General features: G+C 43.2%; 4 protein-coding genes across 7 annotated transcripts; 1 reads left to right on the top strand and 3 right to left on the bottom strand.

Annotated features, from left to right (window-relative positions):
* Window positions 1-58,032: 58,032 nt before the first annotated feature.
* On the bottom strand, window positions 58,033-85,584 carry LOC124004296 (glucoside xylosyltransferase 1-like). Of its 2 annotated transcripts, XM_046313097.1 has the most exons (8): window positions 85,237-85,584; window positions 81,319-81,399; window positions 65,507-65,696; window positions 65,181-65,312; window positions 64,658-64,909; window positions 62,396-62,519; window positions 61,937-62,109; window positions 58,033-59,329 (listed from the first exon to the last, which is right to left on the bottom strand). In XM_046313097.1, the coding sequence occupies exons 1-8, from the start codon at window positions 85,482-85,484 to the stop codon at window positions 59,168-59,170; spliced, it is 1,362 nt and encodes a 453-aa protein (XP_046169053.1). In that variant the 5' UTR covers window positions 85,485-85,584; the 3' UTR covers window positions 58,033-59,167. The 2 variants fall into 2 exon arrangements, with proteins under 2 accessions (XP_046169053.1, XP_046169062.1); XM_046313106.1 differs by lacking the exon at window positions 81,319-81,399.
* A 2,718-nt stretch (window positions 85,585-88,302) lies between these two features.
* LOC124004293 (YY1-associated factor 2) lies at window positions 88,303-94,757 on the bottom strand. The gene is made up of 4 exons (XM_046313090.1): window positions 94,600-94,757; window positions 94,031-94,156; window positions 93,216-93,368; window positions 88,303-89,914 (listed from the first exon to the last, which is right to left on the bottom strand). The coding sequence occupies exons 1-4, from the start codon at window positions 94,623-94,625 to the stop codon at window positions 89,671-89,673; spliced, it is 549 nt and encodes a 182-aa protein (XP_046169046.1). The 5' UTR covers window positions 94,626-94,757; the 3' UTR covers window positions 88,303-89,670.
* A 2,674-nt stretch (window positions 94,758-97,431) lies between these two features.
* On the top strand, window positions 97,432-131,141 carry LOC124004280 (periphilin-1-like). 2 transcript variants are annotated; one of them, XM_046313070.1, is made up of 11 exons: window positions 97,434-97,606; window positions 98,092-98,140; window positions 101,131-101,195; window positions 101,431-101,667; window positions 101,874-101,944; window positions 113,146-113,238; window positions 113,592-113,800; window positions 114,113-114,151; window positions 117,142-117,215; window positions 118,191-118,334; window positions 129,619-131,141. In XM_046313070.1, coding segments are annotated over exons 2-11 (1,125 nt in total). In that variant the 5' UTR covers window positions 97,434-97,606; window positions 98,092-98,139; the 3' UTR covers window positions 129,811-131,141. The 2 variants fall into 2 exon arrangements, with proteins under 2 accessions (XP_046169035.1, XP_046169026.1); XM_046313079.1 differs by lacking the exon at window positions 113,146-113,238 and having other exon boundaries at window positions 97,432-97,606.
* On the bottom strand, window positions 131,134-183,253 carry LOC124004266 (prickle-like protein 1). Of its 2 annotated transcripts, none has more exons than XM_046313057.1 (8): window positions 182,692-183,253; window positions 141,042-141,239; window positions 139,088-139,201; window positions 136,696-136,833; window positions 134,533-134,736; window positions 134,148-134,334; window positions 132,996-133,907; window positions 131,134-132,835 (listed from the first exon to the last, which is right to left on the bottom strand). In XM_046313057.1, the coding sequence occupies exons 2-8, from the start codon at window positions 141,219-141,221 to the stop codon at window positions 131,898-131,900; spliced, it is 2,673 nt and encodes an 890-aa protein (XP_046169013.1). In that variant the 5' UTR covers window positions 141,222-141,239; window positions 182,692-183,253; the 3' UTR covers window positions 131,134-131,897. The 2 variants fall into 2 exon arrangements, with proteins under 2 accessions (XP_046169013.1, XP_046169007.1); XM_046313051.1 differs by lacking the exon at window positions 182,692-183,253 and adding an exon at window positions 147,450-147,873.
* Between the last annotated feature and the right edge of the window lie 90,693 nt (window positions 183,254-273,946).

Raw genomic sequence — 273,946 nt, 5'->3', positions numbered from 1 at the left:
TGGAGATCGAATGTTTAAAATCGATGAGAAAATGTGTAGAATGTTTCCAAAATCCATCTCACTCCATCTCCTCCCACTGCAGACCACTGGGCTTCCTCTCATCACCATATATGGTAGTGAGTGGAAACATCAAGCGGATGCTTCACATTTATACATCCGGTGAAACATCTGGCTCATTGTTCTTTAACATTACTTTGTTGCCTGGTTTCTACCTGGACTGGCCACCAATGGTGTTGGCTGCAGGTCTGAGATGTGGGGGGGGGGGGGGGGTGTCTGAAGCTGTGTCTGTGGATGAGGCAGAGAAAGAAGCAGAGGCAGTGGCTGTGGTGGTGGCTGTGTCTCTTGCCTCTGTGTTTACGGCAGAGGTTGTAGCGTGTGCCATCGGGGCTCTGGGTGGGCTGTTCTGTGTGCCTGTAGTTCGGCACATGCCAGCTGTGCTATATGCTGCTCCTGTGTTTACTCTGTTTACTGACAAGGCCCTCTGCAGCTGGAGCACAGGGACAGGGAACGGCACCAGTCAGAATTATACATGTGGCTACACAGCTCTGCAAACAACCTGGAGACAGATGGAGCCTGCTGGAATACATGAATTGGGTTCTTTCACTGCTACACTGGGTAGCACTTTGCCCTTTGTTTCTTTCTACATGACCTTGTGGCAAAATACTTTGGGTAAGACTTTCTATGACGCCCATATTAATAGTACATCAAATGCATTTTTTTTTTACATATGAGGTCATGAAAGTTAGCCTCAGGTAAATGGGCATTTTCAGAATATAAATGATTGAAAGCATGAGGACGGAAGTGTAAACTTAGTTCTCTCTCATAATTGACAGTGTAGATCATGTGTCAAACTCATTCCACGGAGGGCCGAGTGCCTTCGCTCCTCCCTTGTACTTAATGATATGAGTTAAGGTCACTAATTAGTAAAGAACTCCCCTCACCTGGTTGTATAGTTGTTAATTGAAAACAAAAAAACTAAAACCTGCAGACACTAGGCCCTCCACGGAATGAGTTTGACAGCCCTGGTGTAGATATTACTTTAGACTTAATATATTCCTCTGCTGGTGAAAACTCAACGCCATATCCACCGACTAACAAGTAAACGTTTCTTTACATCAGGGATAAATTATTCACTTACATTACGGTTTTACAATATGTATTTCTGTCACCTTTTCCACCGCATCAACCTCTGTGTTGTTACATTAAAGCACATTGAGACCAATGTGTGTTTTTACTCACAAAAGTACCTTTATGTACCATTTTATAACAAGTTCCTCAATAGATCTTCTGTTCGGCGGTCTGTCTGAGTTATCCGCAGCCAGTGTTTGTACAGTGTGTAAGGGCCATCACAACCTCATTATCCCATTAACAACCGCTCTGAACTGGATTTACCAACTGGAAAATGAAAGAGAAATATTGAAACTACATGTTCCACTAATTTAAGTGACCGTCGGAAAGCCAAAATATACATTCTGAATCAGGAATAAGCAGGGAGAGGTGAAGAAAAGTTAAAGATGTGGCAAATAATGAGCCCCATTGTGAGCCTATCGAAATTCAGACGAGACAGGAGCTTTCATTTGTTGTCAGCTGAGGCCCAGTGAAGGAGAATGAGGCAGGATTCAGAGATATCATCATTTAATTCAACCGGTCGATTCTTATTCAGAAAACCTCAGGAGAGGAAGAAAGGATACGTACATGTGTTGGAGGAGGGAAATTACAGAAGCCTCGTCCAAAAACCATATTGGTATTTTCTGTCAAATTACATTTATACCACAATAAGATAGATACAGTGCCTTCAGAATGTATTCACACCCCTTGACTTTCTGTATTTTGTTGTGTTACAGCCTGAATTTAAAAAAAGTATTACATTTAGATTTTGTGTCACTGCCACACACCCCATGTCAAAGTATATATATATTTTTTCAAATATTTTTACTAATTAACTAAAAATGAAAAGCTGAACTGTCTTGAGTCAATAAGTAGTCAGACCCTTTGTTGTAGCAACCCTAAATAAGTTCTAGCAACCCTAAATATGCTAAACAAGACACATACTAAGTTGCATGGACTCACTCTGTGTGCAATAACATAGTTGATCATGATTTTTGAATGACTACCTCATGTCTGTACTCCACACTATCTGTAAGGTCCCTCAGTCGAGCAGTGGAAACACAGATTCAACCAAAAAGACCAGGGAGGTTTTCTAATGCTTCGCAAAGAGCACCTATTGATAGATGGATGAAAATAAAACAGACAATGAATATCCCTTTGAGCATGGTAAAGTTATTCATTGCATTTTCGATGGTGTGTCAATACACCCAGTCACTACAAATATTCAGACGGCCTTCCTAAATCAGTTGCCGGAGGGGATGAAGCCAATAGTATCTTTTAAACTGTTTCAGAGTTTAATGACTGTTATAGGAAAAAACTGAGGATGGATCAACAACATTGTAGTCACTCCATAATACTAATCTAAATGACAGAGTGAAAAGGAAGGAAGCCTGTACAAAATAAAAGTATTCCAAAACATGCATCCTGTTTGCAAAAAGGCACTAAAGTAAAACTGTTTAAAAAAATGTGGCAAAGAAATGATCTTGATGTCCTGAATACTTTGGGGCAAATCCAACAGAGCACATCACTGAGCACCAGTCTTCATATTTTCAAGCATAGTGGTGGCGGCATCATGTTATGGGTATGCTTGTAATCGGCAAAGACTAGGGAGTTTTTTGGGGGGATAAAAATAAATGGAATAGAGCTAAGCACAGGCAGAATCCTAGAGGAAAACATGGTTCAGTCTGCTTTCTAACAGGTACTGGGAGACAGATTCACCTTTCAGCAGGACAATAACATAAAACACAAGGCCAAATATACACTGGAGTTTCTTACGAGAACATGGAATGTTCCTGAGTGGCCTAGTTACAGTTTTGACTTAAATCAGCTTGAAAATCTATGGCAAAACTTGAAAATGGCTGTCTAGCAATGATTAAGAATCAACTTGACAGAGCTTGAAGAATTTTAAAAAGAATAATGTGCAAATATTGTACAATCCAGGTGTGCAAAGCTCTTAGAGACTTACCCAGAAAGACTCACAGCTGTAATCGCTGCCAATGGTGATTCTAACATGTAATGACTCAGGGGTGTGAATACTTATGTAAATTAGATTTCTGTATTTCATTTTCAATACAATTGCTAAAATTTCTTAAACATGTTTTCACTTTTTCTTAACAGGGTATTTATTGTCTGTAGATGGGTGAGAAAAATCTAATCCATTTTGAATTCAGCTTTGACACAATAAAATGTGGAATAAGTGAAGGGGTATGAATCCTCTCTGAAGGCACTGTATTACCTGTGACTGAAATGGTTTACTATGTTTTAATGAAGATACACATGAATCACATGGAATAGCTTGTGTTGGTTTTTACATTTCACAGCAATATCAACAACACCCTTCAAAATGTTAAGCACATTTTTTTTTAAATGTTGACGCATTTAATGAATTGGTCTTAGATTCAGTTGGGTTTGCTCATACATAAGCCACGCCCTAAGCTCTGGAGAGAGGGGTTACTGATGATCTCACAGAGCCTCACAGATGGTCTGTTACTCCCCTCAATCACCATGAAGCCATAAGACGTGAGTGGCTAATGAAAATGAATGGCTGAGTCCACTCACCCTGATTGACCAACAGTTTCTCATCGATAGTTATAATCAAGGAGCAAAACCTCCAGGAAGAAGGCAAGATGGAATGAAGGCTCCATGGTGCCAGGAGAATACAGCAGGCAGGGCTAAACTAGAATAAAACATTGAATACAGGGGTGGAGGGATGCAATTGAGTAAGAGATGTGATTGGAAGGTAAAAACCACCTGGGAACACACCAATGTAAAACCCTAGAATTCACCAAAATGATTCTCTCTCTAACATGTTCTGAAGACACGATGAAAGTCAAGGAGCTGCACCACACAGTAACAACCCCTCTGGAATAAACACATCAATATCAGATAGTTGATATGACTCAGAGCAGACTTTCGATTTAAAAAATATATTTTACATGTTTATTCTCACCAACACTCCTTTTGATTGCGTGGAATAGCAGAAGTATACATCTGTACTAACGTACAGTAACACTTCTATTGCAATGAGATACCTAGCACTAAAACACATTTGATCCATGAGAGAACACTAGAATATACATTTCCTGAAGCCTTTTGAAGCTAAAAATGTGCAATTAAGTACAGAACATCCAGCTATGTAGGTTGAGTCTTTGGAGAAAACTCCATACATTTCATGCCTATAAGCCTGCAGCATTCCCCACTATTGTCTCTCTTTCCTTGTGAGATAGTCTAAAAGCCAGTATAAATGTAGGTATTACCATGAATACAATCATCCACTTCGACATGAACCTAACAGAAAAACACCAAAGAAGTCCATTCATGTGTCAGTGTAAAGAGGTGTAATCTAAATGCAAATGGTGAATTATCATCCATCCTCGTCTTAGGCTGAGTCCCAAATGGCACCGTGTTCGGTAGAAAGCTATTGACTAGAGTCCTATCGGGCAATACATAGAGAGTAGTGTGCCATGTGGGTTGCTAGTGCTGTCCTTTGGCACTATTCCTTTCAGCATAATAGCTTGCATGTTGTTATTAGGCATTGGGAATGAGATAATGATGAGCCATGATCAAATAGTATAAATTGCGTTACATCCACCAAGCCTGTTATTATTGTCACTTAGTGCCTCTGGGGTTGGTGGGACTGGGAGGTAGGATCACCCTGTCATGTCTGGCTTGAATGTAGGTGAAGTCTGGGAATGAATGAAGCCGTTGACTCTGCTTTATGTCCCAAATGGCACTCAATTCCATACATAGGGCTCTGGTCAAAAGTAGTGCACTATGGGCCCTGGTCAAAAGTAGTGCACCAATATTGGGAATAGGGTGCCATTTGGGATGTAGACACTGTCGACACTTTGACAATGTTCTTGTTTGTCCTTCACTGAAAAAGTCCTTCACTGAAAAACAAATTCTAGTTGTTTCAACAAATTATTATGAAGTAACTGGTTCCACAGCCATGTTTTTTTTAGCTTACTCAACATTCCTGTCAAAGTGTGTGACTTGAACTTAACATTGTAAGTTGGCCCAAATTTAGCTCCAACTTGAAAGCTACGGCAAAAATTCTGTCAACTTAAAATTATGTGTTGGCTCAAATGGTCTCATATGTTCATTCAACTAGAAATTATTATTTGGGCATTGTTTTACACACAAAAAAAGGTGTTGGAACTAGTTACACACACACACACACACAGTGCATTTGTTTTCAACTTACATATGACACGTTAACATGCATGATTACATTGTTTTAGGTTTTCCTGCATAGTTGTCTAATGGTGTTGGGGCATTAATACACTGTTTCATTTTACTCCTTAATCACAATGATAAATAAAAGTACACTCAAGTAAAACTATTTTAACAGAACTGAGATTTACTTGGAAGTGCAAGGTGAAGCGAAGGAGGTCACATCAGTCATTGACACAGACATGGTGGCGTAGCAGAAAGATCGCCAACGTCCTGAACAAGATTATTTTGTGTCCAATAGAAACGAATGGTAAATAGGGTATTGTGTCATTTTGGAGTAACTTTTACTGTAAATAAGGATAGAATATGTTTCTAAACCCAACTACATGAATGTGGATGATAACATGATTACAGATCATCCTGAATGAATCGTGAATAATGAGTGAAAACGTTAGACGCACAAATATCATACCCCCCCTCCCCCCAAAACAAAATATATTATAACCATCCCGTTATTGCTTTTATTTTCGTTGTTTTTATTTAACCTTTGTTTAACTAGGCAAGTCAGTTAAGAACAAATTCTTATTTACAATGACGGCCTACCAGAGGAACAGTGGGTTAGCTGCCTTGTTCAGTGGCAGAACGACAGATCTTTACATTGTCAGCTCAGGGATTCGAAACCAGTAATCTTTCGGTTACTGGCCCAACGCTCTAACCGCTAGGCTACCTGCCACCATCGTAATGGAGAGGTTAGCATGTCTTGGGGGTATGATATTTGTTTATCTGTAACGTTCCCATTCATTATAATTCCCAATTCATGCAGGACTATCTGACAGTCTGCACTTGAACGTCAATGTCATTGTTTGATTTTAAATCCAAACTTTTTGGAATATCGAGCCGAAAGAAAAAACTTTTCTCAAATTGAAGCTAAGTTTGGGCCAACTTAACATGTTAAATTCAGTTAACACATTGATCGAAAGGTTCAGCAATTTTTTTTAAAAGGATGGGGAACCAGTTACTTAAAAGTGCAATATGGAGAACACGCTCGGGCCATTTCCTGGCTGCTAAAATTCCAATAGTTTGCCGAATTTAAGTTTGCGAGACAAAAACAAGCACTCAAGAGTGTAGAGAATCATTGTACCGTCTAATCCCTTGTGAAATATCTTTACAACCAAACATATTGTATTTCAGCTGTTTCAAGATGTACATTTTAAAGCTACTTCGTCCCTTAGGGCATCTGTATGTAGTTGAGATCCACCAAGCAGCAGAGCAGAACCCATGTGGGAGGATGATCATGTACCACAGTTCCCATAATCCCATTGGAGATGTAAAAGTTCAGAAGTTGCAGCTGGCCCAGTTATCAAAGTGCCTGAAAACTTCACTACTGATCTGATTGAACTTTTTCTTGACAGGAACAGGAAATCGTGTTCAGTACAGACTACTGGTCATGGTAGTACACAATTAGTTAGCGACAAAACTTCCTTCGCATCATCATTTACATACCATCAGAGATCCTTAGCCACAGTAGACCAGTCAGGTTCACTTTTAAATCAGTTTTTTAATTCAAAAACAAACCTCAAGATCTCTGCTCAGAGCCGGTAGGGTTTTAATGACAATACCCCTGTGCTAAAATGTAAGGCATTTACCAAAGTCAGAGTGCCTTTCATAATGATCAAAGTGCTCTAAAAAAAAGGGGGTCCTTGAAGAGTAGATCTTTTTTTTTCCAAGTTGAGAGAGGTAAGAAACATGATAATTCTCAGTAATTTTAAGGGTTCCAACATCCATTAGTTGGTCCTATCAAATAGTAGAAATACAGATGAGAGAAATGGTTTACTGACATTGTCTTGTGCTTATTTTCAATAAGTGCTACAATTTCCCCAAAGTGAATATGTATGCCACTTTCTTCTCTCAAGCAGTATTTTGCCCCACATAAGAATTTAACCAATATAACATTCTGCGTAACAATGCCTTGAGTGGATCCAAAACACACTATATATTGTAGAGTTATTAGGACATTGGCTGAATACAGTTCATCCAAGATAATATAGCATTTTGAATTGAACATTTCCTTTCCTGAGTATCATTCTCAAAATTACCTTATTGAGGCAGCAAGCTGGGAACGTGTTTGTGCCTAAGATAATGTGTGTGTGATTGGGGGGAAAAAGGTGTACCCGTATAGGATAGGACTAATCCACACCAACATACTGTATATACTGTACAGTAGCCCCTCAACCCTTAGGGTGCTGATTCTGGGCATTCTTTCTCACCGCTCAACCCTTGGAGTGCTGATATAGGATATAGCTTTATGAATACAGGCCCTGGTCTCAGGATTGCTCTTGGTTGGATCAGGCCTGCTCTTTACAGCACCTAGCACTCAGACAGCAAATTGGCCGATGTTCATTTTTCAGTGTAACATTTGGAGTGTTGATTGAAGAGTTCAATTCACTCTGTAAGAGTGAAAATAACACTCAATGGTGTAAAACAACCTCCACTGTTGGTGTTAATAACCAGAGTTATTGTTTTACAAACAGCAAATCATCCAGTGTTAGCTCAACTCTGAGTGTTACATTTAACACTCGTCCAGTGTCTATACAGCAATTAACAAACTGCTTAGTGTAAAGGCTTATTTGCATATTTCCCAGAGTGCCTTGCCTTTCGAGTGAATTGTAGAGTTTACCACCCATGACTGTATTTGTTAGTGACAGAGACATGGTTGTTGCATTCATCAATTTTTTAGCTCTCTGACTTTCATCAAGTGAGATCCTAAGTAAATACATAACGGATGCAATAAGTAACATATGGATTCGTTTAGAAAAATGTGTTATTTATATTTGAGCAGTATAATATTAATAAATCAATGTACATGCAAAAACAAAGATATTAAAACAATCAATTCTAAAAATCTATCTACAATAGAGCATGCTGGGAAATATGATAATGATGGGCATGGTTTTGGTTTAACACTGGTTCTTAACACCAACACCAGGAATCTTTTACACCAATGAGTGTTAATGTAACACCTGAATCAACACTAGAAGTGTTACATTGAAAAATCTACACTAAGTAACACAGGCCACTTTGCTGTGCAATCAAGACCATGCCCATCATTTTCATATTTTCCAGCCGGCTCTACTGCAAATAGATATTTTAGAATATTTAATATCTGTGTTTTTGCATGTACAGTGGCAAGAAAAAGTAAGTGAACCCTTTGGAATTACCTGGATTTCTGCATAAATTGGTCATCAAATTTGATCTGATCTTCATCTTAATCACAACAATAGATAAACAGTGCACTTAAACCAATAACACACAAATGATTGTATTTTTCTTGTCTATATTGAATACATCATTTAAACATTCACAGTGTAGGTTGGAAAAAGTATGTGAACCCCTAGGCTAAGGAATTCTCCAAAAGCTAATTGGAGTCAGGAGTCAGCTAACCTGGAGATGTTGGTTAGAGCTGCCTTGCCCTATAAAAAACGATCGCAAAATTTTGTTTGCTAATTCACAAGAAGCATTGCCTGGTGTGAACCATGCCTCAAACAAAAGATATCTCAGAAGACCTAAGATTAAGATGTGTTGACTTGTATAAAGCTGGAAAGGGTTACAAAAGTACCTCTAAAAGCCTTTATGTTCATCAGTCCATGGTAAGACAAATTGTCTATAAATGGAGAAAGTTCTGCACTGTTGCTACTCTCCCTAGGAGTGGCCGTCCTGCAAAGATGACTGCAAGAGCACAGCGCGGAATGCTCACTGAGGTTAAGAATAATCCTAGAGTCAACTAAAGACTTACAGAAATCACTGGAACATGCTACATCAGCATATCGACCAGGGGTGGAAAAACCTTGGATCATTGTTACTCTAACTTCCGCGACGCATATAAGGCCCTGCCCCGCCCTCCTTTCGGAAAAGCTGACCACGACTCTATTTTGTTGATCCCTGCCTACAGACAGAAACTAAAACAAGAGGCTCCCACGCTGAGGTCTGTCCAACGCTGGTCCGACAAAGCTGACTCCACACTCCAAGACTGCTTCCATCACGTGGACTGGGATATGTTTCGTATTGCGTCAGATAACAATATTGACGAATACGCTGATTCGGTGTGCGAGTTCATTAGAACGTGCGTTGAAGATGTCGTTCCCATAGCAACGATTAAAACATTCCCTAACCAGAAACCGTGGATTGATAGCAGCATTCGCGTGAAGCTGAAAGCGCGAACCACTGCTTTTAATCAGGGCAAGGTGACTGGTAACATGACCGAATACAAACAGTGCAGCTATTCCCTCCGCAAGGCTATCAAACAAGCTAAGCGTCAGTACAGAGACAAAGTAGAATCTCAATTCAACGGCTCAGACACAAGAGGCATGTGGCAGGGTCTACAGTCAATCACGGACTACAAGAAGAAATCCAGCCCAGTCACGGACCAGGATGTCTTGCTCCCAGGCAGACTAAATAACTTTTTTGCCCGCTTTGAGGACAATACAGTGCCACTGACACGGCCTGCAACGAAAACATGCGGACTCTCCTTCACTGCAGCCGAGGTGAATAAGACATTTAAACGTGTTAACCCTTGCAAGGCCCAGACGGCATCCCCAGCCGAGCCCTCAGAGCATGCGCAGACCAGCTGGCCGGTGTGTTTACGGATATATTCAATCAATCCCTATACCAGTCTGCTGTTCCCACATGCTTCAAGAGGGCCACCATTGTTCCTGTTCCCAAGAAAGCTAAGGTAAGCTAAACGACTACCGCCCCGTAGCACTCACTTCCGTCATCATGAAGTGCTTTGAGAGACTAGTCAAGGACCATATCACCTCCACCCTACCTGACACCCTAGACCCACTCCAATTTGCTTACCGCCCAAATAGGTCCACAGACGATGCAATCTCAACCACACTGCACACTGCCCTAACCCATCTGGACAAGAGGAATACCTATGTGAGAATGCTGTTCATCGACTACAGCTCGGCATTCAACACCATAGTACCCTCCAAGCTCGTCATCAAGCTCGAGACCCTGGGTCTCGACCCCGCCCTGTGCAACTGGGTACTGGACTTCCTGACTGGCCGCCCCCAGGTGGTGAGGGTAGGCAACAACATCTCCACCCCGCTGATCCTCAACACTGGGGCCCCACAAGGGTGCGTTTTGAGCCCTCTCCTGTACTCCCTGTTCACCCACGACTGCGTGGCCACGCACGCCTCCAACTCAATCATCAAGTTTGCGGACGACACAACAGTGGTAGGCTTGATTACCAACAACGATGAGACGGCCTACAGGGAGGAGGTGAGGGCCCTCGGAGTGTGGTGTCAGGAAAATAACCTCACACTCAACGTCAACAAAACTAAGGAGATGATTGTGGACTTCAGGAAACAGCAGAGGGAACACCCCCATATCCACATCGATGGAACAGTAGTGGAGAGGGTAGCAAGCTTTAAGTTCCTCGGCATACACATCACAGACAAACTGAATTGGTCCACTCACACAGACAGCATCGTGAAGAAGGCGCAGCAGCGCCTCTTCAACCTCAGGAGGCTGAAGAAATTTGGCTTGTCACCAAAAGCACTCACAAACTTCTACAGATGCACAATCGAGAGCATCCTGGCGGGCTGTATCGCCGCCTGGTACGGCAACTGCTCCGCCCACAACCGTAAGGCTCTCCAGAGGGTAGCAAGGTCTGCACAACGCATCACCGGGGGCAAACTACCTGCCTTCCAGGACACCTACATCACCCGATGTTACAGGAAGGCCATAAAGATCATCAAGGACATCAACCACCCGAGCCACTGCCTGTTTACCCCGCTATCATCCAGAAAGCGAGGTCAGTACAGGTGCATCAAAGCTGGGACCGAGAGACTGAAAAACAGCTTCTATCTCAAGGCCATCAGACTGTTAATCAGCCACCACTAACATTGAGTGGCTGCTGCCAACACACTGACACCGACTCAACTCCAGCCACTTTAATAATGGGAATTGATGGGAAATGATGTAAATATATCACTAGCCACTTTAAACAATGCTACCTTATATAATGTTACTTACCCTACATTATTCATCTCATATGCATACGTATATACTGTACTCTATATCAGACTGCATCCTTATCTAATACATGTATCACTAGCCACTTTAACTATGCCACTTTGTTTACATACTCATCTCATATGTATATACTGTACTCGATACCATCTACTGTATACATTTACATTTTACATTTAAGTCATTTAGCAGACGCTCTTATCCAGAGCGACTTACAAATTGGTGCATTCACCTTATGACATCCAGTGGAACAGCCACTTTACAATAGTGCATCTAAATATTTTAAGGGGGGGGGTGAGAAGGATTACTTTATCCTATCCTAGGTATTCCTTAAAGAGGTGGGGTTTCAGGTGTCTCCGGAAGGTGGTGATTGACTCCGCTGTCCTGGCGTCGTGAGGGAGTTTGTTCCACCATTGGGGAGCCAGAGCAGCGAACAGTTTTGACTGGGCTGAGCGGGAACTGTACTTCCTCAGTGGTAGGGAAGGGAGCAGGCCAGAGGTGGATGAACGCAGTGCCCTTATTTGGGTGTAGGGCCTGATCAGAGCCTGGAGGTACTGAGGTGCCGTTCCCCTCACAGCTCCGTAGGCAAGCACCATGGTCTTGTAGCGGATGCGAGCTTCAACTGGAAGACAGTGGAGAGAGCGGAGGAGCGGGGTGACGTGAGAGAACTTGGGAAGGTTGAACACTAGACGGGCTGCGGCGTTCTGGATGAGTTGTAGGGGTTTAATGGCACAGGCAGGGAGCCCAGCCAACAGCGAGTTGCAGTAATCCAGACGGGAGATGACAAGTGCCTGGATTAGGACCTGCGCCGCTTCCTGTGTGAGGCAGGGTCGTACTCTGCGGATGTTGTAGAGCATGAACCTACAGGAACGGGCCACCGCCTTGATGTTAGTTGAGAACGACAGGGTGTTGTCCAGGATCACGCCAAGGTTCTTAGCGCTCTGGGAGGAGGACACAATGGAGTTGTCAGCCGTGATGGCGAGATCATGGAACGGGCAGTCCTTCCCCGGGAGGAAGAGCAGCTCCGTCTTGCCGAAGTTCAGCTTGAGGTGGTGATCCGTCATCCACACTGATATGTCTGCCAGACATGCAGAGATGCGATTCGCCACCTGGTCATCAGAAGGGGGAAAGGAGAAGATTAATTGTGTGTCGTCTGCATAGCAATGATAGGATAGACCATGTGAGGTTGTGACTTGGTGTATAGCGAGAATAGGAGAGGGCCTAGAACAGAGCCCTGGGGGACACTTTGTATCTTGCCTATGCTGCTCTGTACCATCACTCATTCATATATCCTTATGTACATATTCTTTATCCCCTTACACTGTGTATAAGACAGTAGTTTTGGAATTGTTAGTTAGATTACTTGTTGGTTATTACTGCATTGTCGGAAATAGAAGCACAAGCATTTCGCTACACTCGCATTAACATCTGCTAACCATGTGTATGTGACAAATAAAATTTGATCTCTGTTGACGGGTCTAATATACATAAAACCCTTAACAAGAATGGTGTTCATGGGAGGACACCACGGAAGAAGCCACTGCTGTCCAAAAAAAAAACATTGCTGCATGTCTGAAGTTTGCAAAAGTGCACCTGGATGTTCCACAGCTCTACTGGCAAAATATACCTTGGACAGATGAAACTACAGTTGAGTTGTTTGGAAGGAACACACAACACTATGTGTGGAGAGAAAAAAGGCACAGCACACCAACATCAAAACCTCATCCCAAAACGTTGTGACGTCGGCTGATGTAAAAGGGATTTATAAATACATTTGATGGATTATATTTGATTGATCCCAACTGTAAAGTATGGGGAAGGGAGCATCATGGTTTGGGGCTGCTTTGCTGCATCAGGACCTGGGCAGCTTGCTATCAGACAGAAAAATGAATTCCCAAGTTTATCAAAATATTTTGCAGGAGAATGTTAGGCTATCTGTCCACCAATTGAAGCTCAACAGAAGTTGGCTGATGCAACAGGACAAAGACCCAAAACACAGAATTAAATCAACAACAGAATGGCTTAAACAGAAGAAAATACAGTGGCTTGCGAAGGTAATTACCCCCTTGGCATTTTTCCTATTTTGTTGCCTTACAACCTGGAATTAAATTGGATTTTGGGGGGATTTGTATCATTTGATTTACACAACACGGCTCCCACTTTTGAAGATGCAAAATACGTTCTATTGCAAAACAAACCAGAAATAAGACAAAAATAACAGAACTTGAGCGTGCATAACTATTCATCCCCCAAAGTCAATACCTTGTAGAGCCACCTTTTGCAGCAATTTCAGCTGCAAGTCTCTTGGGGTATGTCTCTATGAGCTTGGCACATCTAGCCACTGGGATTTTTGCCCATTCATCAAGGCAAAACTGCTCCAGCTCCTTCAAGTTGGATGGGTTCCGTTGGTATACTTAAGTCATACCACAGATTCTCAGTTGGATTGAGGTCTGGGCTTTGACTAGGCCATTCCAAACCATTTAAATGTCTCCCCTTAAACCACTTGAGTATTGCTTTAGCATTGTCCTGCTGAAAGGTGAACCTCCATCCCAGTCTCAAATCTCTGGAAGACAAACAGATTTCCCTCAAGAATTTCCCTGTACTTAGCGCCAGGCATCATTCCTTAAATTCTGGCCCGTTTCTCAGTCCCTGCCGATGAAAAACATCCTCACAGCATGATGCTGCCATGGTGTTCTCAGGATGATGTTCTCGGGGTGATGAGAGGTGTTGGGTTTTCGCCAGACATAGCATTTCCCTTGATGGCTAAAAAGCTAAATTTTCATCTCATCTGACTAGAGTACCTTCTTCCATATGTTTGGGGAGTCTCTCACACCAAACGTGTTTGCTTATTTTTTTCTTTAAGCAACATTTTTTTTCTGGCCACTCTTTCTTAAAGCCCAGCTCTGTGGAGGGTACGACTTAACTTCTTGACGCTACCGATGCCTTTAGCGGGATAATTGTCATCAACAACCGCTGAATTGCATAGCGCCACATTCAAATAATATTACTAAAAATACTTATATTCATGAAATCATAAGTGCAATATAGAAAAACACAGCTTAGCCTTTTGTTAATCCACCTGTCGTGTCAGCAATCCAAGCAATCCAAGCGTTTGTGTAAGTTTATCGATCGCTCGACAAAACATTATGAACACCTAGCATCAAGTAGCTTGGTCGCGAAAATCAGAAAAGCATTCAAATTAATCGTTTACCTTTGATGATCTTCAGATGTTTTCACTCACGAGACTCCCAGTTACACAATAAAATGTTCCTTTTGTTCCATAAAGATTATTTTATATCCAAAATACCTATCCAAAATACCTTATGTTCAGAAATCCACAGGAAAGAGTGGTCACGACAACGCAGACAAATTCCAAATAGTATCCGTAATGTCCACAGAAACATGTCAAATGTTTTTTCTAATCAATCCTCAGGTTGTTTTTAAAATATATAATCAATAATATATCAACCGCAACTGTCTTTTTCAGTAGGAGAGGGAAACGCAATGGCTGCCCAAGCGCCAAGCAAAACGCTGCTGGGCCCCGGCCATACAATAACACTATGTTATCTTTCTCGCTCATTTTTCAAAATAAAAGCCTGAAACTATGTCTAAAGACTGTTGACACCTTGAGGAAGCGATAGGAAAAGGAATCTGGTTTATATCCCTTTAATTGGGAGCAAAGGCAGGCTATGGAACATGAAGTTTTCAAAATAGAAGCCACTTCCTGGTTTGATTTTCCTCAGGGTTTCGCCTGCAATATCAGTTCCGTTATACTCACAGACAATATTTTGACAGTTTCGGAAACTTTAGAATGTATTCAAGTTTTCTATGTCAATTATATGCATATTCTAGCATCTGGTCCTGAGAAATGGGCCGTTTACTTTGGGAATGTTATTTTTCCAAACATAAAAATAGTGCCCCCTAGCTTCAAGTGGTTAAAGTGGTCCTACGGACAGATACTCCAATCTCTGATGTGGAGCTTAGCAGCTCCTTCAGGGTTATCTTTGGTCTCTTTGTTGCCTCTCTGATTAATGCCCTCCTTGCCTGGTCCATGAGTTTCGGTGGGCGGCCGTCTCTTGGCAGGTTTGTTGTGGTGCCATATTCTTTCCATTTTTTAATAATGGATTTAATGGTGCTTTGTGGGATGTTCAAAGTTTCGGATATTTTTTTATAACCCAACCCTTATCTGTACTTCTCCTCAACTTTGTCCCTGACCTGTTTGGAGAGCTCCTTGGTCTTCATGGTGCCCCTTTCTTGGTGGTGCCCCTTGCTTAGTGGTGTTGCAGACTCTGTGGCTTTTCAGAACAGAACATACTGAGATCATGGGAAAGCTCATGGGACACTTAAATAAAGTCCACCTGTGTGCAATCTAACTAATTATGTGACTTCTGAAGGTAATTGGTTGCACCAGATGGTATTTAGGGGCTTCATAGCAAAGGGGGTGAATACATATGCACGCACCACATTCCGTTTAGTAAAAAAAAAAAATAAGTGATGTTTTTCATTTCACTTCACCAAATTTGGACTATCATGTGCATGTGCAATCAACAAAATAGGAAAAACTCCAAGGGGGATGAATACTTTTGCAAGACACTGTATGCCTTCTGGAGTGGCCTAGTCTGATCCTGACCTCAACCCGATTGAGATGCTGTGGCATGACCTCAAGAGAGCAGTTCACACCAGACATCCCAAGAATATTGCTGAACTGAAACAGTTTTGCAAAGAGGAATGGTCCAAAATTCTTCCTGACCGTTGTGCAAGTCTGATCGGCAACTACAGAAAAAATTTGGTTGAGGTTATTTCTTCCAAAAGGATGGTCAACCAGTTATTAAATCCAAGGGTTCACATACTTTTCCGACCCTGCATTGTGAATGTTTACACAGTCTGTTCAATAAAGACATTAAAATGTATAATTGTTTGTGTGTTATTAGTTTAAGTAGACTGTGTTTGTCTATTGTTGTGACCTAGATGAAGATCAGATCAAATGTTATTACCAATTTATGCAGAAATCCAGGTATTTCCAAAGGGTTCACATACCTTTTCTTGCCACTGTCATGACGTTGCCCTCTTTGGGTACAGCAAGCTACATCCCCCTCTCCCTGCCTCCTACAACCAGACAGCTGTGGTCAGAGAGGTCGTACATTCCTAGGGAAGATCCTGCCTCATGGCCACACAGTATAGAGACAAAGTGAAGTTTCATAGAGAACAAAGGAATTTCTTCCACCTCACAGAACTTGAGGTCCGAACAACGTTTATGTTCTGGAGAAGGTATAAAAGATCGGTGAAGAATTCAGCTACGAACTGGTCCGTTTGGTAATCTTGGTGAAGCTCATGGGAGACGGTGCGGCTACATTACCATAACGCTGTTTATATAATAGCCTCAGATAAGAGGTTTACATCTAATTGTATAAGATGTATGAGTGAGGATGATACTGTTTATAAAATTGTGTAATGTGATTTTGGACTGTTTAATGAAGGAAACTCCAATTCCCTTTTCAGTTGAACTAAATCAGAGGACCGCCCATGAGCCCAGTTAGGGTCGGGCATCCTGGGACAGGCCCTTTTCTGCAACTCCCGAATAAAACCCTAACTTTGAGAAGTTCTCACTAGACCATGTTTTTCTCCATTACGAGAGGACAAAGGTTACAGACCATGTTCTCTTTAACCATACCACGTGGTTAAACTCTTAGACTATCGATAACGACAGAATAAGAACAAGTCTTTGATATGAATTACTAGTCTGCAGCTAGGAATTCGGTATCATTGAACGCGAAGAACGAAGATCGCCAAAACATCTATAACGAAATGAATCAATGTCACTCTGAACAATCCATTCTAACCACAACAGAAAGAGAGCGAGGACAAACTCTCCAACAGAAACTAACTTTTCCGCAGGGATCCCGACGACACACTGAGCGTAAATATATTGATTGCAATTGTTCCTGAATGAGTGAGCATTCATGTGCAAAGGATTAGCATTTAAATTGTTATAATTATCAACTCTGTAGTGACTTCTTAGCTGACCCCCACTCCCCTTTTGTCTAACAAGCCGCCATGCCGGTTTAGCCCACTAGGGCACATTCCCCTATCATTTCTTGTAACCATATTTATTTTGTTTGTTTGTTTGTGTGTGCACTTCTGTAATTGTTTAGTTAATAAATAAATGATTTAAAACAATTTAAGATGACTCATAGTGAAGACTGGGTTTGTGCAGATAACCAACCATTTACGACGTTTGGAATGAGACTAACGGGAGGTAAAGTAAATAATTCATTAATTTGAAGACTATCTGATCAGATATAAAATATCTGAAAAGTTATATTAGGAAATTATAACTTTGTAATCTGAATATTTTCATTGGTGCCCCCACTTCCTAGTTAATTACAGTTAGATGATTAATCAGTTTAATCGCATAATACTAATTACAGAGAATCTTTGATAAAAACTAAAAGTCTTAATTTAATGATAGTAAAGACACAACACCACTGTACATTGTTAACTAACATACATTTTTCTAAACTGATCCAACCAGTTAGTTAGATTTATTGCACCACTACTGAAATGGTTGTTCCAGTTTAGTCTTCCTATCCAATTTCCTAACCTTAACAATCATTCCAAATGCAGGTTGCGGGTGAATACAAATTCCAAATGTTGGATATTCTAAATCTGTCTGAATTCCAATAGGTATAGGTAGTGATGTTACATTAGATACCGGAGCTCCGAGGCAGGAGTCAAAATTGTTAAGCAGCTAACGTTCGAAAGCGGTTTGCTGATGTGTGTTTCACTTTAACAGAAGTACGTCATCATTGATATCCAAAGTCTCGTTTGATCATGTGCTTTTTCAAACCGTGTGTTGCAAAATGAGAGATCCCACTGATTTCGGCGTTGTTCCGGTGCTTTCTTTGATTCCAAGCTCCTTGCAAACTCTGACCTCTACTGGACACTGTACTTACAAATTGAGTTAGGTGAAACTACATGTTCGAAATCCTTACTGGTAGTTTAGCAGGTCGAGTAAGGAACTATGGAACATTCAGGGACGTGCAGGTATGAGGTTGAATCCCACACTTTGCACTCCTGTTGAAATCATTTGTTTTATTTTGTATTGTATAAGCTTCTGTCTTTATAAGACAAAAAAAGGGAAGGATAATGCAAACATGGTATTCCAACTGATTATGGGCTTAAAAAAAGTCAACGACTTACCGTTGCGCCACAGTTTTGATGAAACATTGGAGAGAAAAAAAAAACATCTCTGATAATCACACGCTGCTATTTATTGCTGACCAGCAAATGTCTCTAATGTGCATTGTGAGCAGATAATTAAGCGCCGAGTAATGAACTGGTATTAGGCACAATTTGGTGAAAGCGCCAAAGCCTTTAGAAAGCCTTGGTTTCCCATCACTACCAATAGGAATTACATATCATTTTGCAAGCCAGCATAATGTGACTTGCAGGCCTGATGCGGCCTGTAAACCAGGAGTTTCCTGACACCACTGTGTTAAGGTAAAATTAGACCATCAATGTAACGCCTTATGATAAATGTATGGTATTTTCAGAGTTAATTTCAATGATAGCATTTTCCTAGGTACTCACTTGGTTAAATCCACAGCCCTTTAAAAGGAAATAATTCAATAACCAGGTCTCTGTCACTAACAAATAAAGTAATGGGTGGTAAGTCTACAATTAACTCAGACAGGGCACCCTGGGAAATATGCAAATTAGGCTTCACTTCATACATTGTTAAAACAAGACCCCAAAATTATTTACAGTAACACTACAGGTGTCATTTACAGTACTGTAACACTACAGCATCAGCACTAAGTAAGGTGAGTTCAGTTTACTTTAAGTCAAGTGTTATGTTTTACACTGCAGGTGTTGCGTATTACTCTACAGTGGAGCTATGCAAACACCACAATCAAGTTAATTTGAACACTTTAAAAGTTGAATGGGGAACGCTGCAACATCGTTAAACACTTTTATGTGTTATGTTAACACCAGTATGGTGGGACTCATATGTTCAGTGAAAATAGTGTACATTTTTACACTTCCCGAGTTAAATGGATACCATTGATTTGCCTGTGCAGTAATCAACTTGCATCTTGTCTATCTGGTGGACAACTTTAAAAGACATGAATGTAAGATGTCAGCTATGTCTGGAACCTTATTTTATATCTACTGACTCAGAACTATGTTAGCTAAGCTTAGAACTAGCATTTAACCCTTTGGTAAGCTGCTGGTCTGTGGACAAAACGATACCTTTAATGAGCACATTCTGTTGCGCTGAACAAAAATAGCATGGATAAGATGTTGGGTGTGCAGTGTGTCTATGACATTGTATATAAGACTTCCTGGTAAGATGAAAGAGTTGGCTTCCTACTGGAAATGCTTTTTCGGCACATTTTTGGGGTGTCCAGTGGAGAATTGGGTTAGGGGATTTGGGAATGGGAATTGGGTGGGGAAAGCCGCTTTGGTTAAGTTGCTGAGGAGAGGAGACATGGGATAAGTGGTGGATTGGGAGGTCCAGAGGTACAGACCACCTAGTGAAAGAGATGACATTGTGAATTGGTGTGTTTGGCAGATATTGGGACAACCAGTAACCCTTAACTCTCAATTATACAATTTTAAGATGTTTAAGGGAGTTTTTTTGTTAGGTTTTTACCAAAAACACCAATACTGTACATTGAGAGATTATGTTTTTGGTGAAAATGTGCTAATTGGGAGCATATCGGTAATACTTTGAATATGGTTTCATCAGGTTTTTACTTTATTTTAATGTATGCAAAAATGCCCAGAACCTTGTTCCCTTAACTGCATAATATATGCATTTTATTAGTACTTAAACACCTGCCTGGTGGTATACATCCTTCTTTTAAATTATCTAGAACTATAAATGTTAATATGTCTGCCCCAGGTCGGGGAGGGAATAGGAAAGCGGAGGGAAATCGGAGAGTGGGTGGTTGATGGGGTTCAATGTTGAATTGAATCCAATCTGAAAATAAAAAGATTATAAATATATCTTGCAAAAATAAAAGTTGTAACTCACACTTTGCAAAATTATTCTATCTAATAACAATTTGTTGTTTGAGTTGGATCAAAATCAAATCCAAGTTTATTTGTCACAGAAGAAGCAATATCAGAAGAAGCAATGTCAGAGTCTGGGATACAGAGTGCATTCGGAAAGTATTCAGACCCCTAGACTTTTTCCACATTTTGATACTTTAACTTTTTATTCTAAAACTGATTAAATAAAAATAAATCCTCAGCAAATCTACACACAATACCCCATAATGACAAAATGAGAACAGGTTTTTAGTTACTTTTGCACGTCTTAAAAATAAATAAAATGTCTTATTTACATAGGTATTCAGAGCCTTTGCAATGAGACTAGAAATGGAGCTCGGGTGCATCCTGTTTCCATTGATCTTCCTTGAGATGTTTCTACAACTTGATTGGAGTAAACCTGTGGTAAATTCAACTGATTGGTCCTGATTTGAAAAGGCACACGTCTTTCTATATAAGGTCCCACAGTTGACAGTACATGTCAGAGCAAAAACAAAACCATGAGGTCGAAGGAATTGTCTGTAGAGCCCTGAGACAGGATTGTGTCGAGGCATAGATCTGGGGAAGGGTACCAAAACATTTCTGCAGCATTGAAGGTCCCAAAGAACGCAGTGGACTCCATCATTCTTAAATGGAAGAAGTTTGGAACAACCATGACTCTTCCTAGAGCTGGCCGTCTGGCCAAACGTCTGACCAAGAACCCGATGGTCACTCTGACAGAGCTCTAGTTCCTCTGTGGAGATGGGAGGACCTTCCAGAAGGACAACCATCTCTGCGGCCCTTCACCAATCAGGCCTTTATTGTAGAGTGGCCAGGCAGAAGCCACTCCTCAGTAAAAAGAACATGACAGCCTGCTTGGAGTTTGCCAAAAGGCACCTAAAGAACTCTCAGACCATGAGACAAAATTCTCTGGACTAATGAAACGAAAATTGAACTCTTTGGCCTGAATGCCAAGTGTCACGTCTGGAGGCGGCGCTCCTAGTGGCAGGGGACTTTACTGCAGGGAAACTTAAATCAGTTTTACCTCATTTCTATCAGCATGTTAAATGTGCAACCAGAGGGAAAACAATTCTAGACCATTTTTACTGCACACACAGAGACGCATTCAAAACTCTCCCTCACTCTCCATTTGGCAAATCGGACCATAATTCTATCCTCATGATTCCTTCTGACAAACTAAAGTTGAAACAGGAAGCACCAGTGACTCTGTCTATAAAAAAGTGGTAATATGAAGCAGATGCTAAACTACAGGACTGTTTTGCTAGCACAGACTGGAATTTGTTCCCGGGATTCTTCCGATGGCATTAAGTACACCACATCAGTCGCTGGATTTATCAATAAGTGCATAGAGGTCGTCATCCCCACAGTGACAGTACGTACATAGCCCAACCAAAATCCATGTATTACAGGCAACATTCGCACTGAGCTAAAGGGTAGAGCTGCCGCTTTCAAGAAGCGGGACTCTAACTTGGAAGCTTATAAGAAACCCCGCTATGCCCTAAAAATGGTAAGGTCTGTTGTATTTGGCACATGTGACAAATACAATTTGATTTGATGAAACCTGGCACCATCCCTACGGTGAAGCATGGTGGTGGCAGTATCATGCTGTGGGGATGTTTCAGCGGCAGGGATTGGAAGACTAGTCATGATCGAGGAAAAGATGAACGGAGGAAAATACAGAAAGATCCTTGATGAAAACCTGCTCCAGAGCACTCAGGACCTCAGACTGGGGCGTAGGTTCACCTTCCAACAGGACAACGACCCTAAGCACACAGCCAAGAAAATGCATGAGTGGCTTTGGGACAAGTCTTTGAATGTCCTTGAGTGGCCCAGCCAGAGCCCGGAGAGACCTAACATCTCTGGAGAGACTTGAAAATAGCTGTGCAGCAACGCTCCCTATCCAACCTGAGGATCTGCAGAGAAGAATAGGAGAAACTCCCCAAATGCAGGTGTGCCAAGGTTGTAGCATCATACCCACGAAGACCCGATGCTGTAATCTATGCCAAAGGTGCTTCAACAAACAAAGTACTGAATAAAGGGTCTGAATACTTATGTAAATGTAATATTTCCATTTTCTTCCCTAAAAACCTATTTTTACTTTGTCATTATGGTGTGTAGATTAATGAGGGGAAAAACCATTTCAGAATAAGGCTGTAACTTTACGAAATGTGGAAAAAGTCAATGGGTCTGAATATTTTCTCGAATACAATGTAAATATGTGATGTGCATAGACAGTATGGACAATATATACTGTAAGTAGGAAAAAGGTATGTAAAGCAGTAGTTATATAGCATGAGCTATTTCGAGAATACCGTATAGATAAAGTAATCAAAGTTGAATCCTTCAAAGATCAACCTACATATAAAAACAACAATGTTGCAGGAATGGTAATCTTATCTGTTCCCTACAACAGAAATGACTTCAGAACAATAAACATTTTTAAAGTGACCCATGTTCAATGACTATGTATATAGGGCAGCAGTCTAAGCTGCAGGGTAGAGTACTGGGTGGTAGACGGCTAGTGACAGTGTCTAAGGTGCAGGGCAGGGTACCAGCTTTGATGCACCTGTATTTTCTCCAGCTGCTAGAAGGTAGCAGGATGATTAGGCCGTGGCCAGGTGGCTGATGTCCTTGATGATCTTCATGGCCTTCCTGTAACACCGGATTCTGTAAACGTCTTTGGACGGGAGACATTGTGCCCTCAGTGATGCGTTGGGCTGACCGCGCCACCCACTGGAGCCCTGTGGTTGCGGGCGGTGCAGTTGCCGTACCAGGCAGTGAACAGCCCGGCAGAATGCTCTCGATGGTGCATTTGTAGAGGTTTGTGAGGTTCTGAGGGGTGAAGCCAAAGTTCTTTAGCCTCCTGAGGTTGAAGAGGCGCTGTTGCGCCTTCTTCACAGGTCCTCAGTGATGTGCACTGCAGCCCCATCTATGTGGATGGGGGCTTTCTCTCTCTGCATTCTCCTGTCGTCCACGAACAGCTCTATTGTTTTGTTTGACGTTGAGGGAGAGGTTATTTTCCTGGCACCAATCTGCCAAGGCTCTCACCTCCTCCCTGTAGGCTGTCTAGTCATTGTTGATGATTGAGTTGGAGATGTGCATAGCCACGCAGTCATGGGTAAATAGAGAGTACAGGAGGGGGCTGAGCACGCACCCGTGGGGCCCCATGTTGCCTTCCTTCACCATCTGGGGTCGGCCTGCAAGGAAGTCGAGGACCCAATTTCACAGTAGGAACAACATCCTCTATGCACTTCCTGATGAACCCAGTTACTGACTCGATGTATACGTCGATACTATTCCAAAAGACAACCCGGAAAATCAAAACAATCCTGAAGCATGTATTCCAATTGGTCAGATCAACATTGAACAGTCCTCACTACCTATAGGTGGTGGATTCATGCTTATAAAAGTGTTCCTAAAGATTTATACAAGTTAATTACTTTCAAATCAATAAGAGACTTTAACCTTTTGTGACCTCCAAGTTGTTGATTCCATTTAAGACCAACTCCAGGGAATAAAACCTACTCATAAGAGGAAGTGTAATTATTTTCTTAATAAGGAGGAAATTGATTTCTTAAGTCACCATTAAATGGAACTAATGTAAATAAATTACTTATAGCAGGACAGTGCAATGGGTTTTTCAAGACTACATCGACAGTCATTAGTTGACTGATGTATTGAGTTGGCTCACTTCCTGTATCTCTGACCTTTCTACACCCACTCAAACAAACATAGAATTGGTTGAGAAAACCACAACTGCATTACAGAAAAACGTCCTATGACAGAAATTGTGTCTTAAGTTGCTGTTATAAAGGCATTACGAATGTATAAACATGGGGATTACATTACCCCAAAAATGAAGGCATCGTATGGTAAGGTACTCAATTCTAAATTCTGTCAAAGGAGGATTCAATGTTTTCATCACAGAACAAAGATTAGAAGGTGGCTTGATAATAAATTATTCGGATTGTTTAATGCCAAATCTTGTGATATTAGATTGTGAATTACTCTTCATGCTGGAATGGAAAAGCTCAAGGGGCAATTATTATTAATCCTAATTAATCAGTTGGAGGTGCAGAACAAATTCATGTGATTTTGGAGAAGAGGCACCATGCAGAATCAGGACCCATATTCATAAAGAGTCTCAGAGTCGTAGGAGTACTGATCTAGGAATAGGTCCCCCACTGTCCATATAATCCTGTTCATTATGATCTAAATGGCAAAAAAATGAATCTAGATCAGCAGTCCTACTCTGAGATGCTTTAGGAATATGAGCCCAGACTTTGTCAACATGACCCAGAAAAGGTTTCTTTGCCAAGGCTCTTTTCTGCTGCTACTCTTCCAACCAACTCTCTTTAGTAAAAATGATTTTGGAAGCACTTGCAAGTTTATAGTTAATAATTTAAGGTCTTGGCAGTTAGCGAAACAAATCGGAAAGCATCAACATGTCAAACGCTGAAGATGATTTGTACTTGTTAGGTCAAGTTTTGCTATACAAAACATCTTTGTTGATATAAAATAAACCAAGCATAGGTATACATTATTTCCACAAAATGCACCTCCGTTGAGTCAATTCCAATAAATAGCCAATAGGAGAAAGGCAAGGCAATAAAGTATAAATTCCATGTAGGCATACTATATAATTAGTTGGGTTATTGATTTGACTTACAGGCTTATTTTCAGGTGTCACTCATTCCACTCCAAATGGAAATCGGCCAGGCAGCTTAATCAAGCATAGAAACTCTGTACATGGCAACTCAGTCGCGAGTCAAGTTCATGTGCATAGCATGACTTCAAATCAGCCAAAGTGTGACATGCACAAGCAGGGGGAATTACAAACCTGATGATGTGTGCTGTCGCCCAAAACCAAACCATCATGATCTCCAGGCTCCGAAATATTGGATTTGTGCTAGCCTATGCTAGGCATATAGGTTCTGTTGTACTCTGCCTGGAGATTTCCCCAGCACAGGGGTTTCACGACTGAACGAGGCATTGTGGTAGAGTCACTGTGTGTGTGGTACTGGCTCTGTCTAAATCTAAATGAATGGTTGTCAACATAACGGTTGGTGTTTGTTTACCACGATAACAGCCATTCAAAAAGCCATTGTTACGTAGCCCAGACACTTTTTGGCAAACGGTCGTCTTTTGGCATGACAGCTGCTCTGTCTAACTCAGAGGTTGTCAAAATAGAACTTGTTTTTTTGTTAATGTTGTTTGCTTAAATGTAGCCCAGTGTACAGACTGAGGGTGCTCTGAACTCCACTGAATGGCTGTGGCAATGATGGAGCGATCCAGCGATGGGTTAAATAATCAATGCTATTGAAATGTGGCTGTCTGGTTTATGCAGCTCTTTACAATTAATTAGCCTCTGCTGTGCTCTTGAAATATGACGATGGGGGTAGTCCATTTTTCATAGCGCCAAAACTTTATGGTTATATCATTCAAATGTATTCTGAAGGGGGATCTAATTAACACACATTTGCAAGTACATTGTAAGAAAAATCATCTGGGCACACAAACAAAATAGGCACTGTATCGGTATGCATTTATTTGGCAAGGAAGGAATAAACTTTAGTGGCAGACAAAATATGCTATTTAGTCTAATAATAATTTATTAAATTTAAATTGTGTTTTTCATTACAGAAATAATCTAAAAGTTCAGTATGTGGTTTATTGTGTGCTATGGATGCTGAGAATGTTGCATTTCCGCATTTCATTGCCTTCCCATCTTTTCAACTAAAAAAGCCTATGGGCTGAAAAGCTGTAGATAACTATTTCAGTAAGGAATACATTGATGAAACAGGATCTACCTTGAGCATTGCAGTCTAGTCTAGCATCCTAGTGCAGAGTGGGGTTTTCTCTTTGTGCATTTCATGTTTAATAGACTCTCCCCAGATAACCTACAGTACATTCCAGAAGTCTGTTTGTCTAAAATATCAGTTGTCTTTTAGGGATTTTTCCAAAATGTATCCTCCACACTCCTATCCCCAACGGAGCATCAAAGTCTGAGAGACAAAAACCTCATGGCTTGCAGGCATCTTTACATGAATAACTATTTCCTTTCAATAGCTTCTAACATTTTCTGGTTAAACTATTGTAAAGAGGGGCTTTTGAGGAGGGAGTCAGAAGTGTAAGTGTTGTACTTTACGCTGCGAGGTGTTCGTCATTGATGATCACCAAACTCACTGGCCAGTGGAGGGGAGAAACGATTCTCTTGGATCAAAACATCTGCTGCCAAAGATGCAGATCAGTATTGGTTCCTCATGGGACCTTGTCTGAGCACAAAAAAAACGCATGTCCCATTGCCGGTGCTCTACAGTTTTGAAATGATACATCATTTAAGAACACTAAAAGTGTGGTTTTTGCTTCGCTTATTTTACGTGCCTCCTCCACTAGATATGAGCCATAAACATGTTATAGAGCAGAAACAAACCAAAACATTGAGCCAGAATACATGAGCCGCAGCCTTGACAGCAGGCAAAACAATGTACTATACAGTAGCTTCAGGTAGGTGGGGGGGGTTTAGCTATTCGCTTAACACTCTTCTCCCAATAGAGGACTGTAAATACATCCACTGTTCTCGTCTCTCAGTAAAGTCCCCAAAGACAACAAGAGTGTAAAGCTGAGAAAGCCCTTTCATTTTTACCCCAACAACTCCACCGTCTGAGACATCAGCACATGCGAGAGCATTAGAGCAGGCAGCGCTTGATATTCCTCGTCATTGAAAATACAATTGGGGGAAAATCAGTGTTGCAAAAGAACTGCGAGAGATTTGTCAACATATTATGACATAGAATAAACATGGAATATGCAGCCATCAATCAGTACTGTTTTCATCTCATTTCAACCAACGTTGTAAACATGAGCGCGTGTAAAAATGCCAACTGAAACACATTTGTAACCGCGTTCGTCTGTTGAATGAAATAACTGAAATACTAAATACAAAAACAACAGAACGGAACGTGAAACTTATTACAGCCTATCTGGTGACTACAACACAGAGAGAGGAACAAACACCCACGAATTACAAAGTGAACTCAGGCTACCTAAATACGGTTCCCAATCCGAGACAACGAGAATCACCTGACTCCAATTGAGAACCGCCTCAGGCAGCCAAGCCTAACTAGACACACCCCTAATCATACACAATCCCAATGCTAATAAAACCCCAATACGAACCCAACACATAAACCCATGTCACACCCTGGCCTAACCAAAATATATAACGAGAAACACAAAATACAATGACCAAGGCGTGACAACATTGACTTAACCTGACTAACAGGTTGTTACATCAAATTTTAACAATCACCACAACTATGTATACGTTGACATATCATTTTGAATTTTTCATCCTACGTTCAATTGGCTGGCGAAAATTACATTGAATTTTAGATTTGATTAGCCATATTTATTTGACCTTGTTTCAATGTTGATAGTAAAATGGTATGTTTTCCAACGGCATGCTATCAACCTAAATAAAATAGTTAAATTAAAATAAAACATGAAGCCACCATCCAGTGTTTTCTGCCTGAATAGTGACTCCTATTGGTATATGAGGGGTAACGCTCTTCAGTGAGAACGAGTCTTCCATCCAGCTGCCTACCTCTATGTACCCTGCTTAGCTTTGGAAACATGCTGTATATCATGTCAACACATTTAGACACTGACCAGCTTCCATACTAATTTCCATAGACTACATAAATAACATTAAATACATTACATGAAAAAGTATGTGTGTTCGACTGCTCGTCGAACATCTCATTCCAAATTCATGGGCATTAATACGGAGTTGGTCCTCCCTTTGCCCCTATAACAGCCTCCACTCTTCTAGGAAGGCTTTCCCCTTTCCACTAGATGTTTCAACATTGCTGCGGGGTCTTGCATACATTCAGCCAAAAGCGCATTAGCGAGGTCGAGCACTGACGTTGAGTGATTAGGCCTGGCTCGCAGTCGGCATTCCAATTCATCCCAAAGCTGTTTTATGGGGTTGAGGTCAGGGCTCTGTGCAGGCCAGTCAAGTTCTTCCACACCGATCTCGACAAATGATTTCTGTATGGACCGCACTATGTGCAATGGGGCATTGTCATGCTGAAACAGGAAAGGGGCTTCCACAAAGTCGGAAGCACAGAGTCATCTAGAATGTCATTGTATGCTGTAGCATTAAGATTTCCGTTCATTAGAACTAAGGGCCTAGCCCTAACCATGAAAAATAGCCCAGACCATTATTCCTCCTCCACCAAACTTTACAGTTGCCACTATGTATTGGGGCAGGTAGCGTTCTCCTGGCATCCGCTAAACCCAGATAACGGTGCCAAGTTGAACATCACTGAGCTCTTCTGTAAGACCATTCTACTGCCAATTTGTATCTATGGAAACTGTATGTTTGTGTGCTCGATTTTATACACCCGTCAGTAACGGTGTGGTTGAAATAGCTGAATATACTAATTTGAAGGGATGTCCACATACTTTTGTATATATAGTGTAGCTGAAAGGACCTAACTAACATTTCTTACACAACTGTATATGAAAGTAAATTAGGCATGAGATTGGGATGATGTACGCGACATTGACATCTGATTTTCCCAACAAAGGAAACCATAATATCAATGTGTAGCTAGGTCTACTATCTGTCATGTTTTGTCTTATATCATCTTGTCATTTTGCTTTTCCTTCTGTTCGTTTCCCCCTGCTGGTCTTATTAGGTTCGTTCCCTTTTTCTATCCCTCTCTCTCCCCCTCCCTCTCTCTCCTCTCTCTATCGTTCCGTTCCTGCTCCCAGCTGTTCCTATTCCCCTAATCATCATTTAGTCTTCCCACACCTGTTCCCGATCCTTTCCCCTGATTAGAGTCCCTATTTATTCCTTTGTGTTCCGTTCCTGTCCCGTCGGTTCCTTGTTTTGTATTCACCATGCTGTGATTGTGTTTCGCCCTGTCCTGTCGTGTTTTTTGCCTTCATCAGATGCTGCGTGTGAGCAGGTGGCTCTATCAACTACGGCCTGCGCCTACCCGAAGCGACCTGCAGTCTGTGGCCGCTTCTCTAGTTATTCCCCTCTACAGACTAGAGGATTTTTGTTATTCCCTGTTTGGATTTAAATAAACTCTGTTTCTGTTAAGTCGCTTTTGGGTCCTCTTTCACCTGCATGACAGAAGGAACCGAACAAGGAATGGACCCAGCGACTTCAGACGCTCGTTACACTGCCGTCGAGATCCAAGGAGCTATGCTCGGCAGACACGAGCAGGAATTGTCTGCTGCTCGCCATGCCGTGGAGAACCTGGCCGCTCAGGTTTCCGACCTCTCTGGACAGTTCCAGAGTCTACGTCTCGTGCCACCTGTTACTTCCTGGCCTGCCGAGCCTCCAGAACCTAGGGTTAATAACCCACCTTGCTACTCCGGGCAGCCCACTGAGTGCCGCTCCTTTCTCACGCAGTGTGAGATTGTGTTCTCTCTCCAACCCAACACATACTCTAGAGAGAGAGCTCGGGTTGCTTACGTCATTTCACTCCTTACTGGCCGGGCTCGAGAATGGGGCACAGCTATCTGGGAGGCAAGGGCTGATTGCTCTAACAAGTTCCAGAACTTTAAAGAGGAGATGATTCGGGTTTTTGACCGTTCAGTTTTTGGTAGGGAGGCTTCTAGGGCCCTGGCTTCCTTATGCCAAGGTGAACGGTCCATAACGGATTATTCTATTGAGTTTCGCACTCTTGCTGCCTCTAGTGAGTGGAACGAGCCGGCGCTGCTCGCTCGTTTTCTGGAGGGACTCCACGCAGTGGTTAAGGATGAGATTCTCTCCCGGGAGGTTCCTTCAGATGTGGACTCTTTGATTGCTCTCGCCATCCGCATAGAACGACGGGTAGATCTTCGTCACCGGGCTCGTGGAAGAGAGCTCGCATCAACGGTGTTTCCCTGCTCCGCATCGCAACCATCTCCCTCCTCTGGCTTTGAGACTGAGCCCATGCAGCTGGGAGGGATTCGCATCTCGACTAAGGAGAGGGAACGGAGGATCACCAACCGCCTGTGCCTCTATTGCGGAGTTGCTGGACATTTTGTTAATTCATGTCCAGTAAGAGGCCAGAGCCCATCAGTAAGCGGAGGGCTACTGGTGAGCGCTACTACTCTGGTCTCTTCATCTAGATCTTGTACTACTATGTCGGTCCATCTACGCTGGACCGGTTCGGGTGCTACATGCAGTGCCTTGATTGACTCTGGGGCTGAGGGTTGTTTCATGGACGAAGCATGGGTTCGGAAACATAACATTCCTTTCAGACCGTTAGACAAGCCTACGCCCATGTTTGCCTTAGATGGTAGTCATCTTCCCAGTATCAAATTTGAGACACTACCTTTAACTCTCACAGTATCTGGTAACCACAGTGAGACTATTTCTTTTTTGATTTTCCGTTCACCGTTTACTCCTGTTGTTTTGGGTCATCCCTGGCTAGTATGTCATAATCCTTCTATTAATTGGTCTAGTAATTCTATCCTATCCTGGAACGTTTCTTGTCATGTGAAGTGTTTAATGTCTGCCATCCCTCCTGTTTCTTCTGTCCCTACTTCTCAGGAGGAACCTGGCGATTTGACAGGAGTGCCGGAGGAATATCATGATCTGCGCACGGTCTTCAGTCGGTCCCGAGCCAACTCCCTTCCTCCTCACCGGTCGTATGATTGTAGTATTGATCTCCTTCCGGGGACCACTCCTCCTCGAGGTAGACTATACTCTCTGTCGGCTCCCGAACGTAAGGCTCTCGAGGATTATTTGTCTGTGTCTCTTGACGCCGGTACCATAGTGCCTTCTTCTTCTCCGGCCGGGGCGGGGTTTTTTTTGTTAAGAAGAAGGACGGTACTCTGCGCCCCTGCGTGGATTATCGAGGGCTGAATGACATAACGGTTAAGAATCGTTATCCGCTTCCCCTTATGTCATCAGCCTTCGAGATTCTGCAGGGAGCCAGGTGCTTTACTAAGTTGGACCTTCGTAACGCTTACCATCTCGTGCGCATCAGAGAGGGGGACGAGTGGAAAACGGCGTTTAACACTCCGTTAGGGCATTTTGAGTACCGGGTTCTGCCGTTCGGTCTCGCCAATGCGCCAGCTGTTTTTCAGGCATTAGTTAATGATGTTCTGAGAGACATGCTGAACATTTTTGTTTTTGTCTATCTTGACGATATCCTGATTTTTTCTCCGTCACTCGAGATTCATGTTCAGCACGTTCGACGTGTTCTACAGCGCCTTTTAGAGAATTGTCTCTACGTAAAGGCTGAGAAGTGCTCTTTTCATGTCTCCTCCGTTACTTTTCTCGGTTCCGTTATTTCCGCTGAAGGCATTCAGATGGATTCCGCTAAGGTCCAAGCTGTCAGTGATTGGCCCGTTCCAAGGTCACGTGTCGAGTTGCAGCGCTTTTTAGGTTTCGCTAATTTCTATCGGCGTTTCATTCGTAATTTCGGTCAAGTTGCTGCCCCTCTCACAGCTCTTACTTCTGTCAAGACGTGTTTTAAGTGGTCCGGTTCCGCCCAGGGAGCTTTTGATCTTCTAAAAGAACGTTTTACGTCCGCTCCTATCCTCGTTACTCCTGACGTCACTAGACAATTCATTGTCGAGGTTGACGCTTCAGAGGTAGGCGTGGGAGCCATTCTATCCCAGCGCTTCCAGTCTGACGATAAGGTTCATCCTTGCGCTTATTTTTCTCATCGCCTGTCGCCATCTGAGCGCAACTATGATGTGGGTAACCGTGAACTGCTCGCCATCCGCTTAGCCCTAGGCGAATGGCGACAGTGGTTGGAGGGGGCGACCGTTCCTTTTGTCGTTTGGACAGACCATAAGAACCTTGAGTACATCCGTTCTGCCAAACGACTTAATGCCCGTCAAGCTCGTTGGGCGTTGTTTTTCGCTCGTTTCGAGTTTGTGATTTCTTACCGTCCGGGTAGCAAGAACACCAAGCCTGATGCCTTATCCCGTCTGTTTAGTTCTTCTGTGGCTTCTACTGATCTCGAGGGGATTCTTCCTTATGGGCGTGTTGTCGGGTTGACAGTCTGGGGAATTGAAAGACAGGTTAAGCAAGCACTCACGCACACTGCGTCGCCGCGCGCTTGTCCTAGTAACCTCCTTTTCGTTCCTGTTTCCACTCGTCTGGCTGTTCTTCAGTGGGCTCACTCTGCCAAGTTAGCTGGTCATCCCGGTGTTCGAGGCACTCTTGCGTCTATTCGCCAGCGCTTTTGGTGGCCGACTCAGGAGCGTGACACGCGCCGTTTCGTGGCTGCGTGTTCAGACTGCGCGCAGAAGAAGTCTGGTAATTTTTTTCTGCTTCTGCTCCTGGTCTTGCTGGGTCTCAGTCTGTTCCCTGCCATCGCATCTCTCCTGTTCTTGTTCCTGCCCTTGCTGTGTCTCAGTCTGTCCCTAGTTCTCATTTTTTTTTTTTAGAGTAGTACCCTAGTTTCCCTTTTTATCGTTTTTCGTTACGGTCCTGAGGAGAGGAGTTGGGTTCTTTCTCGGGACGTGCTGGACCGTTTGATCTATGATTTCCTCCGTTGCCGCCAGTGTTCCTCCTCGAGAGCGCCAGGAGGCGCTCGGTGAGTGGGGGGTACTGTCATGTTTTGTCTTATATCATCTTGTCATTTTGCTTTTCCTTCTGTTCGTTTCCCCCTGCTGGTCTTATTAGGTTCGTTCCCTTTTTCTATCCCTCTCTCTCCCCCTCCCTCTCTCTCCTCTCTCTATCGTTCCGTTCCTGCTCCCAGCTGTTCCTATTCCCCTAATCATCATTTAGTCTTCCCACACCTGTTCCCGATCCTTTCCCCTGATTAGAGTCCCTATTTATTCCTTTGTGTTCCGTTCCTGTCCCGTCGGTTCCTTGTTTTGTATTCACCATGCTGTGATTGTGTTTCGCCCTGTCCTGTCGTGTTTTTTGCCTTCATCAGATGCTGCGTGTGAGCAGGTGGCTCTATCAACTACGGCCTGCGCCTACCCGAAGCGACCTGCAGTCTGTGGCCGCTTCTCTAGTTATTCCCCTCTACAGACTAGAGGATTTTTGTTATTCCCTGTTTGGATTTAAATAAACTCTGTTTCTGTTAAGTCGCTTTTGGGTCCTCTTTCACCTGCATGACACTATCAATTATCCATGTTTGATTGGATCTTTGGAAGTAGTTACCTTTTTCCCTTCATGATATTAATAATAAACTTTTAGCTTTGTTATTAATATTATTCATAATATGTAGTACAGTATATATTCTATCCAAGCAGAACATCCATCTCCTTGAAATGTTGTCATTTGTTTGCATTCACAGTTCAATATCTAGTTTGTCTACAAATTGATGATTGATATGTTGGATTCAAGTCTCCATCTCAACCCAAAATCTAGGTTATAGAATTGCAAGAAATGGACTTCACTAAATAAACTTAACTAAATAAACTTGACTAAATAAAGTTTGATTTGATTTAGTCTTATTCTTCAACTTATATTTTTGGTTAAAATGGAGATGTGAATTTGACATAATATCTTGTAGATTCAATTTGAAATCAACCAACCATCTTTCATATACAAGACAATATCCAAAGGTAAAAGTGTGTTATTAGTATCATGAATTTGGCATCATATTTATAGGACTAAAAGGTACAGTAACTACTTCTAAACTTCAAAAGATCCAATCAACCATGGTCGAATGATAGCATACCAAGCTTCACGTTGAAATTATGGTGTCCTTTGGGCAAATCAGATGTCAATGTAGCCTACATAAACCCAACCTCACTCCAAATTAACATGACGCTTCTGTAAGAAAAGTTAGGTGGTCCTTTCAACTATTCAATGTTATTTATGTAGTCTACGCAAATGAGTATGGAAGCTGATAAATGTCTAAATGTGTTGACATGATAGCTCAGCTGAACAATTAAACACAACTCGTTTCCATAGCTAAGCAGGGTACACACAACAAAAAGGTTTCTATTGTGGTTATAGGCTACAACAAAAGGTTTCCATTGTGGTTATCAAATTAAACTATTTGTCACGTGCGCCAAATACAACAAGTGTAGACCTTACTGTGAAATGCTTACTTAACCAACAGTGCAGTTCAAGAAGAGTTAAGAAGATATTTACCAAATAAACTAAAATAAAAAATAATAAAAAGTAACAATAACATAATAACGAGGTTATATACAGGGGGTACTGTTAGCGAGTCATTGTGCAGGGGCACAAGTTACTTGAGGTAATTTGTACATGTAGGTAGGGGTGAAGTGACTATGCATAGATAATAAACAGCGAGTAGCAGCAGTGTACAAAACAAATCAATGTAATAGTCTGGTGGCCATTTGGTTAATTGTTCAGAAGTCTTTTGGCTTGGGGGCAGAAGTTGTTAAGGAGCCTTTTGGTCCTAGACTTGGCGCTCCGGTACTGCTTGCCATGCTGTAGCAGAGAAAACAGTCTATGACTTAGGTGACTGGAGTCCCAGACAATTTTATAGGATTTCCACTGACACCGCCTATTATATAGGTCCTAGATTGCAGGAAGCAGTGATGTACTAGGCCGTACGCACTACCCTCTGTAGCTGCTTACGATCGGATGGCGAACAGTTGCCATACCATGTCCTGGCACCACACTGCCAGTTCTCTGACCTCCCTATAGGTTGTTTCAACGTTGTCGGTGATCAGGCCTAACACTTGTGTCGTCAGCAAACTTTTCCATTTGTCCAGATGAGAAAGGGCAGTGCGGTGTGCGATTGAGATTGCGTCATCTGTGGATCTGTTGGGAATTGGAGTGGGTCGAGAGTATCCTGGAGGATGCTGTTAATGTGAGCCATGACCAGCCTGTCAAAACACTTCATGGCTACCGATGTGAGTGCTACGGGGCGGCAATCATTTTGACAAGTTACCTTCATTTCCTTGGGCACAGGGACTATGGTGGTCCGCTTGAAACATGTTGGTATTATAGACTCCGTCAGGGAGAGGTTGAAAATGTCAGTGAAGAAACTTGCCAGTTTGTCCGCGCATGCTCTGAGTACACGTCCTGGTAATCCATCTGGCCCCCAGGCTTGGTGAATGTCGACCTGTTAAAAAAGGTCTTGCTCACATCGGTTACCAAGAGCATTATTACACAGTCATCCAGAACAGCTGGTGCTCTCGTGCATGCTTCAGTGTTGGTTTTAGGCTACAACCAAGGTGTCCATTGTGGTTACAGGCTACAACCGGTGTTCATTGTGGTTATAGGCTACAACCGGTGTCCATTGTGGTTATAGGCTACAACCAAGGTTTCCATTGTGGTACTCCAAGTAAACTGAAATACTTGAAGAAAGGAAAGAATTTAGATTCAGTAAAGACACTGTTTTGACCACAGATATAGTCATCCGATTTAACACACTTTATAGTGAAGAATCACAAAATGGTTGCATGCATCTCATGACTAAATACTCTAAATGTTGAGGAATACGATTTATAAGCGGAGGTCACCAGCTTAGGGTCCCATTGACCTTTTGGTATGTTTACATCACATGTGGATCAATGTGTCCCTCCTCAACTGACAATTTAACTGGTACACTGAAATGACCGCTAATTATTGTCATCAGTTTGTCTTCGCATGTATAGTTCTGAGCCTATTTTTTTTACTGTGCTGTAGTAGCAACATTAGAGAGAGCTAGGATTTCACATGGAACTAAACCTCTGATAAGTGACAGTCATTATCTAACGCTCTGCTTATCAGCTCTGTACCACTCAACCTGACCGCTGGAGTTGCACCTTTAATCCTGCTGATAGAGAGAAGAATCACACTCCATCCCCTTTAACTTCACACTCAATCAGACATATCCTCTTTAAAACTGTTCCTGAAGCACTTTCATAAGCCTGCTGTACAGCTGCCGATTAAACTGGGCATTGAACTTTACAGCTATGCCATGATACCCTTGTAACTGCCAGGTTCTATAATCATGGTGAGGGAGGAAGCGACTTCCCCCTTAAATGTTAATTGAATTGGAAAATTTGTCTGGAGTCATGATAAACTCGATGCTAAATGGGTGTGGTAGTTTGGTGTATGACTATGAGGGAGGGAGGGAGGACATGGTGGATTTAATTTGATTTGAATGTGAAGAACATTAAGTAGATGGCTCTGTTGAGTTACTCTATTTCCTTTCACCATCCTCATTTCTAAATTAAATTAAGAGGATGAACACCGTCGATGAGGACTATTCAAAATGGATGCTTTCATGGCTTTCCACTGTGATGCTGGAAATACTCTCCTGTTCATTAGGGGTCTGTGACCAGACAGCGTGAGTAGGACTGGAAACTAAAGGACGATCAACTGTTGCTGCATTGTAATGCGGAATTAGGGAAGTGTATTAACTTTACAAACATGCACACCATTGCTGGACTCCTGATTAGTGCAACACTTCTGTCGAAACCAATCTTCAAAGCAAACACACGCAAGTTGAAAATTTTTCTTCAATTTGCCACAAAATGAAAAACAGTTTTGTGCTGAAACAGCACATAGAGGTCAGGCAGCAATTTAAACTCTTGTGAATAACCTTCTCAGTGAGAATAATAAGATGAGTGGCCCCAACACTATAATTGGTTTTCCTTTGGCAGCCATGAGTGTCCCCATGGCGACGCTATCTGTCAACAGGTATCGCATCTCACTCCGTCTTATAGATCCTTCAACTCTTCAAAAGATCACGCCTCTTTACTTTTTTATTTCAAAACATGGTTCTCCCAGACTACAGAGCCTTATATTTAGATATCAATATATTTGTCTATGCCAGACTCCATTCCTTAGGACTGTGTTATTTGAGCAACATCTACACAAGATGTCAGGACTGGGGACTTGGTTTACTTACAGATCAAAGTTCAGCGAAACTAAAAGGAGGCTATAAGGAGATCTCCTCTGAAGTGGGGGGGACCTTAAATCAACTTCATTGAAATTACGTGGAAACAACGTTGATACAACCAGTGTGTGCCAAGTGGGATGTAGGTCTTCTCACATACTAAAGGTGTAGCGTCACAAGTAACCGTTTGAGGACATCCATCATCAATCACATCAAACATCTAAAAAAGGTCAACTGTTTACTTCCACTTATTACATTTTTCACCAGTTTTGTGAAAATAGAGAGGAGCTGAGAGGAGTTTTTCGACTTTGTGTTTAAACTCGGGATAATTCAGTTATGAGAACTTGGTAACAAACATTTTTCATAGTGTTTATTAGGGACGCACGATATAAATCGGTGAGCATATCGTAATCGGCCGATATCGGCTAAAAACGCCAACATCGGAATCATGTCTAGTTTAACAGCGATGTGCAAAACCAATGTCAAAGCTGACGTGCTTACGTATATAATGTAATGACGTCACGAAAAATACAGTGACACACAAAACAAAAGCAGAAAAATACTAAGCGCACACTTCCAACCTCTTGTTAGAAAGGTGGCATCCTATGATGGTGCCACGTTGAAAATGGGACTGGCTTAAATAGACAAATCCACTAATTTGAAGGGGTGTCCACATACTTTTGTATATATATATATAATGTATTACACCTGAGCTTTAAAGAAATACTGCTTGAGATATTACAAAAGTAGCTCAAAGATCATTTGACTTCAGACCAGGAGCATGGATGGATCCTTCAAAATGTGATTAAATACCCTGGCGTTATGAACACTGAATTGTCTGGTGAAGTCATGCATGACTTAGCGCTTTACCTTAACGCACAATCCATGAATAAAAATGAGGAGCATAGAAATGTCCTTGAAAAGGAGTTGAGATAGTAAGTGAAATGTGGTGCATCAGCATCTCTATAGAGAATCTATGAATGACAAATTTTGGAAAGTCACAAGGTCCATGTTTTAATCCAGTTTATGAATTGATGAGAACTGGAGGACAATCAGGTCAACATTTATAAAATGAGTCAGGTATTCGTTGTATTCCTTGTTTACGTTCCTGGATAAAATAGTTTGTCCAACCTGGAAGGCTTTGGATTGGCTAATTCCGTCCGACGGTGATTTGTGCCAGCGCAGTGGCGTGTATTCAAGGATGCCAAGGGGAGCCAGGCTTCCCAAATATTTGACCAATAAATGTTTTTAAACGTGTTTGCAAGTGGCTGAATCTAACCTGAGAAATCATCTGAGCGAGCCCACAGAGCTGTCATCAAGGCAAAGGGTGGCTTCTTCGAAGAATCTCAAATTTAAAATATACTTAGATTTGTTGAACACTTTGTTACTATAGGATTCCATGTGTTATTTCATAGTTGTGATGTCTTCATTCTACAATGTAGAAAAGAGTAAAAATAAAGAAAAACCCTAGAATGAGGAGGTGTGTCCAAACTTCTGACTGGTACTGTGTGTGTGTGTGTGTGTGTGTGTGTGTGTGTGTGTGTGTGTGTGTGTGTGTGTGTGTGTGTGTGTGTGTGTGTGTGTGTGTGTGTGTGTGTGTGTGTGTGTGTGTGTGTGTGTGTGTGTGTATACAGTTGAAGTCAGAAGTTTACATACACCTTAGCCAAATAAATGTCAACTCAGTTTTTCACAATTCCTGACATTTAATTCTAGTAAAAATGCCCCGTTTTAGGTCAGTTAGGATCACCACTTAATTTTAAGAAAATTCAAATGTCAGAATAATAGTAGAGAGAATGTATGACTTATTTCAGCTTTTATTTCTTTCATCACATAACCAGTGGGTCAGAAGTTTACATACTCTCAATTAGTATTTGGTACCATTACCAATAAATTGTTTAACTTGGGTCAAACATTTTGGGCAGCCTTCCACAAGCTTCCCACAATAAGTTGGGTGAATTTTGACCCATTCCTCGTGACCGAGCTGGTGTAACTGAGTCAGGATTGTTGGCCTCCTTGCTCACATACACTTGTTCCGTTCTGTCCACACATTTTCTATGGGATTGAGGACAAGGCTTTGTGATGGCTACTCCAATACCATGACTTTGTTGTCCTTAAGCCAATTTGCCACAACTTTGGAAGTATGGTTGGGGTCATTGTCCATGTGGAAGACCCATTTGCGACCAAGCATTAACATCCTGCTGAGGTCTTGAGATGTTGCTTCAAAATGTCCACAATTTTCCATCCTCATGATGCCGTCTATTTTGTGAAGTGCACCAGTCCCTCCTGCAGCAAAGCACCCCCACAACATGATGCTGCCACCCCCGTGCTTCATGGTTGGGATGGTGTTCTTTGGCTTGCAAGTCTCCCCCTTTTTCCTCCAAACATAACGATGGTAATTATGGCCAAACAGTTCTATTTTTGTTTCATCAGACCAGAGGACATTTCGCCAAAAAGTACGATCTTTGTCCCCATGTGCAGTTGCAAAACGTAGTCTGGCATTTTATGGTGGTTTTGGAGCAGTGGCTTCTTCCTTGCTGAGCAGCCTTTCAGGTTATGTCAATATAGGACTCGTTTTACTGTGGATATAGATACTTTTGTACCTGTTTCCTCCAGCATCTTCACAGGGTCCTTTGCAGTTGTTCTGGGATTGATTTGTAGTTTTCGCACCAAAGTACATTAATCTCTAGGAGACAGAACGCGTCTCCCTCCTGAGCGGTATGACGGCTGCGTGGTCCCATGGTGTTTATACTTGCGTACTACTGTTTGTACAGATGAACATGGTACCTTCAGGCATTTGGAAATTACTCTGAAGAATGAACCAGACTTTCAGTGGTCTACAATTTTTTTTTTGAGGTCTTGGCTGATTTCTTTTGATTTTCCTATGATGTCAAGCAAAAAGATGCACTGGGTTTGATGGTCTGCCTCGAAATACATCCACAGGTATACCTCCAATTGACTCAAATGATGTCAATTAGCCTATCAGAAGCTTCTAAAGCCCTGACATAATTTTCACGAATTTTCCAAGCTGTTTAAAGGCACAGTTAACTTAGTGAACTGAACTTCTGACACACTGGAAATGTGATACAGTGAATTTATAAGTGAAATAACCTGTCTGAAAACAATTGTTGGGAAAATTAGAAGTCCTAAACTACTTGCCAAAACTATAGTTTGTTAAGACATTTGTGGAGTGGTTGAAAAACAAGTTTTAATGACTCCAACCTAAGTGCATGTAAACTCCCGACTTCAACTGTATATAAACTCAGCAAAAAAAAGTAATCTTACTGTCAACTGTGTTTATTTTCAGCAACCTTAACATGTGTAAATATTTGTATGAACATAACATTCAACAACTGGAGACATAATCACCTGTCTGGAACTTGTTCAGTCTAACAGAAACGGAATAATGTGTCCCTGAAAAATGGTTTTTGGGGGGGTCAAAATCAAAAGTAAGTCCGTATCTGGTGTGGCCACCAGCTGCATTAAGTACTGCAGTGCACCTCCTCCTCGTGGACTGCACCAGATCTGCCAGTTCTTGCTGTGAGATGTTACCCCACTCTTCCACCAAGGCACCTGCAAGTTCCCGGACATTTCTGGGTGGAGTGGCCCTAGCCCTCACACTCCGAGCCAACAGGTCCCAGATGTGTTCAATGGGATTGAGATCCGGGCCCTTCGCTGGCCATGGCAGAACACTGACATTCCTGTCTTGCAGGAAATCACGCACAGAATGAGCAGTGTGGCTGGTGGCATTGTAATGCTGGAGGGTCATGTCAGAATGAGCTTGCAGGAAGGGTACCACATGAGGGAGGAGGATGTCTTCCCTGTAAGGCACAGTGTTGAGATTGCCTGGAAAGACAACAAGCTCAGTCCAATGATGCTGTGATACACCGCCACAGACCATGACAGACCTTCCACCTCCAAATCAATCTCGCTCCAGAGTACATGCCTCGGAGTAACGCTCATTCCTTCGATGATAAACGCGAATCCGACCATCACCCTTGGTGAGACAAAACCGCGACTCATCAGTGAAGAGCACTTCTTGTCAGTCCTGTCTGGTCCAGCGCAGGTGGGTTTGTGCTCATAGGCAACATTGTTGCCAGTGATGTAAGGCAGGTCCTCACCAGACAACAGGCCTTACAAGCCCTCAGTCCAGCCTCTCTCAGCCTATTGCGGACAGTCTGAGCACTGATGGCGGGATTGTGCATTCCTGGTGTAACTCGGGAAGGTGTTGTTGCCATCCTGTACCTATCCTGCAGATGTACCGACCCTGTGCAAGTGTTGTTACACGTGGTCTGCCACTGCGAGGATGATCAGCTGTCAGTCCTGTCTCCCTGTAGCGCTGTCTTAGGAGTCTCACAGTATGGACATTGCAATTTATTGCCCTTGCCACATCTGCAGTCCTCATGCCTCCTTGCAGCATGCCTAAGGAATGTTCACACAAATGAGCACGGACCCTGGGCATCTTTCTTTGTGTTTTTCCAGAGTCAGTAGAAAGGCCTCTTTAGTGTCCTAAATTTTCATAACTGAGACCTTAATTGGCTACCGTCTGTAAGCTGTTAGTGTCTTAATGACTGTTCCACAGGTGCATGTTCATTAATTGTTTATGGCTCATTGAACAAGCATGGGAAACAGTGCTTAAACCCTTTACAATGAAGATCCGATATTTACGAATTATCTTAGAAAGACAGGGTCCTGAAAAAGGGACTTTTTTTAATGAGTTTATATTTCTCATCATCACACACACACACACACACATTATGGACAGTATGTGGATAGAATGTAGTATATCTGAAGAATACATAAGGTAGGATAGAATAGTGTACAGTAATAGTTCAATATGATGGCCTTGACTAGAACACAGTTTAATCATATGAAATGGGGAAAAGAACTAAGTAAACATTAGTCGAGTGACCAGTGTTCCACCAGATGTATGTACTTGAGACGATTATTTTAAAATCGCACACAGAAAAAGTATAAGTTAGTTGCTAATGGCAGCATGCAGTACCCTGGTCAGCCTTCAAATGGAGGTACTCAATGAGAGAGGGCAGCTAGCCTGCAAAGTCACTTCCTGGAGTAGCTCAAACTGCACATGTTATGTCTCCAGGAGAGGCCATCGTAACCAACTTCATTTGGCTTCAATGTGCTATTGAGTCTTTACATAGGAAGGATTGGTGTCACATGATTAATGTCCATTCATATATGCAGTCATTGCGAAGACCACAGGACCCCGGGAGACTGTAAAGAGTTCCAGTGCCTTGCCCGTTTATTGTACAGAGCCCGAGAACAGCTCTCTTTCTGTGTGTGTGTGTGCCTATTGTAGAGGATGCCATGCCACCCGGTAGACTGCCATGATGACTGTGGGGTGATTATGCTACCAGTTCAGGTCAGCCACAGAGCACCGCAGGGGTTTCACTGAAATCAGTTAAATGGTCTCGGGCTCTGTTCCTCCAGCCATAATAGAACAAGCAGATGGCATTCATTAGGTCACACAGTAGCAAAACAGTTTTCAACGATACAGGAAAACAATTTTTTATATATGACGATTAAGGAAAATATTGAGAAAATATCGAGAAATGGTGTTAGGCCTATTTAGGTTAAAATAAGCAAAATGATCTGCCAGTTACATTCGATCATTTAGCTTGGTACGGAAAAACAAGAAATACACCAGTTAAGTGAATCATCACTCAGATATTTGCACTTGCTTAGATTTCACTTTTTGCAGTGTACTGCCTCACCTCACAGCTACCACCACTCAAGCATCCCGAAATGTCTCATTTTAATGTAAATATTGTTCTAGGTATCCAGGAGATTGTCCTTTCGGGGGCATCTGAGATGAGTATTGAGGCCAATCCATCATGTTCAGACAGCTGTCAGGCTCACAGGAAAAACAATTAAAGGTTCCACATACAGGTCGAGCTCCACGGATAGTCAATGAAGCAACAGTTGGTTGCCTGCGTCCTAAATGGCACCCTATCGCCTACATAGTACACTACTTTTGACCAGAGCCCTATGGGCACTGGTCAAAAGTAGTGCCTATATCGGCAATAGGGTGCCATTTGGAAAGCAATGTCTGTGTGCGGTGCTGTGAACAATGGATTCATTAAAAGTTGCCAGGGACGAAGGAGAGGGATGGATGTGTGGTAGACTAGACACAATTAAAATGACCTATTTTAGAAGGTTGAGGACTCACGGGACTATGTTGGAAAAGCGGGGAGATATTGAGCTGTATCTAATATGTTTCCAATTTGGATTGGCAAAAACATACGGTAAAGGTGGTGTGCTGGGTTTATCTTCCTGTCTCCACAGATAGACACAAAAAGAGTGTCTCAGAATTTATGAAATCATTATATGGTAAGGAACCTGTGTGCTCAGATAATAGGGAGAGTCTCCACTCTAGGTTGTCTGCACTGGCTAGCCCATGATCCAGTCATAGTCCAGTCTGGCTTGCCCCATGGTCAGACATAGGGAGAGGGTCAATCTGGCTCGAGGGAGAGTGTTCACATTCATGGTCCAGACCTATAAAAGATTCTGCACTCTGGCTAGCCATATAGTCTACACTCTGGCTTGCCCATGGTGAATCTTCACTCCTGGCTAGCTCAACCACAGCACACAACATCCAAAGCCACCAGCAATCATGTTTGGCTAAAATGTCGAGCAAACTAAAAACAGGCATGTGGGCCAAAACTTCCACAGCTCAAAACACAGACACACATGGTCACATGTATGTATGCATGCAGTACACACACACACACACACAGCATGCAGTACACACACACACACACACACACACACACACACACACACACACACACACACACACACACACACACACACACACACACACACACACACACACACACACACACTCTGTAAAATCAAAGTGCTATAACATTATAAACCCAGTTGGCATTTTGACAAGTCAATACAATTTCTATCTCCTTCTGCTGCCAACTCTGCCAGACACTGGGGTATAAAACACACCAGGCTATCTGGAACATGTGAGAGGCATACATCACACACGGTAATCTCAAGTTATTCATATATTTGTGTTGTATTTCAGTACAAGTCTGCCAATGATAATACAATCAAGACAGTAGCAAGTATTGAATCATGGAGCATATTGTTCTCTAACGGCACTTGACAAGCCATTGATTCCAGTCAATAGTCTCTACCCCACAGGCTCTGGGATTGGGGGTGGCTTATTGACAAGCCACTTCGTCAGTAAAAAAAAAAGAAAGTCAATTGAAGTGATTGATAACCTCTTATGTGTGGTAATAGACAGCGCATTACTTGGTGCATTCTGTATGATGAATCAGGCTGACGTGTGGTACAATTGGACCTGAGAGTGCAGTTACGTCCCCAATGGCACCCTATTCCCTATATAGTGTTCTACTTTTGACCATTGGGCTGCGGTCAAAAGTAGTGCACTATATAGAGTATAGAGCAGGGGTACTCAAGTACTATTTGAGAAGGTCCGGTAACACAAAATTCCTAGGTGGCAAAGGTCCGGATGGATATGGTCATTTATCGTCGTAGTAACAAACGCCCACCTTGCAACCCCACAATGTTCACGCCCTCTGGTTTTGCTGTTTTAAAGCTAATTACCTGCAATTCCACAACATTATACATGTCTTGTGTGTGTTTAAATGATACCAGGGGCCAACCAAAGCAAGGGGAGAGAGAGAGACTGGTGCCCCCAGGTAGCCTATGGATAGATTATTTCCTGCTGTTGAACAATTTGTCATTCATCTATCCCACCAATGTTCTTTCAGGAATACATTAATAGAACTTGCACATTGATGAAAACATTGAATGCAAGGACTCCAGTCGATAGGTGACAACTTGTGTTAAGTGAAAAAGACTGGCCATTAACCCTTATGAAGAAGAATTGAACACGCCAGGACAAGTGGAGAGGTAAAACTAAACTCAATACAGATACAAAATCCACTTCATTTTAAATAACATACAAAGCTGGGTAGGGGATTCCTGTTTTGTTCACAAACCAGTGCTCATGGTGAGATGAGATCTGCACGACCTCCATGCTTGTCACTGAACTGGACATTTCATCACATTATGCATATTTCAAACATGTTCTTGCTTACTGGAGGAGATTCCCAGATCAACATTACAGAAGAATAAGCCATGCATAGCTAATGCTGAAATGGTAAATAACCAATATGTCCTCAATGGATCCTACTTCCTATGTAATACACTACTTTTGACCAGGGCCCAGTTTCCCATCTTAAGGCGAAGATCCTCATTAGAACCTTCTTCGGAGCATCACTAAATCTCAGAGCCGTTTCCAAAAGGCATTCTTACAAAAGCCGCACTTGAAAACGGTCATTATTTACCAAATGCCTCAGACCACAAGAACAGCTACAGTGCCTTCAGAACGTATTCACGCCCCTTGACTTACACATTTTTTGTGGCGTTACAGCTCCAAATTCAAAATGGGAAAACATGTTCTTAGAAATGTTAGCAAATTTATTGAAAATTAAATACAGAAATATCTCAATTTACATGAGTATTCACAGCCCTTTGCTATGACCCCGCCAAATTGAGCTCAGGTGCATCTAATTTCCTTTTATCATCTTTGAGATGTCGCTACACCTTCAATGGAGTCCACCTGTGACCAATTCAATTGGTTGGACATGATTTAGAAAGACGCACAGCTGTCTAGATAAGGTCCCACAGCTGTCTAGATAAGGTCCCACAGTTGACAGTGCACGTCAGAGCAGAAACCACAAGCTATATTTTTTGGGGGGGTAAACCACCGCCATTTTGGCATCACTGTGCCCTCCTTCTGCTCTATACCATAACGTCCAAGGAACTGTCCGTAGATCTCCGAGATTGGGATGAGGCATGCAGTTGAAGTCAGAAGTCTTAGGTCAGTTAGGATCACCACTTTATTTTAAGGATGTGAAATGTAGGATCACCACTTTATTTTAAGAATGTGAAATGTCAGAATAATAGTAGAGAGAATGATTTATTTCATCTTTTATTTCTTTCATCAATTTCCCAGTGGGTCAGAAGCTTACATACACTCAATTAGTATTTAGTAGCATTGCCCATAAATTGTTTAACTTGGGTCAAACATTTTGGGTATCCTTCCACAAGCTTCCCACAATAAGTTGGGTGAATTTTGGCCCATTCCTCGTGACAGAGCTGGTGTAACAGACAGGTTTGTAGGCTTCCTTGCTCGCTCACACTTTTTCAGTTCTGCCCACACATTTTCTATAGCATTGAGGTCAGGGCTTTGTGATGACCACTCCAATACCTTGACTTTGTTGTCCTTAAGCTATTTTGCCACAAATTTGGAAGTATGCTTGGGGTCATTGTCCATTTAGAAGACCCATTTGACCCATAGCTTTAACTTCCTGACTGATGTCTTGAGATGTTGCATCAATATATCTACATAATTTACCATCCTCATGTTTCCATCTATTTTGTGAAGTGCACCAGTCTCTCCTGCAGCAAAGCACCCCCACAACATGATGCTGCCACCCCCGTACTTCACGGTTGGGATGGTGTTCTTCGGCTTGCAAACCTCCCCCTTTTTCCTCCAAACATAACAATGGTCATTATGGCCTAAGTTTTTATTTCATCAGGCCAGCGGACATTTCTCCAAAAAGTACGATCTTTGTCCCCACGAGCAGTTGCAAACTGTAGTCTGGCTTTTTTTAATGGCGGTTTTGGAGCAGTGGCTTCTTCCTTGCTGAGCGGCATCTTCACAAGGTCCTTTGCTGTTGTTCTGGGATTGATTTGTACTTTTCGCACCAAAGTACGTTCATCTCTAGGAGACAGAACGCGTCTCCTTCCTGAGCGGTATGATGGCTGCGTGGTCCCATGGTGTTTATACTTGCATACTATTGTTTGTACAGATGAATGTGGTACCTTCAGGCATTTGGAAATTGCTCCCAAGGATAAACTAGGCTTGTGGAGGTCTTGGCTGACATCTTTTGATTTTGACCATGAGGTCAAGCAAAGAGGCACTGAGTTTGAAGGTAGGCCTTGAAATACATCCACAGGTACACCTCCAATTGACTCAAATGATGTCAATTAGCCTATCAGAAGCTTCTAAAGCCACAACATCATTTTCTGGAAAGGCACAGTCAACTTCTGACCCACTGGAATTGTGATACAGTGAATTAGAAGTGAAATAATCTGTCTGTAAACAATTACTTGTGTCATGCACAAAGTAGATGTCCTAACCGACTTGCCAAAATCATAGTTTATTAACAAGACATTTGTGGAGTGGTTGAAAAACGAGTTTTAAAGACTACAACCTAAGTGTATGTCAACTTCCGACCTCCACTGTATATCTGGGGAAGATAAAACAACATTTTGAGAAAGATACGTGAAAAACAGAGCACAGTGATCGACCATCATTGGGAAATGGAAGACAATACAGAACCACAGACTCTGCCTAGAGCTGGCCATCTGACCAAAATGAGCAACCGGGCAAGAATGACCACTCTGACAGGGTTACTTGCCTGAGATGGGAGAACCTGCCAAAAGGACAACAATCTGGGCTTTATCAGAGAGTGGCTAGGTGGAAGCCACTCTTGAGAAAAGGGCACATGACAGCACGTCTAGTTTGCAAAAAGGCACACGAAAGGCAAAATATTCAGTGGTCTGATGAGACAAAAATGCAACATTTGGACTGAATGCAAAGCGCTATGTCTTCAGAAAACCAGGTACAGCTCAGCACCCTTCTAACGCCACCCCTACAGTGAAACATGGTGGTTGGCAGCATCCTGCCATGGGGATGAACTGGGAGACTGGTTAGTATAGAGGAAACAATGAATACAGGAAAATACTTAACGAGAACCTGTTTCAAAGTGCAAATGACAGACTAGGATGAAGATTTTCATTCCAACAGGACAATGAACCCAAGCAACACTAGAATGGCATCAGAACAAGAATGCCAAAGCCCAGACTTGAATCCCATTGAAAATCTGTGGAAATACTTACGATCATTGTTCACTGCCGCTCCCCATTTAACTTACTCCCCTCGTAGTCAATGTCCGGAAAGGAAACACTTTGAAGTTTGAGGACATGTGAAATTAAAATGTATGATAATATAACAATAGATCTGGTAAAATATTTAAACAAATATGCGTTTGATTGTTATTGCATCATCTTTGAAATGCAAAAAAACAAAAGGAGCTGGATAATTTAGATGATGTCCACAAGAGGGCAACAGTGTTGTGTGCAAAGTTTCAGACGGATACATTCAAGAATGAGGGCTACATAATATTTTGTATGAAGTCTCCCAGGTATCCCTCACAAGTTTTCCCAAATGTACCCAAGTGGCTGAATTGATCAATCGATACATTTTCAAGTACATAACTAAAAAATGTCAGTTTACACACTCCCAGGAATGTCATACATGATGGATCATTAGCCTCCCTACTACATGTTGAGTCACTGTCCTGTTGAAAAACAAATGATAGTCCCACTAAGCACAAACCAGATGGGATGGCATATCGCTGAAGAATGCTGTGGTAGTCATGCTGGTTAAGTGTGCATTGAATTCTAAATAAATCACTGAGTGTCATCAGAAAATCATCCCCACACCACCTCCTCCATGCTTCACAGTGGGAACCACACATGTGGAGATCATCTGTTCACCTACTCTGCATCTCAAAGACACGGCGGTTGGAACCAAAAATCTCAAATTCGGATTCATTAAACCAAAATACAGATTTCAACTGGTCTAATGTCCATTGCTCGTGTTTCTTTGCCCAAGCAAGTTTCTTCATCTTACTGGTTTCCTTTAGCAGTGGTTTCTTTGCAGCAATTCAAAAATGAAGGCCTGATTCACGCAGTCTCCTCTGAACAGTTAATGTTGAGATGCGTCTGTTACTTAAACTCTGTGAAGCATTTATTTGGACTACAACCTGAGGTGCAGTTAGCTCTGCTGCAGAGGATTAGAGTTAACTCTGTCTTCCATTCCTGTGGCGGTCCTCATGAGAACCAGTTTCATCATAGCGCTTGATGGTATTTGTGACTGCACATGAAGAAACTTTCAAAGTTCTTGAAATGTTCCAGATTGACTAACCTTCATGTCTTAAAGTAATGATGGACTATCATTTGTCTTTGCTTATTTGAGCTGTTCTTGCCAAATATGGACTTGGTCTTTTACCAAATAGCGCTATCATCCGTATACTAACGCTACCTTGTCACAACACAACTGGTTAGCTCATATTCATTAAGGAACAAAATTCCACAAATTAACAAGACACACATGTTAATTGAAATGAATTCCAGGTGACTACCTCATGAAGCTGGTTGAGAGAATGCCAATAGTGTGCAAAGCTGCCATCAAGGCAAAGGGTGGTTACTTTGAAGAATCTCATATATAAAATATATTTGGATTTGTTTAACACTTTTTGGGTTACTATATGATTTCATGTGTTATTTCATAGTTTCAATGTCTTCACTACTATTCTACAATGTAGAAAATAGTTCAAATAAAGAAAAACATTGGAAAGAGTAGTTGTGTCCAAACTTTTGACTGGTACTGTATATGATAGAGTATGGGGAACACAACCATAATGAAATATGTAGACCAATAGGCAATAAGACTATTGGTCTATCATAGCCAACATAACATACATACATTGTATGCCTCAGGTTTATATATATATATACACACTGCTCAAAAACATAAAGGGAACACTTAAACAACACAATGTAACTCCAAGTCAATCACACTTCTGTGAAATCAAACTGTCCACTTAGGAAGCAACACTGATTGACAATAAATGTCACATGCTGTTGTGCAAATGGAATAGACAACAGGTGGAAATTATAGGAAATTAGCAAGACACCCCCAATAAAGGAGTGGTTCTGCAGGTGGTGACCAGACCACTTCTCAGTTCCTATGCTTCCTGGATGATGTTTTGGTCACTTTTGAATGCTGGTGGTGCTTTCACTCTAGTGGTAGCATGAGACGGAGTCTACAACCCACACAAGTGGCTCAGGTAGTGCAGCTCATCCAGGATGGCACATCAATGCGAACTGTGGCAAGGTTTGCTGTGTCTGTCAGTGTAGTGTCCAGAGCATGGAGGCTCTACCAGGAGACAGGCCAGTATATCAGGAGACGTGGAGGAGGCCAACAACCCAGCAGCAGAACCGCTACCTCCGCCTTTGTGCAAGGAGGAGCAGGAGGAACACTGCCAGAGCCCTGTAAAATTACCTCCAGCAGGCCACAAATGTGCATGTGTCTGCTCAAACGGTCAGAAACAGACTCCATGAGGGTGGTATGGAGGGCCCGACGTCCACAGGTGGGGTTGTGCTTACAGCCCAACACCGTGCAGGACGTTTGGCATTTGCCAGAAAACACCAAGATTGGCAAATTCACCACTGGCGCCATGTGCTCTTCACAGATGAAAGCAGGTTCACACTGAGCACATATGACAGACGTGACAGTCTGGAGACGCCGTGGAGAAAGTTCTGCTGCCTGCAACATCCTCCAGCATGACCGGTTTGGCGGTGGGTCCGTCATGGTGTGGGGTGGCATTTCTTTGGGGGGCCGCACAGCCCTCCATGTGCTCGCCAGAGGTAGCCTGACTGCCATTAGGTACCGAGATGAGATCCTCAGACCTCATGTGGCTGGAGTGTGTCAGCAGTTCCTGCAAGAGGAAGGCATTGATGCTATGGACTGGCCCGTCCGTTCCCCAGACCAGAATCCAATTGAGCACATCTGGGACATCATGTCTTGCTCCATCCACCAACGTCACGTTGCACCACAGACTGTCCAGGAGTTGGCGGATGCTTTAGTCCAGGTCTGGGAGGAGATCCCTCAGGAGACCATCCACCACCTCATCAGGAGCATGCCCAGGCGTTGTAGGGAGGTCATACAGGCACGTGGAGCCACACACACTACTGAGCCTCATCTTGTTTTAAGGACATTACATCAAAGTTGGATCAGCCTGTAGTGTGGTTTTCCACTTTAATTTTGAGTGTGATTCCAAATCCAGACCTCCATGGGTTGATACATTTGATTTCCATTGATCATTTTTGACGACACAAAGCCTACACACCCAAGACGACTCAAAGCCTACACAGACGTAGCCAAGACGACACAAAGCCTACACAGACGTAGCCAAGACGACTCAAAGCCTACACAGACGTACCCAAGACGACTCAAAGCCGACACAGACACAGACGTCAAAGCCTACAAGACGACTCAAAGCCGACACAGCCTACGTACCCAAGATGACTCAAAGCAGACACAGACGTAGCCAAGACGACTCAAAGCCGACACAGACTGGTCATGCTGGTCATTTATGAACATTTGAACATCTTGGTCATGTTCTGTTATAATCTCTACCCGGCACAGCCAGAAGAGGACTGGCCACCCCACATAGCCTGGTTCCTCTCTAGGTTTCTTCCTAGGTTTTGGCCTTTCTAGGGAGTTTTTCCTAGCCACCGTGCTTTTACACCTGCATTGTTTGCTGTTTGGGGTTTTAGGCTGGGTTTCTGTACAGCACTTTGAGATATCAGCTGATGTACGAAGGGCTATATAAATAAATTTGATTTGACATACCCAAGACAACTCAAAGTCGACACAGACGTACCCAAGACAACTCAAAGCTGTATTCGCCGCTAAAGGTGCTTTTATAAAGTATTGGACTCAGGGGTGTGAATACTTATGTAAATGAGACATTTCTGTATTTCATTTTTAATACATTTTCAAAAATGTATGTTAACATTGAGGTATTTTTTGTAGATGGGGGGGGGAATACATATTTTATCAACTTTGAATTCAGGCTGTAACAACTCAATACTAGGAAGCTGTTCCATTTTATGTTACCTTTATTTAAACAGGTAGGCAAGTTGAGAACAAGTCCTCATTCAAATGTTTGGTACACTCAGTGTATTTGAATAAAATTGGTATACTCAGTGTAGTTGAATAAAATTGAAATACATGTATTGTTGAATCAATTGAGATCTATTTAGCCAATTGTAGGCTAGCGTACAGTCATTTTTCCCTCAACACATTTCATTATGTTTAACGTGTGCATTGCTGTGCCAAATCTGTGATTTAGTGCATTATTATTGGGTTAGCATTGGAATAAGCTGCCTCAATATAGGTGGTAATATCTCTCTAGGAGCTGATCCATCGTCAGCATTGTGTAATAATTATAATGTTAAAAGGTAAGATTTGAATGGAGAAAGCTGAGCCGACAGCAGCGATATCGTTCTTTCGATCCTATCAGTATGCTCCAACGACACACTTAGTGAACGTTATCTATGCATGGTGTTTTGGGAAACGCACGAAGCTTATTAAGTTCCATCGCTATCGGGAAACCGGGCCCAGGGCTATTGTCAAAAGTAGTGCTCTACATAGGAAATAGGCAGTCATTTGGGACACAACCCATGCATAGCTAATGTACAATAGTAAATTATATTAATTGTTCTAAGCCCTGACATACCAGCACAATTATACCTGCTCTCAGCAGCGCGATAGTAATGTATTATTGATCAAAACGTCTCTCTCTTCAAAAAAATAATATCCTACTGCGCCTGGAGCGGGAAGGAAAGAAGCGAAAGAGGGAGACGGATGTGCTGCGGAGAAAACAAAATGTCCTCTTCCCGGGCCTGGCTGTGACAAAGTTTCTGTGTTTCCTCATCTCCAGTTTGTCACTTCAGCTCGTTGACACCGCAACAAGACACATAGCTGGCAGGAAGCTCTCCGTCTCTCTCAGCTAACAAGACTCATCATCCTCCGAGAAAGAAAAGGTGTTGGTGGGTGGATGGATGGGGGAAGGTGTTTTCACATTACAGGAGGTCTTGCTCTGTTATTCTCAAAGACAAAAAAAAAATTAAACTGACATTACATCCAACATCTCAACACTTTCTTGACCTTCCTATTTGATCCCAAACATCTTCTCTAAAAGATTCAAAGATCCTTTCACAGTAGTGTGCAGTCTTTACTTGTAAAAGGTCAAATTAACCACAGTCCTTGTTGTGTACCCAATTGGTAACTAATAGCATGCATGACGATTCATTATTATATCATTTTGTTAGATTCTGGGCGGCAGGTAGCCTAGTGGTTAGAGCGTTGGGCCAGTAACCGAAAGGTTGCTGGATTGAATCCCGGAGCTGACGAGGTAAAAAAATCTGTCCTTCTGCCACTGAACAAGGCAGTTAAACCCACTTAGGCCGTCATTGTAAATAAGAATTTGTTCTTAACTGACTTGCCTAGTCAAATAAAAAGAGAGAGAAGATCCTGTATCTAACCCTGTGAATGATAGATATAGCTTATTATATACCAGCTGACATTGAGGCCCCAGCCCTTTTACTTTACTGTGTTCGGCCATTTACCTCATACTTAATGTCTGGGCTTTAAAAGTGCTATTGAGCAGAAGGAAGGCAGGCAGGCAGGCTTCCAGAGCAGCTGGGGGCGGACCACAACGTAGTGTCTCTGGGCAATTGTTCCTCATTGGCAAAAGCGGGCATAAGTAATCCATAACCAACAATCAAGTCGTGACGAACTAATTTACAAACCTCTGTTTTGGAAGAGACTGACATTACAATCAAAATGATTTTGTAGTCAATTATGACACTAGAATTCATGTTACGGGAATCATATTGATGCGACAGTCTTTTTAAAATCAGAGAAGTTGGTTCTGAAGGGGCAGTTGATCTTTAAACCCTATACTGGTACTCGTATACATACGGGTTGAAAATGGCAGATTTGGGCACTGATAAGCACCTAAAATTGGAACGTAGTGGCTTTACATGATAGCCATGACGTCAGAGCTCTGGCTCTGTGCTTCAAAGCGGCGGTAATTGGAAAACTCTTGCACATGTTGTTGTCTTGAGTGAGGAAAATGCTGTAAATGAAGAAGACTCACTATATTTTGAAAGATGAAACATTGAGGATTATAATAAATAGCACTTTGATGTCATACAAGCAAGCCAAACGCCCGTAAGTCTTAACATCAATTATCTTTTTCATATTCACATAATGTTTCCCACAGTTGTGTCAAGTTGGCTGGATGTCCTTTGGGTGGTGGACCATTCTTGATGCACACGGGAAACTTCTCAGCATGAAAAACACAGCAGCGTAGCAGTTTGTGACACAAACTGGTGCACCTGACACCAACTAACACACCCTATTCAAAGGCACTAAAACTTTTGTCTTGCCCATTCACCTTCTGAATGGCACACACACACACACACACACACACACACACACACACACACACACACACACACACACACACACACGGTCTGCTTAAACTAATAACACACAACTTATTGTATTTCTCTTGTCTATATTGAATGCATCATTTATCCATTCACAGTGTAGGTTGGAAAAAGTATGTGAACCCCCTAGGCAAATGACTTCTCCAAAAGCTAATTGGAGTCAGCTAACCTGGAGTCAAATCAACGACAAGATTGGAGATGTTGGTTAGAGCTGCCTTGCCCTATAAAAAGAAACCTCACAAAATTTGAGTGTTTGCTATTCACAAGAAGCATTGCCTGATGTGAACCACGCCTCAAACAAAAGAGATCTCAGAAGACCTAAGATTAAGAATTGTTGACTTGCATAAAGCTGGAAAGGGTTACAAAAGTATCTCTAAAAACTTTGATGATCATCAGTCCAAGGTAAGACAAACTGCGTATACATGGAGAAAATTCAGCACTGTTGCTATTCTCCCTAGGAGTGGCCATCCTGCAAAGATGACTGCAAGAGCACAGTGCAGAATGCTCACTGAGGCTAAGAAGAATCAATCGGTGTCAATCTAAAGACTTTTAGAAATCTCTGGAACATCAGCTAACATCTCTGTGCTGTACAGAAACTAGCCTAAAACCCCAAACACTAAACAATGAATGGTGTTCATGGGAGGACACCACGGAAAAGCCACTACTGTCCCCCCAAAAATAAAACATTGCTGCACGTCTAAAGTTCGCAAAAGAGCACCTGGATGTTCCAAAGGGCTACTGCCAAAATATTCTGTGGACAGATGAAACTAAAGTCGAGTTGTTTGGAAGGAACATACAGCACTATGTGTGGAGGGAAAAAAAAGGCACAGCACAGCAACATCAAAACCTCATCCCAACTGTAAAGTATGGTGGAGGGAGCATCATGGTTTGGGGCTGCTTTGCTGCCTCAGGGCCTGGACAGCTTGCTATTGTCGACGGAAAAATGAATTCCCAAGTTTATCAAGCCATTTTGCTGGAGAATGTAAGGCTATCTATCCGTCAATTAAAGCTCAACAGAAGTTGGGTGATGCAAAACGACAACGACCCAAAACAGAAGTAAATCAACAACAGAATGGCTTTAAAAGAAGAAAATACACCTTCTGGAGTGGCCCAGTCTGATCCTGACCTCAACCTGATTGAGATGCTGTGGCATGACCTTAAGAGAGCAGTTCACACCAGCAATATTCTTGGGAAGTCTGAACTGAAGCAGTTTTGTAAAGAGGAATGGTCCACAATTCCTCATGAGTGTTGTGCAGGTCTGATTCCCGACTACAGAAAACTTTTGGTTGAGGTTATTGCTGCCAAAGGAGGGTCAACCAGTTATTAAACCCAAGGGTACACATACTTTTCCCACCCTGCACTGTAAATGTTTATACGGTGTTCAATAAGAAGACCTGAAAACCTATAATTGTTTGTGTGTTATTAGTTTAAGCAGACTGGGTCTATTGTTGTGACTTAGATGAAGATCAGATGAAATTATATGACCAATTTTTTTTTACAGAAATCCAGGTAATTCCAAAGGGTTCACATACATTTTCGTTCCACTGTATATACTCCATATAATGATTGCAGCCTATACACATGATATCAACTTTGAGGTAGACTTAATTAACAAAAATACCATGTCTATACCATAGACCATATTATATAACTAATTATCTCCCTCCATTTCTCTTCGTCCGTTTGCGAAACCCCAAGACAACTTCAAAAAAAAGACTGCTTAATTCCACCAACACTGTTCTATCGATTGTAGCCTTTTATATATGAAATATTGCACATTTACTGTGGGTCAAGCAGCACAACCAAGTTCACAACAAGGTGTAATATTTATTATAAACAATATATGGCTATAACATCACAATGAACAAACTTGTTTTACCATAGATTGGGTATACTCAATAAAACATGTCATACACGGTCAGATTTTAACATTGATATTTTAAGACGTAATCCATGATCTGTACAATCAGTAGTGCAAAATCTGTTTTTAGCATTAGTTAGAAATGGAGGGAAAGAGTGACAAAAAAAATGCACTTCTTAATCCAGTTTGGTTGTGTTAAGTCAATGTACAATTGGAGAAAATGTATGTTATTTCAAATATATTCAATACATATTTTAAAAAAGGTATTCAGTTGATTGTATGTTTTCTTCTTTCGTACCTATACGACCTATAAGATTCACATGTGAATCCAAAAACATTAATTAAGTTATAATGAAGTACAGTACATACTTTTCAGATACAGCATAAACCTGGGGGATAAGTTCAATGCACAGAGCATAACAACCTATCGCATGTCAACTTTAGCTAAAACCAAACATGTTGTGATTAAATCTCTTTAGTAAACCTTCATGCCTAATTCCTCACAAATATTGATTAGTGGCTATTATAGAATTCTATCTATGTTTACATGGAGACTATAGACGTATTCTTGGATAATTTACTCAGTAGTTATAATCATTATTGAGTTATAATACGGCAGACATTAAAAGTGCATTCTGTTGATAGATGTAATCTCATTTACAGTGCATTCGGAAAGTATTCAGACGCCTTCCCCTTTTCGCCATTTTGTTACGTTACAGCCTTATTCTAAAATTGAATGAATACATCTTCAATCTACACACAATACCCCATAATGACAAAGCAAAAACAGATATTCTTTTCTTTTCCCGTTGATCATCCTTTCTTATGTTTCTACAACTTGATTGGAGTCCACCTGTGGTAAATTCAATTGATTGGACAAGATTTGGAAAGGCACACACCAGTCTATATAAGGTCTCACAGTTGGCAGTGCATGTCAGAGCAAAAACCAAGCCATGAGGTTGAAGGAATAGTCCGTAGAGCTCAGAGAGGATTGTGTCGAGAAACATCTGGGAAAGGGTACCAAAAAATGTCTGCAGCATTGAAGGTCCCAAAGAATACAACGACCTCACACATTCTTAAATGGAAGACGTTTGGAACCACCGAGACTCTTCCGGCCAAACTGAACAATCGGGGGAGAAGGGCCTTGGTCAGGGAGGTGGCCAAGAACCCGATGGTCACTCTGACAGAGCTCCAGAGTTCCTCGTCAGAGATGGTAGAAACTTCCAGAAGGATAACCATCTCTGCAGGACTCCACCAATCAGGCCTTTATGGTAGTGGCCAGACAGAAGCCACTCCTCAGTAAAAAGCACATGACAGCCCACTTGGAGTTTGCCAAAAGGCACCTAAAGGACTCTCAGACCATGAGAAATACGATTCTCTGGACTAATGAAACCAAGATTGAACTCTTTAGCCTGACTCCCAAGCATCACATCTGGAAGAAACCTGGCACCATCCCTACGGTGAAGCATGGTGGTGGCAGCATCATGCTGTGGGAATGTTTTTCAGTGGCAGGGACTGGGAGACTGGTCAGAATCGAGGGAAAGATGAACAGAGAAAAGAACAGAGAGATAACTGATGAAAACCTGCTCCAGAGCGCTCAGGACCTCAGTCTGGGGCGAAGATTCACCTTCCAACAGGACAACGACCCTAAGAACACAGCCAAGACAACGCAGGAGTGTTTTTGGGACAAGTTTCTGAATGTTCTTGAGTGGCCCAGCCAGAGTACGGACTTGAACATGATCTAACATCTCTGGAGAGACCTGAAAATATCTGTGCAGTTATGCTCCCCATCCAACCTGACAGAGCTTGAAAGGATCTGCAGAGAAGAATGGGAGAAACTCACCAAATACAGGTGTGCCAAGCTTGTAGTGTCATACCCAAGAAGTCAAGGCTGTAATCGCTGCCAAAGGTGTTTCAAGAAACGACTGAATAAAAGGCTTGAATACTGATGTAAATGTGATTTCATTTAGTTTTTAAAAATAAATTTGGCCCCCAAAAATCTAAAAACCTGCTCTCTCATTATGGGGTATTGTGTGTAGATTGATAAGGGAGGAAAAAAATAATTGAATCCATCTTAGAATAAGGCTGTAACGTAACAATATGTGAAAAAAGTCAAGGTGTCTGAATACTTTCCGAATGCACTGTATAACACCAATATTGATATCCTCAGATTCTAACCTCAAAATACTTCCCTTTAGCATTTGTTTACAATCAAGTTTTGTACCAATGAAACTGCATTCATGGAATAGTTATGACAAACTTTAACCGGTGTGTTGTCATTCTTCATGACACTGCAGTTGTATATTTCAATCTAATTCTAACATTTAAATCTAATTGATATAATATTAACATATACTTTAAATAAAATACATACTTTTGGATCATGCGGGGCATATAAAGAACCGTGATGGGTTCTCTTCCTTGAATACTTCTCAGGATTGCAATGCGATCGTCAGACTGACATTCTCATCACAGGTGAAAAACATACAGCAAGCCGATTGTGAAGTGTACCATTTTTGCAGTCAGATGATAGAAACGCCCAATACTGTAGAGGGCAAAGAGATTTAATTTCAGAGCTTCCCCACATGTTTTGACTGCAGTTCCCTAACCTGATGATTATCACGTTCACAAGACAAAGTTTTTTGAGGAACAACAGCTCCACAGGAAAACAGACACGGTGATCATCTCCTCGAAATTGTCTTTGGAGCGGTGTCGACGCGCCCGTTCGTAAACAGAAGACGGATCCATCTAACTTTGGGCATGGACGGTTGAGGAAAGAGCGTGGGCTAAATCCCGCCCGGGATCATATACACATGCCAGTAATGCATGCTCTTCCCTGTACTCCTGGGGGCATAGTTGAGGTGTGCCACAGAGTGTCAGTCAGCCGTCGATGGTTGTAGGAGAGTGGTAGGGCGAGTGGTATACGTCACCTGCCCTCTATGGTTTCCTGTTGAAGTATGCTGATGCTCCGTTTTAACCTCTTAGTAAACATGTGGCTGGCTCTTCCGCAGTAGGTGTGTTTGGTCTCCTGAAGTTTTGCCTCCAGGGGGAAGAGTAGGGACTGGACTAGGTTGTCCCCAAATGTGTACTGTGGAGAAGAAAACAAAATGTATATGATTACATGTCAGTGCAGGAATTTGGTCTAGTGGTAGCACTGCTGCGGTCAACTCTGGAACGACCACATATTGCCCCCAAAAAGATCAGGCTTCGACCCTCGCTTCGGTTACTCATCACGGCATCTCCGCCTCATCTCTCACTCCAAGACTCTCAGTCACTGCAGACCCAATCTCTTCAGTCATAGCCATGAATAAAGGATCAAGCTTTTTTACGTTCCGTGGGTGAGCCGCACTTTTACAGCAGGCACAGTAGAGAGGAAATGACCTTTTTACGAGGGCTCATTGGAACCCAGTTTGGCTAAGCATTAGGTCACTCAAAGGATGCACACACACTTGCTTTATCATCTATCATACACAACAGCAGGCCATAAAGCAGCATTAACTGTCTCTTATTGATTTTTATGTGGATGCTGTTGGGTGGTGATGGCGGTCTTCTTGGTGTGTGTGTGTGTGTGTTTTTCGTGTTCCTTGTCCACAACATCCCATCATTGCGTCTCAACATAGCATCATCAGCACTAACCTTTTTACAACTCTTCTGTGGATTTGGCTCATATCAGTAATGGTGAGCCCGGGTTTATTGCCAAGCAGCCTCAGTGCAAGCTGGGATAGGTCGTCTAGGGAGAGACACTGACTGAGTTCTTTGTGTGCTGAGAATGAGAGTGTTCTCCAGAAATGCCTGCTACAGTATGGGCTTCAGGCCTGCTGTCCTCAAAGGACTGGGAGGGGAGGGAATGGGGGAGCAGGGAGAGAGGAAACTGAAAGAGGTGTAAAGGAAGAGAATGAAAGACAGAGCGGCAGCAAAGGAAGAACTGGTAAGAGCTTCTTCCAAATGCTCAACAGACGGAACACAAGCTGTTGAAAGGCTGGTTAAATACTAAACACAGCTTCAACTATAAGAAAACGGATAAATAATTCTCAACCTAAAGAGCACTATTGGCTTAAGTTAACACACAGCAAGTTTCAATAACAAACCATTTCCTTCTCAGTTGTTCGTGAGTGGACTCTGGGTTAGAATGCACCTGGGCATCCCTGCTGTAGGAGTGAGTGTGTGTGTGTGTATTATTATAATCAATTAGAATCACATGGAGCTGATTTGCTGGTGTTTTTACATTATTTTATGCCATTTTGTTTTTGCTCAGAAAACTTTGGGGCTAAAAAAAAAAAAAAAAATCACCCATGTTAGAGAACCCTGCTCGAAAAATTTCAGTACTAGGAGTGATCGGTGGGTGGACGCAGGTCTGGTTAGTAGGTAGGTAGGGATTAGCCTGGCTTTGGGAGAGCGGAGGCAGAATTACAGAGAAGTGAAAGGGACTATCAATTTAGCATTTTCGTCTGTATGGATGGAAGTCCACCAAATAAAAAGCAATGGCCCGGAGTGCCCTGATGATGTAGTCGAGCAAATGTTAAGAGGATATAGGTTGTTTATTAAAAAAGGTCCAACGCAGCACTTTTTATCTCAATTTCAAATCATTTTTGGGTAACAATTAAAGTACCTTGCTGTGATTCTTATTTTGGACCATTTTAATGAAAACAAACAAAAATTGCTTATTTAAGAAGCTATATCTCAAGCCAGAAATTTTGAGTGAAAACTAGCTGTTATTGGCAGAGGGGTTCGGAACTATTTCTTATTGGTCTATTGGCTACAGCCTGGTGATGGCACCAGGCAGGCCAAAACTCTATAGCACCAAATCAGGATGAAACTTCAGGCAGCTCATACATAAAAAAGGTATTATTAACTTTCTCAATTTCACAGTAGTATTTCAACCTCAGTGTGGAAATGTATATAAAGACATAGGAAAATCATGTTTGACAGCACTGGGCCGAGAGGACAGAAAGACAGGAGAGGAAATTTTAACTCCCACACTAAGGGTATTTGACAAACAGCCCGACTGATCTCAACGCTGTGCGTTACAGGGAAGACATCCTCCTCCCCTCATGCGGTACCATTCCTGCAGGCTCATCCTGACATGACCCTCCAGCATGACAATGCCACCAGCCATACTGCTCGTTCTGTGCGTGATTTTCTGCAAGACAGGAATGTCAGTGTTCTGCCGTGGCCAGCGAAGAGCCCGGGTCTCAATCCCATTGAGCACGTCTGGGACCTGTTGGATCGGGGATGGAGGGCTAGGGCCATTCTCCCCCAGAAATGTCCAGGAACTTGCAGGTGCCTTGGTGGAAGAGCGGGGTAACATCTCAAAGCAATAACTGGCAAATCTGGTGCAGTCCATGAGATGTACTGCAGTACTTAATGCAGCTGGTGGCCACACCAGATACTGACTGTTACTTTTGATTTTGACCCACCTTGTTCAGGGACATATTAAACCACTTCTGTTAGTCACATGTCAGTGGAACTTGTTCAGTTTATGTCTCAGTTGTTTAATGTTATGTTCATACAAATATTTACACGTCAAGTTTGCTGAAAATAAACACAGTTGACAGGGAGATGACGTTTCTTTTTTTGCTGAGTTTAGTTAAATGCATCAGGAAGCACATCCTCCCTCAGGTTTGATGTTTTTTACTTCAATATCCCCCCTCTGTCTGAATTCCCAGGTTACAGGCATAGCTGAGGATGTCGTTACCTTCTGGATGGCTTCATAGACGGCCCGGAACGCTGGCTGCTTGTCGTCATGGTAAACACCTCGATTTCCGTGGAGAATGAAGACGCCCTCTTGTTCGGCCTCGAGACAGTTGCTGCCGTAGATACAGTGGTCTGGACGGTAGTTCCATTGGCACGGGAACACATACAGGCTCTCTGCACAAGGGAATACAGGAGGGAGAGAGGTAACTGAGGGTTTCTGTTACACCATTGCGTGAGTTGTATACTTACAGAGAAACAGTTATTCCTCTAGAGGAAGAAGAATAGATCGTTTCAACAATAAAGCAATGTGTCTGTCTGGGTCATGTTCACTTGAATTAAACTAAATAAAAAGATCAGAAACATGGAAGTACTAGCTGCACCCGTCCAATAAGAAATGCACATTTTTGTTTTGGTTGCACAACGGTATGAGGCGGTGGGACCTAATGAAGGTGAGTTTCACCTGGGTTATGATGGAATATGATGTTGAGCAGGTCCTGGTCTCCCCAGGTGATGTTGAGTTTATATTTCTGGAGAAGTGGCATCAGCAGCTCCACCCATTTGAGGGGGACTGACGTCATGTCATTCTGTCATAACAAGTCATAGTAAAGAAAAAACCAAAAATATGTTAAAATGACAGTGTGAACCACATTCATTCTGGGTAATGTGACACAATATAAATGGAAAACTAAAAAAACAGCCAAACTCCTAACTGACACCAAACAATTCATAAATGATTTCATCCTTTCTGTGTCTGAGGCATGGTAATATGTTTATAACAGTACACCAGCGTTTCCCAAACTTAGTCCTGAGGACGCCAAGTGATTTTGGTTATTGCCTTAACCCTACACAGCTCATTCAAAGCTTGATGATTAGCTGACAGGGGTCCCAAAGACCGAGTTGAGTTTGGGAAACCCTACAGTACACAGTTGGTGAGCCACAGCTGGTGAGCTACGCAGACGCATGGCAACAGTGACCTCCTCTGGTCAATAATGCGGGTGCAGAAGACTTACAGAAAATGCCTTAGCCAACATTACAAATTGAAGAACACAACTACGATCATTTACAAATGACAGTACCAGTCAAAAGTTTAGACACACCTACTCATTCAAGAGTTTATTTGTACTATTTTATACATTGTAGAATAATAGCTAAGACATCAAAACTACGAAGTAACACATGGAATCAGGTAGTAACCAAAAAAAGTGTTTTATACATTTTTGATTCTTCAAAGTAGCCACCCTCTGCCTTGATGACAGCTTTGCACACTCCTGGGATTCTCTCAACCAGCTTCACCTTGAATCAGTCTTGACGGAGTTCCCACATATGTTGAGCACTTGTAGGCTGCTTTTCCTCTGTGGTCCAACTCAGCCCAAACCATCTCATTTAGGTTGAGGTCGGGTGATTGAGGAGGCCAGGTCATCTAATGCAAAGCTCCATCACACTCCTTCTTGGTCATATAGCCCTTACACAGCCTGGAGGTGTGTTGGGTCATTGTCCTGTTGAAAAACAAATGATAGTCCCACTAAGCACAACCCAGATGGGATGGCGTATCACTGCAGAACACTGTGGTAGCCATGCTGGTTATGTGTGGCTTGAATTCTAAATAAAAGCACTGACAGTGTCACCAGCAAAGTACCCCCACACCATCATGCCTCCTTTTACGGTGGGAACCACACATGCGGAGATCATCCGTTCACCTACTTTGTGACACAGCGGTTGGAACCAAAAATCTCAAATTTGGACTCAGACCATCCACTGGTCTAAACGCCCATTGCTCGTGTTTCTTGGCCCAAGCCGGCTTGGGCCCCATCTCTTTTCCTTATTGGTGTCCTTTAGTAGTGGTTTCTTTGTAGCAATTCGACCATGAAGACCGGATTCACACAGTCTCCTCTGAACAGTTGATGTTGAGATGTGTCTGTTACTTGAACTCCGTGAAGCATTTATTTTGTCTGCAATTTCTGAGGCTGGTAACTAATGAACCTATCCTCTGCAGCAGAGGTAACTCTGGGTCTTCCTTTCCTGTGGCGGTCCTCATAAGAGCCAATTTCATCATAGGGCTTGATGGTTTTTGCGACAGCACTTTTTTTGTTGTTGAAATTTTCCATATTGACTGACCTTCATGTCTTAAAGTAATGATGGATTGTCATTTCTCTCTATTTGAGCTGTAATTGCCATATTATGGATTTTTTATTTTTTTTTATTTTTACCAAATACGGCTATCTTCTGTATACCACGCCTACCTTGTCACAACACAACTGATTGGCTCAAATGCATTAAGGAGGAAAATCCACAAATACATTTTTAAAAGGCACACCTGTTAATTGAAATGCATTCCAGTTGACTACCTCATGAAGCTGGTTGAGAGAATGCCAAGAGTGTGCAAAACTGTCATCAAGGCAAAGGGTGGCTACTTTGAAGAATCTGATTTGTTAAACACTTTTTTGGTTACCACATGATTCCATGTGTTATTTAATAGTTTTGATGTATTCACTATTATTCTACAATGTAGAAAATAGTCAAAATAAATAAATGTCTTGAATGAGTAGGTGTGTCCAAACTTTTGACTGCTACTGTACCTTCAACAGTTTGGCCTTTCTAGACACAAAATGCTTTAACAGAACATACAAAAAAAAATAAGCTGAGAAAGTTCAAGAGATCCTGACAACCTCTTCACAAGCATATACACCTACACACAAAGACGCTCATTCTCACTGACAATCACCTTGAAGTATTTCTCTCTTATCCGGGTCATGTTCATGAGCATGACGCCAGAGTTGACCCCGGTCTTTCCATAGTAAGGGTGACGTGCGAAGCGGTTGTACCAGGCGATGCGTGGCTCCTCATGCTCAGGGGCCATGGCTGCCAGATGGGTGGAGTTGAAGAGGGAGAGCAGGGACCAGATCTCCTCTACAGGCTGAAGGAACAAGATATCGGTGTCCACGTACAGCAGAGAGTCTAAGTCTTTTAGGATCAACTGGAGAGGAGAAAAAAAAAGAAGGTTAGAATGCCCAAGAACATAGTCAAACATTACACACATTACTCTGACAGCACGCCATTTTCCGGATTCCCTGACACAGATTTCAAATGGAGAATCTTCAATGAAAGTTGTTGAGGTCCAGGAATGGGCTTAATCTGGGTCCAATATCTCATGAACAAACGTGTATTGTTCTCAGCAAGTGGGACACTGAACAGTTTAATTGAGGTTTTTTTATTATGGCCAGTCTCATCAAACCCTGAGGACTCACCGGAAGGAAGAGCCTTTGAGAAGCACAGGGTTTGAAGAGTTTCTTCCACTCCTTGGCGTTCTCACTGGGGAAGGTGATGGGGTACGTGGTGTAGTTAAACCTGGTCTGGAAGACACTGGGCCACAAGTCCAGCTGAGGGAAAATATGCAGGGAACAGACACAAGTGAACAGGTTCGCTTTGACAGAGACAACCACACACCGGCACATGTACAGACATCGAGTTCAACAGCTTCTCTCTTCTTCTAGTTCCATCCTCTTAACTGCTAGGGCCATATCACTTAGTACCAAAATTCATCCTGCCACTAATTCCTGTTCTCCATACTTACAGACTCTCCAAAGCTGCCATGCAGATGGTCCTCTGCGAAAATGTGAAAGTGTAGCGGTTTGGCGCTGAAGAGGAGCGCAGACTTTAACATGGTGAGAGTCTCCTCTAGTCTGGGACCACAGGCCACTACAGCCAGATGGAGCCGCTCATCTCTAGTGGCCTCCTGGACGCTGGCGGAGGCTGGCTTCTCCCTGAGATAGTAAGAGATTTTTAAAAAAGGGAGGAGGGCAGCATCTTAGGGCACTTTAGAAGAAGGGCACCACTTGCACAGACACGTCAGGAATTTAAAAGCATTGGGTTGTGGGAAGTATTGGATGGTGGGAATTCACAACATATTAATCTTTTGAGCTCTATGAACTTTATCCAACATGTTACTGGGCCCACCCATACTCTGGACCTGGTTATTACCAAGGGGTTTTCTACTGGGCCCACCCACAATCACACCCATACTCTGGACCCAGTTATTACCAAAGGGCTTTCTACTGGGCCCACCCACAATCACACCCATACTCTGGACCCAGTTATTACCAAGGGGCTTTCTACTGGGCCCACCCACAATCACACCCATACTCTGGACCTGGTTATTACCAAGGGGTTTTCTACTGGGCCCACCCACAATCACACCCATACTCTGGACCCAGTTATTACCAAGGGGCTTTCTACTGGGCCCACCCACAATCACACCCATACTCTGGACCTGGTTATTACCAAGGGGTTTTCTACTGGGCCCACCCACAATCACACCCATACTCTGGACCTGGTTATTACCAAGGGGTTTTCTACTGGGCCCACCCACAATCACACCCATACTCTGGACCCAGTTATTACCAAGGGGCTTTCTACTGGGCCCACTCACAATCACACCCATACTCTGGACCTGGTTATTACCAAGGGGTTTTCTACTGGGCCCACCCACAATCACACCCATACTCTGGACCTGGTTATTACCAAGGGGTTTTCTACTGGGCCCACCCACAATCACACCCATACTCTGGACCCGGTTATTATCAAGGGGCTTTCTATTGACGTATCCTCTATTGTTGATGTTGCTTTAACTGATCACCACTGTGTATTATTTTACTACCTCGTTGCCTATTGCACAGGGTAATAGTGAACGCATTATTAAGAAACACTATCTTACCTCTGATGTTGCTATAGATTTTATTGAGTGAACAATACTCCACCTATTCTGCCTTCCTCTTGTGATGATTTAGTTGATAACTTTAATAGCAAATGAAAGGGCAAACATTGATGCCACAGCTCCAGTAAAGCTGAAAAGGGCCTCATCCAAATGGGAGTGAGGAAACTCCCTTGGATGAGTGAGGAAATTATAATCAATTACAAAGAGAAATTGCAGAAAGGCAGAGCGGAACTTGAGAAAATCAAAGTTGCAGGTTTATGATATTTCATGGCAATAAGACATGCCAGACGAGCTCATTTTTCTAACTCGATCACTATTCAAAAATCTGAATAATTTGAGAGTGCTCCCCGACCATTGACTGCCTGATAAATTTGTACCCTGGCAAAACTATGTGGACTTCCCTCATCTAAATGTGATGAGTTTGCAGCATATTTCAGAGATCGGATAACCAACATTAGGCTGGGTATCATTCAAGCAAGACCTGATGAGAAGAATGATTATATGTGCCCTAGACTACCACACAAAGGCACTATGGATTTATTTTCCCTGGTTGACATTCTCAGGAAAGTGAGATCACAACTTAAGCCGTGTACCTGCCTTCTCGATCCCATCCCCACCACCTTCATCAAAACTGTTTTTAATTGTATATCTGAAGAAGTGCAAGCTATTATTAAAATCACTCATTGTTCACAGGCACTTTCCCCACTGCACTAAAAAACTGCTATGGTGAAACCCCTTCTGAACCAAAGTAATCTAGATTTTTTGGGGCAACCCCGACCTTTCATTCTTAAGCAAAATTCTGGAGAAATAAAGCAAAATGCTGGAGAAATTGGCGTTCAAAAAAAATATTTGTTTAAGTGGCAACATTTTTTTAAACATTTCAAATCTGCACATAGACAGCCTTAGTTAAAGTTGCATTCGACACTGTTAACCATGATGTCCTTCTGGACAGACTGGAGAGGTGGGTTGGCCTAAATGAGTTCAGGACGTATTTAACCGGTCGAGAGTTAGTCAAACTTTGGTGAACATAACTTAGAGAGAGAAACTATATATTACATCTGGCGTCCCACATTGTTCGATTTTGGGTCCGGTAGAGTTCAGTTTATATATGTAACCTCTTGGCAGCGTTATCAGGAAGCACTGCATTGATTTTCACGGCTACGCAGACAATACACAACTTTACATTTCTGTGTGACCGGAGGATTTTATCTCCACGGATAAATGAGACTGTACTGGGGATGTAAATACTTGGGATGGCTCACAACTTCCTCCAGCTAAATCAAGACAAGACCGAGGTACTTGTTGTTCGAGCCAAAGCAATGGGAGAGAATCTAGCTGCAAATTTGAATTCACAGGCCATAAAAAAAGAGGAAACAGCAGGCAAAACACCTAGGTGTTGTTTTAGATTATGAACAAAATATTGAAGCACACATTAGGAATGTGACCAAAATAGCTTTTTAACCGCCTGAGGAACTTTGCCAAGGTGCGGCCGTTTCTCTCTTGGGCTAATCCAGAGACTCATCCGTGCGTTTATTACAAACAGGCTTGATTGCTGTAATGCTCTGCTGTCTGGTCTACCCAGGAAAGCCGTTGGTCAACTGAAAAAACATGCAGAATGCTGCAGCACGGGTACTGACCGAGAACAGAGCACCACATTAAACCGGTTTTAAGGTCTCTGCATTGGCTGCCTGTGAGTTTTTGAATAATATATATTTTTTTAAAGAGTCTTCTATTGGTTTTTAAAATCAATCCAGGATTGTGTACCCCAATACATGTCAGACATGCTTTTAAGTTATGCACCCAGTGGGTGCCTCAGGTCCTCTGGCACTGGTATTTTAACCAAAGTCTAGGACCAAGAGGCATGGAGAGGCAGCCTTTAGGTATTATGCACCCAGCCTCTGGAATAGCATGCCAGAGAACCCGAAGGAGGCTGAAACTGTAGACATAAAACGGATCTTCAAACACATTTTTAGCTTTGATTTTCCTGATTTTTAGTTCTCTTTTGTTTATTTTATGTTTGTTTGTAGTAAATATTTCAGCTTTTTATTTTTGTGGGGGGTTTTTCTTCCTAAAATCATCGTTCATCGTTAGAACCGTTGTAGGTACATTGTTTAATCTAAACAACTCTGAAGCAATTATCAGCAGACAAAAAATAAATCAATAAAAACAGAGATTACCCAAGAATAAATATTCGATATTGTTAAAACATTTGCACGGTAAAAAGTACCAGGAACGGGAGGCTTTCCCATAGAATTCCATTCAAGAGCAAGTTTCAGTTTAATACAATATGCAAATATATATATATATATACACAATATGCAAATATATATATACAATATGCAAATATATATATATATCAAAAGATGCCGAAAAGGCTTGACCATCTTGAATGTCCTTTTCTACTAAAAACTTTGGAAGCTTTCAACTTTCCAGATGAAATAACACATTTTCTAAAAATATTGTATAAATTGTCCTCAGGCTAAAAATGTACACAAACAATATCTGATTAAATTTCTTTACAAAGAGGCACAAGACTGTGATGTCCCCTCACCCCCCTCCTGTTTGCACTGGCAATTCTACCGCATGCAGAAAGAACTAGACAGGAACCAAAACGTAACAGGTATCAGTATTGGTAAAACATGAATATAAACTTAACCGTTTTGCAGATGATCTCCAGATATACCTGACCAATATTGAAAACTCAATGCCCCCTTTGCTAAAATTATTTTCAGAATACTCAAAAATCTCAGGATATAAAATTAACATGGGGTGGGGATCCTTTAAGTGGACCACAACAAATATTTAATACTTAGGATGATTAATATGTGACAAACAAATATATAAAGACAACTATATTCTAAATATTTTTTTTTTCCTTTTTCAGGTCCCTGTCTTTCAAAGATAATTCATAAAAGACAAATAACTTCACAGATCTTCATTGTAAAGGGTTTGAACACTGTGTCCCATGCTGTTCAATGAACCATAAACAATTAATGAACATGCACCTGTGGAACGGTCGTTAAGACACAAACAGCTTACAGACGGTAGGCAATTAAGGTCACAGTTATGAAAACATAGGACACTAAAGAGGCCTTTCTACTGACTTTGAAAAACATAAAAAGAAAGATGCCCAAGGTCTCTGTTCATCTGCGTGAAAGCGCCTTAGGCACGCTGCAACAAGGCATGAAGACTGCAGATATGGCCAGGGCAATAAATTGCAATGTCCATACTGTGAGACGCCTAAGACAGCACTACAGGGAGACAGAACGGACAGCTGATCGTCCTTGCAGTGGCAGACCACGTAACAACACATGCATAGGATTACATCTGAACATCACCTGCAGGACAGATACAGGACGGCAACAACAACTGCCCGAGTTACACAATCCCTCAATCAGTGCTCAGACTTTCCGCAATAGGCTGGACTGAGGGCTTCTGGCCTGTTGTAAGGCAGATCCTCACCAGACATCACCAGCAACGTCACCTATGGGCACAAACCCACCGTCGCTGGACCAGACAGGACTGGCAAAAAGTGCTCTTCACTGACAAGTCACCGTTTTTTCTCATCAGGGGTGATGGTCAGATTCGTGTTTATCGTTGAAGGAATGAGCGTTACACCGAGGCCTGTACTCTGGAGCGGGATCGATTTGGAGGTGGAGGGTCCGTCATGGTCTGGGGCGGTGTGTCACAGCATCATCGGACTGAGCTTGTTGTCATTGCAGGCAATCTCAACACTGTGCGTTACAGGGAAGACATCCTCCTCCCTCATGTGGTACCCTTCCTGCAGGCTCATCCTGACATGACCCTCCAGCATGACAATGCCACCAGCCATACTGCTCGTTCTGTACGTGATTTCCTGCAAGACAGGAATGTCAGTGTTCTGCCATGGCCAGCGAAGAGCCCAGATCTCAATCCCATTGAGCACGTCTGGAACCTGTTGGATCAGAGGGTGAGGGCTATGGCCATTCCCCCCAGAAATGTCCGGGAACTTGCAGGTGCCTTGGTGGAAGAGTGATGTAACATCTCACAGCAATAACTGGCCAATCTGGTGCAGTCCATGAGGAGGAGATGCACTGCAGTACTTAATGCAGCTGGTGGCCACACCAGATACTGACTGTTACTTTTGATTTTGACCCCCCTTGTTCAGGGACACATTATTCCATTTCTGTTAGTCACCTGTCTGTGGAACTTGTTCAGTTTGTCTCAATTGTTGAATCTCATGTTAATACAAATATTTACACGTTAAGTTTGTTGAAAATAAACGCAGTTGACAGTGAGAGGACGTTTCTTTTTTTGCTGCATTCATTACTCAACGATATGAAAGCAGATCTAATTCAATTGAATAATCTTCCCATAAATCATACAGGTAGAACAAACCACTTTAGAATGGCATGACTGCCAAATCCAATACCAATTACCCCACCGAAGACATTCTTTAAAATAAAAAATAAATACTCAGTAATAACAGACAAATAAAAAATGCTGCTTATATTCCCCAAGTCTGAAGTGGTTGCTACACTTGACACTTACAATGCGACTTCTGCTATCAGAATACGAAGATCACATTGAAAACACGGGCCTAGACGCACAAAAAAAAATTGCTTCGTGGACTGATTGTGTTTAAATCTGGAAGACCAGATTTCTCCTGTCTGGACGCAAATCAGGCTACCTACCGAAAGCGCACAGTGGGTGACGTTGGAGGACATAGAGTGCGAGGAAAGTGTTTGCTGGCTTCATAAATGCTAGCCAGTTAGCTAATGATAACCCAGTTACAATCCCTTTAGCATCACTTGCTAGCTAGCTACAGAGGTCAGCTGGCTAGTTTGCCACAGGAGTTACCTACAGCCATCAGTGGTTGTGTTATCATATTTTGCCTATTACACCATTTGTTGAATGCATTCTAGGCATTTGAATATGACGCGGAGAAAAGGGAATTGTTATATAAATAATCTAATATCAAGCATTACTAGCAGACCAAAGCTCTGGTTAAACCGGATGCCCTCAGATAACTCTGGGCCCAGTGTCCTCAGTCAAGTTTAGAGCCTACGTGCAATAACATGATTATCCGAAGGACACACAGCTGCCATCACGCAAATATACTCCCCTGTAACTACAAAGAGCATCCTGCAACATTAACGGGCTTAGAGTGCCAAACTATCTCACTGACATTTGAACCCTACATGCACTCCTGCATAAACAGGAAACACCTGGGCCTAAAGCAGACATTACCAGTCATTTACATTTACATTTAAGTCATTTAGCAGACGCTCTTATCCAGAGCGACTTACAAATTGGTGCATTCACCTTATGACATCCAGTGGAACAACCACTTTACAATAGTGCATCTAAATATTTTAAGGGGGGGGGGGGTGAGAAGGATTACTTTATCCTATCCTAGGTATTCCTTAAAGAGGTGGGGTTTCAGGTGTCTCCGGAAGGTGGTGATTGACTCCGCTGTCCTGGCGTCGTGAGGGTGTTTGTTCCACCATTGGGGAGCCAGAGCAGCGAACAGTTTTGACTGAGCTGAGCGGGAACTGTACTTCCTCAGTGGTAGGGAGGCGAGCAGGCCAGAGGTGGATGAACGCAGTGCCCTTATTTGGGTGTAGGGCCTGATCAGAGCCTGGAGGTACTGAGGTGCCGTTCCCCTCACAGCTCCGTAGGCAAGCACCATGGTCTTGTAGCGGATGCGAGCTTCAACTGGAAGCCAGTTGAGAGAGAGGAGGAGCGGGGTGACGTGAGAGAACTTGGGAAGGTTGAACACTAGACGGGCTGCGGCGTTCTGGATGAGTTGTAGGGGTTTAATGGCACAGGCAGGGAGCCCAGCCAACAGCGAGTTGCAGTAATCCAGACGGGAGATGACAAGTGCCTGGATTAGGACCTGCGCCGCTTCCTGTGTGAGGCAGGGTCGTACTCTGCGGATGTTGTAGAGCATGAACCTACAGGAACGGGCCACCGCCTTGATGTTAGTTGAGAACGACAGTTTGTTGTCCAGGATCACGCCAAGGTTCTTAGCGCTCTGGGAGGAGGACACAATGGAGTTGTCAACCGTGATGGCGAGATCATGGAACGGGCAGTCCTTCCCCGGGAGGAAGAGCAGCTCCGTCTTGCCGAAGTTCAGCTTGAGGTGGTGATCCGTCATCCACACTGATATGTCTGCCAGACATGCAGAGATGCGATTCGCCACCTGGTCATCAGAAGGGGGAAAGGAGAAGATTAATTGTGTGTCGTCTGCATAGCAATGATAGGAGAGACCATGTGAGGTTATGACAGAGCCAAGTGACTTGGTGTATAGCGAGAATAGGAGAGGGCCTAGAACAGAGCCCTGGGGGACACCAGTGGTGAGAGCGCGTGGTGAGGAGACAGATTCTCGCCACGCCACCTGGTAGGAGCGACCTGTCAGGTAGGACGCAATCCAAGCGTGGGCCGCGCCGGAGATGCCCAACTCGGAGAGGGTGGAGAGGAGGATCTGATGGTTCACAGTATCGAAGGCAGCCGATAGGTCTAGAAGGATGAGAGCAGAGGAGAGAGAGTTAGCTTTAGCGGTGCGGAGCGCCTCCGTGATACAGAGAAGAGCAGTCTCAGTTGAATGACTAGTCTTGAAACCTGACTGATTTGGATCAAGAAGGTCATTCTGAGAGAGATAGCGGGAGAGCTGACCAAGGACGGCACGTTCAAGAGTTTTGGAGAGAAAAGAAAGAAGGGATACTGGTCTGTAGTTGTTGACATCGGAGGGATCGAGTGTAGGTTTTTTCAGAAGGGGTGCAACTCTCGCTCTCTTGAAGACGGAAGGGACGTAGCCAGCGGTCAGGGATAAGTTGATGAGCGAGGTGAGGTAAGGGAGAAGGTCTCCGGAAATGGTCTGGAGAAGAGAGGAGGGGATAGGGTCGAGCGGGCAGGTTGTTGGGCGGCCGGCCGTCACAAGACGCGAGATTTCATCTGGAGAGAGAGGGGAGAAAGAGGTCAGAGCACAGGGTAGGGCAGTGTGAGCAGAACCAGCGGTGTTGTTTGACTTAGCAAACGAGGATCGGATGTCGTCGATCTTCTTTTCAAAATGGTTGACGAAGTCATCTGCAGAGAGGGAGGGGGGGGGGGGGGGGGGGAGGAGGATTCAGGAGGGAGGAGAATGTGGCAAAGAGCTTCCTAGGGTTAGAGGCAGATGCTTGGAATTTAGAGTGGGAGAAAGTGGCTTTAGCAGCAGAGACAGAGGAGGAAAATGTAGAGGAGGGAGTGAAAGGATGCCAGGTCCGCAGGGAGGCGAGTTTTCCTCCATTTCCGCTCGGCCTTCCGGAGCCCTGTTCTGTGAGCTCGCATTGAGTCGTCAAGCCACGGAGCGGGAGGGGAGGACCGAGCCGGCCTGGAAGATAGGGGACATAGAGAGTCAAAGGATGCAGAGAGGGAGGAGAGGAGGGTTGAGGAGGCAGAATCAGGAGATAGGTTGGAGAAGGTTTGAGCAGAGGGAAGAGATGATAGGATGGAAGAGGAGAGAGTAGCGGGGGAGAGAGAGCGAAGGTTGGGACGGCGCGATACCATCCGAGTAGGGGCAGTGTGGGAAGTGTTGGATGAGAGCGAGAGGGAAAAGGATACAAGGTAGTGGTCGGAGACTTGGAGGGGAGTTGCAATGAGGTTAGTGGAAGAACAGCATCTAGTAAAGATGAGGTCGAGCGTATTGCCTGCCTTGTGAGTAGGGGGAAGGTGAGAGGGTGAGGTCAAAAGAGGAGAGGAGTGGAAAGAAGGAGGCAGAGAGGAATGAGTCAAAGGTAGACGTGGGGAGGTTAAAGTCGCCCAGAACTGTGAGAGGTGAGCCGTCCTCAGGAAAGGAGCTTATCAAGGCATCAAGCTCATTGATGAACTCTCCGAGGGGACCTGGAGGGCGATAAATGATAAGGATGTTAAGCTTGAAAGGGCTGGTAACTGTGACAGCATGAAATTCAAAGGAGGCGATAGACAGATGGGTAAGGGGAGAAAGAGAGAATGACCACATGGGAGAGATAAGGATCCCTATGCCACCACCCCGCTGACCAGAAGCTCTCGGGGTGTGCGAGAAAAAAAAGAAAAAAAAGAAAAGAAAAAAAAACACGTGGGCGGACGAAGAGAGAGCAGTAGGAGTAGCAGTGTTATCTGTGGTGATCCATGTTTCTGTCAGTGCCAAGAAGTCGAGGGACTGGAGGGAGGCATAGGCTGAGATGAACTCTGCCTTGTTGGCTGCAGATCGGCAGTTCCAGAGGCTACCGGAGACCTGGAACTCCACGTGGGTCGTGCGCGCTGGGACCACCAGATTAGGGTGGCAGCGGCCACGCGGTGTGGAGCGTTTGTATGGTCTGTGCAGAGAGGAGAGAACAGGGATAGACAGACACATAGTTGACAGGCTACAGAAGAGGCTACGCTAATGCAAGGAGATTGGAATGACAAGTGGACTACACGTCTCGAATGTTCAGAAAGTTAAGCTTACGTAGCAAGAATCTTATTGACTAAAATTATTAAAAATGATACAGTACTGCTGAAGTAGGCTAGCTGGCAGTGGCTGCGTTGTTGACTTTGTAGGCTAGCTGACAGTGGCTGCGTTGTTGACACTACACTAATCAAGTCGTTCCGTTGAGTGTAGTAGTTTCTACAGTGCTGCTATTCGGGGGCTAGCTGGCTAGCTAGCAGTGTTGATTACGTTACGTTGCGTTAAAAGAACGACAATAGCTGGCTAGCTAACCTAGAAAATCGCTCTAGACTACACAATTATCTTTGATACACAGACGGCTATGTAGCTAGCTATGTAGCTAGCTACGATCAAACAAAACAGTCCCTAAATCCACGCTTCCTTGACACACATACATCTCATGAAGCAACGCACACTAACACTCCACCCCCCCCTACTGGTCGGGTGACGTGAGCAGAGAACTCTGCTGTGCACCAATGGGGCGACTGCTCTGGCTAGAGCAGGCCCGCCTCCAACTCTTCAGGACCAGTCAGAAGACCAACACGACGAGACTCCACCTACATTATTCTGTGTATACATTCTGTTGTAAACTCTGGCTGGGCAGCCTAATTATTCTGACTTCTCACAGAGTCACATTGCTTAGGTCCGTGCACGATAAATGGCAGGACAAGATATCTTTGACTCAATAAACTGCCTTTTTGATACACCTGATTCCACTCTGTCCAGCGTCGTTGTTTTGCATTCCCTCTCCAGTATGAAACACCAACAAAAATGGTAGCATGAGGATGGTTATTCCTTCGATCTATGATAAATTGGTGTGAGAGGACGAAACTGATGACGGCTAAAAATCAGACGGAAGTGTGACCTGTCCAAGAGACAATCAGCCATTCGACTTGCCTCATGAAATCTGATCGGAGCGCTCTACTTAAAAGGTGAGCAGAGCCTGTTAAATCGAAATCTGCATATTGGATTATAGTCTAAACCAAATTTTGATCAGAAAGTACTGACGTGAGTATGAATCGTTGCCAAAAATGTTTTTACATAAGAACCTAAGGCATTAATCAAGGATATCTTGTTTTGCTTGTTTTTATTTGTATATTTTTATTAATTGGCCTATACTGAGTTATGTTAAATGGAATGTGTGAACTGTGTTTGACCAATACGCTAGATTCCCCACTGGGATCCGGTTCGTTCATGAAAATCTGCGTCGAAAACTGTCCTACTGAATAGGTTGCGCACGAAGTGAAGTGTTGAACCGAGACTGTGTTCTAGTGTATAATGGATAAGTGAATTGTTTGACCAATACACTAGATTCCCCCCTGGGATCTGGTTCGTTCATGAAAATCTGCACAGAAAACTGTCCTACCGAATAGGTTGTGTGTGAAGTGAAGTGTTGAACCGAGGCTGTGTTCTAGTGTGTAATGGATACTGAAATTAATGTAAACTGACCAATGTAACTGAGTGAATTGTTTTTGACATATGACGAAAGTTTGATGTGGCGTTCCACGATTTTGAGACTGGGGAAATTAAATTGAGAGAAACGTTTGCCGCGGAGTAACCGCTAAGTTGAGTTACGTAACTGGGCTATTATGCACATGTGCTGATAGACAAAGCTACCTTGGCAGTCGAATCGCAGTGCAGCTTTGATTGACAGCCACCGGACTCAGACACTGATTTTCGCTTTTTTCATTCCTGTTGGTATTCCCTAAAGTTTAAAATTGTTCTGACAATTGTTATAAAATCGCTTGAATTTACTAAAAATGTTCCAAAAGGAAGTTACTGAATTGTTTCTAGAAAGTATTTAAATAATTCGCTGAACAATTTTTTTTAGTTGTCTATTTTTTCATATTTCCGAAAGTACTAGAATTATTCTGACAATTGTTATAGAATTGCCTAAATTCATTGATACATCGTTCCAAAGGGAAATCAGTGAATCATTTCTAGATAATACCTGAATAAAACACTGAACACATAAAAAAAATAAAAAAGGAAACACACACGTAATTGTAATCACATTCCGATAGAACCTTTGAATACGAGGGTGGGGTACAAGAGTTGAGTCTGTCCCGGCACCGCGAATACATCCTTGGTTTCGACCAAGGACGGGCTAAGTATACAAAGCTAGAAATAAACACCACGCAAAGGACTGACTAAAACTTAGATAAACGCATTATACACATTATCAGATGAATTAGATCAAATGTCTGCAGCCACCACGCCCAAACAAATGATTGCAGAAGAAACTCAAGACCAAGGGGAGCAGCCAGATATCACTCAGAGCGTAGCACAGACTGTCTCTTAGATGATCCAACAGCAGGCAGCCCCACCACCCCAACACCCTCCCCCACAGCAGTATATCCTGCAACAGCAACAGCCACAACGGTCTCCCTACACTGGACCATACAGAGGGGAAAACTACCCGTGTTATAACTGCGGAATTCCCGGTCACTTTGCCAGAGATTGCAGGAAACCACTCTCCCCGCAGCAACAGCAATGGAGGTGAAGAGGAGGACCCTCTCCTAATCACATGCAGCAGCAACAGCAAGATTTACAACCAACCACAGTTCCAGGGAATGGCTGGGGACACCATGCCCTGGCCATGAAGAGGCCCACCACCCACAGCAGGAGAAGGGAGACAACATTTTCAACAGCACACTGAACCAACAATGATGTGTGAAGTTGAGGGTGTCCCCCATCAGTTCATGGTAGACACAGGATGCACCTATTCTACTATCAGTTCCCTCAAATACTACTGAAAGTGGAGTGGAAGTATCCACCAACCCTGCCTCTTCAACACCTGATCGCCCAGCAAGAATTATGATGATGCCACTCCAGCCAACGCCCACGCTGTCTGAAACCCAAGAAGTGTACTGGCTAAAATGCCTACCCACAGGGCCTGCCACCCCTCACTTCCAGTTTAAGTTCAACCAACTGACAGCTCAAATCTACACTCTGCACCCATACAAGACTCCCCAAGCTGAGACACTGATGACTGGGATGAAGACATGATGCACCTGACCCCACCTATCATGTGTTGTACCATTGTGTGTGGCCCAGAGGGGGTGGCAGCAACGGTCATCCTACGATCAAGGAACCTCCATGCACCCCTGGCCTGAATGGCTGAAGCATCAACAGCCATAGCACTCCTGAAAACAGATCTATCAGCAGCAGCAGCAGCTCTGACTGCACCTGACTACAAGAACAAGTTCCATTTGGATGTTTCTGAAAAGGAAGGATTCACCTCATCCGTCCTATTCCAGAAACAAGAGCGGGAGAGAAGGGTCTTGATGTACTACTCTTCTAAACTTGACCACATTGAGGTAGGACAGACAACATGCTCCAGATACGTTGCTGCAGTAGCAAAAGCTATTGAAAAAACAGCTCACCTCGTGATGTCACCCTTCAATCAGCCATCATCCCTCAACCAGCATCGGCCCAATTAGCTGAAATCATCGGATTGACGCAGGCCCTCATCAGAGGAAAAGGAAAGACTGAATATCTATACAGACTCAGCCTATGCCCATGGAGCAGTCCACACTGATGGACCCAGAACTTTTACGAGAAGCACATAGCCACACACACACGAAGGCAAACTAAAGACCCTTCAAAAGGTCTCGCACATCTGCCGACACCCTCACATGAAAAATAACTGACTTATTTTGTGACGAATGCAACATTTGTGGCAGCCACAACCCAAAGAAACCATATCAAAACACCAGTGGGCTCATACCCAGTACCTATTGCATGTTTTCAGGATATTAGTATAGATTACACCGACATGGGCCCCGAAAATGTATCTAAAGGCAAACGCTATCTCCTAGTTATAATAGATAGGTTCTCCAAATGGGTAGAAGCAATACCAACAGCGAAGGGGGATGCTAGGTCAGTCGTTAAGTGGCTACAAACCAAACTAATACCCAGGCATGGCATCCAAAGACAAATCAAAGTTGACAAATGGCTCACATTTAACAAACACCTGAGACAGGTGGAAGAAAGATTTGGCATAACACACAGATTTGGTTCTGTGTACCACTTGTACCACTCCCGGTCCCAAGATCTGGTGGAACGTTAAACCAAAAGCTGAAAGCTAAGATAGCTAAGAGTCATGCCTGGTCCACCAAGGGAGGGAGGTCATATGCCCGCCCTTGATGTACAACAAATTGTAATGTCTAATTATGTGAAAAACTGACGGTTCTCTCTGCAGCACTCTCTACCCAGGTTCACAAGGTCCAGGAGGGGGAGCTGCCGGGGGACACACCACCACTGAAGGTAAAGGTTGGTCACTGGGTGAGGGTTAAAGTCCACAGGAGAAAGTGGCTGGAACCCAGGTGGACTGGACCGTACAAGGGTAGGAGGTTACTTCACACTCAGTCCAGGTCAAAGGTAAATCAGGCGCACCTTGGCACCACCTTACACATTGCACTCCAGCCCCAATTCCTTCTAGAACACTGACTGAAGTCAGAGCTGATTTGAGCGGCCTAAATTCGATTCCAAATGAAGACACTCCTTACTCAGGTGATGTGGCATCAAACTCCGCCTCCCCTGAAAAAGGAACCTCGCCCAGTTAGAGGGACATTTCTCCCTCTCTGGGTGAGGCTGGGGATATCTGGCCCCTTGTTCGTGATATTCCTACTGATCTTTGGGGTGTCCTTGGGCACTCTCACATGGTTAATTGATCAACAATCTCACCCTGCCACATCACGTACACTTACCCCTACCCATGTCCCTAACTCCGTTCCTGATGTCACTCCCTCCAATCACTTCAGTCCCAAAACGCAGCACTACACCTACAGACCCACCAGGCACACCAGACAAGGTTAGAAGCACCACCTTATGTATACCCACGAATGCAACCGCCACCATTATGCTATAGTTTTCACGTCTTAAAAGACGTGAAGAGGGGGATTTGTTATATAAATAATCTAATATCAAGCATTACTAGCAGACCAAAGCTCTGGTTAAACCGGATGCCCTCAGATAACTCTGGGCCCAGTGTCCTCAGTCAAGTCTAGAGCCTGTGTGCAATAACATGATTATCCGAAGGACACACAGCTGCCATCACGCAAATATACTCCCCTGTAACTACAAAGAGCAGCCTGCAACACTAACGAGCTTAGAGTGCCAAACTATCTCACTGACATTTGAACCCTACATGCACTCTTGCATAAACAGGAAACACCTGGGCCTAAAGCAGACATTACCAATCCCTAAATCCACGCTTCCTTGACACACATACATCTCATGAAGCAACGCACACTCACATTTGCTCTGGCTAGAGCAGGCCCGCCTCCAACTCTTCAGGACCAGTCAGAAGACCAACACGACGAGACTCCACCTACATTATTCTGTGTATACATTCTGTTGTAAACTCTGGCTGGGCAGCCTATTTATTCTGACTCCTCACAGAGTCACATTGCTTAGGTCCGTGCACGATAAACGGCAGGATAAGATATCTTTGACTCAATAAACTGCCTTTTTGATACACCTGATTCCACTCTGTCCAGCTTCGTTGTTTTGCATTCCCTCTCCAGTATGAAACACCAACAGAATCCGGACACTGGACACGGTAGACACATTTAAATGTAGGTGTCGATGCAAGACGCGCTCAGAATTCCATGATCAGAATACTAAAGCTGCATGAACTGTCAAGTATAGACATGGCCTGAAGGTGGTTTTAACTTTCCAGACTTGGAATTGTATCAACTCGCTGCCCAGGGCTTTTATTTGCGACATTCGGAAAGTATTCAGACCCCTTACAGCCTTATTCTAAAATCTTCAATTTACACACAATAACCCATAATGTCAAAGCGAGAAAAAAAAACTATACCTTTATTTACATACGTTTTCAGGATACATACGTGCATCCTGTTTCCATTGATCATCCTTGAGATGATTGGAGAACGCCTGTGACAAATTCAATAACTAGACAGCTAGATTGTTGCTTTATAAAAGGCCAAAGAAAGCTAGAAATCATTTTTAAGAATTCCTCAAGCATTTAAATGGCTAGACAAAAATGGCTAATGTAGCCATCCAGCCAGGATAACGTTGCTAACGTAGCCATCTAGCCAGGATAACGTTGCTAACTAGCTAACCATGAGCTAGCTAGCTAACAGGCGTTTTCCGTTTAAAAAAAAAAGAAACCTGCTCAAGACAGTTAACAGAATTGTCCATTTAAACAACTTTAGCCAATTTACTAATTACTACATTTTTGCTAACATTAGGTAGTTAATCCAGAGATTCTTACCTTTGCCTCGATTTGTCAGTCTCGTCCAGATCATCATAGCCCTGATGAGTGATGTGAAGCTTGAGACAGGTATTTGTAGTTCTGTGTGATAGCCACATTAGCATTTCAATTTTGGGGGTTAAATACAGGCAAATATATTTATTTAAAAAAAAAGTCATTGTCAGAGAGATTTACACGGTTTTCAAAACGAACGAAACACAGCCCTTATTTTGAAGTATTTCTAAAAACCCACTATGGATCAAATGAATGGTGGAAAAAAATTATTGGAACCATTTCTGTGTTTGACCGTTAGGTTTAATGGGTATTATGACTCCTACTGTGGTAGACTACACTACAAAGCCAGGTTTCCCGATGGAAAAATAGAATTTACAAATGTTTTAATGATGCATCGTAAAAACAACGGGCCGAAAATGACACAGCCGTTTCCCAAAACACCATGCTGTGCACTCGATACAAACTTAAATGTAACTGTGTCGTTACAGGAGCTGTCACGTGTTGAAAATGACTCCAGAATATAGCCTATTATGTATTCATGTTTTTGTGTTATGTTTGCCGTGTATTCTGTTTTCTCCTGATCTTTTGTATGCAATGTTTGATTTGAGTCAATTCTGTATTTCTTGAGTGTGTGTGCAAACTGGGAGCAACAATGAATAAAGCCAAATTCAAATCGCTCAGCGTTGCTATAGAAAATATCAAAGTGACCTAAAAATAAAATATGATGACAATGGTTTTCGCAAATTCTGAACAAATCATTGTAGTCTAACGCCAGGCAGGAATTGGGCTTCAAGTAGGCCTACAGATATTAAACATTAAGTGCCAAGTCAAGCGACATTGGCATAGACCTAACATGGTAACCTTTAGGTTATTGGTTAGGCTACAGTGTAATTTCTTAGCTTTTTGATGGTTGTAGCCTATAAGCCTAATAGATATAAATATTGACGCAGCTCAGATGTAGTCTAACCGTTTAATGCCAGGTACACTTCCTTTCAAAGGTTTAGGGTCACTTAGAAATGTCCTTGTTTTTGAAATTAGAGCACATCTTTTGTCCAATAAATAACAAAATTGATCAGAAATACAGTGTAGACATAGTTAATGTTGTAAATGACTATTGTAGCTGGAAACTGCATTATTTCTTTTATGGAATATCTACATAGGAGTACAGAGGCCCATTATCAGCAACCATCACTCCTGTATTCCAATAGCACATTGTGTTAGCTAATCCCAGGTTAACATTTTAAAAGGCTAATTGATCATTAGAAAACCCTTTTGCAAATGTTTGAACAGGTGAAAACTGTTGTTCTGATTAAAGAAGCAATAAAACTAGTCTTCTTTAGACTATTTGAGTATCTGTAGCATCAACATTTGTGGGTTTGATTACAGGCTGAAAATGGCCAGAAACAAAGAACTTTCTTCTGAATTCATTAGTCTATTCTTGTTCTGAGAAATGAAGGCTATTCCATGCGAGAAATTGCCAAGAAAATGAAGATCTCATACAACGCTGCGTACTACTCCCTTCACAGAAGAGTGCAAACTGGCTGTAACCAAAATAGAAAGAGTGGGGTGCACAACTGAGCAAGAGGACAAGTACATTAGAGTGTCTAGTTAGAGAAACAGACGCCTCACAAGTCCTCAACTGGCAGATACGTTAAACAGTACCCGCAAAAGACCAGTCTCAACATCAACAGTGAAGAGGCGACTCTGGGATGCTGGCCTTCTTGGCAGAGTCCCATTTTAATATTTTTTGGGGGGGCCAGTCTGAGATATGGCTTTTTCTTTGCAACTCTGCCTAGAAGGCCAGCATCCCAGAGTCGCCTCTTCACTGTTGACGTTGAGACTGGTGTTTTGCGGGTACTATTTAATGAAGCTGCCAGTTGAGGACTTGAGGCGTCTGTTTCTCAAACGTGACACTAATGTACTTGTCCTCTTGTTCAGTTGTGCACCGGGGTCTCCCACTCCTCTTTTCTAACGATGCCTTAAGATGCTTTTGGGAAACCGGGTCCAGGTTGCAGTGGTGTGTATTCATGGACGCCAAGGGAAGCCAGCCTTCCCAAAAACATTTACCAAGAAAAAACAGAAAAAAATAATTCATCTTTCAACAGTGTTTCATAATTTTCCTTTAATTCGCAAGAGGCTGAATGTATCTCACCGGAGAAAGCGTCAGAGCGAATGAAACAGTGCCCCTCTGTTTCGGTTTGTGTAGCCCATCTATCTGATGCTGTCTGGTCAAAAAGAGTAGGACATTGTTGCAGCATGTAGAATTGAATGCAAGGGGGAAGCCAGCGAGCATTTGGCCTCCCTTGATACATTTTTTTAAAAAGTATAAAATAGTCTATCAGCTTTGAGCTATGTGTGCTCAACTGTGAAATCGTGTCGAGGGAAGCCAGTTTGGATTTGGCTTCACACCAATCCCACCGAGAGCAAAATGTTATTTACAGAAAAAACTAGAATTGTTGCATCTCATTGTGTTGTGGCTAGCTAAAATAGGCCCTTTCCTAAACTAGCTGGCTCATTGTTGCCCATGAAAGGAAGTTGGACTACCTGGATAAAATTCTTGCTCGCTAGCCTATGACAAAAACTAAAAGCGTATTGTATGACGAACTCATAGACCGTTTAGTCAACATGAGAGGAAGGCATTGGCGTTCCTCATGATTCCCACAAGCAACTGCAGACCCTCAGGAGTTTTGAATTTTTGCAGACCTCACCAAAGTTTCCCATGCTCTACAAGTACGGTGAGTCAAAATGTTGATCTACTTGCACAAACACACACAGACAAATCAGAACCAGACAGCCAAATCATATTTAGCTTACATTGATTGGACTACATTATTTTTTGATATATTTTAGTTGTAGACTAAGCATCGGTGATTTGATGATGTTGAAACGGTGCAGCTCCTGTTCTTTGCGATTTGCAGTTACTCTTCGTGTTTCGAACTTAAGTTGTTTAGTAGTCCAAAAATGTTAAAAACATTAACTTGCTGTACGTAACGTAACTGTTTGTTACATGCAATGTGGTTTGTGGACTTCGCAGGACAGAGCTCGCTCACCGGTTTTGTTATGAAACCACATTTATTCTGCCACTGTCTTATTGTCTCGTCCTTTACATATCACTGTGTCAAGGCATATGAATGAACTAACCGGTTATAGAGCAAACACCACAACTAGGTTGGAACATGGCTTTTTTTCTGGCTTGGCTTCCCCAGTGATTTTACCCAAGCACAGCTACTGCCAGGTTTAAAAATGAGTAAAGTGGCCACTGTCAGCCTCTCAAGGGGTTTCCCCAGCCATGCATACATAGGTCCCAATCAGTTCATTCCACAAACATCAGGAGGCAGTCTACAATAGGGATTCCAGTAAGACACTGACAATGCCTTACACAAGACATAACAACAAGTTGAATGCCTTTTGGTTCCATTGTGATTGAATCATGATAGGGGTAGATTAGAGAGCTACTTGGTTATCGAGCAAGCTGCTTGAGTTTCTCTAATATTTGCAGAAATAGATAACTAGTTAGGTAAGAACCCATCATCTTGAACTAAGCAGGACATCTAATGATAGGTAACGTTACCGAACAGGGGGGAAAACTGAAATTGCAATGTGGATAATTGTGAATTAGCAAATTCATGGATTTATAGCAGGCAATGATGATCAACATCCTCCCCATGGCATTATGACTTTGGTTAGTTAACCCACGAGCTCATTGATCTGTGGTTGTACATCGTCATCCTTACGGTAAGGGGCAATGTTTTATAGGTAAAGTCGACAGATTAGCTGGTTAGCTAACGTTAGCTAGTAATCCTGCTAGCGAAGAGTTGTGGCCAGTATTTTACAAGTGTGGCTAGCTTTAGCGTGTTAGCTAGTTACTTGGCTGACTTCTGTAGCCAACTAACTACCTAGTTGGCTAATCAATTGTTATTTTACCTGGCCCTGTCATGTTCTTGGTGGGCAAAAAGGCTTGGCACTTCTCCACCATTCCTGACTATGTGCCCAGTGTCTTCGGCCCCAAATCGGGGTTGCCTGCCACTGGATTGTTTTGTTCTTCTGTCGGTCCATCCGTCTTCGTATTGCGACTCAAAAGACGAGGCTACCGGTAGTTGATTAAAAACATACAGCACCGAAAAGACAGCAAAGACCATGCACAGTAGAAGTGCATGAAGATAACATCGCATTTTGTGAATTTAAAAAAATGCACTTAACCGTGCTACCGTAACATTCTTTCAGATATGGATTTACATTGACTAACTAGGGTTGTGTTTACGTCAACTTTGAGCTCCACCTTCTGTCAAGAAACCAAAGCACAGGGGTTTATTCATTACGTCTTGCAAAGGAAATCGTTTACAGTTTAACCAAACGGAAGCAAACGGGACGAAACGGAGGGACTTACCTGCATTTGTCCAATAGAAACTGTAGTATTCATTGTAACACGTTTTCGGTTTGGAGTAAACCGTTTATTGCAAACATTTTGCAACAGAATTCGCGTGATGAATAAACCCCTAATTACTGTTCCAGATATTATTTAATACACACACGGTCAAAAGTATGTGGACACCGGCCCATAGAACATCTCATTCCAAAATAATGGGCATGAATATGGAGTTGGTCCCCCCTTTGCTCCCATAACAGCCTTCACTCTTTTTGTTCTCCCACTTAAGATGAGAGGCCTGTAATTTTCATCATAGGTACACTTCAACTATGACAGACAAAATGAGAACAAAACCAGAAAATCACATTGTAGGATTTTTAATGAATTTATTTGCAAATTATGGTGGAAAATAAGTATTTGGTCAATAAAAAAAGTTTCTCAATACTTTGTTATATACCCTTTGTTGGCAATGACAGAGGTCAAATGTTTTCTGTAAGTCTTCACAAGGTTTTCACACACTGTTGCTGGTATTTTGGCCCATTCCTCCATGCAGATCTCCTCTAGAGCAGTGATGTTTTGGGGCTGTTGCTGGGCAACACGGACTTTCAACTCCCTCCAAAGATTTTCTATGGGGTTGAGATCTGGAGACTGGCTAGGCCACTCCAGGACCTTGAAATGCTTCTTACGAAGCCACTCCATTGCCCGGACGGTGTGTTTGGGATCATTGTCATGCTGAAAGACCCAGCCACGTTTCATCTTCAATGCCCTTGCTGATGAAAGGAGGTTTTCACTCAAAATCTCACAATACATGGCCCCATTCATTCTTTCCTTTACACGGATCAGTCGTCCTGGTCCCTTTGCAGAAAAACATCCCCAAAGCATGATGTTTCCACCCCCATGCTTCACAGTAGGTATGGTGTTCTTTGGATGCAACTCAGCATTCTTTGTCCTCCGAACACAACGAGTTGAGTTTTTACCAAAAAGTTATATTTTGGTTTCATCTGACCATATGACATTCTCCCAATCTTCTTCTGGATCATCCAAATGCTCTCTAGCAAACTTCAGACGGGCCTGGACATGTACTGGCTTAAGCAGGGGGACACGTCTGGCACTGTAGGATTTGAGTCCCTGGCGGAGTAGTGTGTTACTGATGGTAGGCTTTGTTACTTTGGTCCCAGCTCTCTGCAGGTCATTCACTAGGTCCCCCCGTGTGGTTCTGGGATTTTTGCTCGCCGTTCTTGTGATCATTTTGACCCCACGGGGTGAGATCTTGCGTGGAGCCCCAGATCAAGGGAGATTATCAGTGGTCTTGTATGTCTTCCATTTACTAATAATTGATCCCATAGTTGATTTCTTCAAACCAAGCTGCTTACCTATTGCAGATTCAGTCTTCCCAGCCTGGTGCAGGTCTACAATTTTGTTTCTGGTGTCCTTTGACAGCTCTTTGTTCTTGGCCATAGTGGAGTTTGGAGTGTGACTGTTCGAGTTTGTGAACAGGTGTCTTTTATACTGATAACAAGTTCAAACAGGTGCCATTAATACAGGTAACGAGTGGAGGACAGAGGAGCCTCTTAAAGAAGAAGTTACAGGTCTGTGAGAGCCAGAAATCTTGCTTGATTGTAGGTGACCAAATACTTATTTTCCACCATAATTTGCAAATAAATTCATTAAAAAATCCTACAATGTGATTTTCTGGATTTTGAAGTGTACCTATGATGACAATTACAGGCCTCTCATCTTTTTAAGAGTGAGAACTTGCACAATTGGTGGCTGACTAAATACTTTTTTTGCCCCACTGTGTGTGTGTGTGTGTGTGTGTATATATATATATATATATATATATATATATATATATATATATATATATATAGTTTTAAAACGTTTTATTTTACCACCTTTTTCAATCTTGTCTCATCCCTGTAATTCCAACAGGCTTGGGAGAGGCATGCGTCCTCTGAAATATTACCCGCCAAACAGCTCTTCTTAATAACCCGGCCGCATCAATGTGTCAGAGAAAACACTGTTCAACTAACGACAGAGTCAGCCTGCAGGCATCCAGCCCACCACAAGGAGTCGCAAGAGCGCGAAGAGCCAAGTAAAGCCACCTGGGCCAAACCGTCCCCTAACCCAGACAACGCTGGGCTAATTTTGCGCCGCCCTATGGGACTCCCAGTCAAGGCCGGTTGGGACACAGCCTGGGATCTAACCCGGGTCTGTAGTGACGCCTCAAGCACTGCGACGCAGTGAATCATAGACCGCTGCGCCACTCAGGAGGCCCATAAAGACCAATTTCTAACAAAATTCCCAAGCATGTCAAGTTATCCAGACTCTAGTAGATACAGTACTCTATAAAAATGAGGGCTATCCATGAATATCCCAAATAGTCTCCTGTGTGAGGAGCTTAGGCTGCATTTAAGTAGGCAGCCCAATTCAGATGTTTCTTCCACTAATTGGTATTTTTTTTTTTTTACATCTGATCTTTTTCAGAGCTGATCTGATTGGTCAAAAGACCAATTAATGGAAAAAAATATCTGAAATTGGTTACCCGTGTAAACGCAGCCATAAAAGTATATGGTTAAGACCCATCTGCCATCCACTGAGCACAAAGGGAGGACACTCAAGTCTGACTGATGAACCTCAGTTTAGTTTTATTTCATATTTTCAATATAAACCACTGTTGGATGACAGCATGCTTGACTCTACAAACTGTGGAAGAGAAGCATACTTCTTATCAATATTCTCAATTTTGAATCAAACATTAAATAGTAACGCAATAATTGAGATGCTCATTGATGTACATATGACAACATGGCTGGCTATAACCAGTAACATAAAGCAGTGATATGATTCAGTAACATGTGCAGTAAAATTTTGGCCAAACTGAAATGCTTTATAAAACAATGGGCCCGTTTCCCAGACACAGATTCAGCCGACTGTTGGACTAAGAAGAATGTTCAATGGAGATTCTCCATTCAAAGTGATTAGTCAAGGACTACTCTGTATCTGGGAAACTGGTCCAATAGCTTCTCATTAATTAATGCACACCATATGCCAGCAGGTGCAATCTGCTGCTAACAAAATTAATCTTTGTCAATCTATAATCAAGAGATGGACCACTCGCTTCACATTTATTCTCTCAGAATTAGGGTTGTTGCAAATTTTGGTAACTTTACCAGAATTCCCAGGTTTTCTAGTTCTCTCAGTTGGAGGAATCCTGAATTTCCTACTTATTCTCTGAGTCGGAATCGTCCAGGTGATTTCTGGAAAACCTATGGATTTTGGGTAAGTTACCAGAATTTTGCAACCCTACTCATAATGCATATTCATATTCCTCTGTAGCTAAAGCACTCTTATTCTGCAATAGTCCACATTGGTAAGAGACAGAAACCAACCAACCACTAAGTGTGTGATGAGGGATGACACGATAACACTGAGGTGTTGTAAGTAAATACCATCAGATCCCGTGGCATCACTCAGCTAGCTGTGCATGCAAGGCAGGGTTCATTCAACACAGTCAAGACCCAGCTTCAGTTCAGTTCACTCAGGCCATGGTCGTTTTCATTAGGGCACACCATAACAAAATGTTTTCAAACTTTGTGCAAAAGAAAACAAACATGATCGTTTCTTATTTATTGGATAAGTCCAGGTATTACCTTCCAGTTTCAGTCTATTTTCTTCTGCTTGCTGCCGACTGAACACGACCCAGATATTGGCTGAAACCAATTCGTTGATGATACACAGTGTCCCCCCAGCACCAGCCTCATAATACATACATTTTATTTTATTATTATTTCTTTTTTTACAATGTGTGCATGTTGAAATGTTGGGTTGGAGTGTGGGGTGATGGATATGGGGGACACATAAGGGTGTATGTATGTAGCGTTGGGTGTAATCTTGCATGCCAGACTTGTATGCAATATTCAGAGACACACTTGTCTGGTTCCACAAGACTATGTTAGGTGAGGAGGGAGGAAATGGGAGAGAGGGGGAGATTAGTGACTCTCGCTGTTAACTGAGGACCCCTCCCCCCGCGGCGAGGACGACCGGGACACCCCCCTTTCAGTGTTGTCAGAACTGGTGTTGCCGCTCTGGCTGTGCTGGTCTGCCGAGGCGGCACTGGAAGGAGTGGAGGCGGGCTTGGTTTTCTCCTTAAAGTCTGTGATTATGACCGTCAGGTCACCCACCGTTACCTCTAGGTGCTGGGCACTGCTCCGGTCCACGTTTTTTAACCTGGGCCTGGGATGGGGACAGAGAAGTATGGATGGATATATAGTAGGTATCATAAGTGTTCATCCCCTTGGATTTAGTCACATTTTACGGTCTTACAAAGTGGGATTGGAATGTATTTAATTGTACATTTTAATTGTAAATTGTCAAAGAACTACACAAAACTCTCAACATATTAAAGACATCTTCCTAATACTGAGTTGCCCCCACACGTAAAATCTAGGCCTAGAATGATACTAGTATTTCAAAAGTTTCCATGGCAAAAAACAAATACATTAAGCAGACCAATCTTGGGTGGGTCCTTAAAAACCTGCTGTAAAATAGTGTGCTATAGCTTGGAAAATAAATCAAGTGACTCTGGATGACAACATAAGGTTTGTTTCCAACATTAGGGCTGTTTTCCTAAAGAAGTTTCGGCCTTAGTAAAATCGGTGCACAAATTACAAATCAGAGGTGCTAAGTACTCTAACACGGAACCCAAACCGGCTGCGCGAATGCACCATCGTGAGCTATCGTGCATAAATGTATTTTGTCCCCCTACACGCAGGTTAAAATATCAAAACAAACTCTGAACCAGTGACATTAATTTGGGGACAGGTCGAAAAGCATTAAACATGTATGGCATTTTAGCTAGTTAGCTTGCACTTGCTAGCTAATTTCCCCTGGGATATAAACATTGAGTTGTTATTTTACCTGAAATGCACAAGGTCCTCTACTCCGACAATTAATCCACAAATAAAACGGCCAACCGAATCGTTTCTAGTCATCTCTCCTCCTTCCAGGCCTTTTCATCTTTGAGCTTATATGGTGATCGGCATCTAAACTTTCATAGTATTACCACGATGACCGGCAAAACAGTTTGTCTTTCAATCATCCACATGGGTATAACCAATGAGGAGATGGCACGTGGGTACCTGCTTCTATAAACCAATGAGAGATGGGAGAGGCAGGACTTGAAGCGCAATCTGCGTCAGAAATAGGAGTTCTATTTTAGCCCTTGGCATCGTAGACGCCCGTTGGCGCAATAATTGAATAACATGGATTTCTACATTTATTTTGCGGAGCTCGCGCACACGACTGTCCGGTCTGGTCAGCATGTGAGCCCTGAATCTAACATTTTCACATTATTTATGCTCTGCCAAGGTGTTGGTGATCATAGCTAGACAGCGATTTTTAAATATTGACATTATAGCAGATTTAAGTCAAAACTGTACCCCTGAGCAGTCACCTTCCTGTCCTGCAGCTCAGTTCGATTGCATCTTTGATTTGTCTGGGTGGTTTAATAAATCATCCACGCTTAAAGAGATATTCAGTGTCTGATTTGTTATTGTTACCCATCTACCAATCACTGCCCTTCTTTGAGGCTTTTGAATAGCTCACTGGTATTTTAGTTTAATCTTTGCTTGAAATGCAATGAGGGACCTTAGATGTACACTACCGTTCAAAGGTTTAAGGTCACTTAGAAATGTCCTTGTTAAAATTAAAAATAAATTTAAACTTTTTTTGTCCATTAAAATATCATCAAATTGACCAGAAATACAGTGTAGACATTGTTAACGTTGTAAATTACTATTGTAGCTGGAAACTGCTGATTTATAATGGATTATCTACATACGTGTACAAAGGCCAATTATCAGCAACCATCACTCCTGTGTTCCAATGGCATGTTCTGTTAGCTAATCCATCATTTTAAAAAGGCTAAGTGATCATTAGAAAACCCTTTTGCAATTATGTTAGCACAGCTAAAAACTGGCCTTCTTTAGACTAGTTGAGTATCTGGAGCATCAACATTTGTGGTTTTGATTACAGGCTCAAAATGGCAAGAAACAAGACCTTTCTTCTGAAACTCAGTCTATTTTTGTTCTGAGAAATGAAGGCTATTCCATGCGAGAAGTTGCCAAGAAACTGAGGATCTCGTACAGACGCCTCAAGTCCTCAACTTTGAGCTTCATTAAATAGTACACGCAAAACACTAGTCTCAACGTCAACAGCAAAGAGGCGCGACACCAGGATGCTGGCCTTCTAGGCTGAGTTGCAGGGCAAAAGACATATCTCAGACTGGCCAATAAAAAGAAAAGATGGGCAAAAGAACAGACACTGGACAGAGGAACTCTGCCTGGAAGGCCAGCATCCCGGAGTCACCTCTTCACTGTTGACATTGAGACTGGTGTTTTGCGTGTACTATTTAACGAAGCTGCCAGTTGAGGACTTGTGACGTATCCGTTTCTCAAACTAGACACTGAAATGTACTTGTCCTCTTGCTCAGTTGTGCACTGGGGCCTCCCACTCCTCTTTCTATTCCGGTTAGGGCCAGTTTGCGCTGTTCTGTGAAGGGTGTAGTACACAGCATTGTACGAGATCTTCATTTTCTTGGCAATTTCTCGCATGGTATAGCCTTCATTTCTCAGAACAAGAATAGACTGACGAGTTTCAGATGAAAGTACCTTGTTTCTGGCCATTTTGAGCCTGTAATCGAAACAACTGATGCTGCAGATACTCATCTAGTCCAAAGAAGGACAGTTTTATTACTTCTAATCAAAACAACACTTCAGTTGTGCTAACATAATTGCAAAAGGGTTTTATAATGATCAATTAGCCTTTAAAAATTATAAAATTGGATTAGCTAACACAACATGCCATTGGAACACAGAAGTGATGGTTGCTGGTAATGAGCTGTACACCTATGTAGATATTCCATAAAAACAAATTCTGCCATTTCCAGCTACAATAGTCATTTACAACATGAACAATGTCTACACTGTATTTGTGATCAATTTCCTGTTATTTTAATGGACAAAAAAAAAAAAAAAGAGGGGATTTTCTTTCAAAAACAAGGACATTTCTAAGTGACCCCAAACTTTTGAACAGTAGTGTATGTATCGGGATGTCATTTGTTTATTCCGGATCTAATTTAAGCTTGCCTCAACAAAGAGGGTGAATACCTAAGCAAAGTCTATATAGCGGTTATAAAAATAGGTAAATATTAGTACACACTTTGTGAATGTTCTTTTCACTTCAACATTAGTGTATCTTGTGTAGATCAATAAATAAATAAAAACAATTAAATCTATTTCAAATCCACGTTGTAACGCAACAAAATGTGGAGAAAAAAAAGAGGGGGTGAATACTGATACCCACTGTATATTGTCATTAATAGAACAGGATGAGAGTCAATAGTATGGATAGTCACTTGGAACCTGTAAATGATTGTGATAGAATGTAATAATCATAATAAAATGAGATGATTAAAATATTCGCCAACATTCATAGTATCTTTGCGAATATGTTGTTCAAACAGTTCCCTCCTTACCTCGTCTTCTTGTGGCTGTTCTTTTTCTGTGTTGGTTCCTTTTCACTCTTCTCTTTCTCCGATTTCTCCCTCTTCTCTTTTTTGGGTTGTGTGGGTGAAGCAAACTGTGCAGTGACTTGCTGGGCAACCATTTGGGAGACAGGGCGAGGCTTCCTAGAAACAGATGAGTGATTATTAACATTGGATATTAGGCCATGAGCTGCAGGTACATACATATATGCACTGCATATTTATGCACACTGACTCGTTTTTCTAGATTTCTAGTGTATGATGAATTGTATGTATGGGGAAAAACTATCATATGGAAGCACACTGCACATAGACAAATGCTGCATAGTGACAACATATTGAGGGTACAGGAACACATACACCTGAATGTTCATTTAGAAGGGTTTAAACTTGTTTTATCCCTTTATTGATAAAAACAACATTTGACACAATCTGTCAGACGAACTACACCATAGAATCTGTCAAATAATGTCCCCATAATAGAAATGTCTCACTCAAAACAACCACTTGAATTAGGGCAACAATTAGAATGATTTATGAATCTGCACAATAGGTTTACATCCAAAAGTCAAAATGTCTGGACATCATCTTTGATCTTCGTCCCTGTCATTACTAGTTACCACAGCCACAAGGTTATAAACCAGCATATTTCTTTAATATGTTCTTAAAATGTGATTTTAAACATAATCTCAACCACACTGCTAACCTTAAATAAAGACCAAAAAGCAAATGTTTATTTTCATAAATTGTTAAGATATAGACTACTTAGACTTGTGGCTGTGGTATCTAGTGGAAACCCCTCTTACCGTGTTGACGTTCCCTTTCTGACATCGCACATCATACACTTGAAAGCTTCGGCGGTGTTCCTGAAAGTACATACGCTACAGTCCCAGTAGGCATCGTCAGAAGAGGGCTTGGGTTGCCGCTTCGGCCTTCAAAACACACACACACACACACACACACACACACACACACACACACACACACACACACACACACACACACACACACACACACACACACACACACACACACACACACACACACACACACACACACACACACACACACACACACACACACACACACACACGATAAGGGGAGCGACACTGTCAGCATAGCCAGTTTAGGTAACATTCATTGATGTGTATTTGTACAAAAACATAACAGTACAAATGACTCTCATTAGAGCCGTATGGTCAGATTTACGAGGTAAAACTTCTATTTGACACAGGGTGGCCCCGGCATAAAAGAGCCAGTCAGCCGCCATGAAGCTACAATGTAGCTAGCGCTACGCATCCATTGGTCGTACCCTATGTTTACAAGTGTTCATCACATTTTCTGGTCATTTTTCTAGATAAATATGTAATTTTACCTTGTGGGGCTCTTCTTGTCTCCCATCGTATAAAACCTTTATTTGTTTGAACTCAATATAGATTAATTTGACGGGGAAATTACCAGCGCCGCTCTCTGCTGTCGTAGAACTCCAGTGGAAGGATGATGATCACGTGGCAACGCCTACCCAATCACTCTCTCAAGGCACTCAAAGCACCCCTCGCCGACGCACCCTAAACGGACCGGTCCCGCCCATCACACGTTTTTATTGGTTGAAGTGCATTCGCATTACCCACGCTCGACACAACGTAACATGTTTGTGCAGCGTTCACAAAAACGGGGAACTCAGAAACATCTGTTTTCCGACTTCAGATTGTTGAAGACATCTGGGAACTCGAAAAAAAAAACAGTTCCGACTGCGAAAATTCGTTTCAAATGGTCATCAATCTCGGAATTCCAACTCCGGACCTCGGGCCTCTTTCTCGAACTCCAACCTGAAAATCACAGAAGTCATGATTTCACCTCGTATTTTTCCGAGCCCCGGTTATCTTGAGTTATGTACTTTGCTAAATATGCATTTCGAACGTATAATTACAATTCCATATATTTTTAAACACTTTTAAAAGTTTCATAAAATAAGAAAAAAAGAATCAGCTTGCCCCCCCAAAAAATGCTAGTTTGACACACTAACTAGCTAATTATAGCAGTCTAACATTACATCACAGGTTTACAGAATAACGTATAACAATACACACAATTGTTTTCTAATCTATTTTGGGGTAAAATATTTTTGTTGACTGTAAAAACGTTTTATACATGCTTTTCACACGTTGAAATGTTTTGTTTACTCCGTTGCCATGGTCACAGTGATCGTCGCCATTGGTGTTGAGTTTGCGGTTTGCCTTCAAAATAAAAGTCCCCAATTGAAAGCGTCGCAAACCGACACATAGAGCGTAATCGTGCCATATTTGGACTAGACAATATTAAACAAGTTTGGAATGTTGTTACATGTTTTTTTTATAATTACATACAGTAATTAATTAGTTTGACAATGGACAGTCATCTGTCATTGGCTGTTTGGGAACTGACGGCAACATTGTATTGACGCCTTATAATGAGTCTGAACAAAATGTATGGAGTTTATTCTTTTAATTTCTTCAAAACAGCAAAACTATTTACTGGGATTGCATAGGATACTATAAATAGCAAGAGTCTAAACAAACAAGAAATGTTTGTGTCAGTGAGTGAGTGAGAGAGAGTGAGAAGGTGTGTGACATGACAGTGTTCATGATGTGGCCTTACATTAAAAAGCACATGCTGTCCTTTACTTGGTTTTGTGACAGCAACCCTCCAAATGACTCCTGATCTTGCGTCTTCTGTAGCCACTCTTTAAATTGACTTACTCCTTCACTTTACGTACATTAAAATGATCAACAACAATATTTGTATTAACTACAACTAAAACATTGTACAACTAAAAGTACAATTAAAACATTCAGCATTCCATTAATCAGTTGGTGTGTGTGGGGGGGTACCCATAGGTGTGCGGATGAGGGTTTTCTTTTTGACGGTACCAAAGATGTTTATAACTAACCCAAGACAGTTCATCTGTGTCGTTTACAGTGGGAGCAAATAAAGCATACTGGGCAGAACAAGCAAGGGGGTGGGTAAAGCCAAAAGCACAAGCTGGCGAGGTCCTATTTGGGCTTTTTAGCATGTATTTGCATATTTCCGTTAGGGAACGCCTCCTCTGTGAAGTGTCTGTGTGGACATACTCAATTCGACCTGCTAGTCTTTCTAAACAACGCAAATTTTATAAAACTGTGTAGAATGCCTCTCCCATTGGACTTCCTCTCACTACCACATAGTCCCTGTGATGTATCTGGGTTAAAGCCCTTCTGTCTGTTAACCCGCTTTTGACCGCACTCGCCTGGCTGAGGCTCTCTGACTCTATCCAATCACCACACTCAATGCTGTTGACCAATGACGAAATGGGGTTTCGGCTAACTCGTTTCGGGGGACAAGACGAATTCTGCAACGAAAGTTGGCGGTTTGAGTTTTGAAGTTGAGTCTTTGCCCGGCAAAGGATATATAAGTTATCACGTACGAGTCTTTGTGCCGAATACATTACAGTTGTCAAGCTTATGGGCATGTGGCAGCAGTGTGTAGGAGGCAATCTGCTAGGTGTGAGAAGTGTGCAGAAGATATTGATATGCCATGCATGAGACAAAGGAATGTGTAGCGGTATGTGTTAATTGTAGGGGTGCCCATGGGGCTGGGGCTGGGGATCAGAAATGTTCAGTGCGAGAGGCAGGTTCAGGTTTCCAGGTTTCCAAATTCTTAATTTCAATGACAGCCTACCAGGGAACAGTGGGTTAACGGCCTTGTTCATGGGCAGAACGACAGATTTTTACCTTGTCAGCTGAGGGATTCGATCCAGCAACTTTTCAGTTACTGGCCCAAGGCTCTACCTGCCACCCCAATATATGTTTCAGTCAGATTGGATTTTTAGCTTTAATAGCAATGGTTAGAGTCTCTTAAAATTGAGGTTGTGGTGGCAGCTGCAGAGGTATTTGGTTGTGTGAGACTTGACATCGGAAGAGTATGTTAAGTGGTGGTATCCCGTCCTTTCAGGCTGTTGGCCCGAAGTAGGCCAAAATATTTTGAAATTGTGGAGTATGATGTTTATTTATTTATTATAAAAAATAAATAGAAATTGTGAGTATAGTGTTAGATGGTAGGGTATTTGCTTATTTTATTATTATATATACATTTATTCAAGCTAAGTTTAATTAAAGTGTTAAACTTTGGACACCAACCGCCGCCGAAAACAAAAAGGTCGAAGAAGAAGATAGGCGGCGGTAAACTCCGCGTAACATACTGCACTCCGCCAATCAAACACCGACGAGGAAGAGGTTGAATTTTACTCGTGGTGTTTGTTGTCAAATGTTGCACATGCAGAGAGGGTTGGAACTGTATACAAAAATCAACCACTTTATCGCAAAAAGTGCAAAACTACCTTTTAATACACAGAGCACGTTCAGCTGGTAAGTTCGTTTTTCCTAGCAACAACAGCTTCAGTGTACGCTAGCTAGCATTGGCCAGCATCTCTTTGCAAGCTAGCTAGGCTAACTTCAGCATCTATCCAATTGTTTGTACATTACTAGCTAGAGACACTATCATTGCAATTGATTTGGGATGTTCATATAGAAACATTATTAATCGTCAGGGTCGAATTCATTACACAGACTGTTGCGAAACGTTTCTTAAACGGAAGCAAACGTAATTAAACGGAGGGCCCTAGCTGCCTGAATTCTGTCGTTAGAAATTGTGTGCCGTAATTATTAACGTAATTCAGGTAGGTCCTTCTGTTTAAGAGACGTCGTAATGAATATGCCCCAGTTGATTTTGTTTTACATGTGCAATTTTTCGTTCTGTGTCTTGTATCCTAGTTTTTGAATATCAACCACATTTGTGTCAATACACTCCATAGACAACTCAATAATTCCTAAATATTCATCAATATTTGCAGGTTTTACATTCTCCAAGTCTCACATCGAGGAGCCCTTCAGCAACTTGGAGTAAGTTAGCTACAGCTCTCCCACACGCCACTACAATAACTGAAAAATCAGTGTGCACAATATGAAGGGACAGTCATACTGTAACCCTGATGCCTAGCTCAGATACTTTCATAGTTTGATTTGCGATCTGTTTGTCAGAGTATAAACGTTACTTAAGTCTCCCTAGTGCACACACTACACTGCCTGTACACACTGCACAAAGTTACTATCTAAGGAGGAATTCATGTGCTTGTGGGAAACTGGGTATTCCGACATGATTGTGTTTAGTTGCATTTGAAGTCGGACCAATTCTTCAAGCTAGCTTGATCTCAGTGCAAACTCGGTCTCCAATTTAACAGTTCACAGGCGAAACGTCATGGATTTAGTTGCCGACCTTAGGATTACAGCTTCTTGTCACACAAGTAGGGCTGTCGTGGTGACCGTATTACCGTATTCATGATCAAACATTGAATAAGTGAATATTTGAAAGGTTAAGTTTTTTTTTAATGAGAGATCCAAATCTAATGAGAAATTTGAACAAACCTTACAGTTGAGCAAAGTATTTAAACAAATGATTCATGCATTCAAGTCTGGGGAAAAAACTCCCTCCTTGCCATTGCAAACCAAACGACTAAAAGCCTAATCCTACTCAATGATATATCTTAAAAGCATTAAGACAAATTAAAGTTATGAGTATTTTCCAAATTATTCCTATGAAGTGTTTATTGTCCTAAAGTTGCAGCTTTCTATGGGAATAATTATTAAAGTTGGATTCTATGCTATACTCATTGACAGATTTATTTTGAGTGACAAAATACAGTTGAAGTCGGAGTTTTACATTAGGTTGAAGATATTTCACTTATAATTCACTGTATCACAATTCCAGTGGGTCAGAAGTTAACATGCACTAAGTTGACTGCACCTTTAAACAGCTTGGAAAATTCCAGAAAATGATGTCATGACTTGAGAAGCTTCTGATATGCTAATTGACATCATTTGAGTCAATTGGAGGTGTACCTGTGGATGTATTTCAAGGCCTACCTTCAAACTCAGTGCCTCTTTGCTTGACATCATGGGAAAATCAAAAGAAATCAGCCAAGACCTCAGAAAAAAATGTAGACCTCCACAAGTCTGGTTCATCCTTGGGAGCAATTTCCAAACGCCTGAAGGTACCACGTTCATCTGTACAAACAATAGTACGCAAGTATAAACACCATGGGACCACTCAGCTGTGATTACCGCTCAGGAAGGAGACACGTTCTGTCTCCTAGAGATGAATGTACTTTGGTGCGAAAAGTGCAAATCAATCCCAGTACAACAGAAAAGGACCTTGTGAAGATGCTGGAGGAAACGGGTTCAAAAGTATCTATTTCCACTGTAAAACGAGTTCTATATCGACATAACTTGAAAGGCCGCTCAGCAAGGCAGAAGCCACTGCTCCAAAACCGCCATTTAAAAAAGCCAGACTACGGTTTTCAACTGCACATGGGGACAAAGGTCATACTTTTTGGAGAAATGTCGCCTGGTCTGATGAAACAAAAATAGAACTGTTTGGCCATAATGACCATCGTTGTGTTTGGAGGATTAAGGGGGAGGCTTGAAGCACGGGGGTGGCAGCATCCTGTTGTGTGGGTGCCTTGCTGCAGGAGGGGGGACTGGTGCACTTCACAAAATAGATGGCATCGTGAGGAAGGACATTTTTGTGGAGATATCTCAAGACATCAGTCAGGAATTTAAAGCTTGGTTGCAAATGGGTCTTCCACATGGACAATGACCCCAAGCATACTTCTAATATTGTGGCAAAATGGCTTAAGGACAACGAAGTCGAGGTATTGGAGTGGCCATCACAAAGCCCTGACCTCAATTCTATAGAAAATGTGTGGGCAGAACTGAAAAAGCGTGTGAGGGCAAGGAGGCCTTCAAACCTGACTCAGTTACACCAGCTCTGTCAGGTGGAATGGGCCAAAATTCACCCAACTTATTGTGGGAAGCTTGTGGAAGGCTACCTGAAATGTTTGACCCAAGTTAAACAATTTATAGGCAATGCTACCGAATACTAATTGAGTGTTTGAACACTTCTGACCCACTGGGAATGTGATGAAAGAAATAAAAGCTGAAATAAATCACTCTATTATTCTGACATTTCACATTTTTAAAATAAAGTGGTGTTCCTAACTGAATTTTTACTTGGATTGAATGTCAGGAATTGTGAAAAACTGAGTTGAAATGTATTTGTCTAAGGTATGTAAAACTTCTAATTTCAACTGTATGTTCTGCCACAATAAGTGAAATTGGGCAAACAATGCCAAGATGGAAAATCTAACTAGGAGAAGAAAATAAAAAGCTTCAGCTACAGCTGAGTAAAGCTTGTGAAAAAGATTATGCGTTGTTGGCTTAGGCCTATATCCATATTATTCTATCAACATGCAACCTACCTACAACACCTATAGTAGCCTAAGCCTAATAAGGGAGGAGGTGAAAATGTGAATCCGTTTATAATGATCCAGTTCTGAGGACAGCCGAGTTGCTCTGCAGCCAATGATTTTTACAACCCATCGCAAGAGCACAGTCAGTGAGGTTCGTTGACTGCGTCACTCGTTCTAGACTGTGGAGCCCAAATAACTGTTTTGACTAGCAGTCGCTGCCAATACGAAGGAGGAATGAGAAGTCTTTTACTTTTACCTGCTCCTCAAACCCGTTTTGTTGTGTCGTCTTTTGGTCAAAAAAGTTGAAAGGTCAGTGGCGAAACGTCACAACTTGACAACTCTTGTAACAATATTTTCTTTGAGTTTCCCCACTTGTAATTATGACTTGGAGGGTCGTTCAAGTGAAACTTCCCAGTTGGAACTCCGAACTTCTGATTACTCCGACATTATGTGAACGCCGCATTAGTTTACATACTTGTTTGAAATGACCGCTACTTGTGGACAATTAACACATTTTAGTTTGCGTCCCCTTGTGTTAATTATTGTCATGGCTGTGATTGTATGCTTGTTGTCCCTCACTTGCAGTGGCGTACAGGCGAGACCGAAGCCGAATCAGAGAGGCCACCGATGAGCATATTTCAGAAAGAGCTGTAAGTGACTGGTCATTCTAGCACTTTGCACAATGCACTCTTTGGGCAGACGGTGACGATTATTTTCACGTATGTATTGTCATCACATGAGTGTTTATTAGGCCATCGACCATCCTTCATGGAGTTGTCAATGTAAATAGATGTACAACTTATTCGTTCATGCATAGAGTAGATTTTCTCTCTGCACTTGTGTTTTTGAAATAAACTAATCCATGTTGTAATGCTTCTTGTTTAGGGAACGTACCAGAGAGTTGTGAATGTTGTTGAGAGGAGGACTGCTGTGACAAGACCGGAGCAAGAATACGACAGAGAATTTGAATATGAAACCAAGCGGTATGGTGGTGTTCAAAGTTACCATGACGATGACCAGATAGGATACCCTAGCGACAACATTCACACAGGAAGTGATCGTGGATACCATGGTGATGTGGTAGGCAGCATCCGAGGGAGGAACTCCCCATCTCCCCGAAAGGTCGGTAAAAGCTTTATCATGACCATTGTCATATTGATCTCAGAAAAGTACGATTTAGTTTACTTTCTTTGCAGTTGGACTAATATAAAACGGACCATTTAGATGGTAGCCTAGCTGTTGAATGTATGTTGATTATCAGTAGATTGTATTTTTCAGCAGTCTGTATTATTCACACGTTTCAACACCTGCTCTATCTTTGTATGCAGGAGGACTACAGGGATCCATACTACAGGGGATCCAGAGTTGATTCTCAGATGGGCCGTCAAGGAGGGATGAGGTAAATCAGGCTTGACCACATCTTTAAGATTGAGAGACGTTGAGTAATACTTTGTTATTGACCTGTTTAAAATACTGTGATGGTTCTATTCTATGAACCACCAGATGGCAGCAGAGTTCTACATTTCTGAAGCCACCATAATGATTAAGATTAGGATCACTTTATTGGTCAATTGCACACAAGGTCCCCTCCGAAAGACATAAGTATATACAGGTTTTGGAGTGGTGCGGGGTGCTGCCACACTGGGCAGCATTTTGAGCAGCATTTTTCAAATCATGTATGTGTCTTTGTTTAAAGCACAACTTCTAGCATTGATTAAACTCTCAATTTTTTGCTTTTTAATTATTGCAGCTCGTTAGGCAGTGAAAACGTTCCACAGGGTTGCTGGCCCATGTTGACTCTAATACTTCCCACGGTTGTGTCAAGTTGGCTGGATGTCCTTTGGGTGGTGGACCGTTCTTGATACACATGGGAAACTGTTGAGCGTGAAAAACCCAGCAGCGTTGCAGTTCTTGACACAAACCGGTGCGCCTGGCACCTTATACCATACCCTGGTCAAAACCACTTACATTTTTTGTCTTGCCCATTCACCCTCTGAATAGCACACATATGCAATCCATGTCTCAAGACTTAAAAATCGTTCTTTTAACTTGTCTCCTCCCCTTCATCTTCACTGGTTTGAAGTGGATTTAACAAGTGACACCAATAAGGGATCATAGCTTTCACCTGGTCAATCTGTCATGGAAAGAGCTAGTGTTATTAAGGTTTTGTATACTCAATGTAAATCCCCACTCAAGATATTACATTTGACATATATCGCACAGTCACTGATTTTGAAGAGGGATTGAAAACACACTGAAGCTAATTTGCCAACCTGTCTCTGAGGTATTGGGCGGGAAAGACTGAGAGTAGGTTCTTGGCTCTCGTTTCATACCATATTCCACTTATCAACCACCAGATTCCTTACCTTGGGGAGCTTGTCAGCCTGACCCCACACAGAGCACAGCTAAAGCCCGTGGATCTCCTCTGCCCCTGTGCTGCCCAGACAGCCGTCTAGCAGTGACCCAATACAGAGTGCCACCAGTTCACAGGCCAAGACCCACCCCTCCCCATTCACTCCTAACCAAGTGTCATACCAGACTCCAGACAGGGACAAAGGGCACCAGTGTCAACTCATTGAGCCAACAAGGCTAAACCCCCACAGGAAAACCATCTGGGCCGCCAGCCACTCCCTCTCCAGCCAGACAACCTCCACCACACTCTCGACTCTCCTCAGACTCTCTGTACAGCGTACACGCTCTCTATGCTGTCTTCTGTGGGAGAGCAAGCTAACTATGGTCTAGTTTCTCACCTCTTCCTTCATTACTGCCACCAGTCCAGTTATTTTCACGATCCATAGTATGACACCTCACACCTTTATCACCAACATTTGCAATTCTGTCTCCCACATTGGTTCTAGTTGGTTCACCATTGTCATTTAGCTCCCTTGACTTGTTGGCAATGGAGCCTAAAAGAGAGACTCGTGGTGTGGTTTTGACAGGGCAGCAGGCGGGCATCTGGGTCCATTTTTCCGCCGTTAGTGTGGTAAAGAGGTTGACTGGAGGCCTCACCCTTGCAGTGTAGTCCACAAGAAGCAGCGGTCAGGAACTCTTTGTTGGGTCTCTCTCACCTGGCCGGAGGTGTTGAAGACTGAGGTGGCCAGACACCAGACAAACAGCAAGGCCTCCCCAGCACCACACACTGCAGGTGTGCCTTTGCAATAGAGGCAGGTAGGCGGCGGCGGCGGGTGGATTGCTCAATCTTCTCCGTTGTGGAGCTCTTGACCTCATGCGATGATAGCAGATGAGTGAAATGGGAAGCCCATTAAGTGCACTCATATTATATTTGTGCACAGGGCTGATTGCATTTGATATATTATTGATTTCACTATTCAGGAAGATGAGAGGGAGGCATTGGCTGTAATAACCTTATGACTAAAACCAATTACCTAGATTGATATTGGGGTTTATGTTATTTGTTTTCAAAATTAGTTAATTTCATGTTTAATTTGTTTGTGTAACACTTTCAATGTACTGGATTGGCTTTAACGGCATGACCTTGTAGAGGGAAGCTACGTATTCCCTGTGTAGAGGCTTTGGTCAAAGGTAGTGCACTATAGGGAATAGGGTGTCATTTAGGATGCTGACCTTGTAGAGAGACACTCTCTCAGAACCTCTTGAATACTTTCTAGCTTAGTCAGGCCAGGGTCATCCTTTTCCCCCTCTGGTATTCTGCAGTTGTCTTTCTTCCTGGACCTGAAAGAGCTTATGTTTAGTTTTCCTGTTATTGCAGGTGGGACTGTGACACCCAGTTGCTTCGACTATTGTTTTTTTTTTGGTTACTCTTGCTCTCAGATCAGCGTTTTCTTCTCTTTGGTTTGTAAGGATATAACCTGCGTTTAGAGAACCTGTTCCTATGCTTGGAAGAACAGCTTTGAAGATGCAGCTATAGACCTACTTAATCAACAATTACAACTAGGACTTTTCTTTAAGATGACATTTTATGTATAGCGACCACAGAATTCCTTTTTCATAGCTTTCTTATGGAAAGACGCGAGGTGAGTTTTTAAGCTGGAATCAATCACATTTATTCACTAAGCCCTTTTTACATCGGCAGAAGTCACAAAGTGCTAAAAAGAGACCCAGCCTAAAACCCCAAACAGCAACAAATGCAGATGTAGAAGCACTGCAGATGTAGGATCACTCACTGCAACGGTGGTAATAAACTTTATTTGGCAGGCTGAACCTTGGCTACTTCAAACGGGCCTGGGGGCGTAAATGCTGGAGGCCTTGTTAGACCTGATCTTTGTTTGGGACATGGCCCTCGAAGTTCAAGCAGGGGTCATGAAAACCAGGTGCCGCTGGTTGGTTAATTTATACAGTTGCGGCCAAATATACACATATGCACTTTTCTTAAAGGCAGAGTATTAGCTATTTCTTAATTCCAGAAACTCATATAATAGTAACTTCCTGCACCCCAAGAAGACATTCCTAAATGACTTACTCTTAAATCAACAAAACGTATGACATCCTAAACCTGTGTTTAGCACAGACCTTATTTTCGCCGTTCATCCTAAACCCCTACAAGTCTCACTTCTCTCATAGGCTTTGTCCAACGAACCATGGCAGAGTTACAAAAAGACACCATTTACTATTGCTCTCTGTGTCTATGTTGTGAATATTGTAGAAAAATCCTCACAGCCGTTACCCATACTAAAAAGTGAAGTGCCTCTTGGTGCGCACCTGCTTACCATGTACAGTAGGCTACAGGCAATATGATCCTCCACCTTGTGAATCATATAAATTACTATCTTGCATTCAAGGCTTTCTTTGTGGTTTTTATATGTGGGGAGCATACATTGTACAATTGTAAATGAACAGACTTTCAAGTTAGAACCAAGTAAGGTCCATTATCTGCTACCTGGACATGAAATAATTCCCCATTTCTTGAAAAATAAGTTGAAATTGAGAAGTTCTGGTCTCCACACCTTTTAGATTTTCAACATTGCAGAACCAAATGTATTTTAGAAAATGTTGAAGTTTGCAATTTATTATTAAGAAAATAAAGACAGATGTCATGGGCAGAATTATTGGTGCCCCCGAGCTAGTATTTGGTTGCATAGGCTTTGGCAAAGAGAACTACAGACAAACGGTTCTTGTACCCATCAATGTGCTTACTGCACCTTTTTATTGGCAATTTGGCCTAGTTTTCAGCAGCAAACTGCTCTAATTCTTCAACGTTTGAGGAGTGCCCTCCGACAACTGCTGTTTTCACCTCTTGCCATAGTATTTGGATGTGATTCAGATTTGGACTCTTCGCTGGCCACTGGTTACGAAAGTTATTTTATGCTCCGGGCATTTTCTTCCCAATCCACAAAAATCACAATAACGAGCCTTTGCAAAGCTTTCACTCTGTCACTCAAACTTATTCCAGTGTCTGCCTGCCAGCTGGAAATCTTTGTGTGTGTGTGTGTGTGTGTGTGTGTGTGTGTGTGTGTGTGTGTGTGTGTGTGTGTGTGTGTGTGTGTGTGTGTGTGTGTGTGTGTGTGTGTGTGTGTGTGTGTGTGTGTGTGTGTGTGTGTGTGTGTGTGGTCAACCTATGCTTCATAGGGGAGGATTAGGTCAACTGTATCCTACTGACAACGTTACAAGTGTAATTCAGAAATTGGGGAGAGATGTTTTAGTTAGAGAATAAGGAATTAGACTTTTTCAATGCTAGGTAGGGATACTATAGTTATCACGTTTTCACATTGGATTTATTAACTACAAAAAGGTATGATGTGTTTTTAATTATAGTGCTGCTCTGCACACACAAGCTTGTTAGCTTGCTCTGTTCTAATGTTAAAACCAACTCGGAGGTTCGGAAGACATAAAACAAAATCCTCCACAGAAGCCGTTCCTCCGTAGGTATGACTCTGTGGCCTAATTCAGATAATGCATGTCATACAGTACCTTCAGAAAGTATTCACACAAGTATTTTCTCCACATTTTAGTTGTTACAACCTGAATTTAAAATTGATTGTATTGAGATGTTTTGGTCAGTGGCCTACATACGATACCCCATATTATCAAAGTGGAATTAAGTCAAAAGTCAAAAGTTTGGACACACCTACTTATTCAATATTTTTTCTTTATTTGTACTATTTTATACATTGTAGAATAATAGTGAAGACATTAACTCTGAAATAACACACATGGAATAATGTAGTAACCAAAGAACTGTTAAACAAATCAAAATATATTTTAGATTCTTCAAACTAGCCACCCTTTGCCTGGATGACAGTTTTGCAACGCTCTTGACATTCTCTCAACCAGCGCCATGAAGAATGCTTTTCCAACCGTCTTGAAGGATTTCCGACATATGCTGAGCACTTGTTGGCTGCCTTTTCTTCACTTTGCGGTCCAACTCATCCCAAACTATCTCAATTGGGTAGAGGTCGGGTGATTGTGGAGGCCTGGTCATCTGATGCAGCACTCCATCACTCTCCTTGGTCAAATAGCCATTAGCTGACAAGGTAGAAATCTGTCGTTCTGCCCCTGAGCAAGGCAGTTCCCCAGACGCCGAAGACGTGGATGTCGATTTATGGCAGCCCCCTCGCACCTCTCTGAATGAGGGGTTAGGTTAAATGCCAAAGACACATTTCAGTTGAATGCATTCAGTTGTACAACTGACTAGGTATTCCCCTTTCCATTGTACAGCCTGGAGGTGTGTTGGGTCATTCTCCTGTTGAAAAACATGATAGTTCCACTAAGCGTAAACCAGATGGTATGGCGTATCGCTGAAGAATGCTGTGGTAGCCATGCAGTTAAGTGTGCCTTGAATTCTAAATAAATCAGTGTCAACAGCAAAGCACCCCCACACATCACACCACCTCCATGCTTCACGGTGGGAACCACACATGCAGAGATAATCCGTTTACCTACTCTTTGTCTCACAAAGACACTCCTCTGAACAGTTGTTGAGATGAACCGCCAGGGTGCCATAAATACGGGAAGTGTATCACAAAGAGAAAGAAGAGGCACTCTTGCACCGCAAACGATTAACCATGACCTCTGTAGTTGGTCCCTGTATGGTGACAAAGTGTCTGCTGAACAAAGTGTGTACACGGGGAAAGAAGAAACACACCCTTGCGCTGCAAACTGTCTGCCCCCATCTGGTCCCTGTACTGTCACCAAAGAGTGTCTGTAGCAGATCCTAGTCTGAACTTTGATGTGCCTGTACTGCACTCCAGCGCACCGGGACACTATGGAGAAGAAGCACCGCAGATACTGCCTAAGCAGTTCTAGCTAGCTGTAAAAGAGGATCAGTTCTCTACTTTAATGTCCATGGAGAGGGAGAAAAGTGAAACATCACACCAGCCAAAGCAACGTTTCAAGTGATCAGAAATCAATTGTGAGCGCAAGAGGTGGTTGGCTGTGGCTAAATATGACTATCTGGCTTGTGGCCAGGCTAGCTGCGTGCTCAACATGGCGACCTTGCTGCAAGGTCTTGGCCGAGCATGCTACCAAACCTATTGACTAGGATACAGAAATTCAAATCATCAAAGCTACAGAGCTAGCAATGAGACTCCCAGGTGATAGCAATGTAGCTAAGTACCTGATTAACAAAGACGACAATCACTTATTCTTTTGTCCATGGACCAAAAGGCAAATCGGCCTTCCAAATGACCAGGAGAAATTTACAGTGACCTGCTATAGATGGTTGGAAGGGCTCTGGTCAGGTTAAACTCACCCTCGCCAGATCTTCCTCCCGCTGTCCTAACCAGAAAGGACAGTGTTGACCTCGAACCCCAATTGCAAAGGCAATCCCTGGGCCCTTAGCCCTCCCTCCCTGACCTCCATGAGGTACCCAGAAGCTCCTGGGATCGTCCATAGTGTCTGTATGGTCATGGACAAAAAGAGGAAGGATACATAGCCAGAGGAAAGTGAACACCCTCCAAAACCTAATGACAAGGACATGATCATTGAGTTCACCAAGGCCACAGAGAAAGCGATGATAGGCTCCCAGTTGATAGCTAAGGACCTGGGATGTGCCATGGGAGCAGCAGAGCGCCACCTTTGGCTCGCTGACTGAGCTGCCAAACTAGGAGAGGTTGGGCCTTCTGGATGCCGCGGTCAGCCAGCCTTAAGGGACTGTTTGGAGAAGATCCACCCAGATCCTGATCAACAAGTTCTAGCCTGCAGAGGAAGAGGTCAAGGAGCTAGAGAAAGAGGTCGTGGAGGAGCCCATAGCCTGGACGACCATGGTTCCCCGCAGGCATAGACGTTGTAGGCAGAAGAATACTACAGACCGCTCACTTACACACACGCGCACACACAAGTGGCTGGTTTGGAATACGTTTTTGAAGTTGTTTGACCCTGCAATTGAGTGTGGATGTTATTCGTTTTTAGTTTTATCTAGTCCTAACAGTTTATAGGATGCACACGCCCTCAAGTAATCATTCAATCTTTGCAAAGGGTTTTACAACTGCATAAATCCTTTGTAAGGTAGTTTTATTAGGGATGGTTGAGTCTGACTCAGAGGGGAAATAAATAATCTAGACTCATCTTTGGATTAGAACTACTTGGTTATAAAGGTTGGATAGTATTTTATTCAGATATACGGTTTAAAGGTTGACCAATTAATCGGCATGGCAGATTAATTAGGGCCAATTTCAAGTTTTCATAACAATCGGTATTCGGCTTTTTTGGACGCCGATTACATTGCATTACACAAGGAGGCTGTGTGGCAGGCTGACTACCTGTTAAGCGAGTGCAGCATCAAAAGGACCTTGTGGCTGCAAGGAGCCACTGTAAGTTGCTAGCTAGCATTAAACTTACCTTTATAAAAAAACATCAATCTTAATCACAAATTAACCTAATAATTTCATCAACCGTGTGTAGTTAACTATCTTGTTCTGCGTTGAATGTAATTAATTTATCATCGAATCACAGCGTACTTCATCTTCGCCAAACAGGTGATTTAACAAAAGCTAATTTGCTAAAAAAGCACAATCGTTGCACAAATGTACCTAACTATGAACATCAATGCCTTTCTTAAAATCAGTACACAAGTATATTATTTTACACCTGCATATGTAGTTAAAATAAATTAATGTTAGCAGGCAATAATAACTAAGGAAATTGGCACTTCTCTTGCGTTGAGTGCAAGCAGAGTCGGGGTATATGCAACAGTTTGGGCCGCCTGGCTCGTTGCGAACTGTGTGAAGCCCATTTTTTCCTAACAAAGACCGCAATTCATTTACCAGATTTTTACATAATTATGACGGTTGTGCAATGTAACAGCAATATTTAGACTTAGGGTTGCCACCCGGTCGATAAAACACTGAACGGTTCCGTATTTCACTGAAAATAAATGTTTTGTTTTCGAAATGATCGTTTCCGGATTTGACCATATTAATGACCAAGGGCTCGTATTTCTGTGTGTTCCAAATACTAATTGAGTGTATGTAAACTTTTGACCAACTGGGAATGTGTGATGAAAGAAATAACAGCTGAATTTTTACCTTGATTAAATGTCAGATATTGTGAAACTGAGTTTAAATGTATTTCGCTATGGTGTGTGTAAACTCCCGATTTCAACTGTGTGTGTGTATATATTTAAAATTGGCCGATTTTTAATCATAATCTGCTTTTTTTGGTCCTCCAATTATCTGTATCGTGTTGAAAAATCATAATTGGTCCACCTCTAATACAGTGCATTTGGAAAGTATTCAGACCCCTTGGCCTTTTCAAATTGTTACATTACAGCCTAATATATTTTTTTGCAAATGTATTAAACTAAATTTTTACTTTAGTACTTTGTTGAAGCACCTTTGGCAGCAATTACAGCCTTGAGTCTTCTTGGGTATGATGATACAAGCTTGGCACACCTGTATTTGTGGAGGCCTCTCCAACATAATCCAGGTAGAATCAGGAATTCCCCAGGGCAGCTGTCTAGGCCACTTGAAAAAAGTAAATCTTTACTAATGACATGCCACTGGCTTTGAGTAAATTATACATGTCACATAACAACACATAACAAAGAGCTGTAGTTAATTTCAGAATTGGTGACGAGGACTAAGTCAGTCCTAAATATGTCAAACTCTTTGGGACAAATCATTCAATAAACCCTAAACCCCAACTAAATATGTTAATAAATAATGTGGAAATTGAACAAGTTGAGGTGACTAAACTGCTTGGAGTAACCCTGGATTGTAAAACTGTCATCAAATGTATTTATATAGCCCTTCGTACATCAGCTGATATCTCAAAGTGCTGTACAGAAACCCAGCCTAAAGCTCAAAACAGCAAGCAATGCAGGTGTAGAAGCACGGTGGCTAGGAAAAACTCCCTAGAAAGGCCGAAACCTAGAGAGGAACCAGGCTATGTGGGGCGGCCAGTCCTCTTCTGGCTGTGCCGGGTGTAGATTATAACAGAACATGGCCAAGATGTTCATAAATGACCAGCATGGTCGAATAATAATAAGGCAGAACAGTTGAAACTGGAGCAGCAGCACGGTCAGGTGGACTGGGGACAGCAAGGAGTCATCATGTCAGGTAGTCCTGGGGCATGGTCCTAGGGCTCAGGTCCTAGGAAAGAAGGAGAGAATTAGAGAATGCACACTTAGATTCACACAGGACACCTAATGGGACAGGAGAAGTACTCCAGATATAACAAACTGACCCTAGCCCCCTGACACATAAACTACTGCAGCATAAATACCTGGAGGCTGAGACAGGAGGGGTCAGGAGACACTGTGGCCCCGTCCGAGGACACCCCCAGACAGGGCCAAACAGGAAGGATATAACCCCACCCACTTTGCCAAAGCACAGCTCCCACACCACTAGAGGGATATCTTCAACCACCAACTTACCATCCTGAGACAAGGCAGAGTATAGCCCACAAAGATCTCCGCCATGGTCATAACATATTGATACAACAGAAGCTAAGAGGGGGAGAAGTCTGTCCATAATAATGTGCTGCTCTATCTTCTGAACAGCACTATCAACAAGGCAGGACCTACAGGCTCTAGTTTTGTCACACCTGTAATACTGTTTAGTCATGTGGTTAGGTGCCACAAAGAGGGACTTAAGAAAATTGCAATTGGCTCAGAACAGGGCAGCACGGCTGGCCCTTGGATGTACAAAGAGAGCTAATATTAATATGTATGTCAATCTCTCCTGGCTCAGAAGGAGATATTGACTTCATCACTACTTGTATTTGTGAGAAGTATTGACATGTTGAAAGCACCGAGCTGCCTGTTTAAATGACTAGCACACAGATTAGACACCCACAAGACATGCCACCAGAGGTCTCTTCACAGTCCCGAAGTCCAGAACAGATTATGGGAGACGCACAGTACTACATAGAGCCATGACTACATGGAACTGTATTCCACTTCAGGTAACTCATGCAAGCAGTAGAATGAGATTATTTTGTACGGATAATTATGGAACAGCGGGGACTGTGAAGCAACACAAACACAGACACATGCATACACACACATGATAACATACACACTATACACTCACGTACACATGGATTTTGTGTTGTAAATATGTGGTAGTGGACTGTGGGCCTGAAGGCGCACACTTAGTGTGTTGTGAATTCTGTAATGAATGTATTGTAATGTTTTTGAAATGGTTTAACTACCTTCATTAAGCCAAACCCCAGGAAGAGTAGCTGCTGCTTTGGCAGCAGCTAATGGGGAACCATAATAAATACAAATAACCTGTCATAACACTGTCATGATCAGTATATTACAGCTGTTACATATTGTTTTTTTTATGGCTGATAATGACACGTACATAAGTGTCAACCCACATTTATTCAAATTAATTTTTTCCCTGCCAATAAGTTTTGTTTCATTTTGAAAGTTTGTTTCTTAAGTCTGTTGTTGTAATGAATTCTTTTGTCATGTTTTTTTCATCATATTTTAATTAACTTGCAGAAAATATACTTTGTTACACTGTCATGAAGCATTATGACGATTCTGTCACTCGGACTGTGGAAAATACACTATGACACTGTCAGGAAGCATTATGACCATCCTATGTCACTTTACTTGGACTAAGAAAATGCACTTTGACACTGTCATGAAGCATTATGACAGATTTCATCAAATATGCCAATCACATACATGTCCTTATGTCAGTCATCAATCAAGAGGGTGTCTTGTCCTATACCTGAAATCTGCTCCTGGGTTCAACACAGTTATCAGCAACAGAGCATTGGATTCGGTGCATGTCTGACCTAACACAATGCACTATTACAACAATGATTTAATATGGTCCATTTAAGAAAACGTTATTTAACGAACATACTGTTGACAAGTAGGCTATCGTGTAATGAAATACCTGGTGTGTTTTTGTGGGTTTTGACACTCTTATGTAGGTGTCTTTTAACCAGCCATAAAATAGTGTGACCAATGTCACAACCGGTCTAAATGTGTTGTCAAATTGTATTGGTCACATACATGTGTTTAGCAGATTATTGCGGATGTAGCAGTGGAATGACACTGCACTTCAGTTGTATACCGTTTTTCAAGATAAAATGCACTACTTGTTTTGTTCTAAGTCCAGCAATGACAGGTTATGTCAGCTGTTGACATATTATGACATGGTTATGACGCAGGGTGTCAAGTAAAGTGTTCCCAAAGTCTATTTTATTTTGAAATTTTAGGAATAGCAGCAGAGTGGGCTCCCATCCCAGCAGCAGAGTTCAAGTGATAGCTCCTCTCTCGAGGACCATGTCTCCAGCCTACCCCAACCTGAGGTAGGCCCTCATGTACTTTGGCCGAGGGTAGGCCCATTCTTTCTAGCGCACTTAGTTAATAGACCAAAGTGCTAAGCACCAATGGGACTGACATGGTGACTTCAGTTACTGTTACTGATACTGTTCTTCAAGATCCAAGGCACTACTTATTTTGTTCTAAGTCCAGCAACTTCATTATTTCATATCAAGTGGTTTTCTTCTTTCACTCTACACTTAGAGGTAATTAGAATCCAGGCTCTCATCGTGTAGAGCCGTGGCTTTAGTTCTGTCATTGAGTGGACCTAAATGTAAATGTAAATGGACCTGAATGGATGGGCCCTTGAATCCCCTTCTCTCGCTCTCTGTTTTCTCAGGGAGAACCCTGAGGGTATCAAGCGGAGAGTCCTGGGCCCCTACCCTGCAAGCCCTGCCGGGGACTCCTACACTAGATTACGGGACCGCTCTCCTATCAGAAGGGATACTCCACCAATAACAGGCTCCGTTCTCATGCGCTCCGGGTCCAACACCAGCAGAAGGAGCTACTCCCCAGACAGGGACCAGACGGGCTTCCCCTACCATCAGAGTAATTTTGCAACCCAAATGACACCATATTCCCTATGTAGTGCACTTATTTTGACCAGGTTTCCTAGGGAAGCATCCTAAGTTTCCTTTGGTTTCTCTACTGAGGCATTTATTTCAGCTGTCAATGATTTAATAATATCACATTTAATCAATCACTTTAGAGTCTGGCTCTGATCCAGTTTCAATTCTAGCATATCACTTGGAATGATGCAATGTAAAGGACATGCATCCACTAGTGTGGATACTGTAACCTTGGTGTTTGTATCTGCTGTCAGTCATTTTGTTGACCTTTTTCTCTCTCGCCACTCTCCAGGGTATAAAGAAGAGCCTCACAGCCAGAGCAGAGAGCCTGGTAAGTCTATACTTCATATCCCTAAAAGAAAATTGGCACGTTTTGAAGTGATGCTTAAACTAATATGTAGAGGCCCGGCCGCTCTCTGAGAGGAGCATCTGTTTTCAGTGGAGGTGTGTATTAAATGGAGGTGCTGGAACATTTTTAATTACAAACACACACACACGCACACACACACGCAGGTTCTATAAGGTTGGGAAAGGAATAGCCTTGTTTTATTGAGGTGATTTGGCTTTTGATTCAAGGTCTAACCTTTGCTTGGCTTGCGCATTGAGCCAGCAGATGTCTTCAAGATCAAACCAGCACTCACTCCCAGTCCCATTACCTTCCCCTTTGAGTGGCGCATGCATACCATTATGTTGTAGCCTAACTTTCTTTATGAGCATCAAAATGATTCAGTCAGGTCTTGCCAGGTCTCCCTTGTCATAGAGGTATTCTGACCTCAATGGACAACCTGGGCAAGTAAAAAGAAAACTATGACCTTTTCTCTGTGTGGATTTACCAGGAATCTGCGTAGGTTAAGTTAGGCCTACCTTCAATTGAAGTGAGGAGATTTTGAGATTAAGAATATTAGGATAGTAGGAGAATAAAGGAATGTAACAGGGAGTGTCCTTAAATATCCCTATGTCTAATGCAGCCATTTCACATGTTGTTTTTTGACTTAAGAAGTCCTTTCTCATAATCACTGGAGAGGGGTTTTAAAGCCCTTATTTTCCTCCGTTATGCTACGGTGTAAAGAGAGCACAGAGGAAGCCTTCAGTTTAGCCTGAAGAACAGGTAGAAAACAGTTGTCCCTCCACCCCTGTCTGGAACACTAATTTAGCTAGGTCAACACATCAAAGTGCACAGAAAGAAACTGTTTGGGAGGGACGATAAGGAATGCACACCACACAGGGTCTAGTTATAGGCCTATTTTTACTGTAGAGAATCCTGTACAATGTCTCTGAGTGAGCATTTGGAGTACAATGGCTTAGAGAAAGCCTGCTGCCTATAGGTTATGGTTCAGGTTTTTAGTTCCCAAATAGTATTTTTTTAAGTACCTCTTGAAGAAGACTATTTATTCTACCCTATATATACGAAAGTATGTGGAAAAATGAGTGGATTCAACTATTTCAACCACACCCGTTGCTGGCAGGTGTATAAAATCTAGCACACAGCCATGCAATCTCCAAATTTCCAATCTCCACATTGGCAGTGGAATGGCCTTACTGAAGAGCTCAGTGACTTTCAAAGTGGCACCTTCATAGGATGCCATCTTTCCAACAAGTCAGTTTGTCAAATTTATGCCCTGCTAGAGCTGCCCTGGTCAAATGTAAGTGCTGTTATTGTGAAGTGGAAAATGTCAAGGAGCAACAACGGATCAGCCATGAAGTGGTAGGCTACACAAGCTCACAGAACGAGACCGCCAAGTGCTGGAGCATGTAAAAATCAACACACTACCAAGTTCCAAGCTGCCTCTGGAAGCGACGTCAGCACAAGACCCAGCATCACTAATGCTCTTGTGACTGAATGGAAGGATGTCCTTGCAGCAGTGTTCCAACATCTAGTGGAAAGGGAAAGCCTTTCAAGAAGAGTGGAGGGTGTTATAGCAGCAAAGTGGGGACCAACTCCTTATTAATGCCCTTGATTTTGGAATGAGATGTTTTGAAGAGCATGTGTCCACAATGTTTTGGTGAAGTATAGCCTAGCTTTCATGATTAGTAGTGGAGGGGGATGAACTGAATATGTTTACAATATTATTTTGGTCAAATATTATATTGATACTTTGACTCGAAGTATCGATTTGTAAAATAAGAAGTGGGTTTGTATGCTGAACCTGTGCAACGCCTAGTATGATAACACACACAAACAATTAGCCAATTGAAGTTGGCAGAAATACCCTGCTCTAGCACATTGACTGTTGGTAGGGATTAGTCTTCTTATCCGCAGGGTTCTGTTTCTGACTTTCATTCATTCATTACCCGTTAGTGAGGTTTGATGTTTAATCTGCTTAGATTCCTTTGCTGCTGTTTAACTAATGTCATTACGTGTCTCTTTGATGGAACACACACAATCGTCTGGATGCTCCTCTTCTGGATTTGCAATTCACGAGCATCTGTCAGTAATCATTTAAGTTAAAACAGCAGCCTAGTTTCTTCTCCACAGATTCAAGTGTGTCTGGCGAGTGAGTGTCTTTCCAAGTTAACCAGGTTTTCCTCAAAATGCAAAGGCCTGGTTTGTCATAGACAGAGAGTTCTCTGTCTGTGTTACTCTGTTCTTTTAATATGGCAAATATCCATTTTATTATAAATTCAGCCTACAGACATTTTTGCCTAAGTAAACATCTCTCATTCAAAGAATCATCTGTTAATAGTATCATAGGAAATCCAGTACTCAATCAATTTTGAATTTTGCTGCATTTTGAACGAACAAACTACTTTTTCATGGTTTACTTGGAATTTTTTTCATAACTTCCTGGAAGAAGTGTGTTTTTAATTTCACCTTGGCTCAGTCTCATCGCCATGGGAATAAAAACAAACATTTCCACCCAGCCATATTTGTTTTTTTTATAGACCTATTGGAGCCGGCGGAGCACAATATTTCAATTTAGTCACAGCTGAACTTGTCGACCTCTTATTGTGCAAGCTATTCCAACAAGATTGTAAAATTAACAGCGATTTGTCTGGGCTCTGCTTGTCGTCAGTCCCACAGCATCTTGTCCTATCCATTGTTCACTGTACGAGTGCAATGAGTGATTGCACAGTGGATGACAATATAGAATAAGTGGTGGTAGCTCCCCAGTGTGTTTTTAATACTGAGATGATTTAAATGGAATTGTACTGCGCCTGGTGGCCCTGATTTTATTTTGAGTGCCCTCCTTTTTCTTAAATGTTTCCTTTTTTGTTTTACAATGCTTCTTAGTTTACTGTGTATGCATGAGTTGCGAGTGTTTCTCTTTCTCCTTCTGTCCCCCGTCTCTTTCTTCATTCCTCTTCTCCTTCAATCCACAGATAAGCCCAGGTTGCTAGGCCACACAAAGACTGCCTCCATAGACGGTTCTCCACACAGCGCTGTCTCAATCAAGGTACGGCTGCGTAACTATGTCAGACATAGCTCGCTGCTCCTGATTCAGTTCAGTCTCTCAGTTGATACGATCATTTATTCATTAGGCCTATATCAAAACAATAGGCTACCTGTCATAGTAGTAGCATACCCTTTACTAGCGTTGTACTAGTCCTAAAAGTTAGAAAAGACCCGCACAACTGTTTTACATCACTTGGTTGGATTATGGAATTCCATGAGACTCGATACATAGTCGAAATCCGATTTGTTACCATACAGACTCTTTTTCTTTTGTCATCGTTTCAACATTGTCCAACCATCACATTTTACCTACCTTCCTATGGATACACAGTTTATCAACACAATTCATTGCCCTGTCATGGTGTGTGGAATCTGTTGCAAATCCTTGTTCGTGTCATTCATTCTAGAACCCACATCGCAGAGGAACAGTTGATGTACCTTAAGTGGCCTGTCTCTTTCTTGTGGTCTGATGAGATCACGATAGATGAAGACTGCGTTCACCATGCGTGACCCATTTCCTTGCCATGGATGAAAGCTTTCTGGATTTCTGTAAACTAAAAGTAATGGGCGTTTCAAAAAGTTGTTTGTTTTCAATGCTAACGCGGTCACAAAAGGCCTCCTCTTGTTCAAATTGACATTCAGAGATGTTATGTTTTGTGTCTCGTTTCCCTTTTAACACTAAATGATGCAGTATGATGCGCTGACGTCGGTGGGCGTGGGCCTTCATCTTCAGCTGTCGACAGTCTTTGATCAAAGATGTTGAAGGAGAAACATTCTAGATCGTTGTTGAGATGCTGCAATGCATATTAAAGCGTTTGATGTGCTGAAAGAAAATGACAGCAACAACAACCTCGTTGACTCTAATCAGTGTTGCCCTCACACGCTTTGAATTTGAAACCTGAATCAGTTAAGCCATTTGAACTGCTGTGTCCTGCCCGGCGCGCTAACCCATTAGCTGTAACCTTTACCCTCCCAGGAGGAACTTGACCCCACCCCAGCCCTGCTAGCAGAGCCTGAGGACACAGTGCCGGCCAAGGATGAGACCGACCAGACACAGAAGGCCAACTTCAAGACACGGCGCTCTCAAGCCATCGCAGCTAAAGCCCTCGAAATTGAGAAGGTAATAGAGGTCCCACTATCCAACAACACTCAACTGCTAGCTAGTCATTCTCTGCTGGCTGTGTGGTAGAGTCCTGCATCGGATTGGATACCAACGGTTCCCAGCGGTTGACCCGCAAAATAATCACCTGGTTTGGAAGGATTTTTGTGTCATTGTGGATAAGGACAACTAGATGGCTATACAGCCACAGCAAAAAGTGCAAGCAGGTATTTGTTTACGATAGGTAAATTCAGTTTAATATCAGTTAATTGTTAGGTTAATTCAGGCTTTTGTGCATTTAGACCATATGTAGGCCATATGTCTAAAAACGGTATGCTAGTAAAGGTAGCCTTTTTTCCAAATGTAGACATGCAGACAAATTTAATTCATGCAGGAAGGGGAATAATAGCCTACTACTCTGGAATCATAAAAACAATTAATGAAATTTGTTATTTGGCGGGTCACTGATCGGCTCTCAGAACAATTCTATGCAGATGGGTCAGGTTGCGTAGAAAAATCTGTCCTGATTTAGGGATGCTAACTGTTAATCGGTTAGCTGCTGAAAATACATTTGACCGGTCATCCTTATCAGTCTATAGGATCATTTGCATACTTTTGTGGAATTCAATTCGCGCGTTTGTATTTTCGTTACTGGCCATGCATCTAATTTACCACACACACACACACAGCAGCATACAGAGCCTAGTTTGAGGAGTGGAATAGCCACAGTGTGAGAGTAGCTCCTCAGTCTGTTGGCTACTGTATTGAAACCTGCTTTTGCATGCCCAGTCATTGCGCAACAAATAACAATTCTGAATGCAATCGCGTGTTCACTTTGGTGGCCACGATTTTAAAAGGAGCTATTTTTGTTTCTCAATCTCAACTCGTAATTAAAGCTCGCCTCCCATTCGGGTGTGTAGGCTATAGCCTGCCTAGCATTGACTACCAGCACGTCACCCACCACTTTGCAATGTGTGCTTGAGGCAGTGGAATTGTTTGAAACGATTTACTTTACCTCAAATAATGAGGCATGTCTTACTTTGCTTCAAAGTAGCCTTGCGAAAAATCCATCTGTAGAAACATGGAGGCAATTATTTTATAAAGACTTCCTCGTGCCATTTAACCAGCATTTTTCTCCTGTTCTATTGATTTTCATATCAACTTCATTTTTGTTGTCCAGAAGCCAAAGCTACAAACCTCGAATGTATTAGCAACAACCATTAGATTTCCCCTCTTTCTACATTTCTAACACAGATTATTTATCTCTGTCACAACTGTTCGCATTCGGTTAAGAGCGGTGTTTCCCGCAAATTGAGTTTTGGAAAAAAAATTATTAGCTGCTTCATCACAGAGGTTGCATGTTCAACAATGGACTATAGCCTTTTGAACTGTTATACGATAAGGCTTGCTATTGTTGCATTGTTCCCAGTAAGCTCTTAATGAAAAATGTCCTGTCCGTGTATGCATGCATAGTATCAGCGAGGAAGAGGCAAAGCGAGATGTTTTTCTTTTGCCAAAATCTGTCCAAAATAAGCCCAATACGTTTCTATGGGCTTGTTTTGGGCCTAAGCTTAATTGATGTGGCCGGCGTGGGGCGGGTGTGACTCCAAAGAACTGACCCGTGCAAGAATGCTATTTCTCGTCCAACTCCTAGGCCTGAACCTTCCCTCTATTTGGATTAGTGGCTCTCTGAAGCCCTATTGCCTGCATATGGCGGCTTGGGAAACGTATCATTTTGATTTGAGAGAGCGAGCACAGGGAGGGAGGATGAGTTGGCAGGAAGGACTTAAGCATCTCAGGTTGTGACGGTCTACACAGGGCCTGCTATTTGAGTCTGCCTGCCCGGCCCTTCCCTACACACACACACTGCGCTACACTACCACTTATCTGTTCCCGTTAAACCAGGGCAGGAATTGCCCTGCAGGGTTCTGGGGGGGCCACCCACGGTGTGGGTACTTCTCTTGGCATTACAAACATGCTTACGCACACATAGCACACATGCTTACCCTGCCATTTCCTCACCAGTTCACAGCAGCAGTTGTGGAGAGGCACTGGCTTGTAACATCGATATTGACCGTAGCCAAATGCAGTCTGATCCCCATCCCTGTACAGTGGAGGGCCAAGCCAAACTCACCAGACCAAATGGAAACCACAATGCATGGGGATGGAGCTGGGTTTGCATGGGGATGTGGCTGGCAGTACAGGGCTACGGCTGGAGATGGGGATGGGAATAGAGATGTGGCTAACACCAGGGATGTGGTTGGGGCAGAAAGTCTGGCGCTGGGCATGGGGATAGCGTTTGGGATAGAGCTGGTGCTTTGACTGAGGATGGGGCTGGGAGCTGGCGCGAGGTTCCTACCTCCATTGAGGCTGATTTAGTGTGATTGCTCCTGTTAATAGCTGTTTATTCAACTCTACGTGGAGACTGTCCTTTACCACCCTTGAGCCATGAGCACTCACTCCTCTATCCAATACTGATCTTCAGAGGAGGCTGGTTTGAATGAGCACGTTTGCAGTAATGCTGAAGGATGAGGACTAGAAATATACACAACTCTCCATATTATTTGTATACTCAGTGGGGTCAGTCAGGTCGGGAGCTGTTTATCTGGTTCATGTTCTAAAAATACCTTACTGTAGAGCTACCGTACCCATTTAATATGGGGCCGATTATGGGCTAGGAAAGCAAATGAGAAAGCCAAGACATTTATTAATGCTATGTTCCAGTAACTTCCTCTTGAAAGGCTCCCGTGTTACATTAGAGGAATTACTCTTGAAAACGACATTCAAATTAATCAGAAAACAAGCAAGCAGCAACCCTTGAACTTGTAAGCCTGTCTCCCATCTTCTCCGATTTGGTTGATGGTACTACAATGTAAAGCATTAGCCTACATGTTTTTCTCCGATTTTTGGAGGATGGGTGTACGACTATTTACATAGAAACCTAGATTAAGTATCAGAGAAACTATTTAACGTAATCGAAAAGTTGCTGGCTGTGATTTTCTGAGGAGTCCCTCCATTCATCATTTCAATCAGTGTAAGCTAAACTTATCCATTTCTTCCCTATTAGTCCATTACATGAAGTCTACTTCCCAAATGACACCTTATTCCCTTTACAGTGCCCTACTTTTTACCAGAGTAGTACACTATAAAGGAAATAGTGTGCCATTTGGAACCTAGACTAAGCGGTCCGGTCTGCATCCAGTCCAGGCTGAATGATTAAATGGCTGTTTTAATGATATCCTCTGTCTACCAGGCCCTCCAGTCATTACATCCACTCATTACTCCACTTCCCTTATTAACTCAGGACCCCTGCCTCTCTGCCTCCATCAGGGCTCTTTTGAGCAGAGCTCCAGTATAGAATCACAGCTTTGTATGTATAATCTCCTAAAGACGAAACCCCCAACTCTGTATCCGTTACGCTTACACGCATGCAGACACGCAAGCAAGCAGACACACGCGCAAGCAAGCAGACACACACGCACTGTACCCCTCTAATTCAGACCTCCATGTCTGCTCCAAACGCCCCCTCATCCCGTCTTCCTTTTTCTCAGCCATGGCTTTTTAACCCGTCCTGTGTGGCCCTACCTCTCTCTAGTATCAGGTCTGGAGATCTGTCCCTGTCTCCCTCCGCTGGGAGATAGGGAGGGAGCCCAGGGGAGAGAAAAAAATACACACACAGAGCAGGTTCAGGTCAAACCACCCTTCCTGTTTGATTAAGTAACCAGGGACCGGTTCTGTCTTGAGAGTTCACAGTACAGTTTGAGGAAACACTACTCCCTAAATACTCTCTATTGTTACAAATCCAGCGTGACACTTCCTCACACATGCATTGAAACGCTCACTCCCAAGTGTGTGTGCGTCCTTAAGAAACAGTATTTTTGAAGCTCTAGTGATGTCGAGGGAAATTATTTCGTTTTGAGACCCTTTTTTCACCCATTCCCACTTCTTCCTCAAAGCTTCAAAGCATGTAGAAGTGTGTGTTTGTGTGTGTGTGTGTATATATATACACACACACACACACACACACACACACACACACACACACACACACACACACACACACACACACACACACACACACACACACACACACACACACACACACACACACACACACACACACACACACACACACACACACACACACACACACACACACACACACACACACACACACACACACACACACACACACACACACACACACACACACACACACACACACACACATACATACATACATACATACATACATACATACATACATACATACATACATACATACATACATACATACATACATACATACATACACTGAAGAAAAGTTTAGGGAAGGTTTTGTTTTGAAAGATGGCAAACATAATCAACTCTAAGTGAATGGTGAGTAGGGCTGTTACGGTGACTGTGTTACCGCCACACCGGCGGTCACGAGTAATGACCGCAGTCAAATTCCATGTGACCATTTAGTCATGGTAATTAGGATCCTCCCAGCTCTGTTGCTGCTGATGGCCATTAGTAGCATACCAAACCTGCTAACTGCCTGCTACTCAGCACTCTGTTGTTACTCTAATCACTCTGACATCAATGCAAATGTGATGAAAAATCGAATCAAACACTTAATGAGCGCCCATGATTTCATGTTGTGCAACATTTCTATATGCTATGCAATAGCGTAAGAAGTGTTTTGATGGCCTTTATTAAAAAGAGGATCAGCTGTCTATAGGCGAGGCCTACTATATTTATTTCTCAACTTTCCTAATATTAAGCACTTTGCTTTGTTTTACAACAGGACTATAGCCTACCTGGCTGACATGAAAATGCACTATAACGCGTCCTCAATTCGCTATTCAAGTGCATAGATGACATGTATTTTGTCCCCCTGCCCCTGTTCCAAGACAGGTGCTTGATAGTGGTCCAATCTAAATCTAAACAAATTTGATATGATTTAGTATATGTAAAGTCAAGATTAAATTAACAATAGTCTGATGGGTGACATTAGCCTATCACTTGTGAATGATGCCCAGCGTGTGCAGTAAGGCAAGACACAGTGCATGCATTGTTTTGTGCTGCTTTTTCAAATCATAGTTGCACCTCTCATGTAACCTAGCCCATAGGCCACTAAAGTGTCTAAATAACTTCTTGTAATGAAGCACATTAGTACGCTTTACAACCGGTGTAGTGCCTAACTGGCATACATAGGTGGTGTGTGAGCCAAGTTTAGAGAAGAGAATTTTCAGCATAAAAATGCACCTATATTATAATCACATTTGCGGTCACTTTTGAGAACAGTGTTATACCGCTATTTGATTGCATTTTGGAACATTCACACGTATAGCCTACAGCTGTGTGCGTATTGCTGCGCTTATAATGTTAAGAAATAGCCTAATAGTTTATCAAACCTTTAAGATAAATGTTCTGATCTGTTGCATCAGCCTCATTGCTTTTTAAAAAAAAAAAAAAATATGCGAGTGGCTGTATTAATTAGGTATCTATCGCATCCCATAACTCCCAGAGTTTGTTTTGAATATTTATTTCTTGCATAGAATAGGTCAAGTTTTGTACTATGTGGGATAGTAGATTGACATAGGCTAGTGCTTCTGCTGTTCGTTAGGCCTACTCATGTTAACTGACGAAAAGTAAATGTGGATAGGTCTTCTAAAATCTTAAATATGCACCTCGGAATTTGATAAGGACGCATGCATTTGCGTCAAGTGCTAGTCAAAATGTGAATGAGAGACTGATGAAGTGTGTGCAGCCTGCACAAGAAACAAAGCAGAGCTCATGCCTTTCATGTGACTTTTTTTCAAATCCTCATGAGTAGCATCATGCAGCCTTAGAATGTATTAATAATCATAACATATAGTCTAATATTTGTATAGAGTGACATCATTGATATATACAGAGGAAAGAGTCTGCCCGGGAATTGAACCCTGTGGCACCCCCACGAGACTGCCAGAGGTCCGGACAACAGTCCCTCCGATTTGGCACACTGAACTCTGTCTGAGAAGTAGTTGGTCAACCAGGTGAGGCAGTCATTTGAGAAGCCAAGGCTATTGAGTCTGCCGATAAGAATGCGGCGATTGACAGAGTCGAAAGCCTTTGCCAGGTCGATGAAGACTGCTGCACAGTACTGTCTTTTATCGATGGAAAGTTGCTGAAGGGGGTGCTGAGCTGTTGGCCGGGGTAGGGGTTGCCAGGTGGAAAGCATGGCCAGCTGTAGAAAAATGCTTATTGAAATGATTGATTATTGGTGACAGTGTTTCCTAGCCTCAGTGCATTGGGCAGATGGGAGGAGGTGCTTCTATTCTCCATGGACCTTAGTGTCCCAAAACTTTTTGGAATTAGTGCTACGGGATGCAAATTTCTGTTAGGGAAGCTACGGCTAGCTTTTTCAAACTGACTGAGTATATTGGTTCCTGACTTCCCTGAAAAGTTGCATATCACGTGGGCTATTCGATGCTAATGCAGAACGCCACAGGATGTTTTTGTGCTGGTCAAGGACAGTCAAGTCTGGGGTGAACCAAGGGCTATATCTGTACTTAGTTCTACATTTTCTGAACGGGCCATGCTTATTTAAGATGGTGAGGGAAGCACTTTTAAAGAGCAACCAGGCATCCTCTACTGACGAGATGAGGTTTATATCCTTCCAGGATACGCGGACCAGATTGATTAGAAAGGCCTACTCGCAGAACTGTTTTAAGGAGAGTTTGACAGTGATGAGGGGTGGTCGTTTGACCACGGACCCATTGCGCACACAGGCAATGAGGCAGTGATCGCTGAGATCCTGGTTGAAGACAGCAATGGTGTATTTTGAGGGCCAGTTGGTCAGGATGATATCTAGGATGATATCTATGATGTTTCACATGGTTACGGATTTAAGGTTGTACCTGGTAGGTTCCTTGATCATCTGAGCGAGATTGAGGGCATCTAGCTTAGATTGTAGGATGGCTGGGGTGTTAAGCATGTCCCGGTTTAGGTCACCTAACAGTATGATCTCTGAAGATAGATGGGGGGCAATCAATTCACATATGGTGTCCAGGGCACAGCTGGGGGCTGAAGGGGGTCTATATATAACAAGCGGGAATGGTCAGAGACTTGTTTCTGGAAAGGTGGGTTTTTAAAAGTAGAAGCTCTATTTGTTTGGGCACAGACCTGGATAGTATGACAGAACTCTGCAGGCTATCTCTGAGTAGATTGCAACTCCACCCCCTTTGGCAGTGCTATTTTGTCGGGAAATGTTATAGTCAGGGATGGACATGTCAGGATTTTTGGTGGCCTCTTCCTAAGCCAGGATTTAGACATGGCTATGACATCAGGATTGGTGGAGTGTGCTTAAGCAGTGAATAAAACAAACTTAGGGTGGAGGCTTCTAATGTTAACATGCATAATGTTAACAATGTTAACGCCATGAGTAGTTAATCATGAAACATACACCCCTGCATTTCTTGTTCTCATATAGTTCTTTATTCCTGTCTGCGCAATGTACTGAGAACCCAGCTGGCTGTATGGACGGTGGAAGTATTTTCAGAGAGAGCCATGATTCTGTGAAACAGAGTATGTTAGTCCCTGATGTCTCTGGAAGGAGCTCCTCGCCCCGAGCTTGTATACTTTATTGTCCAGAGACTGAACATTAGCGAGTAATATACTCTGACGCGGTGGATGGTGTGCACGCCTCCTCAGTCAGACTACTAGTCGCCTCCGAATACCTCTTCTCTGCCGGCGGCGTCTTGGAGCAGCGTTTGGGATAAGTTCAATTGGGGGGTACGAACAAAGGATACAATTCGAGAAAGTCTTATTCCTGGTCATAATGCTGCTGAGTTACCACCGATCTGATATCCAAAAGTTATTTCTGGCTGTATGTAATAACACAACATTTTCTTGGCTAATAATGTAAGAAATAACATACAACAAAAAAAAGAAAATACTACAAAGTTGCTTAGGAGCTAGAAGCAGAGCTGTCATGTCTGTCGGCAGTTATTTGCTTGGCAATCACCGCCCTAATGGTGAGTAGTGGGTACTATGAGACGTGACCCTGCGCTGCATGCCTTTGTCTTGTTAATGTTACTGGTTTATTCATGCACCTTTAAACATGGCACCAATTCTCTCTCTTCACAGTTATGCTTATTCCCGCTGAGTTAAACGAGGAAAGCTTTCAATATTAGGAAGGTGTTCCCAATGTTTTGTAAACTGTGCGTATTCCATGTTTTGGTAGAAACGATTTATCCCTCTTTAACTTGCAGGAGAAAGTTGTTTGAAGAGGAACTTGACCCGGGGCTTCCTTGGCCACACAGTGTGTTCCTGGTCTCTCACTTCTCTGTGGTTGGTGCCTGTCCAACACTGTCATTATGTGGCCCAGTGGCTACGGTTGACACGATGGGATACAGACATTAAAGCATCGGTCTCTCAGGCCAACATGTGCCACATTTTGTCCATTTTTTGTTGTTGGTACTTTGTGCGCAGGTTTTACTCGACAATCGTGTTGAATTTTCTCTCTAGAATTTAACCGGGTTTTTGTTCTAGATCCTTGTCTACATCAGCAAACACCTCTGCAGGTCATAGCAGTTCGACGAGCAGTCTACAGGGAGGAGAATGTGGGTTAGAGATGCGGGAATGAGCAGATAGCTGTGTCTGTGTTAACTACCTCAACATGCTGCAGCTAGTTGAGCTGAGCTGGGGGTATTTTCAGGGTGGAGGAGAGACTCAGACAAGAGAGAGAGCGAGAAGTCTACTGGAGACCTTGAGACGTTTGGAGTCATTGATTCTCTTTTCATTTAGTTAATTGGCAGGTAGAGCAGAGGAGACCCCTCATTTAGTCTCTCTGGAGAGTATGGTGGAGTGTATGTCGGCAGCCTAACCGTCTTCATCTAGTTTGCCCCACTTTGCGATTCCCCCACCCTACCCTAAAGAATCCCTCAGGTGGTAGTTGTGACAGTTCATGAACAGGAATCTTCGGTAGCATATGGCTCAAGATGCGCTTAAACCACAATGTAGGCCAAATGGTCAGTTAATGAGCAGTATGACTTATTTCTGTGCTTTTGTAGTTACTCTACCTGGAATGTGCTTGTTATGCGTTCTATTGTGTAGAACGATGTTATACAACAGAGGGTTTTTTTAACTTATTGTTTCACGGTTCCCCTGACCTTTGAAAGTACTGTAGTTCTGTATGGCTTTGCTTGGCCCACCCAGCAGGAAGTCTCTCTGTGTCAGAGTTTGTCCTTCTGAGAACCTTGTGGTTGTTTGCGAGTGACCATGGGGCAGTTCATGATTCATCCAGGATGCAGTATGACAGGCTCTGTCCTGTGCCGAACCTGTGAGTTACAGCATCTTAAACATCACATCCTCTTTATCTGTACCGCATTGTCAGTCTCTCCTCCCACACAGACAGAGACACACACTGTTTTGCTCCTATCTGAAAGTGTTCTCCAACAAGGCCAGTTTTTTTATATATTTTTTTATGTATGGTCAAGTCCATTTGTCCTTAGACCACTCAACAACTCCTCTTTATGCCGCAAACACACTAATATATTTAGTCTGCGCAGTCAGAAGATAACGAATCTGCTTAGCTGTTCTAAAGTAGGAAAAAAGACTACTAAAGCCCAGATTCCCAAAATGGCTACAGGGTCTTAACATGACACACTTTTACCTCTTAAGGAAGCTTCCTGGGACTTCTTGATTAGAACACTACTCTAAAGAAATAGGTCACTGGAATCTCTTGCTGTTTCGTGAAATTGATGCGGAGAATGGCACTGTCTGACGACAAAGTAATTGAAGTCTGTTCCTGTGATGAAACAGCTTTTACCACTGGGGGGAAAAAAAGTTTGCCACTGACTAAAAATAGTTTGAGACTATTGCAGCTCAAAGTATTTTGTAGTCACTATCTCCATAATGTTTAATGAAGCTAGCATAAAGTTATTGTGATTATTTTAGAGAGACTAAATCGCCGAGACTTGAATTCAATGCACATTACACACACGGTACAAAGAGTTTATTGGTGGTAAAAGGAACAGTAAAGCTCAACTTGGCACCAGCCAGCTCCAGTGAACTTTCATCAAGCGTTTTCGCTATGGTGAGGATGGTGGAAACTTGGCAGGATTAGATTAGCTGAACCCTTGAGTGCCCTGTGCCATCTTTGGAAGAGCACTCCATAGGGCACTTTCGTAGTACACTTCAGAGGTTTGTTAGAATCCACTGAACCCTACAGCTGAACCCAGACTGCTCCCTGCTCCCCGTGCCCTCCCTTTGTTAGGGCACTTTATAGGGCACTTCAGAGAAAGATTGGCAGTACTCGTTCAACCCTGGAACTGAACCCTTGTCCCAGGCTGCTCCCTTTCTAAGGGCACTTCATAAGGCACTTTGGTGTGAAAGCCAGGGCCAGACCTACGGAGTGCTGACCTCCAGGAAGGATCGTGTGTGTGTGTGTGTGTGTGTGTGTGTGTGTGTGTGTGTGTGTGTGTGTGTGTGTGTGTGTGTGTGTGTGTGTGTGTGTGTGTGTGTACAGACACACACATACACATAGTGGGTCTGTTCACGTCAACCCCCAGGTGTTAAAGTCCTAGTGCCCAATGGGCGAGCACCTGGCTGGGACCCCAGCCCTGCTTTAATAGAGGTTAACAGCCCTTTTTCTAGTGTGGTAGTAAAACCAGAGCTGCCTCCTAGACCTGAGGGCCTGTTTTGTTACCATGTGGTGTGAAAGAACTGAGCAGCTAACGCTAACAGCCTGTTAATATAACACCTTCACTCCCTTCTGTTCCAATGGAATAGTTGGACACACACAGGCTCGCTCGCACACCTGTTTTGTTGAATACACCTACTTGCCAGAAATGTGGGTTCATGAAGTTCACAGTGAAGTGTTGGAGCAAGGACTAAGTCTGAACCCATAACTGTGTTACAGCTATTAAATACACTTTGAAGCAAAGGTGTCACTGCACAACTTCATGTTCAGTTCTATTTGTGTAGGACGCCGGCTTCCCCTGCTTCTAATAGTGCACGTGTTGATTTGTTTTATTCATTGTTCGATGTGTTTATCATTTAGTATTGATTGTCTGTCTTTGTACTTCGTATTGTCGATTCTGTGGTGGCGATCAGTCAATTTCCTTTCTTGATATTAATGGAGTTATTTTACGAATACTAACTACTACTATGTTTAAGAACAGTGTTCACTTTATGGTTTGTACACATTTCTAATGTAATGACTTGTTGCCGTGTGTGTGTGTGTGTGTGTGTGTGTGTGTGTGTGTGTGTGTGTGTGTGTGTGTGTGTGTGTGTGTGTGTGTGTGTGTGTGTGTGTGTGTGTGTGTGTGTATAGATATACAAGCAGGACTGCGAGACGTTTGGAACGGTTGTCAAGATGCTGGTGGTCAAGGAGCCCAGTCTGGAGAAGCTGCTCCAGAACCCTCTGAAGGACAACCTGATTGAGATCAGGGAGCTTTGCCTTGACGACCTCCGACACTTTATCATAGAGCTGGACCAGGTCATGAAGCCAGAACCGTCAACATGAGGGGGAACCACAAAGCCCTTATTACGTGCAGGTATTGATGGACCAGAGGTGGCGTAGAAGACTGTGAGAGGAGGCAAACTAGTGTGGCATCCTCTCCACACTGTGATTAAGAAGAAATCATATTAATTTCTCCCCAATTTCGGGATATTCAATTGATAGTTAGTCTTGTCGCCATCGCTACAACTCCCGTACGGACTTGGGAGAGGCAAAGGTCGAGAGCCATGCATCCTCTGAAACACGACCCTGCCAAGATATTCAAGTACATTTTCAAGAAAAAACACTAACAATTGTTCACTAAAATATTTTATTATTGGAAACATGCTTATTTGAGGTCACTTTATGGTGTTAATATTTGAAAGAATATTTTTGTTTTTTTCCTCCATGCTGTTTATATAGATTTCAGGTGTCGTTCGTTTAAACCTCATGTCCAGCAGTAATTTCTTCACTCCTTAGTTAGACACATTGCAGAACTCCACTTCTGGCTTTCTGACCAACTGTTAAACAACCAAATCACACAGATTTTTAAAAAGGTACTGTGTGTGTGTGTGTGTGTGTGTGTGTGTGTGTGTGTGTGTGTGTGTGTGTGTGTGTGTGTGTGTGTGTGTGTGTGTGTGTGTGTGTGTGTGTGTGTGTGTGTGTGTGTGTGTGTGTGTGTGTGTGTGTGTGTGTGTGCACAGAAGGAATGGAAAGAATACGCTTTTTGGAGTTCAGTCATCAACATTTGTGTACCGTAATGAAGAGTTTTGAGTTGTTTCAATACCGTTTAGTTCTCTCCAGAAAACTTGTCCGAAAACCAATGTTTTGCATATTTTATGGTGTTTACTGTCATACAGTACCAGTCAAAAGTTTGGACACACCTACTCATTCAAGGGTTTTTCTTTATTTTTACTATTTTCAACATTGTAGAATAATAGTGAAGACAAACTATGGAATCATGTAGTAACCAAGAAAGTGTTAAACAGATCAAAATATTTTCTATTTGAGATTCTTCAAAGTAGCCACCCTTTGCATTGACAGTTTTGCACCCTCTTGGCATTCTCTCAAACAGCTTCACCTGGAATGCTTTTCCAATCGTCTTGAAGGAGTTCCCTGGGTCATTGTCCTGTTGAAAAACAAATGATAGTCCCACTAAGCGCAAACCAAACTTTTGACTGGTATGGATATGTTCTTTGTGTTTAACTTTTATTACCTAACAGAAAAAGTATTTAACAAGCTTTCTGGAGTTTCTGTTCCTCTACACTATATTCATTCTTCATACACATACTCGTTCTGTACAAACCTTTGGGGGACATTGCTCTCCTTTTAAAATAAACAAAAAACCTGACATGTTATGTTTTTTTTATTACAATTATTATCTTAGCCTTTTATATTCCAGTTTTTACATTTATACAGATGACTGTGCTCTGTTTACAATATAATATGACCCATAAATAAAATAGTCAACCCAACCAGGCCCTTTATAGTACATATGCTATCCCCACTTGTCAGGGCTGCAAATGCATACTGGTAAGCCTAAATACAAAAGAAGCACATACATGGAAATAGCGGATGTCATCATACTGTATTCTATAATACCTTTGCTGGCAGAACCTATCATTTTTAATACCCCGGTTAGCAAAATAGTAGATCCTTTAATAACTGTGGCTCCCGAGTGGTGCCGCGGTCCAAGGCACTGCATCTCCAGTGCTAAAGGCGTCACTACAGACCTTGGTTTGATTCCAGGCTGTATCACAACCGGACGTGATTGGGAGTCCCATAGTGCGGTGCACAATTGGCCCAGCATTGTTAGGGTTTGGCCATCATTGTAAATGAGCATTTGTTCTTAACTGACTTGCCTACTTAAGTAATGGTTTAAAAAAAAAAAGCAATCTGTTTAGTCTTTCAATGCCATTCCACTGACAAACATGTCTGTTTTTTGTCATCTGTCTCGAGAAGACATGTAGTACAACCAATTGGCAAAAGAATTTGGGCATTTTGTTGCAAGCAGGCAGGCCATTTCCATATTCCGAACAGTGGCAACGAGAGATCTAGAGGGGGGTTGCAATGCAGACGGAGTATAATTTAAAAGGGTACTCCACAGGAAAGTATTATGAAATTATACAGTTTTTCCCTTTGTGCCCCTTCTTTTTTTTGGACTTAGTCCGCGGGACTCCCCCGTAAGGCGGGGAGGGCAGGCCTGCCACGTGGCTAGGGCTGGGCAGGTTATCATAGTAGTGTCTGTGTGGCTGGGGGATGGGCTGCCCCAGGAAAAAGCCTTCCTCCTCAGACTCAGACTCTGAGGAAGAAGACGAGCAGGTGGAGCACCAGTCATCCTCGCCCCTGTCCCCACACATCCCCAGGAACCTCTCCATGGCTGGGCCCTGCTGGAGCCCGTAATCTGAGGTGGTGTGGTGGGGATGGGGGTGACCAGGTTGGCCCTGGCCATACCTCTGCTGGTTGGGCAGGAAGGTCTGCTGCTGGGGACCCTTGTGGCTGTGGCTTCTATGGTCCTCTCTGAAGTACATGCGGTTGGCCCTCTCCTTGGGCACCAGGTGGAGAGCGTTGTCGGAGCGGGACTTGCGGCTGCGGCGCCTCCTGTGGTGATGGTGGTGGTTGTGATGGCGGCCGGAGCTTGAACCAAGAAGCTCCGGGTCCTGCTCTTCAAAGTGATAGGCACGCCGCCGCGTCCGCTCGCTCATGGGGGGCTGGCGCACTGGCAGGTCACCATAGTGACTGTTGTCAATGACGTCTGGGGAGAACTTGACCTGTTGGGGTCGGGACTGGGAGCGAGTCCTCCTCAACTCCGGGACGTGAGGTGGCTTTGGGGGAGAGGGAAGAGGAGCCGCCTCTTCCTCTGGTACATTCTCCTCCACCTGCTCCAGCTCGGATGTAAGGCTCTTCAGGGAATTGGCACTGCAGTGTAACGTGGAGGAATTGAGAGTTCCCATGTTGCTTGTGTTCTCACAGTTCTCTGCCTCAAGCTCCTGGAAGTTTTGTAAGGAGTAGACCAGAGGGCGCTCTTTACTGTCTCCGTTTACTGATGCCGCTGGAAGAAGAAGAAGAAAAGGAGAGAGAATGAGAAAATATGTTTGTACAAGGTGTCTATTCACCACGATGCTGTTTCAAATAGCAATCTGCCATCAAAACCTGGTTAAGCCTAGTCCTGGACTAAAAGGCTATTCCAATAGAGATGTAACATGTCTTACCGGTAATGTTGGACAGTGCCAGTGAGTCCATCGAGTCCCTGACGCTCTGATCCGTCTGTTTCAGGCCATCTGTGATACACTCCAGAGAGTCATCATACCACTGATTTTCCTCCCTCTGGAAGCCTTTATCCCCGATGCTACCAGCTCTGTGCTCCATCTCCAGCTCCTGGAGCTTTCTGCTACTAGCAGGGCCTGGGTGGCTACCGTAGGCTGAATCTCCTAACCCATCCTGGGACTGAGCCCAGTACATATCTGCCTGGTACTTCTTACTGGCCAGGCTTTGGCTGCCTGACCCTCCTCCACCTCTCCCAGCCCTTGAGCCCTGAGGCTCACACTGTTTCATCTTGACCTCTGCCTCGGTCATCCACAGATCTGTTGGGGGTCTGGAGTCGACTGTCTCACCCTGCTGGAAGACACCTTGCTCCCCAAACTTGAGCAGCAGCTGTGTCATGTAGTCCTCGTGCTCGGCCCACTCCTCTTCCTCCCGGTCCTCGGGGGCCTCAGTGCCCTCCCTCCCCTTCCAAAATTGCTCCTCGTTGGTTATACCCAGGTGGGCCAGCTTGTTGGTGAGGGTGTCTGTGTTGCCGGAATCACCGGTGAACCCAGGGAACTTGTAGTTGACGGAGGGCGAGAAGAGGAGTGACTGGCGGCACTGGTCAGCCGAGCGGCTGCTCTTGCCCATGCGGACGCTGCGGCGGGATTCGCGGGAGCGAGCAGACTGGAAGGCGGAGTCGGAGGAGTCCGAGGTGTGGACATCCTCTCCCAGACTGCAGGCCTTGGAGCAGTAAATGCGGCCCTGCTTGGGCAGGAAGGGACAGCCCAGTAGAGAGCTCTTACACTGGGCACAGCAGAAACAACCCTCGGTGGCATGCCAGTGGAGACCGTCATACGTCATCTGGGGATTGTCCACCCCTAGCGGAGAGGAAAATTTGTGTATTTTTTAAAACACTTTTGTGGTGCAATTCCCTGGATCATTGTCAAGTTCCTCCTAGGCATATGTCATATAACAATTTATACTCGCTGAGAATAATGGCATGTTACCTTACTTGGATCTTTTGCATTGGATGACTAACACGATTTGAGTTTATTGTAGTTTCTGGCATTTATTTTACAATGGCAGAAGCAGGTCTGTCTGCAGTGGTCAGGGCTTACCGATGTGTTCTCTGCAGGCCTCGCAGTACTCGGCGAAGAGCGAGCCGAAGCAGCCGCAGCAATATGGCCGCCCGTCCTTCATGATATAGCGCTGTCCCCCCAGCACAGTCTCACACTCGAAACAGGAGAAGTGCTTCATGTGCCAATGACGCCCCTCCGCCTCTGTGCACTCATCAGAGAAGATAACCTGAAGACAGACACACAAACAAGGAGCTTGAGAAGTGCGTCACGTGGCTTGGTTTGGTCTAGCGGTTATTGCCGTTGCCTTCAGAGAACATATGTCAGTGTTGGTGTGAGTTCAATTCCGACCCAGCGTGGTTTTTTAGGAACAATGCTTGGTGTGCCGCCACAATGGCTCTTCACACCCCGCACACAAACGTCTCACCTCGTCGCAGGCTGAGCAACGTGGTTTGAGCAGTTCAGCGTGGTGTCGGCCACAGTGGATCTTTCCGTCCTGGTAGAAGTAGATGAGGTCCACCAGAAGTTCGCTACACATGGAGCACGCAAAGCATGCTGGGTGCCAGACCAGCCCAGGACCCGCTCTGGAGGCAAACACCGCCATTTCTCCACCGTTGACGCTCTCCCCACACTGTAATGAAAACAACAACACGGACAGGAACAGTTTCACTCTCAAACTAGAGGTTGTATACTGTAGTATTTTACTAAAGCTCATAAAATATTTACACATTCATTTTAGTTTAGAATTTATCGGTATACAGTACCAGTCAATATTTTGGACACAACTACTCATTCAAGAGTTTGTCTTAACTTTGACTTTGTTACATTGTAGAATAATAGTGAAGACATCGACACATATGGACTCGTGTAGTAACCAAAAAGGTGTTAAACGAATCAAAATATAGTTTATTTGAGATTCTTCAAAGTAGCCACCCTTTGTCTTGATTGCAGCTTTCCACACTCTTGGCATTCTCTGAACCAGCTTTGAGGTAGTCACCTGGAATGCATTTCAATTAACAGGTGTGCCTTTTTAAAAGTACATTTGTGGAATTTCTTTCCTTAATGCGTTTGAGCCAATCAGTTGTGTTATGGCAAGGTAGGTGTGGTATTCAGAAGATGGCCCTATTTGGTAAAAGACGAAGTCCATATTATGACAAGAACAGTTTAAATAAGCAAAGAGAAACAAAACAGTCCATTACTTTAAGACATTCTGGAAAATGTCAAGAACTTTGAAAGTTTCTTCAAGTACAATTGCAAAAACCATCAAGCCCTATGATGAAACTCGTTCTCATGAGGACCGCCACAGGAAAGGAAGACCCAGAGTTACCTCTAATGAACTTATCCTCTGCAGCAGAGTTACCAGCCTCAGAAATTGCAGCCCAAATAAATGCTTCACAGAGTTCATGTAACAGACATCTCAACTTCAAGGAAAAGGGTGGCTACTTCTGAAGAATTTCAAATATATTCAGATTGGTTTTACACTTTTTTTTGTTACTACATGATTCCATATGTGTTATTTCCTAGTTTTGAAGTCTTCACTATTACCTTTTCAAAGTAATTTTAGCTAAGTAAAATATATTTTTCTGAAGGGTAGCTTGTTAAACTATACGGTGTTGTCAGAGTAGCTTCCATGCCCTACTGAGGAGAAAAGGGGGACACGTGGCCAATTCCCTTCCATCTGTGTTGAGAACATGGCATCTGGTGTTTTGTTATGGGAATTATGACCGTGAGGCTAACTGTGGTCCACTATGGTCCCACTGCGGTCAGGTTGTCAGGCTCTTGTTTGTTTGTCTCTATGCCATGTGGGGACACACAGGCCTTGCTTTTAACATGCTCTCGCTCTCTCTCGCTCGCTCTCACACACGGCAAAAGCTAAAGCGGGCAGTGAACAAGCATCAGCGTTGATGAGAAAACAGCCTTTATCTTGGAGTGGAGTGAGTGATGTTGACTGGAGGGAGAGCCACCAGAGAGCTGTGTTTTGACAAGAGGGCTCCCGAGTGGCGCAGTGGTCTAAGGCACTGCATCTCAGTGCAAGAGGCATCACTACAGTCCTTGGTTCGAATCCAGGCTGTATCACATCCGGCCCTGATTGGGAGTCCCATAGGGCGGCGCACAATTTGGCCCGGCGTCGGCCGGGGTAGGCCGTCATTGTAAATAGGAATTTGTTCTTCACTGACTTGCCAAGTTAAATAAAGGTTCAATTGAAAGAAATGAAATAAAAATGGTGGTCAACCCCAGGCTGCTCAGGACCCATTTGTAAATTCACTAAATAAAACACTGAATGTGGTGCGAGCACAGCAGAGTGCAGTACAGTCCGCCAACCTTCTAACGACTATCCAAGCCACTGAGAGGCTTTTTAGATTATCGACTGCATGGCTGAAAATCCAGCATATGTTTAGGGATCTCTGGCATGGCTGACATGGAGCTTCTTGTCTGGGTTTTAGCCTTCTATTCACAATGGGATAAACAAAAAGGCTACATCTCTCTGTAATAGGTTTCTCAATAGTATACATAAGTTACTTGAGTAATGTGGATCAGTGTGTCCTGTTAGGGACTGAGGTAATGTGAGAGAGGCAGAGCGGGGACGTACATGTTCACAGACACTGTGTAGCAGGGCCCGGGGCAACAGTTTGAGGGAGCCCCTCCCCAGTGCCTCCTTCTTCCTCTGGACACTGAACATGTGGAGCTCCTTCTTCTCCTCCTCACTGAGAGACTGGCAGTACCGCACCTGGAGGGAGGGAAAGTGAGGGAGGGAGAGGGATAGAAGAAACAGTCAAACACAGGGAAAGTGGACTTTTTCACTGGTGTCCCCCAGGGCTCTGTTCTTGGCCCTCTCCTATTCTCGCTATACACCAAGTCACTTGGCTCTGTCATAACCTCACATGGTCTCTCTTATCATTGCTATGCAGACGACACACAATTAATCTTCTCCTTTCCCCCTTCTGATGACCAGGTGGCGAATCGCATCTCTGCATGTCTGGCAGACATATCAGTGTGGATGACGGATCACCACCTCAAGCTGAACCTCGGCAAGACGGAGCTGCTCTTCCTCCCGGGGAAGGACTGCCCGTTCCATGATCTCGCCATCACGGTCGACAACTCCATTGTGTCCTCCTCCCAGAGCGCCAAGAACCTTGGCGTGATCCTGGACAACACCCTGTCGTTCTCAACTAACATCAAGGCGGTGGCCCGTTCCTGTAGGTTCATGCTCTACAACATCCGCAGAGTACGACCCTGCCTCACACAGGAAGCGGCGCAGGTCCTAATCCAGGCACTTGTCATCTCCCGTCTGGATTACTGCAACTCGCTGTTGGCTGGGCTCCCTGCCTGTGCCATTAAACCCCTTCAACTCATCCAGAACGCCGCAGCCCGTCTGGTGTTCAACCTTCCCAAGTTCTCTCACGTCACCCCGCTCCTCCGTTCTCTCCACTGGCTTCCAGTTGAAGCTCGCATCCGCTACAAGACCATGGTGCTTGCCTACGGAGCTGTGAGGGGAACGGCACCTCAGTACCTCCAGGCTCTGATCAGGCCCTACACCCAAACAAGGGCACTGCGTTCATCCACCTCTGGCCTGCTCGCCTCCCTACCACTGAGGAAGTACAGCTCCCGCTCAGCCCAGTCAAAACTGTTCGCTGCCCTGGCCCCCCAATGGTGGAACAAACTCCCTCACGACGCCAGGACAGCGGAGTCAATCACCACCTTCCGGAGACACCTGAAACCCCACCTCTTTAAGGAATACCTAGGATAGGTTAAGTAATCCCTCTCACCCCACCCCCCCTAAGTTTTAGATGCACTATTGTTAAGTGACTGTCCCACTGGATGTCATAAGGTGAATGCACCAATTTGTAAGTCGCTCTGGATAAGAGCGTCTGCTAAATGACTTAAATGTAATTGTACAACCACAAACGGAGCAAAGAGTGACAACCAATATTTTAGTGTTTTAGTAAAACGCACACAGGTCAGTCCTTCAATCATCATAAGACAGAAAGTTGAGCTGCATACCAGGGCATGTTCAACAAAGCCATCTCTTGCCCTCCCACCTCCGTCATCCTCACTCCAATCCTCCACCCTAAGCCTGGCTTAGCTCTGACAGAACTATTTTAACACCCCCTTTTTGATGTCTCCCTACTAAACCACTAACAAGGGAAGGCAGACATTAACAGTTTACACAAACAAGGGTTGTGTTTAGAGTGAAATCACGAGAGGGTGAGCAACAAAGAGACACAGGGTAGGCAGCTCGGGCAGTGGTGCCACTGTTCGTGGCGGTGGCATAAAGAAAGACTTTCTCTTTCAGCAGTGTCCCCCGTCCCACAGTTCTGTCCCAATAATACCTCGCCGTCCCACAGTTCTGTCGCCATAAAGAACACATCTATGACAGGACTCCTGCTAGCGGGGGCTCCCAGCACATTAAGTCAAGAGACGTATTGTGCCCACGCCATTTCAGTCTGTGACCCAGTGTGGGACCAAGGGACTAAAAACTCTGTGACGCCGGCAAAGTGAATGTCTTGTCCTCCCACACATGACCAGAATGGCGTGGAGCTATAGGTGACAGGGATGGAGTGAATTCCATTTCAACTCAGTCAACTGGAAGTCAAATAAAATGTTGTTTGTTGCTCGGAGAATTGGACTTGGAAGTTTATTTCTAGTCTGAATTTAAATGGAATTGACACCAACCCTGGTAGGTAGTAAGGTGGTGTTAAACAGAGGTTCACTGAAAGGCAGTGAAGGACAAGGGTCGGACACAGCCCTTCAAACAACATTGAGTCCAAAAAAAGGGGATGGGAGGGATGGATTTGGGGGAAATGAGTGCTATCCTTCTGTGAGACCTGCCCTGTTACGATGCCTTTAATGAGAGGGCTCACTGGGATGCATTTTATGACACATGCATAAACACACACACACACACTCGAGACACACACACAGTTTATGAACTACACACACCCATGCATGCACATACACATACAAACTCTTTGGAGTCTTACCTCATTGTCATGTGGAGGCAGTTGATACAGGAGTTGTTTGATTCTGAACTTCTCTCCGGGACTGTTAACATAAGGGACCTTGTCCTCTGGCAGACAGGAGAAATACAGCTGGACCTGGACCATAGACAGCAAAAGAGAGATGTTTAGAGACAGTAGCAAATTCATCTTTCATTTAGTATGTGTATTTGATCCTTACAAGAATTGAACCTTGGCGTTGGTAGCGCCATGCTTCCACCTACCACACAAACAAATTAGCCCGGAGGGTTGCCTATACTGTGAAGTAACACGGAAGTCAAGTGTTCTTGGTTAAGAACATGAAAACAGCCCTGACCTTTTTCTAGCTCCCTGTTGAAAGAAGAGCACCTTCACAGATTTATCTTAACCTATTTCACTGTCCCAGATTAGATGTTATTCAGTACAATAGGAATAATAATATACCTACCCAGACTGCCCCTGGATAATGGGATGCGTGCGTGCGTTTGTGTGTCCCTACCCTAAAAGTTAGCACATCGCGGGCTCCTTTCTTGTGAGACAGACAGACTTGTCAAGCACCACCCCAAAGCCACTTAGAGACAGGATGTGTATATTTTTATTTAGACACTCGGGCATGGAAAAGTCTGCTAGTGATTAGTAGAAATCTTGGCAGATCAGAGAAGGCTGGAGAAGGCCTTTAGTTGTGGATCAGGACCCCATTGCTCACCCCGTCCTGCTGGTTGCTGGCAACACCAGGCTCGGCTCGGAGCGGGCATCGCCACGGCTGCCTTTTACAGGCCTGTCACAAACAGAGTCCACTTGTGCTATGTGGCACACTCCCAAGTACCGGGGAGGCCTCCTTCCCTTCCTTCTCTCATCGGTCTCACTCTCTCCCTCCCTTCCCTTACTCCCCTCACTCTATCCCCCTCTCCCTCCCTTTTAAAAAACACACATGGAAGCAATGAAGGGTGATCGGGGGAGAGAAAGATAAAGGGGAGAGAAGGGACTGAAGCAACAGGGAGAACCCTGCCTCTAAAGCCTCCCCTGTGTGTGTAAATGCATGGGTTAACTGTAATGCCTTTACAGCAGCTATTCTGTGGAACGGCCCTGTAGTGCACATTATGGGGTGATCACTACAGTGGAGAAACACACAGCCCTGGAGGAAGGGCGTCTGTCAGTGTACTGTTCTGTAACCCTTGGCCTGGGGAGGTGGATATAGGGGGCAATAGAGCAGCAGGAAGCCCCCTCTAAACAGGAGACAAGAACATCCCACCTTTTTATCTGGTGTCTGTAATGACCCTTCCTCGTAAAGTAGCCTTCAGTGGTGGTCAACGGCCCAGGGGGGCAAAGTAGTAACCAGCCCAGTCGCCCCAAGGGTCAAAGTGCCACGGTGACAGTTAAACAGTTAAAGACAGGCAGCTTTGTCCTGCTTCAGGTTGACAAGCCCTCCCGCTGCACTGCCCACCACCACAAAAACCTGAGGAGGCCTGGTAATTTACCTAATGGAGTTATGACAAGGAGAATAATGACAGAGAAAGCTACTGTGGTATTTTTCAGCTCCTATCTAAATAAGCAAATCTGCTTCTGGGCTTTTGCGCAGATAGCCTAGTGGTTAGAGCGTTGGACTAGTAACCGAAAGGTTGCAAGATCGAATCCCCGAGCTGACAAGGTAAAAATCTGTCGTTCTTAACCCACTGTTCCCTGGTAGGCCGTCATTGAAATTAAGAATTTGTTCTTAACTGACTTGCCTAGTTAAATAAAGGTCAAATTAAAATAAAAAGTTGGTAACAGCATGAGAAACGGCAAGGTCGGAGGGTTCAATTCCCACAAGTAGTCATCACATACTGCTTTGTCATTTTGTGGAACAGGGGAACAGCGGTTGTATTCCATATGTGACATATTAGTGGCATATAGTGTTGAATTTAAGGGGCATGCATTAGAACTGGGGGGGGGGTGCTGTGTAGATTTTGGCGCGTCTCACCTGTTCGGGTCTGAGGCCGGGCGGCACCCAGGCATACTCTTCCAGTGCACATCCGGAGTCGTCGTCTGACGTGGAGCTCCTCTGGAAGCCATAGTTCAGTCGACTTTTGACCTTCTGTTCCATCACAGACCGTGGGCCCCGCACCCCGACCTGGTAACCACACGCACTCTCCGGGTTCATGACACACCACGCCTTCTACTGCAGAGAGAAAGAAGGAGAGCGGGAGAGAGGGATGTGTTACTTCAGGACGAAAGTATTAAGCTTTTCACACTACTGAGTCGAGCCGGACCAAGCTGTGCTGATATGGACTGGTAACCCATCCACGATAGTTGCTATAAAACACGCTGAACCCCCCTCCCCTTATCGTTCCAGGAGTCTCAGTCTCAGCAGTCACTGAGTCACTATACCACCACTTTCATGTGGGATGTTTTCCCCGAAAGGCACTGAGAGGGGATCTGGGTAACACTTAAGTTCTTCTGGTGACGATTTGCCTTTACGATTCACAAATCACAATGGTACTATTTTTTTCATCATGATGGGTCCCCCTCATGTGGCTTGGGCCGAAAACCATTATAAAACTCCCCCAGTTTCGCTAGTTCATTTTACGAGGTGATGTCTTGACTTGTTGTGAGACCTTTACAGACTGCTTGTATTACAGTACCTGAATTCTACATCGACTTCAACAACGGACTGCACATTCCACCTTCATACTGCAATTACTTTTCCTTCAGCACAGACGTGAGAGCAAAACCAGGCCGAGCAGACTCACACTTTAAAATTTCACCTTATCACCTTATCTGTACAGCACATGCTTCAGAAACCGATGAGTTATACACTGAGTGTACAAAACATTAAGAACACCTGCTCTTTCCGTGGCATAGTCTGACAGGGTGAATCCATGTGAAAGCTATGATCCCTTATTGATGACACTTGTTAAATCCACTTCAATCAGTGTAGATGAAGGGGAGGAGATAGGTTAAAGAAGGATTTTAAAGCCTTGAGGCAATTGAGACATGGATTGTGTATGTGTGCCACTCAGAGGGTGAATAGGCAAGACCACAGATATACAGTCGTGGCCAAAAGATTTGAGAATGACACAAATATTAATTTCCACAAAGTTTGCTGCTTCAGTGTCTTTAGATATTTTTGTCAGATCTTACTATGGAATACTGAAGTATAATTACAAGCATTTCATAAGTGTCAAAGGCTTTTATTGACAATTACATGAAGTTGATGCAAAGAGTCAATATTTGCAGTGTTGACCCTTCTTTTCAAGACCTCTGCAATCTGCCCTGGCATGCTGTCAATTAACTTCTGGGCCACATCCTGACTGAATGCAACTCATTCTTGCATAATCAATGCTTAGAGTTTTGTTTGTCCACCTGCCTCTTGAGGACTGACCACAAATTCTCAATGGGATTAAGGTGACATCACACACACTGCTGCTACTGTTTATTATCAATCCTGTTGCCCTAGTCACTTTATCCCTACATATATGTAAATATCTACCCCAATTACCTCGTACCACTGCACAATGACTCTACTGGTACCCTGTGTATATAGACAAGCTATCGTTCCTCATTTCTTATTTATTCCTTGTGTTATTGGTTTTCTATTATTATTATTTTTTTCTCCTCTCCGCATTGTTGGGAAGGGCCTGTAAAGTAAGCATTTCATTGGTAGCCTACACCAGTTGTTGACAAAGCATGTGACAAATCAAATTGGATCTCTCTATATGAGGCTAATGAATAGGATGTAAGATCTCAAGATAAAAGGGTTCCCTCACTGTAGCGCTGTATAAACAACAGTACCCTGGCCTTAGGAGGCACAAATCCCTGTGGATCCCAGAGCCATATGGGGAACGTCCAAAGCCCCTGGTCTTTTCCCCCTCGCTCTCCTTTTTCTTTCTTTCCTTCCCTCTCTCTTCTTCTTCTCCTTGGCTGTTTTGTTTTTCAACCTGCCACAGCGAGAGAGGGAAGAAGGGTGTCTGTCTGTCTCTCTGATCATCCTTTATTCTTTGGAATGGATATAGGGAAGAGACAGAGGGGACTCAGGGGAGGAAGTCAGGGATGGATGGAAAGATGGGGATGACAGAAGAGTGGACCCTGACACGGAGAGACACAAATAGGGCAGATGGATCAAAGAATGACTCGCCGCGACGCTGACCCACCACACGCACGCAAGCTTGCACCCGCATGCACAAACCTACCCACACTCACCCACACACACAGCTGACTGGGCCACACAGGAGAGCAGGGAGATAGATTGAGAAGTGGAAAAGCAAGGGGACTAATCTGTCTTGTCACTGAAATCCCTGAGCTGAGGCAGCAGAAGGTTTCAGGGCCTCCTCAGTTCTTTGCGTGTAGCCTACATTTCAAGAGAGCAATGACAAAACAGCTTTGACATACAAGACATTTTTGCTCTGTGAGGGTGGAAGGAGAACACATTCATACAACGCTCAAGTAGCAGTAGCACAGTTCTGCCAATACTACTACTGCTGCAGAGGTGGAGGCGACTACAACTACTACATACTATACAAATGCTACTCTGAGCTGTACAAGTCATGCTGAAAGGCCTTGTATGACATATAGGCATGGAGTAAATTAATAGGCTGTTGTGGCCATTTCTCAAAGGAAGGGCTCAGCTCTACAGCTCTACAGCTCTGACTGTGAGACTCCACATCCCTCCCCAGCCAGTGGTCAGCACACCCCCCTTGTACCCCTGCTTCCACCCCCCCCACGGCTGGGCAGGCACACAGGGCTGGGGAGGGCCGTGGGGACACAGCTGAGAAAACCAGCCACACTTGACTGGTGCCTTTGAAGAAGTCAGCCATGACAGTAGAGGGCCAGAATTCACTCTCCCAATTAAATGAAATTAAATTCAAGGGCTTTAATGGCAAATTTAACATGTTTTTCATATGTTAACATTGCCAAAGCAAGTGAAGTAGATAATAAATAAAAGTGAAATAAACCATTAAAATTAACAGTAAACATTACACTCACAGATGTTCCAAAAGAATAAAGACATTTCAAATGTCATATATAGTCTCTCTCTCAGAATGGCATATATGCATGAATGCCTGAGTGTGGTTCTCGCACACAAAGACAGATATGCAGGCAGGCAAGCAGTCACACACACCCCTCCTCTGACAAGAGGCCAAACTGTTTAAGTGTCAGCTGTATGCCCTGCGTCCTGTTTCTCGTTTAGTTACGAGTCTTTGTGAGATAGCAGCAGCAGAACACACACACACACACACACACACACACACTACACACACACTACACACACAGAGCAGCACAGTCTGAATGCCTAATGCCTGGACCTCCTGAGGAATGAGTGATTAACTGCCCAACACAGGGCAGGCAGACAGCCAGACAGGCAGCTACCAAACAGATATTCATACCCACAGAACAGCACTCCACTTAAGGACAGCCTGCCTGCCTGCCTGAACACCCTTCCTTCCAATAACCCATATCTCACTCATGCCAACACCTGGCATGCCTGCCCTCCACAAGGCTGCTCACACACAACAAGACACACAGTGCATCCACTCAGACACGAGCATGATGGATGACGCCTGTAGAAGTGGATGCTTCAGCGTTGTACCATGATGCATGTCTGCGTTGTGCTCGGAGGTGTCAAGTCAGGCAGATGGGGTTGGTACGATAGACACCTCCCACTTAAAACACCTTGCGAAGCAGCTTCAGCCTTCAACAATAGAGCCTTTCATAGTGAATCAACTGTGGAAGGCATGTTCCATCAAGAGCCTGGTTCTCTCTACAGTCTCTCTTTCTGTGTCTCGCTCTCTCTCTCTCTGTCTGTTGATCACTGTTATCTCTGCTGCATTCATGGCGGTTGGAGTCTTTCAAAAAACCAAGATAACTTGAGTCAGAGTCAGAGGTGCGGAATAAGACACTTCTTGTTCTATTCACATCTATTGACTTGCAAATGAGACTGCAATAACTTAAAAATATGTGGCCTTGTTGGAGGAGCGAGAGTGTAGTGGGTTGGGGAGATAGAGGCTAACTATAGAGAAAGTTCAGCCAGAGCGTAGAGCAGAGTAGAGAGAGAACATGACTGTAGCAGCATGGGCTTTGCTTTATGAGGGGGGGGTTACATATGACTTTCATTAGAGAGAAAGAGAGGGAACGAGAGAGATGTTTGCTTTCACATGTCAGAGACGAAGCCTCTCTTCACTGATCTCTCAGAGCAGAACACCTCCCTCAGCAGAATGTCAAGTCGGAGATATAGCCAGATCCAGATAGGTGAAACATGAATACAGGATACTGAGACAATACCTCATGTGTTTAGCAATGCCATTCCCTTGAACCACATCGGCAAGTATGCTAATTCTCACCTCAGATGTCAGCCAACTTTGTTTCAATCTACTGACTGACTGTCGAAGCCATCGTACACACACAGAATTCTGACAAACTCTCAAACCTTTATGGGCTGAGTTGAAAAGATAGCTCCCACAAGGGACCTGCGGTTAGATCCTGTTGCCCTCTCTCGCCCACCCCCCACCCAGTCCCTCCCGGCTTGGGGCTACAAGGTCTCTGTTTTGGCAAATCGGTCAGAAATGCATCCGAGGCAAAAAAAAAAAAAAGCCCTGTTAACAAGCATCTTTACAAAGGCTGTTAAACATTCAAGACTGCAGGGGTCTGGGTAGCATGGGAGGAGGGGGGATTGGCAGGTTAGAGGTAGACCATGCTGGGGTAACCAGTGACTATTGACTCCTATGGAAATGCTAAATGCGCTATGAATTACAATGGAGAGTAAACTTCCGTCATGGTATGAGGAAAATGACAGGGGCTGTGCTACTGCCATACAGCCAGCATAGAGAGGCGATACCACCTGACAGTGACAGTCCCGCAAGATCATTTAAACCACGAGTCATGATTGGCAGCCACTCACTTCAATGACATCCCCCTGTCTATACTCATCGGTTGAAAAGGTGTCCTCCAAATAAGGAAACTATTGTGTTAACATACACACTAAAATAGTCTACTACGTTAGATAAACAACCCTTTGTGAGAGGAAGAGGGAAGATAACCAGCTGCTGGTCTGAATTACTGTCATAATTCCTCAAAGAGACGCGTGACGGACAAGCCCACAACCCAACAAGCACACTGATCACATGTGACTCTGTCAGCGGGTCTGGACTGTACATGTCTGATTCGGCACAGGCTCACCCACAGACTCATTCTGGATAGGGTCTCCATGTGCGTCCCAAATGACACTCTATTGCCTATTTAGTGCACTACTTTTGACCAGGGCCAATAAAAGTAGTGCACCATACAGGGAATATGGTGTCAGTAAGGATGGACCCTTGGTCTACTTGCAGAGGAAACAATATAATCTGTTCAAAAGTCTCAGGTTCTCCAGTTCATATTCAGACAAGTCTTTTTTTTCTCCCCCTCCGTCTGTCGAACAAGATGTTTCTCTAGTCAAGAGGTGCAGAACAGATGATTTCAAATCAAATGAGCACGTGTACTCAGATTACCACTTGTCACCTGTTGGCACTTGATATAAACCAGCCCCTTGTACGATACACTAGCCTACATATAAACCATTTGGAAAAGGTACACGTATTTCAGATTTGAAACAATTGGATCTTTGGGAATCGACTCTGCAATTCTTTCACATGAATGTAATAAAAACGCGTCATCCAATACATACATTATCCAACTATCCAATGTACGGAAAACATGAGCAGAAAGAACTGTCCAAATGATTTGACAAGTTTCTCACAACTCTGTCTGTCCCATATCAAAGAGTTGCCGGCAGGCTACAGTTTGGCTGACCTCTGTGCCTCCCGCCATCGGGAGGGGGGTGTTATTCCAAGATCAAATGGGTGTGAGAGAGGGAACTCCTAACCCTCAGAACTTCTAACCCTGCCTGCCATGGACTGAGAGAAGGACCACCTGCACGCGACAGCCTGCCTGGCCTGCACCCGGTTCTCAACACACATGCAGCTGTCACACAGCTAGCTCAACATCAACCACACTACTGATCAAATACATATAGCATTACAGGACCCAAAATCTCAGACTCAGTAAGCCTAAATTCTGATTACCAATGTCCATACTAGCACACCACTTAGATAGAATGCATTCATATTAAATATGTTTTTCCTTAAAAAGAAGGGACTGAGTACAAAACATTTCAAAAATAAATGCGACCATCTTACCAATAAAACAGTTAAAATCACTATTTAAATCCAGTTTAAACCTAGAAGTCACTGCTAAGTGTGAGACATTTAAAAATGTAAAAATATCCCATTTTAAATGTCAATTGTTTTCTTTCTGCCATACCGGTACAACTAAGATACATGCCATTGAAAATCTGCTTTAAAAAAAAAAATCCACTACTGTAAAGTTCCTTTGGCGGAGCCCTTAGTGGTCTTACCTCTGTGCAGAAAGCTCTCCTGAGCAGGATCTTATCACTACTAAATCCTGTCCGTTATTCTCCACTGGCTCTGGGCTACATGGCTCTCGGCTCAGCCTCTCCTCTTTCAATCTCCCTCTACGGTAGCTCAAAGATCCAGGACAGCAACCTCTCCTCCTTCAGCTTCTGCTGGCTCAGCCTCCTCTCCAGTCTCCCTCTACTGTAACTCACAATCCAAGACAAGAGCCTCCTCTCCTCTCTCCAGTTTCCCTCTACTGTAGCTCTACTAAATCCAGGACAGTAACAGGCTCACAGCAGCCTAGCCCCCCCTCCTCTGCCTTCTCTCCCTCTTCCAGAGCTGTCAGCACAGCCACATTCCATATCAAAGTAGGGAAAGAGTGTAAAACCAGAGAGGTGTGTGTTCTGTGTGTGTAAACTGACTGTTTGAGGGTGTGTGTGGAGGACTGTTCAACCAGATGATCATCCCACTACTCCCACACTCTTCCACCTCTGTAAATCCCTGTATCCCACCCCCTAACCCCTCTTCCCACCCCCTAACCCAGCCACTCAGAGGCAGGGCCAGGCTCAGGGTGTCTCCGCCCTTTGGTGACCCTCCTCTCACACTTCAAACACACATCAAATGAGAACCACCAGTGAGCCTTCCCCACAGGAACTCTTTCACTGACGAGCGCATCACATCACATCAGCGACAAATGCCACAGCTTGGGTTACCACCAGACTGATGGTGGTCAACCCCACTATGACAATGGCTCTCACATGACATTCCTATCTCTCCTTCCCCTATTAAACTGTTGCAGGAACTGTGGGAAGTGTTCAGTGTTGTTAATCGTCTTTTATCAGAACCTCACGTCTTGTATTTCCTGATGTGATACCATGTGACCTATGCTTCTTTAAGGAGGGTAGCCTTGTAAGATGCAGGCAGTCTCCGTTTTGAGTGTGCTAAGAAAACATGTTCCATCACATGACCATTGACCACTTCTCCCTGTCCCCTACGATACTGAACTGCCTGCTGAAAGTCCTCCCTTACGTTCCCAGTCAACAATGACGTCAGCAAGACCGCATCACAGAGAAAGAATAATGCAACTCTGGATTCAATCCTCAGGGGTTCTTTTACATAACAATAACAGAAGTAGTCTCTATCGTCTCAATACAAATGAACCACTTCCACAAGGAAGCTCTATTATCAGCTAGTCTCAGGGGGTAGGAGGTCAGACATTTTAGACAGAGAGAGGATAATACACTTTTCTAAGTATCATAAACTTACAATTTCATCTCTGAAATCTGTATAGGGTTGAAAGGTCACATTGGCACCAGTTCACTGACAAACGTGCTGGAACCATTGTACCGAATTTATGATGTGTTGAGTATCGTGTATTGCCCCTGTTCAGTGGCCTTTGACTAAGGAACTACTGACAGAAACTCCCCCCGATATGAGCAAGCAGGACAGCAGGTCTGGAGTCAATTCCATTTTAATTCAGTCAATTCAGGAATTAAAATGAAATTCCAAACTCCCTGACTTGGCTGAATTGAATTGAAATGAAATTGAACCCAACTTCACAGGACAGTTGACCTCTCCGTCTCCTTCCTGTCCTGAGGAAAGGAATGTGTAAAAGGTGTAGAAGTTATTCCTGTTGCCTATTGCCGCAGGCTGAGGCTGAGGTTGTGGAGACTGTCACCCTGTGCTTCCTCTGTGGTGGCTGGAGGTCTGTCCATGTCTAAACAAATTTCCTAGCTACTCTGGGGACATCATTATGGGGGACAACACATGCCTAGCCACCTCAGAGTTAGGGAAATATCAGGCTTTATCCTAATATGGATGCTGGTTGATTTCACTGAAAATAATATTGTGTGTATGCTTTTGTTTGAGTGTGTGTACTGTGTGTGTGTGTGTCTGTGGACAATGCCATTGTTGCAGCCAAGGCCGGGAGCCCCACTGACACACCACACAGCAGGTCCCAGTGCAGGCCACAGCCCTTTGTACCGACCCAAATGACCTTCTGCCCCTGCCTCATTAGCAAGTCATAGAGGGAGAGACAACTCTGCATCCTGCCTGCAGGCTATTCAGGCCAAGACAAGGTTGAATCGGAAAAACATCAGTTACAGAAATTCTATAGAATAGCGATAAGAAACAGATACAAATTGTTAAGTGGTTTTAACAGAAAGTCACTAAACGGGATGTAATATCTACAAACTATGGAAAACTGACTGTAGATTTCTACGTTGGCTATGTGGTGATATTGAAATTGTCAGACTTCCTTCTCATCGTGATTGGAAGAAGGGCCAATGCACAGACTTCCGGGTTGGAGCGAGTGGTCGCATCGGCACTTCGCTCCCGCAGGTAGTATAACTTTTTCATTACATTTCATTATAGCACAACGGTTTGATTTGTCTAATCTTAGCAATTTCTTCTCAGCTAGCTACATAGCCGTCTTTGTATCAAAGATAATTGCGTAATTATCGTATTTCGCCGTCCTAACGTAGTCTTCACTAGCCAGCTAGCTAACGTCCACTGATTAGCTGCACTGGAGAAACTATTACACTCAACTGAACGACTTGATTAGTGTAGTGTTAGCTAGCTACATAGCTGTCTTTGCTGTCTTCGTATCTTCGTATCCAAGATAATTGTGTAGTTTAGGTTTAGAGTGTGTAGTCTTAGAGTGATTATCTTAATTTACCGAGGTTAGCTAGCCAGCTATTTGTCGTCCTTAACGTAGGAGACACTGCTAGCTAGCCAACAGCTAGCCGACGTCTACCGAATAGACTCACAACCCGGTCGCATTCACAGGTAGTATCACATTTTCATTTCATTTCATTACAGTACAACGGTTTGATTTGTTTGATCGTAGCTAGCTACATAGCTAGCTACATAGCCGTCTTTGTATCAAAGATAATTGTGTAGTCTAGAGCGATTTTCTAGGTTAGCTAGCCAGCTATTGTCGTTCTTTTAACGCAACGTAACGTAAACAACACTACTAGCTATCCAGCTAGCCCCCAAATAGCAGCACTGCAGAAACTATTACACTCAACGGAACGACTTGATTAGTGTAGTGTCAACAATGCACCCACTGCCAGCTAGCCTACTTCAGCAGTACTGTATCATTTTAATCATTTTAGTCAATAAGATTCTTGCTACGTAAGCTTAACTTTCTGAACATTCGAGACGTGTAGTCCACTTGTCATTCCAATCTCCTTTGCATTAGCGTAGCCTCTTCTGTAGCCTGTCAACTATGTGTCTGTCTATCCCTGTTCTCTCCTCTCTGCACAGACCATACAAACGCTCCACACCGCGTGGCCGCGGCCACCCTAATCTGGTGGTCCCAGCGCGCACGACCCACGTGGAGTTCCAGGTCTCCGGTAGCCTCTGGAACTGCCGATCTGCGGTCAACAAGGCAGAGTTCATCTCAGCCTATGCCTCCCTCCAGTCCCTCGACTTCTTGGCACTGACGGAAACATGGATCACCACAGACAACACTGTTACTCCTACTGCTCTCTCTTCGTCTGCCCACGTGTTCTCGCACACCCCGAGCTTCTGGTCAGCGGGGTGGTGGCACCGGGATCCTCATCTCTCCCAAGTGGTCATTCTCTCTTTCTCCCCTTACCCATCTGTCTATCGCCTCCTTTGAATTCCATGCTGTCACAGTTACCAGCCCTTTCAAGCTTAACATCCTTATCATTTATCGCCCTCCAGGTTCCCTCGGAGAGTTCATCAATGAGCTTGATGCCTTGATAAGCTCCTTTCCTGAGGACGGCTCACCTCTCACAGTTCTGGGCGACTTTAACCTCCCCACGTCTACCTTTGACTCATTCCTCTCTGCCTCCTTCTTTCCACTCCTCTCCTCTTTTGACCTCACCCTCTCACCTTCCCCCCTACTCATAAGGCAGGCAATACGCTCGACCTCATCTTTACTAGATGCTGTTCTTCCACTAACCTCATTGCAACTCCCCTCCAAGTCTCCGACCACTACCTTGTATCCTTTTATCCTTTTCCCTCTCGCTCTCATCCAACACCTCCCACACTGCCCCTACTCGGATGGTATCGCGCCGTCCCAACCTTCGCTCTCTCTCCCCCGCTACTCTCTCCTCTTCCATTCTATCATCTCTTCCCTCTGCTCAAACCTTCTCCAACCTATCTACTGATTCTGCCTCCTCAACCCTCCTCTCCTCCCTCTCTGCATCCTTTGACTCTCTATGTCCCCTATCCTCCAGGCCGGCTCGGTCCTCCCCTCCCGCTCCGTGGCTCGATGACTCATTGCGAGCTCACAGAACAGGGCTCCGGGCAGCCGAGCGGAAATGGAGGAAAACTCGCCTCCCTGCGGACCTGGCATCCTTTCACTCCCTCCTTTCTACATTTTCCTCCTCTGTCTCTGCTGCTAAAGCCACTTTCTACCACGCTAAATTCCAAGCATCTGCCTCTAACCCTAGGAAGCTCTTTGCCACCTTCTCCTCCCTCCTGAATCCTCCTCCCCCCCTCCTCCCTCTCTGCAGATGACTTCGTCAACCATTTTGAAAAGAAGGTTGACGACATCCGATCCTCGTTTGCTAAGTCAAACGACACCGCTGGTTCGGCTCACACTGCCCTACCCTGTGCTCTGACCTCTTTCTCCCCTCTCTCTCCAGATGAAATCTCGCGTCTTGTGACGGCCGGCCACCCAACAACCTGCCCGCTTGACCCTATCCCCTCCTCTCTTCTCCAGACCATTTCCGGAGACCTTCTCCCTTACCTCACCTCGCTCATCAACTCATCCCTGACCGCTGGCTACGTCCCTTCCGTCTTCAAGAGAGCGAGAGTTGCATCCCTTCTGAAAAAACCTACACTCGATCCCTCCGATGTCAACAATTACAGACCAGTATCCCTTCTTTCTTTTCTCTCCAAAACTCTTGAACGTGCCGTCCTTGGCCAGCTCTCCCGCTATCTCTCTCAGAATGACCTTCTTGATCCAAATCAGTCAGGTTTCAAGACTAGTCATTCAACTGAGAGTGCTCTCCTCTGTATCACGGAGGCGCTCCGCACTGCTAAAGCTAACTCTCTCTCCTCTGCTCTCATCCTTCTAGATCTATCGGCTGCCTTCGATACTGTGAACCATCAGATCCTCCTCTCCACCCTCTCCGAGTTGGGCATCTCCGGCGCGGCCCACGCTTGGATTGCGTCCTACCTGACAGGTCGCTCCTACCAGGTGGCGTGGCGAGAATCTGTCTCCTCACCACGCGCTCTCACCACTGGTGTCCCCCAGGGCTCTGTTCTAGGCCCTCTCCTATTCTCGCTATACACCAAGTCACTTGGCTCTGTTATAACCTCACATGGTCTCTCCTATCATTGTTATGCAGACGACACACAATTAATCTTCTCCTTTCCCCCTTCTGATGACCAGGTGGCGAATCGCATCTCTGCATGTCTGGCAGACATATCAGTGTGGATGACGGATCACCACCTCAAGCTGAACCTCGGCAAGACGGAGCTGCTCTTCCTCCCGGGGAAGGACTGCCCGTTCCATGATCTCGCCATCACGGTTGACAACTCCATTGTGTCCTCCTCCCAGAGCGCTAAGAACCTTGGCATGATCCTGGACAACACCCTGTCGTTCTCAACTAACATCAAGGCGGTGGCCCGTTCCTGTAGGTTCATGCTCTACAACATCCGCAGAGTACGACCCTGCCTCATACAGGAAGCGGCGCAGGTCCTAATCCAGGCACTTGTCATCTCCCGTCTGGATTACTGCAACTCGCTGTTGGCTGGGCTCCCTGCCTGTGCCATTAAACCCCTTCAACTCATCCAGAACGCCGCAGCCCGTCTGGTGTTCAACCTTCCCAAGTTCTCTCACGTCACCCCGCTCCTCCGTTCTCTCCACTGGCTTCCAGTTGAAGCTCGCATCCGCTACAAGACCATGGTGCTTGCCTACGGAGCTGTGAGGGGAACGGCACCTCAGTACCTCCAGGCTCTGATCAGGCCCTACACCCAAACAAGGGCACTGCGTTCATCCACCTCTGGCCTGCTCGCCTCCCTACCACTGAGGAAGTACAGCTCCCGCTCAGCCCAGTCAAAACTGTTCGCTGCCCTGGCCCCCCAATGGTGGAACAAACTTCTTCACGACGCCAGGACAGCGGCGTCAATCACCACCTTCCGGAGACACCTGAAACCCCACCTCTTTAAGGAATACCTAGGATAGGATAAGTAATCCCTCTCACCCCCCCCCTTTAAGATTTAGATGCACTATTGTAAAGTGACTGTTCCACTGGATGTCATAAGGTGAATGCACCAATTTGTAAGTCGCTCTGGATAAGAGCGTCTGCTAAATGACTTAAATGTAAATGTAAGAGTGTTGCAGTGGCACTCGTGGATTGCAAGTCACTTCAATGCGGATCTGAAATTTGCCTGAATCCATATACATTCAATTGAATCTTATCCCACACATTTAGATTTTTACATTTTTTATGTAACCTTTGTTTAACTAGGTACGTCAGTTAAGTACAAATTCTTATTTATAATGACGGCCAACCCCGGTCGACGCTGGGAAAATTGTGCGACGCCCTATGGGAATTCCAATCACGGCCAGTTGTGATACAGCCTGGAATCGAACCAGGGTCTGTAGTGATGCCTCCAGCAATGAGATGCAGTGCCTTAGACCGCTGTGCCACTCGTGAACCCAATCTTTCATCAATTATACAACTCTTTTAAGTTTCATGACTGAATCTATCAATACATCATTTCAAGTCAATGTCAAAAAGACGTCAACCATTTCGGCCATGTGTTCATCATGTGTTTCATGCATATGTTTCTTGCTCCACTCTACCAGACACAGTACATAAACAAGAAAAACATTGTCTTCCATTCTGAAGGTGGCTGCGGTACAACTCTATTGTTAGAAAGGGGTCTCTGACAATTTCACAGTTCAAGGTTTGACCACAAGACAAGCCCAACATCCCTCACTTGTGTATGTGTTCCACACACTCCTGACCTGTGACCCTTAGGGGTCATCCATAAATGTCTACCACCGGGGGCTTTACAGCCCCAGACACACAGACTCACACACACACACGACCAAGCTGCACCTCACACCTGGTCTCTGGTCCGTATCACCTTCTAATGCAGTTAAACGAAACCCCACAGGCTCACCTCGCTGTCGTTGCCATCCAGTTAGAGTCTAGCTATAGCATGGCTCGACAATGACAGGACAGGACTAACGACAAGAGTCAGGAGGCGGGACCAACACCAAACAATAATAAAACAACACACAACATTCTTCAGTGGTCAAACTGGCCTCGCCCTTGAACACGGACTCGCAAAACCAAAAAGTCTGGGGTAGCAAGCACAATCCCACGGGGTTGTAAGATGCCCAGTAAAATATTTCACAACTGTGCAGTTGTATGAGTTCATGGCCTACGTATCGCAATTCACGTCATCACACTAGTGGTCATGTGCGGCTCAGTTGGTAAAGTCGTGGGTTCAATTCCCGCAGGGATCACATACTAACAACGTGCACTGCTTTTCTTGCAGGCTTCTTTTGATAGAAACGTCTGCTAAGTGGCATATAGCCTATCATGTATCCTTAACTCTACCCCATCACAGAGGCTATAAAGCGGAAACAGTGTAGGGGCAACGAGAAGGTCATGACAATCTCGCCTATGGGACTCCTCTCCCCCGCAGTGCACAGCACAGTGTAGTATACCCTGGCAGTTTAGGGTTAGGGTTAGTTTACAGTTTACTGTTGTCGTTCAGGGCCCATTGTTGAGAATAGCACCCAGTGATGTGTGAGTTACCTTATCATAAAAGCTAGAAGCCTGACTATCTCATTCTCGAGGCTTTTAATGACCTGCCAATGCACCTAGGGTATCACCAGGAGAGGAGCCTGACACAAAGCCCCAGAGTCATAAAGATAAATAAACCCCATAAACCCCTATCACTCTACTGTAATAACAATCCATTTGACGCACTGAAAGAGGGGGAAAAGGGGTCAGAAAGAGGGGGGGGGGAAAGGTCAACTGGGAGTGGTGGTGGAGCTACAGTAGCAGAACAGTCATTGGTGGAACAGGCAGCGTTGATATTGACTTAGCTAGATTGGTGCTGACAAACCCAGGTCAGACAGACCATGGTGGGATGGGGCTTAGAGGCTTGTTAGCCTTCTAACCCTCAGATAACCCATTTTAACAGTTTTCACACAGCTGGGCAGGCACGTCGCCAGTGCATTTGAATACAGAGCATTGAGAACAGTGAGAACACATCGCTGCCTGGCTATTTTAATGTCAAACTACATTGGTATTAATGTCATGTTGGGATTGGGCATTTGGTTAAGTAATCGTTATAAATGTGTTATACACTTAACCTTTCTGAAAGGGATTATTGTGTGATTCATCACTCCAGCAAGCGTCATTAATCATAATGAAAAATATTAGAACATATTTTTTTATTTCTATTTTGCAATAGCTGCATCTGAACTTTTAAACCTCGACTGCAAATGGATTACGGTCCATAATGGTATTAAGTTATACAAGCAAAATAAGGTTTCTAGTATATGATGTCAGACCGTGTTAGGGAATATGTAACAAATTACTTTGCAAGTATGTAAAGGAATGGAATGTACAGGGATATTCTATTCCATTATATTTAGATGTAACTGGAGTACCAGGATATTGTTCCATTCATGGAACTCCTCCATGCATTGCATTGAATTGCATCGCAAAAGCAATGCCCACATAACACATCTGTGAGTGGCCTGTCAAAACATCTCGGGGCAATATACATAGTCAAGATGTGCCGCCACTTTATAACGACAACACTCCTGTCTAACTACATCACCAACACTGCTACAGTACAATCTAGGTTCTGCATCCCAAATGGCACACTATTCCCTATATAGTGCACTAATTGTTGGGCCCTGGTCAAAAGCAGTGCACTAAATAGGGAATAGGGTGCCATTCGGGGATGTATCCTAGGATAGTCAGGGATAGGTTGGTCATTGTATTTCACCCTCAATTTGACACCCTCTCACCCAGTTGTAAAGTGGGGAGCTCATTGGATACAATGGGAAGTATAGAGCGACAGAGCTCCTCAGGGCTGTTAAAGGGAGGAATAACCTTTATTTGAGGACGCTATCACTGAACAAAGGACCATGGCAGTCTACACACAGCAGAGACTAGGGCTGAAAGGAAATGTCTTATACTACACACAGCAGAGACTAAAGCTAAATGGGAAGTATACTACACACTTACTAGCATAAAAGCTGCTGCCATAGTAACAGAGCAAAGCCTGTCATGTGTGGTCCTGATCTTAACTTTAACATGACAGTTCAACAGTTTGGTTAAGGTTAAACTGAGATCTCTGGTGAGTTTCTGAGAACTCTGGTGAGTAAAAATGTATACAGTATTACATATAGCAAGTGAACTTGAAACTTTGTTCAATTCGAATGTCTTTCTTTTGAAAAAGGCTATTTCTTTCCGTATCTGAGAGACAACTTTTAACTTTCCTGCTTCTGTTCCTGTTGGAACAGCACTCAGTAGGTCAACATCCAGGTTCAGGATGTGACTCCTGCTCTCTGAGAATGACCTCTAACCTCTGACCAGACTTCTAGCTGACCTCAGCGTCAGAAGGATACACCACCCGCAACATTTGACATACAAAAAGACAACAAAAAAAACTGCAACTAAACACATCACACATCTGGGACTTACTTTTCTTCCAGCTCTCCTCAGAGTTAAACACTTTATCCACTTGCATGGTGAGGGACACACACACACACACCACACACCAAGGAGGAGGGAAACCATTTCCTGTTCGTTTCTAGCCCAAAGCTAAACTGGCACATTTTCTGGACCGCCTAGTTGAACCCGCCAGGGTGTGAGCGCTCCGTGGCTAGTCGTTGTAACGAAGGAGGCCATGAAATAAATAACTCAAATCCATTCCCTTCCTTCCCACACATGGAAGCGTTTTCCCGACGACCCACAAGGTCTTCAAAAGGCAAAATATGGCATTCGACAATACTCTTGAGTGAAACAGTTAAACACTTCTTCTCTCAGCACAGTCAGGGATCCCATCAAACGCACAAATAAAATACAATAAAATTGCATTTGTCACATGCTGAATATGACAGGTGTATTAAAAAAAAGTAAGTAAGAAAAATTTGCTAAATAAACTAAAAGTAAAATGGTAACACAATAAAATAACAATAACGAGGCTATTGAGGGAACACCTACAGTACCAGTCAGAAGTTTGGACACACCTACTCATTCCAGGGTTTTTCTTTATTTTTTACTATTTTCTACATTGTAGAATAATAGTGAAGACATCAAAACTATGAAATAACACATATGGACTCATGTAGTCCAAAAAACGAATAAAAATATAGTTTATATTTGAAAATCTTCAAAGTATCCACCCTTTATCTTGATGACAGCTTTGCACACTCTTGGCATTAATCTGGGCAGCTCTAGTCTTTAGCTTAGTGAGGATGTTTCCAGAAATCTATGGCTTCTGGTTGGGATATGTACGTACGGGTACGATGTCGTCAATGAACTTATTAATGAAACCGGTGACTGATGTGGTATTACTCCTCAATGCCATCGATTGAATCCCGGAACATATTCCATTCTGTGCTAGTGAAACAGCCCTGTTTGCTTAGCATCCACTTCATCTGACCACTTCCGTATAGAGCGCATCACTGTTACTTCCTGTTTGAGTTTTGCTTGAAAGTAGTAATCAGGAGGATAGAGTTATGGTCAGACTTGCCAAATGGAGGGCGAGGTAGAGCTTTGTACACGTCTCTGTGTGTGGAGTAAAGGTGATCTAGATCGTTTTTCTTTCTAGTTGCACATGTAACATGCTGGTAGAAATTACTTAAAATGGATTTCAGTTTTCCTGCATTAAGGTCCCTGTCCACTAGGAGCGCCGCCTCTGGTTGAGCATTCTCTTGTTTTCTTATGGCCTTATACAGCTCATTGAGTGTGATCAGCATCGATTTGTGGTGGTAAATAGACAGCTGCGAAGAATATAGATGAAAATTATCTTGGTAAATAGTGTGGCCTACAGCTTATCATGACGTACTCTACCTCAGGCGAGCAAAACCTTGAGGCTTCCTTAATATTAGAGATTGCACACCAGCTGTTGTTGACAATGAAACACACACCACCCTCGGAGGCTGCTGTACTGTCTTGCTGATGCACAGAAAACCCCGCTAACTGTATATTATCCATGCTCTTGTTGAGCCACGACTCTGTGAAACATAGGATATTACTGTTTTTCATTGATTGGATAGTCTCGAATGGAGCTCATCCAGTTTATTTTCCAGTTATTACACGTTCGCCAGTAGATTGGAGGGTAAAGGCGGTTTATCCACTCGTCAATGCAGTCTCACCAGGCATCCGGCCCTTCGACCTCTGTAACAGCGTCTCCTCTTCATACGAATGTCAGGGATATGGGCCTGGTTTGGGAAGAGCAGTATTTCCTTCGCGCCCAACACATTAAAGAAAAATCTAGTTAGAGTCTAGTTAGAGGTGAGTAATTGCTGTTCTGATGTCCAGAAGCTCCTTTCCGTTACATGAAACGATGGCGGACAAATTATAACATTTATTTTAAACGGTGCAAAAAACACACATAATAGTACAATTGGTCGGGAGCCCATAAAGCGGCGGTCATCCCCTCAGGCGCTATTCTGTTTTTTTACAACATATTTATTGTCATTTTTTACAATCATCAGCAAAAATAGGACACAGATAATGCCCTGTTATTCCTTCCACCTACACAGCATGCTACAGGGGAGCACATCGTGCAAAACCCTTCCCTCCCCAACACACGCTTCAATGATTAACAAGAAAAAAATGAGACAGAATGACCTTCACATCCAATGCTAGAAAATAAATTATTCAACGCAAGAACAAATAATAATAACAATGCATTAATGAAGAAAATAATAATGAGGCAGCTAAGGTGGCGTCTCTAGAAACTGCTGAAAGTCCCCCCCAGACATCAGTAAGTTCAAAGGGTTTATTATGTAAATTGTATGTAATTTTTTTCAGATGGAATATAGGAATTTAGCTATTTTAGCCACATCTGCTTGCTTGGCGGAGTGTTACTCTTCCATATAATAGCTCCGGCGCCATTCTTAACACAATCATTAACATTCCTGGAGGAACACTGGCTCTGTTAGCTACAGTATTTTATAACAGGCTAATTTAACATGCTCCAGTACCACTGCACAAAGGGAACTCTGACACAGTCAGTAGGGATGCTTCATTCTCATTAAGGTGGTAGTAAAAAAACAGAACAGAAAGAAGAAGATAATGGAAAAGAGGCTGAATTATACTCCTCCTTCCATAGCCCCCATGGCCTTCCTCCCCTGGCTCTGATGTTGACCTCTTCACCTCTAAATGTGGATGGCTAGCTAGCGGTCACAGGTAGCCTAGAGTTAAGCTTCAGGGGACATAGAAGTCCCAGACCCCATTATTAGACTTCTGTCCAGGGGCCACGGGTGAAGTATGAGACGTCCATCGTCACCAGACAGTTTGCGCTGGTTGAGTAGACCATGGCCATGGCCCTGGGCTGGGCTCGTGGGACCAGTGTCCAGGCCTGTCTGTAGCTGGGGGTCACATTGTGGACAATAGAAGAGGTCAGAGGTCGCCACAGAGGGGTAATTCATGAAACACACCAAGAATCTCACTGCCGATAGACAGCTGATGGGTACTTATCACAGGGGGAGGCCGTTCCTTCTCTTACTATAACAAAAGCGGTACCTGCTGTGTTCCGACCCAGTAGCTCATCAGTGGCCAACAACTTGACTTTGAGCCAATCAGAGAGCACAAACCCCCACATGGGGGAGCAATTACATACATTTTCTACGTATATATCCACCAGTGTAAGCTCCTCCTCAGAAGAAGGGGAAGACCATCCTCAGCGAATTTCATAAAAATAAAAATAGTGAAACATTAAAAAAGTGATCCTTTTTATATTACACTATACTACATATGTTCATGTAACCAAATAATAGATTAAAAAACACTATTTTGCAATGAAGGTCTACCATAGCCTCAGCAGCACTCTGTAGGGTAGCACCATGATGTAGCCGGAGAAGAGTTAGCTTCTGTCCTCCTCTGTGTACATTCCTCAATACAAAACATTCAATCCCCCTCTTCAAAGGGGGGGGGTCACTCTTGACCCAAACTGCTACAGACCTATATCTATCCTACCCTGCCTTTCTAAGGTCTTCGAAAGCCAAGTTAACAAACAGATCACCGACCATTTCGAATCCCACCGTACCTTCTCCGCTATGCAATCTGGTTTCAGAGCTGGTCATGGGTGCACCTCAGCCACGTTCAAGGTTCTAAACGATATCTTAACCGCCATCGATAAGAAACAATACTGTGCAGGTGTATTCTTTGACCTGGCCAAGGCTTTCGACTTAGTCAAACACCACATCTTCATCGGCAGTGTCAACAGCCTTGGTTTATCAAATTATTGCCTCGCCTGGTTCACCAACTACTTCTCTGACAGACTTCAGTGTGTCAAATCTGAGAGCCTGTTGTCTGGGCAGTCGCCATGGGGTGCCACAGGGTTCAATTCTTGGACCCACTCTCTTCTCTGTATATATTAATGATGTCGCTCTTGCTGCTGGTGAGTCTCTGATCCACATCTACGAAGACGACACCATTCTGTATACTTCTGTCCCTTCTTTGGACACTGTATTAACAACCCTCCAGACGAGCTTCAATGCCATACAACTCTCCTTCCGTGGCCTCCAACTGTTCTTAAATACAAGTAAAACTAAATGCATGCTCATCAACAGATCGCTGCCTGCACCTGCCCGCCTGTCCAGCATCACTACTCTGGATGGTTCTGACTCTGGATGGTTCTGAATATGTGGACAACTACAAATAGCTAGGTGTCTGGTTAGACTGTAAACTCTCCTTCCAGACTCACATAAAACATCTCCAATCCAAAGTTAAATCTAGAGTTGGCTTCCTATTTTGCAACAAAGCATCCTTCACTCATGCTGCCAAACATACCCTCGTAAAACTGCCCATCTTACCGAACCTCGACTTTGGCGATGTCATTTACAAAATCGCCTCCCACACCCCACTCAACAAATTGATGCAGTCTATCACAGTGCCATCCATTTTATCACCAAAGCCCCATATACTACCCACCACTGCGACCTGTACGCTCTCGTTGGCTGGCGCTCGCTTCATACTCGTTGCCAAATCCACTGGCTCCAGATCATCTACAAGACCCTGCTAGGTAAAGTCCTGCCCATAGCTGCCCCTACCCGTAGCACGCGTTCCAGCAGGTATATCTCACTTGTCACCCCCAAAGCCAATTCCTCCTTTGGCCGCCTCTCCTTCCAGTTATCTGCTGCCAATGACTGGAACGAACTACAAAATCTCTGAAACTGGAAACACTTATCTCCCTCACAAGCTTTAAGCACCAGCTGTCAGAGCAGCTCACATATCACTGCACCTGTACATAGCCCAGCTATAAATAGCCCAAACAACTACCTCTTCCCCTACTGTATTTATTATTTATTTATTTTGCTCCTTTGCACTGCAGTATTTCTACTTTGCACACTCATCTACAGTCAAATCTACCATTCCAGTGTATTAATTGCTATATTGTATTTACTTCGCCACCATGGCCTATTTATTGCATATTACAGTGCCTTGCGAAAGTATTCGGCCCCCTATTTCTTAAAGATATCCATAAAAAGTGTCGTTTAAAGTTTGCCACAAGCCACCTGGGAGACACACCAAACATGTGGAAGAAGGTGCTCTGGTCAGATGAAACCAAAATTGAACTTTTTGGCAACAATGCAAAACGTTACGTTTGGCGTAAAAGCAACACAGCTCATCACCCTGAACACACCATCAACACTGTCAAACATGGTGGTGGCAGCATCATGGTTTGGGCCTGCTTTTCTTCAGCAGGGACAGGGAAGATGGTTAAAATTGATGGGAAGATGGATGGAGCCAAATACAGGACCATTCTGGAAGAAAACCTGATGGAGTCTGCAAAAGACCTGAGACTGGGACGGAGATTTGTCTTCCAACAAGACAATGATCCAAAACATAAAGCAAAATCTACAATGGAATGGTTCAAAAATAAACATATCCAGGTGTTAGAATGGCCAAGTCAAAGTCCAGACCTGAATCCAATCGAGAATCTGTGGAAAGAACTGAAAACTGCTGTTCACAAATGCTCTCCATCCAACCTCACTGAGCTCGAGCTGTTTTGCAAGGAGGAATGGGAAAAAATTTCAGGCTCTCGATGTACAAAACTGATAGAGACATACCCCAAGCAACTTACAGCAGTAATCGCAGCAAAAGGTGGCGCTACAATGTATTAACTTAAGGGGGCTGAATAATTTTGAACGCCCAATTTTTCAGTTTTTAATTTGTTAAAAAAGTTTGAAATATCCAATAAATGTCGTTCCACTTCATGATTTTGTGCCACTTGTTGTTGTTTCTTCACAAAAAAATACAGTTTTATATCTTTATGTTTGAAGCCTGAAATGTGGCAAAAGGTCGCAAAGTTCAAGGGGGCCGAATACTTTCGCAAGGCGCTGTACCTCCCTTATCTCACCTCATTTGCTCACATTGTATATAGACTCATTTTTCTACTGTATTATTGACTGTATGTTTGTTTTACTCCATGTGTAACTCTGTGTTGTTGTACGTGTCGAACTGCTTTGCTTTATCTTGGCCAGGTCGCAGTTGTAAATGAGAACTTGTTCTCAACTTGCCTACCTGGTTAAATAAAGGTGAAATCAAATAAATAAATCAAATACAAAACCTAGGAGGCTCATGGTTCTCACCTCTTCCATAGACTTACACAGTAATTATGACTAGAGGTCGACCGATTAATCAGAATGGCCGATTAATCGGAAAAAGGAAATAGGTATTTTTTTACACCTTTATTTAATCTTTATTTAACTAGGCAAGTCAGTTAAGAACACACTTTTATATTCACTGACGGCCTAGGGTTAACTGCCTCGTTCAGGGGCAGAACGACAGATTTTCACCTTGTCAGCTCGGGGGATTCAATCTTGCAACCTTACAGTTAACTAGTCCAACGCTCTAACCACCTGCCTCTCATTGTACTCCACGAGGAGACTGCCTGTTACGCGAATGCAGTAATGCAGTAAGTTGCTAGCTAGCATTAAACTTATCTCATAAAAAACAATCAATCAATCATAATCACTAGTTGACTACACATACACATTGATGATATTACTCGTTTATCTAGCGTGTCCTGCGTTGCATATAATCGATGCGGTGCGTATCGTTGCTACAATGTGTACATAACCATGAAAATCAATGCCTTTCTTAAAATCAATACACAGAAGTATATATTTTTAAATCTTCATATTTAGCTAAAAGAAATCCAGGTTAGCAGGCAATATTAATCAGGTGAAATTGTGTCACTTCTCTTGCGATCATTGCAAGCAGAGTCAGTGTATATGCAACAGTTTTGGCCGCCTAAATTTTACGTAATTATGACATAACATTGAAGGTTGTGCAATGTAACAGGAATATTTAGACTAATGGATGCCACCCCTTAGATAAAATACAGAACGGTTCCGTATCACTGAAAGAATAAACGTCTTGTTTTCGAAATGATAGTTCCCGGATTCGACCATATTAATGACCTAAAGCACGTATTTCTGTGTGTTATTATGTTATAACTAAATCTATGATTTGATAGAGCAGTCGGAATGAGCGGTGGTAGGCAGCAGCAGGCTCGTAAGCATTCATTTAAACAGCACTTTTGTGCGTTTTGCCAGCAGCTCTTCGTTGTGCGTCAAGCATTGCGCTGTTTATGACTTCAAGCCTATCAACTCCCGAGATTAGGCTGGTGTAACCGATATGAAATGGCTAGCTAGTTAGCTGGGTGCGCGCTAATAGGGTTTCGTCACTCGCTCTAAAACTTGGAGTGGTTGTTCCCCCTGCTTTGCATGGGTAACGCTACTTCAAGGGTGGCTGTTGTCGATGTGTTCCTGGTTCGAGCCCAGGTAGGGGCGAGGGGAGGGACGGAAGCTATACTGTTACATTGGCAATACTAAAGTGCCTATAAGAACATCCAATAGTCAAAGGTTAATGAAATACAAATGGTATAGAGAGAAATAGTCCTATAATTCCTATAATAACTACAACCTAAAACTTCTTACCTGGGAATATTGAAGACTCATGGTAAAAGGAACCACCAGCTTTCATGTTCTCATGTTCTGATCAAGGAACTTAAACGTTAGCTTTCTTACATGGCACATTTTGCACTTTTACTTTCTTCTCCAACACTTTGTTTTTGCATTATTTAAACCAAATTGAATATGTTTCATTATTTATTTGAGGCTAAATTGATTTTATTGATGTATTATATTAAGTTAAAATAAGTGTTCTTTCAGGATTGTTGTAATTGTCATTATTACAAATGGTTGTTTTTTAATTAATCGTCCGATTAATCGGTATCGGCCTTTTGGTCCTCCAATAATCGACATCAGTATCGGCTTTGAAAAATCATAATCGGTCGACCTCTAATTATGACAACTTTCGGAGGATGTCCTCCAACCTATCAGAGCTCTTGCAGCATGAACTGACATGTTGTCCACCCAATCAAAGGATCAGACATTGAATCTAGTATTAAAAGCATAAGCTACAGCTAGGTAGCACTGCAGTGCATAAAATGTGGTGAGTAGTTGACTCAAAGAGAGAGAAAGACAATAGTTGAACAGATTTGAACAAATTCATTTATTCCCAAATTAAGGAGAAGCAAGAGAGAGAGAGAGAGAGATATTTCATAGTGTGAGTATTTTTTTAACTTTTATTTTCACTTACTTAGCTACAGAATGCAGCTAGCTAGTTTAGAATACTCAAACACCTGGTTTAAACAGAGAGGGATGCTATGTTTAGCTAGCTGGCTATGGCTATCCAACACTGGAACTCTTCCAAGTAAGGTAAGCTTTTGGTTTTATTAATTTATTGCCACCGGGGCCCGCCGGTGTAACTGCTAAACTGCTTGCTGTACACTGTACTGCATGATTGTAGTTGGTTTAGGGCGGTCCCCGACTAAATAAAATCTTGTTTGATCGAAAGTTGCCTATTCTTTCGATCAATTTCCATACATAGACACACCCTACGTGTTTTAATGAAATCAACTATATGTATTGAGCTTGTCTGATGCTTCAAGCTTACAGTTTGATGAAATAACACACAAATCACTCAAGAGGGAGCCAGAGATCTAGATAACCTGAAGAAAAACACTCCTGCTGGCTTTTGCAGATTCTGCAATTACTCTCCAGAAGTTGCCAGTGATAGATTACAGTAGTCTCAACCTTTCTCATGTGGAATGCCAATTTATCTTGCCATTTCTACCGATCTGCGTGCCAGATGGTTTTCATATGAACATTTTTGTGGAACAGTTTAATTTAATTTATAATAATGGATTCATATATCAAAATCATTGTCATGTAGATAATCAAAATTCTATCCAAATCTAAATGAAAATTATTCAAACCTTAAAAGTTACTTATATTGCCATTGCCAACTATGTAAAACAAATAGCCTACATAAAGCCAACAAAAAAAACATTGCAGCCTGCAGGTCGATAATATCCTGATTTTAAAAAATCCTACAAATCACATGCGTATGGCCTGTCTGCAACAAAATTGAAACATTTGATCAACTATTAACTTGGGTCCAGCCTGAAGTGAAGTTTCCGCTGCCGAACTTGCAACATTGTATTAAATATTCTAGGCCCTCAGAGTTTCCTGTGCCAGTGAGCTCGGGACCGACACAGCTGTAGGCTATTTGTGCAAGGGATAAGAAGCAGTGCTTGACTTGGGCAGGAGCTCACCGGAGCTGAGTACCAGCACCTAAAATGTTCTACTGCTTAAGCTCCTGTTCCTCTTATAGAATATTAGCTCAAAAGTATTGTGGAGCTCCTGCACCTAAATATAAACAGTAGCAGCACCCAAAATGAGTACTGGAACCTATTTCAGTCCAAGTCAAGCACTGATAAGTAAATCAGGTAGGCCTATTTTATGACGTTTCCACTGGATCAGAGCATGACATCTTTAACTTTCACACTGAATTGTTATCAAAAGGAAGAGAGCTGGAAAGATTTTTCAAATACATCGAGGAACTATTGTCATTCTCAACAGATGTAAAAACAGACTTTGTTGCTTGCTCTTTGAGGTGAAGAAAACATACATTTGAGAATCTCCACAGTTCATTAGTGGTGGTGCATTATACCAATCAGAAATACTATCAGATCCACAAATGGGGACATTTGTGCCAGTATTTGCACGCTGGCCAGGTAGCCTATACGTTCTCAGGTGTGAGTCCTTACTCAACATTGCAAATAATGTGTCCACTCTGACAATAAGAAAGGTAAGACTGGAATAATATACATTTACATTTAAGTCATTTAGCAGACGCTCTTATCCAGAGCGACTTACAAATTGGTGCATTCACCTTATGACATCCAGTGGAACAGCCACTTTACAATAGTGCATCTAAATATTTTAAGGGGGGGGGGGTGAGAAGGATTACTTTATCCTATCCTAGGTATTCCTTAAAGAGGTGGGGTTTCAGGTGTCTCCGGAAGGTGGTGATTGACTCCGCTGTCCTGGCATTGTGAGGGAGTTTGTTCCACCATTGGGGAGCCAGAGCAGCGAACAGTTTTGACTGGGCTGAGCGGGAACTGTACTTCCTCAGTGGTAGGGAGGCGAGCAGGCCAGAGGTGGATGAACGCAGTGCCCTTATTTGGGTGTAGGGCCTGATCAGAGCCTGGAGGTACTGAGGTGCCGTTCCCCTCACAGCTCCGTAGGCAAGCACCATGGTCTTGTAGCGGATGCGAGCTTCAACTGGAAGCCAGTGGAGAGAGCGGAGGAGCGGGGTGACGTGAGAGAACTTGGGAAGGTTGAACACTAGACGGGCTGCGGCATTCTGGATGAGTTGTAGGGGTTTAATGGCACAGGCAGGGAGCCCAGCCAACAGCGAGTTGCAGTAATCCAGACGGGAGATGACAAGTGCCTGGATTAGGACCTGCGCCGCTTCCTGTGTGAGGCAGGGTCGTACTCTGCGGATGTTGTAGAGCATGAACCTACAGGAACGGGCCACCGCCTTGATGTTAGTTGAGAACGACAGGGTGTTGTCCAGGATCACGCCAAGGTTCTTAGCGCTCTGGGAGGAGGACACAATGGAGTTGTCAACCGTGATGGCGAGATCATGGAACGGGCAGTCCTTCCCCGGGAGGAAGAGCAGCTCCGTCTTGCCGAAGTTCAGCTTGAGGTGGTGATCCGTCATCCACACTGATATGTCTGCCAGACATGCAGAGATGCGATTCGCCACCTGGTCATCAGAAGGGGGAAAGGAGAAGATTAATTGTGTGTTGTCTGCATAGCAATGATAGGAGAGACCATGTGAGGTTATGACAGAGCCAAGTGACTTGGTGTATAGCGAGAATAGGAGAGGGCCTAGAACAGAGCCCTGAGGGACACCAGTGGTGAGAGCGCGTGGTGAGGAGACAGATTCTCGCCACGCCACCTGGTAGGAGCGACCTGTCAGGTAGGACGCAATCCAAGCGTGGGCCGCGCCGGAGATGCCCAACTCGGAGAGGGTGGAGAGGAGGATCTGATGGTTCACAGTATCAAAGGCAGCCGATAGGTCTAAAAGGATGAGAGCAGAGGAGAGAGAGTTAGCTTTAGCGGTGCGGAGCGCCTCCGTGATACAGAGAAGAGCAGTCTCAGTTGAATGACTAGTCTTGAAACCTGACTGATTTGGATCAAGAAGGTCATTCTGAGAGAGATAGCGGGAGAGCTGACCAAGGACGGCACGTTCAAGAGTTTTGGAGAGAAAAGAAAGAAGGGATACTGGTCTGTAGTTGTTGACATCGGAGGGATCGAGTGTAGGTTTTTTCAGAAGGGATGCAACTCTCACTCTCTTGAAGACGGAAGGGACGTAGCCAGCGGTCAGGGATAAGTTGATGAGCGAGGTGAGGTAAGGGAGAAGGTCTCCGGAAATGGTCTGGAGAAGAGAGGAGGGGATAGGGTCGAGCGGGCAGGTTGTTGGGCGGCCGGCCGTCACAAGACGCGAGATTTCACCTGGAGAGAGAGGGGAGAAAGAGGTCAGAGCACAGGGTAGGGCAGTGTGAGCAGAACCAGCGGTGTCGTTTGACTTAGCAAACGAGGATCGGATGTAGTCGACCTTCTTTTCAAAATGGTTGACGAAGTCATCTGATATATATTGAATGCATTAACAGAAATTACCATAACCAAACAAACATTGTAGATTAGAAATGACAGGGATTAACGGTAAATGTACTACTGGCGATGTATTTAATAGGGAAGTGATATTGACCAGTCGACTAATTGGGGTCAGTCCTAAGAAGCAGCTTTTTATGAAGCTATAGTTCTATTAGTTATGTTGACTATGACGTTAATATGGTGAAAACTATGTAGGCTGTGTTTAACAGTTAGCGTCATGGTATGAAAGTTTGGCTTCGTAAAGTTCTTTCGCCTGGTCACATACAGCTGTTGCATTTGTGCACGGAAGTCCACAAGTGAAGGGAAAAGGTGAGAGGAGGAGAGAGCGTAGATGCGAGAAGGAATTATATATACAACGAGCAAAGTTATCATGCGGTTTATATGTAGCGGCTAGTTCTATGTTTGCTTGCGATCAGGGGTCTAATCATTCTGCCGATTCTGTTGAAAAACATTTCTTAAACTGAATTAAAATGGGAAGAAACGGGGATAAACATACCTGGCTTTATCCAATAGAAACTCTTGTTTGCAACTGTTGTACTAATGATTAAAACCTAGATCCGCAGCTAGATGTCACTGCCTATCACCTTGATTACTCTTATTTATCTTGACCTGTGCACCTGCGTCGTAAACTTTCATTCGTTGGCTAGGCTGTATCAACCTCATGGTGGGTTATAGGGAACATTTTAGTATCATGTAGTAGCCTAAACCCGTCAATGTTACATTGAGCTAGGTGAATGGAATATGCTATAATAGAAATAAGGCCATGGTCATAAAAATGTATTTGCCCTCCCTCATCTTAAATGGGACCGGCTGCCAGTGATATCCACGGATGAGCCAGAAACATTTCATATGTATTGTAGGCTATGGGTTGGTAGCTAGCACAGACGCAATGCACACAACACTAAATACTTCCTCCAAGGTAGCTAACCACTGTAGCTAGTATTGACATTATAATTAAATGACAATGGATTATCTAGTTTCCATGAAACAGTTGTCTGTGTTAGCTTCTGAGTTAGTGCAGTCCTTAGCTAGCTAGCTAGCGATGTTGTGCTGGCTAGCAAATATGCTAATGTTAGCTTGTTAAACATTTGGCTATGGGCTGGCACTGGCAGTGTGGGATTATGGAGAGTGAATTAAATTGTTTCCTCATCATCTTGCTAGGTAGTTATCTAGCTGTGGCCATCTGGCTAGTATCAACCCAGGCTTTCTACAAAATAGCAACATTTGCATAGATACTTTTGGTCATGTAGTGTATGTGGACACCTGCTTGTCGAAAAAAATCTAATTTCAAAATCATGGGCATTAATATGTAGTTGGTCCATCCTTTGCTGCCATAACAGCCTCCACTCTTCTGGAAAGGCTTTCCACTAGATGTTGGAACATTGCTGTGGGGATTTGCTACCATTCAAAAACAAGAGCATTAGTGAGGTCGGGATTGATGTTGGGCGATTAGGCCTGGCTCGCAGTCGGCATTCCAATTCATCCCAAAGCTGTTCGATGGGGTTGAGGTCAGGGACCTGTGCAGGCAAGTCAAATTATTCCACACCGATCTCGACAAACAATTTCTGTATGGACCTCGCTTTGTGCAAAGGGGCATTGCCATGCTGGAACAGGAAAGGGCCTTCCCCAAGCTATTGCCATGAAGTTGGAAGCACAGAATCGTCTAGAATGTCATTGTATGTTGTAGCGTTAAGATTTCCCTTCACTGGAACTAAGGGGCCTAGCCTGAACCATGGCAAACAGCCCCAGACCATTATTCCTTCTCCACCAAACTTTACAGTTGGCACTACGCATTCGGGCAGGTAGCATTCGCCTGGCATCCACTAAACCCAGATTACTCTGTCAGACTGCCAGATGGTGAAGTGTGACTCGTCACTCCAGAGAACGCGTTTCCACTGCTCCAGAGTCCAATGGCGGCAACCTTTACACCACTTCAGCTGACGCTTGGCATTGTGAGTGGTGATCTTAGGCTTGTGTGCGGCCATGTAAACCCATTTCTTGAAGCTCTCGACGAACAGTTATTGTGCTGACGTTGCTTCTAGAGGGAGTTTGGAAATTGGTAGTGAGTGTTGCAACCAAGTACAGACGATACGCGCTGCGCGCTTCAGCACTCGGCGTTCCAGTTCTGTGAGCTTGTGTGGCCTACCACTTTGCGGCTGAGCCATTGTTGCTCCTAGACAGTTCCATTTCACAATAACAACACTTACAGTTGACCAGGGCAGCTCTAGCAGGGCAGTAATTTGACGAACTGACTTATTGGAAAGTTCACTGAGCTCTTCAGTAAGACCATTGTACTGCCAATGTTCGTCTATGGAGATTGCATGGTTGTGTGCTTGACCTGTCAGCAACGGGTGTGACTGAAATAGCCGAATCCATTAATTTGAAGGGCTGTCCACATACTTTTGTATGGTCGGCAGGCAAACGTTGGACAATCCCACCGGTGTGCCTGAGCTTTAAGAGCGATCCATTCAGAGAGCCATTCTGAAGTCTGCTGAAAGACCACAGAACCCTGAGTTAGAAGAACATTACAGACTGTTAAAATAAATATTATGCTGACTCAAAGTGTGTAGCTAGCTAGTTAGTGCACACAAGATTTAGATTCTGAGAGATTACAGAGGAACAGACATAGCCGACGGAGGCCAAGCTATAACCATTATAGTGCCCTGGGAGGTTAAACTGAACGCACAGCTTTAACAGTGTGCAGGCTAGGCTATGTGAGGAATGGAAAACAGGACACCAGCCCCTGTCTTATCACCTCACAGATTACACATGTCATTCCCATGGCACGGGGCTTCTTATTCTTAGAACCCAGGCCACTATGACTGCATCCCAAATGGCACCTTATTCCCCTTTAGAGTGAACTACGTAGGGAATAGGGTGCCATTTGGGACACCGGCTATGTATGTTTTCTTCTGTCAGTGTCTCTGTGTTATTGTTGGAACTGTTACCTTCTAAGGTCACTAATGACATCTAAACTTTTCTATCAACTTTAAGGAATGACATGGTCTACCATGTGGGAATGTGCTTTGTGGACACATGCTGAAGGATTTCGTAACATTTTTAATGGCAATTCGATTAAAAACAAACTGTTATTAATTTGCCTTCAAGAAATGTTACTATGTTGTTTGCTTTGTTGAGTCATCTTCTGAGCTGACTGTACTGTGGTTGTGCTCGTGTGGTTGTGCAAATGCACGCGTGCGCATACACACAACCACACATACATACACCCCACGCATTACATCTACATCTGGAGCTAGTGCCACTGCCACCACCCTAACAGTCAGAACAGGAAGACAGTGTGAGCACACCAAACAAAGCCTCAGCTCTTTGAACTTCTCTCTCTCTCTCTCTCTCTCGCTCTTCTACACTCTAGGAGCTGCCATGGAGGTCGTAGCAGGGCAAACAAACCTCTCTTTGTCATCTGGCTGGGGCTATTGTGGCCCCGGGGTTTACTCTGCTAGGTATGTCATCCTCAGTTAGTCTTGCGTCAATATTGACCCACCTCTAGGTTAGCCTCCAGCCCACCTTCAACTGTGGCTTATAGTCACTTCCACCAGATGACAAAAGATAAGTCTACTCACAACATGGAGGTAAACACTAGTTAGCACACAAAGGAAAATACACGTGGAGGATGAAGCCTACTGCAATGAGATGATTCATGTCCTGCATAAATGATCAACTGGAAGGCAAGATGTTCGCTCCACAACAAGTGTTAGGGAGCCCTGAATGGGCTGCTATTGATAATTCAGAGAGAGAGAGAGAGAGAGAGAGAGAGCGAGATCTTACACAGGCCTTCCCTTGTTCCATCTCATTTCTGTCCGTCAACTACTTTGAAGGGGAAGGCAGGGAGAGGATGGACTATACCGTCGCTCTCGCCCTGGATCAGCTGACACCCTCAATGGTGTCATGCTCTTTGATTCGGGAGGAAATGACCCGTAACAGAAAGAAAGTGAGAGAGCAAGCTACTTAATCGATGTGCAGTGAGAGATAGAGAACTCACTTATGTCAGGAGGAGGATATGGGACCATGCAAGACATTAAGGAAGGAAGTAAGGGACAGTTTTCTATCTTTGTATCATTCATCTTCACCTCCCGTGCAGGGCCTGGGAGAACCTCTCCTCAGTCACTACTGTTCTATGTTTGTTTATCCACACAACACACATCAGTGAACCACACTTCTGGACTATAATCTAATTCAGAGGTTCACATGGAGAATGGTGAATGAGGTCAAGTGGCTATATAAGCATGCTATGGCCTTCTGGCGCTGGAGGCTAGACACACACACACACACACACACACACACACACACACACACACACACACACACACACACACACACACACACACACACACACACACACACACACACACACACACACACACACACACACACACACACACACACACACACACACACACACACACACACTTGAGGCTATCAGCAGGCGTGTGCTTGAAGATCACACTAGAGAATTATCCCTGGACCAGGAGATAGAGATGATCTCACATGAGTAGCAGTATTAGACCTTGGAGGAATGCATGAGAAGAGGCCGCTTTAAATCTTGAAGAAGGAGAATTTCTGAGTCTGCTCATTTTAGAGCTTTAATCTAATGATTATTTCTCAAAACCATTGAGAATGACTGAATATCATTCCTTTCTATGCCTTACCATTTTTGGCATTTGTGGTTATGCGTTTTAGCTAAATAATGACAATGTGACCAGACCACTATGTACGTATGTTACCAGCCACTGAAGACACCTCATCAACACTTACTTTAGGCCTATAGGCAAAATGAATGTCTCACATAAGTTCTAATAACACCCAAACTCTAGATAAAAGTATTGTATTGTCTACTAGAGCTCGCATCCTCGTAAATCCCAGAAAATACATTCACTGCAGCATGTATAAACCCCCACACCCAATAGAATCCATTAAATACCTGACCTTTTCCATATCATCAATTCTCCCTGGCATGACCTCTCCTGACAGTGAAAACAGACTGGGGTCTGGACTACAGGCCGGCGGGTCTGGAATGAGAAACACAGGAAGGACCAGGGGAGGGGAAGAGTGTTTTGCATACTTCCAGCCAGGGGTCCGGCAGGGACAGAATGCTCTAGATTACTTTCCTGTTGGGGTCCAGGTAAATAAGCTGTGTTCTTTAATGACTATGTCTCAGGGTGATGTTTTCTTTTCTCCTCTCCTATCCTTGTGATGCTACTGTGATTACTAGTAGGAACCCCATAACCTCTGAAGCCCAGGCTTCTCACATACCAAGACAAGATTTGTAAGGATGGCCACGTAAGACTCTGAACCCCGTAGATGAGGAGAAGGGAAAAACAGGCCCTCCTATGGGGCTAGTACACTCTTAGAAAAAAGGGTTCCAAAAACGTTCTTCGGCTGTCCCCATAGGAGAACCCTTTTGGGTTCCATGTAGAACCCTGTGTAGAAAAATCTCTACATTGAACCAAAAAAGGGTTCTACCTAGAACCAAAAGGGTTATTCTACCTGCAACCAAAAAGTGTTCTTCGTAGGGTTCCCCAAAGGACCATTTAATGTTCTAGATAGACAAAACGGTGCCAAGTGTGTAGTCTGTGTCTGGATCAGGTTGGACAGGACCAACTTTCCATCTAAGTTTATGCGCAAATGCTCCATTGCAATCAACACATGATTTATGCTATCATCAACTTAAGTGTGCGCATATCAGGTTAGCATTTTCACATTTGAGTTCCAAATCTCTCATACCGTTGCCCCAACGTGAGTTTTTTCATGTGCGTGATGGCAGAATGCGCTCACTGTTCCAACATGTGATTGTTATGCAACAGGACAGTTACCAGCCCTGCCCTTAACCTCTCTTGGGTAGAGGGCAGTATTTTCACATCCGGATGAAAAGCGTGCCCAAAGTAAACTGCCTGTTACTCAGGCCCAGAAGCAAGGATATGCATATAATTGGTTCATTTGGACAGAAAACATTCTAAAGTTTCTAAAACTGTTAAAATGATGTATAGAACAGAACTGATATGGCAGGAGAAACCCTGAGGACAAACCATCCCTCCCCAAAAAATGTTTTAGCCTTCCACTGTTTTCAATGGCTGACACTTTTATTACAAGGCGAAATCCTCCCAGATTGCAGTTCCTAGGGCTTCCACTAAATGTCAAACATCTTTAGAAAGAGTTTCAGGCTGGTTTTTGAAAAAAATGTAACGTTTTTCCTATTTTGGCTGTAGTGATTCCAAGCGTGTGGAAGAGAGCGCGGTCTTTGGTATTTTTCTCCGGTAAAGACAATAGCGATTCTCCGTCTTAAATTGCATTGTTTATTTACGTATTAGTGTACCTAAGGTTTGATTATAAACGTTGTTTGAAAAAATTTATTAGTAACGTTTTCATTTTGTATGCATTTTGGTGGATTATGGTGGATTATTGACTGAAGCGCGCCAGCTAAACTGAGTTTTTATAGATATAAAGGAGGACATTATCGAACAAGAGGACCATTTGTGATGTATCTGGGACCTTTTGGAGTGCCAACAGAAGATCATCAAAGGTAAGGCATTTATTATATCGCTAATTCTGACTTTGGTGGCGCACCTGCCTGGTTGAAATATGTTTTTCATGCTTTTTTATGCGGGGCGCTGTCCTCAGATAATCGCATGGTGTGCTTTCACCATAAAGCCTTTTTGAAATCTGACACAGTGGCTGGATTATAACAAGAAGTTAAACTTTATTTTGATGTATTACACTTGTGATTTTATGAAAGTTAAATATTTATAATTCTGTAGTTTGAATTTAGCACTTTGCAATTTCCCCGGATGTTGGCCAGGTGGGACGCTACCGTCCATAAGAAGTTAAAGCAAGGCAAGCTGCCTGCTAATTATCTATAGGCTGTTTTAACTTGTTCGAAAATCATTTCAAATTGACAAGTTTTATTTTCTAACAACAGTTTGAATTGAGGTGTGTTCCGCCTCCTCAATAATTCACATAAGAAGTAGCCCATTTCACTGTTGCGTACAATTTATGTTTGAGGCTTTACTGAGCCGGACAAACTTCTCTCTTCAATGAGAGTCCAAACACTTCCCTAGTGTTTCCCCAGATCAAGTATGAAGACATTGCGCATCTCTAGTCAGAACAGAACAACGTTTTGCCCCAGCACATTTTCTGGCTGGCTCCCGTATTGCCTTCCTGGTTGTTTTCCCTACAAATTGTGTGTATTCCTATCGGAGTTTGTGCCTTATTTTCTGTATATCGTGTTGTCGTTTCTGCTGTAGTACACCATATGTATGTATGGATCATAATGGATTTACTCTTTTATTCACATGTTTTCAAGTACTGGTGACAAATCATGCATTCCGATTATTGAATAGATTTTAATGGACACATATGTGATGTGTGTAAGATGCTTTTTTGATGGGCCTCCCGACTAGAGCAGTGGTGTAAGGCACTGCATCACAGTGCTAGCTGTGCCACTAGAGATCCTGGTTTGAGTCCAGGCTCTGTCGCAGCTGGCCGCGACCCGGGAGACCCATGGGGCGGTGCACAATTGGCCCAGCGGCATCTGGGTTAGGGGAGGGTTTGGTCTGCAGGGATGTTCTTGACCCATCGCGCACTAGCGACTCTTGTGGCGGGCCGGGTTGTCACGTAAGCGTCTGTCAGACCATAGATGTTATAACAAGGGATAGTTCACTCTAATGGCTTATGGTGCTTTCAAGACAACTGTGAACTCTGAAAGAAACTTGGTAAAATCATGACGTCAATGATCTTCAGGTCGGAAAGTCAGAGCTGTAGAAAGAGGCCAGAGTTCCCGAGTTGGAATCCGAGTTGGATGACCGTTTCTTCCAGTTGCCAGTTGTCTTGAATGCACTGAAGTCGGAGATTTCCCAGTTGTTTTGAAAGCGGCATCAGATTGTAACTTTGGTACCTCAGGGTTGCCAGCTCAGACCCCCCTTTCCAGGGGTTGTATTTTTATTTAGCATATAAACTTCTCTTGTGTTTGCCCTCCATTTACTGATAAATCCCCATCATAGTAATATTTCCTGCATCATATCCCCCTCCGATACCTCCCCCCATTTCTACCCCCTATGGACTTGAAAACCCCCACAAATGAAATTAACCCCCCCACACACACACAAACCCCCCTAAAATGTTTTCATCCCTGTTTATCTTTCGCACTACAGTTAGGCTAGGCAGTAGGCTTGTATTTGGTGTGATGATCTGCGAGGTGAAATTTTTTATTTGCTTTGTGATTTGTCAAAAACAGTAAACGACTTGTCAAGTCATGTGCTCCGGTCCTTGTATACAATGTAGCAAGTACATTGACGCTTTGTAATATGCTAAAAAGTGGCAAAACTAAGTTAATATTTTCAGGCAATGAGCGCAGCCATCTTTGACTTTGTTTATTTGCGTTTTATAGTGAATCGCATTCTGGGACTAGGGAGTTTTTGCCAAGTCAAACATACAAACATGGCTGCCATCATGAAGAATTTAGCTGCTGTTAGCTTAGCTGACACGCATTTCTTTTCTAAACAACATTACATTAGTCTTTTGTTCTCACCAGAGATGTGGTACATTGTAAACTAGTCTCGCTGTTAGGTCGCTAACTTATGTTTTGTTATTTAAATTGGATTATGGAATGAGTTTGGCTGTGGATGTGTTCCGTGTGATGCTTGGATGATGAAGTTCGCTTTTATCTTTTACAATAAAAGGTGAAATTGAGGAATAAAGTTAAGACCTTTATTTTCCATCAGTACAAAAATATATAAAAATGCTGTTCAGACAACAATTGTTTTAGATGCGTTTGCTGCGTCATACGTTCCATTGTTACTGCTCCAATCACATATTTGAGATCGTACGCTGCAGGGACCACTCAACAATGATCACAAATACATTATTGTTCGCGTCAAAGGGTTAAGATTCCACCCTCAGAGCTGTCCATCTTGACTATGTATAGGGAAATAATGAAATATGTGTGTGTGGGCTGGAGTATGACTTTCATCATCGTGGTGGTCTGATGTTTATACCCACAATTACGCTGGGTGTGTGGTTCTAGCAGCAACAGATGATCTGGTAGGGCATTAAACTTTGTGTGTGTGTGTGTGTGTGTGTGTGTGTGTGTGTGTGTGTGTGTGTGTGTGTGTGTGTGTGTGTGTGTGTGTGTGTGTGTGTGTGTGTGTGTGTGTGTGTGTGTGTGTGTGTGTGTGTGTGTGTGTGTGTGTGTGTGTGTGTGTGTGTGTGTGTGTGTGGTTAGAGCACCACAGATCTGGTAGGGCATAAAAATCCAATGTGTGTGCCAGGTCTCTTTTTTTCCCCCCACATCATCCTGCAACTCCTAATAAACAGAGTTGTGTCTGGAAGTGCTAAATCACTAACTACCTTTAATCACTTTACAAAAATGCTAAGCATGTCAATTCAATGTGGGGAACAGCTTAGGCAGGCAGATCTCACATGGCCTTAGCTTTAGCAGGTTGGGAGATGAAAGTTTGAGAAAGAAACGCAAAGAAAACATAACATTTATGATAAAACTCCTATAGAGGACCTTGTGCTAGTGTAACTGTTTGAGTTCAAAGTTAAAGTAGAACATCTTCAACACAAACCAAACATGAGACAAACCTGTGATTAAACTACTACAGAAGATCGGTGATAATAGTGTATCTTAATCGCCTCTCTTCGAACGAGCACACTCTGGCTGCACTGCCCTAAAAATGATAACTCAAGCAGTTTACATGGAGTGAGTTTGTGAGTGACCGTGTGTGTAGGGACCACCAGCGTTTTAAACAAGTCACAATTCATTCAGCTCCCCGCCATCCTACCACAAACTGTATATGGCCGAGGCCACCGACGGGCTCTGCAGTCACTCTGCAGTATTGACTGCCATGGTTTGACTTCCACCTCTCCCTAGTCTGGCCATGAAATACTGGGTTATTCCCCACAGCTCACAGCCTATCGCTCTCTCTCTCTCTCAGGGCCGTAGCTACATATTAAGACACCGAGATCCGGACCTCTGCTCCTCTATATATATATATGGCTTACTATGTCAAAAATATTGACTCTCAGCTTTCATTTGACACCAAATGTGATGAACCTATGAACTTCACATGTTAGTGCTCATGGGGATTTTTACATGGAAATACCCTACTGCTTTTAGACCATTCGACAGGCATGCAGAGAGCTGGCCGAGCCCACACACACAGACACACACAGACACACACACTCTGTCTGGGGATAAAAGCCTGCCAGCCCAGTGCCAGAGTGTTTGGCTTGAGAGCGATTTACACGGACGTGAGGGTGATTCATTCAGTCCTGCACAAACACAGCTCTGTGTACATTTCACTGCTAGGGGTATTAAATCAACAGAGGAAACGTATACACATACAGGCACCGGGGCTTTACATTTCTGCTCTTTCGCACTCGGCTAGACGGCTGCCGCACACACACACACACACACACACACACACACACACACACACACACACACACACACACACACACACACACACACACACACACACACACACACACACACACAAACAAACGTGCACAAACACACTTTTCTGTGGGTCTGTCGCACACACACACGCCGACATGTCTGACTTTATGTCTAAGATTGGATTCATGTCTGTGATCAGTCCTCAGTTCTCCACACCTCTAGCTGATGACACACTAATGCACTGGCACACCACAGCACTAATGTTATGGAACCAGTCACTTTCACAGGATGAAAGGTCTACTTGAGTTGAGTAGCCTGGTCCCAGATCTGTTTGTGCTGTATAGCCAACTCCTACTGGCATTGACAACGACATTAAGAATTGGTTATACTGCGCCAACAGATATGGGACCAGGCGATTAATAAAGATCATAGGAGTTGGCTATATAGGCCAATAATGTACAAACAGATCTGGGACCAGCCTAATATACTGTAATTTGGGGTATTCGTATGAGAATAAGCAGGCAGGGTTATAAACTACACAATCCTGATCCTGTGAGGACTGAACAATACACTGCTGCATATAAATAAATAAAAACATCTATTCTACAGACTTATCATTTATTGAGCTGGCACCCAGTTTGCCATGGTGCATCTACAATGTTTCCAAGGCCATGTCCATGAGAATTTATAACAAACCCAAACTTTTATTTTCCTTCTTGGATTATATTCTGATTCATATTAGATGGAAAAATGAAAAAATAAATACATTCACGGTATTCAGCTAAATCTTCCAAAATGAGACATTCAAACATTACTAGACGCTTGGGGCTGGTCCAGAAACCCTTTCCTGGGCCTTTTCTTAGTTCATCTTTTCTCCATAAATAATGACATATTCATGAGAGGATTTGCACCCTCTGCAAACCATTGTAAGCAAGCCTGGTTTCTACAGATTTAATTTCTCCTCCTAGATGATCTAAACAGCTAAATGAACACTGCTGTTCAGTCTAGGCCTAAAGAGATGTGCTTGTGAGGAAATGTATAGAATCATTCATATATAAGCAACTTTGAATATTAATATCACAGGAAATCACAACAACATTCGTTGGAGTATGGTGTTACAGTTGAAGTCGGAGGTTTACATACACTTAGGTTGGAGTCATTAAAACTTGTTTTTCAACCACTCCACAAATGTCTTGTTAATAAAAAACTATAGTTTTGGCAAGTCGGTTAGGACATATACTTTGTGTATGACACAAGTCATTTTTCCCACAATTGTTTACAGACAGATTATTTCACTTATAATTCACTGTATCACAATTCCAGTGGGTCAGAAGTCCAGTGGGTCAGAAGCACACACTGTGCCTTTTAAACAACTTGGAAAATTCCATAATGCCCATCGTTATGTTTGGAGGAAAAAGGGGAGGCTTGCAAGCTGAAGAACACCATCCCAACCATGAAGCACGGGGGTGGCAGCATCATGTTGTGGGGGTGCTTTGCTGCAAGAGGGACTGGTGCCCTTCACAAAATAGATGGCATCATGAGGTAGGAAAATGTTGTGGATATATTGCAGCAACATCTCAAGACATCATTCTGACATTTCACATTCTTAAAATAAATTGGTGATCCTAACTGACCTAAGACATATTTTTGTTCAGTGTAGTTATGTCATAGTTAAATGCCATTGATGAGCTGACCAAAAAGCTGCCAACCAAAGCAGTGAGTGGCTCTTCTGGCCACTAGGTGACACCCCTACCTTGATTTCTGCTCTGAGCAGAAATCAAGAAACAGATACATGCACACGCGCGCGCACACACACACACACACACACACACACACACACACACACACACACACACACACACACACACACACACACACACACACACACACACACACACACACACACACACACACACACACACACACACACACACACACAGCATGCCATAGTGTTTCAAACACACATGTTTCTGCTCTCAGATTCACTAATAACTTTCACATGGACAGAGATTACACTAACTCAACCCCAAATGGATTGTACCCCATCACTGACTGACCAAGTGGCCAATAAGACCTTCAGTTAAAAAAAACTGCTCATGCATAACACTGTGAGACACCAATCTGAAGTGTGAGATCTGGTCCGTCTTTTCTCACCTCTACGAGCTGACAGGGTTTAAACAGGGCTGTGCTAGGGGATCAGCAGATGGATCGAGAGAGTGAGAGACTGTACATAGCCATAATATGACATTTGAAATGTCTCTCTTATTTTGAAACGTATGTGAATGTAATGTTTAGTGTTCATTTCTGATGGTTCAGTTATCTATTTCACTTCTTTTTTTTTTTGGAATGTAAACACGTCTCCCATGCCAATAAAGCTATCTGTGTTTTTCTTTCCCCCATGCAGCCTACCAGCTGTGGTCACAGTGACAGATTTCAAGCCAGTCTGCCTGGGTCCGTTCATGTCAGTGTGCTTGCCCACACGTGCGTGCGTGCGTGTGTCGTCCAGCTCTCCCTCTGGCAGAAACTGAACCCAGGGATTGCCACAGAGCCACACTAGGCTCCATACACTACAAACCTCCAGAAAGAGCATACATACAGGGCTTAGTGACTTATGTTGACGTTGACTGTCTCCCGTTGGGAGTAAATATTATTTCGTTAAAGCTTTTGTCAATTAAATACAACATAAACGTCCATGTGTTGGTGCCTTTGGCTACCATAAAATATTGTGATGAGTGTGTCAGCATTCCCTCATTGAGAGAGTCTAGTTTAACAGTATATCCATCCACTAAGAATGTCAAACACACGAAACGACAGAAAAGGACTGAAAAGTGACACTGTGAACAGAGCACGAACACAATCTCCCTTCACTAGTTGAGCAGAGCGCACGGCGGCTCGCTTCGAGTCGGGGACGGAATTGCGCAAGGAGAGACGGACAGACAGCGCAGCAGCGGCCACAGTGCCTGGCGGAGCAGTTGTCACGAAAGTGACAGGCAACAGCTGAGTCCATACATCTGGAACCCAGGGGGCCTCCACACCTCGAAGCTCGACACATACACACACTATATTTTAGACCGCATAGCCACAAGTACATACAGAAAGGGTTTGTTCCTAAGACCACCGCTGAGAAGGAAAGTATTTGTGATCTTATTAAACGGTTAAGCAAGGCTATTTCAATTCTGGAAAGCATTCATAATGATTAACAGACCATGGGGATTCTGAAAACATTATGAATGACATATCTGATATGTAAAATAGGATATAGAAAGCCCTCGCTCAGACCCTTGCTAAAAGAAAAAGCCCGGCAAGCGTGCATAGCCAACAGCAGTGCATTTAAATATGATAGATCATCTGATCGAAAATTCACTTCTGTAGAGGACAAATTGCCCAATGGTTATTGTGAATAGTAGCCTAATAAAGCGATGGTACTCGTGATAAATAATTAAATAAACACATTTCAACCGGGGAGCTCAATTCAGGCTCTTAAAAGTTCAACGAAATTGCAATATAACAGTTGCCATTATGCCATCTATAGGCGATCATTTGATACTTGAAATACACTGATACAAGGACGCAATATAAATGGTACATTTACCCCCAAAGAGTTCAGAACCAATATTCCTTGAGTTGTAGAAACGATTCACGTTACGTCGCATTGGCATAGGATGAAATGTCCAGAAAGCGCACCGCTGTCCGGTAGACTTGTCCCGAACTTGAGCGGTTAGATTCGTCCAAATGTTGGCGACTGCATGTTGTAGGCAAAACGAGTGAAGGGTCTACTTTGTAAAGTTCACCTACGAATGTCACCGTATCTCCGGTTCGTAATGATCTCAGCTCACGACCAACACCGATATGACATTAGCGTTGCTCTCTGCCAATTGGCTTAAACAAGCAACCCCCACCAATTCTAGAGAGAGAGAGAAACGGATGGAATTCTTGGTAGTCTGGAAAACATTGAAGGTTTAACCGCGAGTTTACCCTGTTTCCATTTACTGGGGCTCTTCCAGGGTGTTTGTTATTGCATATCATAAACGGTTCGTCATTCGAAATGTAGGCTGTTTATTTGATTAAATCGTTAAATCTATGAATTTGCATTAAATTAAACAATTATCTTCCTCTCTCTCTCCCTCTCTCTCGTATGAAACCCGCAGGACAGTTCTTTCTTGGTAAGTGAACTCACACCCACTACTGCCCATCATTTTCCAGCATTCTCCACCCCCTTGACTAGCATCTGCAAAAGCACTGCATAAGTGCAATATGTTATAATTGATTGTTATCACTTAGCATACACCAAAATGACTGGAGCTAGGCTGACTCTAAAATAACGCCCAAAAGGTCAAACGTTAGGTCAGCATTAAGGTCTTTGTGACCACATCGCCTTTCCAAAATGGGACATCAAAGCTAAAAGCTAGATGTGTATTATACGTGTGACAAATGGATGATTCTGATTGGAGGACCTTTGACCCTAACATTGGAATAAGGAGCTCCGTCATTGTTTGACCCAGGTCATGACCCACTGACCGTCACGTCTCGGCTCGTGTGAAAGCATCATAAGTGAGACCAGGTTCTGCAAGCCGAAACCTGTCAATCAATCTCGACCAGTGTGCACACACAGTTTGCAGAGTTCAATGGCGGGAGTGCATCGCTCTGACAGATTTCATCTGGACCAGATGGATGTGTAACCTATTTCTCCATGGCGTTGCACTTCAATGAAATATATTTTCTCTGTGTGTTTCTTTTCCCCATTTCTCTTCCTCTGAAAAACAACAGTGAGACATACTAAAGAGCTCCACCCAACCATGTTCAAAGTATTTTAGTGTCGACTGGGAGGTAAATAAACAAACAGAGGAACAAGTTCCACATAACTATTATTTCTACAGTATTTTGAAGTTAAGACACTGTTGAGTTCGACCAGTGAAGGTTGTAAATTAGTCACGCAGATCCTCTTAATGTTCTGTGTTGCTTGGCCATGCATGATGTTTCCAGAAAGGTCACTGAAGAAGATACCATATGATTTACAACTGCCCTAACGCTCTACGACAGGTTCGATCAGAATGTCATACCCTTTTTCCTAACATTTATCTTGTCCCTCTCTTAATGCTTATCTTTGGCTAATCTAATGCGATATTTATGGCAGTGTTGTAAAAAAAAGGCTCTCACAACGCAGCATCACTGGGCTGTCAACCATTAGGATGGCTTACATAGTTTGCAGTGTTTCACGGTGCGTGAATGTCGGCGAGACTTCTTCACTGCTACATACAGGGTTTCACATAAACAAATTAAGCCTTGGACTAAAATGCTCCATTGCAATAGCTCCAACAGCCCAAATAATTTCAAATGGGACCACTTTGACAAGTTAAGCAATCACTCATATCCAAGCTAAGCAGTTTCAATATATACGGCTGGTTTTGAAAAGACTTGATCAGTGAGTGGACAGCGCTATGGAGAGGCATAATTTCATTTGAGGAAGAAAAAAAAAACTTTCCATTGCAGCTGTGTATTGTGTTTGTTGGGTTTTGTGACAGAACAGAAGTGAACGCTTTTATTGGGCTAAATCTTTAATCCTTTTAACAAGATTGGGAGCTTTAGGGCAGTCCCACGCAGAGATTATTCTCTCTCTCTCTTTCCAGCAAACCTGGTCCAATTAGAGGGAAGATATCGTTTTCCTCAGGAACACTTCCTATTGGAGCTCTGAGCCTCAGACACAAGCCCTCAATAAGAACTCGGTGACTATGCTCCTTTCTCCCTCTCTCTATGTCACTGGGCAGGCTTTGCCCTTCAAGCAAAGAGCTCTCTATCGCTCTCTCTCTCTCTCTCTCTCTCTCTGTGTGTTTCCATTATTCATTGAGAGAAAGTTTCCAGTGTGAGTCTAGCTACGACAATAGCTGAGCTTCATTGTGCCTTAAAGTCAAGCCTGCAACAATGGATTCAGTCTGGATACAGTGGTGGTGGGAATGGAGCATTCATCAACACTGAATCTCCCCTCTGCGTATTTCATAGATATGATGTACAACTATATTATATATTGCATAGTGCATACCATAACAATAAACAGACGAGAACATCAACCTGTTACCGTGCACTGTGGTTGTTTTCACCTGGTTTAGAAGCTCCATTTGATTATTCTAATCTGACAGTAAGGGTAGATGAGCACACTTGGTTATTAACTTGGTGGTGGGAATGCCTCTGGTTGCCGGGTTAGGTAGGGTATTTGCTGTGGCGTTAGTATGGTTTTTAACAAGGGACTTCTCTCCATTTGCTCTCCTTTTTATTTGTGGCTGTATGTTGACTCAGTCTCTGTACAGGAAGGGTGAGCATGGACCTGTGTTGCCCAGCCCGTTTAGTCAGATGGTCCGCTTCATTAATTTTATTGTGTTGGCATCGTTTTGCTTCCGCTCGCACGGCATTTTGTGCGATTGGCATACAAGATTGTTAAATGCAGAATATATAGTAATCTATCATAGCTTATCTGATGAAATGTCTTGAAATAATTTGAATATAGCTAACCTTGAGTTGACATTATGTTCTCTGAAGGGGTGTCTGATGTGCAATTACATCCGAGACATTACAGAGAGAGAGAGAGAGAGAGAGAGAGAGAGAGAGAGAGAGAGAGAGTATATATACATTTGTATTACGATTCTCGATCCAAACATAATTGAGAGAGAGAGATTCTTCTTCCAAAGAGAAGGATCTTGTTGCTGCGTGAGTTTACACAGGAAATCTCTAGCACAAACCAAAGGCAGGAAGACAAACAAATGACCAGGGCAGCCTGAGCCAAGCAGCTGTATGTTGCCAGTCCACCAGTCACCTGGCTTTTCTCCACAGCTCAAACACTGGTCTGACCAATTAGAACACACTGCCCCGAGCCAAAGCCCCAAAAGGCCTGCAGGGCTTTCAGCTTTCAGCCAGTTGACTGACTTGGTTTGTTGTTGGGCTGGAGTGCTTGTCACACAGAATGACAAATGGGAGCACATTACTGAAACAAACAAGGCTAATGCTGTGTTGGAGGAGATACAATGGGGGAACGGGCTTGATTGGTTTTCACTCAATTATCTCAAATAAAACCCATGGAAACAGTGGAGTAATAGATTCTTGTGTTTCTGGATGAAGTACAACAACAATGGGCAAATTTGGCCCTTTTGGTCCAACATGTAGCATGATGCCAGGCAATTAATTGATATGTTACACTTTGGCCTTTGTGGTCTATAATTGGATTTTGGTTTCAGCTTGTTGAAGTAGCCATGGACTGCTACTGAAACGCGACAGCTACAACATGCAGCATAGTTGTGCCAGGATTGCTGCTAGTTGTGGTTCTCCCACTTCATATAGAGTAGGTCTATCGGAGGAACTCTGGTTCTCCTCTCCTTTGCCAGTTTCGCAGGCTCAAAGGAGAACCTTTCAACAGTCATTCTAAATTAATGGGTTTTCCTGGAATCCTCACTCCTGTCTGCAATCAGTCTTCAACATGCTCCCCCCAACAGACATTTCTGCTGTGCTGCACCGTTGAAAGTGACTTAACATATTTTCGAATGGAATGAGTGCTCCCCTTTGATTTTTCAGTGTAACTTGGAGGGAGTATACATATTCAGTTAGTATCCGCTTCCCTGAAGGCCATATCGGATCACGGAGAGTCTTTGCCAGAGCAATGTAGTCAAATATATGACAAGATTATAAAAAATTATGTTGAAGAAATATGTATGTGGTGCTGGGAAGGAGTGGTTGGAGAGTTTGCCATTGACAGCGCCACACTTTCCCAAAATGAAGAAAATACAGTATCTTCAAAAAATTCTTTGCACATTGATATATTCCACAGTTCCCCATATTATCAGGCACTTTCTAGGACAACAGTCAAACACACATCGGTAAAATGGTCTAAGGTGCTGCTCCAACCTCCAACATTAACATATTTCCCTTTTGATCTTCATCCAGCTTTGGGGCTTTCAGCCTGGTAATATCTAGCGCTCTACGGGCCGTGGTAGACAACCTGGGACCAGGGGATCATGCCGTCCTCCACCTCTCCTCCTTTCCTAACCTGGTGACACACAATGCTTCCCCTATCCCAGAAGACCCAGGTCGGAATGCCCCCCGGTCGGAATGGCCCCCAGCCAGGCGAAAGGAGTGGGGGGGGGGGTGGAGGAGACTGGGGTGTTGGGGATCTGGGGAAAGACAAATATGCTTTTTTTTACTCTCACATAGAAATGTGTAGTCAGCACTGTGTATGTCTACTGGATGTCTGATACCACCAAAACTCTACCAATAGTTTTATCACAAAAACAACTGTTGCGTTAAATAGCAAATGTTCCTACTCTGGTCTAGGCACCTGCACTCTAGCCAACAGCTCGCAGATGCAGTGAGAGTAGGCAAGTCTTTATGATGACAGTACTACGGATATGAGCAAGCATAGAAAGAACAGTTTAAGCATCGATCACCATGTCACCAGAATATTTGTATTTGTCCGTTAAGCATCGGTCACCAGAATAACACCTTTTGGTTTTTGTTTGAAAGGAGCATCAAGATCACGGTGCACTTTCACCACCCTGTGAAGTTCATCGTAACTCATTTCATCTGTAGCCTAATATCCTGCATGGTTTCCCTGACCGCACACCATTTCATTGCGTGACTCCAAGTCAACTTCAATATGGGCACGTGTCCAGGGCCCTGACCTCCAGAACCAAACAATTATGTCCTGCAGTTAGACATTCCAACCTGTCTGTTGCAGTCATGTTGCTCTTATTTAAAAATATATATATATTTTTATTTATTTATTAATTTAACTAGATAAGTCAGTTAAGAACAAATTCTTATTTACAACGACGGCCTACACCGGCCAAACCCGGGCGACGCTGAGCCGATTGTGCCCTGCACTATGGGACTCCCAATCACGGCCAGTTGTGATACAGCCTGGATTCAAACCAGGGTGTCTGTAGTGACGCCTCTAGCGCTGAGATGCAGTGCCTTAGAGTGCTGCGCCACTCAGGAAAATATATAAATCATAAGGATGCGGTACTGCTGATGTGGATGTGATAAGGATGAGGATGTGATAAGGATGTGGTACTGGTTAACACTTCTCCAATCGTTGTTAAGATCTGATATTCGTCACAGCGCAAGACGAGAAGTAGGCCAATGTCATAGGCCTATCATCAACCAATCACATTTCTCAAATCCCTCCTGTGCTAAATAAAATCCCAGCTAAACTTGGAGAGGCCAGTTAGAATACTGCGTAGGCTTTGGCGAATAATCTGTGTAAGCTTGGACGCGCGAGGTAATGGTAGACTGTTAATATTCTGTGCTGACCATGTTCAGCAAGGGCAGATTCTGACAATGAAAACTCTCAATAGGAAGAAAATCACAAGTCATTTCCCTGGAGCTTCGGCTTGGCTGAGGGGGATCATTTCTGGGGTTTCACTATCCATGTGCATATATTATATAAAATCAAATGTAGAGGGGGGCATAGTGGTTGAAGCCAAAAGGCTGTTCAGTAAGAAAGAGGGGCAGAGAAGTGAAAGCCTGTCAGTATTATTCACGTTTGAGAAGGTTGTACTTAAGAAAGTACAGATGGGCTTCCTGGCTTTCACTGTTGGAGAGTTTTTCCCACCTCCATTAATAAGGTGTTTTAAATGCCAAAGAATGGGACATGTAGCGGCTTTCTACAAATGAAAAAAAAAGATGTGCCAAATGTGGAGGGGAACGTGGGTGGGGCGGGGACAAAGAGCAGCATTTGTTGGATACCAGGTGCAGAAAGAGGCTAGAGAGGCCCACATATAAACAATCACACATAATATCTATAATGCAGAGGCTGCAAGGCAGATTGGTGGAACTATTAGGCAGAATGATGGAGATAATAGGGACAGTTCCTGAATGAGGGGACCTATTGTAAGAAATGTTGCTTATGTTGGTCCAGATACAGATACCACACCTGTTCAGAAACCTGCCTGCGTTTGTTGGAAAGAAGAAATGCCAAGTTGAAGATCATTGTGGAAGCAGCAACAGAGTTTTTAGGAGAAACAGATGTTACTGTCGCCATGATTGTTGATATGTTGACTCCTTAATAATACTAATGATGGAATGTCTCAGTATGATGATAATTAGAGTTATGGTTTTTGTTATCCTTCAGTGGAACGCCAGAAGCCTTGTAGCCAACGGTCAGGAGGTTTAAGAAATATGCATTAGATTTAGAGATCAAACCTGATGTGATATGTGTTCAAGAAAAATGGCTTATACCACATCTTGATTGTATTATTCCTGGTTATTGTTCAATCAAATGTGATAGGTCAACTGGACAGGGGTAGTGGTTGTGCTACGCTCATAAGAGATGGTCTTGTATATCGTAAGAAGATCCAAATGCATATTATGTCTTATTCAAGTAGGCCACATGAATGTCCTGCAAAGTCATCCTGTTGTCACCCATTTGGGTATTTTAAATGTCGTCCACCCCAATTAGCTAGTAGGAATGTTGTTAACAAAATGTTATACAATCTGAGACCACTACAGTTTAGATGTGCTGCCTCTGCTACAAGGCGTCTATGGAATGGGGTGCTCATCTGGGTAAAGTCAAAAATGGCTAGAAAAAAAACGTGTTTCTATGTAATGTCGCTCATGGAAGGTATTCCCCCCCCCCCAAAATGTATAAAATTCCACCCAAAGTCTACGATCCAGTTACGTTAAAGTCATTCCACAAGCACAGGGCTGTAATTTGATGTGTCTGTGGAATTCAATGCTGGGTCACATTGCTTTCGAAATACCATCAACGGCTTTGTTACGCCGCAGAAATAGTTTCAACTTCAAATTGAGGTCACCCACCTCCATGTACTGAAGCTTCTAGTTCAACACTTTATGTATCACACGTTACATTTTACAGACCCGTAAGGAGGGTTGGAAACACCAAATAACTGGATTTATGGTTCCGTGTTCACCTCGTTTCGCGTATCAGAACTTGCAGGAGGACACATTTCCTACATTTCCCCTTACACACACTAACACACCCCTGCACGCACGCACGCACAAACTCACACACACACACGACTGTCTATTATGCATTTCTACATTGCCCCTTGTTCCACTTAAAGTGGCGGCAGTGTGGTTGTTGGAATGTATACAGTGATGAAACGTGTCTTTCCATGCAGGGTCTTGGGCTCGTTCTTGTAGATCAGGATCATCACCCCGGACGTATGCCAGGAAGGTTCTGTCTGCACGTCTACAGGGCGGCGAGTGTTGTCATCACAAGGGATGGAAGGAGGGAGGGAGGGGTAGGGAAAGGTAGTCTGGAGTTAACAGCCCCTCTGAGGAATCTGCCCCATTCCCAACATTCCAGACCAGGCGGCCTTCTAGTGGCCTTCCAGATCTGAGCAGTGTTTTCTATGGAGGACCATGGTCGCTGCCCCAAAGCTCAGCTACACGGCTTTGGAAAACGTTATTTGAAATCAATTAAATGCTTTGGAGCATTTGCTTTAGCCTGCCTGGGGCTTTAATGGTAGGGGTTTGTAGTGTGCAACTTTTTGATTTGGTTCCATTGCAACAGGCAAGCACAGATAAAGTATTTGAAACCATTTCAAATAGTGTTTGAACACAGCTCTGACTGGGCCCCTGCCCCTCCTACCCCAGCTTCTCCCGTTACCCAGAAAGCCATGGCATTAACAGATATTTATCAATAATCCGGTCCCTGTACAGACTCGCCACTCAGCCACTCTCCTTTTGTTTTATTTCAGCTACCAAAGAGCCGAGGCCAAAGTAAGAAAGTTTACATGGGGCTAACACAGCAATACACTGTGACGTTGCTACAATATGTAATAGATGCCACTTAGCAAACATATTTATCCTAGGCATCTTACAGCACGGAGTGCATACATTTTGTGATCTCTGTATGTGTTCACTGCGGGGAACCCCCGACTTCGGCATTGCTCCATGCCTTTACATATGTTTCTCTGAGTGATAGTGAGTGCGGTCCAATTGATTGAATGTGGTCATGGTACAGAGCAAGAGCATCATGTTGTGGTCGAGAACCACATTAATACTTATCCCCGTAGAGGAGAAAGTAAACAGAGAAAATATCAAAACAGCTTTCTAAGAGAGCGGGAGAGCGAGGAGACAGAGCAAGAGAGAGAGAGAGGGCGAAAGAGGACCACGGAGAGAGTAAAATAGTTTGTCCTCGGATCGTTCTGGCCCCGCCCTTCGGTTCCTGATGTGGGAGAGAGCAAGAAAGACAGGCAGGGAAAGAGAGAGCGGAAGACGGAGAGAAAATAAGAGACAGATTTAGAAAGAGCGGAGTGAGATGGAAAGTGAAAGAGAGCGAGAGAGAGAGGAAGAGAGAGCGAGAGTGAGAAAGAACAGAACAGTTCGTCCTCAGAGGATCACTCTGGCCCTGCCCTGCTCTAACTGTTTCTATTGCTGCAGCAGCTACGGCAGCCAGTGTGCTGAATGGAAAGTATGTCAGAGATATATAAAACTATGGGTGGAAGCTGGGAGGTGTGGGGTTTCACACAAGGTTGGGGACAGACAGGCAGTAATGTAATGAGGCTGGATGAGTCTCTGGAGAGGTCTGATACGGCAATACCACTCAGCTTTGATTAGACCGTAACGCCACATTAGTACTATACAGTATCGTACAGGCCAGGGCCAGGCTAGCTAGGCCCTCCCAAGGTGAGCAGCGTGCCTCTGGGACGCCGTGTACGTACGTCTCCAACTGAGCGCTAATGACCAGATGTGTCAACTGGTACAGGGAGCAGAGTGAGTGAACCCTGGATAGAGGCAGGTGGCACACACCGGTGCTCTCCTCCCTCCCATGACACCTCTCTCTTTGGGAGTCTCCGTCTGCCTCTCTCTTTCTCTCTGGGGTCTCCTCTCTCGGTCTATCCCCCTCTCTCTGCCACACGCAGCCTGAACGGGGGGACTGTCATCATCTAAATTGGTCTCTTTCTCACTCCTCACTTCCCATAGGCCATTGTGCCGCAACACTCAATGGACTTGGTGTAGCCTGAAAACCTTTGCTTTTAAAACCGCTCATGCTTCTCTCTCATTTTGATTGGAATGAGGGACAATACAAACATATGGGCGGTGTGTTTACTAAACTAAGAGAACAGTTAATATTGCAATATCACATACCACCTTTGTGCGATTGACCTTTTACTCTCATTAAAGGTTCTCCTTTGTTAATCTTCGCCATGGGAATCAGATACTGTACAGGTCTCCTCAGTGTCTTCAAGGATATCGCTAATTGGCCACAGAGAAGACTGACTCTCCCCGGGGATCAAACCCACCCAAAAAGTTGCTTCAACCCAACCAGGAATCAAACCAACACCTGCGCCAATTAAGGAATAACTGAAATCTAATACGCCAACTAACAAGCATATCCCTTAATCTGGGTTTTGTCTGGTGGCTGCCACTGTTACTCACTGATGACAGGGAGCCAGATGAGTGTGTGTAGGTACCAGGTCCCTAGGAGCATGTTCTGTATTAAGCAAATACAGAACATGCTAATGGAGTATATAGAGGGACTTGTACAGCTCCGGCTGACTAGTCTCATTGTCCAGATCATACACAGCATGGTACACACACACACGGGCGTACACACACACACACACACACGGGCGCACACACACACACACACACACACACACACACACACACACACACACACACACACACACACACACACACACACACACACACACACACACACACACACACACACACACACACACACACACACACACACACACACACACACACACACACACACACACGGTGTAGCCCCATTACCCACCAGTCTCCTGTGACATCTGGAGCCAAACATTATTATCATATTTATGAGTCATTCACAAAACCCTGGCACATGGAGTAAACCAGATGAATGTTTTGGAGGAAACAGACGTGGGTGTTCTGATGGAGGAAACACTGATGGATAGTGTCCACTGATGAAATGCATTGCTCAAAGTGGATTTTTAAACGGAACACATACTTGTAATACTTAAATAGCATGAGTCCTAAATGACACCCTATTCACTATACAGTGCACTACTTTTGACAACAGGGAATACAGATGTAGAATCTTAATTTGAACCTGTTTGCTACAGCAGGAAAATAACCCTGCCCCAACAGGAAATGTTAATTATTATGTGGATTCATGGACCATTTTGAAGGTGGTGATATATTTTTCATTAGGGCAAATCAAGTCTGAGCGGATGTGTAAATTACAAACTTTAGAATCCTTTTAAAAACTCAAATGCACTACGTTTGCATTTCCTGTTGTGCAGGAAAATGCTCAACAACAAAAGAGTGATCCAATTAAGATCCTACATCTGTAGGGTGCCATTTGGGACACGGCCTTGGAATAGATTTGCAAATGGAACACATACTATGATATACTTATTTATATCCTCTCTGTTCGTACTGGCTCATAAAAGCAGACACAAGACCTCTCCACTTCTGATGATCCAAAAGCTTGTTTGGCAGTCTGGCTCTGGTTATGATATAGTGGCAGCCTGAAGCTGTGGGGTGGATGCCATACATCAAAAGTCAGTGTTGGATTCAATGTTATAAACTATTACTCACCAGTAACTATTAACAAAGAACCAACCTTGGTTGAGCTTTTCAGTTTGCCTCACAATGGTGTCAGAAAACACTTTGAGATCAGTTATGAGGAGCTCTGAAAACCCTGTGCGTGGTACAATACAGATGTAGGATCTTAATGTGAGCCAGTTTGCTACAACAAGAAAATAACCCCGCAGCAAACACAAATGTGTTATTACGTGGATTATAATTTATGGACACTTTTGTAGGGGTTGATACATTTTTTCGTCAGGGCAAATCAAATCTTGCATTTTAAAGTGAACGTCTTTTTAAACCTCGGAATCCACTGCAAGCTAGCGTTTCCCAGTTCCCGTGCGGGAAAATTCTCAGCAACAAGAGCGTGATCAAATTAAGGCCCTACATCTGTGGGTGTTGCCGCTCAAGTGGTGTAGCATAACGGCTGTGTGTAGATTCCTGCCAACTGATTTGTTTCTCCTCCTGTCTTCTTTCTCTCTCTTCTCAAAGTGTCCATCCATCATGCTAACAAAACACACCCTGTGCTGTCTCACACATTTCAGGACCATGTGGAGTGATCCTCCTGAGCTCAGCAATAATGCACAGCCATGATGTGGGTGTGTTTGTGTGTGTGTGTTGTTGTTGTGTGTGTGTGTATTTGGGACTACGTTACCCTCTTGTGTGCACCTCCAGGGACAAGCACTTGAGACTCTCAGCTGTGCATGACTTATTTTACACATCCACACACAGATGCACACACACACACCAAAAGCAATACAGCAATTGGGGGCTGTTACAACTGTGTTAGTCACCCGGGATACAGCCTGTCAACATCATAATGGGATGAGGTTTATAACTATGCTTGGAAGAAAAAAAACCACCAAGCAACACAACCCCCAAAGGAGAAGACTTGTGTAAGCAAATCCTACTGTTCACATTCTCTGCTGCTCTGCTCTTTCATGCACACAGTTATTCTCTCAACACGTGCACGCACACACGCACACACACACACACACACACACACACACACACACACACACACACACACACACACACACACACACACACACACACACACACACACACACACACACACACACACACACACACACACACACACTATTTAAAACCTCGGCACAGAAATAGAGGTGGACAATAGGCCTAATGAGCCTTGTCACTGGAGATATGAATGTAGGGTGGACCAGCGTCCTGGAAATATAATTCGATGTCAAATTGTACACATTGATCTGGGCTACATTTGGACACGGACGTTTTGCTCTAGTGTGTTCAGTCTCACAATCAGAGATGAGACCCTACAGAGAACCACAGACGAAGTCTTTGACTGGTCCACTTCCCCGTTCAAACACAGAAGGCCTCCTCACAGGAGGAGGGCTAGATAGCACTTATTTAGAGAACTAAAACTTATTTGAAAGAATTCTACTCTTTCGACTCTTTAATCTGCGTCAAATAGAGGAGAGATATATAGATAGTTTGTGCATCCCAAACGGAGCCCTATTCCCTGTGTAGATCACAACCTTTGACAAACTTTTGAAAAAAGGAGTTCACTATACCGGGAACAGGGTGCCATTCGGGTGATGGATGGGCTTGTAGTTGTAGCGTGACCTACGTAACAGAATGAACCAATATACTATAGCCAGTGTTGAGACTAATTCTTATGACTATTACTCACTGTACATGCAATGGTAAACATTGGTTAATAAATATTACGTTACAGTGCTGTATTTTATTAAAGTACTAGATGTTATATCGTCAGCAATATCTTAAGAACAGCAGTACTGCCTTCCTGTGGAATGGTAAACATGGTTAAGATACTGTTCTGTGCATTGTGGTCATTTAGCAGACACTTTTCCAAAGTGACTTACAGAACTGTCCGCGTTGAAAGCTCGTCTCATATTTGGCGTCCGTACGTTGACTTGCGTTCCATTGCATTACAGTATGTAGTACAGTATATTCCATCACAACAATACATTTGGAACACAACAGCAATTCAGGTCAACGGTATGATATGAAACATGACCTTCGAACGACAGTCTGAATTTCTATGAATAGAAGAAAAAGCAGGCATGTGTACCATTCTGTAGGCTGTCACGGAGCTGTGCAATACAATTCCAGGGCTTACGTCACTCTGAATGAGACTTGCTATGAATAGTAGAGTGAAGCAGTGATTCGACAGAGCAGGAAGGACAGCGACGCCGTGAGTCACACTAACCGTGGACTGTGACTGCCGACTGCTCCTCTCCAGTCTCCGCTGACTCGAAGTTTAGCCAGCAGGGCTGTGAAGAAGTTGAGCTATACAGTGCCTAGTCTTCACACCAATTGGGACAGTCTTCACATTTTGATGCCTTAAAATGACATCTAAAAAGGGATAATATTTTATTTGTTTCCTTCTGATCGACACAACCTGCTCCACATTTTCCAAGTGAAAGAAAGATAATAGAATGTTTTCAAAATGAATAAAAAAATAAAATTTTAAAAAGCCATTATAGCTGTGAATCATTTTGAATAAGATTCTACCAACTTTGCACAACTTGTAGGGCAACGTATCCATTGTTTTTGTCAAAATTGCTCAAGCTCTGTAAATTTGGTTGGGAATCATTGATGGACAGCCATATTCAAACCATGTCTCAGACTTTTAAGCAGATTCAAGTTAGGAGTGAGACTGGACCACTCAGCAACACTCAACACGTGAAAGCCATTCTGGTTTGTCTTTGGCATTAACATTTGTACAGCTGAAAAATTAGACTGAGGGAGATTTTTCTCAAACGTTTTGTCTGTGGTAGCAGAGAGAACAGTCTATGACTAGGGTGGCTGGAGTCTTTGACAATTGTTAGGCCCTTCCTCTGACACTGCCTGGTATAGAGGTTCTGGATGGCATGGGGCCCTCTGTAGTGCTTTGCGGTCGGAGGCCAAGCAGTTGCCATACCAGGCAGGGATGCAACCAGTCAGAATGCTCTCGATGGTGCAGCTGTAGAACCTTTTGAGGATCTGAGGACCCATGCCAAATCTTTTCAACCTCCTGAAGGAGAATAGGTTTTGTTGTGTCCTCTTCACGACTGTGTTGGTGTGCTTGGACCATGTTACTTGTGTGTTGTGGACATGAATGAACTTGAAGCTCTCAACCTGCTCCACTGCAGCCGCGTCAATGAAAAAGGTGGTGTGCTCGGTCCTCTTTTTGCTGTAGTCCACGATCATCTCCTTTGTCTTGATCACGTTGAGGGAGAGGTTGTTGTCCTGGCACCACACGGCCAGGTCTTTGACCTCCTCCCTATAGGCTGTCTCGTCGTTGTCGGTGATCAGGCCTACCACTGTTGTGTCATCGGCAAACTTAATGATGGTGTTGGAGTCCATTTGCATCGATGGGGCTGTAGTGTGGCAGGTTGAGAGGTGGACACCAAGGAACTTGAACATCACCAACAAACTATCATGTCCAAACACACCAAGACGGTCGTGAAGAGGGTACGACAAGGTCTATTCCCCCTCAGGAGGCTGACAGGATTTGGCATGGGCTCTCATATCCTCAAACGGTTCTACAGCTGCACCATCGAGAGCATCCTGACTGGTTGCATCATTGCCTGGTATGGCAACTGCTCGGCCTTTGACCTCATGGAGCTGCAGAGGGTAGTGCGTATGGCCCAGTACATGACTGGGGCAGGCGGTGTCATAGGAAGACCCATAAAATTGCCAAAGACATCAGCCACCCTAGTCATAGACTGTTCTCTCTGCTACCGCACGGGGATATCGGAGTGCCAAGTCTAGGTCCAAAAGTCTTCTGAATAGCTTCTAACCCCAAGACATAAGACTGCTGAACATCTAATTAAATGGCTACCAGGATTATTTGCATGGACTATTTCCAGTTTATTATCTATTATCTATGCATGGTCACCTTACCCAGACCTACATGTACATAATATCTCAATTAGCTCGACTAACCTGTACCCACGCACATTGACTGTACCGGTACCCCCTGTATATAGTGTTGTTATTGTTATTTTATTGTTGCTCTTTTATTTTGTAGTTTAGTTTATTCAGTCCATATTTTTTCTTCACTTTTATTTTTCTTAACTGCATTGTTGGTTAAGGGCTTGTAAGTAAGCATTTCACGGTAAGGTCTACAACATTAGTATTCGGCGCATGTGACAAATACAATTTTATTTTATTTTATTTGACCATAAACTCAACAATTTGGTATTAATGCCTAAACTTAAATGTTAGTTTAACTTATACGTGGTTTGACTGACAGCTAAGATAGTGTACCACATGGCGTAATTAAAATGTCAAGCAATGGAGTCATTCTGTGACAGCTAAGATGCGGCGCCTAATGGTGTAATTAAAACATCAAGCCATGACGTAATTCCATTGCTGCATTTTATTTGGAGATTGGGTCCCAATTTCTGATCCCGGAGAAAGTTTCACGAGGCAGAGGTGTGTGTGTGTGAGTGTGTGTGCGCGTGTGTGTGTGCGTGTGAGTGCCTGTGTGTGTGTGTGTGTGTGTGCGTGTGAGTGCGTGTGTGTGTGAGTGAATTAATTTTTGTGTCAAATTCCCAGTCATCCCTTACGAGAGTAATTGACACATAAACAAACATTACAATGATTTACAGTGTACCCAGTCTGGCACAAAGAGAAGATTCAAGTGTGAAAGTGTTTCCACACTTTGTTGTGTTACAGCCTGAATTTAAAATGGATTGTGTCACTGGCCTAGACACAATAATGTCAAAGTGGAATTATATTTTTTTAAATGTTGCTAATTAATGATAAATGAAAAGCTGAAATGTCTTGAGGTAACCCTCCTGCTGCGAATTGGACCAATTTACATGTTCTCTCTGAAAAATGTAGTTAATTTAATCTGATTGTCATCAGGTTCCATGACTTTGTCCACACAGGGCCCCTGAACACACAAAATACATTTGGATGATTTTCATTAAATTTGGGTGTTTTATTTAACTTTTGTACACCTGTGGTGTTACCGGACAAAAATGACCGGTCATTAGAAATGAATGGGTGATACTACAATTAGTGTATAAAAGTGAGTTCAGGCACATGCCCATTCATCAGATGGACCCACTTTCTCTCCCAGACCCCCACATGCATGTGTGTTTGAGCACACACACAAACACACACACACCTCACTCCCCTTCTTGGCTTCCATGGCAACCCCCACAGGAACCTTTCCCCCCACGGGAACCACACCTGTTAGCATTCTCACAAACAATCGTAACATTGTTTCAACAATATATAGAACTTTTCTCACAGCTCTGGTATATAAAGCTTTTTTGAGGCCTTGATCGCAATTCATTCTGTGGCAGCACAATGACCAAACGATATACTGTATGTGAGGCACTTGATCATCATGACACTGGTGAGGAGGAGAGAGTCCTTGTTAAACTTTAACACAAAGTAGTCTGTGATAAATAGCACAATATGTTTCATCTGAGTATTTGTTATAGTCAAAATAATCCATATACATTAAGCTTTCAAAAAAACCCCCAAAAAACGAGTTGTATGAGCTCAGGTCAATGAGGCCTACAGGTCATAAATAGAAAATAAAAGTTAAAAACGTGTAATGTTCGCAAGAACTTAAATTGATAAAAAGATATAACACAACATTGGGTGATAATATATGTATTATTATGGATTTATAATCAGCTGTAATGGGGCGGTCATTTTGGACCGGGAACACAGAATGAATTAACATGAAATGAACAAAACAGGAGGGTTAATAAATGTTCAACCCCTTTGTTATTTCAAGCCTAAATAAGTTCAGGTGTAAAAATGTGCTTAACAAGTCACTTAATAACTTGCATGGACTCATCTCTGTACCCCACATATACAATTATCTGTAAGGTCCCTCAGGCGAGCAGTGAATTTCAAAACACAGATTCAACCACAAAGACACCAATTGGTAGATTGGTAAAAATAAACATACATTGAATATCCCTTTGAGTATGGTGAAATTATGAATAACACTTTGAATTCACCTTTCAGCAGGGCAATAACCTAAAGCGCCAAGATGACATTGAATGTTCCTGTGTGCTTTAGTTGCCGTTTTGATTTAAATCGGCTTACAAATATATTGCAAGACTTGAAAATAGCTGCCTAGCAATGATCAACAACCAACTTGACAGAGCTTGAAGAATGTTTTAAAGAACAATGTGCAAATATTGTACAATCCAGGTGTGCAAAGCTCTTAGAGATTTACCCAGAAAGACACAGCTGTAATCACTGCCAAAGGTGATTCAAACATGTATTGACTCAGGGGTGTGAATACTTATATAAATTAGATATTTCTCTATTTAATTTTCAATACATTTGCAAACATATCTAACGGAAATACACTGTCACCACTTCCGCCGAAGTCGGCTCCTCTCCTTGTTCCGGCGGCGTTCGGCGGTCGACGTCACCGGGCCTTCTAGCCATCGCCGCTCCACTTTTCATTGTTCCATGTGTTTTGTCTTGTTTCCCTGTACACCTGGTTTACATTCCCTAATCACACTACATATACACTGCTCAAAAAAATAAATGGAACACAAACAACACAATGAAACTCCAAGTTAATCGCACGTCTGTGAAATCAAACTGTCCACTTAGGAAGCAACACTGATTGACAATACATTTCACATGCTGTTGTGCAAATAGAATAGACAACAGGTGGAAATTATAGGCAATTAGCAAGACACCCCCAATAAAGAAGTGGTTCTGCAGGTGATAACCACAGACCACTTCTCAGTTCCTATGCTTCCTGGCTGATGTTTTGGTCACTTTTGAATGCTGGTGGTGCTTTCACTCTAGTGGTAGCATGAGAAGGAGTCTACAACCCACACAAGTGGCTCAGGTAGTGCAGCTCATCCAGGATGGCACATCAATGCGAGCTGTGGCAAGAAGATTTGCTGTGTCTGTCAGCGTAGTGTCCAGAGCATGGAGGCGCTACCAGGAGACAGGCCAGTACATCAGGAGACATGGAGGAGGCCGTAGGAGGGCAACAACCCAGCAGCAGGACCGCTACCTCCACCTTTGTGCAAGGAGGAGCAGGAGGAACACTGCCGGAACCCTGCAAAATGACCTCCAGCAGGCCACAAATGTGCATGTGTCCACTCAAACGGTCAGAAACAGACTCCATCAGGGTGGTATGAGGGCCCGACGTCCACAGGTGGGGGTTGTGCTTACAGCCCAACACCGTGCAGGACGTTTGGCATTTGCCAGAGAACACCAAGATTGGCAAATTCGCCACTGGTGCCCTGTGCTCTTCACAGATGAAAGCAGGTTCACATTGAGCACGTGACAGACATGACAGAGTCTGGAGACGCTGTGGAGACCGTTCTGCAGCCTGCAACATCCTCCAGCATGACCGGTTTGGCAGTGGGTCAGTCATGGTGTGGGGTGGCGTTTCTTTGGGGGGCCGCACAGCCCTCCATGTGCTCACCAGAGGTAGCCTGATTGCCATTAGGTACCGAGATGAGATCCTCAGACCCCTTGTGAGACCATATGCTGGTGCGGTTGGCCCTTGGTTCCTCCTAATGCAAGACAATGCTAGACCTCATGTGGCTGGAGTGTTTCAGCAGTTCCTGCAAGAGGAAGGCATTGATGCTATGGACTGGCCCACCCGTTCCCCAGACCTGAATCCCAGCACATCTGGGACATCATGTCTCGCTCCATCCACCAACGCCACGTTGCACCACAGACTGTCCAGGAGTTGGCGGATGCTTTAGTCCAGGTCTGGGAGGAGATCCCTCAGGAGACCATCCGCCACCTCATCAGGAGCATGCCCAGGCATTGTAGGGAGGTCATACAGGCATGTGGAGGCCACACACACTACTGAGCCTCATTTCGACTTGTTTTAAGGACATTACATCAAATTTGGAACAGCCTGTAGTGTCGTTTTCCACTTTAATCTTGAGTGTAACTCCAAATCCAGACCTCCATGGGTTGATAAATTTGATTTCCATTGATAATTTTTGTGATTTTGTGTTCAGCACATTCAACTATGTAAAGACAAAAGTATTTAATAAGAATATTTCATTCATTCACATCTAGGATGTGTTATTTTAGTGTTCCCTTTATTTCTTTGAGCAGTGTATATTCCCTCTGTCCCCTCCCATGTCTTTGTGGGGAATTGTTTTTGTTACGTTTTTTGTGTGACACGCCAGGCTGGTTTTTCTCCGGGTACCATGTTCAACCCGCAGTGTGTTTAATTGTTAAACATTTTGCATCTTTGTGACTTTGTTGCGCTTTTCACTTTTGCCTTTGGCTGGAGGTTTGTTTGACACAGTTGCGTCCGTCTGTTGTTTGCTTCGGCCAAAGAAAGTGTGTGCCTGATCACAACTCTTTGCTCTCCTGCACCTGACTTCTACACCAGTAGCGCACAACGTTGAAATACACAATGGACAAAAGAAAACATTTAAGGTTCTCCTCCTCGCCCAGCTACATAATGCCAGGGTAAATCTGTTGGGCTTTCTGGAATAAGGGGAAGCGAATATTGTGGTTGAAAGGGCAATAGAGGATCAAATTAATTGAATTCTCTGTGTGTGTGTGTGTGTGTGTGTGTGTGTGTGTGTGTGTGTGTGTGTGTGTGTGTGTGTGTGTGTGTGTGTGTGTGTGTGTGTGTGTGTGTGTGTGTGTGTGTGTGTGTGTGTGTGTGTGTGTGTGTGTGTGTGTGTGTGTGTGTGTGTGTGTGTGTGTGTGTGTGTGTGTGTGTGTGGATGATGAGGATGGGTTCTAAAGTGTTGTACATAAAATGTAATGATTAAAGCGAATAGTTAAATGAATAGCAGTAAAGCAACACTACACTGGCTGTTAAAAAAGACAACATCTTTTCAGTAGAGGCTGTATTTCAAAGTGACTTGGCATCAATAATCAATAGGATTCAGGCTGTTACAAGTCATTGTTCTTTGAACTGCCTCAGTGCAGTTTACCATTTCAAATCGTCCCATTGCTCATTTCATCAACTAGGCCTAATCAGCTGTTCATTCATTGTGTAAGTGGTAACCTACCCCTTCCGAATTGTTTTCCACTTTTCATTTAGAAGTAACTGTTATTATGAAAGGTAGAGCCTAAAGGGAAACCCTTTAGGGTAGAAGGCATGCTCAGATGTCTGGGTTTATGACAGGGTCGTATATTCTGGACTTATGCATGTTTATGAACATAAAACACTGCTGAAATAACTTTCCTCGACTCTCCAAGCCCCTCAAGCAATCAGTGACTAATTTCTGAACTCCCGTATAGTAATAAGTGACATGAATTACAGCCAACCGTTTATTGCATTACTGAGAATGCGTTGGAATTTGGAAACAAAAGCGATTACGTTTTAGGATGGCCTGGGGCTGAAGCTGGGGGTTTGGAGATGGGGATAGAGCTACGGCTGGAGCTGGAGTTGGGAGTGTGAGGTTGGGGCTGGGGATAGTGGGCTGTGGTTATGGCTGGGGATGAAGAGAGTGCGGGCAACCGGGACTGGAGTTGGGGACTTGAGCCTGTGGAGTAGGGCAGTAGATAGCTTTGGTGCTGGGGTTGGGTATAGTGGAGCTGGGATCGAGGCTGCAGCTGGGAGGGGAGCTGGGGTATAGCCCACAGAGCCCTCTCCCTCTCCACGCTACTCTAATCTCTGCCGTTGACATGTGCGTTTTCCCTCTGACAAGTAAGGCCCTCTGATGCAGGCATGGAGGCAGGCAGGGAGGCAGAGACTGACTGAAAAGGCAAGTGAGGGATAGTCCCTGGTCCCTTCTTTGTGGTGTGGCTGTGGTGTGGATCCCTGGATTGACCAGCTGATTTGGTGTCTCACAGTCAACTGTATTAGTCCGTTTTTCATAGTTCTTGTATTTGAGCAATATATGTAAAGTTGATTTGTGTCTACCATTGTTATTGGACACTATAACTTTATGGTTCCGTTTATACAGTTTTATAATGTTTAAAAAATAGTTTCGTCATTTAGCAGACATTCTTATCCGGAGTGACATACAATAGTGAGTGCATACATTTTCAGACAGGTCCCCCGTGGGAATCAAACCCGCGACCCTGGCATTGCAAACATCATGCTCTACCAACTGAGCCACATCTACGTGATTTTGATATTATGTCAGAAATGTAGAGACGGAGAGAGTGAGATTGCGAGAGACAGAGATGAGAGACAGAGAGAAAATGAAATACAAAAGCACAAGGAAAAAAGATATAGCATAACATAGAGATGTTCCTGTGTCAGAATGGTGTATGCCCAGGGGCCCTCTGGTAGCATCTGGTTTGGTCTGGATCCAGACATCCAGACATTAATAGATGAGTCAGAGTGACTATGAAAAATTGAATATCACCAATGAATAATGACAGGGAGGCTCTGTTGGAATGGAGACCTATGGAAACAATTGTCTCAGAGAGAATTGATGCATAGGTGCTCTAAATTGGTAAAGAAATTACACACAAATACTCTAAATGTAAAACACCCCAGTGGAGATCTAGTGGATCTAGTGAATCTTGTAACGGTTTTCCTCCTCTTCTGAGGAGGAATAGGAAGGATCGGACCAATATGCAGCGTGGTAAGTGTTCGTCATTTTATTAATACAAAGTAAAGAAAAAGAACAACCGAAACAGTTCCGTCTGGTAACTAATACAAAGACAGAAAACACGACAAAAACTAAACAGTCCTTTTTTTATTAATACAAAGTAAAGAAAAAGAACAACCGAAACAGTTCCGTCTGGTAACTAATACAAAGACAGAAAACACGACAAAAACTAAACAGTCCTATTAGGTGACAAAACACAAAACAGGAAACAACTACCCACGACCCATAGTGGGAAAACAGGCTGCCTAAGTATGGTTCTCAATCAGAGACAACGATAAACAGCTGCCTCTGATTGGGAACCGTACCAGGCCATACACAGAAATACAAAAACATAGAACAACACATGTAATGCCCACCCCAACTCACGCCCTGACCAAACTAAAATAGAGACATAAAAAAGGAACTAAGGTCAGGACGTGACAGATCTACAGTATCTTTCTAACTCAGTAGAGAATGGTTGACTGACTGCTCTGATTGATGAGTTCTACAGCTGACAACAAGTTTACCATGCTTTTATGTAGATTAGTTAATTAAAATATACATGATATGTAGTATGTTGGTAACATTGAATAATGTTAATGTAAGTCTCAGTTAGTTGTCTTAATAAGATATAAATCTGGCTAACATAATGATAAGAGCTGGGACTGAGAGTTTGGACCAGCATAGCTTTTCTTCTACACAGAGATATGATACGCAAATGCCTGAGGGGTATCGTCAGACGTTTTGTCTGCATCCCAAATGACACCCTATTCCCTATATAGTGCACTAGTTTTGACCAGGGCCCATAGGGGTCAAAAGTAGTACACTTTGTTGGGAATAGAGTGCCATTTGGGACGCAGATTTTGAGTTCGCATGGAACCATGTAGTACTCCTAACTCCCCCGGTCATGCCATAGCTGAACCTACATGGTGGCTTCACATGGCTGTGTCTTTTGACAGCAATCTGTCAACGAACAAATGCAAGTATGTAAACGGAGCAGCCAGAAGGGTGATGGTGAAACGTGGAGGGATGTAATCTCTGCTCTCTTTGTGGTTGAGGAACATCACCTTAATAGCCACAGAGAGAGAGGCTAATCTAAGCTCTTACAAATGTGAAAAGATCATTGTCGACTTGTGGTCTATAACAGTTTCAACATTATTACAGACCCGTAGCTCAGCATGTGCTGTCGGGGGGTTGGGAAAAGTAATAAGACTGCAAAAAGACACTACCGTTTCACAATGGACAAGTGAAGTTGTATTGTATTCTATTATTATTGTAGTTAGGTGAATGGTAGACTCGATGCTGAGACTTGAGACTCCCTAACCATCAATGGTATGTTACAGAGGAAGACATATAGCAGGGAGAATGAACATACATACAGCGCCTTCAGAAAGTATCCCGACTCCTTGACTTTTTCCACATTTTGTTACATTACAGCCTTATTCTAAAACCCATAAAAAAACTATAATCCTCAGCAATCTAAACACAAGACCCCACAATGACAAAGTGAAAACAGTTTTTAAAAACATTTTTGCAAATTTATAAAACATAAAAAACATAAATACCTTATTTACAGAAGTATTCAGACCCTTTGCTCTGAGACTCTAATTTGAGCTCATGTGCATCTTGTTTCAATTGATCATCCTTGAGATGTAACAACAACTTGTTTGGAGTCCACCTGTGGTACATTTGATTGATTGGACATGATTTGGAAAGGCACACACCTGTCGAAATAAGGTCCCACAATTGACAGTGCATGTCAGGGCAAAAACCAAGCCGTCAAAGGAATTGTCTGTAGAGTTCTGAGACAGGATTGTGTCGAGGCCCAGATCTGGGGAAGGGTACCAAGACATTTCTGCAGCATTGAAAGTCCCCAAGAACACAGTAGTAGCCTCCATCATTCTTAAATGGAAGAAGTTTGGAACCACCAAGACTCTTTCTAGAGCTGGCTGCCCGGCCAAACTAGGCAATCGGTGGAGAAGCACCTTGGTCAAGGAGGTGATCAAAAACCTGATTGTCACTCTGACAGAGCTCTGGAGTTCTTCTGTGGAGATGGGAGAACCTTCCAGAAGGACAAATATTCATGCAGCACTCCACCAATCAGGCCTTTATGGTAGAGTGGCCAGACTGAAGCCACTCCTTAGTAAAAGGCACATGACAGCCCACTTGGAGTTTGCCAAAAGGCACCTAAAGACTCTCAGACCATGAGAAACAAAATGTTCTGGTCTGACGAAAGTCACGTCTGGAGGAAACATGGCACCATCCCTACGGTGAAGCATAGTGGTGGAAGCATCATGCTGTGGGGATGTTTTTCAGCGGCAGGGACTGGGAGACTAATCACGATCGAGGCCAAGATGAACGGAGCAAAGTACAGAGCAATCCTTGATGAACACCTGCTCCACAGCGCTCAGGACCTCAGACTGGGGACAACGACCCTAAGCACAAAGCCAAGAGAAGCTTGAGAGGATCTGTAGAGAATAATGCAAGAAACTCCCCAAATACAGGTGTGCCAAGCTTGTAGCATCATACCCAAGAGGCTGTAATCGCTGTCAAAGGTGCTTGAACAAAGTACTGAGTAAAGGGTCTAAATACTTATGTACATTTCTACAATACTGTTTTTGCTTTGTCATTATGGGGTATTGTGTGTAGATTTATGAGGTCAAAAAAAATATTTAATTGATTTTAGAATAAGGCTGTAACCTAACAAAATGTGGAAAAAGTAAAGGGATCTGAATACTTTCCTACATGGTTTCACTTTAAGAATAATATAGTGATTCTGCAAGAAACCAGGACAAAAGAACAAGGACCATAATTTTCATGAGATTTATCCATAGAAGGGTCTTTTGGAGGAAGGATTGTTGACATCAAATCAAAGTTTATTGGTCACATACACAGTTTAGCAGGTGGTATAGCGGTGCCGCAAAATAATTATGTTTCTCGCACCCAACCATGCAGTCAAATGTCAAACAACTAAAATGTAAAGAAAAATTAATTAAAAAGGTAAGAAATCAAGAACAACGGAACAAATCTATTTAACGATATACTAAGAATGATAATGTACAGCAGTAGGTATACCCTTACAAAAATACATTTGTTGCTGAGCAAGTTTGTGGGAAATGTGCTGTAAACTAAATAGTCTGCCACAAAATGTTGCCAGAAGTTTGCAAACGTTTGCCATTTGCGGTAAATTCGGCAACAATCATTTTATTGCCACTAGTTGCAAACAGTTTACCAGAAGCTGTTTCTGGTGAACATATGAGTTCCAAGACCAGTAACCGTTGATGACCAATGGTTAGAAACATCTGTTGGAAAATGGAAACGAAGCTACCTAGCTAGCTACCGTACCTAACAGTTGTCTGGTGAGTGTCTTACGTATTAAACTTCTTGGCGCACCCATCCCGTTAGAGGGATCATTTTCGTCATCATCCACTGAATTGCAGAGCGCCAAATTCAAATTAAATGACTAAAAATATTTAATTGTCATAAAATCACAAGTGCAATATAGCAAAACACAGTTTAGCTTGTTGTTAATCCACCTGGCGTGTCAGATTTAAAAAAAGCTTTACAGCGAAATCAAAGCAAGCATTTATGTGAGGGCATCTGTCTCAGCAGACAAAACATTACAAACAGCTAGCAGCAAAGTAGATTGGTCACGAAAGTCAGAAAAGCAATAAAATGAATCGCTTACCTTTGATGATATTCGGATGTTTGCACTCACGAGACTCCCAGTTACACAATAAATGTTCCTTTTGTTCGATAAAGATTATTTAAATATCCCAAAACTTCCATTTGGTTGGCACATTTTGTTCAGAAATCCACAGGCTCGTGCAGGTCATGACAGGCAGACGAAAATTTCAAATAGTATCCGTAAAGTTCGTAGAAACATGTCAAAGTTTTTTTATAATCAATCCTCAGGTTGTTTTTACAATAAATAATCGACAATATTTCAACCGGACCGTAGCTTTTTCAATAGGAGAGAGAGAGAGAAAATGTCTGCTCCAAGCTGTTGCACATGCAAAACTCTGGGGACACACAGCCATCCCCTGACGCGATGTGATCGTTCTCATTTTTCAGAATAAAAGGCTGAAACTATGTCTAAAGACTGTTCACACCAAGTGGAAGCCAGAGGGAAAGGAATCTGGTTGATATCCCTTTAAATGGAGGGAAGGCATGCAATGGAACAGGGAGCTTTCAAAATAAGAGGCACTTCCTGGTTGGATTGTCCTCAGGTTTTTGCCTGCAATATCAGTTATGTTATACTCACAGACAATATGTGGACAGTTTTGGAAACTTTAGAGTGTTTTCTGTCCTAATCTGACAATTACATGCAAATTCTAGCTTCTGGGCCTGAGAAATAGGCAGTTTCATTTGGGTACATTTTTCATCCAAACGTCAAAATACTGCCCCCTACACTATACAGGTTAACTAATCTTCAACATTTATTAGCTAAATGATGCCTAGTTAGCCATGCCATTTTGTTATGGGATAGAGTGAAAGACATTTTGTTGATACCAGTTTCATTCTGTCAGCACCACTGACTGACTGGCTAGCGCTTGGCTAGCTAACGTTAGCTATCATATTTTTGCACAATTCATGTAATAGGTAGCTAGCTAACTAATGATTTGCTTAAACACTTATATTTGTAGGTGAATACGTTGCTGTATTTTAATATCAATATGCATGTCAATATGCTAGTGTCACTGTTCAGTAGCATGTTAGCTAGCACAACTGCTAAGTTAGCTAGCTAGCAACAGTATCAGTTGATTTGACATCAGACCAAAACTTCACTTTTGCAGATGGACCCACCCTCCCTATCTGTGGTGTTGGAAGAGGCTGTATTGGGAGGAAGATGTATCAACACCCTGGAAATATGTTTGTGATGAGTGTATCTTCTTCAAGATTGATAAATTAAGTAAATGCATGTATTATTCTCATACATGTAGCCCATACATTCATTATTTGTAATAATTTGATATTTAATTGTTTTAAAGTAGTAGCTAGGGTGATCTTGATCATGTGTTGCTCCTTCTCTCTTTCTAGAAGCAATCAGTTACAAGGCAAAAATACAGATTAACGCCTTTGATCAAACTGAGGCTGTTGAGTGGTGGTTTGTATGACCCAATTACTGGGTTACAGGCATTGGGTCAATAGCTGGGTTGTTTTCTGTAAATACAGCAAGGTTGGGTTGTTGGTGCTGGGTTTTTAAGGTTGGGCTATGGATATTCTCCCAGTACCAGCTGTTGAACTCCATCAGAATACTTGCAAGTATTCTAGTAGAATTGAGTGACTGATGAGTGGACGAGATGTGCAGATGCAGAACGTTTCCACGAAAACTGACTGGTGGAAGAGACGTAAATACAGATTGTGTTTGAATCTGAAAGTGCAGCAAGTGAGTGATAATGAATGGAAAATAGTGAAATCAAAGAATGGAACCTAACTAGGAAAGTTGCAGTAGAAGACAAGGACCTGTCCAATAATGAATTTGTTATTGGACTGCGTTTTTTGGACAAGGAGGTTCATTTGGGAAATCCATTTGTAATATCTAGGACTGTGAAGAAAGCAGTGGGAAAGGTGACTAGAAGTGGTCATGTTTTGGTTATTGTCGCTAGGAATTCTCCCGACCTCACAGGAATCTTCTGAGCCTGTGTTGGGATTTGATTAGATCTCTTATTCTTTTTACAGAAAAGCAGCTTGATTTTGTTTAATTAATTTGTTTATAGTCCGTATGATATATACAGTACCAGTCAAAACACACCTACTCATTCACATATGGAATCATGTTGTAACCAAAAAAGTGTTAAACAAATCAACATATAGTTTAAATTTGAGATTCTTCAAAGTAGCCACCCTTTGCACACAGCTTTGCACACTCTTGGCATTCTCTCAACCAGCTTCATGAGGTAGCCACCTGGAATGCATTTCAATACAATGTAGAAAATAGTAAAAATAATGAAAAACCCTCGAATGAGTAGGTGTGTCCAAACCTTTGACTGGTACTATATTTTTTTTTACCCACATTATTTACTTTTTGGGATCCATATTATACACCCACACAGTAAGTGGTGGAATACATATCCAATTGTTGGGAAAGCCCTTATACCATAGAAGAAAAAGAGGACTGATGAGTGGAAAATGGCTAATGTTATTTTGACAGACTAAAGTTGACTGAAAATGGCAGCAAACGTTATGAATTATGAATTTGATGGTTGTTCAAGTTAAATGGGTTTTCCTATCATATTTAGGTAGCTAGATAACGTTAACTTGAGAAATAGCTAGTTAAGTGTTAGCTAGCTAGCCATTTACTGTGCTAATATCTCTGGCTGTGGTAATGTTAACAGTAGCTAGCTAACGTTAGCCTCTTGACCATACTGAAGTGTTGTCTCGGAATATAACTAAAATGTATGGATGTTGTCGACTTTTGGCTAGCTAACTATGTCAGTGTCTGTAACGGCAGCTAGCTAAGTCTGACGCTACTTCTGGACGGTCTCGGACACTGTTTCACTTGTTAGCTAAGTGAGCTGGCTAGTGACACCTTTAGTTGGACTTGTGAAGTTGAGGAGGATGGATGCAAATTATGTTAGCTAGCTTCAGTTAAATTTGATGTGGCCAATTTAGTTTAGCTAGCTAGTTATGTTTCTAACATTTCTTTATTTCTGTACTAAAATGCAGATGTCAAGGCCAATAAAGTGACAGCTTTGTAAAAATACGTTGAATGAGTGGAACCTGGCCTTGTTGATTCCAAAGTTTGAGGGTAAGTAAAACTGAGAAATTCCTTTTTGAGAGTGGGGACAGAGCTTTGGGGGGAGAAAACATTGATTTTCATTGACCCTGTGTAAAGCGGCATTGATAACCAATAGTACAACCTTAATGGGAAGTGGAAAGACTTAACTTCACCAGAGCCTCTTAGAACTATGCAGCCACGCATGCATACATGCACAGCTGCCATAGATAATCTGGCATTCCTTTTACCATACCTGCTATATTGGTCATTTGCACAGATATTCTGTCAGTGACACACAACACACACATCACAGGCTGGGAGCAGCTCATGGGCACTTAGGGATAAAGTGCCTTGTTCAAGGGCACCCCAGCAGTAGGTAGTATACAGATACAGTGTAGCTGGTAATCCTCTGACTGACAGATCACTCCCTGCAGATTTCCCCGCAGCAGCTTGGGCGTTTGAATATCGTTTAGCTCTTTCTTCATTCCCTTGCCTTTGTTCAACCATTTGACCTGGCTTGTCAACCTTTCCCTCAACATATTTAATTTCTAAATGTGGGTGAAGCTGTCCCTTAAAAGTGGTTAAGGGTGTTGGGCCAGTAACTTATACGTCGCTGGTTCGAATCCCAGAGCCAGCAAGGTGGAAAAATCTGCCATTCTGCCCTTGAGCAAGGCAGTTAACCTCCAACAACAACTGCTCCCTGGATGCCGAAGACGTGGATGTCAATTAAGGCAGCCCTCCGCACCTCTGATTCAGAAGGCTTTGGTTAAATGTGGAAGACACATAGCAGTTTAATGCATTCAGTTGTGCAACTGATTATTTACACCCTTTACCCTCTCTTTTGCAGCTGAAGAGATGTACCAGGAAACACTCTTGCTTTTGGAAGACTCTACTATAGCCTGAAGTTATGAAGAACGTAAAAGCCTTACACGAAGTGAGTATTCTGTAAGCGCCACCGATTTTATACACGAGGGTAGGTCCTCTGGACACATGCATGAATACATAGGACTGTGGACACACCAAGCGACTTACCAAGCTCGAGCAGTAGCCAGGTCTTGCTAGGTACATGTTGAAAGATTTTGTTGTGTATTTTGAAAACTGATTTATAATTAATTTAATAGTTTATGCTCCAAACAGAGTCTAATGTGTGAGGGCAGCCCAGACGACCAAGTGGCTGAACATCTGGCCGGGAAACCAGGTTGCAGACTGCATGAAGGAGACCGCGATACAGAGGGCTTATTCGACCAGCCAGAATAGTCTCTGACGATCTAGGCCCCATCTGCGAATGCTAGATATTCCATGCATGGTGGGTTACATTTTTTACAAAAACATTAGACATGAATTTGATTATATTTACTGTGATTAACTAGCCTGGCTGACATGACACACGTGACTCACACTGCGAGAGCTATGACCACACTGGTCTGGAAAGGAAGTTGTTAGTTTACACCTGCAAATTTAAGCCGTGGAGGGACCCCTTAACTTTTTCCACAATCTACACACAATACCCCATAATGACAATGTATACAAAAAAAGTAAATATCACATGTACATAACTATTTAAACCCTTTACTCAGCACTTTGTTGAAGCACCTTTGGTAGCGATTACAGCCTCGGGTCTTCTTGGGTATGACGTAACAAGCTTGACACACCTGTATTTGGGGAGTTTCTCCCATTCTTCTCTGCAGATCCTCAAGCTCTGTCAGGTTGGATGGGGAGCGTCGCTGAAAAGCTGTTTTCAGGTCTGTCCAGAGATGTTCGATTGGGTTCAAGTCCGGTCTCTGTCTGGGCCCCTCAAGGACATTCAGAGACTTGTCCTGAAGCCACGTTGTCTCACTGTGTGCTTAGGGTCGTTGTCCTGTTGGAAGGTGAACCTTCACCCCAGTCTGAGGTCCTGAGCGCTCTTGAGCAGGTTTTCATCAAGGATCTCGCTGTACTTTGCTCCGTTCATCTTTCACTCGATCCTGGCTAGTCTTCCAGTCCCTGGCTTTGAAAAACCTCCCCACAGCATGATGCTGCCACCACTATGCTTCACCGTAGGGATGGTGCCAGGTTTCCTCCAGATGTGACGCTTGGCATTCAGGCCAAATATTTAAATCTTGGTTTCATTAGACCAGAGAATCTGGTTTCTCATGGTCTGAGTCCTTTTGGTGCCTTTTGTCAAACTACAAGCGGACTGTCATGTGCCTTTTACTGAGGAGTGGCTTCCTTCTGGCCACTCTACCATAAAGGCCTGGTGGTGGAGTGCTGCAGAGATGGTTTCCCTTCTGGAAGGTTCTCCCATCTCCTCAAGAGAAACTATTGAGCTCTTTCTGAGTGATCATCGGGTTCTTGGTCACCTCCCTGACCAAGGCTCTTCTCCCATGATTGCTCAGTTAGGCCTGGTGGCCAGCTCTAGGAAGAATCCAAACTTCTTCCATTTAAGAATGGTGGAGGGCGTTGTGTTCTTGGGGACTTTCAATGCTGCTGACATTTTTTGATACCCTTCCCCAGATCTGGGCCTCGAGACAATCCTGTCTCTGAGCTCTTACGGACAATTTCTGGCTTGGTTTTTGCCCTGACATGCACTGTCAACTGTGGGACCTTATTTCGATAGATGTGTGCCTTTCCAAATCGTGTCCAATCATTTGAATTTAACACAGGTGGACTCCAATGAAGTTGTGGAATCATTAAGGATGATCAATGGAAACAGGATGCACCTGAACTCAATTTCGAGTCTCATATCAAAGGGTCTGAACACTTCTGTAAATACGGTATTTCTGTTTATTTGCAAAAATGTGTAAAAACCTCTTTTCCCTTTGTCATTATGGGTTATTGTGTGTAAATGGATTAAATGTTTTTTTGTTCATCAATTTTAGAATACGGCTGTAACGTAACAAAATGTGGAAAAGGTGAAGGGGTCTGAATACTTTCTGAATGCACTGTATAAAATAAAATATATATTTTCTTTTCATAAAATATAGAATTTGGCCTTTACTACTACAGCCCAGAGAAACGCATTGAATAACACATTCATAAATGGCAAAAATACAATAATAAATCAACCATAAGAAACACGTTTTTGAACTGTCGGTCCTATATCTAGGTTATATAAGAAAGATCAGGAAATATATACTATATTTATGTAGTATATTCTTGGCTTTGGTGCACCTCTCGTTCTTGGCTTCGGACAGTAGCCGAGTGAACAGTCCGTGGCTTGGGTGACTGAGGACCTTGATGATCTTCTTGGCCTTCCTTTGACACTGGGTGCTGTAGATGTTCTGGAGGGAAGGCAGTTCGACCCCAACAGAATTCTCTCAATGATGTATCTGTAGAAGTTGTTGAGGATCATACGGGCCATGCCAAATGTCTCCAGCTGCCTTAGGTTGTAGAAGCGCTGTTGCGCTTTTTTCACCACGATGTAGGTTTCCCGAGACCATTTGTGACTGACCACCTTGATTCGGTCTTATGTAGTAAAATTTGGAATTGTGTTTTTTTTTACATTGGATAAAGGCAGAGACACAGAGCTACACGATGGCATATCATACACTGCATTTGAAGAACAATGGGAAAGTAATTCTGCTTTGAAAGTTGATAAACTTGTAACATCACTTTTGAGAAAATGGCCTTTGAATGTTTTGGTACCTACTAGAGAGCTCTTCTTTGTCTACACCCATTCAGCACCCATTGCTAGCTACTTCCACACAAATGAGAGAACAGCTTACTGACCATTTTACTCACCCAACAGAGCTGGTTAGGCTGTTTTTATGTTACCCAGAGCGTTGATGACTGCAACCGTTATCCATCACTGCAACTTACGCTTTTTTACCAAAGTTTACTGACACTGGCCATATTCAACGGGTGCTAAGAGTTTGTACATTTGTCAGTTATTCGGCGCTCTGGCACACTCAGATGAGTGCTCTGAAATCGGGAGTAGAAACGTGTAATATCTGAAAATGTTGCTAGCTAGACTATCTTACCAGTGCTTTACGTCTATCAACAGTTGTTACATTGACATTCTATTGAAATGGATACTTGCATAGTGGAATGTTTTGTTAAGATATGTAGTTAGTTTGCTAGCAAAACAATTAACCATAATCCCAACTCATAACGTTACTACCCTGCATGAATTTTAAGGTAGCTAACCAAGCAGGTTCAATGTTAGCTAGCTAACATTAGGTTATAACTATCAAAGCAAATGGCTCTGAGATATGAATAATAAGATCATACACGCAACGTTAGCTAGCAAGCCAGCAGGCTAACATTAGCTACTCTTTAACTTAAAATGAAAAATACTTTCTGTCAAAATTAGAAACGTGTCATTTTTGAAAACGGAGCTAGCTAGACTATCAATCCTGTATACATCATGTACGGAAGCTTCTCCCTGTCACGGATGCCATGGTTGCCCTTAGTTTGAAGATGTAATCTGGAGACAGGTGTTTTCTCCATCTCCTTAGCTGTCATACTCTAATTTCACGGATTTCAAAACTCGATCCTCCAGAAAGTGGAGGGCAACACTTATGTAGTTCTACTACGCGATATATATTTTTAAAAAGCCGCGTTAGACAGGATTAGCAACACATACTGACCAGCTCAAATAGCGTGCTATATAGCAGACCAATCCGAACTCCTCTCTCGACATGTCCATCCCACTAATTATCTCAGCCAATCATGGCTAGCGGGAACGTTGCTGTCTTTTCTGTGGCTAAACCAACTAGGCTCGTAATTTAACAAATGTATTCATATTTACAGATGTCATGCAAGTTTATTATTAAGGCACATGAATACTCACATATTCCAGAAGGCATTTCTGCCGGAAAAACGCATTTTGATTAAAAATGAAGTAGTCAACTGCGACATATGCCTAGTTTCCTGAAACTAGTCTTAGTTCAGGTCCTCAGTGATGTGCACGCAGACAAACTTGAAGCTGTTGACAATATCCACTGCGGCCCCTTCGATGCGGATTTATATATTTGACATTTGTACTTAAATGTATCATAGATAAATAATTCATGAAAGATGGCATATACTCCTTTAAGACTCCATGATGTTTCATCTGTAGTTGCTAAGAAGTGCAATGAACTGCAAAGGAATTGAGAAGGGGGAGTCTGCTTACATTTACGACTGTTAAAACCCCCTCAGTGTGTGAACAAGTAAAGTAACCACACAGGATAACCAACTGATATGTGGTCCAGAAATAAATACTTCAGATTGTAATGACATTTCAAATCAACACTGTAGGGAAACGTGAAAATCTCTATTTCAAAATATGAAAGACGTGTAAAAATGTACATCTAGCTAGATAATGATTTCCTACCAGCTAACATGGCAGAAAATGGCTGCATAAAGTTTTTAAAGTAATTTTGCTTAAGGGAGGCATCTCTTCCAGAGCAGAGTGTATGTGTAAGTGATGTATGGAGACATCGAAAGGATGTGTGGTACATGAGTTAGAGGCAGAATCGCTGTTGTATAAAGAGGATAGTTTATGTCTTTCTAGTCCTGACCACTGTACGCCACACACACACACACACACACACACACACACACACACACACACACACACACACACACACACACACACACACACACACACACACACACACACACACACACACACACACACACACACACACACACACACACACACACACCCCACAGGCTGTAGCTTATTCCCGACAGCCAGACTGGTTTTGTCACACAGAGACAGGCTGTCCCAGTCCAGGTCCGGTGAGACCAGTGGTCGGTCTCATTCAAAGAATGGCTGGTTTGGGAGACACAGAAGGCCTTGGAACTTACTTTCAGACCACATGTTGACTCACTTTGAGTTTTAACAGTAGTGTCTGTCTGCTTTGGGTTCCTCTTCCTCCTCTTCTGTCCTCTACCTTAGACAGAGGGAGTGAGAGAGAGGGGCTGGAGGTGAGTGAGATGGAGGGATGGGATCACTGGAACTAGTATATACAACTAGTATATGTATGTAGATACTGTACTTGGGAAGGGGAATACCTAGTCAGTTGCACAACTGAATGCATTCAACCGAAATGTGCCTTCCATATTTAACTCAACCCCTCTGAATCGGAAAGGTGCAGGCGGCTACCTTAGTCAACGTCAAGGGAGCAGTTGTTTGGGGTTAACTGTCTTGCTCAAAGGCAGAGGGCAGAACAGCAGATTATTCCACTTTACCGGCTCGGGTTGTCGAACCAGCAGCCTTTTGGTTACTGGTCCAACACTCATCCTCTAGACTGCCTGTTGCCAGAGACTAGATGCTCTGTGCTGGCGTGGTTACCCATCACCACAGTTGCTGGATGGTGCTGGAAAGGACAATGTGAAAAATACCTGAGCCAGTTCACATTGTCCTTTCCAGCACCATTCTATTAACTGTGGTGGATAGGTAACTAGGCCAGCACAGTGCATCTTGTCTCTGCTGAGTAGTGTGAAAAGGGAACTAGTGGCATGGTCTCCATAAAGCCCACATTTACTGTGGAACAGAGCAAGAGGTCTTCACGGTTCCAACTCACTGATCCGAATACCCGAGTCCCATTAATAATGTCACGGGTCGGATCTGATACGATTGTCACCGGTCTCGGATATGTGTAATTTAAACTGACATGTACGGAAGGACCCTTACATGACTGCTTGCAGTAGATAGAGCAAAATCATTTATGCTGCTGCACTTACTTTTCATAAGAATAGCGCGTGACAAGGTGACCCCGACAGAGAGGGCTGCCTCGTTTCTAGTCCTTAGGAAACTTTGCAGTATTTTGTTTTTTTTAATGTATTATTTCTTACATAGTTAGCCCAGAAAATCGTAAGTGTTTTTACATACAGCCGGGAAGAACTATTGGATATCAGAGCGACATCAACTTACCAGCTTACGACCAGGAATACAACTTTTCTGAAGCGGATCATTTGTCCGAACCACCCAGGGCATTTGAACTGATTCCAGAGGCTGACCCAAAACAATGCCGCCGGAGAAAAGGAAGACGGAATGGTCTTCTGGTCAGACTTCGGAGGCGGGCACACCACCCACCACTTCGAGTATATTACTCGTTAATGTCCAGTCTCTAGATAACAAGGTCGACGAAATCAGGGTACGGGTTGCATTCCAGAGAGACATCAGGGATTGTAACATACTGTTTCACGGAAACATGGCTCTCTGGATATGCTGTCGGAGTTGGTACAGCCACCTGGATTCTTTGTGCGTCGCGCTGACAGTAATAAACCTCTCCCCGGGAAGAAGACGGGCGGAGGTGTATGTTAGGTGGTGTATGCTACCAAGGACTGTAGGCTCTCCTTCTCCGTGGCCGACTTGAGTAAGACATTTCATTGTGTTAACCCTCGCAAGGCTGCCTGCCCAGACGGCATCGCTAGCCTCATCATCAGAGCATGCGCAGACCAGCTGGCTGGTGTCTTTACCGACATATTCAATCTCTCCCTAACCCAGTCTGCTGTCCCCACATGCTTGAAGAATGCCACCATTGTTCCTGTACCCAAGAATGCAAAGGTAAATGAACTAAATGACAATCTGTCATCATAAAGTGCTTTGAGAGACTTGTCAAGGATCATACCTATCACCCTAGACCCACTTCAATTTGCTTACCACCCCAATAGGTCCATAGACGATGCATTCGCCATCACCGTATCCCATCTGGACAAGAGGAATACCTATGTAAGAACGCTGTTCATTGACTATAGCTCAGCATTCAACACCGTAGTACCCTCGAAGCTCATCATTAAGCTTGAGGCCCGGGTCTCAATCCCACCCTGTGCAACTGGGTCCCGGACTTCCTGACGGGCCACTCCCAGGTGGTGAAGGTAGGAAACAACACCTCCACTTCGCTGATCCTCAACACTGGGGCTCCCCACAAGGGTGCGTGCTCAGCCCCCTCCTGTACTCCCTGTTCACCCATGACTGCGTGGCCATGCATGCCTCAAACTCAATCATCAAGTTTGCAGACGACACAACAGTAGTAGGCTTGATTACCAACAAAAACGACGAGACAGCCTACAGGGAGGAGGTGAGGGAACTCGGAGTGTGGTGTCAGGAAAAGAACCTCTCAACGTCAACAAAACAAATAATATGATTGTGGACTTCAGGAAACAGCAGAGGGAGCACCACCCCATCCACATCGACGGGACAGTAGTGGAGAAGGTGGGAAGTTTTAAGTTCCTCAGCATACACATCACGGACAAACTGAAATGGTCCACCCACACAGACAGTGTGGTGAAGAAACCTCAGGAGGTTGAAGAAATGTGGCTTGTCACCTAAAACCACAAACTTTTTTTATTTTACTTTTAATTTTACCCCCTTTTCTCCTCAATTTCATGATATCCAATTGTTAGTAGTTACTATCTTGTCTCATCGCTACAACACCCGTACGGGCTCAGGAGAGACGAAGGTCGAAAGCCATGCGTCCTCCGAAACACAACCCAACCAAGCCGCACTGCTTCTTAACACAGCGCCCATCCAACCCAGAAGCCAGCCGCACCAATGTGTCGGAGGAAACACTGTGCACCTGGCGACCTGGTTAGCACGCACTGCGCCCGGCCCGCCACAGGAGTCGCAGGTGCGTGATGAGACAAGGATATCCCTTCCGGCCAAACCCTCCCTAACCCGGACGACGCTAGGCCAATTGTGCGCCGCCCCACGGTCGTGGCCGGCTGCGACAGAGCCTGGGCTCGAACGGATGTTCTTTATTTTTTATATTTTCTATATTGTAGAATAAAAGTGAAGACATCAAAACTATGAAATAACACAAATGGAATTATGTAGTAACCAAAAAAGTGTTAAACATATTTTTGATTCTTCAAAGTAGCCACCCTTTGAATAGATGACAACTTTACACACTCTTGGCATTCTCTCAATCAGCTTCACCTGGAATGCTTTTCCAACTGTCTTAAAGGTGTTCCCACATTTGCTGAGCACTTGTTGGCTGCTTTTCCTTCACTCTGCGGTCCAAAACATCCCAAACCATCTCAATTGGGTTGAGGTCAGGTGATTGTGGAGGACATGTCATCTGATGCAGCACTCCATCACTTTCCTTCTTGATCAAATAGCCCTTACACAGCCTAGAGGTGTGTTGGGTCATTGTCCTGTTGAAAAACAAATGGTAATGCCAATAAGTGCAAACCAGATGGGATGTCGTATTGCTGCAGCATGCTGTGGTAGCCATGCTGGTTAAGTGCGCCTTGAACTCTAAATGAATCACGGATAGTGTAACCAGCAAAGCACCCCCACACATCGCACCTCCTCCTCCATGCTTCACGGTGGGAACCACACATGCGGAGATCATCGTTCACCTACTCCGCGTCTCACAAAGACACGGCGGTTGCAACCAAAAATCTAATTTGGACAGATTTCCACCAGTCTAATGTCCATTGCTTGTGTTTCTTGGCCCAAGCAAGTCTCTTCTTATTGGTATCATTTTCTTCTTTGCAGCAATTCGACCAGGAACGCGTAATTCACACAGTCTCCTCTGAACAGTTGATGTTGAGATGTGTCTGTTACTTGAACTCTGAAGCATTTATTTAGGCTGCAATTTCTCAGGCTGGTAACTCTAATTTAGCCTCTGTAGCAGAGGTAACTCTGAGTCTTTCTTTCCTGTGTCGGTCCTCATGAGAGTTAGTTTCATCATAGTGCGTGATGGTTTTTGCTACGTTACAAAAATCTTGACATTTTCCACATTGACTGGCCATGTCGTTTCTCTTTGCTTATTTGAGCTGTTCTTGCTGTAATATGGACTTAGTGTTTTACCAAATAGGGCTCTCTTCTGTATACCACCCCTACCTTGTCACAACACAACTGATTAGCTCAAACGCACTAAGAAGGACAGAAATTCCACAAATGAACTTATAGCAAGGCAAACCTCTTAATTTAAATGCATTCCAGGTGAGTACCTCATGAAGCCGGTTGAGAGTATTCCAAGAGTGTGCAAAGCTGTCATCATTTCAAAGGGTAGCTACTTTGAAGAATCTTAAATATAAAATATATTTTTTCAACTTTTTTTGGTTACTACACAACTCCAGAAATGTTATTTCATAGTTTTGATGTCTTCACTATTAATGTACAAGGTAGAAAATATAAAAAATAAAGAAAAACCCTTGAATGAGTAGGTGTGTCCAAACTTTTGACTGGTACTGTATGAAGAAAATGATGCATATCGTGTCCGGATGGGAAAGGCCCAGGTCAATTTCGGAATGGGTACAACATTTTTGACCCGTGAAGGCCTCTAATCAGAGCTGGCTGGTTTCTAACTCTTCTCTCTCTCTCTGAGACCCTGCATTCATCCCAAGTTGTTTTCATTCCCCCACCTTCGCTTCACAGCTACCTAGCTGTTTTCTCAAGCCACAGCATTCCTGAAAAAAATGTGTTTGCTTATACACACCTGGATCACGGCCGTTCATTCGATACTCTGCATTTTTCAATTATACAGCAGCAGCACATTGCCAAAAAATATGCACTTTCTCGCTCTATGCAATACGAAGTGTAAAGTGATTTGGCACAGATCTGAGCAAAGAGACAGGGGGGGGGGGGACTGTATTAAACTCATGCTTCCTAATCCTTCACTTAGTATAAAAATGGAAGTGTATCTTTGACACGCACACGCACATTGGTGAAACTTTACTACAGCACTGTAAGTTAGTTAGATAACTTTCCCAACAAGGTTTTGAAACACACTGGGGCACTTTCTGTTAGTGCTGTAAACGAGCCACGGGTATATCACAGCCCTTTAATTAAAGGTAAGTACAGACGGCAAGGAAGTGAACCGGCATTCCTGATCACAGCGAGATGCTGTACAGGCAATGACACAGGGGATTGTCTACACATGTTAATGGACATTTACAGTCTAATCGATCTAATCCCAATTTCAACTATGCTGTTCAGACTTTGGGCTGGTTTCCCAGACTCAGAATAAGCTTAGTCCTAGACTAAAAATAATGTTCAATGGCATTTCGCTTCTTCATTGCAAGTGCTTTTTAGACCTGGACAGTCATTTCATTTCAGCTTCTTGGTCTTATTAAGGAATTTGTCTGGTATCTATTACGTCATTGCTTTGTCTTGACTTACTCCTTTTTTCCCCATGTATCATACGAACGATCCCTCAGATGTTCTTAACCGTTGATCATCACTATACTGCCGATGACATTCAATGATCTGAGGGACTTACTGGGTGTTCATGGAAACAGTTGGCATGCTGTTGCACGTCCGTCCATCTATCCTGCCTGTGTTTTGGCCTGCCGTTAGATCTCCAGATGGTTGAGCTGAATGTACTGCAGCCTCATGTGTCATCACCATCACAGCACTTACAGGAACTAATGATGCCTTGGCTGAATGTCCCACGCCACAGGGCAAACTAACTCTGCCATCATGGTCACATAGAAATATAATTAGAATGGATAAAAGCCTATCATCACAGAACATCAACTTGAATGGGATTGTCCAATCCAGTTGTTCTCATTTCTATGCGCTGGACTGCCTGTCTCTTGTACATTTGTCCCAGAGCATACCTACAGTCAGCTCAGGTCAGACGAATGCCAGGTAAAAGTACTGAAAGTCCCAATCTAACTGGATTCTTAGAGAGAACAGGAGTTGCGCGAAGCTTGAAGCCATGCATTGATGACATCAGCTATTGCAGTCAATTGAGGTGATGTTGCATACATGTAAAAGCAAAAGGGAGGTAAAGTGAATGTAGGTTTTTGCCCTTATCTCACTCAAACAAGTTGATTGAATAGTGACCAAATTGTCTTTGTGAACAAGTAGAATACATTAAATATGCAAACAAACAAGTACTTCTCAGAACCCCATAATTGTCTTCTCGTCAGAACAGTGAGGACATCCATAGATCAAGCTTATAAAATGGTACATTTTGATCCTCATTAACTAACAGAAATGCCTTGATGCCATAGTGACATTTCAAGTATCAATGTGCATCCACTGTCCCGCAGCCCAGCCAGGCATTCATAAACTTAATCTCCCCTTGTAAAAAAGTCTAGACATTATTTCCCCATGCTTCTTGCCTAATGTTTGGTTTGGTACAGCAGGGATAATATAAGCCTCGCTGTCTGTCTATCTGACCTGTGCAACATGTAGCATTTAATTTGATTTTTTATCTCCACTATGTCATACATATGAACGTGACGAGATTGACAGGTTCTCTGATCCAGGCAAATTCATTTATCAGGATCATCATAAGGCTATATCCAATGAATTGGCAATAGAAACCAAGGTAAAACAAACGAAAATGCACGTAGTTCTCTGTCATTTCAGCCGCTTGATGTGATTGTGTCTTAGCTTAAATTGGCTAGCTAGCGAGCAAAGGAGCAGTAACGTTAGCCTAGCTATCCTCCATAACTACTGTATCTTATTGACTTGACAATCAGCTGGTTGTTGCCTATTTATAAATTATTTGTTAAATCATTATTTGCTGAAGTTCTTGTTTACTATTTATTGAAATTCTTGTCTCTCGTCATCAATTAAAAATCTGCTAGCTAGCTACATGCCAATGATTTATTTAGCATGGCAACGTGGAATAAATGGAATGAACGACTAGGTCAAAACATGAGAATAGAATTTACGACCAGCCGGTATGGTTAGCAACTTCAGAACCAACAACTGGCTTTTGTCCATACTATATCGTCTGGTGGAAGGACGAAATGAAACTCATTTACCAATTAAAATTATGCTTTTTTTTGTTATGTGTTTGCAACCGTTTCATAAAATCAATAAGGCCCTCGAACCTGGGGATTATCGTGTGCTAACTCCCTCCTAAGTGCTGTTTTCCAGCCCTTTGCTTCGCCTCGGGTCTCAGAACAGCTCTTAATTGGGAGTTATCGCACGATAATCCCAGGGTTCTCATGCCTTATTGCTTAATTAATGGGTCATTTGTTTGTATTTCACCACTAGCATGTAGTGATGACATTTACAGTATCACTGTCAGCAGACTGGGTAGTCTCTTCTCCCTATCTCTATGCTCTCACTGTGAGCATGGATATCTGTGTTGGTGTCTAACATGGCCTAGGAACACCCCTATGTGGACATGTATGCCAGTATCGACCATGCTCCTGGGCCTGGGGTCGCCCCTATGGGAGTAGGAATCACAGTATACACCTCCATGCCAGAGAGATGTGCTATACGCCTGTACTGACGGCAGGTGGGGGTGAGATTCAGGTGCCACATAGGCAACCCTGACGTGGGCCAGGTTTCAAAACAACTCTCCTTTCTACCGTTGGCACTTTTGTCTCTAGATGGTCTCGATGATTCTCACGCAGCAGAAGTTAAATAAATACTTCTCTGTTGTTCTCTCAGCAGTTTACCGGAGGCCACTGTTTGAGTCTAGCAGTCTTACAGTAACACTGTGTACTGTAGCTACTAGCCCAAGTCTCTACATGGCGGGCATACATTTTTTCCTAGATGGCCTGATTCACGGGTCTGATTCATAAAGTATGTAGCGAGAAATTTTTTATATCCTCTAAGTTGTTATATCTGCAGGTTACCGGAGTCCGCTATTCATGCATTCTTACAGTAACAATGTGTACTGTAGCCATATCTCTCTATGGCAGACATACTACACAGCTCTGTTTTTCATTCTCTCTCTCGCTCCCTCTTTCTCTCTCTCTATCTCTGTGACTTCAGCAGTCGTGCTTACCCATCCACAGAACATTGGAAAAGCTAGATGTGGAATGTCTGAAATCCATTTCGTTACATTCCCCTCTCGCAGGATCTTGATATGATTCACATCTCCATTACCAGTGGATGTCTGGCTCTAGCTCAGTAAAGCTCCCAGAGTCTTGGCCTGGAATCGAAGGGGGACCCTCCCATGGTGCTTCACTTTGTTGTGGTGGGAAGCAGTGCTGCTATCCCACCAGGGATCTCTGGAGCATGGCATGCGTAACCAAATTGCATCCTATTCCCTACTAGTGGCCCTATTGGCTCTGGCCAAAAGTAGTGCCTGAAATTGTTAATATAGAGTGCAATTTGGGACACAGACATTGACATTTTAAAAGACATCCAAAACAACATTTAAACCTGTGGAGTTTCTGGAGGGTGTGCTTAGGCTGAGACTAAGCTGACGCAAAAGCCAATTTGGAGTGAGAGTGGGAAAAAAAAGATTACAACCACAGACTTTGGTTTGGACGCTGCAAGTTGTTTACTGCCAAGAACAGCAACTTGGTGCAGGAAACAAGATCATTCTAACACTACGAATAGGTCCAAAGCTCATGTAGAAACATTAAATTCGTTGTCTACATTTGATTAAATACAAATTGCTTTTTAATTCTTAAAGTCTTTAACCTCACATAATTTGCCTGCATGGGATATTGCATAGAACATCAATCAAGAGAGGAGAGACGTTTTCAGAGTTATAGCCAAACCCCAGAGGACTTTCTCCCTTACATTTAACATGTCAGGTAAAACGGCCGTTGGTTTTGTCAGTTGGAGTCTACTGGAGGTAGTATAAATCTGAAACTGACAGGAGCTCAGGGGCCCAGGAGTGGAGGAAGGGGCTGGAAGAAGAAGAGAGCTGACGTGTTTCCCTATTCTGCATGTCAGAGAGGCATGTGTGTTCTACATTATATATGGCCTATTACTATTCTCACTCACACGGAGACTCGACAAAACAAAAAAGTTAAACCACTATTAAATGACTGTGTTAACCACAAGGCTCAACAGACTCCCTGATGGCAAGGCAAGGGCTTGTGGTTTCTGCATTGAGAGCTGTGAACCCAGTTTTGGTTTTGTTGTGGCGGGTAGTTTGTCTCCAACATGCCCTAGGGGTGTCTGGGTAGTTCACAGCCAGCCAGGAAGGGAGGGCAGGAAGGCGTGCCCTCATTTCAGAGACCCATGGTTCACCACAGACTGAACTCAGAGCCTGGGGGTCATCAGAGGTCAGAGGTCATCTGCCCCAGCCCACTGGGCACACACTGGTTGAATCAACGTAGAATAGACATTTAATTCATGTCTGTGCCCAGTGGGAGGGCATGGTGGGAAAGAACACGACAAACAACAACATCAACAGTTAGATATAAGGTAGACATTTTATTTTATTAGGATCCCCTTTAGCTGACGCCATGACGAGAGCTAGTTTTCCTGCGGTCATAACATTCAAAACCCAAATTCTAATGTTAATTCATAAGCAGGATCCTCATCTTCATTGTATGACCAGCATGTTGATCAGTTGATCCTGGTGTTATACATAATTTACAGCATATTGTTATGCCATGACTAGAATGCAGCTGAGATGTGTTGAATGCTAGATGAGAACCATAGCTCAGGACTTTCAGTCAATTATTCTGATGGTTCTAGTAAAGACCTTAAGGTCCAAAATGTTCCACTACTAATCTACAAAGAATAGCACAATTGTCAGCTTCAATTGTGAGTCTTGCATTTCTTTTCTATGATTTTTTTCTTCAATTGGTGAGTCTGACAGACATACCAGCTAAATGGACTCCTCTTTGCTTTAAAGGGGAATTTCACCCTGGTGGAATCTGGGCTTGTTTTCATCATGTTTGAAGTATTTATAGAACAGTGAGATGTGTTTCACACAAAATTGCCCAGGAGGAAGGCAGGTCAGGGCTTCACACGCTGAATGATATACCCTATGACAGCCTCCTGTGTACTGTTTCTCATGGTCTGAGAGTCCTTTAGGTGCCTTTTGGCTAACTCCAAGCGGGAGTTTACCGAGGAATGGCTTCCACCTGGCCACTTTACCATCAATTCCTGCTTGGTGGAGTGCTGCAGAGATGGTTTTCCTTCTGGAAGGTTCTCCCATCTCCACAGAAGAACTCTTGAGCTCTGTCAGAGTGACCATCGGGTTCTTGGTCACCTCCCTGACCAAGGCCCTTCTCCCCCGATTGCTCAGTTTGACTGGGCCAGCTATAGTAAAATTATAGGTGGTTCCAAACTTCTTCCATTTAAAAATTATGGAGGCCACTGTGTTCTTGGGGATCTTCAATGCTGCAGAAATGTTTTAGTTCCCTTCTCCAGATCTGTGCCTTGACACAATCTTGTCTCGGTGCTCTACAGACAATTCCTTCGACCTCATGGCTTGGTTTTTTCCCTAACATGCACTGTCAACTGTGGGACCTTATATAGACAGGTGTGTGCCTTTCCAAATCATGGCCAATCAATTGAATTTACCACAGGCGGACACCAATCAAGTTGTAGAAACATCTCAAGGATGATCAATGGAAACAGGATGCACCTGAGCTCAATTTTGAGTCTAATAGCAAAGGGTCTGAATAGTTATGTAAATAGGCATCTGTTTTTTGTTTTTAATAAGTTAGCCAGCTAAACAACTACCGGTAGCCATATCGATGACTAAAAATAGAAGAGGTTTTACAATCGGATTACTTTTGTATCTTAATTGTAAAAACTCTTCTCTTTTTAGTCATATATTTGGCTAGCTACTGAACAGCAAGATACAAAATTACAACCAGCCAACTAAACTAGGCTTACCAGCAAACATTAGCACATGACTGGAGTTGGCTAGCTAGTTAGCCTGGCTAACTTCTTATGCGCCTGCGCCACGCCTCACATTAGTAACTTGTTTGCAAACGTGTAACATTAGCAACTGTAAATCATTTTACTACTAGCTAGCAATGTAACATCATTGATGAGGGTTGACATTGGTTTTGATTATGATCTTGGATGAAATAGACACAAAGCTGGTTTGACTATCAAAATGTTTGCCTAAGCATGCCTGATAGACATGGCTGTAGGTAGATACTGTCTGCCTTACCGACCTGGTTACTGTGCAAAGGTTAAGGGTTATGCCATGTTTTTTTCTATTAGGCTAGATACTGTTGCAAATGTAATATCTGTGCCTGTGCACATATTTGCATGTTCAACTAGTCTACCCTAATATTGATGTTATGCTTGCACGGTTCAACTGTCGTTCAAACTGTACAGTAGAGTATAATACCGTGTGCTGCCTGGGCTTCTTGCTGGAGTGGATTCTCTATTCAGAATTAATTTGCATGCGTGTGTCATTGTAGCAGAACTGCATCCCATGAACTAATTGCTGGATTTCAGGCAGATGACTCATGAGGAGCTGAATGGCAGTTTGATCAGGACAACACTCCTCCCACAGCCTTACAAGTATTCCCTGAACTTACTGTATGTTTATTTGGTTAGGCAATTTCATCATGACCACCTCTCCCATCATCTGCTCATTACCAGTTCTCTTAGCGACAGATTGTTACACTAGATAATGTGATTTAACAAACGATTTTTGGTATCCATTACTAGGAGTTACAGGATAGGTACTGTTTGTTGCAGCACATAGAATTTTCTACCAACCTTAGCAATGCCGTCTTCATCGTCAATTCGGGGAAACAGGAGTCTCATAAAATGTCTCCAGTTGAAGGGGGTCGGTTTGAATTTAGAAAACGCTTTGTTTTTCAAATAAATACTTTTCTTGCTCCATAAAATACTACTAAAATAAGGACAATGCCCTCGTGTCTATTTCAAGTATTCTCACTTATTGATTGATAAAGGTCTGTCATCATGACATGCAGCACTTTGGGGTGGACACCCACCTACTGTATCTCGATCAATGAGAGAAGACTTGAAATAGACGAGATGTTCACAAAAATATTTGGGTAAATCACATTATCTGTTACTACAGTTCTCTGCACTTGTGTGTCTCTACACCTGAGACACACAGAACTGTATCACACTGTTCATACAATATTTTTTTGGTATGTTGCTTTTACCATATTTGTTGTTGAATACCCAGTTGTCCCGAGTTAGCATTGAATAGTGTACACTCCTGTATTTTCGATTTGAGATCTGAATCTGAAGCGACTGTTTGATGCTACAGAGCCATGTACAGTTTATATAAATATCTTCTGTGATTTTGATCAAAGACCAATTGGCGAAAAAAAAAGATTTGGTGATACTGCACATCTCCTGGAAAGTCATGGTTGTGGTCTTAGCATTTTACTCTTTTTTTGTGGAAGGGATGTAGGGCAACATGCTTTTGTTGGTAAAGGTATCAACCGAGTTCGACTGGCAAGCATATTGTTTAGGGACAATGAGTGGACATTGGGAGCTGCTTTTAAGAGGAACGATCACTCAACTACAGTAAGTGAAGAAGGTGTGAAAAGTCTTAGGAGGGCAGTTCTTACACAGTATGAATTGTTGTGTATGGGAGATCGAGGAGAAATGGCACCTCGGTCGTTCTCACCTCGATTTACGAAGCACAACCCTGCAAAACAAAAAAGTACTGTCTGTAAACCTCCCCCAGGCCATTGACATTGACAGATCATTACAGTCAACAGCCGCCCTTTGCAGGGGAATTTTGTAGACATTTCTTTGTATTTTGTTTTGAGAATTTGCAGAGAGAATACTGAGGTGGTTGTGTCAATACTGTTGTAGTCAGTTTTTATATCTTTCAGTGTCCCTTGCTGGTTTCTGTCCCACAACCTTGTTGTGCTCCATAACTGCATGTCTACTCCCTCATGCTTGTGTACCCAAAATATCCCCGCATTGGGGTATTTGTCAGCTGGGCACTGTGAAATGACTCCAAATAACCTGAGTTTTACAAAAATAAAAGGTTAAAAGAGAAGAGGGGCAGATTGATTACATGGTCTGGAAGATACTTTATGGTCCTTAAGCTATGTCAAACCACCTATAACCCCATAACACAAACAGAAACTATGCAAACACTGCCCAATTCATATTTATACCATACTATAAATTGAGGTACCTTAGCCGTCAGCTTGAAATATTTTGGCCAAATTACCTAAACCTTGTGCCGAGCTAGGAGTTGGAAGCGCATGTTCGTGGAATCAGATTCTGTACCATCTACAACAAAATACACAACAATACACAATTTAACCACCCCACTAATTGTATTGATCTCTATTAGACTGACTAGCTAAGCATTTCAAGATTGTCAGTTTGCTGTTAGCTAACTACCATCACTACGTTGGCAGCAATATTGCTAGCCAGCTGAGAATGGCTGAGAACCAATCATACATGATTTATAGACATTCATCGTTGCTATCAACACACAAACAGAGTGCGTTAGCTATATCAACAATTCTATGTTTGGTAACAGAGTGTTTTCCAGACAAGGGTGGAATAGATGGATACCAAATTGAGAGACTCTTTATTTGGTAGCATTAGCTAGCTTGTGTTAGCTTACGTCAGTTAAAGGTAGACGAACAAACAACATTTTTTACTCTACTGAAGGGAGCTAGCTACCAGTTTAGCATTGACTACCATGGGATCGGCGAAATTGATTGACAGTGTGTATCCCAAAAGATAGCTACAGTATATGATTTACAGTGGGGCAAAAAAGTATTTAGCCAGCCACCAATTGTGCAAGTTCTCCCACCTTAAAAAGATGAGAGAGGCCTGTAATTGTCATCATAGGTACACTTCAACTATGACAGACAAAATTAGGAGAAAAAATCCAGAAATCACATTGTAGGATTTTTTTATGAATTTATTTGCAAATTATGGTGGAAAATAAGTATTTGGTCAATAACAAAAGTTTCTCAATACTTTCTTATATACCCTTTGTTGGCAATGACAGAGGTCAAACGTTTCTATTTGGTCACCTACAAACAAGAAAGATTTCTGGCTCTCACAGACCTGCAACTTCTTCTTTAAGAGTCTCCTCTGTCCTCCACACGCTACCTGTATTAATGGCACCTGTTTGAACTTGTTATCATTATAAAAGACACCTGTCCACAACCTCAAACAGTCACACTCCAAACTCCACTATGGCCAAGACCAAAGAGTGGTCAAAGGATAACAGAAACAAAATTGTAGACCTGCACAAGGCTGGGAAGACTGAATCTGCAATAGGTAAGCAGCTTGGTTTCAAGAAATCAGCAGTGGGAGCAATTATTAGGAAATGGAAGACATACAAGACCACTGATAATGTCCCTCGATCTGGGGCTCCACGCAAGATCTTACCCCGTGGGGTCAAAATTATCACAAGAACAGTGAGCAAAAATCCCAGAACCACACGGGGGGACCTAGTGAATGACTTGCAGAGAGCTGGGACCAAAGTAATAAAGCCTACCATCAGTAACACACTACGCTGCCAAGGACTCAAATCCTGCAGTGCCAGACGTGTCCCCCTGCTTAAGCCAGTACATGTCCAGGCCCATGTGAAGTTTGCTAGAGAGCATTTGGATGATCCAGAAGAAGATTGGGAGAATGTCATATGGTCAGATGAAACCAAAATATAACTTTTTGGTAAAAACTCAACTCATCGTGTTTGGAGGACAAAGAATGCTGAGTTGCATCCAAAGAACACCATATCCACTGTGAAGCATGGGGGTGGAAACATCATGCTTTGGGGCTGTTTTTCTGCAAACGGAACAGGACGACTGATCCGTGTAAAGGAAAGAATGAATGGGGCCATGTATCGTGAGATTTTGAGTGAAAACCTCCTTCCATCAGCAAGGGCATTGAAGATGAAACGGGGCTGGGTCTTTCAGCATGACAATGATCCCAAACACACCGCTTCGTAAGAAGCATTTCAAGGTCCTGGTGTGGCCTAGCCAGTCTCCAGATCTCAACCGCCTAGAAAATCTTTGGAGGGAGTTGAAAGTCCGTGTTGCCCAGCAACAGCCCCAAAAAATCACTGCTCTAGAGGAGATCTGCATGGAGTAATGGGCCAAAATACCAGCAACAGTGTGTGAAAACCTTGTGAAGACTTACAGAAAACATTTGACCTCTGTCATTGCCAACAAAGGGTATATAACAAAGTATTGAGATAAACTTTTGTTATTGTCCAAATACTTATTTTCCACCATAATTTGCAAATAAATTCATTAAAAATCCTACAATGTGATTTTCTGGATTTTTTTTCTCATTTTGTCTGTCATAGTTGAATTGTACCTATGATGAAAACTACAGGCCTCTCTCATCTTTTTAAGTGGGAGAACTTGCACAATTGGTGGCTGACTAAATACTTTTTTGCCCCACTGTAGCTGATGGCATTCAGAGTTCATTGCAGGACTGTAACGTTAGCTAGCTAACTTACCCAGCTAGGCTAGCAAGCTAGAAAATGTTTGGTTACCTCTAATAGAGAATCTTCTGTTTTGTTGTGAAGGGGGAAAACATGTATGATATCGCATCACCTCTCGTCTAAATGGATTTGCGGTGAATCTGTGGTAGGTAGAATGGTGAAGGATATCTAATTTACACACTCGTTTGTAATTAGTACAGCCAGGCATTCGCTATGAATGCCGGACTTTCTGGTTCACTATGAGCAGACGAATACACAGGGTGTCGAAACTTCCCGATTCTAGCAGTGAAATTAAAATGTGCTTGTGCTAGCTTATGGTTTAGATAATTGTGATGTTTATACAAAAACTTGAATGTTGTTAATATAATAATGACTGTATGCCGTGGCAGAGTCAGGGTGAAATTCCCCTTTAACATGACACCCTCTCTTAGACTACTCAGCGGCAATGATAGCCTCTACAAGCTATATAAACATGGACATGTACTGGAGGCATTAAATGGCGATACGGTGAAAGGCTAATTAGCTTTTAAAGCGGGATAACAAAACAGAGTGGGCCTCACTGCAAATCTTCAGGAGCTTTTGGAGAGTGCCCAGCTAGCAACAATCGTTCCCACAACTTTAGAGAACATTCATTTAATAGTCTCGGGTCATTAGCTAACATTTTCATAGGAATGTTCCCGTGATGTGCAAGGAATGTTTCCAAGAGGCTATCCCTTTAATGTCAAATAGAACTTACACAGAACACGGTTGCCATGTTCTCAGAACATAATATGTTAATGTTCTTGACATGTTTCATGAATGTTGCAAGAAACTTAATATGTCTAGTTTCTGTGGGTTAGGAGAATATTGTTCCATCAATGTCAAACTAAACATATACAGAACATGGTCGACCATTTTCTCAGAATATAAGATTTTAATGCTCCAGACACATTTCATGTTCTCAAGAAACGGATCTGAGAACATGGCGACCATGTTCTGTGTATTTTATTTTATTGTTATTTAACCTTTATTTAACTAGGCAAAGCGTATGTTGGTGGGATGTTGATAGAATATTCTCCTAACCCACAGAAACTGGACACATGAATGTTCTTGCAACGTCCCACGAAACGTTTCTCGAACATTAATATTGCATATTCTGAGAACATGGTAACCACGTTCTGGGTGTGTTTTTTTGACAGTAAGTGAATGTTCTCCTAAATCTTTTTTATTTTATTTTACCTTTATTTAACCAGGCAAGTCAGTTAAGAACAAATTCTTATTTTCAATGACGGCCTGGGAACAGTGGGTTAACTGCCTGTTCAGGGGCAGTACCTTGTCAGCTCGGGGGTTTGAACTCGCAACCTTCCGGTTAATAGTCCAACGCTCTAACCACTAGGCTACGCTGCCGCTGCCAACACATACTAAAAAGGTTCTCAGAAGAACTAACAGAAATGTGTTAGCTGGGTGGTGCTCATCGCGCTAGTGTGTGCGCGCACATGATGCTGGTGACCCCAGGGTAGTGTAAACATTCTATTTGCCCTTTATGACTCGCCAGCAATTACCAAGACACCCCCAGGGCGCCCGCCCTGCTGTATGCATTTAACTGGCTTGCCTAGACTGACTGCCCCGACCACCACTCTGCACAAAGAAACAAGCTCTCATTTTCTCTCTCTCCAGTCCACCTTCCACCCCAGCCACCCAATCAAAGAACATCAGCATGGGGCTCGTGAATCCAGCTTCGTAAAAATGGACGAGAGGAATTCTCCTTTGCCTAATGGAGATCTGTCTTTGAATGATTTGTTCGCCTTCACTTTTGTTATTCACGCGAAATTACCTTTGTGTTGTTGTCACTTGTGAGAATGGGAAAAGCCATAATCTGGATTGCATTAGTAAATAGCCTACAGTCAAATCTGATTGTGATAAACAAAAGGCCCATCTGTGAAATCAGACTAATATTGAATCAATGTCATATTTATCACAATACAATGACAGATCCCTGTAATATCAAATAACACATATTGAGAATGGTCTTGAGAAACTGAACCTCCAGGCCAGACATAGCAGGGGATATACTTTTGCATAGTCTGAGATGCATCATCTATAGTCACCATGGCTCTGTCTACATTTGTCAAAATGTGTTGACTTTGTAAAGGTCTGCTCTGCTAATTGGTGCCTTGGCCCTCACTGTCTGTCTGGCAGCAATGACCCTCCACTGACACATCCCACTGATGACGTTATTGTCTGTCTGAAGCCCTGGTTCACACACGTGTAGGCACGGCCTGAATGAATGTTCTCTCTGTTACCTGGAGCTTCATGGAAAATGGTCCAATTGGACACTGCCTAAGGACTAGTCAGCCCTTCCCCCTCTGAAGGGCCAAAATGTATGTCTATGTGACATTATCCAGAGCACTGACTATGGTGATTGGTCATATAGCATTGTTCTATGTTTGGTATCTACAGCATCCAGAGCACTGGCTATGGTGATAGGTCATATAGCATTGTTCTATGGTTGGTATCTACAGTATCCAGAGCACTGACTATTGTGATAGAACAATGCTATATGACCTATATTTGGTATCTACTATAAGAGGTGCGTAGCTGGCTGCAGGGAAGTCAGGCGCAGGAGAGCAGACATGGGTAACAACCGGAGCAGTTTATTTAGGCAAAACAAACTGCACCCAGAAACAACAAAATACGGGTCGAAATAACCTGTCGCAAACCAGTTCGAAATGCACAATCACTTTACAACAAACAATTCCACACACAGATATGGGGGGAACAGAGAGTATTATACACGTCACGTAATGAGGCAATGTAAACCAGGTGTGTAGGAAAACAAGACAAAACAATTGGAAAATGAAAGGTGGATCAGCGATGGCTAGAAGACCGGTGACGTCGACCGCTGAACGCCGCCCGAACAAGGAGAGGAACCGACTTCGGCGGAAGTCGTGACATCTACAGTATCCAGAGTACTGACTATTGTGATAGAACAATGCTATATGACCTATGTTTGGTATCTACAGTATCCAGAGCACTGACTATTGTGATAGATACCAAACATAGATCATATAGCATTGTTCTATCTGAAACTTGTTGACTGAGGATAACTCTGATGCTATCTATATGGATGTATGACCTCTGTGGTTACATGTATCTGTACAGGGGGAACTCGGAATTACTATATACAGAGAGATTTTATTGTCTTCTCAGTAATGATTTCTTATTTATTTTGGTCTCATCGCCCCACACAAGCTTTTAGATGCTGGTTACACTGTAAGCTTGGTATTGTTTGGTTGGTCAATGGTGGTAGGTTATGGGTTGAAAGGTTACACCTTCATATGTTATAAATGGAATTAAAGGCCTTTGCTCTCTCTCTCTTATCTTCTATTCAGTTCATGGAGGAAGGTTGCATGATCAAGTTTCATTTCCTATGCTTCTAGGCCTCTGGCCTAATAGGCATCTCTTTGTTAATGCTTTGTTAACCTTTGGATCTTTGTTTGCTTTGTAAGTTAAGCTTCATGCCTTGTATGTGAATACATTCATTGTACAATGTTAATTAAATATCTGCCTGTGATGTAGACAGTTCTCAGAGCCATTTTTGCTAGTCAATGTCAACTCATTTACAAATGCTTTCTTCTACGGTATATCTTAATTATCTTTATGAAGTCAGAAAAACATTTTAATAGGCTAATTGCTCAGTCTTATTGAGAGTCGCATGTGAAGTGTATATATACAGTGCATTCGGGAAAGTATTCAGACCCCTTGACTTTTACAGTACCAGTCAAAAGTTTGGACACACCGACTCATTCAAGGGTTTTTCTTAATGTTTTATATTTTTGGCATTGTAGAATAATAGTGAAGACATCAAAACTATGAAATAACACACATGGAATCATGTATTAATCAAAATATTTTTTAGATTTTAGATTCTTCAAAGTAGCCACCCTATGCCTTGATGACAGCTTTGCACACTTTTGGCATTCTCTCATCCAGCTTCATGAGGAATGCTTTTCCAACAATCTTGAAGCAGTTCCCACATATGCTGAGCACTTATTGGCTTTTCCTTCACTCTGCGGTCCAACTCCTCCCAAATCATCTCAATTGGGTTGAGGTAGGGTGATTGTGGGGGCCAGGTCATCTGATGATGGTCATCCATCACTCTCCTTCTTGGTCAAATAGCCCTTACACTGCCTGGAGGTGTGTTTTGGGTCAATTTCCTGTTGTACCAAAAGATAGTCCCACTAAGCACAAACTAGATGGGATGGCGTATCACCTCAGAATGCTGTGGTAGCCATGCTGGTTAAATGTGCCTTGAATTCTAAATAAATCACTGACAGTATCACCAGCAAAGCACCCCCAAACTATCACACCTTATCCTCCATGCATCACGGTGGGTACCATACATGCGGAGATCATCCGTTCACCTACTTGGTTGGAACTAAAAATCCAATTTTTTGAAAATGGACTTGGTCTTTTACCAAATAGAGGATATCTTCTGTTTGATTATGGGCGGGGGGGACTAACCTTTTTATTGGGTTTTATAAACATCCTTAAACAGCTCTAGAGAGAACCTCTCAGGCTCCTAGAGATGTGTATATCCATCCATCTGTATGTCTAATTGATATAATGCAGAACATAGTAATTATTTAACGCAGTATATTACATTCTGATTATGGGCCTCTTTATGGCTGTTTTGAACTTTTAACTGTTTACATCAAACATGTATGTTGTTCTGTATGTCACTCACTGTTGTTACCAGATGGAACTGACGGCTCCCTGACGTTTGTGGCCCATGCATTGGGGAAGGCCTGTGTTCAGGGACACAGAGCTAAGCTAGGCTGCATTCAGCATGATGTGTTCCTCCTGCACTGATGATTGTCAACTGCAACACTTTTCCATTGTGTCATCTGAAGAGTTACATGATTGTGTTTCTCTTGCTGCAGGTTTAGTGTTTGAAGTGCTCCTGCACACGCTCAGACATGGTTTGCTGGAAGCTGCTGGAGAACGTCCCGGGGTGCTGGCTGGAAGGAGTGCTCACTGGGCCGGTGCAGGGTGTCATCAGGTAAGGGATGGGGAGATAACCTCTAGCTATCAAAAGGTGTCAAAAACAGTCTGTGTCTTTGTCCCATCTCTTTCTCTTGTAAAGCAAGTTTTCTTTTTCCTCTGGGACTGACAGAGCTCAAGGATCATGGGGAACCTGGTTTTGAAGAACAAAAAGGCCCAGTTTGCCATCACCCATAAACTGCTGCTGCTCCAATACAAGTATGAGGTGAGACAGTGAACTGATGGTGAACTGGGCAGTCAGTCATTCATTCTGTACTGAGTGTAGTCAGTCTATCATTGTTTGAATTGAAAAAGCCTCTGTTATAGCTGATGTCTTCAACTTCATTCCCAGACTTGTGTTTGGAGGATTCTTCTAGGCTACCTGGCTCAGGACAGAGAGAGGCCACTACTGATACAGGTGAGTGTTGTGATGATGTGTATTTATTTACAGTGTTGTTGACACCGTGTGTGACTGTGTGCGTGCGTGTGGGCCAACCCCCTCTGGAGCAGCAGCTCTATGTGAACCAGGCTCTGATGCTTTACGTGGGGCTACTGTGTGATGCAGAATACAGATACAGATACAGTACACCCCCAACACTACGGCACAGTATTATGTCACATGATCAGAGACCTGTCCATTTGTTAATTTGAGAAATGGAAAAAACCCAACAATGAGAGTTTTGTTATGGGACGTGTCCATATAGTCCCGCCTTGTAGAAGTCAGTTCTTCTGTTTGGTGCCTAATGATCACGACCCTGATGTCCTTCCCCCTGTCAGAGCTACTGCAATGTATGCTGGGAGGATTGCATAGCCACCTGGAGAGCACCATAGTGCGTGTGAGGCGCATGGTGGGGGAGTGTGTCAATATCAGTATGTTGATGCCAGTGATTAAAGGAGTAAGAATAAGACACAATGCCCAACCCAAAATATAAGCTTGTACAAATCAATTCTCTGTTGGTTGCATAAATAATAATGATTACTAAATGTTACATGAAATGTTCATATCAAAACTCAACGCAATCCCCTTTCTTAATATGTATTGGCAATAATTAAATTAATGGTGAGGCATGTAGTAATAAAAAATGTATCTTTGCCACACAGATTGCAAAATAGTTGGGAAGAGATTTTTGATGTCCTGATTCCATGGTACAGAGGGTGTATGAGTTGATAAATAAAACAACGCAAGATTCAAGACTGTGCTTTTCAGCTAAAATTAGAATTAGAATTCTTGCCAAAGCAAAATGTTGAATATTTGGGGCATAAAATCATCGAAGCGCTGCAGATTTTGTGAGGATACAGAATCAATAGACCATATATTTTGGTATTGCCCTCAGGTAGCCTGTTTCTGGTCTTAGGTTCAGGAATGGCTGAAAATGCATAGCATTGATCTAAAATTGACCCTAGAAATAGTACTGTTAGGAGATCTGGAGAGACCGGGTCAGTCAATTAGTAATATACTAATACTCTTAGTAAAAGTATTTATCTTCAACTCGCAATCTGTGGATTCTATTCGATTAGATAGATTGAAATAGTACATTAAACATCACAGCACAGTTGAAAGACATGTGCTGCATAGAAACGCGAAGTGGGTGACCAGCAGAGATAGATGGGATGGGCTGAGGGAAGCTGAGGGTTGGTATGTGGAATTGGAGACAAGTGGGAGTGGAGTTGCTGTGTGAGAGAGAGAATGATGGTCAAAGATTATTATATATATATTTTTAAGTCAAAATAAAACATAATTAAAAGTATACTAAGTGGCAGTGTTTTTACAATTAATGCCGGTTTGCCTGAGGCTGATGCCGTGCAGGTGTTTGTACACATGCATATACACACACTCATTCAAATAAACACATACAAGAACACACACATACATGTAATAGTGCCAGACACGCACACAAATATATACAGTTGGCATTACTGTTATGATTTTAGTTGTCCTTGATGTCCTTTGTTTTAAATGTATTATTTTTCTAAATTATTTTTTTGCATTGTTCTTTGCTGTTTTCTTCTGTCTTTTTCTCTTTAGTTCAGTTTCTCTTTAGTTCCTTTTTTCTCTTTAGTTCAGTTTCTCTTTAGTTCCTCTTTTCTCTTTAGTTCAGTTTCTCTTTAGTTCCTCTTTTCTCTTTAGTTCAGTTTCTCTTTCGTTCAGTTTCTCTTTCGTTCATTCTCTTGGTTGTTAGTGCATTGGGGGGTTCTTTGGGGGTGAGGATTGGAATTAATTGTAAAAAAATGTTTTTTAAAATAATAATAATACTGGGGGGACTGTGGGAGGAGTGTCGATTGGTTGAGGGGCAGCTATTGGGGAACTGTGGGGGGGGGATCTTGGAGGGTTCGTTTTTTTTGGCCTGGTGGTAGATCGGTCAACATGCCATTGAGCAGGGCATTGACCCTGGATGCTTCTGTGTGTCGCTCTGAATGGGAATCTGTTGGATAACTGGTATGATGTGGTTGTTAGATAACTGGTATGATGTAGTTATAGAGTGGCTTCACTGCAAGTATATTGTATGTTTCGAATAGTCAATAAATAATAGATAAATAATAATAAAAATATATATTTTGTCATGCTGGATGTCCAAAATATGAAATATGAATAAGTAGGATGATTTGATTCATGCTTCTTCAGTAGTGGAATAAAGAGAATTAGCACTTGAATGTTTAAAGAAATACTGTATGTAAATACTGGAGTGATACTGTAGACAGTGTATGATTGTTAAATGGCTACCCAGACTATTTGCACTTGTCAAAGACCCCAGCCACCCTAGTCATAGGCTGTTCTCTCTGCTACCGCACGGCAAGCGGTACCGGAGTGTCAAGTCTAGGTTCAAGAGGCTTCTAAACAGCTTCTACCTCCAAGCCATAAGACTCTTGAACATCTAACAAATGGCTACCCAGACTATTTGCATTGACCCCCCCCAACCTCCCCCTCTTTTACACTGCTGCTACTCTCTGTTTTGATCATGTATGCATATGCATGTATCATGTATGTATGCATGTATGCACCTTCATGTACATATTACCTTGAACTAACCGGTGCCTACGCACATTGACTCTGTACTGGTACCCCCTGTATATAGTCTCGCTATTGTTATTTTACTGCTGTTTAATTACACGTTACTTTTATTTCTTATTCTTACTCTTCTTTTTTAAAAACTGCATTGTTGATTAGGAGCACGTAAGTAAGCATTTCACTGTAAGGTCTACCTACACCTGTTGTATTCGGCGTGTGACTAATACAATTTGATTAATAAACATTTTCCTTTTTCTTTATACTGCATTCATGTGTATTGGCTGCAAGTACATTTTCAACTTTCACGGTCAAACAAAACCTGATCATAGATTGGACTTCAGGCATAGTTGTCTTTTCAACATCGTTTCATCAAAAACTTTTCTAGGTGAGAAGGCCTTACCATAATACAGACTACTCATTCCATTTACACTAGTACTTCAGTTTAAAGTTGTTCTTAGCAGCATTCAGTGTCAACCAATCAGATTACTCAGTGAGTCCTGTAGTGTTTTGTCAAGAGCCTAAATGGACAGGGTTGTTAGTTTGATAGATGTGAGTTTCCTGCGACCACACACACACACACACACACACACACACACACACACACACACACACACACACACACACACACACACACACACACACACACACACACACACACACACACACACACACACACACACACACACACACACACACACACACACACACACACACACTTGAGAGCACTAATTTCTACAGAAAACCATACAGAATTTTTAATTGACCCAGGCTAGACTGGTCTGGGAACTGTGAGTGATAATTAAAACCCCTAAAAGCTTCTGAAATGAGCTGCTACTGAAAAACGGAACCACAATCCTGTTACCTTTAAGTTCCCATTAGTGTTGCACTTATAAAGTAAGCTTTTAATCATGTTATATTGTCTCTGGGAGACTTAGAAAAATGGCTAAGTGTACTTTGTGCTACCTAGCATGAATAGCATGTCCAGAAATACAATATGTGTGATTCATTACATCAAATAATCAAATAATGGATTATTATATCCTCCTGAGACCTGAAAAAAAATTGGGATTTTGTATTTATTTTTATATAATGTAAGTGTTTGGGGTGAACAAAATACGTTACCGATATTTTGTCAAAAAAAAATGTTATTTATCTTTAATTGTAAGTGCAGAATTGTCCTCTGTAGTGGTCATTAGGATGTAAATGTGAGAGAAAAAATTGCAGTACAATCAATGGGTACAGTAAGTGAGAAAGATAGTTACGGCATCCGGGTGTCCACTACAGAGGATATTTCTTGATAAGCTCTTATTTAGTTATTATGTCATGTGAAAAAAATTATTACACAGTCTTGACGACTTAACTATTCCTGAGATATTCACTTACTAGAAACAATTTGAATATCAAACTCACTTCTTCACTGATAATTTTGACGGCAGCCATTTTTTTAAAGAACCAGGAAGAAAAAGTTGTCAAGGTCACACCCCCACAAGTGATACTGCATCATTGAAAAGCCCAGAATGTCCTCTCAAAGGGACAACAAGACTTATTACAGTGGATTGTATGGCCTCAGAGATACTGAACAAGAATTGATGTTCACTAGAGAGGACAAAAATGAATTGCTGGGTCTCAGGAAGATATGGAACCTTTTCATGAATACACAATGAGCAAAGTGATATAGAAAACTCAAGACACAGAGCAATATATGTAGGTAGGATCAAAGGACATGTTCTGGTGAGTTGTAGAGATACATTTAAAGGGATGACTAGGCTAGGGGAGACTGCAGAGTCTGCTCCCCTAGTGTTGCTGCTGGTCTGAATAAGGGTTCTGTTCTTACAACCGCTCCTCTAAATACATGTTTGCTCAAGTGGTCACATGGCCAAATCTGAAGAGAAAATCCCCCAGGACCAGGAGTACGGTGTCCATATTAGGACTCCTACTTCAAGCGTTAATGACACCAAGTCCTAACTGCCAGTGACTCTGACCCAACTTCCATGGACTGTCTTAATATGGACACCGTATCGAAAATGATTATTTCACATGGCCGGTACATACTAAATGAAATGCTAGATACAAAACATTGACTTGATAAAAAAACCCAGACAAAACTGAACAAATCAACTGCTATGTATGCTATGTGAGATTGCCTACGATGCTAGAAAGAGGAGAAGCATGGCTTTATGGGAATTATAGTTTGATAAAACAGTTCCATTAAACAATGACAGTTCTAACAACACATTTCTCACAATACCACCCAGGTTATGATAAAAAAATATAAAACGGCAAATCATAGCTCATATTTGACTGCTGCTGCTGCCTGACTTCAGTTAGTCTCAGCACAGATGACATAATAAATCAAGATGGCTGTCTGTGAGACAGTAGAGACAGTCAAAGTATCTGGACTTTATAGTATATCCCTGGAGCATATATCAAAGCAGCAACTCTGATAGCCAGGGTAGCTTTTCCACAGTGGTGCCCGCCACACACACAAACAGACACACATACACACCCACACACCCACACACACACACACAGTCATGCATGCACACACGCACATGTAAATAAAAGGGACAGGTTTAGTAGGGCATGGTTATACAGGCTCTTCTGCTCGCCCTGCTCGAGCCCATATAAGGAAGACCAGTGATGTCCCACTCCCTGGCCTGGGACATCTGATCCACAGAGACAAATGGAACACACAGACACACATACACTAGTCGCCTAACACAGGGCTGTGCTGTCAGGGGGCTGAGATACTTTATGAGCATGTTATTGAAGTTGAATATATGCAGGTTGAAGCAATTCCTTTAAATGTGTATGATCATTACACCACAGAAAGATGTTTTGCCACATAAACCGCCACTTCGGTTTACGTGACAAAACGAGCAAAAAAGAGAGAGCAAAGGTAGAGGTTTTCAAAGTGTGAGGCGCGCCTTCTAGTGGTCAGCTGTTTGTTGATCCGCAGCCGCCCACAATTATTAATAACCCAGCCGCAACCGCCCGACTATATGGTACAAAATACAAATCTGAGGCCTGCACTCGAACCTAATCTGCAAATATAGAAAATACTCTCTAGAGTCAGGTCCCAAATTGTTGACACCCTTGATAAAGACCAACAATGACTGTATAAAATAAATACAATATTCCAATATTGAGCTACAGTATATTGTATGCAAAAAAGGGGGAACTTATATTATTTTACACTAGTACAATTGCTCAGAGAAAATATTTTTTGTTGAACAAAAAATTAAAAATGAATTTCAAAGGTAGGGGTCAAAATGAATGACACCCCTAAAGATTCTTATAAATAAAGAAGTCATGTTTAGTATTTGGTTCCATATTCCCAGCACACAATGACTACATCAAGCCTGTGGCTCTACAAACTTGTTGAATCATTTGCTGTTTGTTTTAGTTGTGTATCAGATCATTTTGTGCCCAATAGAAATTAATGGTAAAATTTTGTATTATGTCATTTTGAGTCACTTTAATTATGAATAAGAATAGCATATGCTTCTAAACACTTCCAAATTTATGTGGATGCTACCATGATTATGGATAATCCTGAATTAATTATGAATAATGATGAGTGACAAAGTTACAGAGGGTCAAAATTATACCCCCAAAACATGCTAACCTCCACTGCTATTGGTAATGGTGAGAGGTTAGCATGTCTTAGGCCTAAGTTTCCGCTAAAGTTTCCGGCATTTTGGCAGGCTATTTGTTAGTCAACATCTCTATAATTAGATAAAGTACTCATTCAAGTACCATTCAAGTACTCATTCAAGTACCAGTCAAAAGTTTGGACACACTCATTCAAGGTTTTTCTTTATTTGTACTATTTTCTACATTGTAGAATAATCGTGAAGACATCAAACTATGAAATAACACATATGGAATCATGTAGTAACTAAAAAAAGTGTAAAACAAATCAAAATGTATGTTTTGTATTTGAGATTCTTCAAAGTAGCCACCCTTTGCCTTGATGACAGCTTTGCATACAGTTGGCATTCTCTCAACCAGCCCTATGGAATGCATTTCAATTAACATGTGTGCCTTGTTAAAAGTTCATTTGTGGAATTTCTTTCCTTCTTAATGCGTTTGAGCCAATCAGTTGTGTTGTAACAAGGTAGGGTTGGTATTCAGAAGATAGCACTATTTGGTTAAAGACAAAGTCCATATTATGGCAAGAAGAGCTCAAATAAGCAAAGAGAAATGGCATTCCATCAATACTTTAAGACATGAAGGTCAGTCAATGCAGAACATTTCAAATGCAGTCACAAAAACCATCAAGCGCTATGATAAATCTGGCTCTCATGAGGACTGCCACAGGAAAGGAAGACCCAGAGTTACCTTTGCTTCAGAGCATAAGTTCATTAGAGATACCAGCCTGAGAAATTGCAGCCCAAATAAATGCTTCATAGAGTTCAAGAAACAGACACATCTCAACATCAACTGTTCAGAGGAGACTGTGTGAATCAGGCCTTCATGGTCAAATTTCTGCAAAGAAACCACTACTAAAGGACACCAATAAGAAGAAGAGACTTGATTGGGCCAAGAAACACAAGCAATCGACTGATGAGTCGGTCTGATGAGTCCAAATTATAGATTTTTGGTTCCAACCGCCGTGTGAGATGCAGAGTAAGTGAATGGATGATCTCCGCATGTGTGGTTCCCATTGTGAAGCATGGAGGAGGAGGTGTGAAGGTGTGGGATCTTTGCTGGTGACACTATTGGTGATTTATTTAGAATTCAAGGCACACTTAACCAGCATGGCTACCACAGAATTCTGCAGTGATACGCCACCCCATCTAGTTTGCGCATAGTGGGACTATCGTTTGTTTTTCATCAGGACAATGACCCAAAAAGGCATAGGGTGGCTACTTTGAAGAAATAAACAAATCTAAATATATTATATATTTTTAATCACTTTTTGGGGGTTACTACATGATTCCATATGTGTTATTTCATAGTTTGATGTCGTCACTATTATTCTACAATGTAGAAAATAGTACAAATAAAGAAAAAACCTTGAATGAGTACTTTATCTAATTATCGAGATGTTGACTAACAAATAGCCTGCCATAATGTCGGAAACATAAGCGGAAACTTAGGCCTAAGACATGCTAACCTCTCACTACTACCAATAGGAGGTTAATTTCCATCAGATGTGTCCAGCATCCTTGAATTTGTCATAAACCATCATCAATTGAAAAGGCACAATAGCCAATGAAGTAGCATGATACGTTCAATGTGTCCCGCGACCAACCATTGCTCATTGACTAAGAGTTGATTGTAAAGTGGGTGGAGAGGTGGAGCCGGGAATGCTCTCCCAGTCTTTCCCGACCTCCGAGTCGTCATCCCAGGATGAAAGGGTAGGATCCGGCCACTCACAGAAGCTGCTGACAGTATAACTCACTTCCAGGTAGGGAGGGGTGTGGACAACATCCACTGGGCCACAGGGCTTAGACTGAGACAGACCTCTATGGTGACCGCAGTTGGGAGAACAGGTGGGCATTGACACCCCCCTCCAACCCCTAACCACTCGAGGTGAGTCAACCACATCATGACATCCACCACACATTACTAACACATTAGTTCAGCCTACTATGATGAAATGTAAAATCTAAATGTAGATTTTTCCCCCTCAAGCGTCTGTTTGTCAGAGCCAGTCACATATGTGAAATTAGTTCCACACCTGAAAAAAGGGATCTCTATTGCCATCAATCAGCTCCAACATTAGCCTTATCAGCAATGTGTTTTGATAGCCCGCTTGAGCCTAACTCCACAAGGCTATGGCATACAGCTGACATTACCTGCCCGGGGCCAAACCGCACAAATACCTTTCATGCAGTGATACTGTTAAAGCATGGGTGTTAAACGATGTCAGACCCAGCTCTAAATATCAGCCCTGCTATTGTGCTGCAGCTGCTCTGCTCAGCACAGCGTGGTGAAGGCCCGGTTATCCACATTCAAGCAGGTGTGTGTGGGGAACGGGACCACCTACAGAACAGTCTACAGCTGTGAGAAGAATGAGCTCTGTGAAGAGGCTCTGTTGTTGCCGTCCCCTCTCAGTCTCTCATAAAAAAAGTACAGGTGTAGTGAGTCTAAACGAGATAGCTAGCGGTGGCCCCCAGCCAGCTCCTCTCTCACGCTCCCTGTCTCTCTCTCTCTCCATCTTTGGAGGCCTGCCATAAGGTACATGATTAATGAACATATTATGTTCTCCATATATTCTCCTAGGACCCTGGGACTAAACACCTCCCTCTGCAACTGGATCCTAAACTTCCTGACGGGCCGCCCCTAAGTGGTACAGGTAGGCAACAACACATCTGCCACGCTGCTCCTCAACACGGGAGTCCCTCAGGGGTGCGTGCTCAGTCCCCTCCTGTACTCCCCGTTCACCAACGACTGCATGGCCAAGCACGACTCCAACAGCATCATTACGTTTGCTGACAACATAACAGTGGTAGGCCTAACCACTGACAATGATGAGACCGCATATAGGGAGGAGGTCAGAGATCTGACAGTGTGGTGCTAGGAAAACAACCTCTCCCTCAACATGATCAAGACAAAGGAGAAGGTTGTGGACTACAGGAAAAGCAGGGCCCCCATTCACATCGATGGGGCTGTAGTGGAGCGGGTTGAGAGTTCCAAGTTCCTTGGTGTCCACATCAGCAAAACTGTCATGGTCCAAACACACCAATAAAGTCATCAAGAGTACACAACAACATATTTTCCCCCTCAGGATACTGAAAAGATTTGGCCTTGGTACAGATCATCAAAAGTCCTACAGCTGCACCATCGAGAGCATCCTGACCAGTTGCATCACTGCCTGGTATGGCAACTGCACGGCACTACAGAGCCCAGTATATCAGCTTCCAGCTGTTTATTATCTATGCATAGTCACTTTACTCCTACTTACATGTACAAATTAACTTGACTTCTGCACCCCCACACATTGACTCGGTACCGGTACCCCCTGTATATAGCCTCATTATTATTATTTTATTGTGATACTTTATTTCTAAATGTTTTACTTTTGTTCATTTAGTAAATATTTTCTTAACTCTATTTTCTTAAAACTGAGTTGTTGGTTATGGGCTTGTAAGTAAGCATTTCACGGTAAGGTCTACAACTGTTGTATTCGGCGCATGTGACAAATGCAATTTGATTCGATATACATATTCTCTTGTTGTAATTCAAAAAGTGGATTATGCTGTCCGATCGAATAGTTAGAGGGCAGATTCTCAGATTCTTCTGTTGTTGTGAATTAGCTATCTCACAGCGGTTTACATGATAGTGTCAGGGATATTCAATTTGCTGATACACAGCACATTTACGTCAGTCTAATTACAACACATATCTTCTTCACAGGGACTGACTTATAGAGGATTTTGCTCTATTCTGAAATCCACACCAGCAAACCACGCAGTATGAAGTGTGAAGTGGTATGAAGTGGTATGCTGGTATGGTTATTGGAACATTGCCAATATCTACACAATGAATTTGATTTGTACAAGTCAGTTGGTTCTATACAGATCCATGCCCGTAGCTCTTACTGACCTCGCCTGACCTGCCTATGGAAAACATGGCTCTTTCACAAAAGAGCTGTTAGTGTTCAGTTCTCTTTCGCTTGGCTAGTCTGTTATTGTTCCACCCTGGCGTCGTTGCACTGCATTAACACCCATTGGTATTGAACCTGTAATCAATGGGACCAAGATCACTTAGCTAAGCATGACGCAATAGTTAGACACGTTATACATGTTGACATGCACTTGCTTACTAATGTATGTCAATGGCCCATGCTTAGTCATGTTTGCCAATGGGCCATGCTTAGTCATGTTTGCCAATGGGCCATGCTTAGTCATGTTTGCCAATGGGCCATGCTTAGTCATGTTTGTCAATGGGCCATGCTTAGTCATGTTTGTCAATGGGCCATGCTTAGTCATGTTTGTCAATGGGCCATGCTTAGTCATATTTGCAAATGGGCCATGCTTAATCATGTTTGTCAATGGGCCATGCTTAGTCATGTTTGTCAATGGGCCATGCTTAGTCAGACAGAGTTTCCCTGTCTTATGTCTTATCTACATTTTTTTTAACAAAGTCAGTCATGGCTGTAAGATAACAAATCTGAATCAAGACTAATTGCATCTCATTTAGATGTGATAAAGCCATTTGATCGCCCATTTGATCCCCCTTAGATCCCCAACTTAGACCCCCTTTATTGCCCTGAAGTCATTTGAGTTCCACAGTGAGGGGGTCCATCTCTTTAAAACACACCGGGAGCTGACAGACAGACACAGATGGATGCACCCTTCAATGGTTTATTTTCCTCCTTCATCCCTTCATCCTCCTGAGGACAATGACAGCTGGCCTTCGTGATGGGACAATGAAGAAGAGGGGATCCCCAACAGAGAGAGAGAGAGAGGGCAAGGCTGTTCCCATTCTTCCCCAATCCAACATGGGGTTTCTTTAGAAAGGGACCGTCCTCAGGGAGGCTAGGGTTAAACTCTTCAGTGAAGGACCATGGGTTAATCCCTCTTTTCCATTCTCTACGGCATTGGGATTAACTAGCCTAGCATCCACACACCACAGTCACACCTTTGGTTAGAGTTCGAGTAGAGCTCCCATTACTGCTGCCACGCACAGCCAGGCAGCTTTCTGTTGACACGGCATACGGCCCTTTCAGCAATCCATGGTCCTTCACTGAAGAGTTAGAAACCATTTTCAAAGGCCTTTTATTTTTGACCCAACAGACTGGTCTCTTGGAATGGTCTCTTTTGCGGCATTTTGTTCCCTTTCGGGTTTGGCCGTTATTGAACAAAAGACAACAACAATCGATCCATTTTCAAACCGATATCGTAACAGACATACAAACAAATGCATCAATAGAGCTTGTGCTTCAGGGCTCACCACTGAGTGCAGCATTCAGTCTGATTTAACCAGGAGAGCAGTAATCACTATTGAGTGCAGCATTCAGACTGGTTAAACTGGACTACCAGCATCACCAATGATGGGGCATTCAGTGTGGTGGTTTAACCAGGCTAGCAGTGCTAACCCCTATAAAATGGGGTTTTGTTTGCCACCGCTGAGCAGAGCGTCAGTCTAGTATATAAATATTTCATTTCCTCAGTCTCGGCTGGCAATAATCCTCACACTCTTCCCTGCCAACACAGAACCCACTGTGGGCAGCTGGATAGTACATCAGAAGAAATATAGTGGGTGGTTGTCTGCCTTTTGTTTCAGCTGTGCTGATGGTCGTGACAGGGGGCTCGTGAGTTAGGCCTAAACCCCAGCCAGAACCCCAGACTTGGGATGGGGACATTGGGGAGCCCATGTTCTAGTCAGGTGGGGATGAAAGCAATGTGTCACTCATAAGAGGAACTATGAGCATTCAGGGATGTAGGCCTAGTTGTGTTTCAGACAAACTCGTCGTGTTCGCAGCACCAGCGACACAACTTCACGTGTTTGTCATTGGCTTGTTTTTGCTAATTGTTTGGGTCGTGCCCTGATACAGTTGCCTGGTTTCAGATCTTGCTCTTAAAATGGGAACTGAAATCAAAAAGAGTCGCTGGGAACAGTAATGGCAATGGGAAGTCTCATCTTTATGATCTAGAGTCTATGTCTGAACGTTAGCGTACATCTGTATTGATGTAGGCGATTATACTTAGAGAAATATGAGAAAAGAGGGCAAGTAAGGAATTCCTTGATACATTTTCCTAAAACAGTGGTATTCCTTCACTCATTGCAGTCAGATAGGCCTGCATATGCTTACACATATTCATATGAAGTCCTTTTAACTGTTGCTCATCAAAGAGAACGCAAATAGAAGTTTCTTGTTGTGAAAGACTACACATTTTCACTTTCTAAAATCACTCAACACAGAGTGGAAAATGATTAACATTCTTGAACTTAGGAGGGACAATTGTGAGCTGATTGCTTATACATTTACAGTACAACATTTCAAACAGAATACGAGTGTCTATTGGCTTAAGTAAGTAAGATTCTGGTGTGCAAGTGAACACAGGTGTGTGTTCAGTGCTCTTGTGGTGGGTTACAGTACAGTATATACACACTACTACAGTATCCGTTTGCCTATAGATACACCCACTGTATATCTTCCAGTATATGTGTGCAAAGGGGCTGGTTATTTCCTGCAAGCAAATCATATGTTCTCTGTGACACAATGTCATTACAGTGAACATATTGAAGATGTTTCACAACAAGGATCAGCAACTAGATTCAGACACAGGCTGATGTTTTCTTAAGCAGATGGTGGTGGGGGGGGGTCGGAACGTAATCACAAATCATTTGTAAACTGCAAATTGACACCAAGAAGCACGAACAGATATAATGTTTGACCACAACATACTCATTTCGAAACCCTGCTTACATTTGTATACGATCACGTTTGTAAACATGTTTCCAAAATTAAAATCACTTGGAGCCGATTTCCGGGTGTTTTTACAGCATTTTATGTCCAACAATGGAAAACTTGGGGGGGGACAAGTAAAACCACCCGCGGGCCAGTTGGGGAACCCTGTTCTATAATATTGACGTTCGCTGAACTGAGCAGGGGAAGTGGATAGAAAGAGAAAAAGGAACATGTTTTTCACCATCACTAGGGAGATTGAGTTTTGTGCACGTGTTGGGTGGACTGTTAAGACCACATATGCCAGACAGAGACACAGTGGTAACACAGACTGTGTGGGCATATTTGTGTGACACACAGAGTCATAAATTGACTCACACCACCACTGTCTATCATAATGGAGGCCTCTGTGCGTGTGCTTGTTTGTGTGTGTTTGCGTGCATGCACACACACACACATGCTCAGTTTATTTCTAACTAAATGATTCATATTAGCTGTATATATAGAAGCTTTTTTCCCCCACAAATAACAGGCAACACTTCATGAAAACTTTAAATTGCAAGAAGCAGCTTGGTGTTCAGCTGAATCTAAGATATTGTCTGAGGGGCTCCCGAGTGGTGCGGTGGTCTAAGACACTGCATCGCAGTGCTAGTGATCGGTTGTCCCATCGGGCGGTTCACAATTGGTCCAGCATCGTCTGGGTTAGGGAAGGGTTTGGCCGGTGGGGCTTAACTTGGCTCATTGCTCTTGAGGGACTCCTTGTGGCGACCCAGGCCGGGAGCCTGCATTCTGACCTCGGTCGTCAGTTGAACAGTGTTTCCTCCGACACATTGGTGCGGCTGGCTTCCTGATTAAATGGGCAGGTGTTAAGGATCTCGGTTTGGCGGGTCATGTTTCGGAGGACACGTGACTTGACCTTCGCCTCCTGACCCCGTTGGGGAGTTGCAGCGATGAGACAAGATCGAAATTGGGGAGAAAAAGGCATGGTTTGAAATGACAACCTAATAAAATATATATTTTTGATTTTAAAATGCCATCCAATATTAGCCTATTTAGAGTTCACATCAAAGCACCTTACTTCCTATTATTACCATATTGCGCAATGTTTCGACCTCCATCGACCTCCATTTGTGTAGTTCTGTTTGTTCAGATAGCCTTCAGCTATAGCAGAGCTGGAGGGCTGTTGCTCATCAGAGCTTGTGGACAGAAAAGGCCTTTTTGTGAAAGATGGAATTTGTGTCCCCCCTGGGTGGACGTTTTCTTTAACCTAGGACTACACAGCTGTTGCAAATAATCAAAGCTCAATTATGAGTTGCTTATTTGAATCAGCTGTGTTGTGCTCGGGCAAAAAAAACTAAACGTGGACTGAGGACCGAGTTTGTGAAACCCTGCTGTACTAAAGCAACCTAATGTAAAGTGTTGCCAAGAACCTCAATGAAGGTCAGTTTTTCGCTTCAAATACCTTTCTTTCTACATCACCTTGACATGCCCCTTGGTATCTAGCAGTGGAATCTTTGGGATGGCCGGGGCAGCTTGTGCATTTTATTCTCTCCAGATTGTCTTAGATCTTCCTCTAATCCCACAAAGATAAGGTTTGTCTTACAGTATATCTTCTAATAAATGGAACAGCTCAATCCTCCCCAATGAACAAACTGTATTGTATGATGTGTTAATGCTGCAGTGAACATCAGTCATCAGAGATCATAGCTAAGTCTGCATGACAGCCAACATCTGCACAGACACAGAGCCAGGTCTCTCAGCCTAGGCTGAGGTAAACCTAAATGCCTGTGTTATGTCCAACTTAAAAGAGCAAGCTTTACACACGCGCACACACACGTGCACACACACACACACACGCACACGTGCACACACACACACACACACACACACACACACACACACACACACACACACACACACACACACACACACACACACACACACACACACACACACACACACACACACACACACACACACACACACACACACACACACACGACACACACACGAACACACGAACACACAACACACACACACACACACACACACACACACACACACACACACACACACACACACACACACACACACACACACACACACACACACACACACACACACACAAAGAACTTCTGAAACCAGAGCCTTGTTTATTAGCTAGCGGATTAAGATATTGCTGGGTTGAGAACAACTTTGATCATGACTCCTGCCTCTTGGAACACCACAAAGGGCTTGAGTCTAAGGCTGTAAGCCAAGGCAACAATTACCAGCCAGGGGAGAGCAAGGAAGGAGTGTCATTAGCCTGAGAGGTGCTGCCCACTGCCCTAGTTCTAGACTCCCCTGTCGGGACGGACCAGCCGATAACATCTCCCTCCAACAGTGTAGTCACACTAGACCAAGGACATAGTGGCAGCTCACTCCTGCCTCATCCCAGGCCAGGTCACACACCTGCCCCCTACATCCTCCTCAGTTCTCCACATTCTCCCTAGCCTGGTCCCAGATCTGTTTCTGCAATCTTGCCAATTTCTATGTTCACTGTCACAGAAGACAGCACAAACAGATCTCGGATTCGTCTTACTTTTACCCCGGGCCAGCAACATGCTACAGGAGATCAGCCATCCACAGGAAGTGGCCAGGGTGGGCCTTGATAAGTGGGCGGCTTTAGACCTTTAAACCTCTGGGTGGCTGCTTGGCCCAGAGAGAAAGAACATTCAGATCTGCCCTGGTAAATGTGGAGATGTGATTGTATCTCAAAGGGTTTGGCGTGCTCCACTCTGCTCCCCTCTGTTCTGCTCTCAAAGGACTATTTTCTGATTTTTACCCTAGGCACATTCTTGTCAACTAACAGATAGACTCAGGTTGAATTGTGGATTAAACTATGGGACTTTTAAGCATTTTAAATGCAGGGCTTAAGATTGTAAGGACGTCACCTCAACAAATTGATCATAATTGGGATACATTGAATTCTTGTCAAACTGATTTGTTGAATTCAAATGTCATAATTGTAATGAACTTCGTCTGCTGTTAGAAGAGAGGCAGACCGAAATGCAGCGTGTAGGTTACTCATGACCTTTAATAAAGATAAAGCGGTACATGAAATAATTGAAAATACAAAAACAACAAACAAGTGAAACAAATTACAGCCTATCTGGTGACTAACACAAAGACAGGTACAATCACCCACCAAATACAACGCGCACTCAGGCTACCTAAATACGGTTCCCAAACCGAGACAACTAGAATCAGCTGACTCCAATTAGGAATCGCCTCAGGCAGCCAAGCCTAACTAGACACACCCCTAATAATACACACTCCCAATTAATACAAACCCTAATACGAAAATACAACATATAAACCCATGTCACACCCTGGCCTACCCAAACATATAACAAAAACACAAGATACAATGTCCAAGTGTGACAGAACCCCCCCCCCCTAAGGTGCGGACTCCGGGACGCACCTCAAGAGCATAGGGAGGGTCCGGGTGGGCGTCTGTCCATGGTGGCGGTTCTGGCTCGGGACGTGGACCCCACTCCATCAATGTCCTAGTTCCTCCCCTTCGCGTCCTAGGATAATCCACCTTCTCCGCCGACCATGGCCTAATAGTCCTCACCCTGATCCCCACATAACTGAGGGGCAGCTCGGGACCGAGGGGCAGCTCGGGACCGAGGGGCAGCTCGGGACAGAGGGGCAACTCAGGACAGAGGGGCAACTCAGGATAGAGGGGCAACTCAGGATAGAGGGGCAACTCAGGATAGAGGGGCAACTCAGGATAGAGGGGCAACTAGAGGGGCAACTCAGGATAGAGGGGCAACTCAGGATAGAGGGGCAACTCAGGATAGAGGGGCAGCCCGGGACAGAGGGGCAGTCCGGGACAGAGGGGCAGCCCGGGACCGAAGCAGCCCGGTACTGAGGGGAAGCCCGGTACTGAGGGGAAGCCCGGTACTGAGGGGAAGCCCGGTACTGAGGGGAAGCCCGGTACTGAGAGGGAGCTCGGTACTGAGAGGGAGCCCGCCCAGTACAGAGAGGAAGCCTCAGTACTGAGAGGAAGCTCAGTACTGAGAGGAAGCTCAGGCAGGTAGTAGGCTCCGGTAAATCCTGGCTGGCTGGTGGACCTGGATGATTAAGGTTGTCTGGCCGATCTAGAAGATCTTGGTAGACTGGCACTTCTGGCGGATCCTGGCAGACTGGCACTTCTGGCGGATCCTGGCAGACTGGTGACGCTGGGCCGACTGGCGGCGCTGGGCAGACAGGAGACTCCGTCAGCGCAGGAGAGGAGAAAGGCTCTGGCTGCGCTGAACAGGCGAGGCGCACTGGACGCGCTGGGCCGACTGGGAGCACTGGTGGCGCTGGACAGACAGGAGACTCCGGCAGCGCAGGAGAGGAGAACAGCTCTGGTTGCGCTAAACAAGCGGGAGACTCCGATAGCGCAGGAGAAGAGAACAGCTCTGGTTGCGCTAAACAAGCGGGAGACTCCGGCAGCGCAGGAGGGGAGAAAAGCACTGGCTGTGCTGAACAGGCGATGCGCACTGGACGCGCTGGGCCGACTGGGAGCACTGGTGGCGCTGGAAAGACAGGAGACTCCGGCAGCGCAGGAGAGGAGAAAAGCTCTGGCTGAGCTGAACAGGCGAGGCGCACTGGAGGCCTGGTGCGTGGTGCTGGAACTGGTGGTACTGGCGTGAGGACACGCACAGGAAGCCTGGTGCGGGGAGCTGCTACCGGAGGACTGGTGTGTAGAGGTGGCTCTGGATAGACCGGACCGTGCAGGCGCACTGGAGCTCTTGAGCACTGAGCCTGCCCAAGCTTACCTGGCTCGATGCCCACTCTAGCCCGGCCAATAGGAAGGGCTGGTATGAGTCGCAGCTGGCTCTGCACCCGCACTGGAAACACCGTGCGCTCCATAGCATAACACGGTGCCTGCCCGGTCTCTCTAGCCCAACGGTGAGCACAGGGAGTATGCGCAGGTTTCCTACCTGGCATAACTATTCTCCCTTCTAGCTCCCCCCCCAATAATTTTTTGGGGCTGTTTTTCCGGTTTCCAACCGTGTCGCCGTGCTGCCTCCTCATACATACGCCTCTCCGCTTTAGCTGCCTCTATTTCCTCCTTGGGACGGCGATATTCTCCCGGCTGCTCCCAGGGTCCTTGACCGTCTAATTCCTCCTCCCATGTCCAAATCTCCAAATGATGCATTCTCTCCCATTGCAACTGCTCTTCACGATTAACAGGGAGAGTAGGCTCAGGTCTGTTTCCTGACTCAGCCACTCTCTCTCTGCTCTTTCCCCTGTTACCTTCAGTTTTCGCTCTGTATAGCAATGCTTTCCTTCTCGATTCCATATGTGTATAGCCCTCTTCGCATTGCTGTAGGGAATCCCAGGCGGGCTCTTGCACTCGCTCTGGGTCGGCTGCCCACCTGTCGATTTCTTCCCACGCCGTATAATCCCTGTTTCTGCCGTCCATATCGTATGCTGCTCGGTCTGTGAATCGTGGTGGATGATTCTGTAATGAACTTCGTCTGCTGTTAGAAGAGAGGCAGACCGAAATGCAGCGTGTAGGTTACTCATGACCTTTAATAAAGATAAAGCGGTACATGAAATAATTGAAAATACAAAAACAACAAACAAGTGAAACAAATTACAGCCTATCTGGTGACTAACACAAAGACAGGTACAATCACCCACCAAATACAACACGCACTCAGGCTACCTAAATACGGTTCCCAATCCGAGACAACTAGAATCAGCTGACTCCAATTAGGAAACGCCTCAGGCAGCCAAGCCTAACTAGACACACCACTAATAATACACACTCCCAATTAATACAAACCCTAATACGAAAATACAACATATAAACCCATGTCACACCCTGGCCTACCCAAACATATAACAAAAACACAAGATACAATGACCAAGGCGTGACAATAATTAGCCAGCTGGATTAAGAAGAACTTTGATCATCATTGCTCTGTCTTGGAACACCACAAAATTATTTACTGACTTTGGGCAAATCCCAATGATAACAGAAATATACTGCGGGACAGAAAGTTCACGGAAAGTCATCAACATAATCTTGCTTGATTTAGAATAAGTAGGAGGATGAAAATGGAGTTTGGGCTGGGTGTTCATATTAACCACAAACAGAATTTAAAATAATGGTTTACTATGAATTATATGGATTGTGATAATAACTGTATGATGATGATTTTTCAAGGGAATGTTCTTTTAAATATCTCCGAAATGTATAGTATGTCTGAAGCATAGGCAAATTATACTGCCATCCTCCTCCTACCTTCATTCCTGGATGGTGTACCCACATGCAGTTTATCATACATGTAGGTGCTGTTAGATTACTTGGCTTGGCATCTCCCTTTGGTAAGCCCCACACCCTGGGCCTAGAGTTGTAGTCCTCACACATCTTCTAGAAGATCTGCATCGAGGATCATGCATCACCATGCTTTGGAGAAACTCCGCTATAAGGTTGGCCTTAAAGGTTAAGAAGCATTTTGTATCTGAAACTGATACCATACAGTTTTGAAAAACCTACTAACCCTACAGTGCCTTGCACAATGATTCACCCCCTTGGCGTTTTTCCTATTTTGTTGCATTACAACCTGTAATTTAAATGGATTTGTATTTGGATTTCATGTAATGGACATACACAAAATAGTCCAAATTGTTGAAGTGAAAAAAAAAACGTGTTTAAAAAAAATCTAAAATAATTACAAACGGAAAAGTGGTGCGTGCATATGTATTCACCCCCTTTGTTATGAAGCCCCTAAATAAGATCTGGTGCAACCAATTACCGTCAGAAGTCACATAATTTGTTGAATAAAGTGTGTGCAATATAAGTGTCACATGATCTCAGTATATATACACCTGTTCTGAAAGGCCCCAGATTCTGCAACACCACTAAGAAAGGGGCACCACCAAGCAAGCGGCAGCATAAAGACCAAGGAGCTCTCCAAACAGGTCAGGGACAAAGTTGTGGAGAAGTACAGATCAGAGTTGGGTTATAAACAAATATCAGAAACTTTGAACATCCCATGGAGCATCATTAAACCCATTATTAAAAAATTGAAAGAATATGGCACCACAACAAACCTGCCAAGAGAGGGCCTCCCACCAAAACTCACAGACCAGGCAAGAAGGGCATTAATCAGAAAGGCAACAAAGAGACCAAAGCCAACCCTGAAGGAGCTACAAAGCTCACATCAGAGATTGGAGTATCTGTTCATAGGACCACTTTAAGCCATACACTCCACAGAGCTGTGCTTTACAGAAGAGTGGCCAGAAAAAAGCCATTGCTTAAAGAAAAAAATAACCAAACACGTTCGGTGTTCACCAAAAGGCATGTGGAAGACTCCCCAAACATATGGAAGAAGGTACTCTGGTCAGATGAGACTTTTTGGCCATCAAGATAAACGCTATGTCTGGCGCAAACCCAACACCTTTCATCACCCCGAGAACACCAGTGAAGCATGGTGGTGGCAGCATCATGCTGGTTGGATTTTTCATTGGCAGGGACTGGGAAACTGGTCAGAATTGAAGGAATGATGGATGGCGCTAAATATAGGGAAATTCTTGAGGGAAACCTGAGATTTTGGACTGGGATGGAGGTTCACCTTCCAGCAGGAAAATGACCCTAAGCACACTGCTTAAACAACACTTGAGTGGTTTAAGGGGACACATTTAAATGTCTTGGAATGGCCTAGTCAAAATCCAGACCTCACTCCAATGATTAATTATTGCTGTACACCAGCGGAACCCATCCAACTTGAAGGATACTAGAGCAGTTTTGCCTTGAAGAATGGGCAAAAATCCCAGTGGCTTGATGCGCCAAGCTTATAGAGACATACCCCAAGAGACTTGCAGCTGTAATTGCTGCAAAAGGTGGCTCTACAAAGTATTGACTTTGGGGGATGAATAGTTATGTTTTTTGTCTAATTTCTTGTTTGTTTCACAATAAAAAATATTTGCATCTTCAAAGTGGTAGGCATGTTGTGTAAATCAAATGATACAACCCCCCCCCCCACAAAAAAAAAATCTAGGTTGTAAGGCAACAAAATAGGAAAAATGCCAAGGGGGTGAATACTTTCACAAACCACGGCAACCCTAATCCTTATCCTAACCCTAAAGTTAATAACGTGTAATCTAAAAAAGAAAGCAAGAACTGAAACCCCAAGTCAACTGAACTGAAACATTGTTTGTAGAGTTTTTTGAATAGTTGCGGCGATGAGATATGGTATGTTCAATGAACTACCAACCTTTCTCAAATGGAACCGATGACATAATTACTTTGCTAGCTTTGCATGCTGTTATTACGTACAATGACGACTTGTCCAAGGGTCATGAACGATACATACCCTGAGATTTGTACAAACCATGTTAGGAAAAACCTGGCAAAGTCAGCATCATTCTAGGTTGACTTACTTGGGTTGAGTCAGAGTTCTCCATCTCCTGTGGTAATCTAGAGCATGACAGTCCAAATTAAAGCATGAAATCTGTCAGGCTTGACCTCTGAGCCTGACCAATCCTTGATGCACCTTTAACCCCGGTCCTTAACTTAGCTAGGCTTACAGACCTGGCTCCTGTTCATTAGGGCACACAATGGAAAACATTTTAAAGATTTCGCTACAGAAAACAAAAATGTGCGTTTCTTATTGGACAAGTTGGGTAGTAGTCCCTCCCTGTTTTGGGGTAATTTTCTTCTGTTTGGTGCCTAGTGAACAAGATCCGATATCTGCAAGGTCAGGGCTAGGTAAATGCACTTGTTAACAGGGAAGTAGAGTGGATTGCAGAGCGAAGGTTTTGTCCATAGTGAGATAACATTTGGAACTGATTAGAGAGAAGGTCAGGTGATGTCAATGTATTACAGTTCATCTTGTTCACCAGCCACACAGTTTGAACCCATACACATATTTAGCAGATTATATTGCGGGTGTAGTGAAATGCTTGTGCTCCTAGCTCCAACAGTGCAGTAGTATTCACAACAATTCACAACAATACACAAATCTAAAAGTAAAAGAATGGAATTAAGAAATATATAAATATTACAATGAGCAATGTCAACGTGGCATTGACTAGAATACAGTATATACATATGAGGTGAGTAAAGGAGTATGTAAACATTATTAAAGTGGACTAGTGTTCCATTATTATAGTGGCCAGTGATTCCATGTCTATGTATGTAGGGCAGCAGCCTCTAAGGTGCAGGGTTGAGTAACCGGGTGGTAGCCAGCTAGAGATGGCTATTTAATAGTCTAATGGCCTTGAGATAGAAACAGTTTTTCAGTCTCTCAGTCCAAGCTTTGATGCACCTGTACTGACCTTGCCTTCTGGATGATAGCGGGGTGAACAGGCCGTGGCACGGGTGGTTGATGTCTTTGATGATGTTTTTTGACTTCCTGTGACATTGGGTGCTGTAGGTGTCCTGGAGGGCAGGCAGTGTGCCCCTGGTGATGCTTTGGGCAGAAAAGTACAGTGGGAGTGAAAATGTTCAAGTCAGAGAATTCTTACTGTTCGTAATTATCTTTCTTCAAATAGACTGCCCTGGTCCCAGGTCTGTTTGTGCTATAGGCTATAGCCAACTCGTATGGCCGTTGTCATGCCAAACATGGAGAGATTTGGGAACAAGCTGGGTTGGTCCAATGAGGTTTTATGAAAAGAGGAGTGGATTGGATCACACATCTGGATCAGTTTTATCCAGCTCGTCACACTCTCTGGAATCTCTGTGAGAAAATCTGAGACATCAGATTTTTCCAATGATATGCCTATCAACTTGTGTTCAGAAAAATATACTTGTTAGGTTCTGGATGTACTGGTGACTAAGGGTGTTTGTGGCAGCGTCGAGGTGTAGTGCCCTCAAACCCAACTCTGGACCTCGAAGCCAGTTCCACTGCTTTTGGTCATTGTTCCCCCTTAATCACGGACCAATTTAGACCTGGGACACCAGACACCAGGTGAGTGCAATTAAGTATCAGCAAGAACAGAAAACAAGCAGGCTCCAGACCTCATAGGATAAGAGTTGAATACCCCTGGTGCATCAACATTTAACTGAAATGCACCGATACTGATCCAACATCACCCTCCAGTTATATATCTGTCCTGTCAGATCATATAAATCATTGCTTTGCCCAATAGAAATGACATACTTTTTTTCAAGACAATAAAACACCCGAAACATAATCAACAACATAACATTCCCTTCTCTTTGTCCCCACTCTGCTAAAACACCACATAGTTACTCACTACTTGTTATGTTTTCCACTCCATTCGCTTTAAAATTACCATGTCCAGCTGCCCTATAAGATATATTCAGGATCCTATGTATGGCAGACTATCTCCTGTGTTATAAAACAAATAGCTACTATGGTTAAATGTCAACATGCTGACATATTTCTAACGAGATGGGCTTATGTCTATGTATGGATACTTATTCAGCTCATCAACAACAGGAAGCATTTCTACTGCACAACAGAACTACTGCACCGTGGTCTCAGTAGTCTGTACACTCAAAGACTACTGCAAAGCAATAAAAAGTGAGATGACAGAGGGATAGGAAATATGCACAAAAAAATCTGTTCTATTTTTGCCATACTTTCCCATAGAGAGTCACCACAGAAGCTGACAGATTCTGATGAAATTGAAAGCAAATAAAGACAGTCCTCAGTGACAATCGGATCATCGCAGCCCATAATGCTGCTGTAAACAGCTTGCAGGAGTTAAGTGTTGCCACACAGACCGGGGAGCATTGGAATTTGTGCTGGAGATGACTAAACATGAGAAATGACACATTGTATCTCTACAGAGTAGCACACAAAGAAGACAGACTAAATCAAATCTGTCAAGACAGTTCCTCAGGCTAGGGTATCAGCTCATACTGTATCCAAGATATGGTACAGAAAGTACCATCTCCACAATGCAATCTGGTTTCCAAGCTGGTCATGGGTGCACCTCAGCCACACTCAAGGTCCTAAACGATATCATAACCGCCATCGATAAAAGACAATACTGTGCAGCCGTATTCATCGACCTGGCAAAGGCTTTCTACTGTCAATCACCACATTCTTATTGGCAGACTTAACCGCCTTGGTTTTTCAAATGACTACCCCGCCTGGTTCACCAACTACTTCTCAGACAGAGTTCAGTGTGTGAAATCGGAGGGCCGGTTGTACGGACCTCTGGCAGTCTCTTTGGGGGTGCCACAGGGTTCAATTCTCGGACCGACTCTTTTCTCTTTATATGATGATGTCGCTCTTGCTGCTGGTGATTCTCTGATCCACCTCTATGCAGACGGCACCATTCTGTATACTTCTGCCCTTCTTTGGATACTGTGTTAACTAACCTCCAGACGAGCTTCAATGCCATACAACTCTCCTTCTGTGGCCTCCAACTGCTCATAAATGCAAGTAAAATTAAATGCATGCTCTTCAACCGATCGCTGCCCGCACCTGCCCGCCTGTCCAGCATCACTACTCTGGACGGTTCTGACTTAAAATATGTGGTCAATTACAAATACCTAGGTATGTAAACTCTCCTTCCAGACTCGCATTACGCATCTTCAATCCAAAGTTAAATCTAGAATCGGCTTCCTATTTTGCAAAAAAGCATCCTGCTCTCATGCTGCCAAACAAACCCTCGTAAAACTGACTGTCCTACCTATCCTTGACTTCGGCGATGTCATTTATAAAATAGCCTCCAACACTCTACTCAGCAAATTGGATGCAGTGTATCACAATGCCATCCGTTTTGTCATCAAGCCCCATATACTACCCACCACTGCGACCTGTATGCCCTCTTTGGCTGGCCCACCCTTCATATTCGTTGCCAAACCCACTGGCTCCAGGTCATCTGTAAGTCTTTGCTAGGTATAGCCCCGCCTATCTCAGCTCACTGGTCACCATAGCAGCACTCACCCGTAGCACGCACTCCAGCAGGTATTTCACTGTTCACCCCCAAAGCCTATTCCTCCTTTGGATGCCTTTCCTTCCAGTTCTCTGTTGCCAATGACTGGAACGAATTGCAAAAATCACTGAAGCTGGAGACTCATATCTCCCTCACTAACATTAAGCGTCAGCTGTCAAAGCAGCTCACAGATCACTGCACCTGTACATAGCCCATCTGTAAATTGCCCATCCAACTACCTCATCCCCATATTGTTATTTATTTTTGCTCCAGTAGCTCTACTTGCACATTCATCTTCTGCACATCTATTACTCCAGTGTTTAATTGCTAAATTGTAATTACTTTGCCACTACCACCTATTTATTGCCTTACCTCCCTAATCTTACCTCATTTGCACACACCGTATATAGATTTTGTTTTCTATTGTACGTTTGTTTATTCCATGTGTAACTCTATGTTGTTGTTTGTGTCGCACTGCTTTGCTTTATCTTGGCCAGGTTGCAGTTGTAAATGAGAACTTGTTCTCAACTGGCCTACCTGGCCAAATAAAGGTGAAATAAACATGTAAAATGTTTTTACCGTAGTGAGTGGATGTAGCACAATTGGAGCAAACTTGCATTATTTTTGGAGAAACCCAGATAAATGGTTCGAAGACAAAACATCCTGAGATTTGAAGCAGAATGTTTATGCTGCTAGCAATCATAACATGTGTTTAAACTGTTCAGTAACAGAAATCATAGCATGAAAAAACAATTTCATATTTAGAATGTAGAATGGGGCAAGCTGCAGCTAATTAGTCCTACCATTAATGACAATTCCATTCAGACACTGTGACATTTGATTGAATTGCTTCTCAGACAGTGACTTTTGGAGGGAGTTCAAGCAAACTTGTGCCGTGGGCAGAGAATTTAAGTGACAGGAGTTTATTCATGCGGAGACAATGAAGAAGAGAAAAGGAAGCCAGGTAGGAAGGGAAACAGAAGCAGCAATTGAGTCAATAACGTCACCTGAGGGCTAGGAGTGCCTCAAGAGAGGGAAGGCATGAAGTTTGTAGAGTGGTCATACTGTACGTAGATGTAACATTGTCTGAAAGTGATCTCACACTCACATGGACATACAGATTTGTGCACGCACACACAAACACACACACGCACACAAACACTTTCTCTTTCAATAGGCCAGACAGACGCGTATAAAAAAAACAGCCCCATCAAATCACTGCTCTGCACTGCATGACGTCCTGTTTTGGAAGCCTATGTGATATTTAGCAAGGGCTTTAGGGAATGTTTTCATAAACACAGCCGGCGGTGGGTGGATTTGCACACACAGGGAGTGTGTAAGGCCCTGGCTATCCCTGGATAATCCCTGACCTCTAGTTTACCTGCCTGCCTGACAGGACAGGGGGTGTCTGGGGTTGTGTGTGTGCGTGTGCTCGTGTGTGTGGGTGAGTGTGTAGACCCAAGGAAAGGGCTATATGTCAAACATTGCTGACCTGTATGCCATTATTATGGCAGATTAAAGAGGCATTTAACATTTTCTCCTATTTTATTTGATTTTGCTATAAATGGTCCTTGTCAGAACTAGCCATCTCGCATCACGTTGGCTAGGGCCTACTCACATTGAATACTAGCAATACAGATTGAACCGCAGCGCTTATCTGCATCAGCTGTGGATCCCAACTGAGGGCTTTTATTCAAATTAATTGAGGAATTTTGAAAAATAGCTATATTAGAGCTTTGCTGCCATTCTACAAAATAACACTACTGTATTTTTAAGTTTGTTAGTGCCGTCAAACATTATTTTACCCAAACACATAATGTCCATATTAAAATAGCATATGCACTAAAGGGGATTTCTAAAATGTTTCTCTCATTTTTCACTTTCTTTTCCATCTCTCTGTCCTTTTTGGCAGCAGACAAGAGACAAAGTGCAAACTGCAGAGTCCCTCTGCCAACCCACGTTCAGGCTTCACTCAGAGACCTCTCTATAGTGTTGGTACGAGACCTCCCACTACTGTCATCTGTGACGACAGCACATGTCACAAGTGGGCAAACGGAGGCACATTCACCAACTTTCTCAGTAGAATCACTCATGCCCTGTATTCTCTCCACGATTTCTAGACACACACCTGACTTTGAAATTCCCCCAACATTTTCCCATCTGTTTCTTTTAGGCGTCATAGAAAACGGAAATATAACCTAGATGTGAAACACAGGAAGCATCATGTTCATGACTGCCTATAAGGGATCTGACGATGCATTAGCCTTCATATTTTATTATTATGATTTAATACAAAATGTTACCTTTCTTTAACTAGGCAAGTCAGTTCAGAACAAATACTTATTTACAATGACGGCCTACCCCGGCCAAACTCGGACAACGCTCGGCCGATTGTGCTCTGCCCTGTGGGACTCCCAATCACAGCCGGATGTGATTCACCCTGGATTCAAACCAGAGAATGTGGTGACGCCTCTTGCACTGAGATGCAGTGCCTTAGACCGCTGCGCCACTCAGGAGTCCCCTTCATAAAAGGGGCCTTAAGTCAATGGTTACCTTGTTCACTATGGATCCCACAGTGTTCCTTCACCACTGGATGTTAATACTCTATCCATCTGTATGTCTGGGTTTATTGGGCTCTGAAAAGTTGGGCCTCTCCCAGAGCTCTGTTCTGTTAGCCAGCTAGCTATGGGCTTCCACCACTGTTAATCTTCTGACACCATAGTACTGTAGAGGTCTGCGCCGGACTGATTTCTTCATACCGCAGCCACCCTCTCCCGCTGGCTTTCTGGCCGTCTCCCGTCAGCTCCCGCCATAACTGGTGCCAAACCCAATCGCAGTCCCGCAATGTTATTTTAGGCGTATGTGACGCAGCTGACTTGCCATGGAAACACTGAAATACTACTAGATGAAGGATCATGAACATGTCCCTTCATCTACTCTCCTAGATACGGGTCTCAAACTTGTAAAACATAATACAAAATTTAAAAATAGACGTTCAGAGGCTGAGCATCACTGATTTGAAATTGAACTAAAACTGTGTTTTGACAAATTATGATTTACAATGTTGCATCACCGACAATCTGATGGATTTATGACGTTTTACATTTGAACGGTTGGGGCTATCAACCCAGGGAAAAGAGCATCTGAAAGAGGACATTCTCAGAAATATTTAGAAAACTGGACTTGCTTTGCTGTCTGTGTTTACGATACTTACTGTACCGGCTCAACTTGATCCGGAACATAACTCCTGTATAGCCCGAATCAAACATAAAGTAAGGGATAGGCAATATCAAAATGCGCAAAAATAACCTAAGAAATAGGTTACATTACCGGGGATTCACGTGGCCCATTATATTAGACTATCGGTATTACGTTTTATAGTCTAACTATTAGGAGTGGGACGATCTTCTGATGGAGACAAATAAATGGGTCTGGCAGCGAAACAGTTCATTCAGCCTCATTTACTGCCTTTAAAAAAAACATTGCTGATATGGCTGACTTGCTTAAACAAATGTGGTTTCTACTGACAATTGAGATTTGTACAAACTATGGCATGAGGGGACGACAAGCGAATAAGAGGCGATACGTACATTTGATTAAGACATTACTGAGCGCGCTAGTAAGGACGTAGTTAATATAACTATTTGTTCAGCACTTTTGAAATGTACAGAAACAGAATTCAGAACATGGGCCGTTCTTACAATGTTCTCCCTGTACACCAAGTCAGAACCGTAGGATAAATAAAGGGGGTATATAAGCAGACAATAAAAGCTCTTACAATATCAAGTCAGAACAGTAGGTAAAATAAAGAGGGTAAAATAGACCAAGGGTGAGGAATATGGGCTACTAACAGCTTACTACACAACATACGCGTAGTATTACTTTCTTAGCTACAGTATACATATCTCCCTGGCATATTACATCATTTTTGCAGCAGCATACAAAACATTTTTGGACTCAACTTGTTGTGCTGTGCTCACTTGAACAGTAAGGTGGCTTGGCGGTCCTTCGTGGGCAAATTTTCTCATCACATTTTGTCATGAAAGTCTGGCATTCTCTGGATTTATGGTGCTTTCAAGACAACTGGGAACTCTGAAAAAAACAAGGTTGAATCATGATGACATCAGTGATCTTCAGGTTGTAGCTCTAGAAAGAGGCCCGAATTCCTGCTTACAATTCCGAGTTGGATGACCGTTAAAAACGTATTTTCCCCATCAGAGCTTGTTTTTTCCAGAGTTCCCAGCTGTCTTGAACTCACTGAAATCAAATTTCCCAGTTCCGAGTTAACAGTTGTTTTCAGTGTGGCAGAAGTCATGCTGGATTGATAGCATAGCCAATGATAAATGTTTCTAATTTTAAGCTTGTAAAAGAGAACATTAAAACCAGACTTGGGACCACACACCCACTCCGCTGAATATTGCTTTGCAATACTTGCAGTTAGCCACTGATTCCTTCTAAACCACTCATTGTTGAATTTTCCAACTTGACATGTCCAATGGCCGATGAGCACTGATACGTTTTGTCTGTAATTTCTGTAATTTCTGTAATTATTTCTCTTCATATGACAAAGATTAAAAAGGATTTTCCAGTAGATTCTCGACTTGTTTCATGATGATGACTGCTAGCTAAGATTTTGAAAGTCGGATGTTGACAGTCCAATCTAAGCTACTGTAGATATAACGTGATTTAACATAATTTTATCTGCGGCCAAAGATCTAGAGCCTTCTTGCATTGGCACTTCCAATGTAACTCTATGCCAGCACCCAATGGGCTTGAATTTTCTAGCTCTACCTTTAGATTTGGCGGTGACGTAGTGTCCCCATGAATGACAGAACACTGAGCCAATCACTGCGCAACTAGAGAACATTACCACTTATTTTCTGCTGGCTGCCCCACCACCACTGAGCTAGGCTGAAACACCTACATTTTGGAGCTGCCTTACGAGAGAAAGCAAAAAAGAAAGTCAATGAGTTTTGTTTTTTGTTTGCATTGTTTGCAAACTGATATGCCAAAGTAAAACAGGCAACCCAACATCATCATCTTGTCATCCAGAGTCCAATCTATAGCACACAATATTTTACAAACAGCAAGTTTGCTTCGTGTTTTCATTTTTGGCATGGCAAAAATATTGCGATTCTGGTATAGTAACAGTCCAAATTTTGAGTGAGGCGACTATGTGCTCTTTATACATACGTTTATACGTTTTTGGGCTGTCTGTCAGCGTTTCCCAAACTCGGTCCCAGGGCCCAGCTTGGGTGCACATTTAGTTTTTTTGCCCTAGCAGTACACCGCTGATTCAAATAATCAAAGCTGGATGATAAGTTGGTTATTTGAATCAGCTGTGTGGTGCTAGGCCAAAAACCTAAATGTGCACCCAGGGGGGCAATTTCGTCTGTGTCAATTTCAACCAGCCCAACCAACTAAAAAAATTGTCCAGCCCTTCTAGCATTTGCCAGAACTCCCAGATGGACAATCTGTCCCTGCAGCCCTCTACACCATAGCATCAGTCTGTGTGGGTGTGGGTGCTGGGTGCTTATATATTTGTCCTATTTTGGACTATTTTAGATGTCTGTTTTTGCATATCCCAACTGCCCTTGAGATACCCTCTGAGAGTGGGGTCATGGCCAGGGTCAGCCATTATCAATGGCGGAGAGTATGTGTGTGCGCGTGTACGTGTTTGTGTGGGTCATCCGTGTGAAGACTTGCAGCAAATCACAGACATTTTTCACAAGATGGTTTGGCATTGAGAATGTTTTTTTTCTAACAAAGCAATGGATACCAAGCACTCGATTATGGCCTTTTTATTAAAGACATATTCATGTCTCCTTGTAAATGTCTGTTTTGTCCTGAGAGGAACTGTGGATGTCTTCATTAGTTCTGGTCCCATGCTCTCTCCATCTGAGAGGTCCCTGTTCCATCCTCTCTATGAAAGACATGGGAGGATTTAACAGATTTTCACTGTAAGTCACTTTAACCCTAAAGGAACAATGACATACTGTACTATATACAGTATTATATTCTCCTATAGCGGATGTATCCAGAATAAGAAGTGGTTGGAGAAAAAATACGAGGAAAGGCTCATGTATCCAATTATAAGAGATGCCCAGTTCCAAAGCAGTGGATGATGTCACTGTTTTACTGTCTTCAGTTTCTCAGCATAACATTGCTCTCTGTATTGCCTTATCTCGGTCGTCTGATCAGCAGCTTGCTTTGCTTTGATTTCAACAGAGCCAGCACCGGATATAGTGGCGTCCAAGTCCGGAGGAAAGAGCGCAATCTACATGTATTTATTTCTGACATTATATTACCCTCTTTGCCTGCTCTCACTCTTTTCTATTTCTGGGTTGCCGGACAACGTCCATCTAGTGTCGGGCTCGTTCCATTTTCTCACTTCCACCACTCTGATGTAGAACGTTCTCGGATTACTGTAAGGTGCTGACTGACGCCTTCTTGGAATTTGCACCGGCTTAGAAGGATTTGCCTCGGTCAGTAGTCCACAACATGTGAATTGTTGATCTATTAAGTGGAATTAGGATCTAAGTAGTGTCAATTGTTCACAGCGTTACAGCTATTTAGCTCAATTCCTCTTTGATTTGTAACATTTTAAGATCTGGTTCCCTTTCCCCGCTAATTTACAGAAGCTAAGTGTCTGAAACATCACCCCGGACAACGTAAAAATGATTAAGACTGTATGCCAGACTGCATGCCAGGAATGTGAGACAAGGGGGACGACTCCACAGAGACCAATTAGATTTACAGCCCCACGAGCAACGTGATTATCAGGCCAACAGAAACCAGAGCGCATGGCCTTCGGTCTGCATTGAGCCCTCCATTCCTCAGACCCTTTGTGTCTCCACAGTGCTGAGTCAGAGCTGACCCATGACCCACGGCTGCCAAAGGGGCAGGGCACAATCTCCACAGGGCTTGCTGAGCCACAGCTCCAGCATAGGGCACCATACACAACGTGCACAGTACTCTCCACAGGGCTGATCCGCCATGGCTACGCAGGGCCACAGGGCACCGCCACACCATACACAGTGCGCTGCAGCCTGCCGTCGGTAAGCTGTTTAACTCCCAGCTAAATGTACTCAGACTGAGTGAGAGAGGATGAGAGGATGACCTCTATCCATGCCGGTCATCACATCCCCCTTTCTTTAGATCCCCTTTGGAAATCATTTTTTAGCTTAGCTTCTATATTAGCTGAACCTCTGCACAGACAAGATAAGATTTCCTTCATAGGAGGTGTCCCGTCATTCCAGGGCCATTCTCCTTATATGGGCACGTAGATAATAAGATGAAACCAATAAGTACTTTGAGGTGTTATTCGTTTTTTTATTCTTTATGAATATTGTAAGGCACAGATACATATTCTTGGATCTGAATCTTGTATATTGGACGTTCTGGCAGCACTATGGCCAAACAAATAGCTTTTCTTTTGGCATTGAACATTGGACGGAATCAACTCCAGTTCTCTACCAATGTCCCGTAATCAGTACTGGGGCAGATTTCCAGAGTCAGTTTCCAACCTTCATGCAGGCACTGCATTCGCTTCTTGTTTTCATAAGAGAAATGAATGTGTTGGAAATTCCAAATGGTTTGCGTTGTCAACTTACACGCACAGCACTGACACACACAGTTACCCCACCAGGCATGCCACCTGGGGTCTTTTCCCAGTCCCCAGGTCCAGAACGGGTTCAAGGAAATGTACAGTGTTATACAGAGCCATGATTAGACGGAACTCTCTTCCATCTCATAAACAGAAAACCTGGTTTTCAAAAAACAAATAAAGCAACATCCCGCGGCACAACGCCTCTCCCTTATGTGACCTACTTATCATTTGTATATACTGACATGTACTGCATGTGTAACTTGATAGATGCACACACACACACACACACACACACACACACACACACACACACACACACACACACACACACACACACACACACACACACACACACACACACACACACACACACACACACACACACACACACACACACACACACAACATGTTAATGTTTTTAATTGTATGTACTGTAAATTGTCAAGTCTTTCGTCTTTAGTTTCTCTTTCTAGTGTCGGACCCCAGTAACACTAGCTGTTGCCATTGGCATTGGCTAATGGGGATCCTAATAAAATCTAAACATCTGAAATCAATCACCCAGGAAAGAAAAGACAGTTTTAAGGTTTTCTTTCAGCTCTTAGAATAACAGTTACTGTGGAGGCCAAAGCAATAATGAGCTTTGTAGTCAATACAATATAATTAAGGTAGTTCATGGAACCGTATTTATAGTCAGGATAATAACCCTGCAAGTGATCTGAAATTAACTCTAATCACACATTGGGGTTAAAAAAAAATGCTGAGAAACAAACCTTAATGACTAACATTTGATCACTTGGTCTCTTTTTGAGATTTGAATGTATTTCAAAGAAATTGAAGAAATAGACATGGCAGGCAGACTTGGCATCCTCTATTCCTGTGAGCTAATCAAACACAGGGAGAAGAAGAGAAATGTCTGTGTTACAGATAGAATCTTGCAGTATTTTCCTTGCCTCGCCAACAGCCCCCAGCTTACTAATCAGCTGCACCCACAACGACACCCAGCTACAGGACCAGCTGTACACACTTGGCAAAGGGGATAAAGTAATGGTTTCCTTTAATATTGAAACAGTTTAACACAAAATCAACAACCGTACTTTCAGGACACTAAAAGTGTCTGGTACTGATTTGACGAAGGGAAAGTTAGAGAGGTGTTACAAGCAGAAGGGAATGAGGATACGGCCATTCTAAAATGGATTTTTAATCCATTTTAAATCTACACACAATACCCCATAATGACGAAGCAAAAACAAGTTTTTAGAAATGTTAGCAAATATATATTACAAATAAAAACCAGAAATAGGTATTCGAAACGTTGCTATGATACTCGAAATTGAGCTCAGGTGCATCCTGGCTTCATTGATCATCCTTGAGATGTTTCTACAGCTTGATTGGAGTCCACCTGTGGTAAATACAATTGATTGGACATGATTTGGAAAGGCACGAACCTGTCTATACAAGGTCCCGCAGTTGACTGTGCATGTCAGAGAAAAAAAACCAAGCCATGAGATCCACGCAATTGTCCGTAGAGCTCCAAGACAGGATTGTGTTGAGATACAGATCTGGGGAAAGGTACCAAACAATGTATTTAGTGTTGAATGACCCAGGAACAAAGTGGCCTCCATCATTCTTAAATGGAAGAAGTTTGGAACCACCAAAAATCTTCCTAGAGCTGGCCGCCAGGCCAAACAGGAAGCCACTCCTCAGTAAAAGGCACATGGCAGCCCACTTGGAGTTTGCCCACTTGGAGTTTGCCAAAAGGCACCTAAAGGACTCTCAGACCATGAGAAACAATATTCTCTGGTCTGATGAAGTAAGGATGGAACTCTTTGGCCTGAATGCCAAGCGTCACTTCTGGAGGATTCGTGGCACCATCCCTATGGTGAAGCATGGATGGCAGCATCATGCTGTGGGGATGTTTTTAAGCGGTAAGAAATGGGAGACTAGTCAGGGTTGAGGGAAAGATGAATGGAGCAAAGTACAGAGAGATCCTGATGAAAACCTGCTCCAGGACCTCAGACTGTGTCAAAGGTTTACCTTCCAACAGGACAACAACCCTAAGCACACAGCCAAGACAATGCAGGAGTGACTTCAGGAAAAGTCTCTGAATGTCCTTGAGTGGCTCAGCTAGAGCCCGGACTTGAACCCGATCGAACATCTCTGGAGAGACCTGAAAATATCTGTGCAGCAACGCTCCCCATCCAGCCTGACAGAGCTTGAGAGGATCTGCAGAGAAGAATGGGAGAAACTCCCCAAATACAGATGTGCCAAGCTTGTAGTGTCATATCCAAGAAGACGCAAGGCTGTAATCACTGCCAAAGGTGCTTCAACAAAGTACTGAGTAAAGGGTCTGAATACTTATGTAAATGTTATATTTCCATTTTTTATTTTAATACATTTGGAGAAATGTCTAAAAAACTGTTTTTGCTTTGTCGTTAGAGGTATTGTGTGAGGATTGATGAGGGAGGGAAAAAAAACAATTTAATCAATTTTAGAATAAGGATGTAACGTAACAAAATGTAGAAAAGTCAAGGGGTCTGAATACTTTCCGAATGCTCTGTATGTCAGTGATGAGAGTTGGAATGAGGGAATATGTTTTAGTCTGCTTGAGTATTATAAACTGTTGTAATCTTTACTTCGGCCTAAATCACATTGACTTTAAATGACATTTTAAGTTGCACGAAAGCGACTGTAGCATACACAATGCCGCTAAACATAGTACATTGTGTATGAACTGTGTTTCACATGATGTTCCTGGTGATGTACGCATTATAAACTGTAGCTGGATCTGGTAGAATCATTCAATGATAAGGTTTAGAAGTCAGGGAATGTTGAGAAGTCTGGTCAGCGTTATAAAACCCTCTCCTGCAGCCGAGCATAACTAACAGAAATAGTGAATGATTTTTAACAGGGTTTCTTTCGCCTGTCGTCATGATCAAGTTCTCCGTTCATCATTGCCTGCCATGGTTCTCTGACACATGCAGTACAAGTCAAAAGGTTGTTTTTCTTTATTTGTACTATGTTCTACAATTATAGAATAACAGTGAAGACATCAAAACTATGAAATAACACACGTGGAGTCATGTAGACAGTCCATCATTACTTTAAGACATGAAGGTCAGTCAAAGCAGAACATTTCAAGAACGTTGAAAGTTTCTTCAAGTGCAGTCGCAAAAACCAGCAAGTTTTGATGTCTTCACTATTATTCTACAATGTGGAAAATAGTACAAGTAAAGAAAAACCCTGGAATGAGTTTGTGTGTCCAAACTTTTGACTGGTACTGTAGGTCTGCTTCTCACCTACAGCTGTGTGATGATATATGACCTTCTAGTCTGTCTGTTTTGACCAAGATTGTCGTATACTGTGTGTAGTCTGTTATAGATTGTGTGTAGTATGTCATAGGCAGTTTGTAGTCTGTATTATAGACTGTGTGTAGTCTGTCATATACTGTGCGTAGTCTGTCATATAGACTGTGTGTAGTCTGTCATATACTGTTTGTAGTCTGTCATATAGACTGTGCGTAGTCTGTCATATAGACTGTGTGTAGTCTGTCGTATACTGTTTGTAGTCTGTCATATAGACTGTTTGTAGTCTGTCATATAGACTGTGTGTAGTCTGTAATAGACTGTGTGTAGTCTGTATTATTGACTGTGTGTAGTCTAATTTATTGTATGTAGTCTGTCATATTCTGTGTGTAGTCAGTCATATAGACTGTGTGTAGTCTGTCGAATACTGTGTGCTGTCTGTCATATACTGTGTGTAGTCTGTCGAATACTGTGTGCTGTCTGTCATATACTGTGTGTAGTCTGTCATAGACTGTTTGTAGTCTGTCATATAGACTGTGTGTAGTCTGTCATATAGACTGTGTGTAGTCTGTCATAGATTGTGTGTAGTCTGTCAAAGACTGTGTGTAGTCTGTAATCGATTGTATGTAGTCTGTCATAGACTGCGTGTAGTCTGTCATAGACTGTGTGTAGTCTGTCCTATAGACTGTGTTTAGTCTGTCATGGACTGTGTGCAGTCTGTCATAGACTGTATATAGTCTGTCATAGACTGTGTGTAGTCTGTCATAGACTGTATATAGTCTGTCATAGACTGTGTGTAGTCTGTCTGTTTTGACCCATCTTAAGTCAGTTTGACCAGTCCATCACAGACCGAGTGTATTGAGCTACTTTACCGTACGCATAAGTGTTACAT

The sequence above is a fragment of the Oncorhynchus gorbuscha genome, linkage group LG02, assembly GCF_021184085.1.
Source record: "Oncorhynchus gorbuscha isolate QuinsamMale2020 ecotype Even-year linkage group LG02, OgorEven_v1.0, whole genome shotgun sequence".
NCBI classification, from domain to species: domain Eukaryota; kingdom Metazoa; phylum Chordata; class Actinopteri; order Salmoniformes; family Salmonidae; genus Oncorhynchus; species Oncorhynchus gorbuscha.
This window is presented reverse-complemented; position numbering and strand designations above follow the sequence as displayed.

Coding starts and splice junctions, on each gene's coding strand:
- LOC124004266 (XM_046313057.1), bottom strand. CDS start 141,221: ATGAACCCGGAGAGTGCGTGTGGTTACCAGGTCGGGGTGCGGGGCCCA. Junction 136,834..139,087: donor TGCCTCCACATGACAATGAG/GTAAGACTCCAA, acceptor CCCTCCCTCCAG/GTGCGGTACTGCCAGTCTCT. Junction 134,737..136,695: donor TACACAGTGTCTGTGAACAT/GTACGTCCCCGC, acceptor TTTTCATTACAG/TGTGGGGAGAGCGTCAACGG.
- LOC124004293 (XM_046313090.1), bottom strand. CDS start 94,625: ATGGGAGACAAGAAGAGCCCCACAAG. Junction 93,369..94,030: donor AGAAAGGGAACGTCAACACG/GTAAGAGGGGTT, acceptor ATCTGTTTCTAG/GAAGCCTCGCCCTGTCTCCC. Junction 89,915..93,215: donor AACAGCCACAAGAAGACGAG/GTAAGGAGGGAA, acceptor TCCCCATCCCAG/GCCCAGGTTAAAAAACGTGG.
- LOC124004280 (XM_046313070.1), top strand. Junction 101,668..101,873: donor ACTCCCCATCTCCCCGAAAG/GTCGGTAAAAGC, acceptor CTTTGTATGCAG/GAGGACTACAGGGATCCATA. Junction 118,335..129,618: donor AAGCCCTCGAAATTGAGAAG/GTAATAGAGGTC, acceptor GTGTGTGTATAG/ATATACAAGCAGGACTGCGA.
- LOC124004296 (XM_046313097.1), bottom strand. CDS start 85,484: ATGCGATGTTATCTTCATGCACTTCTACTGTGCATGGTCTTTGCTGTC. Junction 65,313..65,506: donor ATGGCAGCTTTGGAGAGTCT/GTAAGTATGGAG, acceptor ATTTTCCCTCAG/CTGGACTTGTGGCCCAGTGT. Junction 59,330..61,936: donor TCTATGAAGCCATCCAGAAG/GTAACGACATCC, acceptor TCTTCTCCACAG/TACACATTTGGGGACAACCT.